General features: G+C 42.1%; 4 protein-coding genes and 1 pseudogene across 4 annotated transcripts; 4 read left to right on the plus strand and 1 right to left on the minus strand.

Annotated features, from left to right (window-relative positions):
- Window positions 1–494: 494 nt before the first annotated feature.
- PAN3 (poly(A) specific ribonuclease subunit PAN3) lies at window positions 495–122,617 on the minus strand. The gene is made up of 19 exons (XM_068984341.1): window positions 122,170–122,617; window positions 105,564–105,685; window positions 104,767–104,833; window positions 102,842–102,912; window positions 79,613–79,774; window positions 61,629–61,776; window positions 31,777–32,024; window positions 29,203–29,307; window positions 28,084–28,141; window positions 25,115–25,276; window positions 24,247–24,363; window positions 24,058–24,159; window positions 20,530–20,695; window positions 19,327–19,417; window positions 14,701–14,840; window positions 12,068–12,197; window positions 11,314–11,378; window positions 5,788–5,926; window positions 495–3,423 (listed from the first exon to the last, which is right to left on the minus strand). The coding sequence occupies exons 1-19, from the start codon at window positions 122,615–122,617 to the stop codon at window positions 3,283–3,285; spliced, it is 2,682 nt and encodes an 893-aa protein (XP_068840442.1). The 3' UTR covers window positions 495–3,282.
- LOC138089303 (centromere-associated protein E-like) lies at window positions 85,012–93,490 on the plus strand (annotated as a pseudogene).
- Window positions 122,618–163,610: 40,993 nt separating the features above from the next.
- FLT3 (fms related receptor tyrosine kinase 3) lies at window positions 163,611–223,471 on the plus strand. The gene is made up of 24 exons (XM_068984357.1): window positions 163,611–163,725; window positions 172,035–172,153; window positions 177,478–177,680; window positions 181,339–181,454; window positions 186,352–186,481; window positions 189,644–189,771; window positions 190,433–190,572; window positions 190,670–190,823; window positions 192,066–192,234; window positions 201,360–201,463; window positions 202,447–202,555; window positions 202,820–202,998; window positions 204,504–204,610; window positions 204,708–204,840; window positions 204,922–205,026; window positions 209,352–209,462; window positions 210,886–211,039; window positions 212,789–212,871; window positions 214,488–214,615; window positions 217,792–217,914; window positions 220,537–220,648; window positions 220,972–221,071; window positions 221,479–221,584; window positions 223,349–223,471. The coding sequence occupies exons 1-24, from the start codon at window positions 163,611–163,613 to the stop codon at window positions 223,469–223,471; spliced, it is 3,051 nt and encodes a 1,016-aa protein (XP_068840458.1).
- Window positions 223,472–238,237: 14,766 nt separating this feature from the next.
- Window positions 238,238–249,487, plus strand: URAD (ureidoimidazoline (2-oxo-4-hydroxy-4-carboxy-5-) decarboxylase). The gene is made up of 2 exons (XM_068984463.1): window positions 238,238–238,464; window positions 246,456–249,487. Exons 1-2 carry the CDS (start codon window positions 238,290–238,292, stop codon window positions 246,791–246,793), a joined length of 513 nt encoding a protein of 170 aa, XP_068840564.1. The 5' UTR covers window positions 238,238–238,289; the 3' UTR covers window positions 246,794–249,487.
- A 5,505-nt stretch (window positions 249,488–254,992) lies between these two features.
- CDX2 (caudal type homeobox 2) lies at window positions 254,993–260,292 on the plus strand. The gene is made up of 3 exons (XM_068984698.1): window positions 254,993–255,533; window positions 259,032–259,177; window positions 260,059–260,292. The coding sequence occupies exons 1-3, from the start codon at window positions 254,993–254,995 to the stop codon at window positions 260,290–260,292; spliced, it is 921 nt and encodes a 306-aa protein (XP_068840799.1).
- The last annotated feature ends 28,066 nt before the right edge of the window (window positions 260,293–288,358 follow it).

The raw sequence follows: 288,358 nt of genomic DNA on the forward strand, positions 1-288,358 counted from the left end.
AAGTATCTGGTTTCGATGAGTATTAACATTTTGCCATATTTTCATTCTCTACCCTTATATGATGTTTCTGGAGGGAGTGGGAGGCAGGGTGCCTTCATCTACACGGTAAACTGAGTCTGAATCAGTGATGAGCTAGGTGTCATTTCTTTCACAGAAGCAGGTCCTCTCCCCTGAACTACACCATGTGCCATGTACTACTTAGAAACATTTGGGTGTAACCGTACATTCTGTAAATGACAAGTACTCCTATCTGCATTTTTAGTGTCTAGAACAGGTCCAAGTTAAGCATTTAACAGATACTTGGTAAATAAATCTGCCACCATTTTATCCAAAGACCAAAAATTCCTCCAAAACACATATGAAATATTCAGCCTTTTAAGTCCTGATCATAAGACAAACATCATCTTGTTAAATGCACTGGTACCAAAAAGGGGGGAAAAAAAGGACAATCTTCTCTCTGTAATTCTTTATTAAAAATACTGCTGTACACATAGAGACTGAAAACAGGATTAAAGATGAAATAACCCAGACCGGGGTCATGACGTTAGAACTTAACACACTGGTGCTTTTCAGGGAAGTTGTTGACATCCAAATCACAGAACCAAGGTTGAAGGCAAAAACACAAAGGTGCCCTCAAAAATATTTACAATGAAGTAAACGCACTGACAGAATTTAAAATAGGTACAAAAAGCTGAAATGACCAATGTTACATGATTTCAAGGGTTGTCCTTTCTGTGCTTTTATATCTGTCATAACAGGAAGGTGTGGGAAGTTTACATCCTTAATTTGAGTACTCTCAGATATTAAAATCTTCCTATGAATTAAAAAGACTAACTTTTAGACAACCTCTTAAGTGGAGTAACACTATGGAAAAGAGGGCTCCCCCAAAAAACACCTAAGCAGAACTAATAAGAGTGCTATTGAAAACCATTCCCAATAAAAACTAAATGAAAAATAAATAAAAAAACAAAGGTTAAAAAAAAAAGACGTTTGTTTACCTGACACCAACTGTTTTCTGGCTGACAATATTTTACTCGTGAAAACTTATCAGTTGTCTACCTTTTATATTCAAACCAAGTCCTGAGGTTACTAGGGGCTGAAGCAAACTAGCATTTTATGACGCAAACACTCTTGGGTTTGTGATTTGAGCCTGCCTTGCAGAGGGAAGTTTGCTGGTCTGTACAGAATGAGAAAATCAAGCCCTATTTTACCCCTGCCCTTCCTTAGCTTTCACATAACATTGGTCCACAAATTAAATTTTCAAAAAGTTCCCAGACCCCAAAACTAAAATAGATGATCCCCTTTCATTTTCAAAGAAAACAATATTGGAAAAAATCTCCAGCCCGCTTATAAATTAAGCATTTCATATTTCTTCTAGAATACAAGTAGTTCTTTTTTGTACAAAAGAATTACAATATGATTTGTCAAAAAACATATAAAAAGACAGCTGCTCTTCCTCAAATACATGAGCTAATAATGATAAAAGACCTTTGCATGTTAATGTCTCCAAGTTCTTGTTCCTTTTACATAAAAAAAGAACATTATGGTGGCAAATGTTAATTATCCTTTGAATAGTGAACATTATGTTCTTTTTAAAATCCATCCTGATCAAATGCAATAATTGATTTCCTTTTTAACTCAACAACTGATGCTATCAAACGTGGACTCAAACACACTTGTTAAAACATGTAAAGCATGTCTCTAGTCTTCAAAGCTTTTGGGTGAAGAGGTGCTTTTTCTTGATGCAAATCTCAAGGCAGAGAAAATCATTTTAAAGCTTATAAAAAGTGGACAGAGAAATATTAAAAACTTCTCTGAAAACTACAAATATGAATAGTTATTAAAATTGAAGACTGTCACATCAGTTGCAAGTGCCTGGAAGTCCCTCCCGACCTTCTGAGTTTCCACATTTCTTCATCGTTGTGTGGTGAGCACCCAGTGCTAGTAAAACATTCAGTGCTGGGAAAGGAGATAAGAGTCTTCATTACTGGTTTTTATGAAAGAAAATTCCTATGTATTTGGCAGTCTTCAGTATCTAAGTACAGGTATTTCATTGACTAGAAATTCCATGAATACCCAAGTTTGGCGACAACTGCACGTCCAAATGTTAAGAAAGTTAAGAGGAGGAAAATTCCAAACTTTTGAGATTGACCGACTCAGGAATACCCCCACAGAGTTATTATTATCAAAAGCACTATGACTTTGGGCTAAGCAGTGACTGCAAAGGCACAGCAGACTGTGATCCTTCCAGATCCAGGCTGTAAGACTTCAGAAAGCTCTCGATGCCAGACCACTGCTGTGTGCAGTTTGTCTTCTGAACAGTGTCTCTGCATCTGTGTCCAGTGTAAAGTACCATAGTAAAGCTGTGGTTCAAAGAACAGAACTTTATACAAAAAAAACAAACTGAAAAGAACCTAAAGCAACAGACTCCTGACCTTCAGGCCTTTAACACAATTTCTTAATGTTCTTTTTCTATTTTAAAAAAAAATGGCATAAATGTATCTGATTAGCAGGGGAACACTTTAAAAAAAAAAAAAAGGCTCTGGTTGAATCTGGAGCAAAGAGTTCTGTATGCTCCTTCAGTGTCTGTCTATCCTCATTCAGAAAGGATTTAAATCAGCTGAGAGGGGAATTCATTGCCCAATAATTCACTGATATTTTTCTGTGTTCTTAAAAACAAAACACAACACACAAAAAAACTCTCAATCTGAACAAACAGTGGGTGGCATACAGAGCTTGCATACAATACTCTTACAAGATCTATGCACTATACTGTACTTCCATGAAATCACTGACCTGGTCCGTTACGTTATTCAGGGCAACCCCTCCCCAAAAGAGCAAATTCTGCACCCCTCAGTGAACAAAATGTTGCCCAGCTTGGTTTCCCAAAAGTGTCCTTGCAAATAATTTCCCTTAATAAGTATACAACATGGCAAAAGTTCAAAGATCAGAAAAAAGTCTTAAAAAAATTAAAATTAGTGCATATACAAGTGGGGGGAAAAAAAAACAAAAGCTGGAACATCATTCACCTAATGGTGCTCCTTGATCTAAAATAAATTCTTCACAGGTGTGGCCCCGCCGGCAGCCACAGATCGGGGCTGAGGGAGACATTCTTTCTTTCAAGTAACAGCGCACCTGACCCAAGTGCAAGCAGCTCTGCTCATCTTCTGCGTGCTTCCCCGACGTGAGATGAGATGATGAGAACAGTTCAGCTGTAGTGCAATCTGCTATTGGTTAAGCTCCTTGGCCATATCCCGCCTATTGTTTTTTTTTAAGCAAATACTACAACTGACCATTCGCAGCTGCAATCAGTTCTTGAAAAGTATTTTCAAAACATCGCTTTAAGTCACTGTAAGTCACCACAAGAACACTCTTCTCGTCTCTGGAAATGAGGCTTATTTTTTCTGGCACACCAGCATCTAACTGAAACAAACAAGCACACAACATGTAAAGTGTAAGCCTATTTAGGACAACACGTGAACAGTAATATATGAAACATTTTAAATTGTGTCACACCCCTGTAGATAATCGTAAACATTTTACATCACTAGTCAGTAGCACACACTTCAGCTCAGGTGTGTGTTTTAAAAAGATTGCCCTATGTTGCTGCCTGCCTTTCACGCTTAACATTTGGGTGCAATACTTTCCATCCATTTGATACTCCATAAAATGCAGACTTCAATTATTCCCCCAATATCTTCCAGTCTTTTGGGGTCATGAATTACAGTGCAATGAACATATTTTGGCTACTTAATTTTTTTCTTCTGTAGAATTACTTCCCCTAGGAGAGATGGGATCAAGAAGTCTGAGGAATTTTATAGCTTAATACATAGAGCCAAACTGCTTTCCAAAGGACATTGAACAGCACAAATTTATGATCTGTACCAATTTACCAGTAACACTGCATTAGATGAGTACCTTGCTATTTTAATTTACCTTTTTTAATGGTTTTTTTTTAACCTTTTTAACTAATGTTACCAAATGTTTTCATATGTTTACTTCTGTTATTTCCACTTGTGTGAATTCCAGTATATGATCAGTATCAAATCCCTATCTATCAGGATCTGGCAATAATATTTTAATAAGGCCTTTATAAAGCGTTAGTAAGAATCCTGAGTTCATCAAATAACTTCTCCTGTTAGGATTTTCATTTTACTTTTGTTAGTTTTCAATGTACCTTTTCCCTTCCCTTTTCATTAATTCATTAAAATGTTTAACACTAATTCTGAAGACAATAAATAGCCTTTCAAATCATTTTACCATCTAATTTCTGTCATTTCCACCAAAATAATCTATGTAAAAATTTAATTTTTATATCACCAAAATGACCATCCATCCCTTTTAATCTATTACACTTTTTCTAAACAAAACACTGTCACATTTTCAGATTTAGGATAAACTTATTTACTCCTATTTTATTTACTCTGAGTTATTTACTCCCAGTTATTTTATGAAATGAAACAGAATTTTCTCCAAAGCTTCAGTTATCCTAATACTCAATAGGTAATCTTCACCTACAATGTCTGTTCATGGCTTATTCCACAGGCTCTCCCTGTCAGTATTTATTCCAGTTTTACATATTTTTACCCACTGGTGCTTTGATACTATAGACTCTGTTTTCTAAAACCTGGCAGCATTATTCTCCACTTGGTGCTTAAGAAAAATGTTTTCTCCGAGAAAAAGGACAAACGAATATATATATCATACCAGATTAGCTAAATTATACATACAGTCTTGTTCTGTCTTACTGACAATACTCTCCAAAGCGTTTTAAGGAAATTCAAACATGGCAAAGTATGCTTAAAAATAAAACCCATTTTATCTGGAGGATGAGCACACTGTAGCCAACAGATCTAAATCATGGCCACAGTGGCTAGTTTCTGCTCTAATCATTGCAACTTAGGGACAGCTTAGACCAGGGGTCAGCAGAAAAGGGCCAGACAGTAAATGCTTTCAATTTCAGGGCCATATATAAGCCTCTGTTTCATATTAGTTGTTTTTACAATCTTTTTAAAACGTGAGAAAAAATTCTTAGCTTGTAGGTTGTCTAAAAACAGGCCAAGGATTTGGTTCACAGGCGGCCAACCCCCGTTTCACATACAAACCTAAACAAAGACAAGGGTTTACCTCTGGAAACCCATTTCTCTCCATGATTACAAGTAGTTCACAAGGAAAATGCATTCCTCCCTTTCTCTGTAAATCTCATGTTTCCTAGCTCTCTCTAAAGCACAAAGCTCGCCTCTTAAATAAACATATGACATGCCTCTACCAACACGGTTCATCTAACCACCTATCCCCCATTTATCACAGCGGGCTCTGCTGGCACTGCGCTCTCAGTTTTAACACTTGACTGACACCTTGAGCTGAGAGCACTCAATGTGACTCACGACTGCAAAGAAAGGAATCCAGCTTTTAAAGATATTTAAACGTAAAAGTATTTTTTCTTTCCCACTCATGGCCTCATATGTTGAAACAAACTACACCTGGTAAATAAAATACAGTGGGGGTGGGTTGGGGGAAAGAGGCAGTCATTTTGTGACATTTGATCACAACAAAAAGATCCACCATGAAAAATTCTGAAATTATTCATGCAGGTTTTAAAAAATACTCCCATTCTAGAAACTGCTACTTAAGTGGGAACAGCTAATAATTAGGAATAACATGCCCTGTATACGACAGCAGAGTACAGAGACCTAGCTCCTTACATCTCTCTGTACTTGTACAAGAGGCAGCTCTATCAACTGGAGATTACAGCATCATAATCTTCAAAGTCCAGGCCCAGATTACCTTGTTAAGACAAGAAATGATATGACTGAGGTCAATCCAAGGAGCACCCGCTTCTGTCACCTGATGAAAAAGATGATCCCTAAAGAGCTTCAACAGGTACCGGTCTCCCGTCTCCGACCAGGTAGGATCCTTCTGAAACCTGAGGGAAGGGAATATTAACCTCAATAACTCATGCTTATACCACAAAGCTGTATGTTTATACTTCAGACTCAAAACCAGTTTTATTGTTGTCTACAATCAACCAGAAAGTAGGGTCTGTGTGTAGCTTTTTTCAATCTAATTTTATGTCCAGAGTGCCCATAGATTTTTAAAAATAATCTCACTGAACATGAAGTACATGAATACCATTTTCTACTTATCAAAGCAATCACCCCCTTACATACTCCTACTTCACAATCCCTTTCTCACTTAGGCCCCTACCATTAGATAACATGGGGAAGAAAGCAAATGACCTCTCTCTATAGGGTAGAGAGAGATGTCAGACATGTCTTCTGCTTTTCTGGGGGCATAAAACAGGGAAATGTTTAGGACTGAACAAAATGGGGTAGATACTGGTATCCTACCATCATGTGATGATGTGAAAGTGAGCGGCAAAGAGCTGGAAAACTGGCCAGATGGTCACTGTTAGTTTTCAGTGACCTATGAAACATACAGGTTACAGAAAGCTACAACTGCATATGGAGAGAATGCCATTTAAAAACAGGGACACAGTATAGACCAGAAACAGAATTCACCTGGGAAGCCAAGGAAGGCTTTCCAGACAGGGAATGGGTGCTCTCCCCAAGGAAGCATGCCTCTTGGTCAGAGGCCTCAGTATGTGCAAGGGACAGAGCAAGGAGCACCTAAACAAGAAAAGACAAGTGAGGCTGGATGGCGTTGGGGGAGAAAAGAGATCAGAGTGCAGGACCCGAGTGAGGACAAGGAGGGGTACAAGAAAAGATGGGCAGACAGCACAAGAGGCAAGGAGGAAATTAAAAGAAAAAAAAGGCAGATCTGAAGCAAGGATGAAAAGGGAGAGGTCAGGCCATGCAGCCTTAGATCACATGTAAAAATGAGGTCTGCATTCTGAGAACAAAGAGGGAAGCCCCCACAGTCATGTGTCTGCTTTATTAAGATCACTTCAGGGTCTTTCAATTAAAAGCTGATTAAACACACCCATTTATCTCTGTTCTTTTCAAAATCCCAGCCAACTGACAGTAAGCATCTAAGAAAGCATATAGACAGACAAGGACAAAGGGATCAGAAACAACAGGAGACAAAAAATAGTCACAAAAATGAAAAAGGTGAAAAGCAGACAGGTAAGCGGCATGACTTAGCAGATCTGAAAAAAAAAGAAAAGAAAAAAAGAGCTCTAATGCTTTGTGGGGTGCTTGAAGGCGAAGTCATTAGTGGGATTTCCTATGAGATACTGTAGGGGACAAAATAAAAGTTGAATAAAAATTTTAAAAACCCACTCAATAAAAATCTATAATTGACAGCCTCAGAGAAAAATGAATTAAATGCTGTAAGACAGAAATATTCAGAAAGCAGAAGGTTTTTGGAAATTTAAAATATAGCAGAAATTTTAAAAATTTAAAGGATTAGGGAAAAAACTCCTTAATTTTAGACCAAGTAAGTTGAGATTATTGCCTAGAAAGTACAAATTTAAAGCATTAGGAAAAAACACTTTAACTTCAGACAAAATAAGTTGAGATTCCTGGCTACAAAGCACAACACTAAGACACAATATGGAAAACAGAAGAGAATATTAGAAAATCAATTGCAAAGGTCTAACATCTAAGCAGTGCGAATTCCAGAAAGAGGTTTGCAAAGAAACAGTAAGACAACTTCCAAGAACTAAAAGATATAAATTCCCAAGGTTAAAAGGCCCATCTGTTGACTCATCAGAATGAATCAAAAACTCACCACCACAGCACATCGTTGTGAATTTCTGCACATCAATGATTTTAAAAAGGGGCGCGGGGTGGGGGTGGGGGGGGAGTTGTCCTAAAAGCATGGGGATGAAGAAAAACTTGGAAAGAAAATGGCTTTGAGTCTATCTATAAGTTAAAAGACAATAAATGAAGCAGTGCTTCAAATTCTGAAAGAAACTATCATTACTATTACTGAACTATGCATTAGAGGTACTAACACAGTCACTCAAGAGACATCAAAAGTACAGAAATGAGAAGGGAGGAAATATGACTATCATTATATAAAGACACGACTGAGAAACCCAGAAGAATCTCCTGAAAAATTACCCAAACACTAGAAGTCCCACGCTACAAAATTTATAGAAATCAATCTTTTTCACATACGCTGGATAACAAAGAATCTAAGAAGACGGAATGGAGAAAATTCCCATTGATAACAGCAACAAGAAAAAACACCTAAGAATAAACTTGGTGTATTGCAACTATATGAAGAACAACGTAAACTCTGAAGGATACTAAAGCAGACATCAGCAAATACAGTGACATGCCATTATCTTGGTGAAGGTAACTCTACATCTAAAAAACACAAATGCTCCTTAAGCTTACTAATAAATTTAATAAAACCAATAAAATGGAGATAAGAAAGAGCTAACACTAGTAGATTTTAAATGTCACTCATTAAGATAGTGTGAAAGCTGTTGCCTTAATAAACCAGTGGGAAAAGCCAGACTATGCAATAAATAGCTTTTGGACCACTGTGGGCGGTGGGGGTGGCGGTGAATTCATACCTTACATCCTATATAAATTCCAAATATATAAAAAATTTTAATATAAAAAAATGAAACCTTAAGTATTCTAGAAAATACTTGATGATCCCTTCATAAGATCATCTTAAGAGTAGAAATGCTAACTTTCTGACCATGACTCAAAATCCAGAAGCAAAAAGTACATTTGATCACTTTGACTACTATAAAAACGTCTGTATGGGAAAAAATTGAGCAGAGTCAAAAGAAAGATGACAAACTTAAAAGAAAGGATCACAAAGGTCAGATCCCTCTGGCTCCTGCATAGCAAAAAGACAGAAAATGCAGCTGGAAATAAAGATGCGAAGAGGATTAGACAGACAGAAAAGGAAACAGAAATGAATCAGAAAGATAGGCAACGTACTGATTATTGAGTAAATACCAAAAAACCTGCACTGAGATTCAATTTTTCATCTATCAGGTTGTCAAAAACCCAGAAGTTCAGAAAAAGTATTGCTAGTGAAAGACTCTCATGCACTGTACACTGGTAAATTCTTCTAACAGCTATCAAATTACAGTCACCAATTCCAGCAGGTACTGATCTCACAATCAGAGTTGGACCTATACTTGTACACACACAAAATTAAGTATGCTTAAGTCAGTCCCTGCAGAACTGCTTACACTAGCAAAAAGGCTGAGAACAACTCAAAAGGCCATTGATAAGGAACTGGAGAGACAAATTACAGAGAATCCACATGATGGACTATTACACGGCCACTGACCATGAGGAAGCACGGCACTGTGGTTAAGACAGCACAGACTCTGGAGCCACATGTTGTCCGGACTCAAGTCCTGACTTTATGCGTGACCCCGGAGGCTTTTAACCTCTCTATGCTTCAGTCTCTCTATTAAAAAGGAATACTGAAGTATCCGCACTACGGGCTGTTACTAAGATTCAGTTAGGTCATGTTTGCTAACTATTGAGAAGATTGCTGGGCGTACACTAAACGTACCTGTACAAAGATTTCCAAAATACACTGTTATGAGAAAACATGCTGTCATGTGCAATATACAGACCACTGTATATAACTTACAGTTTGTACATATTTTAAAGTAGAGTGGTGATAAGAATATACAGTTGTTAACTCAGGGAATACGTACAAGAGACTAATAAAGGCTGGTAGGAGGAGTGGAGAGACTGGGGGTGTCAGGTATGAAAGGTTTTTCATTGCAAACCTTTTCTACTTTCAAAGAAACTGGTCCATACACACTATACTCTAAAGACTTCATTAATAAAAAGAATTTTCTGAGGACATATACCCAATCATATTATCAATAAGGTATGAAAGCAGAATAAAGATATTTTTAGACTTCCAAACACTGGGAAAAACTCTCCTTTCTCAGGAAGCTATAGAAGGATGTGATTTATTAAAGCAGAAGAGTAAACCAATGCAAAAAGCAAGAAACACGGTGCTCAACACAGAGGTGGGACAAAAAGAGGCCGAGCTCCCAGGGCAAGAGTGAAGGGAATCCTGGGGTCTCAGCTGAGGGCGTGAGCACGCTGGAAAGCAACTAGCCCTGAGAGGGGCAGAGGGCAGAGGCCCTGGGGGTAATTTTTCTAATGGGGAGGAAAAAAGGAACTGAGAGGTTATTACTCATTTTGGGCCATATGGAAGGGTGTTTTATATCCGGCAGGGAGTTTAGAATGAACTGGTGGTAAATATTTTTCACTTGGTTAGTTTTCTACATAAGACAAGTATTCATACCAGGAAAACAAAAATCAAAAAACAAAATACAAAATAAAGGAAATGTAGTCGTGATTTACTGTGTGGTGAAGCTACAAACATATTTACCTGGCTCTAATAATGTCAACACTGAATGCTCACCTCAAAATTCAGGGGTTAAGTGGTACATTGTGTGTGTGTGTGTGTGTGTGTTTAGTTAAGGGAAAGGTATATGAGAAATACAGCCTCACCTGCCACAGGACTGAGCTATACACTGAAGAAAAATTGAAACACTGAAGAAAAATAAAGAAACAGCACTTAAGCACGTATTTTTAAATAAAGAGAGAAATGCCAGAAGAAGCAATTAAAAACTTTTAAAATGGTTCAACATATGACCACATTCTCTTTATTTGGAAAAATTGCTAGGGAAAATGCTAACTGAATCTGTTAACTTTGAAGAAAGGTATGTGATTTAAATTTTGTGGTCAAAAAACCCCCCTCAAGCAATGGTATTTATCTACCACCTATCTCTATGAACAGCAGTTAACAATCCTGAAATGTAACTTATACCACAGTCACCAACCTTGTCTTTGGGACAGGTATGAGGCATAAACATCAACCTTGCTTCTTTCTTGAACATACAATTAACTTTAACTCACAAACAAGGCAGAACTAAACAATAATGTAAGATAGTGACGCCCTTCCAGTGTCACTCATGTGACAGCTACAAACAATGCACTTTAATAGAAGGTAAGAGGCATGAAACAATCGGAAGTATCAAAAAGATCCAATCTGACCGTGGTAAAAGGAACAGGCTTCAGAGAGCACATGGGGAGAGGCAGCAATGACAGGCAGAAAATGTTCCCTCAAAGGCAAACCACAACAGAGGTTTTTAACACAGTGTATTGTGTGTGTGTGTGTGTGTCTGTCTCTCTGTGTGCATGTATAATCCCTAAGGACAATCACAACCAGGGCTATGGTTAAAAATACCACCCTAAAGGCTAACAACAGGCTTAAAAGGTCACTTTACATGAGAATTCTTCTCTTTTCCCAAATAAAATCAGTAAGAATAAGGTATACTCATTCTGGTTATGCAAAACAGTGCCCTTGATTGAAATCATGATGTAAAATACTGTAAATCCTTACTCCGGCCTCTCATTGATTGTTCCCAATTTTGCTAGAAGCCTAAACAGTCTTCCATTTTGAACCTCCTATAAAACATTTTAAAAAGAGAAAGAATATTAATGTTCCAGCTAACTGAATATAAAAGCAAACATTTATAAAACTGGTATCCTGTACCAATATTTGCTTTAAACCATAAACCCTAATATTCCCACCTTTTGGTTATACTTTTGAATATAACATGTTCTTTTCATATACTGTAATACTCAAGAAGATTATGCAATTGTCCCTTTTTTTATTGGATTATAGTTTTTGTGTTACTTTCACTGTATAGCAAACTGATTCAGTTACACATATACACGTATTCATTGTTTTTTCAGATTTTTCTCATATAGGTTATCAGACTAGAGTAGTTTCCTGTGCTACACAGTACACCCTGTTGGTTATCTATCTTATATACGGTAGGGTGTATGTATTAATCACAAGCCTGTGATTGATTCTTCCCCCACTGAAACTGTCTACTACTAAGATTGCATATTAAAAAAAAAAAAATCAAGATTGTATCTCAAGACTGTAGCAAAACCATGAACGAAAAAAAAAAATAAGACAAATGCCCAGAGGACCGGAGAAATCAAAATACTGAACACTAAGTTTGGACAAAAATATCTGCAGTCTTAGCCAGCAGAGTACTATATCCAGCACAGTAATTACTCTGTTTTACATCTACTGATAGACACAGATGCAGGTGCGTACACAGTCCTTTAACTACACACTTTACCTTTGCAAGGTCTTCCTCTATGACATCATTTCTCATTTGAGCAGCATCCAATTGAGTATAAAATCGAGCACCAATCATGGGCATGATGTCATTTACACTTCGCATCCTGTTTTGGTCAGTCAACAAATATCTAACCAAAATAGAGAAGGATCACTTGAATGCCAAACATGCAGTTTACAGAACAACACAACCCACAAGCACACAGGGACTGCTGCCACCAGCATGTTAGTGTGCACAATTTCCAAATTTCTTTTTCATGCAAGTCAAGTTCATTTTTTAAGCTTAATGATTGTATTTCTTTTCTCTGGAAAACTTTAAGAGCCAATGGAAAAAACTGTAAAAACGTCTCTTTCTCTAAATCTTTTACTACTATGAAAATGAGAAAGGAAAGCTGGGTATAGAGTTACACTTACCATATTTCCATTCTCAAACCCTTCTTCACAATAGTGGGAGATAAAAAGATCCAAAGGTTTTGGGAGAGGTGGTTGTAGGTGGGGAAATTTTTCCATTGGTCTTCAAAAATAGTTTTTAAACTAAAACTCAGACTTTCATTTTGGTAAGGGAAACAAGCTTCGGTGTTTTAGGAAGCTGTCTCCTGCTCTGTGACTTCATTCACCAGCTGTCATGGTATTTTTATTTCTGAGAAATCTCCATGCACTAACACACATCAGGAAAAAGAACAGTTTCTTCTACCATCATAACTAAGGCAGAAAAATACTACACGTCTCAAACGGCTACCTGTCAGAACACAATGATTACTGATCATTTAGTATTAGTATTCTGACAGGTCAGCCGTGTCCTAACCATTCCTAACAAAGCAGCTTCTAACTCTTCTGCGCTCTGCTTATAATCATACCTATTTTCTCCATAGGACTTATCTCTATCTTGCAAACATCTTACTTGTTGACGAGTTTATTAACTCCTCCCCATTATAATGGGGGGAAGCTCCAGAAGACGGGGGATTCTGTTCATCTTATACAAAGTAGCTTCAGCATCTGACACAGAGTTAGGCATTCTTTTGTTGAATAAATGAACAGTTATAAACTCATGTGGACAATCTATGTCTTAGCCATTCATCTGAAATTACTGACCTATTTATATCTAACTACTCACACTTGAAGTTATTATAAGCTATGTGACTTTGGCAAGTTATTTTATAGCTCCCAGCCTCAGTTTTGACATCTTTAAAATGGAACTAGTAATGGTACCTAATTTAAAGGGTTATTGGGAGAATTAGGTGAATTAATTCATAATTCACATCAATCAGCTCAAAAGTACATGATACATAGTTTACTGCTCTGTAAATTTTGATTACTGGTTAGTATGAAAGTATGACTTTTTTGTTTATTCATTTTTTATTAAGGAAAATTTCAAACATTTATAGAAGGAGAGAGGAGAGTATGATGAATCTTCATGTACCCATTACCCAGTTTCAGTAATTATTAACTTATGGCCAATTTTTTACACTTATATCCTTTACTCTCACTTTTATAAAAAGGGAAAATTATAACTTGAGATTATTTAAAATATCCTAGGTGTTGCAAGCTATGGCTAGAAATCACTGCTGTGATAGTACATGAAACAAATATTTTTACTTAGGAGAAATCATCTTAGTTGATCATCAGAGGAACCAGGTAACCACTGGCTCCAGTGCTCTGTCACAAGCAGGACACTTAGGCCAGTGTAACAAAGCACAGGTGGGCAGCCCCATCCTCCGTCCCTCAGTTCCATACCACAGGGCTAGTCCAAAAAGAAACGGGATCATCCAGGGTTACACAGAAAGATCAGAAGGAACAGCTGGAAGCTAAAAGAGACTGAAAAGGATCAATAAGCTCTAATTGCTTCTAGAACATCATAAAAAAAAAATTTCAGAGGAGACTTCCTAGCATCTATTCTCCTGAATCATTTAAAATAAGAGTTCTGGTTGTCCCCCCTCCAGAATCCCCGATGTCAGACGCATCTTATAGACCATCGTGACAGCAGTCCACAGTGGACTGGGCTTCTCTTAAGCCCCAGTCTTTTCAGACGTACAGTCAAGGATTTCCTGGAGTATAAAGACACTGGGGGAGAAGCACAGGGACCCTGACACACATACTCTCTGAAACAGGGGTGTGGGCCACACACCACACAACTGGGCTGCAGATTGGGTTATTTCTGACAGCTCTTAGAAAGATACTGACCACTCTGGAGAACAGCACTGTCTAATGGACTTTCTGAGATGATCCAAATGTTCCATGTCCACACTGTCCAGTATATGAGCCAGAAGGTACATGCAGCTTCTAAGCTCTTAAGATGTACGTGGTGCAACTGAGGAACTGAATAGTTTCAATTTTATTTAACTGTAATTCATTTAAATTTAAAAGGTCATATGTAGCTCATAGATACTAATGCAGTTCTAGGGGGGTCTACCCTTTGGACAAATGTTTAAAACACCAATAACTAATTTAAACACACTGGTTTATGAACTTATTTCAAGAAATACATACTTAGCAATAAAAATAAATTAAAAATTGTTTAATTATGTTTGTCCTGATTTTAAATAGTGGAAACTAAAACTCAATAGAATCACTGTTAAAAAGACTCTCATGAAAAATCTCTGTCTTATCTCATAAGATCATTATATTAAAACTTACAAAATCAGATTCTTCAGGTCAGAGGAGTAGTTGATTGTCACCAGTTCCATGGCTTTCTGTAAATTCTCTCGCTGAATTCCTGCCAAAGAGTTGCAAGCCAAAGCCAACACAACTTTTCCTAATGATATCAGATCTGCTTGCTGACATGAAAGAATAAATATAACTTTTAATTTTTCTTTCATAGGTACAAATTTAATATACTGACACTATTGCCTGCATGGAAAAAGCATCTTTACAAAGAAGCTGAAGAACTAAGCACAAGGTTCCTAGATACTGGTGCTCATTAGAATTACCTGGGAGCTTCATTAAAAAGACTCTTTCTGAGCAGCTCTACCCCAGATTCTCACTCAGTAGGTCTGGGAACAGGCCCAACATTTTTTAAGTACCCAGGTAATTCTAATGAAGGTACTTCTAGGGGCTACTTTAAGAAACATTATTCAAAACAATTCATATGCCACCTACAGAACCGCTGCTTTACTGTCCTTTTTTCCCCCTAAATGTTTATACTTAAATAAAGCTCATATTCTTACTATGGCAGGACATTTGAGGCTGGTTACCAAACAGCTGCTTCACAGTGATCATCACAGTCACGGCAAGCACTTTCTTCATTCTCCATGATGCACAAAAGTGAGAGTGTATTTGAAAGGGAAGTAATTCCCTTATTCCAAACACAATGTCCGCAGTACCTGATTTCTGAGCACATTCTCTAGACATCAACAATGCTGCAAACCTCCATGACAGTCCATCTGCCCTTGTTTCCAAGCAGACAGGTTTTTACACTATAGTCGATCTCTGAGCTCTGTAACCACATCATTTCCTACTCATTTTCTTTCTTTGTTTTAAAGATTTCCCTCTTAGAGGCCTTTCTTCCAAAAGAATGTTTAAAAGACAGCTCACTGAATAATAATAATTCTGTTTCTCCTAGAAACAGAATGGTCACAGGTGGCCCTGTTTGGCAGGTTAATAACTATCAGTAATCATATACCTCCAAGACAATGGACAGTTTAGAGTTCAAGGAAATCATATGAAGTAATTTCTACAGAAAACTCACATAAACCTTCACAATCTGAGAACTCATCTGAATTACTGGATACATGTTTATTTATGGAATAAATAAATATTCCATAGGAGCTTTCAAACCTAGCTTTACAATAAAATTTACCTGAGAAGCTCCCAAAAAAACAAACAAAAAAAAAATCACCCGGTGGCTATCCTTCCATCCTATTTTGTTGTTGTTAGTCTGGGGTAAGATCTACATATTGGTATTTTTCAAAACTTCGTAAGAGATTCAGATATGCAGCCAGGGTTGAGAGCCACTGGTTTTGTAGAAGTTTATAAATGGTGTTATTTGCAAAATCAGGTGAGTATTTCAAGGCAATTGCTACTGAAACTTTAGGACTACACAGCTATCCTTAACAATATCCTTCCCAAAGAGTAAAAAAATAAAAAGAAATCAAACTCCATAACTAAAATGACATTAAAAATTTCAAATCTAGCACTGGTGAATCTGATACTCTGAACCTAAGATCCTACAATATAATCAGTGGAAAAATTAATTATTAAGACAACTCTGAATCGATCAGGAAAAGAGATGCCAAGGATTCATGTCAGAGAAACTGTGTAAAACTCTGTCAGTGGCCGAGTTTGGAGATCAGGCTGGGAAGGCAGGTGCCACAGGAAGGGGCATGAATGCTGTGGCACCATCCTTGCTCTCTGGACCCACAGCCGTGACTGAACTCAGGCAGGGCTTCTCTCAGTCTCTCTCCGGATCAATAAAACATTCCAAGTTAGATAAAGGAAATCATAAACATGCGGATCAAGAGAAATCAGTACATGGAAAAGCAAACTGTAAAAGTCTGCAAGTGCTTCAATTCAGTGTCATCAGCAAAGCAAACTTAAGCTTGTTATTATTTATTAAGTATTTCAGCAGCATGTAGCAACACACAACATCCCCACCCTCAAATAGCAAAATCTTCAGTTTAGCTCCACCCTGAATCAATGCTACAACTAAATCTCCCACCTAGAGCATCCCCTATTACAAGACAGGAAAACAAAAGCACACAATAGCTGAAGGACTGTATGGGTTTAAGAAATAAGTCCATCTGATTCTGAGTACATCTGCCACCTTTCTGAAGCTGACTCAAGGTGGAAATACCCACCTAGAAATGAAGTATACACATCACATAATCCAGACTAAATCAGAACAGATTTTTTCAAATAAAAGAGGTTAATGAAGTCCTGCTTGATAGAGACATTGTAATGTCATTAAGCACTCAGTAACTCTCCTTTCCTTATTCCCAGCTAAATAGTGTTCTGTTTGTTATTTTTGCTTCTTACCTCCATCTGGCTTTTCCCCCCATTTGTTGAATTCTGGAGGCTTTCCCCCCAACTCATTTTCAGTTTCTTCCTGATTCTTGACTTCTTGATTTTTCTCTGATTCTATCTATGGCTCTACTTATGTCCATTTTACTGAAAGTCAGTCTCTATTCACGTGTCTGAAACAGACTATGAAAAATAGACTACAAGAAACAATACACTCCTTTCTCATGTACCCTCTTCTCTGTAAAATCATAAGCCCCCCCACTAGGAACTACCATTAATTCTCTCCTTTACCTTAGTTACATAAGCTATATGGAAAATCCATATATACACTCACTTCAAAAAAAAGAAAGGAAACCTGATACAATCTTTGCCTTTGAAAAATAAAGGGAGGCTGATAATCGGTTGAAAGTAGCCCAAGTTTATGAATGGGGGCAGCTCCTAACGTACCAATCAGTTGGCCCAAATGCTTATTTTACAGTTGTTTGTTTTGAAACTCTGGAATTGCTTTTTCTTATGAAGCGTGGTTTTCCAAGGTAACTAATGATACAATCCAAAACACAAATAAAGGACATTTGAAAATAAAAAAATGGAAAGCACCCCTGCTGTGATACTTACAGAAAAACAAAATCAAACTAGTCTTATCTCTCACTAGAAATTAAAAAGAAAAAGGAAATATTCAGAATAGAGAGGAATGGAGAGGTACCATGAGGCTGCACATAAACAACACAACACCAGTTCTGTGGACAGAGGGTTTCCTAATACTTGCAATAGAGGCTGATGGCACTGGTTCTAAATAATGTCTAATTTCTCTCCAAAAGTTTAGTATTATTTCCTTGGATATATAAAGATCACTAGCATTTTAACAGTCAATAATCTGTCACTTTCAGAAGCACAAAGATTATGAAGGAAAATTTTCAAAGCCAATTAGTTAGGCACTAAGTATAAGACAGATGATAAGCAGGAAAGTAGATAAGAAACAACCAACCAGGATAAGAAAGAGGGAGCAAATTCCCCTCTGCAGAAGAAAGCTGCTAGCGGTGGGGGTTGGGTGAGGATGGAGGTACTGGAGGGTAGCCAGATTCTTCCACATAGAGCCCACTAGATGGCACTACCAACCAGAACAGCTTGGCAGCTGCTGGGGGTAGGTGCGCCACAGCAGAGGGGAAGGAAGCTGTGAAGAGGCTGAAAACAACTGAACAGGACGGGAGGAGTCGCTCTAAGTCTGAGGACTATGCTGTCCACTGTCCAGCAGCAAAGGAAGAGGTTTAAGCATGAACTAACCAGAATATCACACACTACTTACACTTTAATTCTCATCCTGGCCTTTCCTTTTTGTTCTGAATTTGTCTCAATTTTAATAAAGCAAACTAAAATCTTTCAAAGATTTAAAGAAAAGAAAATGAAATGAGAAGGGCAGTGGGAAGGTAAGGTATTTTCCTTGTTTCTCCATGTAAATAAGAGATTTTGTCTTACATCAAATCTCCCTAAGTTAATAGATGTTCAAAAACACCAAAAACTCCTTACATGAAAAAAACAAACAAATACTGTCTTAAAATGACAACTGCACATCCTTCGAAAAATATGAATACAAACAGAATGACATGAGATACTGACTTTAAATAGCTGTATCACTTGCACAGAGTAAAAAGGCAAAAGCAGCCACACTGAAAGCTCAGTGCAGAGGTGGATTCTTACCTATGTCTTGCATTAATCAAGAAATAAGAATGAAATAGCTAAGAACACAATGGAACCTCAGTCCACAATATTACCATAAAGTCAGTCTATAACCTAATTCTGATAATGTACAAGAAGTGAGTGATAGGTTTTGATTAAGGAAAAGAAAAAGAATCCTTTAGAAAATAGCTATACAACACCTTTCCTCTGAAAATAAAAGTTTTGGATTGACAGTGGGACAACTGTAAAAGTAAAAACAACAAGTGTGATTTTAACATACTAAAAAGTGAAAACTAAGTAAAATGTCATTTACTGTATTTCATTCAGCTAGTTAGTGTTCTAATCTATGCTGAGGACAAATTTCCTATTAATATAAATGTATTTTCACTTGAACAACTAGTCTCTGACACTGTCACTAATTCTACATTACAACTTCTAAGGGCGCTACACTGAACACACCATAGTGATTAAGAAATGCACATTCCAAGTCTGCATATAGACCACCCCCAGAATAAACTGAAATCTACATTTAAAACTCTGAAATGCTTTTAAAATAAAATAAAAAATTATCTTAAAAAAAAATTCAAGCCTTAAGTTATTAAGTAAATATCCATGTTAATTCTTACTCACCTGGTACTGAGCCATTAATGCCAATGGATTATTATTCTGACTGTTATCAAATGTTAAAACATCAAAAACTCCAACACAATTTACTCGCAACCTTTAAAGATCAGAAAATTTAGAGAGAATAATTAAAACAAGACTTTTGAAAATTTACATACTAGTGGAAACTGAACATTTCTTATGATACTGGGAAGGATCTCAGCATCCTGGCCAGTCCCTCCACCTGCCCTACCCCCATGTAACCCCTGCCAGTCACCACGTTAGAGATAACGTCACAGACTTCAAGTGACAGGCCTTTGGTTGTGAAAGCCAGGAATGGATAAAGCCAGGACTGCAACTTGCGCTTTTTGACTACCAGGTCACTGCTTCTTTTCCCAAAACCTAGCTGCTTCTTTACTAGTTACGCATGAAAAGAGAACCAGTTAGCTTCGTAACAGGTGATGAAGATGTGCCAGGCACATTCAAAGCATTTTACATGTATGTATTAATTTGGTCCTCTCAATAATCTTATGAGGCAGGTACCTTACAAATATGGAAAATGGAGATAACAACAGCACCTGTCTCATAGATTGCTGAACACACAAGTAACTTGCTGTTAGTTAACTAACTAGCAGAGCCAGGACATGAATCCAGGTAACCTGGTACTAAGACCTTGAGCTCTTCATGCTATGCTGCCCAAGACAACTCTCAAAATTTCAACAACTCAAATCAAACGCTGGTGAAGTCAAGGTCTCTGTAAAATCACTTGTTCTCAAGGCATGAAACCCAATCAGCAGCAACAGCATCAATCGCCTGCTTGTTAGAAATGCAAACTCCCAGGCCTCGCCCCAGATTTCATGAATGGGAACTCTGGGGGTGTAGCCCAAAGGCTGTGCTGACTAAGTCTCTCGAGATTATGGGGACTCATGTCAAAATCTGAGACTGAGAGATGTACATATGAAACCTGTACTGACACTACTTGACATACCCCCAACCCTAACCATACATACCTCCCAAACCCCTACAAGATCTTGGTTAATAACAAGGCATTCTATTACAAACTCAGCATGTAAAAAAAAAAAAAAACTTACAAATGAACTCAAAGTCACAGCAGTTCTTCTGGATGGAATATATGAAAAGGTAGAATTAAAACAAATTGTCACGCTATGTTTACTAAGCTGTCATAGGTTAGATGATTGATAAAGAAGCCAGAGTTCAAAATGCCAGTACCTTGTTTTGCCAGTTATCAGAATCTTTGTTGGGTCCATAACACGACATGCCAAACCTGCTGTATGAATGGTACGCAGTGCAGAACTCAGCTGGACAATATATGCCCAAATAAGAGATTCTGGCAACAATCCAGCATGCTGTCTGGGCAACGGTCCATCATGTTGACCTATAAACACAGAAAAAAATGGCACGTTTGTGTAATTAACTAAAAGACTAAGACATGCAGATCAAAAACAATTCAAGAAACAAACCCAAATTTTTTTATGCATGATATTACACCTCAGTATTATACTGCCAGCAGCAGGAGCGCTCTCACTAAGCTTCTCTTTTCTGTGACCACTGTAATTATTGCACAGCAAACAAAAATTATTGAAGTAAGAACTTCTACTTAATTGTGAACCAAGTTCTGATTAAAAACAGGAACTGAAGGGCTTATTTTTCTTAAACTGTGGTTAAACCTTGTCTCTACTGCTGCTCAGGTGTGTGGGAACTATTCTTTCCATGGCTTGAGGGAAACAGAAGTCACCACCAACATCTCTGTGGAGTGTTTTCTTATTGTCCTTATGCTGCCCAGCCTCTTCTATTACAACCACGTCCAGTTAACAGAAAACATAAATGTAAAACAGAGAACTTATGCCACTTATGGGTAGTAATGTTGAAACATGAAAATAATCCAGTCTACCATGAAAAGTAATCCTTTTGATTCTATCAACCTTGTAAGTGCTTCTTGATATAATTTTCTGGGTTGCTGTTAATCAAGAGAAAAGGGGCCTCATAAATGTAATCTGATACTGTAACTATTTCAGGGAACATGACCTTATAAATTCAAGTATTCAAATGGTTGTAAACAAACCTTTTCTGAATCAGTTACAAAAGCAACACAGTTAAATGGTTAACTGTGACGGTAATAAACAGCTAATAAGTACTTATGACCTGAGACAAAATTTCCAGAGAAGAACACAACACAAAATTCAAAAACTGCTAGCCCTCAAATTTAGACAGAACTGAAGATAATACCATCTGGAAAACCATGTTAAATGACTCAAAAAGTAGCTCTAGTAATATATGTCAAGACAACCAGGAAGCGGTCAAATAAAGCTATTTAATAAGTGTGGTTTCTTGGGTTCCAAAATCACTGCAGATGGTGACTGCAGCCATGAAATTGAAAGACACTTACTCCTTGGAAGGAAAGTTATGACCAACCTAGACAGCATATTCAAAAACAGAGACATTACTTTGTCAACAAAGATCCGTCTAGTCAAGGCTATGGTTTTTCCAGTAGTCATATATGGATATAAGAGTTGGACTATAAAAAAGGCTAAGCACCAAAGAATTGATGCTTTTGAACTGTGATGTTGAGAAGACTCTTGAGAGTCCCTTGGACTGCAAGGAGATCTAACCAGTGCATCCTAAAGGAGATCAGTCCTGGGTGTTCATTGGAAGGACTGATGTTGAAGCTGAAACTCCAATACTTTGGCCACCTGATGTAAAGAGCTGATTCATTTGAAAAGACCCTGACGCTGGGAAAGATTGAGGGCAGGAGAAGGGGACGACAGAGATGGTTGGATGGCATCACCGACTCAATGGACATAGGCTTGGGTAGACGCTGGGAGTTGGGTGATGGACAGGGAGGACTGGCGTGCTGCGGTTCATGGAATCGCAAAGAGTCAGACATGACTGAGTGACTGAACTGAACTGAATAGGGAAAAAAAAAAATATTTGTAGCAAATACACTGCATACTTTATGCCAGATTTGATCTAGTTACTTTACCCACATTATGTCATTTTAAACCTTTTACCACAATCCCTATAAGGTACGCTATTATTATTCCCACTCTCTTATTAGCATATCTCTTACAACATGCTATTTTTTATTTTGTTTTAAATTAACAAATTACATAATGTAAGAAATCATTATACTTCCATCTATGTCTCTACAAGTTTATACAAACACTGGCTCTTTTTCATTTTCAATATTCATACTGGGAAAACAGAGATTATAAATTAAAGTGTATATGATAAATTTAGAGGAGTTGATACCATCAAACAATACTTTCAAATACTAGAAAATGAACTGATTTCTAAGAAAATGTAAACATACCAAACAATCAAACACCAAAAGCAGAATTAAGATTTTTTAAAAAATAAACTAAAAAGGAGTGCTATAAATCAGTGGTTCTCAACAGGGGTCAACTTTGCCACCTCAGAGACATTTGGCAGTGTCTGAAGGCATTTTTGGTGTCACAACAGGAGGAGGGGGTTGCTACTGGTATCTAGCTGGTACACGGTAGGGATGCTTCTAAACACCCAGCAAGGCAGAGAATGGCCCTACAAAAATAATTACTCCAGCCCCAAATGTCAACAGTGCTGAGGCTGAGAAACCAAGCTATAAATTAAAGCCAACAGTCATTTCACAGCTGTTGTTACTAAAATAAACGAACAACTACAGCGATATTTTTCTATAGGAAAAGTTATACCACATCCCTTTCAACAAAATTATGTGTGTGCTACAGATGACATGGCAAAAGCAAAAAAATGACCACACTCTGAGACCAGATTTTTAATGCAAAACAGCCATGTAACCATAGCTTGCTTCTTTCAACTGTCAGAAAGCAAAGTTACAAGCAAACAGAAATAATATATTTAATCTATAATGCCAGGCAGACTCCAGTCTTTTCTCTCCTTGCTTTCTCTCAGGATACATTCAGGAAAATCTTTAACAAAAACCTCAGCATAAAGGCTAACACTCTCCTGCCCCCAAACAAGAAAATGATACATACATTTTCCTTCCCCCAAAACAAACTAATTAATAGACATCGCAAAATGAATTTACTTTAACTCAAAATGATTTGCCCTTCAATAAGCATTTGTTAGAATGTAATTATAACATTTTAGTTCTTTGCAATATATGAACAATAAAACAATTCTTTAAATACTAAACAAAGAAAATATTCCCCATTTAGGTAGAAGTTACCTGAAAATTTATTTTGAAGTTCCTTTAGTAACACAGAATTCTACCTTAAAGCAAAATATTTGTTCCAGGAAATAATTACATAAATAACAGAGAATCACACTGGACTATGTAAAAGAGACAAAACAAACCAAAACAAACCAAAACAAAAAACCAAGACAAGAAAGAAATGTCAAGAGACTCATAATGATGATGCTTTGGGTGGTGAAGTTACAGGAGTTACTTTTCAATTTAATGCATTTTCCAAACCATTTTACTCAGAAAGCTTTACATTTTTTAAAGAAAAAAACAAGAGGAAAAAAACTTTTATCATATTCTCAGCTACTTAAATTTCAGATATTTACATCAGTCTTTCGTAATCCCTCTTCATCTCCAGCTACAGATAACACATTATTTCCTAACTTGTTACACACTGACTCCATTTCTTTCAAGTATTTCTTTTTAAAATGCAATATGGTCTTTAAACTGAATGATTATAGGGCTAAACTTACAAGTACTCTAAAACACAAAACTACTCTTTCACAGAGCAAAGGCTCTGTCAAACCCAGCTTCCTTACCCCACTTTCTCTTTGTGAAATAGGCATCCGCGTTGGGGTCATTGAAGTGTCTGCTCATCATGGTCTCTCCTCCAGCATGGAAATCATATGCAAACACAAGAGCTTGAAATAAAACACAAATGCTCATTACTGCAACCTGGCTTCCAACAATGAAGCCCACCAGCAGAGAGACAATTACAAATCACTCACAAGGCTCTGAGAAAGCTTTAGTGGTAAACACTTCACGCAAGGTTACAATATTTGAGTGCTGAATTTTTTTCCACATATCGACCAATACCATGCACTTTGTGTTAACAAGACGAAAACCTGAAAAACAGAACATTTCCTGCTTAACTGGAAATGACATCTCCCCCTTATTTCCCCAGAAACGTGCCAAAAGAGCCATGTTATACATCCCTTCGGAGAAGGCAATGGCATGCCACTCCAGTACTCTTGCCTGGAAAATCCCATGGACGGAGGAGCCTGGTAGGCTGCATTCCATGGGGTCGCTAGGAGTCGGACATGACTGAGCGACTTCACTTTCACTTTTCGCTTTCATGCATTGGAGAAGGAAATGGCAACCCACCCCAGTGTTCTTGGGGGAATTCCAGAATCCCAGAATCCCAGGGACGGGGGAGCCTGGTAGGCTGCCGTCTCTGAGGTCGCACAGAGTCAGACACGACTGAAGCGACTTAGCAGGAGAAGCAGCAGTAGCAGCATACATCCCTTGTTGTTAGTTGCGAAATCGTGTCCAACTCTTTTGGGACCCCATGGACTACAGCCAATCAGGCTCCTCTGTCCAGTGGACTCTCCCAGCAAGAATGCTGGAGTGGGTTGCCATTTCCTTCTCCAGAGGATCTTTCCAACCCAAGGATCAAACCCAAGCCTCCTGCACTGATAGGCAGATTCTTTACCACTGAGCCACCTGGGAAGCCCAATATATCCCTTTCCAAATGAAATAATAAATATATTTATTATCCTTTAAATTCATGTTAATTAAAAAAACTCATTCAGGAATATCTGAACAATCTCAACCTCAATAATATGCTCCTAAAAGAGGATAAATTATCTTCCTTACCATGTATCCTCCGAAGGCAATAAGGCAGATCATCTTTGCTATTTACAGCTTTGTAACAGGATGTAATGTATCCAAAATTACTTGATTTCTGTATCCGGTTGGGTGGTGGCAGTGGTTCTAGAGGGAACAGGCTATGGTAGCTGTCAACTTCTGTAGGGACTGCTACAGTAATTCATAAGAAGATGACTTTAGCTTTCAGACATTCATAAATCTCTCAGATCTCAAAGAAATAAAGAAGAAACCAAATTCACAAACAACTGATATCAAACACTCTGTATTCTAGAAGAGTGTCAAGATTCATAGTGTGTCCACTCTATAGAGCACACCAGTCTCACAATCAATAAAAACAGACACCATAACACAACAAAAGAACTAGATTTCACGAACTGAAAAATATTTACCTTTGGTAACAGCACAACTCTTATTTCTCAGCTCTTAGAAACAATTTGGATTATCACTTATAAATATTAAACTTTCCAATGGTATCTTACTTGTCTTTCCCTAGTCATCAATGATGTTCAACATTTCTTCAAAATTTTTGGTTGTATAAATTTCCACTTTCTTGAAATACCTATTCCTATTTTTGGTTACTTTTCAGTTTTGTTTTTAAGGCTCTTACTAATTTGTGGCTTTAATTTTCTTTTCTTTGTCCAACATATAAACATCTTCTAAGCTTTTTCTCTACTATAGATATCTTTGGGTTGTTTTTAACTTTAATTCAATAAAATTTATCAGTATTTAAAGAGTCAACAAACTTTGCCTCCAGTATAGGAAATCTTTCCCTACTGAAACATTAAATTTATTCACATATATTTCATAGCATGAGTTTTAAAGCTTTGTATTACCATTTAGAGATATTACACATTTTGTTTTAGACATCTAAATTCTTAATCTGGAGTCAGTTTCTGCATGTGGTTTGAGATGATACAACTGTAATAATACAATCTTCTACCATAAAGAAAGCCATTTTTCCCAGTGCTTTCCTGTCCCCACTGATTAGCCGCCTGTGTCACTTCTCCCTAGCCTGTTCCAGTAGTCCATTTGTCTAGTCCAGTGCCATTACCACACCACAGCAGGGACTGCAGACTCAAGCCAAGCCTGCCTCCCCACACACCAGAACCCTAATCACAATCTTCAGAACGGTGCAGGGAGTCTTCAACTTTCACTTTCTGATAAATTCTATCATATACTATGAAAAGCTCTGTTATGTGCAATATAATTTTTAAAAAAGAAAGACACAAAGACCAAACCTTGATTAGAAGTGGAACTTTCAGCCAATCTCCCAACCTTCCAGGGAGGGGAGAGAAGCTGAAGACTGAGTTAACTGCCAAGAACCAGAGATGTAACCAACATGCCCCAACAACAAAACATCCATAAAGACTCCTCAGCAGCGGGATTCAGAGAGCTCACGGTTGGTGAGCCTGAGGCGGCACTGAGAGGGTGGCACACTGGGGAGGGCAAGGAGGTCCCCCACCCCCACCCCCGCCCCCACATGTCTCTTGCATGTGGCTGTTCCCTGAGTTGTACCCTTTATAAGAAGCCAGTAATAGTTAATACAGTGTCTTCCCAAGTTCTGTGAGTCATCCCAGCTTATTCCCAAACCTGAGGGCATCCAGTAGAAACCCCCAAATTTGTAGTTGCCCAGACAGAAGTTTGAGTAGCTTGGGTACCCCATTTCAGCTGATATTTGAGGCAGGTGTGGTCTTACGGGATTGAACCCTTCCTTAATAATTAAACTGTCAGAACATGAAGCAGGTGTTCTGAATCTATAGATTACTTTACAAAAATTGATAATCATTATGTCTTCCTATTCATGAGTATAGTATTTCACTCTATATATTTACCCTCACTTTCATGCATTGGAGAAGGAAATGGCAACCCACTCCAGTGTTCTTGCCTGGAGAATCCCAGGGACAGGGGAGTCTGGTGGGCTGCCGTCTATGGGGTTGCACAGAGTCGGACACAACTAAAGCGACTTAGCAGCAGCAGCAGCAGCAGTAAATCTCCCTCACTGAGATGTTACATATCTTTTATTGTATTTATTTCTAGGTACTGATACTCTGAAACTACTGTAAATAGCATATTCATTTTATTTTTTATTTTTTACCCTGGCTAGGGCGTCAAAGACAATGCTTGATAATAAGGAAAATTCTAATATGACCATTTCAAAGGTCATGACAGCAAAGTTTCCTGCCCATCTAAAGTGGAAAAGATCAGTCTTGAAACATAATAGCCAGAGATACTCCTCTGAATTCTTTAGCAGTCAAGAAGATACACAGTTGACTGTGCTGAGTCCTTGATTACAACCAGGTATACTGAGATTACTGCTACAGTAAATGTATTCCTGCTATATTATTTATAAAGTTTTGCTAAATTAAACCACATTTAATCTTGCCTTTACAGAATAAGCTAGGGAAAGAGATTTTAATGCTCTCTGAGAAACACTACAATTTAGCCAAAAAGAATACAGGTTTAAACCCTGATTTGGTCAGACAATTACTAGCCGCTGATCTTAGAGGCAAGCTACTTAACCTGGCTGTTACCTTTAGTTTCCTCACAAGTGAAACAGAGGTGATAATATTAGCAAGTACACCACAGGAGCAAAGAAAAAACTTACACACAGAAAGCCTTAGTACACAGGCATGCCACAGTCTCAATAACAACAATCACTCCTACTTAAGTACCTATACTTTGTCAAGTTTCAAAAGATAATAACATTCTAGTGCACAGTGAGATAAATCAAATGGAAATTCTAAAACTGCCTATTTTTTGGATAAACTAGAATCTTGTCACATGTAGAAATATTTGAAAAACACTAGATGACCAATGGCATCTTGGAATTCTTAACTAGATTTCAAACAAATATATTCATTAAAGAGTAATTAATTAGCTGGCTTAAAGCATAAAAACTGTGGGACTACATAAGGATTATACTCTCCTTTAAAAGGATCAATCAACTTGCATTTTACCTGGCATATCCGCTTGATCGATTTGAGCCATTGTTATTAAATGTCTGTTTATCAGCTCCTAAGAAAAGAAAGTAAGTTCATTTACATCTAAACACAGCTTCTGAAATATGGACTTTTTAATGTAACTGACTAGCATAACCATCGGAGAAGGCAATGGCACCCCACTCCAGTACTCTTGCCTGGAAAATCCCATGGACGGAGGAGCCTGGTAGGCTGCAGTCCATGGGGTCGCTAAGAGTCGGACACGACTGAGCAACTTCACTTTCACGCACTGGAGAAGGAAATGGCAACCCACTCCAGTGTTCTTGCCTGCAGAATCCCAGGGACGGGAGAGCCTGGTGGGCTGCCGTCTATGGGGTCGCACAGAGTCGGACACGACTAAAGTGACTTAGCAGCAGCAGCAGCAGCATAACCATTAATAGTCTTGGCATGTTCACTTTTCAATACTAACATCATGAAATAACATTTCCGATACTGGTAAAATGTCTAAATTCCAATCCCAGGTAGACCTGCCCATAACTCTAGTTGGTTTCAAGTAGCAGTGTTACAACCCAGAGCCTACAGCTAGCTAGCTCTGTGGTCAATAATTCACTCCACAAACAATATTCTGGGGGTGCAACTTACTTCTGTGAAATAAAAACATTTTTGAGGATCTAAGAGTGAAATAAAATCCTACGTATCAAGTAATACCTGTTTAACAACAACAAAATTAAATTATTTTATAAAACCTACTTTGTAGAAAATTTTGAGCTTTCTTAAAATCTTCTTTTCTAGGCCAAATTACTTATTAGCTAACAACTACAGATATTAGCAAAAATTTGTTTAGAGATCAGAAACCATTTAAATTATTTTACATACTTCAAAGGCTTTTCAATGCACAGGATGTGAGGTGCAAATGGTGGTCCATTTAAATAGCTATTCTATGTTTTGTATTACCTGCAATTGTCTTGAAAAACACGTTTCCTTAAATAAATATATCAATTAGAACTCAAACTATCTGCTTCAGTACAGCATATCTAATTAAATAATACGATTTGAAAGGAATGCTGTTGTTTCTCCAGTTCTTTGCTAAAGAACAACAGACATCAAGTGTTTCCACTCTGAACTCTGAAAGCATACCTGTCGTAGTTCATCAGCCATGAAGAAGGAAGGTGCGTTCGCTTTTGGCTGCATATAAGCAACGTGAGGTGCAGTTGGAGGATAGATGTGGTAGTTGGGAAATACCTAAAAGATAGGGAAGGGGAGAAAAGAATGATCAATTTTTCTCAACTGATAAGCTTTATCATTACTGTGATAAAGTTCTAATCTTTAAATGACAGTGATAAATTGATACTTTTAATCTTTATATGACAGTGAATTAAAGGCCTCAGAGAATAACTGTTATCAGCACACTTTCTAAATGAATTCATTTAAAAATCTTTATTGGAATAATCTATTTTTTAAACTCTAATAAGAAAGGAGACATTTCTTCAGATATGGTAAAATTTTACCTCCAACGAGAGGCACAAGTGGTTTTTTGGAAGTATTTTTAAAAGGCAATTGGAAGAGAGGAAGGAAGTAGATACTAAAGGTGCTTGGTAAGAGTCAGAGCATGGAGTAACTCTGCCCTGGTCGCCCAGAGAACTGCCCTCTGGAAGGGTCTCCTGTAGCCAAACTGAACAGTTGTTATCTAGATGCTTGTTAACACCTCAGATTAGAACAGGAAAGAGGACCAGCATCCTCTGGGTCAGCAGTGGAGGTGAACAGAAGGATGCGACAGAGCATGTACCTTCCAATCGAACTACAACAAAGCCACTAAACTACTGCCAGCCTCGTGTCTTTGATCCTTTCAACTAGGCTCTTCCCACCACCCTACTTTCTTCCCATCTTCCTCTGCCTCTCCTTCCCTCCACTGGTCCACAGCACAAAATCAAAGTACACCCTAAAATATCTTCTATTTTATCCTTTCATATTTAAAGCTGAAACAAACCCTTTTCTCTTTTAAAAATGAATTCAGCTGATTTCTGCTGCCCTCAGATGATTGTTCTGCTCTGGATCTCAAGCAGGAAGTGGTTCTGCAATACTTGAAAGGTTTCCTTTAACTACACCTGCAAGGAGAACAGCGCCTCCTTTCCCTGGCCGTGGTTTCCTTACATCAGCAAGTACAATTGGGCTGAACTACCTCAGGTTTACCAGGAGTGTATATTTAAGAGCTGTGTGAAGGGTAAAAACATTGTGAATATGTGCCATGTATAATATCCACAGAAACAGCTGAGATAGTTTTGTGCCAAAAGAATCTCTTGGTTAAACTGAACTTTTTTCTACAAATGTGATAAAATAAAAATGTACATAATCATGAAATATAATAACCCCCTCCCCAAAAGCAAAACATTGATGGAATTCTTACTTGAAAGAACCAAGGAAAGTCTCTACTCTACCTCAATTATTTGACCTTCTGCTCGGCAAGCTGTTCTGTGATAATTTTTGAAAGATCTCTGACCAAAAACAAAAACAGAACAAAAAACTATTAGCTGCTTAATTATTTTTTAGAAAGCATTTCACATGATTCACAAGTATTTCCATAAATGTTTTCACATTTATTTCTCAGACGGTGGTCACTTACAGTTGGGGGATCAGTCTCAGAGACACTAAGATTCAAGAGTCACAACACGAAGGCAGAACTAGGACTCTTAAAAGAGGAAAAATAAAAATCTGTTCTCTTTCCACTCAAACTGTCCTTCAGTAAAATATGAAATGTAATCAACCAAAAATAAATCATTAATTTAATTTACAGGATCAAAATCTGCTTGCTTACTAAAATCCAAGTACACTTTTCATATAAGCCTATCAGCTATGATTTTGTCCAATGTTTACGGTGTAGACCATCTTTCATATTTTAATGGAATCTGGCATTCTTATTCATGAGAGCTTTATCTACTACTTACTTTTCTATAGGTAAATAATCTCTGAACATGGACAAAATTACAAAATTGCAAAGGTACACCTTATGGAACACGACCTTCCCTCTCTGCCCCTCCCCCCTTCTCACTGCAGTCCTTTGGTGGCCCTTTCCCTACCTCTAACCAGGGCTCCCTGAACTCCTCCTTAGACCAGTGACCCACACTGGAGGCCTCTTATTGCCATGTGCTCCATCACCCCGAGTTCCAGCTATTAAATCACTGCCTCACCTGGCAAGTATTGACCATCAGTTTGCTTTCAGTCACTACCGTTAAGAAACCATCGACTTCTCTAACTTTTCACCAGAGGTGAGTCTACCTACACTTACAAACAAGTGTCAGCAAATGGCAATCACAGCTGGCACAAGTACTAGGGGACCCCTAAACAAGGCGTGCTGTAGTATTAATCTAGAGTGTGAATATACAACCAGATTTGTCCAAAACTAGAGTTATTATTGGGATTCCTTGGGGCTCAGATTGTAAAGAATCTGCCTACAGTGCAGGAGACCTGGGTTCAATCCCTGGGTCGGGAAGATCCCCTGGAGAAGGGAATAGCAACCCAAGAGTTTTTATTACTGTAGAAACAGATTACTTTGAAGAAGTAAGAAGAGATTAGAGTTATCATCTGAGTTAGAAATGAGTTACCTTTCCACATCACAGTAAAAAGATACAAGAAGGGTAACCTCCTCGTCTCTCTCATTAATAAGGAGCTGCTAGAAGGGCCCTCTCTTTTCTCCCGTGTTTAAAGCACACATACCATTCCACTCAAAGGTGCTGGAGTTGTGTCTGTATAAAAGTACGTCGTCCCACCAACAGTTTCCTTTTGGATCACTTGACCAGAAGATGGTGTCTGAGAAACAGGATTATTCCCGGGCGTAGAGGCACTAGAAGGCACCATATAATTTGCTGGATTTGGAGTGTGGCTTCTTCTTCTGGGGGCAGGAGAAGTATGTGGAGTGATTTTGGGGGAGTGAAGAGGGGAGGATCCAGCAGACAATGACATTCCTAAAGTAGACGGAAGAGTGAAAACTGGTTTTAGAAAAAAAAATCTGAAAACTAAAATGCAAATACTCATTTGGAAGAAAACATATTTAGCAAAATTCTTTAAGTGCAAAGAAAAAGATAATTTTATCTTGTCCTAGAGAAAGCTCTGATTAAAGCAAATGTAAAGAATTTTTTTCAAAAACAGTCAATTCCAAATAAATTAGGAAATTTACTATAAGAATAAGTCTCCTCCATATCAAGGTTTACATGAGAAACAATAAAAATTATTAATAAATGAATTTAATTGAAAAATGATAAATAACTGTAACTATAAAATTATGCCTTTTATGAAAAATTCCTTTTCTTTGTGAAGAATCATTTAAAGCTGTGGTTATTAACAATATAATTACCACATTTCCTAAAACATGATTTAGTATAAAAAAAATCAAACTACTTAATGAGATTTATTAGATTTCTTTGGGCCAAATACATTTAACAGAATGGTTTGAAAAAGCGAAAGAAAACTTAGTCCTAGTTGAAATAACATGGCAGCTTAAATACCGTATTTTTTTAAATCAAGAAGTATACTGTTTTGATGCCTTTTGTCTTTAAATAGGCATACACTACAGTAGACAAATAAAATTTCTGCAGGTGCATACTTAGGCCGACTGGTATTACTCTGTTCTTAAAAGTTTTACCTAAACACAACTAGTAAGAAAGCAATGTATGCAAAGTATCCTCTATCATGAATCTACTGTGAAGAATGGGGAAGGACAACTGTCTTCACCCTTGAGGAGACTCCAGGCTAGCTGAGGAAGTAAGACCAGGTCACATGAGGAAGACACAAAATGACTCACTGAAACACTCAAATATAAACCAATATACCGCAAACTACATGCATAAATGCAGATGGAATACAAATTAAGTAAAACCAGGTAGAGTTCATCAAAGGCTTAATGGAGGTGATCAGTTCTGAGCAGACTGAAAATAGTTTCTAGAGCTACAGTTACACTTTCTGGGGAGGAAAAAAAAATTTATCCAGAAACGATTTTCTGGCTATTTGGGGAATGACTGAAAACCTTCTTCACCTTTGGGATAATGGGCCATCTCATAATTCAAGAAAAAAGTTAGCAAAATGCCTCTGGTCACAAAAATATGATTCATTAAGCAGGAGTATGAATTTCAAATGCCAAGAATCCATAAAACATCAACACTGTTCTTTGAAAAGATGCAGGTAAACAAAAATAAAGTGAGCACTGAGATAATATTTACCTTTACTCTAGACAGCCCTCTGTACTTCCTATACAGTCCTGACAAAATCATGTCACCTGATTTTCTGAGCAACGAAGTGAGGTAGGTCAGGTCACAACCACCACACTAGAGATCAGAATTTAGATATAGGGGGTTTTTTATCTGACCAAGGACAAATGTATGTAGCCAATAGCGAAGCCAGATCTCAAACCCAAGTCTCCACACTTTCAATTTAACTCTTTCTGCTGTTAACACAATGTCTACTGTACTGACATTATAACTGGTCAAGAATTTGCAAATATGTCTTAACGTCTAAAACCCTTAAAAACATATTTATAAGGAAACCAAGCTATTAAGATATAGGCTTAATTTAAAAAAAAAAATTGTTCCATAGTTCTGGGTTTTCTTCTAACTCATTGTATATTATACATTTAACTGTAGGTTAATCCATACTGTAAAACTTGGGAGGATTATTTTCAAAAGATAACTACTCCCCAATTATCAAGTATGAAACACATCTAGATAGGTTTCCTAAAGTTAATCTCTAAGCCTTTCCTAGATAATAAAGCTGGCCAAGTCACTAAAGAGTACATTTGTTTACTACCTTTGAATTAAATAAACAGCAACAAATACAGCTACCAATTCTTAAGCACTTTCCATGTGTCAGGCGCTAAACAAAGTGCTTCACAAACACCAGCCTATTTAATCCTCACAAAGATCCTGTGAGGTAGGTATATCATAGTCACCTCACAGAGGAAGAAACTAACTTAAAAATAACTTTTAAAACTTTATTGTAAAGGCAAATATAGATTATTAAACAAAAGAATTAAGATTCAACCTCAGGTCTATCTGATTCCAAAGCCTGAACTCTTAGCCAATATCCAATACAGGTGCCCAACACCTAAGTCTTATATAGGGGTACAAATGAAACAAAAAGTAGAATCTCTCTTTAAGGCTAAATACGTGGAAAAAGATTACCAAAAACAAACTAGTAGAATTTACCAGCTGTAAGTAACAAGCTTTCTCTTAATTTTGTGGCTTTCTACTACAAAGTTTCAGCAATGAAATTTGAGTTCATGTATCTGACCAGAGGCTGACTGGAATTATTTAAACACATACAAAACACAACATACACAATAGTAGCAAGTATCGCAGCCCATAAGCAGAACAAGGTAATTAAATTGTATGGGAAGCGAGAAATGAAATTTAACTTCTAAACTATAGAAACATCAAATCTAGTCACAAAGGGCAAAGCTTTGTGGCACCAAAGTGTTTTACCAACATGTTACAGAAATATGAGTAAAATATGCATATTATCTGCTTGGTGAGAGTTTTTCTGTCTGGTATTGTGAACACAATAACCACAACACTAACTATCCACATACAATACTATGAAAGAAAGTGAAGTCGCTCAGTTGTGTCTGACTCTTTGAGAACCCCATGGACTGCAGCCTGCCAGGCTCCTCCATCTATGGGATTTTCCAGGCAAGAATACTAGAGTGGGTTGCCATTTCCTTCTTCACAACAACACTATAGATGGCACAAAGCAGCAGAACATTACTACAGAAATGAGCAGTTAAAAATAGAGGTGAAACGAACAGATTTCATCTCACATGTAAATGTTCCTTTGTAACTTCCATCTTTCCTTATACAGTGGGGTGGAGGCAGGGTGCTACTTGTGACTATTACAACAGTCTGCTAATAATTAGTACTCAGTCACTGGAACACTTGGGCAAATACAGCAAAAGAGTGAGGATACCATGAGAGACAATCTGGAAGAATGAAAATCTTGATTTAAAACAATAAGCTCAGTTCAGTTCAGTCGCTCAGTCGTGTCCGACTCTTTGTGACCCCATGAATTGCAGCACACCAGGCCTCCCTGTCCATCACCAACTCCCGGAGTTCACTCAGACTCATGTCCATCGAGTCAGTGATGCCATCCAGCCATCTCATCCTCGGTTGTCCCCTTCTCCTCCTGCCCCCAATCCCTCCCAGCATCAGAGTCTTTTCCAATGAGTCAGCTCTTCGCATGAGGTGGCCAAAGTACTGGAGCTTCAGCTTTAGCAGCATTCCTTCCAAAGAAATCCCAGGGTTGATCTTCTTCAGAATGGACTGGTTGGATCTCCTTGCAGTCCAAGGGACTCTCAAAGAGTCTTCTCCAACACCACAGTTCAAACGCATCAATTCTTCGGCACTCAGCCTTCTTCACAGTCCAACTCTCACATCCATACATGACCACAGGAAAAACCATAGCCTTGACTAGACGGACCTTAGTCGGCAAAGTAATGTATCTGCTTTTGAATATACTGTCTATCTAGGTTGGTCATAACTCTTCTTCCAAGGAGTAAGCGTCTTAATTTCATGGCTGCAGTCACCATCTGCAGTGATTTTGGAGCTCCCAAAAATAAAGTTTGACACTATTTCTACTGTTTCCCCATCTATTTGCCATGAAGTGATGGGACCAGATGCCATGATCTTCGTTTCCTGAATGTTGAGCTTTAAGCCAACTTTTTCACTCTCCTCTTTCACTTTCATCAAAAGGCTTTTTAGCTCCTCTTCACTTTCTGCCATAAGGGTGGTGTCATCTGCATATCTGAGGTGATTGATATTTCTCCTGGCAATCTTGATTCCAGCTTGTGTTTCTTCCAGTCCAGCGTTTCTCATGATGTACTCTGCATGTAAGTTAAATAAGCAGGGTGACAATATACAGCCTTGACGTACTCCTTTTCCTATTTGGAACCAGTCTGTTGTTCCATGTCCAGTTCTAACTGTTGCTTCCTGACCTGCATACAGATTTCTCAAGAGGCAGGTGAGGTGCTCTGGTATTCCCATCTCTTTCAGAATTTTCCACAGTTGATTGTGATCCACACAGTCAAAGGCTTTGGCATAGTCAATAAAGCAGAAATAGATGTTTTTCTGGAACTCTCTTGCTTTTTCCATGATCCAATGGATGTTGGCAATTTGATCTCTGGTTCCTCTGCCTCTTCTAAAACCAGCTTGAACATCAGGGAGTTCATGGTTCACATATTGCTGAAGTCTGGCTTGGGGAATTTTGAGCATTACGTTACTAGCATGTGAGATGAGTGCAATTGTGTGGTAGTTTGAGCATTCTTTTGCATTGCCTTTCTTTGGAATTGGAATGAAAACTCCCCTTTTCCAGTCCTGTGGCCACTGCTGAGTTTTCCAAACTTGCTGGCATACTGAGTACAGCACTTCCACAGCATCATCTTTCAGGATTTGAAACAGCTCAACTGGAATTCCATCTCCTCCACTAGCTTTGCTCGTAGTGATGCTTTCTAAGGCCCATTTGACTTCACATTCCAAGACGTCTGGCTCTAGATTAGTGATCACATCATTATGATTATCTGGGTCATGAAGATCTTTTTTGTACAGTTCTTCCATGTATTTAATTTAAAAATATTCCATTTATGTATTTATTTTTGGTATTACTTTTGTAATTCACTCCTAAAATGATATTTTGGTGATATTATATATAATAATTACACTATAATTTCTTATTAAGTGAATATACAAACTTAGATACTTAAGTTATGCTATGATAAGCTAACTGCTTTACAATATTTGAAAAAAATCCTTCTTAAAACTACCGAATTCAAATAAAAGTAAGGAACAAGACAGAAATGCTCACTGGATGAATTAACTAGAGCAATTAACAAAACAAAGAGAGATATAAAAAGTTCAAGCATAACTTATGAAGGTAAAAGTGTCAGTGTTTCTGGAGGACATTATTCTATACCTGAAAATTCCAAGCAAACAAACAAACAAACAAAAGACTTGTAAATAATGACAGAATGCATTAAGTAAATGGCTCCAATATTAACATACACCAAATGAATATTTGGTCTTAAATACAAACATCCATTTAAGATAATGCTGAAATAAGCATTATCTTTCCTCAACCCCAACCAAAACTATGAACACACAGAACTGTGAGATAAAATGTAATATCCACATTTTAAAACACAGCTGAAATAAAAATAATAAAAACAGTAACTCCAAGAGCAAGAAATTAAGGCAAAATTATGAATTAGAGGTTGTATCGTGGGAAGTCTGGAAAATCATATCCTAGGCCAGATACAGACTCTACAAGTTGAGGCTTCAATGTTCACAATGGCATATGAAACATGGCCTTCAGCACATAAAACGTGGAGAACGAAATTCAAATTCCAGTGTAAAGCTAGGAGTCTGGAAAAGCTGTACCATCAGTCCTGCTGGAGGAGAAAACTTCTACCTACCCGCCCACAGAGGCAGAAGGTAGTCTTGGTTGAGGAGAAGACGGGTGGTGTCAGGAGAAATGAAAACCCAATCCCTGTACCCTGCACTGGGGCAGGAGAGAAAATTCCCAGGAGATTCCATGTTGGGGACCCTGGTGAGGGATGGGTATAAAATTTAAATTGCACAGGCAATGGACACCTGGATAAGGCACACACCAACAACTATTTCAAAAAACACTTCTACAATGCGTAACACACAGAGATCGATCTCTCTCTAGAAAACAACTCCACGTGAAGGAACTCCAAGATTCACGTGTGTACAATACTTGATCAATGCACTGAGAATCAGAACCCACAGAACAATGAATCCCGGATAACAGAAACCTATAAAGGAGATTTTTTTAAATCTACAGCTAAAATGACGAAGGTCATGAAAAAAGTGACAAACATCTCACTCACAGACACACACACACATATCCCTGATATTTGTTCTTCTTAAACAGAACAAACTAGACTCTATAAGAGCAAAAAACATAACCACTAAAATTAAAGGGAGAAAAAAAAATCTAACAGATGAGTTAAACAGAAAAGTAGACATAATCAAAGACAAGAAAAGTAAACCAGACAAGAAAGACTCTAGAAATAAAGGTTAGAAAATACAGAAGACTGGTTAAGATACACAAAAGGTAGAATGAGTAGGTGGGTTTCCAGGATAAAAAAAACCAAGAATACTGAAGGAGCAACATTCAAAGAAAAGCTTTGGGATTTTTCAAGAGCTAAGAAATCCTCAGTCAGGAAGTACTCAACAAGAATTTTGAACAGATAAGTAAAGACAAACCTCTTGCAACCAATCTGGTGGAACTGTTGCATGCGAAAGAGAGAGGGAAAAAAACCCTAAAAATTACAAAACTTTGTGGAAAAAAATGAAAGTTGTTCAGTGGTGCCCAACTCTTTGCAACCCCATGGACTGAATTCTCCAGGCCAGAATACTGGAGTGGGTAGCTGTTCCCTCCTCCAGGGATCTTCCCAACCCAGGGACTGAACCCAGGTGTCTCCCACTGCAGGCAGATTCTCTACCAGCTGAGGGTATTTTAAAAGGCCTGGAAAAAAGAACTGGAGAGAGAGCCCATGATCATGGACAGAAAGACTATACTGAAATCTTAACAACCCTCTTTGATTCACCTAAAGATTCAATACAACTTCCCTGAAGGTGCCTGGCTGCTTCACGGATCCAGTCTTCAAGGCTGTCCCCTCCTCTGGTACCCTCATCAACATCACTCCTTATCATCAATGAGTTCTCTAGGCCCCATCCTCACAGCAAAGTCTAGGTCAACTTTCTGAAAAATTTTCTTACTCTATAAAAATTCTCTGGATGCTCGTATTTAACAATTATTCCCAGCATTCTGTACTTTATCTTTCGCTGCCAGGAGCACACAATTCAAACTGCCTCTGTGCCTCAATCCTCTCTGCATTCCCAACTACACCTTCAATGGCACAGTGCTGGCACATAATACATTTGTCAGAAAGAAACAAAGAGGTGAAAGTTTCCTCTTCTTGGTACAGTGATAGCTATAATCAGGAAATGAAGAGTGCTATCACCAGAATTATCCGAGCGTAACAAGAAGTTGGGAGGAGAAAGCGAGAGTTCATGCTGTCAAGTGGCATAGATGCCAGTCGTCCCTATTTAAAAGTACACGTCAAACAAGCAAATGCGAAAGAGAAAGAAGAGTGAAAGAATTTGAGATGAAGGGCATTCTTCTGATGCAGCCGTCTTGAGTATCTTTGCACTACTCTTTGCAGATCTATGCAGCCTGGGTAAATCTAGATTACACTAGCATTTTAACTAAAACTGTAGATACTGTTGTAACTCAAGTTGTTAACTTTATCAAAGTTCCAATAACCAAACTAAATCCTCAGCAATAAACTGTCTTGTGTGGCTACACAAAGGAGAATGGTTTAGATTAGAAATCACCAAACTATACCTCCTATTGAACAGATGAATGAATTAAAGACAGAGTAAGCATCATCTTCTTAACAAGAGGGCTAACTCTAACCCCAAACAGGGCCTCATTTAAGAGAAAATCAGAATAAGGAATTTATAAGATCATAACCAGGAATACAAAAACCAAAGCAACTACTAAAGATATAATTCTTACTTAATGGATTTTTTTTAAACCAAAGTCCCCAATCACACCCCCTCCCAAATAAAACAATAAATGCACAGTGACAGCTCAAATAACAGACACGAAGTTTATACTCCTAAATTCTAACAGGACCTTAAACATGCAACAAATTAATCCTTTTCCCTGATATTGCTTATGATGACTTAAAAGATGGGTATGAAAGGTCAACTTCAAAACTGAGCTCAGGGCACTTTCTGCCCCGACTGCCCCGACTCGCTCTTCGGTGATTCAGAAACAAGCTTTACTTCCTAGTCCTTTGACCACTCGCTGCTCTTTAAGCGTTTGATTGTAATTACTGACAGTAAGAAGTGTGGAGTTATCTGCAATTCATACACCCTGTCAAACACACCCCCAGGATACTCTAGGTAGCTATACTACATGCAGGACAGATTTCTACTGAATATTTTAGTAGGATAATTCTATTCTACTGAATAGAACTTCCTAAAATAAAATGTTAAAAAGCTACAGAATAACATCAGAAATGCGCTAAATTCTCCACGTGATGTCAATGACGATTGCATAAATAAACTGGTCTAAAATGTAATCCCTACAGTTTCTAAGTAAATTCAGGAACAAAGTTTCTTGACTGGGGATCAATAAGACCACACCCATATTCAGAAACAGATTGCAACTGGAAGGACTTGGCACAAAGTTGCGCTCGGGACCATGACTGACCACGGTAGCATGTAGACTTCCAGATCACAAGAGAACAGGGTCTAGGGGGGTTACCAGGGGGCTTCCTTATACGTTCTTCTTCGTGAGGGGTCACTCTTCCTCCAGGAACACACATGCAATGGATCTGCTCAGGGAGGCCCACCAGAGCCTCCAAGGTCCACCAGGCAACCAATGTCCTCATAGGCGACTGGTCACCCAAACACCCTCTGCCTAGCACCCACCAGAATCCCACACGCCTGGAAGGAAAGCACATGTGTAGCACAAACCACAGTGTTTGCACAAAGGGTCTAGGCACAGAAAACCACCCTAATCAGTTAGGGAACAGCAGGAACATGCCAACTCCAAGGTCCCAGACGTCAGCCTAGGGCCAAACTTGCAGGCAGGCTTTGCTAAGGACAGCAGTCTTCAGCCTGCTATGTTAACTCACTTCTGCACAGATACCCTGAGTTGTCTACTACAGTACAGTCACCACTTTTCTGTGGTAAACACTATTATAGAGAAATATCAGGGCAAATGTGTTTCTCACATCTGAACATATGCCTCAAGGAAAAACAAGCAAGCTTTAAGTCAGGGCAATGGACTTATGCTGATTCCACTATGTATGGCCTATAGATACTGAGAGAAATTATATAACTAGTGATGTACACTCATGGCTAGGAAATACAGCAAAGAAAAATTAAATTTAGCTCATATAAAAAGGAGCTGAACCTACTTGTTTTATCAGCTGTTTTCTTCAGTATCTGAACTATCTAAACATATACACTAAAAGAAAATATGTATGTTGTGACTTATAATGAGATTTCAGCTACTAATAAATAGAAAAGGTTGCATGATATCATTAGTTGGTACATTTGTCTAGTACACTAAAATTATAGAAGCGATTCAAAAGTTTACTTATTTAAAAATTAGAGGTATATGAAACAAAACTTTATTCTCGGTAAGTAACTGTTGGACTTCTAGAGTAACCCTGGGCGCCACCCAGAACATGGTTTGGTGCACACATAAAAAACAGCTGCTTTCAACAAAAACTATGCACACCTTTTGCCCCAAAATTCTAGTTCTGGAAAGCAGCCTAAAGAAATAGTCTTAAATCCTGAAAGATATTTATAGCTACAATAAATGTATACGTACCCAGAGCACATACATATATGCTGACCGTTAAATAGTAACATTGTAATTCAACATCTTAATAGGTAAGTTTTTAAAAACTGAATGGCAATTTGAAGGACAGAGAAAACAGTATCAATCAGTTGAAATTTATTAGGGTGATAAGAGTGATTTTAGGGGAAAATAGCTCTTTAAAAGTGAAGTTCTCTGATATACACTAAATTTTCCCCATGACACAGTATTTAATTAAGAAACAAAGAAAAGCTGTTTGAATACTTATTAACTTTACCTTAAAAAGCTTCTTTTAACTTAGAATAACCTTGAGCATTATGTTTATTTACATCAATATTAAAGCTGTCATTTTCATTGCCTTATAAATAAAAATACATCATTAAAAATCCTAAACTCAAAAATCCTTAGTATTTTTGCTTAATGCTAATCACTCCATTAAGTCACACTTAAACTCAAACAATTATTTACATTTAAAGATAAAAAGGAATCTACTTTATAAACTGCCAGTGGTTTGAGGAGAATGTTTTACAATTTCCAATTTTTAAGCCAGAAGTAGAACAAGCTTTTCCCCTCTTTGTATGAACTAAATAACTGGTGCCCGACAGAGCTTGGGCACATAAACTCAGTGAAGGTAGAAATGAAGCTAGACTCTAGGTCCCTTGAGCACTATTACAACCCACTGCAGCACTCCACGCTGTTGAGTTTAACCCAAATTTAAATCCCTAAAAGTCATAAAAAAATAATATACCTAGAAGAAAAAATTATAAGGAGGAAATGTGATTCAAGGCAGAAGAATTGCCAAATATCAGAACACATAAAATATTAAAGAAGAGGAGGATGGTACACCAGGTTTAAAGCATTCATCTGTGCAAAGCTTCCGGATTCCTAGGGTAAGCCTCTAAATTCTACCATCAATCCTAAAGAGTTAGGTACTGTAAGAAGAAACAAGTCATACGAAGCTGTGTGGAACTGCTGAGGACAAGGGTGACTCAGAAAACCTCTGAGTTTAAAGACAATTAGAATTAAAAGACCTGATTAGTGTTTTGGAAGAATCCTAGCAATAAAGAAGTTAAAATGTTTTTTCTTTATTAAAGTTTTTTAAAAATTTCTGATGATACTAATTTCTCTTCCCTTCCCTCGAAAGGCTATTATTACACTGATGGTACATTTTATAAGAGATGGCACCTAAGAATCCAGGGACTACATGGCAATAAATAATCCTTCAAGATGTTGCCAGTAAGTTTTTAAAATTTAAGTATTTTGCTAAATTCTGTTTTGGGAACATTTTACCATCAATTTCAAGTTACAAACTCAGGTAAGAAAACTTTAAAAGTGGACCTAAGTAAATATTTAACTGAGACAACCATCACTTAGGCATGTCTGTATGTTAAATGTGGATCTAATCCTCCAACAGACTATACAAAATAAAACAAACCCCACTATCCACAAAGCAACAGGATTAGGATGTGAAAGCCAAGATAATACTAGTCTGTACAGTCTTTACTTCTTTCCCCATAAAAACTCCATTATTCAGTCAAATTTAGCTTTGCAGATAATTGTCAAAACTGATTAAAAATTTTATTAATCTGAAGTACCAGACTTAAGGTAATAATACTCATGCAACTAATGAACCTAAAGCTAAAATGTATGAAAGCTCACTTGGCTAAAGCCCAATTTTTCAAACTCAGACATGATCAATGATCACTTGCATTTCTACCCTAAACAATGAGAGATATTTTATAATCAATTTAAATACTAAGCAAAATATCTTATTTCTATACATTTTAAATCAAACTATAAAATGATTAAAATAAAATTAACATTTATAATCTTTTAATTCTCAAACCACTGAAGTTATCTGTTACTATGTGGATCATACACCTTTGGTTGAAGTATTTCCTTTATCACGCCACACCCTGTTTTTAAAAGCCTCCCAAAAGACAATTTGCAGTATTCCTGTGTAATTCATAAGGGCCCAGAATATTAGGATATGAGAAATTTCCTCTCTGTAGCTTAAAACTTTCATGTTTCATAAAAAAAAATCCATTTAATTCAACATTATAATTATTCTCATTTCCTTGAAGATTGAGACTAAAAAATAACAATAACCTTTTAAGGTTAAACATTGCTAATTATCAAGATCACATTACAATATTAGCCATGAGCCACAATAAAAATTATTCACTAATCTAATAAAACAGATGCTAATCAAATTAAGTTCCATTTAATCCTCAGAGTTTCAAGCCACAATGCAAACTACCTTTACAAAGATGAAACAACCCAAATGCCAAAAGGTTTACAGGCAAGAAATGTGTATGAACCCCACAATAAGGATAACTTGAATTTATAAACAGATTGCAAAGGCCCTCTGTGGACCTCTCAGGGGCATACTAGTTCTTGATGGCAACAAATAGCAGTAAAATTTCTACGCTTTTAAAGAACTGTTTCATTAAGTGTGGTGATAAAACGAAAACAAAGTCAAAAAGAATACTGACGTTAACTGCCAGAACTGATTCCTTCAGAAACCCTGTTTTCACAACAGCAACCCCTTATGATTAGGGGAATTAAAAGTTGCTGAACTCAACAATCCCTTCAGTTAAACAAACAGACCCCTCAGAGCTGTCCAACGCTGCCCAAACTATCCATCCTTTAGTCGAATCAGTCAGTTTCATGAATTGTAGGATTTATCTTCAAGTCCAGTGCTGACTCAGAGGGTAGCTTGTTCCCTAGAGAAAACAACCAACAACAATCAGAACAGCTACTGCTCATAAGCTCTTTCAACACCCAAGTGGAAAGGACAACTTAATGGGTCCAAAAAAACAATTCAACTTCCTTTCAGCTACAAGAGTAGCTGATAAACTGAAGGCATCTATATGCCATAGGCAGTTCTTGGTTAAAGCATTAACTTGGTTACAATAAGAAATGTTAAAACTAGAAAGCTTACCAGAAGAGCTATTACCCATACCAGAGGGTTGCTCACCCAACAAGAAATCTGCAGGGACTCTAAGTGGAAAGTATTTCAATGTCCAAAGCTATTACTGTGTTTTGTTTAAACTTTGAAAGGCTGCCTTCCGTATGCATGTCTGCACATGTGTGTGTGTGTGTGTGTGTGTGTGTGTGTGTGCGTGTGTATATGTGTGAGTGGGGGGGGGGGTTAAATACATCCACCCAGAAGTCGTCTATATATCTAGGGCAGCTTTGCTTACAGCCATACATAAAAAGCTAGTGAAATGTCACTTAATCCCCTAAACACAAGGTCCTCATATTCACAGGTCAGAGAAAATATTCTGAATTAAAAGAAAAAGCGTAACATGTTCTGTTTCAAGACCTGCAAAGGTGAAACTGCCTTCCCTATTATTTCTAAAACCAAAACTCAATATGTACCTCAAAATATACCACAACAAAGCTAGGGTGCTTTTCCACTTCATGAGTTAGGGGGTTCTGTCTACAATAATTATGTTGTAATGAAAAAGAGAGGGAAAAACCCTCTGTAAGAAAGACAACCAAAGAACTCAAACTATCTTCGGAAACATCATTTTGTCCTTTCACATGAATTAAGTTAAAAGCTTTTCATAAAACACACACATCACTAAAGACTGACTCCAGAAGGAGGCATGAAGATGGCCAATACAACACTGCACACTGTCCTGAAAAATGTATTCTTTCTTGAATACAGGCATTTGACAGGTGGTGGAGGGTTTTTGGTTTGGTCTTGAGCCTTCCTCATTCCTCAATTCCCCAGCCTTTCTCAGAGAAAGGAGAGCTAAGTTCTAAGACACCCACTGTATGTAATGCTACTTGTCACATAGTATCCTTCGGAGAATTCACCAGATAAGCCACTCAAATCATTCCTCTGTTCTGTGGTTCAGGTGAGAAGAAGGGCAACCCTGCCAGCTTTCCTATTTTGAGTACCAGCAGACTGCTTCCTGTCAAGAAGCAGACCTTTGTGCCAGTGGTTTTCAAACTGCATTGAGCAGAACCCTAAGCTTCTAAAAATGTTTCAGGGCTCTGTGAATTATTGATTTGAATTTCATCTTTTTTTTTTTTTTTTACTTTTAGTAAATCAACAATAAAATCACAAAAGCAGGTAAAAATTAGCATGCATTCATTTTTCAACACACTAGAGATCATTACCGACATACTTGTGCTGTATTAAAGTATTTTCATGGAGACTCTACAGAATAGAGACCGTCTCTCCTGTCACCCCTGTGTATATACATGGATCTTTGATTAGGAAGGTAGTAATTGCAATAAACTTTATTTGAATGCACATGCACTCAGAAAAAAATTGAAAAAATGGGTGCACAACTTATTCATGCAAGTCATGATTTTTTTTTTTGTTACTGTATGATAGAAAACACACAAAAGGAGACTGAGAAATGTTTAAAACTGATTACTGTCCTTCACCCACCAGTTTCAAGTTACTGTGTTCACCAAAATACCACAGACTTTCTCTTCTCACTGAGTAAGTTTAACAAACCTGATCTTTTTTTTTTTTTAATTTTCTTTTGGGGGGACCACATGGCAAGGGGAATCTTTCCTTGACCAGGGATCAAACCTGCATCCCCTGCACTGAAAGTGCAGAGTCCCAACCACTGAACCACCAGAGAAGTCTGATCTTGTAAATGCCAGTTTTATCTGCTTTACATAATTTTAGGTTTGGGGACTATATACAGACTTCACGAGTTCTGCTGCTTTAAAACAAAAAAAGTTTGAAAACCACTGTTCTAAGCTCTAATTAAGTTCTGGTATTCTTGGCTCATGGGTCCTCTGGGGCAGAAATGGTAATTAAGTCTTAGGTTTCTGACGCCTGCTAAGCTCCAGGTGCCTGCTATCGACATGCTCCAAACCACTTGTCCAGTCCTGTCTCCTCTCCCCACATCCTGACAGTCCTCAAGAAACAATGTGCCAACCTTGGGGGTGCTAATGGCAAATAAAATTGGTAACGATTTTAAGAGAGAAGTACCAGGTACTTCAAAGACATGACGTGTTATCTCAGTGCCATTTTTCATTCATCTTCCCCAAGTTCCTGCCCAATCTAACCTTTTTCGAACCTTGCCCAGTAATTTTAACTTTAAAACAAAATTCCACTCCTCTTTTAGAGAGAGCTGGCTCTCCACATCACACAAATAGCAAACTTCAAAAATACTTCTTTGAAAAGATAAATGAAAAAGAAACTCCCCATAACAAAAGCAGTGACTGAGAGCCAAAGGTACAGAAACGGAACTAACCATGTGAGCTAATTAATGACCGTAGTTTCAACTTTCATGAGGAATCACTGCACATGAACACCAACAGAGAGTTTGTTTTAAAAAAAAAAGTGCCAGGCTGCAAAAGATCTATCCCATCCTAGTCCCTCCAAGAGGTCTTGGAGTACTCATCCACAGTCAGCACTTGAGGGTAACACCTCTTCCAGCAGAAGCCTGCTCCAAGCCTAGGGCTCAGCAGCACGCCTGAGGTTTTCTTTACATTTGTTCAGTCTTTACCTAACTCAGGTGGAACTACTTTTTGAAAGCTCACTGAGTGAAAAAATTCTCTATTATGGTAATAAACTGGTTAAAACAAATAGGAAACAAAAAATAAACTTCACAGATTCTCAACTGCCTGTGTTACAAATGTTTAAAGAAATCCTACCTATCCTTTAAAACCCATCTTTTGGGTGTTCCATGAACCTTCATTCTGGATACCCTCATTCAAATCAGATAAAATCTCACCTTCCTTCAAATTTTCTGGAATTTTGAACTTTTATTTTCCTCTCAAAGTAAAGGGTAGATGTCAGAATCTGCTGTGAAACTTGTAAACATGCAGGCAATGGCAGTGCTCCAAAAATGGAGTTTCTGACCCCGCGGGTCTTCAATGGGGGCACAAGAAAACTATACATTTAAAGCACCATGGGCTAATCTGTAACTATTGATACATACGAAAGCTTACTGGAACCACTGCATGAGGTCAGGCACTGAGCAAGGTTCCAGGAATTCAGGAAATAAGACCCAGTTCTGATCTAGTGAAGTTCGTACTGCACACATAAAGCCCACTACAGTGCCCAAAACGCTTCAGTTTTAGTGTTTCCTCTAGGTCTCCATGTGCAGTCACAATAGTGAATAAAATGGTAAAAATGTCTCCAGAAGCATTTGACTTTGGTGCAGGAAATAAATACGTATAAAACATGCAGACAGAAATTTAAAAATATTAAGACATACTGAAAACATTATAGAAGCATAGAGATAGAAGACAGTAATGATGACTAGCGAAACAGAAATGGCTTTGATGGCGGCAGGGGGAAAAGAAAGAAAGAAAAAAAGAGGCATTTGATCTAATCAATGAAAACTAGGAAAAATCTCAAGAAACGGAAGGGCCATCTAAGTACAGGAAAGCACAGAGATGGAGGAAATGCTGGCCACTTTCAAATACATATTCTGAACAGGATATATATTTTATATCAGAGGAGGTCCTCCACTTAGAAAACTGATGGCCATTTAATAGTCATTTTCAATTATTTCCATTCTAAAAATATTTAATAAGCTCCTAAACACAATTTCTTCCACAAGGCAGCTTATATCCCAGTGGGCATGAAGAGGATCGTTCACTCTATTATAAAGAAGAACACAAGTTCAAACTGTGTAAGTTCTAAAAAGGAAACAAACAGAACACAGTGAAGGATAACGACGGGAAATTTCCTTTTCATTAGTCAAAGGTCTTTTTCTCTGTGACATTTTAAATCACTCTGTAAGTGACGCCTAAGAGAAGGGAAGGAACAGTCTATAAAAAGAACAAAGTGAAACACTGTACACAAAGAACATGAGCCAAAAAGAAGCTTGACATATGTGAGAAAGACCAGTATGGCTGGAGTATGGCTGGACCTGAGCACACAATGGAAAGAGAAAAGGTGAGATATAAGACACAAATTATACACCACAGAAAGGTGCTTGGATTTTATTCCAGTGACAATTAGTAAGCCATAAACTGATGACTTCTGCTTTTAACATGGAAAAAGAAATGCAGGGTAGGATCAATCAGACAAAACAAGTATATAAAAGAAGCAATGATGGGTTGGTCTAAGATGGAGGCAACATGTATTTGAGATATATAAATAATATGAAGGTTGAATTGACAGGATTACTAACAGACTAGCTGTAAAGATGAAGGAAAATGAGCAAAGATGAGTCTTAAATTTCTTGCTCAAGCATCTTTCTAAGCATTACAGGAGGTTTACTCAACTTCATAAAAGCTCAGACAAGGAAAAAACCTTAACCAGCAAGTGAAATGCAGAAGAATTAACAATTTCTGAAATGAACTGACGTACCAAGTGAAGTTAGAACATATTCTTCTAAAGTAATTAGGAAATTTTCATATGGCTTAGCCAGCTTAGAGGGAACTGGAGCTGGGAAAATGAATTACGTAGTTTAGGATCTTTGCTATCTATAATTTTTTACTAACTTAGAAACTATACATTCTTGTGCACACAGACAATAATAGCTCCATAATAATCATACCAAAACTCAAAAAAAAATGAAACCTTTTAAGACAACATGTGAATATTTTCTTTTAATTATAAACATATGGAATGGAAAGTTACTGGAGGAGGGGAGGGGACTCCCGTTTCACTTCACTGTAACAAGACCAGTGCTTCTCCACTGCCCCAAACATTCTAAAGCACTGGTTCTTAACCAGAAATGGATGTTGGAATTACCAGAAAGGCTTTCTAAAAGCAGCTTTCTGCAGAACTCTTCCCTTTTGAGGGAAAAGGAAGGAAGGATCTGAGCGAGAAATTGAAATGGCAGGTTTAGGATGGGCCCTGGTGAGAAAGACATTTTAAGACCACTCAGAAATGTTGGTACATATCTTTCATTAATCTTTAAAAGGTTAACAACACTGAACCAAGATAATTTGCAAATAATTTTAATTACTAGCTTTTTTAAGCACTAATATTTCAAGCCATGAGATAAATCCATTATGGTCAGAAATATTTCATGAATGTAAGCAATAGTACATTGTCTTATTATACATTAGTCTTTAAAGTCAAATTATGAAAGCAAAAATAAAAATTACACAATTATGTTTCTTACAACATTTCTTTTTTTAGGGGGTGGATTATGTTCTCCACTGATTTTCATTTAAATATAGTATTACTTAAATGGTAACACTAAGTCTAAGTATCTGTTTAAAAGTTTCTCTGAACATTTCCCACATGAGGCACTAATGTTATTGCCTGCAAATATTAAGTGTACACAAATTATTTCCAGGAGTTAAGTACCAGAAACAAAACCCCTCAATAAAACACATATATGCAGGACTGGAGGGAAAAGGAAGGAAGGATCTGAGTGAGAAATCGGAATGACAGGTTTAGGATCGGTCCTGGTCAGAAACACATATATTTTAAAAGTATTCAGGGAAATGTTGCTACAGACCCTTCACCACCCTTCAATGTATACCTTAAACCATTAGCGAGTAGAAGAAACCTGATTCTTGTTTGTAAAGCCCCTATCAAAAGAAAAAATTGAACTAAAAATTACTTGAATAGGACCATGAAGATATCACAAATAAAGTATTCTTTCTCATTCTTCTAAGAAGCATGAAGAATCAGCATATTTTTAATTTTAGGAAAATATAAAGTAAAAAATGTTCACTGATTTACAGTAACATTTCATTATTAAAAACTGTATTTGATTAGAATACAAATATTCTCTATAACAAAAATGGCAAGTTTCAATATACTCTGAAATACTTTATTTTTTAAAAAAACATAAATACTCTTTTAAAAAAAAAAAGCTATGTGGACCTAACCAATATAAATGCAACTCAGTTTCCATCTCTGATTTCCCCTCAATATCTAAAGAATTTCAGCAACTGACAATGTAATCATGCTTCATTTTCGTTGAATATCTGTGATAAAAAGGTATTTAGACTACCTAGATATTAGAAACACTGTAGGCATTAATAAAACTATCAAGCGCCTGCCCTAAAGCTTCCTCACAAAGTTTAATCTCATTGGCCAAATTTAAGCAAATATTGTGAGTTCATGAATTTAACCTGAGTTTTATCAATCATATACTCTTACATAATATCTGATGGAGACTATAGCCTGCACAAGCATTTTGCTTTGCGTGTCTACACACAGTAATCTTTCATTTGGCCAACTTCAACCTTACCTTCAAGAGCCTCATTTGCATTTGAGTTTTCAATAATTAATTCAATAAATATTAGATGTATAAACTACAGTGCCTAAATTCTAAAAATGTGAATAATCTATCCAGATTTATGCCTTGAAAACACTGAATTACAATTTTAAGAATTATACCCTCTGGCCTGCACATTTGATAATTTACTTGGATCACTGAAATATTTGAAAAAACAGAAAAGTGACTTGCTTGCTCCCAAACTTGATAAAATTACCTGATAAAATTAACAGATAATTTAATTCAGATAAATTAGCCTCTGCAAAGGTGGTGAGCTTTTACTTATATTATTTAAACAGAGTCAGAAGAAAATGAAGTTAGCAACTAAACATAACTTCTGGATCAAGAGAATCGTTTTCCTTCTCAAGTGACAGCGACTGTTTTATGAACAATAAACTTACTCCAAGATGACCATGTCTGATTATAAAAAATTATATTCACAAAAAATAAGATTAATATTAGTTAACAATGTAATTTTAACTTTAAATTTCTTTCCAATGAATAAAAACTAGTACCAAATTCAAAAGAAAAATTACAGTCTGACTTCAAGACTGCTGCTATTGAATCAATAAACACTTATTTCTTTAACATTAATAATTTAGTTGATCTTTACATAAAAATCTTATACATATTAAAATATACATGGAAATAGAAGATATTTGATTACTAGTTCTAGATCCAAGGGGTTTAAAATTTTAAACAGCCACAGTACTTGTGCTATTCATTTTTCAGGTATTCTGAATAATTAATTTACATTAGTTGTGCCCATTAGCATTACTAAGGTAGAAGAACTCCCTGTTGCCTGCTTTCACTTAAATGGTATTTGTGATCTTGGCTGAGCTTCAGGAACGCCTGTAACAATTAATTCAGCAGTTACTTATCTGATAACTTCAGTTACTCACAACACAGACTTGATCCAGAAAAGCAAAATTAACCTCAGCTAAAGAATAACTTAAAGCCCCATGTACCTTATTCACAGGCAACAATTCAAGTCCTGGACTCAAAGTCTTTTTCTTATTTAAACAAAGCAGAAGGTCCGGAGAAGAAAAGGGTTGTAAGAAGAAAGCGGATGGAAGGTAGCTCAGAGCGTAAAGTAGAGCTGCTAAGTCGCTTCAGTCGAGTCCGACTCTGTGTGACCCCATAGACGGCAGCCCAGCAAGCTCCCCCATCGCTGGGATCCTCCAGGCAAGAATACTGGAGTGGGTTGCCATTTCCTTCTCCAATGCATGAAAGTGAAAAGTGAAAGTGAAGTCGCTCAGTCGTGTCCAACTCCTAGGGACCCATGGACTGCAGCCTACCAGGCTCCTCTGTCCATGGGATTTTCCAGGCAAGAGTACTGGAGTGGGGTGCCATTGCCTTCTCCATTAAGTAGAGCAGTGGTTCTCAAACTGGAGTCCCCAGAAAAGTAATCAGCATCACCTGGAAACAACTCCCTGGCTCACTGAGACCGACCAACCAACGGACTCAGCAGCTCTGGGGGCCGGACCCAAGGAGCACCGGGTTTTAACAGGTACTCCATAGATGGAGGAGCCTGGCAGGCTACAGTCCATGGGGTCACGAAGAGTCGGACACAACTGAGCAACTTCACTTTCACTTTTCACTTTCCTGCACTGGAGAAGGAAATGGCAACCCACTCCAGTGTTCTTGCCTAGAGAATCCCAGGGACGGGGGAGCCTGGTGGGCTGCCGTCTATGGGGTCACACAGAGTTGGACACGACTGATGTGACTTAGCAGCAGCAGCCAGGTGATTCTGATGTGACTCACGGACCACTGTCCTAGAGAGAAGAATACTAACAGCACAGCAGAGTCTTCAGTAAAAAGCCAGTAAGACCGTACTAACATGACTCAAATAAACTTGTCTGAGTCCGTCCAGGCACTCTAACATATTCTGAGAGCAGGAGAAATTACCTCCAAGGAGTCAGAAGCTAACTAGGCAGGAGGACAATGGAACGGGTGAATAACCCAAGTACTATGTAACACTGCAACAAACTGCTCTTCACACTCTAATACACCAAAGGGTAGCAAATGTACTCAGGTTCAGTACAACCAGTTGAGGCCCATCAAGTTAAGTATCAGTCACAAAAGAAAAGTTAGCTGTGTCTGAAGCAACAGAAACTACAAGTTTTAGAACTCTTTCTTTGAAAAATTCCTGAGAATATAGTGTTTTGACAGCAAGAGCCATAAAGCTTATATTCAAAAATTCAAGTATGATGGAAAGCTTTATTTCCCATGATGCTAGATAAGCCAGTTACTGCAGCTGTTTTGGTAATTTCTCTAAAGTAGATACAAATGACGCAAATAAGATAATCCCCCAAAATGTATTTATATGAGATAACCAGAATCAACTTAAAATTCTGCATCCAAAGAAGTCTGGAGAATGAGTTTTCTCCAGAGAAGGCGGCAGGCCAGCTACTTAAAAAAAAAAAATGAAGTCTGGATTTTGGTGGACAGTTACAGTGGAGATAGTTTTTGGACAATTTCCAGGTTTGTCTGTAACAACTTCCCACTCAGGCTTCTCCATGCTTTCCCACTTTCAGCTGACTGAAGACCAGATGCCTAGAAGCCACTTGACCTGGGTCCTTATCTACATGGAGGAGGGCACCCCACACAACCTGAACCATCTGTCCCAGACTGTTATAAAATCAAGAAATAAATTTTTGTCATGTGAAGTCATTACATTTTGGATGGCCGTGTTCCAGCAGTTTACCTACCACATCACAACAGTAGGCAGGAAGATTATGGACCAGAGTAACTATGGCTGAGGGAGCATTCTGGTGACATTTATATTAATATCCTACTCATCTGTGCTGTGCTTAGTCACTGAACTGTGTCCGACCCTCTGGACTATAGCCCACCAGACTCCTCTGTCCATGGGATTTTCCAGCAAGAATACTTGGAGTGGGTTGCCATTTCCTTCTCTAGGGGATCTTCCTGACCCAGGGACTGAACCCCTGTTTCCTGTGTCTTCTGTATTGCAGGCAGATTCTTTACCCACTGAGCCACTGGGAACTGTTTTCTAAAAGGTACACCCCCCCCCACCCCGCAAGGGACTGTTAGTTACTAGTTATCATTTACAGAATTATCAGTCTAAAATTGGGCAATTACATCTCAAATATGGGAAGATGTTTATGAAATCATAAGAAAACGCCTCATTTCAGACATATCCAAGTGTATAAGATTCATGGCTGAAAAATCCAGGAGTAAACATGACCATCATCAACACATACTCCATACCTGAGTTTCTGCCAGTACTCACAGCTAGATTTTACACGCCTGTGTGCACAGGGGTTTAAAGGGATACACCACTGATTCCTCTCCTTTTGCTTAGACCCTGCCCACATGCCCTACTCTAGGGTAAACTGCACATCCAAAAGGCAAAAAGAGTTAAGAAAAACGATGACTTTACACGGGAATTTGATCAGTCAGGCCGAGAAGAATCGGGGAAAATTCAATCAAAGCGGCTGCCACCATTCCACTCCTTCCTAAAGAACAGAGGACTGCTCCTATCTGTACACGTTACACACAGTACATTGCTTCTGTCCACACTCACACTCTCTCTTCACTGAGTGTCTATAGTGCACCATTAAGCCAAACGGTTAGACTTTCCACAAGACCAGGGAAATAGAAACAATGATCCCTGAAGCTCCCAACCTATTTGACTCAAAGGAAATCAAAAGATTGGCTTCCAACTCCCCACCTCCAGCTAAGATCCAGCAATGTTTCTGGGCAACTACTAACATACGCTATCTCCCCACCTCTCAGTTCATTTCGAACCTCTGCAACACTTGATTCACCCCAGACCCTAAACCTTACACTGCTGAAACAAACCCTCCCCCCGACCTTGCTCCACTTGTGAGACAAAGGATTTTCTATTTACACCTACTACATCAAGGAAATCCACACACCTCTAAGAGTCCTTTGAAGTCAAGCACAAGAATCAAACGTTTCTCTCACCTTTTGCTACCTCTCATTACTGTCTTCATTTCTGTCTCTCTTTAGTGTACCTGTCTATCTCCCAGGGATCAACATGTCACAAAACAATAACAGAATTTTAGATCAGAAAGACTTTTTAAATTATATAACATTATCTTCTTATAGAAAGGAAGATGCTAAAACACAGGGATCAAACAATGTGCTGAAAGCTACACAGCTACTTTTGTAGAAGAATTGGGACCATGTTCCAAAGACAATCAAGTTCCAGTCCAGTAAAAGCAAACACCCTCCCCTCCCCTCCCCCCAAAATAAACAGCAGCAGGAGATGCTGCTGCAGTTGCATCACTGAGCCTACAGCTGACGGCAAGCCCTACCCACTCCCACTCCAGCCTTACCTCTCAGAATTAAGGAACACGTTAGTCAAAACTTAAGATGAAAACAGGAAGTCCACAATAAGAAACTCTCAAAGCTAACGGGGCACATGAACCAGGGATTCTCCAAGCAGTAGAGCAGTATCTACTGGCAGCTATTTTCAGCCTTACCTGACAGGTCTCCAAGCCAGCTGCAGCAGCCACATCCCCCTCTGCGCCATTAACGTCTTGCCTCAGTTTCCTGAAATTCCCAACTGGGAAGGAGATAGAGCCAGCAGGCACTCCCCACCCAGTTACAGTTCTACAATTCTACTGTTAGTCATCTTCCCTGGGACATCACCATCTGTAATCCACACACATGCACACACAGGGCAGCCCCCATTCAGGATGGGCTCAACAGTACAGGGCAATGGACAGGCCTTTTCCACAAAAACCTTAGGGACCCCTGACTTTTAACGGTAAACTTTTATTTTTTTAATGTAGAACACAATCCCCAATTAGAAAACCTGGACAGGTTTGAGTGATTGATTCTCTGCTGAATAGACCTGAAAAACAAAGTAGTTACAAAAAACGGAAACATGCAATTTAAAAATAATACAAATATTTTAACTGGTTTTTAAAATGTTTTAGCACCTCAAAACACATGGAGACTCTAGTTCTAATGAAGTTAAACGTTCAACAAACATACTCTGCTGCTCATGAGACTGTTCACCTACACTCTCTTGAACGTACGCAGGATTTAGAAGTTCTTCAAAGACGTTTACGGAATCATTAAAATTCACTGTAATTAAGAGATACCCGCTGATTAAAAAATCTTTTTCTGAGATAAAAATGAAGCTTAGTTAAATAAGCATTTATTAGGCACCATCTTTAGGCTGAAATTTGTGCCAGATAAGAAATGGCAGAGTCTCTTCTTAAGGAATTTGTAATATGCTTAGAAACAAGATTGATATTTAAAACAGATTAGAAGAATATTTTAATGGTAAACTGCCTCTAATGCTATTAAGTATAAAAATAATTTGTTAAAAAATCAATTCAGATGGATATATCAAAACAAACTCATGGCAAGATTACTTGACTATCCCACAAAATTCATTTAATGAAAAATAATTACAAGGAAAATCTGTTTAGTTACATCATACAAAATATGGCAATGCTTTAGAATTAAGTATTTTGTACAATTTGTATTGTCAAGTTATACTACTTAGTAAAACATAATCTAACACAATAATAGATTTTATGCATTATGTGATTTTAATGTAGAGCTTAAAATCCACAGTGAAATTTGAAATAATGAACTTAAGATATTTACCATCTGCAAAACCATAGCTTCAATCTATTAGCAACTCATTTTCCCAATGGTACATATCCTCTCCCTAGGTGAATATCAGACAGCAACACAGGTAGGTAGACATATCTACAGATTTAATTTTACTCACACTATGTTACAGCATTATGATTTATAAGAAGTTCATGACTTTTGACCTACACAATTTATTAATTTTAACAGGGTTTCCCCAGTTTCTCTCTTGTTGAGTCACATGAACAGATCAGTGTATGGATACACACATACAACTAGTCTAAAAAAATAACAGAAAGGGCTATAATGTAGGAAAGATTTTAAGTTATTCCATTCAACAAAAGGGAAAGACCTAGGACTAGTGGATAAAATAAGAGTTTAGCTCAGCAAAAGATCTAATTGTCTTTGTTAATCAAACTATTAAAACGTATACTGGGCTGCCTTGGTTAGCTAATTAATTCCTTATTATTCTAAGCGAAAAAGCAGAAGCTAGATGATAATCTCTCATGAATGCCACCTCTAAACTGGCACGAGGCTGAAACATGTAAACCCCAGAAGTTCCACCTAAACCAATGATCAAAGTCATATTATGGCATAAGTCAACTATTAATACTAGGTAACTGAAATGAATTAAGACTCTATTTATTATGATATGAAACATTATAAAGTTAATGAATCACAGAACTTTATTTTAGAATAGAACTTGAAAATTAAAAAATGGAAAAAAGATCACCTTTTGACATTATAATTGTACATTATATATATTAAAAGTTTAATATTTTTGAACAAGAATGATGGATAAATATTTATTTCCGCTTGTCTTTTCCATTCCTTTTTTCCCCATACCTTGCCCAAACCAAGTAATAAGGAATATCAGCCAATTTTATCTATCAATTTCGCACTCTTAGGAATATATGACACGATTAAGTATTTCAAAACACTGGATCTAAAAATATACTTTAAAATTTTCCTAAAATAATACAATTGAATTTTAACAAAGGAATACAATTATTTAATAATGATAGCTCTAGTATAATAATTAAATGCTTCTGTTAAAAATCACCCACGATTCACCATAATTTACAATAAAATACATTCACAGTCCAAAAACCTGCACCATTCTTATCTTGAAGGGATGAATATTTAAAAATGCTAAAAAGTGACTTCTATCTCTTTTTCTCATTTCTAAATCAATAATGGCATTTTCAAATTCAAGAATTTCCTCTACCTCTCCCAAGTGTCCACACACAATTAAGCAGAACAAGAGATGCTCAACTGTGCATTAAACCACCCCATGATATATTAAAGAACACTACCCAGAAATATATATACATTCCTGTAAATACCTCTCTTAAAATCACCTTCAAACAAATTGTGACCAAGACTGAGGTAACTAAGTTTAAAGTCTACTACCAACTCAAAATACTCAAAGGAAAAAATCTAACAGAAAATCACTCAGCAATTAGTTCACATAATAAAAATTCTTTTTCATGGCACAAAAAATTAAAGTATAAACTGTCTTCAGTATAGTCATATTTTCATTTCTAAAAGCTATTCTAAAAATGGATTGCCTAAAGCTAGTGCTCAGTGGCTCAGACCTGTCCAACTCTTTGTGACCCTATGGACCACAGCCTGTCAGGTTCTGCCGTCTATGGGATTTTCCAGGCAAGAATACCGGAGTGGGTTGCCATTTCCTCCTCCAGGGGATCTTCCTGACCCAGAGATGGAACCGGTGTCTCCTGCATCTCCTGCACTGCAAGCAGATTCTTTACCACTGAGCCATTAGGGAAGCCTAAAGCTAAACAGAAAAATTTATCTTTAAATACTACTTTAGAAGTATTCTTACTATATCATACTTGTGAAATAAAATTTTGCCAAGGGTGTGTTAAACCAGTGATTCTTGACTTTGGAAGGCTGTGAACCTCCAGGAGGACAATAAATGAAAACAGAGAAAATTGCATATTTACAAATAAAAAATATGTATATAATTGTTGTTCAGTCACTAAGTTGTGTCCGACTCTTTGCAGCATACCAAGCTTTCTTGTCCTTCACTATCTCCTGGAGTTTGCTCAAACTCATGTCCATTGTGTCAATGATGCCATCCAACTATCTGATCCCCTGTCAACCCCTTCTCCTCTTGCCCTCAATCTTTCCCAGCATCAAGGTCTTTTCCAATGAGTTGGCTTTTCCCATCAGGTGGCCAAAGTATTAGAGCTTCAATGCTAATATAACTGAAGAAGTTCTCGAAGACAATAAGTCAAGTGCCATATCCCAAATATTCTTATAATTATCTTTGTAGAAGATACTTAGAAATGTAGCTACTGTTCTCAGGTTATATGCGCAGAAAACAACTAAACCTATAGCTCCTGCATTTCTTAAAATATAAACTGTATATACAAGTCAATGGAAATTTAACATGTGCTGCATATTTTGAACACTTTTAAATACATTTTAAATTCAATTCAATTTTAATTTAAACCTATTTTAAATTTTAAATTAAAATTAATTTATTGTTAATTAATTTAAATCTATTTCAATTTAAATAACTTTTGTATAAAGTTTTACTTCTTGCATTAAAACTTTTTAAAAATACAAATTATGTTTTTAAAGTGATTAAAACAAGCTTTAAAAGAACTCAATTCACTCAGGATCTACTTTTACTCTGTTCCAGGCATTATGTTTTTTGTTCCTTACAATATGAGGAAATACAAAATCTTAACATCTACTCAACTTTGCTCAAATATTTTTACATTTTTTCATCAAAAAATGTATTTAAATATGGATTTTTTCATACATAATAAAAATGATATTGCTCTAGCTTATGTCTGAGTGCCAAAATATTTAAGGTTTCATATTTTTTAGTAAAACAGTAATTTGACATATTTTCAAGGATAATTTCTGGAATAGAAATTGAAGAAAAAGAGAAAATGAAACTTTATAACTGAAAATTATCACTAAGATGAGGAGGACCGAAGATCAATTAAATCACCACTAACACAGGTAAATGAACTCCTATGACCTTTCTTATTGTACAACCTAAAAGTGAAAATTCCAAGAACCTTTCTTAGACCTTGAAAAAAAATAGTATTTATGAGTAAGAAGTAACGGAAAACACTGAAGGGATAAAATGTTTTGCAGAAAGTACACATTTTTTTTTCCTTTGTTCATCTTCACAGTGTTACGCCATTAACTAAAAAGAGAAAATATGAAGAAATAGTAAATGTAAAACCATGATCACTCCAGTGTTTCGGGGAAATATTTTAGCCTAGTTGACTGTCATTTGATTGAAGGACAATTTTTATATAGTCAGCATGAAGAATTCAGGAATACCTTTAATAAAACATACTGACCTATTACCAGCGGTTTCAGACAGTAATTATCAATCCTTTCATTAAAAGAAGAATGACTATTTTAATGTTAGAGCTATGCAGAAGAGTTTTAAATTCATTTCATCCTAAACTGTGAAACCCAACTGGGACCAATGAAACACCTATCTACACACAAATTAATACCAACTGGAAAGCTTTAACAGTATCACAGCACTATAATTAAATGTTTTTAATATCCAAAATTCCCATTGACATTTTACATTCATCCAATACTTTAAAAGCCTAACTTTTAGCTTAAATTAGCCTGATCAAAGATGTGAACAAAATGTTTACTTATTAAACAAGGGAAGAGGTGCTGTTAGGTCAAAATAAATTGGTACTTAATTAAGAAAGCCAAAGTTTTCTGAGTGGCATATGGATTCCATGGCCATGGGTGTTTTATAAACACTGCTCAGATGTCTAGAGAACCTCTAGGAAATCTTAGCTGTACAGCTGACATGCAGCCTGTGCTCATGCAAACAGTGCAGACACACCTCAATGGGAGGCAAATCACAGGAGCATGTTACTTACAAGTAACACTTTAAGGCTACCAGGGGTATTCAATTCTGACACTGCTCTCTAAGAAAAAAGGGAAAAGGTTTACAATTTTACCTGAATCTGAAAAGAGCCAAAGAGAAGAAAAGGTAAAAAGGCATAAGCAAGGAGGAAGGAGTTGCAAGGTATATCTCAAAGCCCTGCACACAAAACTACCTTAAAAGTCTCACCAGAGAGGGATACAATTCTTAGCTTACATTTAGTTAATAAAATGATCAAACGCTCATGGTGGGGGGGGGAAGATGAGTAGGAAATGCGTGGGAAGGGAGGGAAGGAGAAATAGAGGGAGAGGTGAGGGGAAGGAGGTGTTGACAAAATCCTTGGCAACACAAGGTTACTAAGCCTCTGAATACACTTGACGCTTAACACACTAAACCTGTTCCATAAAGTTACCATTATTTTCTTTCATTCTTATTCTAAAAACAGTCCTTGATTTCAGTATCAGTATCAAAGCCAATCATTTAGCACCACTACTGATTAGATTAAGACCTGGAGACAGGACTAGTTCCAAGCTAATCCAGATGGATCTTTTGGCTTCATTTAGCATGCAGTATTTCACTTTGTTTCTGGTTTTGCTTTTTAACATTCAAGACTAAGTCATCAACGGATGATTATCCGTTAAAGGTTCTAGAAACATCATCTGGTTGGGCAGCTCAACCATTGAACAGACTTTATATAACCCACTCAGCACTTACTATGAATTCAATATACCTTACTTTTCTAATTAAGGTTCACAGCAATAGGAATGGGTAACGCTAATTATCTAAGAAAATTTACATATTTTTATAGGACTGTTTATGCTAGGAAGCAGAATACAAAATCTGCATGAATTTTTAGATAAAAGAGAAGACCTTCTAAGAAAATAGGGCTACTCTAAACTATGCCTCAGGATCCCTGATGTACAAGTGCACTTCTTCAAATTCCTCCGCTGCCATTTGGGGTAAACTTGGAATAAGTGTTGAGATGACCCCTAACCCTTCACACTGCTTTCCTGCCACTGTTTATAATACTTTACTACTACTACAGATTTATAATCAAACACCCAAAACGCAATACATCTAAACTTTAATTTAGAATGATATAAATTATTCTTTTAGAAATTTATTTCTAAAGGAGGACCTTGAAGCACATCAATATTCAAGTTTTGATGCTCTTATTCAAGTTTCTGAGTGAAATAGCATTAGCATGCTAATAAAAAAAAAGGAAATATTATGATCTGGATATTTGTTCCTCAATAACTATTTTCTCCTTTAAATTTACTTTTGTGCTTTTAAAGTTATATTTAACTTTTATTCATTAAATTTAAATTCTGCTTTAAAATTTTTAACTACACACTTGGTCTATGGTACCAAAACCTAGAACATAAAATTAATAATGTTTTCAGGTCTGGTAAACTAACAGCAAATGGTGCTTAGAGATTCGCTACCTGGAACTCACTGGAAACAGTTACTCAACTTACCTGGTGCTAATCCGGCAGCAGCAGGAGTCCCCATGGATGGGTGAGAGAACACTTGAGAGAAGGCAGACGCATGTGACTGGGACGTGTTACTCAGCCTGGAGGTTGATCCTCCTTTGGGAATAAACTCACTTGCAGTAGGATTTGGTGTCTATTTGAAAATTAAATATAGTAAGTTAACACATTTGAAGCCCAAAAAAAAGACACTGAATTTACTAGGTATTATTCCACAGTACTCTATTTACCAAGTAAAATATTTTACTGAAAGGATTTCCAAGGCTTTTTAGTTTCCACATTTTGGACTGGGATAATTAAATTTCTGGAAGAAAAATTTTCCATCAAATTTGAAGGTTTTAATCATTTCACTTGGGGAATTTAACTTTGAAACAAGAAAATCTGCCTTTATTGTCAAATATACATCATTATCCAACCATCCTAATACTATATTTTAGAGAACTGGGAAGTTAAAACTACCTCAAAACTGAGCAAAAAGTTTCAAATTTAATATCTTTAAACCACTTCTACCAGGATAAAGGTCAAAACTGCCTTTATTCCAAAATTAATCACTTCCTCCTTTATAAGCACTTAAGACATCTCCCCAATAATATGGTGCCACTAGCTAAGTAACAGTAAAAATGAGAAAAACAGTTAAATATAAGGCAAACGTGAGAGGAATCAAGATATAAGAAAAACATAATAGAGGCCCCAATGTCTGCAAAGTATTGCATGTAACTTCCGCTTTATTAAAAATATTTTACAATGAGATTACATGAGAAAACTTTTCTCCCAGTTGTACAAAGGCACACTGTATCTAGTTAAGCAGCGTGGTGCCTTTGGGATTAAGAACTACTAGGACATTATGAAACTGTAACTCAAATCCATAAATGGTCTATATTTCATCCATCTGAAACAAATGAATATCCTAAATATTTTTCAGAAATAGTGATCCACATGTTTAAGTACAATGAAGATTCAATGATCATTGACATATTGATATTTGAATTCAACTTCCAAAAGAGTTAACCAAAGAGATAATTTAGTATGTTCATACTTCAGCCCGCATTTTCAGTGTGTATACACACACACACATATATATATAAATACACACACACACATATACAAACTAAATTTAAAACACACTGAATCACCATGAAAAAAATTAATCACTTAAAATATTTCAGAATTGATCATTAGAATGGAAAAATGTATTTCCATAGAAGGCATAAAATAAAAAGATGGACTAATCACTGTACAATCCAAGGACAACTTCCTTATTTGAAATGAATGACATTTAAAATTGCCAAGAGAGTTCAAAATACCAGATTTGGAAAACAGCAAGTCTACAAGGCTAACTTCATTGTAAACTCTAAAGCAAATGATATTTTACTAGTTATATTCCAGCAAAAATTAAATACAAAGTGATAAAGTACAGAAAAAATGCTAACTTTTTATTAAAATATACTAGATAAAGCCAGACACGAGTGAAGCAATTTAGCAGCAGCAGCAGATACACAGAGAACTTCTTTTACTGCCTTATCTAAAATGTGAAATTGTGAAGAAAAAAAAAAGAATCTGAACTGAATCAAAATATATTTTCCAAAGGAAAAAAAAGTCCTCTCCTGTCAGTTATGTCTATTTTAAAATCTTCCAAATGCTCAAGTTTTCAAAAACACTGGCATCTTCTTTAAAAGTGTGGCCAATGAGCCCATGCATTTTACTGACATAGTAATCCCTAGATATAAATGATTATCAACAGGATCACTTCAGAGCTAAATTAGTGTGCACCAGTGAGTGCTAAAACTATTTTAGAAGAAGAAAGTAAAAAAATCAATCAGGTCACTTGGTTACAAGAGCTCAAAACACCTAGGAGAGATGGGGATTTGAGGATTACAAAATTACTAGGAAACAGTAAATTTAGATAAAGAAAGTTAAAGCTAATCTAATCCTGACACACAGAGATTATCTAGTTTCCATTTCATTCATACCATATGTTTACCATGAACAGGAGTCTAATTACAAAGCTGAGTTTCTGTAAATCAAATATATTTTAAATTCATCTGAAAGACTATTTTTAAGGGATCCTATAAAGGAGAAAAAGGAGAGGAGTCTGTTTTACTTTCTCCAAATAAATTATATATGAAATGTCATTATAACAAATTATAGAGGGCCTTCAAATGTATTACAATAGAGATTATTAAAATTAACTATGAAAATTTATACTAAACTGCAACTTTTAGGGATTCAACAACCAAAGATCCAAAAAACTCACCTGCAGTGAATTTTACTTAAAAAGTAAAAAGAAGGACCTAAAGACCTCCCTCCTTTTTTTCCCTGATTTAAGATTGCAAGGCATTTATTTCTCTTGGGTAGGTGGTTTTCGAGTTTATTTCAGATGAGTTTATTTGAGATGTGAGAAAAGGTTAAAGGATTTAAATGGCAGAAAAAAGAATTACACAGTAGGTGTAACACACACACACAAAAACCAAAATCTAGGAATGAGAGCAGAGCTACTATTATTAACAGATAATACAAATTCCTCTAGCCAGATTAGAAAACTATCAAAAATACTTAGTAAGAAATTACTGTAGCAAGGAGAATACTTTTTCAAGATAAAATTAGTTAAAATAATAAGTGCAATAAAAAGGTGCATTCTTAAAACCACTTTAATATAACTGGTTTATAACAGAAATAAGTTTTATAAAATACCAAAATAGCATAGGCACACACCTTTAACATATTAAAAAGAATACTTTTTTAGAGCTAAGGCAAAACTGGTAACTAAAACTAGTATCTTGTTAAAATGTAATCTCTGTTAACCAGAAAATAAGCAATTTATTTCAGCTTTAGGAAGTGAAGGTTATATGCAAAAGAAGACTCAAGGACTTGGGTTATATAAATTTGTCTAACTTCAACAACACTAAAGAGAATGGCATAAATGCAAAGCATAATAGTGGGGAAAAAAATCAAGGTTTTATTATTCCTTCCCTATGAGTTAGACAAGCCTGTCATAACTCTCCAAACGTGCTCCTATTATATTAAACTTGTGGGTTTTCTAACATATATTTCCATTCATAATTTATAATTTCTATTCATATTTTAAATCCTAATTTTCATTCATATCTTACACAGCTCTAAGTGTACATTTGAGGAGGAAAAAAAAATCAACGTTTATATAAGTCAAATAGCAAACATTCACACAGTGAGAATTTATCAATAGAGTTTTGGGTTCTCACACACTTAAATTTACACTGCAATTGTCACACCCAAAACAACCAAGTGCATTTAGTGAATTCTTCAAACTGGGACCACCCAACATCTGGATATGACCCCTGCCTATACTCTCCAGACGGAAGTATACGAAGAGGCCTGACCTTTAGCTTGAAAAGCACTGTTGTAGTTATTAGCATTATATATATTTTAAATGAAATAATAATTAATGCTTCAATTCACAGATCCCAACCAAAATGATAGAATATGTCTTATTTTACAAATGACGGATAAAGTTATCTTTGTTTTTTAACAAATGAAGCAATTCTTTTTTTAATTTGGCTGTGCCAAGTCCTAGTTGTGGAATGTGAACTCTGGATTGCAGCATCCGAACCCTAGGGTGTGGCATACAAACTCTTGGTTGTAGCATGTGGGATCTAGTTCCCTGACCAGGGATTAACCCAGGCCTCCTGCATTGGGAGCTCAGAATCTTAACCACTGGATCACCAGGGAAGTCCCACAAATGAAGTAATTTTTGGATGATGTTTCTAGTTTATAAGTTTATGCTTTCCTACTATCATATTATTTCATGGAAACTGTTCCTTTTAAAGTATAATTCAGTATTTAATAGTCTGTTGCACTCCACTACAAACAAGAGTACTTACTAAGAACACAATAAATTAGTCTCATGAATTAAGAGAATAATTTAATAAACAGTGCAACAATAAAAAGTTCAGCCATTAATTTTTTTTATTAGAATGACAGGAAGAGGTTTATACTGAATAAAAACACAACATAAAATATCACTTAATATTTCACTGCAAACCTGCCAAAAGATCTGTTGAAAAAAGAAAGTTGTCTTAAGGTGATGTGATGAATGATTGAGAAATCACCACTATTTCTGAATACGGTCAGGCTTTTTAAAAACACAATAAACTCATAAAACTGTAAAATGCCTTCCACAGTGCTGCTCCTTGTAATGAGCTCCATTTGCTTTACTACTTATTGGCTTCATAAGCTCCTCTCAGTAATCTTTCTGCTCTCCGAATGAAATATAAATGAACTGGTTAAGTTTCTTAACAGCTTTATTTAGATATAATCGACATAGAATAAATCACACATATTTCAGAGTAAACTCTGTTAATTCTTAACATAGGTGGACCATCATGTCAACAGCTTTATTTAAATATAATCAACACAGAATAAATCACACATATTTCAGGGTAAACTCTGTTATAGGTGGACCACCATTACCCAAATCAAGGAGGACTACATCCATCATGCCCAAAAGTTCCCATAAGTCTATATGAAACTGATCCCTCCTGTTCCTCTCTGCTCTGCTGCTCTGAACTCCAGGGAACCTCTGATAAGCTTTTTGTCACTATAGCTTTTTGTCTGTATGTTCTAGAATTTAGTATGAATGAATCTTACATATGTACATATGTACTCGGTTTTTTACTACCTTCTCTCACTTTGCATCATTAAGATTCATCCTTTTTATGCTTTCTTTGGATTTAATTTGTTCTCCTCTTTCTAGTTTCTTAAGCTGAGATCACTCTTTCTAGAACCTTTCCAACAGAGGCATTTAGTGCTATAAATTTCCCTCCCATTACTGCTTCAATGATATTCCACACCAGGTGGCATGTTTTTATTTTCATTCAATTCAAAACACTTTAAAATTTCCCTTCCTAATTCTTCTTTGACACATGTCAAAGAAGTGTGTTATTCAGTCTCTGGATACTTGAAGATTCTCCAAAGATCTGTTGGTCATGGTGGTGGCTTAGTCACAAAATCGTGTCCAACTCTTGGGACCCCATGGACGGCAGCCCACCAGGCTCCTCTGTGCATGAGGTTCTCCAGGCAAGAATACTGGAGTGGGAAGGGGATCTTCCTGACCCAGGAAATGAACCCAGGTCTCCTGCATTGCAGGCAGATTCTTTCCCAACTGAGCTATAAGGAAAGCCCCCAAATGTCTGTAACTTGCTTCTAATTTAATTCTACTGTGGTCAGAGAACACATTAGCACGACCTGAACCCTTTAGAATTCACTGAGATTTGTTCCAACTGGTTGTTCTATCTTGGTTAACATTCTGTGGTCACCTGAAAAGAATATTCATCATGCTGTTGCTGCACAGAGCACCCTACAAAGAAACTAATAGAGTTGTCCAAGTCTCCCATTTTCTTCCTCATTTTCTTCCTCTTCCATTATTGACAGAGAACTGAAGTCTCTACCATTATCTATTACAGATTTGACAGTACACATACGTAACCTACCACTGCCTATCTTAGTCCGCTAGGGCCACAACAGAACAGCACACACTGAGCGGCCTGAACAACAGAAACTTATCTTCCCACAATTCTAGAAAACGAGAGTCCAAGATGAAGGAGCCAAGAGCGTCGGTTTATTCTGAGGCCACTCTGCTTGGCTTTCAGAAAGCCATCCTTTCACGTGTCCTCACTACGACAAGTGTTTCCTCTGTGTGTATGAAAGCCTGGTACTTCTGCATCTACTTACAAGAACACCAATCATACTAGATTGCAGCCCATCCCTACAACCACATTTAACCTTACTTAAATCTTTAAAAGCCCATTTCCAAATACTGTCACATTAAGAGAACTTAAAAAAAAAAAAGAGTGAGGGCTTAAACGTGAGAATTTGGGGAAGACATGATTCTGTAGATAACAACTACTTAACACTTTTGAGTTTTAAACTACTTCAGATATAGTATAACATGGTAACAATATTAAACTTCCACTTCTCCCCTCCCAGACTCTGCTATAATCATCATGTATTTTACTTCTACATATGCCATAAACCCTACAGTACACTATTACCATTTTTGCTTTCAATGGTCAATTATCTTTCAAAGAGACTTACAGAATAAGGGGCAAGTTCCTTACATTTACTTATGTAGTTACTATTCCCAGTTCTCTTCATTTCTTTGTACAGATCCAGATTGCACAGAGTTTTCTTCCTTCTATCCAAAGTACTGGGTTGGAGAATAAAGTCATTTGAGATGTTCCATAAAAGGAAAAACTGAGTGAACTTTTTGGCCAACCCAATACTTTAATGTCTACTAAAGTACACATCTATTGCTGGTGAATCTTTTCAACTCTTGCATGTTTAAAAAGGTACTTACTTTACTTTTTAAGAAATTGTAATTTTGAAGTAATTCCGTCTTTCCCCAAAGATATCATCCTACATAACCAGAGTGTATTTTCAAAATCATAAAATTAACAATGTGTAACTGTGGAAAGTGTAACTAAACTGCACATTTTATTCAAAATTTCACATGTCTTTAAATGCACTCATGGAACTGCACTCTCGTATTTTTCCCATGAACAGAATTCTAAGTTGACTTTTTTTAAATCTTCCTGTATTTTAATTGCTCCACTGTCTTATGGCTCACATTGTTTCCAACAGGAAATATGCTGTTATTTATATCTTTATTCCTCAAAAATGAGTATCTTTTCCCCTCTGGCTGCTTATTTGGTGTGCCTTAGTGCAGTTTCCCGTCTCCCATGTTTGTTTTGTGCCTGTGTCCACTGAGCTCATGGATCCATAGGCTTACCATTTTCATCCAATTTGGAAAATATCTGCCCACCAGTCCTTTTTTTACTTTGGGCCCACTATTTCTTAAAGTATCTTTTCTGCGTGCCCTATCCTGCTTCACGGAGTAAAAAAAGTGTGTCAGGCCTCATGTTCTCCCATGGCTCACTTTTTCTCTGTTTTTTGGACAATTTCTAGCACTATGTCTTTCAGTTCACTAATCTTTTCTTATATAATATTCAATCTGTCATTAATTACATCAAATATATTTTTCATTTCAGATACTGTAGTTTTTAACTTTAGAAGTATGATTTTAATTTTTTAAAATGTTTTTCATGTCTGTACTAACATGTTTAATCTTTTCCCCAGTTTCCTGAACACATGGAATATAGTTATAAAATTCTTTTGATATACTTATAAACTTTTATGTATTATGATTTTGATTTCTCAAATTTTGTTGTGCTTTCTACTAAACAGATAAATTATTTCACAACCATCCTTTTGATAATGCAGGTATCTTTGAAGCATCAAGTCATGGAGCCTACTTCATCCACCCATGTCACTGTCAGAACCCCAGTCTAGGCCACCATCATTCCAATGAACCAACCTGACTCCAATCTTGCTCAATTCCAGTTCATTTTCTACTTTCAGCCAGGATAAAAAAAAGTATAGAAAAGCAGAAAAAGAAAAGAAAAGGGGGAAAACGAAGGAAAAATGGGAAGAAAGAAAGAGAAGGAAAGTTTTATTAATAACTTAACTGCTGAAATCCAATCAGGCTGAACAGGTAAAGACTCCACAATCTTTGACTGAATTAAATCATTAAAAGAGAAACTGAGATAAAATGTTGATATTAATCTCAGCCATATCTACTTTTCTCAAGAACCTATGAAACTCCAGGAGATAGTGAAGGACAGACAGGGAAGCCTGGCATACTGCAGTCCGTGGGGTCGGAAAGAGTCAGACACAACTTGGCAACTGAACATCATCGTCATGATTCCAATTGCCCATCTTTACTATTCTTCCCTCCTTAGCGTGACAAAGGGGCCCAAGTGGAACTAATTCAAAAGATTAATGCCTAAGGTAGAAGGGAGTGTATGTGTGTGTTGCAGGGCACAGAACAATGAATTAGGTGGAAAGGTAGAAGAGAGGATACTCATAAAGAGAGCAAAAGGCAAAAATAGGCAAGAATTTTGCCTTGATAAAATTATCTAAAAGGTATAAAAAGATGAGACCTATAGACATAAAGAGCAGCACTATTCAGAGCTATTTTTACCTGTCTTCAGTGTTCATAAATAACACAGGAGAAAGAGGAACAGGGTGAGACAGAAAAGAGAAGTCAAATGGCTAATCCATGTCCACATTTCTACACTTTTTTTTTTTTGGCCTTAATGGATTATTCCTCCATATTTCAAGCATATCCAAATATGGTCAATTTAAAATTTATCAAAATAAACTCAACTTCTGGGTGATTCAGAAACTGATCTACTTAAGAAGAGTCAAGTTGCATCTTTTAAGTTAGAATTTAACATATAACACTACTACTATTGTGAAAAATAATCTAGAGTCACAATTTACAAATTTCCTGAAGGAAACTGGGCCTCTGATAAAAGACCTCAATAGAGGAAATATGATCTTCTAAATAAGTCAGATTCAAATTGGTGGGGACAGTGAAGGACAGTTGGTTACTAGTGGCTCTAAGAAATTCACACCATTCTTCTTTTAAGTTCTCTTACTAATAATTTGACTAGCTTAAGGGGAAAGTTGCTAAAGAATCTGCCTGCAATGCAGGAGACCTGGGTTAGACTCCTGGGTCGGGAAGATCCCCTGGAGAAAGAAATGGCAACCCACTCTAGTATTCTTGCCTGGAGAATTCCATGGACAGAGAAGCCTGGCAGTCTACAGCCCATGCGGTCGCAAAGAGTCGGACACGACTTAGCGACTAAACCACCACCTCCACCACCAAAGGGAAAGTAGCAGGTGTATGTCAGAACCTCAACTAGTAATAAGCCTTATGTATGAGGGAGTTAAATAAAAAAATTTCCATGAATCAGCTTACAGTCATTCTCCCTATGTAAGAGTGTGAAACTACAGGCACATAGGTTTCCAAAGGGGCTCATCAGTTCATCTTTCACAATGTCTATCAGAAATGGTTAACACTGTTCTTGAGAATAGTTTGATACTATGAATCAAAATAAAACACAAACATACTCTGACCTAGTATTCCCACATCTAGGAATTTAGGCAAAGGAAAAAAAATCACACAAGCAGAAAAGATCCCAGTTAACACATTTTAAAAAATGATTTTGAAAAGGGGGTGGGGGGAGGTATAACTAAAATGTCTCTCAAAAAAGGATCTAATTATGTACATTATGATACATATGGATTATGGTACCCATGTGTGCAACCATTAAGTCATAGGAAGTGATACATTTACCATGAAAAGAAGCCCATACCACTATTGAGAAAAGCTAAATAAAATTAGGCTACAATATAACAATTATGCTAAGTTGCTATTTGTAAAATGGTACACATATGCCTAAGAGAAAGGCCAAGGGAGGGTGAAGGAAGGGAGGATGTTTCTATGTGCATGGGAACAGGTGTATTAAAGGATTCTAACAATAAATGTTCACTAAAATGATAAAAGAGATTGTATCTCTAGGTGGTGAGGAAACTTGGGACATTTTTGCTTCCTCCTTTGTACTTCTCTGTAGTATCTGAAGTTTTTTCAATAAGCATATATAATTTTTACAAAAACGTTTTAAGAAAGTTTAAGAGTTATAAATTATGAAGCCACATATATCATTTCCTTTTCTTTACATATCATCTCTGAATCTTCAGAATTCACAGAGAATATGCAATATTCAAATTGAGACCAGGAGAACCAACGGATATTAAAAAGCAAAATCTTCATCTGGAGGACAGTAGGCATTTAAAGACAAAAATGAATAAAACGTTCCTCTTCCATTACATCATTTACTCATCAAAGTTCTCCAATGACAGTGATCATTAATCAACACAGAGGCATTCTCAATATTCTACCTAGTTAATTCTTAATACTACTCTTCCTGTTTGTCAACTGTCTCAATAAAGTTGGAAAAAAAGCATTCTCCCCTAAAAGAGACAAAAATGTCCACTTGGGTCAGTTAATGAGCAGTCCAGAAGAGAGTGAGACCATCACCACATTCCATGGAGGCAGTAATTACTCTACACAGCTATAACCATCTTGTGCACCTACGTACATCTTCTATCCAGGACTCTGTAACAGTAAAATCTGTCATGTTTCATAGTAAGATTTACTTAAGAGGCATTCTCTCTAACCAAGAATCCTGCCATATTTAATAACAAAATTTAACATATATTAATATTTAAAGACTTTTCAAAGATTTTTCCGTAATAGTATTTTATGTCATGAATCTATATACTTATCTCACCAGATAATCTTTAATCCAGGTTAATTCATTCAGTCAGCTGAATAATAAAAGACACGACACTGTGCTGGGCACTGTATGAGGCACTGTAGAGAACAAAATACCTGAAATATAGGCACTATGTTCTAGAAGTTCACAGGCTGGCATTTCACAGGTACAGAATATACCCAGAACCCAACACTCACAAGAGCTCAGAACATCCATGTATCTAAAAAGACACTAAGTACCTACAGAATGCCATTCACTGCTAGCCTGTAAGTTACACATACACTGATGACCATGATGTGAAGTGCTATGGAAAAAAGCACAAATGCTTCATGCTGTCTAATTAGGTCCTAAGACCATGCATTTCAGTCGAATCTTAAAAGACAAGTTTGCTGAGTCAAGATAGCGGGCATACACAGAAAGCAGAGAGCATGTTCGAAGGCAGAGGTGGGAAGCGCATGCTTCTCTCCATGGCACCACAACCAGTTCAGGAGGTCTGCAGGGGTGACCTACCTTTCTGAGAGATTCTGATCGGACAAGAAACAAGATCAGATAGTCACCCAGGTAGTGCTTTGAAAGAAAAGACCAGAATCAGGAAACCAAGTAAGAGATTACAACAGTAACAATCCAGGTAAGAAGTGAAAGTGAGCCTAAACTGTACCGTGGAGACACTAACAGGGAAGAGAATTTCAAAGCACCACAAATCAACAGACCTTAGTGGCCAAAGAAAGTGGGAGTTATGAAGAGAGAAGAATCGAGGAGAGCTCACAAATTAGACAACTGGGTGATATCAACAATCAAGACAGAGCAGACAGTGTGTACACATGTGTGTGAGTGCAAGAACAGGTGTGAAGGAAAAGATTTAAAAGTATTCAATTTAGACTCAGTGACTGTTCAGTGTTACACTATAGAGATGAGGATGTTCAGAAGCAGCTAATATTCACCATAAGTGCAGAGGACTGAGAGGAAACAAACATACACATCCATGAGTCAGGTGTGACGGAGGCACTGGAGATCGCCATGTGCAGAGAAAGGAAGAGGGTCAAGAAAAGAAAGACAGAGCCTGGGAGAGCTCCTGAGGGCATGGCAAAGGACACGAGGTCCCTGGAAGCCACTAATAAAGGACAGTCTCAGAGCGGAGACGACGACAGTTGCAAGGAAAGAGAATGAATGACAATGTCAGATGTGGCAGAGGTCAAGTAAGTGCTGTGACTTTTGGTCACTATATACACATCAAAAAAGTCTCAATAGTGATAAAAGGGAAAGATAAAACACTGAGAATTAAGGGATGAATGCAAGGTGAAAAAGTAACAGCAGTCAGTAGGAAGCAGCTCTCAAACTCTTGGAAAAGGCAAAGGCACCCCATTCCAGGACTCTTGCCTGGAAAATCTCATGGATGGAGGAGCCTGGTGGGCTGCAGTTCATGGGGTTGCTAGGAGTTGGACACGACTGAGCGACTTCACTTTCACTTTTCACTCTGATGCATTGGAGAAGAAAATGGCAACCCACTCCAGTGTTCTTGCCTGGAGAATCCCAGGGACAGCGGAGCCTGGTGGGCTGCCGTCTATAGGGTCACACAGAGTCGGACACAACTGAAGCGACTTAGCAGCAGCAGCAGCTCTCAAACTCTATCACACAGTTTCCCAAACGTACTGACAACAGAGTATTTCCTCATGTAGCATTCCTTGGTCCTGGAAGACCAAGCTGGGAAAAAATCAATGTCAAGAAATCACTGTCTAAAACTGAACAGGGATAAATAATGAAATAAATTGCTAAGGGGGCTAAAGACAGTTTCTGAAGGATACAGTCAAGGAACACTTGTTTCTCTATAACAAAAGGAAAAATTGTAAGAAAGGGTATAAGTGAAAGTGTTTTCCGTAGGTAGAAAGCCAACATACGAAGCAATTCACTCTCAATGACCTCTTTTTTCCCTTCTCTGAAGAACACAAGTCATTTATTCGAAAGTGATAGAGAGGATGAATGGGTGTGAGGTGAATGATAAAGGTTTAGAATAGCAGCTGAAGAGAAGAGGAGGAAAAAAGAAGAGGATCTGGGATGGGCTATGGGTCAGAAAGCAGAACATATACAGTCATGTCATTTCAGCTGTCCCACAGTTCTATAACTTTTCAAAGTCCTGAGGAATCCTGATTAGATAGACTGAAGCCTCACTCTTATAAATTCCAATCCACTCCATCTAAAGCCCAAAGAATCCCATTTTCTGGGCATGAGACTAGAAATCTCCTGAAATAACATCAAACTAGGTAACTAAAGATTGAAGCACATGCAGTGAGTTACCAAACCTCTCTGGGTTGTAAAAGCATCAGTAACAAGCAACTAGAATTCACAATAGAACTTCAGGGCCAAGAGATTTTAATGTGAGCATTCTTACAAACTAAATACAAGAAATAAATACCATTCAATCTGACCACAAGGGGAAAAACACCATCAAAATAAACACTGACAAGTATGAATCTACTAATACACCCAACAGTCCCACAGTTTTCATTCATTTCCATCACTTCAGGGGTAAAGTTAAAATAACAATATTAATAATCTTTGATTCATAACTCCACTATTTCCAAAAGTCAAAGACAAAATGATTATGACTTTATGTAACACATCATTACTTTAAGGTAAATCTTAGCATGCAATACCCTGAGAAGTTGATAAAATCACGCCTTTCCCATCCTTTCATTCAAGTTGACATCTAATAACATAAAGGCTGAACACACTGTTACCCTTCAAAAAAGCATTTTTAAAGGAATTACTTTAACTATTCAAGTGTATCAGCATCAAAATGAGAGCTCCTAAAAGACACAATGTCACACCCTCTTTCCATATGTACCATAAGGCCATGCACATCTGAATATAAATGACAAATACCACCATAAATAAATAGAAACAAACACCAAATTTAGAGTGATGAGGTCAAACTGGAGGAATGAACACTTATTTAATATCTAGTATACAAACAATAGATTCAAACAGAAATTTGAATCCTCACAACAATTCTATAAGGTAAGTGATAAAATATTTCAATCCTGAACAATGGCCTTTGAACTGTGTAATCATAGTGCAAATGAAAAAAATCTCGATTTCACATACAGACTGGTCAGGCAGAGGAATGGGCAATCACCCTGGACAGAGACTAAGGAAAGATGACAGTGAACTTGCACTTCAGTGAAATAAACAACTGCTGATGCCGAGTCTCGGGTGACCCTCCATCTATAACACCTGTTTGGTATTCAAGCTGAGGCCATAAGAAAAACACAAAACAGAGCTTTGTCACTTAACAACACTGTCAAGAAGTAAGACTACTACCAGGTTGGAAGACTGAAAAATATCATGAATATACCAATAATGTTAAATTTTTAATTAAAAAAAAAGATCCTTTAAGATAGTAAAAGAAATCACCACCCTATGTTTTAAATCAATTATGATAATTAAATTGAATATTAACATATGGTGGCTATAAATCCCAGACAACCTATGATCAATTTTTAAAAATACATAAAATTCTCAAACTACTACAAATGTCACATATTGCCTAAGAAAGGAAAATTAAATGTGACATTTAGAAACAAGCAGAATACCTTAAGGGTACAAAAATAAACATATGCCTAATCACACATAATTCAGTTGGAAAAGACAAACAGGTGAAGAAGTTTAAAACAGAATGAAACAGCAGTTAAATAACATGAAGTACTGTGAGAACAGTTAGAAAAAAAATTTTTTAACGTGTTTGAGCAAGTATTTACAAAAAAGGTAGCATTTGAGATACTCTCAAAGGAAAAGGGAGGAAAGTTTTTTTAGGCTCAACTAACGGCAATACAGAGATAAAAAGGAACTGAGAACTGGCTGTATATTTTGTATTATATGAGGTATGAAAGATTTCATATGATTAGAATTTTAGTGTATGTGGACAGTAAAGAGTGATAGCCCTAGAAAGACAGAATAGATCCTGAAGGGATTTTAAAAAATTATCCAGAAAATACACTTAGGGTATTAAGCTATGTTAGCTGTGTTAAAGTTAAAAAAAAAAAAAAGGCAAGGAAGAAAAAGATACTGTGGAACTTCAAGGAATGGGGATTACAGGCAGACAACATAGCAGGAAAATAACAAGACTTAAAATTTAATAGATCTGGGCGAGAATCCCAGCTTTATCACTTCCAATAAAAACAATAAGCCTTTTCTAAATTGCAATTTACATATTTTTTTAATGGGGGATAATATGTCATTATTGTGGTAAAGCCTTAATATGATGGCAAATGTAAATTGTCCAATGTATCATCTTTCTATTACTGGGTAGTCAAACCTCAGGAGTCTCCTTATAATAAATGATAGAAATGGGAAATGACAGGGTAGAAATGAAGCTATGTACTCTCAATGACTGGGATGATGATAAAGTCACTGACTCAAGAAGGAATATAGAGAGAATATAAAGCAGCAGCATATGTGAAGAAGAAAAAAACACACTCGGTTTTAGGCAGGCCAAATCTGCAGTGACAGAGGGGTACACCTCTATATGCAAAGACACCAGAAGGCACCAAGATGTGGGTCTTGAACCGAGAAGTCCAGTTATAATACAAATAAAAATTTAAGAATCTTAGACATACAGGGCAGAGCAAAGAACAAATGAGCCGAGAACAGGAGCTCATAAGGAGCAGGGATGAAAGAGAGTCAAATGTGCACAAGGGAAAGAGGTTGAAATGAAAAGGTGGCCTGCAGTACAAAGTACCGGGTGAGACCGCTGGGTGTGATGATTAAGGAGACCTCTGAAACTCTGAGGGTGTCTTGATGCTTTCTGGTATCTTTGCATGTAGATGTGTATCTCTCTGTCACTGTAGATTTGGCCCGCCTACAACAGAGTATTTTCCTCTTCTACACATATAAAACTTTATGGCAAAATTTTGATCACACCAAACTACAAGCACAGAAGGAATAAATGGGTTTTAAAGAAATCAGAGAAAAGACTAGACTATTTCAACTCCACAGAAGCAGTAGTGGAGATCAGATAGATATTGTCAATATTTCAAACAGCAATGTGAAAAATAAATATAGCCTCCATCATAGCTACCTATTAGCTACCTCCACAGTATAAGAAATTTTCAGTTTCTTTGATCCCCTAGTTAGTATAATCTGTATTTTAGAAGAATCACTGTTTCACAAATGTCGTGTGTTCAGTAGAGTCTTTCATATCACAAGATTCCTGGTAGAAAATAAAAGATATAAGTAGCAAAAGGCTGGAAAATCACAGGACTTGCACTGGAGAACAAATGCAATTATGAATGATTCAGGTAGAAACTTTCAGAGGAAGTTTTTGTTGTCATTTTAGGTTTTTGTTTGGTTTGGTTTTTTGTTTTGTTTTCAGAAGTAAAAAAAACTTCTTTTTCCAAAATTTGTCTTCCAAAAAGATGTTGGGTCAAGATTAAGAAATCAATGTAAAGAAATATCTAAAGTTCCAGACAGAAAGGCAGTGAGGTGAACTGTCACCGAGAAAAAAGAAGATGAATCATGAGGGGAAAAAAGACCGACCTTACAAATACGGGAGAGTCACACATGAGCTACATTCCGTGCCTACACGCAGTAGAGCTAGAACTATGGTACACAAATGTGAGAAGATTCTGAAGCCTGACACACACGGCTTCAAACTTCTGCTTCTCCACTGACCATAGTTTAACCTTAATATTACTTAGCTTCTCTAAAAATGTTTCTTAACAGTAACAACTGTCTAATAAGAGACCAAAAGAGACAAAATACGTAAGGAGCTTAGTGCAGTGTCTGGCACAAGGTAACCATTTAAGAAACACAACTATAATACTAAAATAAAATACAGATAAATATTTTTCTGACCTTAGGATTGGAAGACTTAAACTTTGAAAGAAAGGAAACAAATGAAACAGGGAAGATGAATATATCTATACTTTAAAGATTTTTATATGTGAAAAATCTAAACTACCTAAAAGTAAACAAACATACAAAATTAAAAAGAATCCACATAGAACTGATTTAAGCTACTTTTCCTATAGAACAAAAAAGATAAACACTCCAATGGAGAAGAAAACTTCACTGACATACTCTCTGCTCTGAATAAACAGTACCAGGTACCCAATCTAGGAATGCACAAAGACAGTAATGGACACCACGTGACTAATACTGTAAGGTACCACTGTCCCTCCAACATCAGACTAAGCTAATATAGCATTCCTTATGTCCCTTAAAAGTGGAAAAAAAAGAAAAGAAAAAACTATTTTAACTATTTGAAGCACAAAGTACTATTAGTATTTGAAGTATTAGATTCAGATAACATCAATTCAGTCTTTAACACACTGAATGCAAATCTGTAACTGTGTGTTAGTTGCTCAGTCATGTCTGACTCTTTGCAACCCCATGGGGTGTTGCCCACCAGGCTCCTCTGTCCATGTGATTCTCCAAGCAAGAATACTGGAGTGGGTTGCCATTTCCTTCTCCAAAATCTATTACTAGCTTTTTAAATTAAAAATAAAGCATAATTCTAGCACATATTCTTATACTAACCTAATGATTTTTCAAGCTATGCTAAAAAGAGGTACCTCAAAACTACCACTGAGATAAGGGGTAAGGACAGCCATGGGCAAGTGAGACAGTCAAGTGACCGTGCCTCTGCATTATCCATGTGTCCCCTGAAACCAACATAAATTGGGACCCAATTTATTTTCAGGCTTTCTTTTTAAAACTGAAGAATAATTCTAACACTAACCACGTCAAATCTCTCTCCTCACCTCAAAAACAAAAACTCAGTAAACTATATTCTTATTCACAATTGACATATCCCAAACTTTCCACTGAGGATTTTAAGTATTTGATTATGTGGACCCCCCTGCCACTTTCCTATTTTTCCTTATATTTAGAAAAAACACTACCAAAGTATCAGTGGCATGTGCAGTATTTTCAGGATAACTTTTATTTCTGTGCCCAAGGCAATACAGATACTGATATGGTATTAACATTAAACAGACCAAAGTCCTGTGAAACCTCATAATATAAAGCTGGTGACAGAAATAAAACCAAGTTGTTAACTTTGTAATATCCTTTCTGAGTGTGATGTGCATATCTGGAGTTACAGACTTTTGGCTAGCAATATATTAAAAATAATACATTTACTCAGGGAGTTTCGGATGAAAGATATTCTACTTCCAGCCAAACTGAAACTTTGATTAGTAGAGCTATCCATTTTATACAATTATCAATGTCTTTAAATGAGGCTATAATCATTATAATCCAAATTAAAATGGAATATGATCCAAGCTATTCAGTGGGTACTTCAGATTCACTCATACGAAAGCTAGCCTGTGAGTTATAAAAATTCATTTTCATTAGCACAGAAGATGCAAAGACTGAAATGCATCTATGACAAATACTATTGAAGTTGGTTTCAGAGCCAACACTTGACAAGCTTGTGTAGACACAATTTTTAATCTAGTTAAAAATGTACAAAAAGATAATACATAGAGCTTTCTGTTATTTAGATTCCAAATAAATGAGGTTTTCTGTAATCAGTTTTATAATATGACTTTTTAATGTAGTACCCTGAACAACTTTGTATATTAAAAATAAACTGCATTGTTAACAAAATCCAACAGGAAAAACTAAATTTAATGAAAAAATAGGAACATAAAAGCAGAGAAAGTGCAAAAATGCCACAAAACAAAATTATAGTTAATGGGCCACTAATTTTATTTCAATCAAAAAAAAAAAACCTATACCCACCACCCCACACAGACACAGAAAGCAGCCAAAATATTCACTTTCAAAAATGTCTAAAAGAAGTATGTTTACCTGTAAATTGTTTTCTGTGACTCTGTTCCACCAAACCATATTGATGGGTACTCCTGATTTACACCTGTCAGCAAGGCAGCCAATAGGGTTCTTTGCTTTTCGTGCCTTTGATCCCATCGGAACTAGCCTCTCCTCCAGCATCCCCAGGCGATACTTCCTTGGCTAGGAAAAAGAAGGAAAGAAACCAGGCCACTCCTAACAACCCCCACACTAATCTAAGCTAGTAACTAACACACAGAAGGTATCAGGAATGGTGGACTAGGAAACAAGTACAATTTCTGAGACACTCCCTCTAATGTCCTTATCCCCACCCACCATTCCCCATCCCCACCCCAGAACACACACATCTCCAAAAGAACCCACAGTCCTAACAACAATATTACAGAAAACAACAGATGTTTTAGTGAAATCCATTATAATCTGACTTTATTAAGACTTTAATGAACAGAAGTTAACTTAACAGCAAAGTAAATGCTTTCCAAATTTTTTCCACTGGCACTTACCTATGCTCAATGCAATATGAAGAAATGGCTTCAAGGACACAAAATACAGTTAACAAAATTCTTCATGCTGTATCTTTTTCTGCTCCCCATCTCACTACCTTATTTCCTACTGAGAATTACTCACTTAAAAGCAGCAGCTAATTTCTAAGGAATGGACTTTTTTTTTTTTTTTAATTTTTAAAAGTAAAACTAGGGCAGAGTACCAATTGATCTATTATAAGGCATTCTTCAACTTGTACTCAATCAAAAGAAATAATCTCAGACTTTAAAAAAAATACACAAATTTCATTGGTCTTAAAATCTCAGTAATTTGAACAGATTGATACTAAATAAACTGTCTAATAAGAGCAAGAGTCACTGGATAATATTATAATAAAGGTAGTAAATAATTTTAATAGTGGTTGGCAGGGCTTTTATATAGTTAATGACAGTTTCCACCATCTTCCTTCTCTTAATTATAGCAAATCTATACTAAATTGCATCTTAAAGAGAAACTGCCATTTTTTTCCTTTAAGGAATACTGATATATATTCATGGGAAGGTATCTAATTTAAAACTTAAAATCTGTCTTTACTCATTGTTCTGTCTCAAGACTGCAGAAGTAAATAGTTAAAATTAATTTTCTTCAAAAATTAAACTTAGAAAACCAACTAGACTACCCATCTACCCAATAATTACAGCAGTGGGTAAAGTTTCACAAAGCCACAATATTTCCACCTCTGTGCAATCTTGAGCCAATTCAATTACTCTCTGTGTTGACATCACAAGCAACTTTTGTGAATGAGAATAGAAATATACTCTTCAGAACCAAATTACAAATGAAAGAATTTTAAAGCAAGTTATTTCTAATAACATCGCTCACAACAAATAAGGCTTTGATATACAGCAAAAATAATACAGCCTTAATTAAGCCTTCTAAATTAAGCCACTAATTTAAAATTTGTATTTTAGAAATTGTCTAGGTTAAAAACTATCTGATCAAAAAAGTTCAACACATCAAAGAATATTTATTTAAACAAAATCACAACCTGTCAAGCAGAATCTATATAAGGACACCCAAATTCCATTCACACATTTGAAAGCAAGAGAATTATTGCTTTATATGTTCTTTTGTTATTTAGATCCTTCATAAATCCAGACTTGTTTTTGACCCAGTTACTACTTTAGTGAAATTTACTCTTATGGTAGTTCATTAAGCAACATAGAAAAAAGGTTTAAATGAATCCCATGTATGATTCTCCCTCCCCAACAGCTCTCATATGTTTATTTTTCCAAAGAGGAATTCATTATTCCTCTCCCTCCATCCCATCACGCCCAAAACTTTTAATTAGCCCAAGGCCTTTTCTCTTAGGTAGAAGAGATCACCAAACTTGTGTCATTACAGATTTAAGTTCTTCCATAAATAGCCAGGGATTAAAGGGCTTCCCTGGTGGCTCAGAAGTTAAAGTGTCTGCTGCCCCTAATGCATTTGGCAGACCCGGGTTCAATCCCTGGGTCAGGAAAATCCCCTGGAGAAGAAAATGGCAACCCACTCCAGTATTCTCGCCTGAAGAATCCCATGGATGGAGGAGCCTGGTGGGCTACAGTCCATGGAGTCGCAAAGAGTTGGACTCAACTGAGTGACTTCACATACAAAGTCTAATCCAAAAGTAAACTTTCCATGTGATACTGAATGAAAAGGTTTAGGGTACTGATACCATTTAAATACCATTATAAGCAACAAAAGACAAAGGACACCCGAAAGAGATGGCAGCAATACAAAGCACAAAGTCAAGAAACACAATACAAAAGCAGTAAAATTACAGATAGAAGTCCCATCACAGATAACATAAATTATGGTAAAGTCCCATCTACTTCCAAAGTATCTGAACTATTATTTACCCCTTGAAGGAAAATGTATTTTCAACAAAGCATGTGAGAGCCTACTTTGTATCAAGAACTATTCCAAGTACTTGGAATACAACGATGACTAAAACACACACCTTTCCCTCCAAAAGAGGACATAACCTAGTAGGTAACAAAATTGTGCAAACTGAACACTCACTGTGATATAAAAAATGCGCATGTAATCAAGGTACCAAAAGAAGAGAGACAAAGAAGCCTTCACAGAAAGGATGAATGCCTGAGCAGTGTTGAAGGAGGAGTGTGTCTAAATAGGAAAAAAACAAAACAAAACAAAAAAAACAGAGTGAGCTAGGGGAAAAGATGTATTATAGGCCAGGAAAAATGCACTTGAGGAAGCATATAGGAACTGTGTTGTTAATTAAGGGAAAACTACAAGTTTTCAACCTATCATTAATAGAGGGCCAACCTGAGAGCAAAAGATGAGGCTTGAAAGCAATTTTTAAAACAATCATGAATTGTTTTGTATCACTTGCCAAGGAGTTTGGACTTCATTCCATGGGGGAACTCTTGAAAGCTTGTGAGTAAGAATTAAAAAGGCATAGACAAATTCATGGACTCTGGCTATAATCCAGGTTAGGGTTTCCCAAACTCAGCAATACAGACTTTGGGTAATTCTCTGCTGGGGAGGGCTGTCCTGGACCACTGTAGGCCTTTTACCAGCATCTAGCCCCAGTCGTGACCAAAAATATCTCAGATGTTCCACAGGAGCAGGGACACAAAACTGTCCACATCTGAGGACCACTGATGTAGGTAAAGGACAGGAGCTAAAGGAAACTGCAACGGAAACAGAGGTGAAGGCCTGGCTGGGGAAAGGGCTGCTAGCTTAAAAGCAACTATCGGGATTATATGAAAGTTAAGGGGCTACGGGAAATAGAGAAGACTAATGGAAGATGAGGAAATAAAGGCCAAACACAATTTTATGGGAAACATTATTTTGCCCCTTAAGTGTCCTACAAGATCCAAACCCCTCCCACAGAGCAAACAGAAGCACAACTCCCCTTCTCTTTCCCTTAGGTTCCAGCAATCCTTTCCGAAACCAATCTTGAGAACGTGATGGTCAAATAAAAAGGTATGCTTCCTGGTTGATCTCCACTCTTGACAGCCTCCTGCCAGTCCAGTCTGCTAGTTACTGTGAAAGGGAAGCACTCTGAAATGTCATGTGCTATTGTTAAGTAACCAGCTTTTCTGCTTTACCTCCTAGTAGGTCAACACTTGGAGAAGGGAAAGGCTACCCATTCCAGTATTCTTGCCTGGAGAATCCCCATGGACAGAGGAGCATGGCGGACTTCAGTCCACGGGGTAGCAAAGAGACAATCTCTTTTTGTTCCTACAATAAAATATCCTGTAGAACATACACCTTGTCTCTTTCTCTAATACATACAATTTTTACCTTTAAGTCTCAAGATTCACTACAAGTGACTGATTTTATCATTCTTCACAAAATCTGAATAAACAGCACAATAAGATAGTTGAAAATAGTTTTACCCTTTTTTATTGGGCATTTAAAAAATAACTTAGGGCTTGAACAAAAGTTTTCAAGAAGAAAAAGTTGGAGAATGTATTCCAGACTAGCACTCCTCAACTGTCATGAACATACAGAACATTCTGAAAGTGAAAGTCACTCAGTCGTGTCCTACTCTTTGTGATCTATTGGACTATACGGTTCATGGAATGCTCCAGGCCAGAATGGACTGGGTAGCTATTCCCTTCTCCAGGGGATCTTCCCAACCCAGGGGTGGAACCCAGGCCTCCTGCATTGCAGGTGTATTCTTTACCAGCTGAGCCACCAGGGAAGGAATATTCTGGGGATCATGTTAGAATGAAGATTCTAACTCAGAAGGCCTGGAGTGAAGCGTGAGACTGTGCATTTCTAAAAAGCTCCTGGGACTCCTAATACTGCTACTAGTGTGGTGACCACCCTTCCAATAATAACGTTCTAGAGAATGTCAGGGAAAGATTTGGATAAGTAACAATTCATAGGAAAAAAGAAATTCGGGCCACCCTCCCAAAAAAAGATAGGAGTTCAAGTAGTTAATTAACATCCCAACTCCTACCTTGCCCTAAATACTCAGAGCCTTCAAGGCCATTACTGATAACCCACAAAGCCCTAGCCCTTCAAAACTTCTGGTCCTGGTCCAGTGGTTTAAGACTAAGAGAAGTCCACTCTCATTCCTAATAAAAGAAGTCTCCAGACTACATAAAAAGAAACAACAATAAAAGCTAATTTTTAGAACTGTTTTATTTAAAAAACTTAAATGCACACACCTTTTTTGCATTCATTCACGTAACACTGCAGCATAAATATTTTTGCCCTCCCTAGAAACGCAATGATAAGATCTCTTAACCGCCCCCCTAAAAATTTTATAGTCTAGCAAAAGAAAAATCTATAAATACCACTGCTTGTATAGAAAATGTGTTTACAGACCAATTTTCAGAGCACAATTCTTTAGGTAAAACTGCAAAACAGCATCATCTCTATGATACTTTACAGGTATTGTTATTATATATCATAATCTATATTATATATCACCATCTAATTGCTAGAGAAACAAATTAAATAATGATAAACAAGAGAAATCAATGCTATCCTAGGACAAAGTTTCCAATGCCCTGAATTTTAAGAATCCCAAAACAGAATAACTGTGCTTTCACTATTTATACTCGCAAACAGTGAAGGATGATTTAACCTAAAGTTACGATGAATGACCCTTTTCAACCATTTACATTTTATTACTCAGAACGTGTTCGCACACTTAGAAAACAGTACACGTGTATGAAACATCACCCCCCTTCAGACAGTATTTAAGGAGCCATTAGCTCACTGACTTCTGCATGCAGTAACAACTCAGCACCCTACCTCGCGCCACTCCTGAGTCTGAGGTCCACTAACAGAAACCTCTGGTCTAGAACTTACTGTGTATTTACTTGAAAACCAACTGTCATTTCTCTTTTAAAACCTCTTCTCTATTCCCTGGGATCCAACCAGGAAGGATGGCTAAAGAAGGAACCGTAGCTGTCTGCATGCAGGTTCGACTGCTCAATAGCAGAGAAGAAGCGCTTGGAAAAGATACTCAAGTTTACTGGAAAACGGACAATAATATAATTTATCAAGTTGATGGGAGTAAATCTTTTAATTTTGATTGTGTCTTTCATAGTAACGAAACTACTAAAAATGTGTATGAAGAAAATTGTGCTGTTAATCATACATTCTGCCATCCAAGGCTAAAATGGTACTACATTTGCCTATGGGCAGACAGCTTCAGGAAAAACATTTATTATGATGGGTTCACAAGAGTATTTGGGAGTAACACTCAGGGCAATTCATGACATTTTCCAGAAAATTAAGAAGTTTCCTGTAGGGAATTTCTCTTAAGTGTGTCTTACATGGAGATATACAATGAAACCATTACAGACTTAGGTTGTGACACTCAAAAAATGAAGCCGTTAATAATTTGGGAAGACTTCAACAGGAATGTGTATGTGGCAGACCTCATAGAAGTTGTTTATACATTAGAAATGGCTTTGAAGAGGATCACAAAAGGAGAAAAGAACAGGCATTATGGAATTACAAAACTGAATCAAAGAAGTAGTCTGTTCTCATACCATTTTTAGGGTGATTTTGGAAAGGAGAGAGAAAGGTGAACCTTCTAATTTTGAAGGATCTGTCAAAGTGTTCCATTTGAATTTGGTTATCTTGCAGGCAGTTGAAAGGGCTGCTCAAACAAGTGCTGAAGGTCTGCAACTCAAGGAAGGCTATAATATAAATCAAAGCTTATTTATTTTGGGACAAGTGATCAAGAAACTTAGCAATGGACAAGTTGATGGTTTCATAAATTATCAAGATAGCAAACTAACACAAATTCTCCAGAATTCCTTGGGAGGAAATGCAAAAACACATGTTATCTGCACGATTACTCTGGTGTCTTCTGATGAAACCCTTATTACTCTCCAGTTTGCCAGCACTGCCAGCACGTAAAGAATACTCCTTATGTTAACAAGGTATCAAGTGATGAAGCTCTCCTGAAAAGATATAGAAAAGAAATAATGGATCTTAAAAAGCAAATTAGAGGAGGTTTCTTTAGAGACTCAAGCCCAGGCAAAGGAAAAAGACCATCTGGCCCAACTCTTGGAAGAAAAAGACCTACTTCAAAAAAGTCCAAATTGAGAAAATTCAAAACCTAACACGGATGCTGGTGACCTCTTCTTCCCTAGTATCACAAGAACTAAAGGCTAAAAAAACCCAAAGAGTCCCTTAGTACGTTGGGAAAATTAACAAAATGAAGGACTCAAACTACATAAATAAATTTAATATGCCAATGAACATAACAACAAAAACACGTAAGGCTGCTGTAAGTTTAGAAGAAACTGATGAATCTCTCTGTTCAGTCTGATATTTTCAGTAACACTTGATACATTAACTGAGATAGAATGGAATCCAGCAACAAAGCTACTAAGTCAAGAAAACTTAGAAAGTAAATTAACTTTGTGCTCACTATGATGACCTGGTATTAGACTATGAACAATCAACAGAAAATGAAGAAATGAAATTGAAATTAAGAGAAAAGAATGATTTGGATGAATTTGAAGCTCTAGAAAGAAAAGCAGAGAAAGATCAAGAGAACGAACTAAGTTCAAAAGTAGAGCTGCTTAGAGAAAAGGAAGACCAGATTAAGATGCTACAGGAATACAAAGACTCTCAGAAGTCAGAAAGTATGAAAATGGACTTGTCATACTCATTGGAAAACACTGAAGATCTAAAACAAATGAAACAGACTCTGCTTGATGTCACAACTGTAGCTCTTAATGCCAAAAGAGAATCAGCCTTCCTTAGAAGTGAAAATCTAAAGCTAAAAGAGAAAATAAAAGAATTTTCAAGTACATACAAGCAGATGGAAAATCATATGCAGTTATATCAAAGTCAGCTGGAGGTGAAAAAGAAAATGCAGTTGATCTGGAGAAAGAATTACAATCTTCTCTTAGTGAAATAACAAAACTTACCTCCCTTATAGATGGTTTCAGTGAAATAACAAAACTCACCTCCCTTATAGATGGCAAAGTTCAAAAGATTTACTCTCTAATATGGAATTGGAAAGAAAAATAACCCATCTGCAGAAAGAACTGAATAAAGTAGTCGAGAAAATAAAGCTTTGCGTAATGAAGTTAATTTGCTGTCAGAACTGAAATCCTGACCTTCAGAAATAGAAATGCTAAGGAAAGAGATACGTGATAAATCTGAAGAGCTCTATAAAGTAACGTAAGAAAAAGACAAATTGTCTTCCGAAGTAGTCGATAAGGAAAGTAGAATTCAAGGTTTACTTGAAGGAATTGGGAACACTAAAAATAACCTACTAACTTCCCAGTTGAGTTGCGAAAGTACTGTTCAGGAATTCCAAGATGTTAAAAATCATGATACTGAATCTGAGCAAAAGTACAATAAGAAGGACCTTGAAGAGAATGCAAAACTGAATCAAGAAATAGGAAATCTCTCTAAAGAAGCTCAAGAAACTTGGTTTAGATTTGGAGGCTTTGAAGACAGAGCTCTCTCACAAAACCCAAGAACTTCAGCAAAAAACAACTGAGAATCAAGAAAGATTAAAAGAACTGGAAGACCTGAAGGAACAATTAGAAAGTAGAGATTCTAGGCTGCACACTGTAGAAAAGGAGAAACACTGAGAAACTTCAACAAACCTTAGTAGAAGTAAAAACCTTAACCCAAGAAAAAGATGATCAAAAATAACTCCAAGAGAGCCTACAAATCGAGAGGGACCAACTCAAAAATGACATTCAGGATACTATAAACATGAATACAGACACCCAGGAACAACTACGAAATGCTCCTGAGTCTTCAAAACAATACCAAGAAACAATTAACATTCTAAAAATGAAAATTTCTGAGGAAGCTTGCAAGAATTTGCATATAGAGGAAAACTTAGGAGAAACTAGGAATGAATTTCAGTAAAAGATGGTTGGCACAGATAAAAGCCAAAATCTGGAAACCAAAAAAACCCAAGCTCTGATTGTAGATGCTGAGGATAATGAGCTAACTGAGCAACAGAGAAAGATGAACTGCAACAAATGTTAGAGAGTATTACAGCAGAAAAGGAAAAACTGAAGACTTGACCTAAGAGAAAACGTTGAAATGACCATTGAAAGCCAGGAAGAATTAATAATTCTTGGAAACGAACTTAAAAAACAACAGGATATTGCTGCACAAGAAAAGAACCATACCATTAAGAAAGAAGAGCTTTCTAGGACCTGTGGAAAACTAGCAGAAGTTCAAGAAAAGCTAAAGGAAAAGATCCAAGCATCTCAAGACAAACAAGAACAGTCCTTCAATATGAAAGAAAAAGACAGTGAGACTAAGAAAATAATTAATGAGATGGAGCAATTGAAGGAGCAATTCAAAGTCAAAGACTCAGCACTACTAAAGCTAGAAATGGAAGAGTTCGAATTGTCTGAAAGACTTGAAGAAAGTCACGATGAAGTGAAAACTGTGGCTAAGTAGAGAGCTGACCTGCAGAGGCTACAAGAGTTTCTTCAATCTGAAAAGAACCAACTCCAAGCGAAACTGCAGCTAAAAACTAGAAACCAAAGAGGAACGAGTTGCTCACTGTCACCTGAAAGAACAAGAGGAAATTACTGGTAAACTGAGAGTGGATCTATCAGAAAGAAAAACTAAAATATCACGCATTCAACAGGAATTAAAAACAGCAAATGATGAATTACAGAAAAAGATGCAAGAGCTTTATGAGAAACAGTTTATTACCATCAACAAAATCAGTGAGATTCTGGAAAAAAGGAGTGAACTGGAACAGTTAAAGGAAGAGCTCAAAGCCAAAGATTCATCACTACAAAGAATAGAAAGCGAGAGGCTCAAGCTGACTGAAAAACTTCAGGCAAGTCAAGAAGTAAAAACCATAATTAAGGAAAGAGATGAACTGGAAAGGGTACAGGAGGCCCTTCAAAAGGAAAGACACCAACTCAAAGAAAACACTAAAGAAACTGTAGCTGAAGAACTGAAAATCAAAGCAGAAAGCTACTTACATGCTTCTGAAGGAGTACCAAGAAACCATTAATGCAAGGAATAGTTCAGAGAAGACAGATCAAGGAACAAATATCCAGAGAGTCTTAGGGAATTCAGATGCTGACTTACAGGCAAAGATTCAAGAATTTCAGGAAGAAGAACATCAATGTCTTGAGATGAAAGATGTCAGTGAGACTCGGGAAAAAATATGTGTAATGGAAAACTTGAAGAAGCAACTTGAAAAAAAAAAAAAAAAGAAGCAACTTGAGGCCCAAAAGTCAACTCTACAAAATACAGAATGGGAAAACGTAAAGTTAACTCAGAGACTCCATGGAAGTCTTACAGAAATAAGATATGTTACAAAAGAAAGAGATGACCTTAGGAATACGGAGGAGACTCTCAAAGTAGAGATAGACCAGCTCAAGGAAAACCTAAGACAAACAACAAGTAGAGACTTGGAAAGATGAGAGGAACTAAGAACTGCCCAAATGAATCTGAAAGAGCACCAAGAAACTATTGATAAACTCAGAGGAATTGTTTCAGAGAAGATAGATGATATATCAAATAACCAAATGAATTTAGAGAACACAAATACTGCCTTAAAAGCAAAGATTCAAGAACTTCAGGAGAAAGAACATCAACTTCTTAAGGTAAAAAAATGATCTCAGGGACAATATGTATCAAACAGAGCAACTGAATAAGCAATTAGAGACCCAGAATTCAGTCCTGGAAGGCACAAAAACAGAGAAGGCTGACTCAGAAACATCATGAAAATGTTGGAGAAATAAAATCTGTTATTAAGGAAAGAGATGACCTAAGAAGAATGGAGGGAACCCTCAAAATGGAGTGAGATCAACTCAGGGAAAGCCTCAGAGAAACAAAAGCTAAAAACCTGGAAAAACAAGAGGAACTAAGAATAGCTCAGGTGCATCTGAAGGAGCACCAGGAAATTATTGATAAACTCAGAGGGATTGTCTCTGAGAAGACAGAAGAAATATCAAATATGCAAGTGGATTTAGAAAACTGAAATGCAAGAGAAGGTCCAAGAACTGAAAGCAAACAAACAGCGACTTTTTAAGTTAAAAGAAAAAATTAGTGAAACACAGGAAAACCTGTGTGACACTGAGCAACTGAAGAAAGAATTCACGGCCCAGAGCTTAACCATGAATACAATAGAAATGGAGAGCTTACATTTGGCTCCGAAGCTTCACGAAAACCTTGAAGAAATGAAATCTGTAATGAAAGAAAGAGATGACCTCTATATGCAGGTCAGGAAGCAACAGTAAGAACTGGACACGGAACAACAGACTGGTTCCAAATAGGAACAGGAGTATGTCAAGGATGTATATTGTCACCCTGCTTATTTAACTTCTATGCAGAGTACATCATGAGAAACGCTGGGGTGGAAGAAACACAAGCTAGAATCAAGATTGCTGGGGAAATATCAATAACTTCAGATATACAGATGACACCACCCTTATGGCAGAAAGTGAAGAGGAGCTAAAAAGCCTCTTGATGAAAGTGAAAGAGGAGAGCGAAAAAGTTGGGTTAAAGCTCAACATTCAGAAAACTAAGATCATGGTATCCGGTCACATCACTTCATGGGAAATAGATGGGGAAACAGTGTCAGACTTTATTTTGGAGGGCTCCAAAATCACTGCAGATGGTGATGCAGCCATGAAATTAAAAGACACTTACTCCTTGGAAGGAAAGTTATGACCAACCTAGATAGCATATTCAAAAGCAGAGACATTACTTTGACAACAAAGGTCTGTCTAGTCAAGGCTATGGTTTTTCCAGTGGTCATGTATGGATGTGAGAGTTGGACTGTGAAGAAAGCTGAGCGCCAAAGAACTGATGCTTTTGAACTGTGGTGCTGAAGAAGACTCATGAGAGTCCCTTGGACTGCAAGGAGATCCAACCAGTCCATTCTAAAGGAGATCAGTCCTGGGTGTTCTTTGAAAGAAATGATGCTAAAGCTGAAACTCCAGTACTTTGGGCACCTCATGCGAAGAGTTGACTCATTGGAAAAGATTCTGAGGCTGGGAGGGATTGGGGGCAGGAGGAGAAGGGGACAGCAGAGGATGAGATGGCTAGATGGCATCACGGACTCGATAGACCTGAGTTTGAGTGAACTCCGGGATTTGGTGATGGACAGGGAGGCCTGGCGTGCTGCAGTTCATGGGGTCGCAAAGAGTCAGACACGACTGAGCGGCTGAACTGAACTGAATTGAAGGAGAGTGGAAGAGACTCTCAAACTGGAGAAAGACCTAGTCAAGGTAGACCTGCAAGGAACCATAGTTAGAGAACTGGAAACACGAAAAACTAAGAATTTTTCGTATGCATTTGAAAGAACACCAAGAAACTATTGATAAATTCACAGAGAGTTTCAGAAAAATATCTCAGATTTCAAATATTCAAAAGGATTTAAATAAATCAAAAGATGAATTACAGAAAAAGGATCAACAGAACCCGAAGAGGTAAAATATGAAAAAAGGTTACTATGTGATGGAAACCAACACCTTACAAGAAGCCTGAGAAGAAAAGTGCTTTAGGATAAACGAGCTTCTGAAGAGATACTCAGAGATGGATAATCACTATGAATGTTTAAATAGATTGTCTCTTGACTTAAAGAATGAAACTGAAACCCAAAAAGAGCTTTCAATTAGAGTAAAAGCAAACTTCTCACTTCCATATCCACAAACCCAACAAATCCAGAAACTTCTTACTGCAAACCAGAGGTGTTCCACGGAATTTCATAGAGTCGTGATGAAGCTTCAGTATGTGCTAAACTATGCTGCAGGGACAAACGAAGAAAAACATGAATCCATCAATAAATTTGAAATGGCTTTTACTGTTGAAGTGGAAAAGCAAAATAAACTGCTAATGGAAATCTAGCACCTTCAACAAGATTATGGCCTTATCACCTGGAGAATCAAGGGACCTCAAATTGAGCCAGAGTGTGGATCTACATATCGAAGAAATTCTCAAGGATTTCTCAGAAAGTGATTTCCATAGCATAAAGACTGAATTTCAGCAAGTACTAAGTAACAGAAAAGAAATGACTCAGTTTTTGGAAGAGTGGTTGAAATGCTCATTTTGATATAGAAAAGTTTAAAAATGTCATCCAGAAAGAAAATGATAGTATTTGCCAAGTGAATAACAAAATAATTGCTACAATGAATGAATTAACAGAGTTTAAAGAAAGAAATGCTACCGTAGCCAAAGAATGGGAGCATGATCTGAAATCAATGAAAGAGAACAATGAAAAACTATTTAAAAGCTACCAAACTTTGAAGCTCTCCCTGACCTCTGGTGCCCTTGTTAATCCTACTACACAAGACAGGCAACCTCAAGTCACATCAAGAGCTACACAGCAAGCCACAGAGAAGATTCAAGAGCTGAAACATCACTCCAGGAAGCTAAAGAAAGTATTACGATGATGCAGAAAGAACTCGAGATGACTGATGACATAATAGCAAAACTTCAACGGCAAGTTAATGAATCAAATGAATGCCTTGAAAAAAACAAAAGATCCAAGTACTTCAGGACAAAGCTGCTTTAACAGCTAAGCCTTATAAAGAAGAAATTGAAGATCTCAAAACGAAACTGGTGGAAATAGACCTGGAGAAGATGAAAAATATCAAGGAGTTTGAAAAGGAAATTGCTTCAACAAAAGCCACTGCAGAGTATCAAAAGAACTTATAATGCTATGGAGAGAAAAATCTTAGAAGACATCAACAGGCCCAAGATACCTCAATGGTATCAGAACATACTGATACTCAGTCTTCAAATAAACCCTTAACCTGTGGAGGTAGCAGTGGCATTGTACAAAGCACTAAAGCTCTTATTCTGAAAAGTGAATACACACAGCTAGAAAAGGAAGTTTCTAAGTTAAAGCAGCAAAATGAACAGCTAGTAAAGCAAAAGAATAAACTGTTAAGTGAGGTCAAGACATGAAAGGAGAGCAGTTAAGAGAGAGGTTCACAAGTAACTTGTGAGAATTCTCCAAAGTCCCCTAAAGTGACTGGGACACTCTCTAAAAAGAGACACCGTATATCTTCTCAATGCAAGGAACTGAATGTCCAAGATCCTGTACCAAAGGAGTCACCAAAATATTGGTTTTTTGATAACCGATCAATGTCTGCCTGGAGAAAGAAATGGCAACACAATCCAGTATTCTTGCCTGGAGAATCCCATGGACAGAGGAGCCTGGTAGGCTACAGTCCTTGGGGTCACAAAGAGTCGAACATGACTAAGCAACTAACACATGCAAAGTCTTTGCCAGTACCTCCTCCAGTTCACTATTTTGATAACTCAGGTTTAGGCCTCTGTACAAAAGAACAAATTTCTGAAGCGGAGACCGTGGATCCCCAGCCAGGACCTTGGCACATGTCGTCAGGAAAAGATGTGCCTGAGTGCAGGACTCAGTGGACTCTGCTCTGACACTTTTCTGGTGGCCCAGCATTCCATGTTTGGAAGTGTCTGTGTTTATATCTTTATGTGTCTATCCCTTGCAGTCATGTCACAAACCAACTTAATTTCAGTTCAGTTTCCACTCTGCCACTACAACTGGAAGATGAAGGAATGGAACGAACTCCCATAGTCTAGAATGGTGATAGCAATAGACCTTCTTCTTAAACGTGGTAATTCTGTAGAAGTTGAACAGTTTTATTTGCTTACATGCTTTATAGAGAATAAAGTTATTGAAGGGAAAAAAAAAACCTCTCTAACTACAAAGGTCTTCCCTCAATTAATTAAATATCCTGGTGGCTTAGCATATTTGTTATTATGAGAACTAAATATATGATTATATTTACATTAACCGTCAGTAGTTAATCTAAACCCACTGGGAAAAAATAGACTAACTGATTAGAACCATTTGAATATTCAAAATTAGCTAATTTCCATATAGACAAAGGGAACTACTTCTACTTAACTTATTAATCAGGTGTGTTAACACACCTGGACTTTAAAGGCTTCTACCCCTAATTAATTTAGAACAGTAAAACTAAAACTATAAATGATTATAAACTGGACTCAAATCAATTTTCTCCATGAATAAAAGATTTAAAAATCAAAAGCAAAACCAAGTCAATCTCAAAGATCATGTTGCATTTTGTCTTGCCATTCATTATCAGTAACTGTAGGCTTTTCACAGAAATATATTAGGTCCCTTCCGTTTTCATTGTTTAAATGAAGCCAGTTATAGGATGGGATGGTGACTAGGTCTATAAAAAGTGGGTCTATGGAAAAACAGTCAGTCATTATTAAAGACTCATGGGCAGGTAAACATCTGTAAATGAAAAAGACCTTTTAACTTGTGCAGTCAATACAGAAATCATACACAGGTTGAGAAGATGAAAACAGAGGACACTGCTAGGTAAAAAGTAATCCAAATCATATAAATGTAGCACAGCAGGAGTTGCACAGACACACCATGGAAACATATTTTTTAAGCTCTACTGGGTAAGATCTTGGGAGAAGAAGTCTGAAATATTATTTTTTACCTAAATTTAAGAAAGCCTAAAAGCAGTCATTACTTCTGTTTTTAAAATTCAATGTTACAATGTAGTTTTATGCCACCAAAAATGAGATCAGTTGTTAAGACCACATTTAATTTCTAAAGATCTGGAACACCAAACTACAACTTCTTTTATTCTTTTGCTTTAGAATAGAACCAGAAAACAAGATGTAGAGAAATAAAATACCATGCCAATGTTGTTAAAATTTTTAAGTGTGAGTAATATTGTTTTGAATCATAAGTTATTTCTACAATAAACTATCACCTGTAATGACCATAAAAATTTTTATATGAACTTTAGTCTCTTATCAAAAGCAATCATCATGCTAAACTGCCTATCTGCTTATCAGCAAAAGGTTCCCTTTTGATTTATGTGTCCCCTTACTTATATTCAATCTTGAAATGAAGCACAACATCTTCAGCAAGGCCCTTTACCATGACTGAACTTTAAGTAGCAGCTAATCAAAAGTAATCCAACACTGAGAAACAGATAAACAGATGTTTCTAAACTGCAAGACTGTAAGCAGCATAAGACTAAAACAACTACCATCTGACAAGCACAATGCACTATGGTAAGCACTTCACAGCATTAATATTATGTAATATTCAAAATTCTGTGAGATAGGCACTATTATAATACCAACTTCAGAGATGACAAGGAGGGCTTAGAAGAGGCTAAAATAATTTGCCTATAATCTCAAAACTAACATAAGGTCCTAAGGTCGAGCTGCAGAGCTTGTACTCAACTATGGTATTCTGCCTCAATCCAAAAAAACTTATTCTACATTCTATAATATTATTTAACAGTATAACATAATGTTAACATTACAATATTAACATTATTGTAGCTACTCCTAAAATGACCAAATTCCTAAATTAATCTTTCTTTGAATCTAATTGGCATGGATGGGATGAATGAGAAATAATAGCTGCAGAGACTTTATTAAGCCACTCTACCCTCCCCACTTTCAAAACGCAAGGAAAACAAATCTTGAGAATTAAGTAGAGATGGGAAAACTTACAGAGTTTCGGTTAAATTCAGCTTTAAAATTAGGCTAGCATGTTTGTGAGAATGAGCATGTTGAGAATTCTAAACTGACTTTTACTCATTTACTCCTGACCCCTACTTTCGAACAAAACAGGGATGAACCATCAGTAGTGACAAACTCTTAGCATCAGCTACAATGCTTCGTAAATACAATGTCCAAAGTAGAGTGTCAAGAAGCCAACCAGAATATCTCAGAATGATCCACTAGTTTCCAAATGCAGTGGCAAATGCAGCATGGTTTTACTAAATTGTCATTATTAGGTAAGAATCAACTCAAAATCCCAAAAGCTAAAGCTAAATAATGATTATCATCAAAGCACTGGACATGAGTTTGAGCAAACTCCGGGAGATGGTGAAGGACAGGGAAGCCTGCAGTCCATGGTGTCTCAAAGAGTTGAACACAACTTAGCACCTGAGCAGCAACAGCAGCATTAAATACTGCACACAAAAACCATGCTGCTCACCAGACACATCTTAAAAAAGCCTCCAAAACAAAAACTCATACAAGATTTTTTTAAAAATCAATAGAACAAAATTCCCTTGAAATCATCAATTTTGAAAACTCTTAACAAAAGCAAGCTGTCACTGTACAGAAGCATCAATTAAAGTTCAGAAAATATGTGGCTGAACTCCTAGCTTGTTACAACCAATTTACTCTGCTCTATCCAAGGCACACTTCTATCTAATAAACACAATTCTGGAAGTTTATCCTGGATGACTCTTGATTTATGAGGGAAAGAAAGTTAACTCAAAGTTGAGTCATTAAGAATAGACTGGGGTTAAACAATAGGATGAATGGCACATACAAGTCTGAGGATTCATATGCAGATAAGAGAGAAAACATAACTGTTTGCTAAGAAGCTGAATACTATAGGTCTTTAGCAATAAAAATGTTAGTGGATTCACATTCCATAAATGACAATCCTTTCAATATTCATCAGACAGGGAATTACCATGTTATTTTAACAAAAATGAGCTTAATGTTTCATTCTTTGTTAATGTACTTAATAACATTAAGTATGACATTTCAGAACTAAGAGCATAAATGCTTAAGTATCTCATAAACAAAGAGTTTACAACAAATTTAAGAAGGATAGCCCAACAGAAAAATGAGCAAGTTGAAAATGAAAAGTGAAAGTGAAGTCGGTCAGTCGTGTCCAACTCTTTGCAACCCCATGGACTGTAGCCTACCAGGCTCTTCCGTCCATGGGATTTTCCATGTAAGAATACTGGAGTTGGTTGCCATTTCCTTCTCCAAGAGATCTTCCCGACCCAGGGACTGAACCCGGGTCTACTACATTGAAGGCAGACTCTACTGTCTGAGCCACCAGGGGAGTCCAAAATAAGCAAAGGACACACACAAAAAAAATCCAAGGTCAAAAAGCATAAAGGAGAAGCTCAACAGGACCTGTAATCAAATGTTAACAGTGAGGGGCTTTGGACTATAAAATGACAATGAAAGATTTCTACATCTGTTTTCAAGGCTACTGAAAAATCAGCACCCATGAGTAGAAATACAAATTTGTGCAGCATTTCTGAAAAGTTATCTATCAATTACTAAAAGCTTGATTTTGTATTATTCCCTAGAAATTTACACTGTGTAAAACACTTACACTGAGATAATCACATAAATCAAAAAATAGATAGGCATAGGTCAATCAATGTTATAATCTCCTCCTCTGCATATTACCAGTGGTCTCTCTCTCCACTACTCCTTCATTTTTCACCTTATTATTTCACCTTATTATTTTCACCTTATTAATTCAGTGCTTATTTTGCCCTAAAGAGATTTTTGTTTTTCTCTGAATGTAACTAAGTATTATCTATTAGTAGTCCAAGTAAATTACTTGATTTCTCTAAATCTCCCATTTTCTAATCTGTGAAATGGAAAAAACAATGTCTCTCAAAGAACTGTTGGCGTGACTAAATGAGATAATGAAATTATAAAACATTTAATTTTATAAAAGAATTACCATATTACCTGAAACAGACATAGAAAACCACTGTCAACATAAACAAAATCAAGTTTCTGTCTACCAAGGCATCATCAAGAACATCCCAGATGTACTTTCACCAAATTTGACAGATATGTTTGAGAAGCTAACAGTTATGCGAGGAGGAGTCAAAAATTCAAATGTTGGAGGAGGAGGGATCTGAATATTTCAAAGAAAAGATGAACGTTCTCAGAGTAACTATAAGAAAAGGCCTTTCCAAAGGGTAACTAACACAGTCTGATCTAGCGTGAGCAGCGACAGATATTCACTCATTTAACAACAGGAAACAATTCCCAAACAAGACTAGAAAGGTTTGGCTAACATCATGTTTTACCAATAATAGCTACCGTTTATGGGGCATTTCTCATTTAGTCCTCATAACAACTCGACAAACCAGGTAGTAAGTATAATATTTTTCTCATTTTGCAAATGAAGACACAAAAAGATTTAAATAAGCTTCAAGACCCAATCAGTGTAGATTAGGGGATTCAATTCAAACTGTCTGGCATACAACTTCAATTAAACCTTGACCATTGTTCAATGCTACTGATTTATTACTATTCCTAACAGTTTGCTCTTAGAGAGAAATAAAAACTCACCATGAGCTCTGAGCAAGCTACAAACAGGAACCAGGATGCTCCTCTGACTCCAACAAGTATACCATACATATCCCTAAGTCTAAAACTTGAGCACATTTCCACAGCCTAGCAAGAGGAGGTGAACAGAGGGTCAGTCGACTCCGTAACAGAATAGCTCAGAGAGTGTTAATTTGGAATTCTGGACACAATTTTCCGTAGGAACATTCCTATACAACACTCATGGGGAAAAGATCCCGATGTGGCTCACCTGGAAATCGAATACTAAGTAAAACAACATCTGAGAATATATTAAATGTTTAGAAATGGTTTCACAGGTGACACTTTGTATTGTGATACCCATTAAGATTTATTTTTTGATGTCTTCTCCATTACCTCATCTTCCCCCCTACCCCACCCCGCCCAAGATCAATACTTGGTTTCATGTTCAAAACCTGAAGGATTAAGGAAGGATTTATATCCCAGATTGTCTATGCCACAATCCTACAGACTTCTCCAAATTCATTTTAGCTCTTGCCAGTTTGCTAGTCCTGTTCAGTTCCCTATGTAAAAGTATGCAACATAAAAGTCACCTTTTGAAGAATATTAGAACAGAAATGTACACAAAAACTTTTAAACGTCAAAGTAATCAGAAATCACAAAATATACATCTCAGAAAACTTTGTAACAGAGATGATGGAGAGAGGGAAAGATGCTCTTGAAATTGAGAACAGTGGGGAGGAGGCTCCACACTGAGATCGGGGGAATCACCCGGAGCTAGGCCAACCCCGGCTTCGTCTCCTCACAAATAAGCCAGGAGCAGATACGCAGGCCTCCTCCGCTCCTGCCTCCCTCATCCTAACAAAGGGCTTTACAATCAGGAACAGAAGAAATAAACATGATATTCACAAGTCTCTGTCCTCTAATCCCACCGAATTTAACTTGGTATTAAAACCTAAAAAACTTACCAAAGTGAAACTGTTATCCCACTACTAGATACTTCAATAAAATACAAACGCCCAGGTAAAAGCTGCACATTGACTGAAATGTCGTACTAAAGTTCAATCAAAACAAAAGAAATGTAAATGACAAGCACCAGAGCCTTTTTGCTCTAATTTGGGAAGGGAAGAAAGCTAAATACAAAAATGACTAGATGACTAAAGAAGAGGGCAAAGTACCATGAGTGCTATACAGCGGGAAGCCAAAATTGCCAGACACAAATTCTGCAAGAACTTGTATCTCAATCATCGGTGGTCACATGGCTTACCAAGAATAGTTAGCAGATGTCATCACGTCATTTACAAGTATCTGTATTCTTTACATCAAACTTTATTTTAAAGAGACTGTCCCTGAGGGTTTCTGACAGAAAATTTTACTGCTGTCCAGATCACCTTTGTGATTCACAGTGGCTCTCAGGTCCTTTTCTATCATACCAGTTCTCAGCTTGATCTATCCACCTTGTTGTTACGGTTTCCTCATGCACTGATGTCTAATATATTACCTCCCATTTTCAACAAAATTTCAGCTCCAGTGTTTTGGGGGGCTTATCTCTCCCACTGAGCACACACCCATAATTCAATTTCTTCTGCCATCACTCCTGGCCAATAATAACTGTATACATTTTCAAATAATGGTACTTTTCCTATTTATATGTTCATAATGTAAAAAATTTTTTTAAAAATCACTGCTTCTCAAATATCAGTTGTGAAGGATCATGTTTTTTAAAAATTTCCTATGCATCATGGTCCTATACATTATTCATAAAATACAAGTGAACTACTAGAAAATGATGACATATTTGGATGTTGTGGTATTATCAAACTGTTACAGAAGTTTCTAAACATTTACTTTCAACGTTTTAACTTATCTTCCTAGCTGCGGTCACATGACACACCATAAGCAGCAGTGCCCTAAGGCATATATTCTTAGTATACAGCTCTTCTTCATGTATCTAACAACAATAAACCACCCAAACAAAGGTTCACCCAGCTATGAATCTCTCTGTACTGCTTTTTCACAGCACACATTTTACTTCAACAAGTCCTTACAGATACAAGGCCCTCAGCCATAGTCTCTTAGTTTACCTGTGATAGAAGAGAATTTTAAAATTTCCTGAAAATACTGTCTACTTGCAATCAAACGATACCTTCTGCTTAGCATCTTTGCTTCTCCATATTCCTCATTTTCAAAAACCACAACTCAAACATCTTTTCTCCACAAACTCTTCTGGATCTAGAGAAATCTCTCCTATGTAGCAATCACCACACATTTAAATTTGCACTGATTAATACACTGCTTTGTAAATTTTCTTTAGTAGATTCATGCACTGCCTCTTGAATTAGATTTGAGGAAAGCAGAAAAAAACATCAGTTGATTCTTCTTATATGTTCCACATAGCCCACAGTAAGACTGCTCACAATAAAAATATCTGACTGACCTGATCCAAATAATTCACATATTCCAGAGGCAAAAAGCAGCATTTGCAGCCCAGGGATTGGCCCAACCGAAATTTTCAGAAAAGTATTTATCTAACTATGAAATAGTAGTAAGTATGGCCCAAACACCTGTTTTCTAATCTCATTATGAAATAAAATGTCACTGAGTAATCATGATAGCCTGCTTAGATCACCTGGAATTATGACTAAATATTTACATAAATGTGAGTTACTTCCCCTAAATTACGTCATTAAACAGACATTATAAATTACTACAACAAAAGAACAGACAGTCTCCATGTGCCTTTACTTCACAGCATGCAATACTCTCATACCAATAGTTTTTCTAATACAAAGGAATTTTAAGCCTTCTCAACTATTAACGATTTAAAAACATATGCAACCTGTACCCACAGAATGCTAAGTATAGAGCCCACTACTGGGGAAAAAAAATAAACAAACCTCTATGTCTCTACATATTATTTCAAATGTAAATGCCAAGAAAATATGGTCTTTCACAGGTATAACATATGAATCCTGAGTTTCTAAGTAGATGTTGACACGTAGGTCCTTTCAGTTCACCCAGTCATTGAACCTTAGACATGGAAGACACCACAGCAATTATTCAGGCCATACTCATCATTTCACAGATGTGAATATTACAGCCTAGGAAGCTGGCCCAAGGTCACAAAGCTAGAGATTCAGGATCTTAAAAATTACAACCAACGCTCCCTTCACTATACTAATCTGCTTCCATCTGGATGTATTTTAATATCTCTCCACATACAGAGTTCACCTCTCTAGTAAATTTCCTTCCATTATTTCCCTTTACTAAAATAAATTTTAGAAGAATGGCTATTATAATCTCCTTTTTTCCAATCTCCAGGGATTTTTACTGCTTTTCTCAAAAATTAATGTCAGCAGCTCTAAATCATGTATTTCAACTTTAAGATGCAGTCCACCAAACCCTCGTATTAGGAGCACTTAAGGATTTCTTTGCCATTCTACTTTTACTTTTTACTCATCCATCGGAAATGCCACTCACCACAGTTAACTGATTATTATTTTCTAAAACGTAAAAAGGCCACTGGGGGGACCCTTAAAACTTAGGGGCTTTTTAATTTTCCCAACACTAAGAAGCTCCAGGAAACTTGACATCTAGGTTGTACGTGCTACCTAGCCCGTTCCTATCTCCTGCTACAGTGACAGGCTTTGTCTACTGTCACTTCTCACCATCACCAATGAGTCTGCTTGTGTCCAGTGTTTCTTAAAAGCATGTTGTAATTACATACTTATTCTCATCTGTTTCAAAATGGAGATAATAGTAGGTACATGAGGATACTGATGTAATTTATACCTGACCCCATATTTTTTTGCTCTAGAGAATATTTTCTTGAAATTCATTGTATTTACTTAGTCATGAAATTTATTTAATTCTACCTTCTGAACAGATACTTCCTAAAAAGCACCTTAAGCTTATACCAGTTTTCTAAAATTAACATTCTTTTCTTTTTAATCTCTCTCCCATTACTTAGGAAACTGAATTAGTTGTAATTTCATAGTAATTCCCACCAAAATTTACAATCTCCTGAATATTTAGCTGCTATTCCGAACCAAAAGCACCACCTCTTCTAGGTTATTACTACTATTAACATGATTCTCATTAAGACTCAAAGACATCAAACCATAATAAACTACTAGAGGTACTTCAAAACCTATTCAACCTCAATTTCAAATAAAATTAAATTTGTAATATGAAGAGATTTTAAACTTTTTAAACAGTTGGGCCAATTATGAAAAGCTAAAGATTAAGTGTGCCTTTTAATGAGAAATTTAGATTGGGGAGAACTCTTTGAAATTTAGACAAAGCAGTCATAAAATTTTAAAAAAAAGATGATTAACATGTCTACAATGGGTCACAGAACAGCAACTACAACATTAAATGTTTATCTTACAAAAAGAATGCATTAAGATTTTTTTTTAATGAGCAAAAATAAGCAGAAGAATTTCATTCCTTCACATAGGAAGTCTCTATATCATATACAGAGAGCAAACAAAATTCTACTTTAAGAGATACACAACAAGGGAAAAGGTTAACAAAAGGCAAGAAGAACATTCCAGTCCTCCCCCACTTAAGAGAACACTGATCATTATGTCGGCAACACCCCCAGTGTCACCCCTATGTTCCATTTAGTTTCATGTAAGTGTCCATTGCACCTACCTTTCTTCTCTGAGAGATGTTGAGGGCACCAAAGTCATTAAACAAGGATGAAGCAGGTGAAGTTAGAGGATCTGGAAGGTAAGTTACATAAGTTTCCACACAGGCAACTCAGGACACCTACAAATCTAATAGATGTTTAACCCAAATGCTTATAAATAATAATAAAAATCATATTCCACAATATCAAACTCAATGCACACACACAGAGGATGTTCAAATATTTTCTGAGGGAAGGAAACACAAACTGGAGGATACTTCATCCAGCCAATAGTCAGTGCATATTTATTCAGCAACTATACAGATAAGGATGTATCTATTTGCTCAGAACCAAAAGAAAAATAAAATAGAAAAAAAAAAGTAATCTTAACCATGTTATTAGAAATGTGTTTATTAAGGAAGTCTACCTGTAGTCTGTGTTCTTGAGACCAAGTCATAAGAAATATAAAAGGGGGAGGGGTGCAGGAAAGGTAGTCAAATAGTCAAACATAATTGAGAGATAGGGCTTGGATTTTAACATTCAATGAAGGCCTTAAAAACCATCTACCCTGCAGAGTATTTCATAAAGTTAAGTATATCACCACATTTTTGACAGTCATACTAAAAGTATAAGGCAAATTAAGTTTTTTAAGATGGGGCTATTAAATGTTTCAAAATACTAACATGAAATTCAAAGACTTTAAAGGTTCAAAGTTCCATTACTCTGTGGCCAGAAGTTATAAACAAAAGCGTATCTCTAAACTGTTTCTCACTTAACAAATCAAAATGAGTTTCTAAGAAGGAATGCATGATATGCAGCCAAACATTTTTATCTTCATTTCTGAGCTTTAGTTACTCTTTATGTTTCTCATTAAACTATCTGTGAAATTCTTAAAAAATACAGTAAATTTTCTCATTTAAAGGAGACTTAAATCTCTTTATAATGCAGTACATAAAACTGCTGCTATATTTCTCCAGCTTCTTGTGTCTGGATTTTCATGGTTTAGTCCTTCGTTAGAATTAACACTAATTTAATATAATTAATAATGCAAAGAGAAAGAAGTTAATGAAACATTAAAACACTAGATTAAGACACTACATTCAAACTCTTAAAAAATAGGTATTATTCGTCTTTTATGCTACCTTTGATAGTATAAAGGACCAAGTCAGCATATAAACTCTATGGGAACACCAAAAATACTATAATACTACACATCTGTTTCTAATAATTCAATATTAAAATGTTGCTACTTTTTCCTACAGTGAAAGTTGAAATTTCCAAGCAGTGAGAGGCCTGATACACATACATAAAACATCTATCTCAAGAAACAATCAACATGCAAATTCTTCTTCCCATTATTATAAGTAACTGCTTGCACCAATACTCAATTGTAACATACTTTTTAAATAACCATTCCTGAACATTTATTTTTAAAATAGGATACAGAAAGATACAGAAAAAACATTTATTTTTGAATTAGGATACAAAAAGGAAATTCCATATCAAAAGTCTTAAAAATGTCCATAACCTTAAAAGAGTAATTTCATGTCTAACAATGTTTCCAAAAGAAATAACTCAAAATATGAACACAGATTCATACACATAGTCCAATATTGGAGTGTAATCTTTAAAAAAAAAAAGAGGCAAAGTAAATTATGAAAATAAACAATAGGATTCAATTTACAATGATCGAGAAACATTCACGCTATAAAAATTTAATGTGATCTTAAGTATTATTATGTATACACTTGAGTATATTTTATGTGTGTTTATATATATATATATATATATATACCCAAATTTTAAGTTACCTCTAAGTGTGAAGATAATAGATCATTTCTATTTTCTTCCTTATATCTATAATTTTCAAAATCTCTACCGTGGACATATGTTTTTAGAGTCAGAAATACACATACCTATAAAAAGAGAAAAAGGGATCGAGTCTTACCGTGGCCTGCATATGGCTTGGCACTGTCATTTAGAAGGCTTGGGGAGCTGCTACTATTAGTCATTCTCTGAAAATTAAAATATATATACATAATATCACTGAAGAATACAGAATGCAGAATATTCAACCGATTAGGTTTAGACTGTCCCTCTTTGTGTCTACCCCTCCAACCCATTGTTCACGTCAGTGACACTCTTACCTTCCTATGCTGCTGCTGCATGGATTACAATCACCTAGGCAGAAACTTATTTTACTCATTAGCCAGGTATTTAAAACCAAAGTCACAGAACCATTTTGAACCACACTTCCATAACTTACTAGCCTGAGCAAAACATATAACTACTCAGTTTCCTTCTTCGTAAGTATCTATCTGGGGGATGTGAATGACAGAGTTGATAACTACTCTCTCTCAACATGTATTATCCTTCATACACCTGATAGATGCTATGAAATCAGGCTGGTCTCTGTTCTCTGAACATGTCCCACCCTTCCTTAACACACTCCACAGCCTCTATGGTCTTGCGATCCTGAAAGGACTTCATCCCATAATCACAACACACACAGGAGGGAAACTAGCCTGTTTCTAACCATCCTCTACATACTTCAACTCCACCCTTGAAAGCTCACCTCACTTCCAACTTACAGGAGGTGTCTTACCTGTATCCCCTCTGACCTCATCACCTCCTAAAAGTCCACCTCCCACTCACCAAATGTGAGGACAAAGGAAGACCCTAGAAGTCTCCATCCCCAAAACACACCTCAGTGTCCAGGGCCATCAGAATTCACACCAACAATACCTGCATCACAGGATACTTCGTCTCCACAGGGCTTCCAAATCCATTGACTCCAATAAAGCTGGTGCTGAAATAGGAATCTGTGAGACTCGTATCAGTTAAAGCACCTCCATCCATTCCAGGAACTAAAAGAGAAGGAAAATTCAAGTATTTAAATTATTTAAAAGCACAAAAGGTTGATGTAGTTTCTCTGTTCCCAAATAAGTTTTGGGAATTCAAGTCTCAAATCTCTGTCACACTTGTTTTTATTTACTTGTTCATAACTTGAATCAAACAAAACTGGCTCAACTCTAAAAACCTGTTAAACAATGATCAAGTTGAATAACTTTTTCCACAGAGATAGTTATTTTTATATTGCTACCTGAGAGCCACTAAGCACAACATGAAGAAAACAAACCACACTTGGATTTATTTCTACTTTTCTCATCAAGTTTTCTTTCTTTAACTTGCAAGAACAGGAGAACAGAAACTACTGCAATTTCTTCTGTGAATCTTCATATACTTAACAGGACAAGTTTCCCAGGACTGTTTCTCATAACACATCTTATGAAACAGACCAGCAGTTTCACGTTAACTTATCCAGGAAACCAACTCAACAGTGGTTGCAATGGGACAGAGCTGAAGACAACAGACAAGCTGCCTGTCAATTCTAAGGTAGAATAATATGGAATCACTGTAACTACTAAAATAATCCATCATGTATCAACAAAGTGATGAACCATACATTTTAGATCCTATTCCTTGGTAAGTACAGTTGACCACTGAACCACACAGGTTTGAACTGTCTGGGCACAATTATGAAAGTGAAAGTTGCTCAGTTGTGTCCAACTCTTTGCGACCCCATGGACTATACAGTACATGCAATTCTCCAGGCCAGAATACTGGAGTGGATAGCTGTTCCCTTCTCTGGGGGATCTTCCCAACTCAGGGACCAAACTCAGGTCTCCTGCATTGCAGGCAGATTTTTTACCAGCTGAGCCACAAGGGAAGCCCAAGAATAGTGGAGTGGGTAGCCTATCCCTTCTCCAGGGGATTTTCCTGACCCAGGAATTGAACCAAGGTCTCCTGCACTGCAGGCAGATTCATTACCAACTGAGCCATCAGAGAATACACAAACTTTTTTTCAATAAATATATTGGAAAAATGTTTGGAGATTTATGACAATTTCGAAAATCTGCAGGTGAACCACACAGACTACAAAAGAAAATGAAAACAAGGCATGTCATGAATGCATAGAATATATGCAGATATAGATATTAGTCTACCTTACATAGGCATTAAGTAAGTGATACTTAATATAAAATTAACAACGTTTTGTTTTCTCACTTTTATAACTTTACTTTCAAAGAATTACAGTACCATACAGTATGCCTCTCTCCTAACTGGAGAAGTTGTTATAGGTGACATATCAAACCATCATCAGAGGTTGTTTTTCTTTAAATGTAACATTTCTAATGCTACAGTGAACGTGACTATACAAAATCTGAACTGCTATACAAACTTTAGAACAACTCATTAATTAGTGCACAGGCTAGGTGACTATGAAGCAATCATACCCCTGACACTAAGCCACTGGAAAGCAATCCCACTGCTGCCACTTCACACCTGTAAATAACTATGAATTCATTTTTCACATTATCTTTTCATTTTGATGTCCAGGGTTAGCAAAACACATGATACCTACAGATTTTATATCCTATTAAGACAGCAGTGATAAAGGTACAGACAGAAAATGACTCATCTTGTAAACATACAATACAAACTTCCTATGTCCATCAGTACAGTACAGAATTGAAAACGTATTTTCTCTTCCTTATGATTCTCTTAATAGTGTTTTTATCTTCTCTAAGCTTACTTTTTAGTGAAAAGGAACTAAAGCCTCTTGATGAAAGTGAAAGAGGAGAGTGGAAAAGTTGGCTTAAAGCTCAACATTCAGAAAACTAACATCATGGCACCTGGTCACATCACTTCATGGGAAATAGATGGGGAAACAGTGAAAACACTGTCAGATTTTATTTTGGGGGGCTCCAAAATCACTGCAGATGGTGATGCAGCCATGAAATTAAAAGACGCTTACTCCTTGGAAGGAAAGTTATGACCAACCTAGATAGCATATTCAAAAGCAGAGACATTACTTGCCAACAAAGGTCCATCTAGTCAAGGCTATGGTTTTTCCAGTGGTCATGTATGGATGTGAGAGTTGGACTGTGAAGAAAGCTGAGCACCAAAGAATTGATGCTTTTGAACTGTGGTGTTGGAAAAGACTCATGAGAGTCCCTTGGACTGCAAGGAGATCCAACCAGTCCATTCTAAAGGAGATCAGTCCTGGGTGTTCTTTGGAAGGAATGATGCTAAAGCTGAAACTCCAGTACTCTGGCCACCTCATGGGAAGAGTTGACTCATTGGAAAAGACTCTGATACTGGGAGGGATTGGGGGCAGGAGGAAAAGGGGACGACGGAGGATGAGATGGCTGCATGGCATCACCGACTCGATGGACTTGAGTTTTTTGGGGTTTTTTTTGTTTTTTTTTTATTTGTAAAGTAATTGACTTTATTGGAATTTGGTGATGGACAGGGAGGCCTGGCGTGCTGCAGTTCATGGGGTCGCAAAGAGTCGGAGACGACTGAGCGACTAAACTGAACTGAACCTTACTTTATTGTAAGATTACAGTATAAACTACATGTAACATAGAAAATTTTTCACAGTTTGTTGTGATCCACACAGTCAAAGGCTTTGGAATAGTCAATAAAGCAGAAATAGATTTTTTTCTGGAACTCTCTTGCATTTTCAATGATCCAGCGGATGTTGGCAATTTGATCTCTGGTTCCTCTGCCTTTTCTAAAACCAGCTTGAATATCTGGAAGTTCACAGTTCACGTACCACTGAAGCCTGGCTCAGAGAATTTTGAGCATTTCTTTGCTAGCATGTGAAATGAGTGCAATCGTGCAGTAGTTTGAACATTCTTTGGCATTGCCTTTCTTTGGGATTGGAATGAAAACAGATCTTTTCCAGTCCTGTGGCCACTGCTGAGTTTTCCAAATTTGCTAACATACTGAATGCAGCACTTTCACAGCATCATCTTTTAGGATTTGAAATAGCTCAACTGGAATTCCATCACCTCCACTAACTTTGTTCACAGTGATGCTTCCTAAGGCCCACTTGACTTTGCATTCCAGGATGGCTCTAGGTGAGTGATCACATCATTGTGGTTATCTAGGTCATGAAAATCTATTTTGTATGTATTCTTGCCACCTCTTCTTAATATCTTCTGCTTCTGTTAAGTCCATACCATTTCTGTCCTTTATTGAGCCCACCTTTACAGGAAATGTTCCCTTGGTAACTCTAATTTTCTTGAAGAGATCTCTAGTCTTTCCCATTCTGTTGTTTTCCTCCATTTCTTTGGATTGATCACTGAGGAAGGCTTTCTTATCTCTCCTTGCTGTTCTTTGGAACTCTGCATTCAAATGGGTATTATCTTTCCTTTTCTCCTTTACCTTTAGCTTCTTTTCTCAGCTACTTCTAAGGCCTCATCAGACAACCATTTTGCCTTTTTGCATTTATTTTTCTTGGAGATGGTCTTGATCACTGTCTCCTGTACAATCGCACGAACCTCCATCCATAGTTTTCTTCAATTATCAGATCTAATCCCCGGAATCTATTTCTCACTTCTACGATATAATCATAAGGGATATGATTTAAGTCATACCTGAATGGTCTAGTGGTTTTCCCTACTTTCTTCAATTTAAGTCTGAATTTGGCAATAAGGAACTCATGATGTGAGCCACAGTCAGCTCCTGGTCTTGTTTTTGCTGACTGTATAGAGCTTCTCCATCTTTGGCTGCAAAGAATACAATCGATCTAATTTCAGTATTGACCATCTGGTGATGTCCGTGTGTAGAGTCTTTTCCTGTGTTGTTGGAAGAGGGCGTTTACTATGACCAGTGCGTTCTTTTGGTAAAACTCTGTTAGCCTTTGCCCTGCTTCATTTTGTACTCCAAGGCCAAATTTGCCTGTTACCCCAGGTATCTCTTGACTTCCTACTTTTGCATTCCAGTTCCCTATAATGAAGAGGACATCTCTTTTGGGTGTTAGTTCTAGGTCTTGTAGGTCTTCATAGAACCTTTCAACTTCAGCTTTTTCAGCATTACTGGTCGGGGCATAGAGCTGAATTACTGTGATACTGAATAGTTTGCCTTGGAAACAAACAGACATCCTATTGTTTTTGAGACCGCATCCAAGTACTGCATGTTGAACTCATTGACTATGATGGCTACTCCATTTCTCCTAAGCGATTCTTGCCCACAGTAGTAGATATAATCTGAGTTAAATTCACCCATTCCAGTCCATTTTAGTTCACTGATTCCTAAAATGTCAACGTTCCCACTTGCCACCCCCTGTGTGACCACTTCCATTTGCCTTGATTCATGGACCTAACATTCCAGGTTCCTATGCAATATTGCTCTTTACAACACAGGAATTTACTTCCATCACCCGTCACATCACAACTGGCTGTTGTTTTTGCTTTGGCTCCATCCCTTCATTCTTTCTGGAGCTATTTCTGTACTCTTCTCCAGTAGCATCACTCACTCACTGAAGTCACTCAGTTGTGTCCGACTCTTTGTGACTTCATGGACTGTAGCCTATGAGGCTCCTCCGTCCATGGGATTTTCCAGGGAAAAATACTGGAGTGGGTTGCCATTTCCTTCTCCACGAAATATTCCCAACCCAGGGATTGAACCTGGGTCTCCTCATTGTAGGCAGACGCTTTACTGACCTGGGGAGTTCATCTTTCAGTGTCATACCTTTTTGCCTTATCATACTGTTCATGGGGTTCTCAAGGCAAGAATACTGAAGTGGTTTACCATTCCCTTTTCCAGTGGACGTTTTGTCAGAACTCTCCGCCACGACCTTTCCGTCTTGGGAGGCCCTACACAGTATGGTTCATAGTTTCATTGAGCTAGACAAGTTAGTTAGTTTTCTAACTTTCTGACAAGTTAGTTAGTTTTCTAACTTTCTGACAAGTTAGTTAGTTTTCTGTGATTGTGGTTTTCATTCTGTCTGCCCTCTGATGGAGAAGGCTAAGAGGCTTTCTGAAGGGAGAGACTGACTGAGGGGGAAACTGGGTCTTGTCCGGATGGGCGGGGACATGTTCAATAAATCTTTAATCCAATTTTCTGTTAATGGGCAGGGCTGTGTTCCCTCCCTGTTGCTTGACCTGAGGCCAAACTATGGTGGAGGTAATGAAGATAACAGCAACCTCCTTCAAAAGGTCCCTGCATGCACTGCTGCCCTCATGTCCCCGAACTTGCAGCAGGCCACTGCTGACCCACACCTCCAGTGGAAACTCGTGGACACTCACGGGCAAGTCTGGGTCAGTCCCTCGTGGGATCACTGCTCCTTTCTCCTGGGTCCTAGTGCGTACAGGGTTTTGTCTGTGGCCTCCAAGAGTCTGTTTCAATGGTGACCTCCTGCAAAGGGCTTATGCCATACCCAGGTCTGCTGCACCTAGAGCCCCTATGGCAGGCCACTGCTGACCCGCACCTCCACAGGAGACACTCAGACATGTTTCTGGCTCAATGTCTGTGGGTTGGGCGTGCATTTTGTGTCATTCCCAGGTCTGAGCAGCTCAGGAGACCAGGTGCTTGCGAGGGCACTGTCCCAGGTGGGCCGTGCATCTTAATCACCTTCTGGGTCCAGACCACTGTTTCCTGGGTGTGCCGCAAGAGCACTGTCTCAGGTGTGCAGTATGTCTCCTCTGGAGAGCTACTCTCAAGCTGCAACCTTTCTGACAGATGTTATCCACCCAGGATCTCAGGAGGACATGGTTAGCAGCTGGGAGCCTGCTCACAGTTGGTGGAAGATGCTGTCTCTGGGGCTGAGATTGTAGCAGCCCCTTGCCTTCTGGCTCTAGCTATTGCAAGCCTGCCTCTCTGCCTCTGGGCAGGGAGGGGCCGGTATGCAGCTCTCCTTTGGTATGCAACTCAATCCTTTGTTCTGTGAGAGGGCCAGGCTGTGGAAAATTCTTAAAAGGATGGGAATGCGACCACCTGACCTGCCTCCTGAGCAATCTGTAGGCACGTAAAGAAGCAACAGTTAGAACTGGACATGGAACAACAGGAGGAGTTCGGCAAGGCCGTGTACTGTCACCCTGCTTATTTAACTTATATGCAGAGTACATCATGCAAAGTGCCCGGCTGGATGAAACACAAGCTGGAATCAAGATTGCTGGGAGAAATACCAATAACCTCGGATATGCAGATGACACCACCCTTATGGCAGAAAGTGAAGAACTAAAGAGATTCTTGATGAAAGTGAAAGAAGAGAGTGAAAAAGTTGGCTTAACGCTCAACATTCAGAAAACTAAGATCATGGCATCTGCTCCCATCACTTCATGGGGAATAGATGGGGAAACGATGGAAACAGTGAGAGACTATTTTAGGGGGCTCCAAAATCACTGCAGATGGTGACTGCAACCATTAAATTAAAAGACACTTGGTCCTTGGAAGGAAAGCTATGACTAACATCAGTCAGTCAGTTCAGTCGCTCAGTCATGTCTGACTCTTTGCGACCCCATGGACTGCAGCACATCAGGCCTCCCTGTCAATCGCCAACTTCCGGAGTTTACTCAAATGCATGTCCGTTGAGTTGGTGATACCATCCAACCATCTCATCCTCTGTCGTCTCCTTCTCCTCCCGCCCTCAATCTTCCCCAGCATCAGGGTCTTTTCAAATAAGTCAGCTCTTCTCATCAGGTGCCCAAAGTACTGGAGTTTCAGCTTCAACATCAGTCCGTCCAGTGACTATTCAGGACTGATTTCCTTTAGGATGGACTGGTCAGATCTCCTTGCAGTCCAAAAGACTCTCAAGAGTCTTCTCCAACAACACAGTTCAAAAGCATCAATTCCTTGGTGCTCAGCTTTCTTAACAGTCCAAATTACATTTCCATACATGACTATTGGAAAAACCACAGCCTTTGCTAGATGGACCTTTGTTGGAAAAGTAATGTCTCTGCTTTTTAATATGCTGTCTAGGTTGGTCATAACTTTCCTTCCAAGAAGCAAGTGTCTCTGAATTTCATGGTTGCAGTCACCATCTGCAGTGATTTTGGAGCCCATAGAACAAGGCTGGCCTTCCACAGAACAAGTTTTAAAGACAAAAAAAGAGTCCAGCTGAAAATACTGAGTGGTTCTCCTCTGCCAACAAGGACATCACAGACAGGTGCTGGCATTCCTTATCCCAAGGGATGAAATCCAAACTTCTTAGTCGACATTAAAAAGCCCTCAACATTCCGTTCTCAACCTATCATTATAGTATTTCCTAAAAGTTCTGGGTGTGAATTTCAGTTCTGCCACTTACTGGCCACAATGTTTCGGGCAAAATGCTTATAAAGTGGAGATTATACCATGACTTGTAAAATGAGACTCATATCATCTACCTGGCAAACTTTAATGAAACGTTACAGAAAAAAATGAAAAGTATCTTTAAAAAAATGAGAAGTATCTTAAAAGTTCTTATAAAATTCCTGATGGCTGCAACTCTATAAATTTACTAAGAAAAAATGAATTGTACATTTACAATGGGTGAATTTTACAGTAGGTAAATTATATTTTGATAAACCTCCTTTTTAAAACCCATGGAGAAAACTGGGATTATTCAATAAATGGATTTAAGACAACTGTGTATCCATCAGGGAAAAAACAGATATTTCCAAAATATCAAAGATTATAATGTAAAAGTACACATTCTACTATGAAAAGGTCTTACAATAATTTTAACACTACTGAACTCTCTCCTCCAGTCAAACCATTATATTTTGAAGGTCTATAGTTATGACCAACCTAGATAGCATATTCAAAAGCAGAGACGTTACTTTGCCAACAAAGGTCCGTCTAGTCAAGTCTATGGTTTTTCCAGTGGTCATGTATGGATGTGAGCGTTGGACTGTGAAGAAGGCTGAGCACCGAAGAATTGATGCTTTTGAACTGTGGTGTTGAAGACTCTTGAGAGTCCTTGGACTGCAAGGAGATCCAACCAGTCCATTCTAAAGGAGATCAGTCCTGGGTGTTCTTTGGAAAGAATGATGCGAAAGCTGAAACTCCAGTACTTCGGCCACCTCATGCGAAGGGTTGACTCATTGGAAAAGACTCTGATGCTGGGAGGGATTGGGGGTAGGAGGAAAAGGGGACAACAGAGGATGAGATGGCTGGATGGCATCACTGACTTGATGGACATCAGTTTGAGTAAACTCGGGGAGTTGGTGATGGACAGGGAGGCCTGGAGTGCTGCAATTCGTGGGGTCACGAAGAGTCGGACACGACTGAGCGACTGAACTGAACTGACAGTTCACAACTGGGCTTCCCATGTGGCACCAGTGGTAAAGAATCCACTTGCAATGCAGGAGAGATCTAAGAGAAGTGGGTTCGACCCCTGGGTTGGGAAGATCCCCTGGAGGAGGGCAAGGCAACCCACTCCAGTATTCTTGCCTGGGAAATCCCATGGACAGAGGGGCCTGGTGGGTTACAGCCCACAGGACTGCAGAGAGTCAGAGACGACTTAAGTGACTTGGCACGCACAGTCCACAACAAGGAGTACCATCAATTCCAGCACACACATAGCCCAAGCCCTAGAATCCTCAAGACCCAGGTACAATGGAAAAAAACAAAATACTTGAAGTTAGTCACTGTGTTCTAATCCAAGTTTTACTGCTCACTAGCTGAATGACCTTAAGCAAAACCCACTAAAATTCATTTCTTCATCTTAAAGAAAAGCAATCACATTTCACTCAAAGGGCTATGAAAGGCCCTCAAGTGAAGCAGCGTGCCTAGTACCCTACCTCAAAGGTAATCATAAATGTTATTTTCCTCCTTCCTCATCTCTAGAATGCATTCCCGTATTATTCCAAACTGTTTTTTTTTAAACTCTACCTTTTAAGATGCTGTTTATATCACTCATGTGACCAAAAATAAGAAATCCTTTGATCCTTCATTGCTGTCTTCAACCACTAAAACATTTAATTATTCCATAAACTGAGATTAGGAACTATTCCTGATATTTTTCTGGCATTCGCTACTCTATTAGCACATTTACATAAACACTCATATACAAGTAAGCCCTTCTTAAAAGTAGGTATGCTTAAAAAGTTGATAAACAAGACAACAGATTTTCACATCCAACTTCTATAAAATACCCCATGCAAATGGCATCACTGCTTCCATTTTTCTGATGGGGCCGTGCGACTCAGAGACACTAGAGGACAGCACAGTGGATGCAGGCCCAGTAAACAGGGGCTCCTCCGGCCACTCAGCAGTCACACCATCCTTTGCACCACCGCACCGCGGAATGAGCACAGACTAAGCAAACGCAGCTGCCCAGAGGTCTGTTGCAGCCAGCTGCCAATTACTCATCCTTGAAAGTTTATTTAATCTAAGTCTTAGTTTCCTCCTCTGTAAAACAGAAATGGTTAGTATCTACTTTCCAGGGTTTTGTGAGAATAAAAGACCTGGAAGTTTGTCTCTCTTGATTACCTTCCCCTACCCCCTGGACCCCTGCCTCTGGCAACCACCAATCTCTTCTTCATTGCTATCTATGCGTTTGGGTTGTTTTATTGTTGTTGTTTTTTTAAGATTCCACATGGAAGTGAGATCCTACTTATTTTTTTTAATGTAACAAGTTTGAACCAGCCTACTGAAGACTCTGTATGTTCCTTAAATATGCATATATTTGTGTTAATTTATGTATAAGTATACATAGTACATTAAGATGTAACAGCTTAGTATCACCACTTGTAAAAGACCATAAACAATCTAAATAGCCGCTGAAAAGAACAGTACAATCACACAAGAGAATTATTACACAGTCACTATGAAGAGTAAGGTATATTTCTATGTGTAGACATGAAACAAACAGGAAGATAAGCAGTTTGGTGAAAAAATTCAAAGTGCACTAGGCTTCCATGTGTGAGCAGGATGTACTAGAGACAGGGAAATACAAATATGAGTGATCTACAAAGAACATCTCTGAAAAGATACATAATAAACTGAAAAGAGTGACTGTCTTTTGGAGAGGGATCGGGGAACTAAGGAAGAAGGGAGACTATTTTTCACTGTGTATCCTCTTGCGCTATTTAAACTTTTAACCTGTGTGTGCGCCTGTGACTCTTCATGACCCCATGGGCTGAAGCCCACCAGGCTTCCCCATTCATGCAGCACATTTTTAATTTCCAAAGCAAGATATTGTTCCTAGATTTTAAAAGCTGCAATTTTTAATGTTAAAAATACAATTAAAAGCTAGTTTAGAAAAACGGGTACAATATCTTTAATTTTTTAAAGAAAAAGATACCAAAGGACATCAAAAAAGGAAGAAGTTTTACCAGAAGAGCGCCATTATCCACAGGCCAATTAACTCAGCCAAGATAAAAGAACATGTCCTTCCCTATACTGAAGCTGCTGAGAGGTCAAAGATTTTTTAAAGCTACTGGAAAGGAAAGAGGATGAATTCTAAAAATTGATCATAAAATAATTTGTTTCCTAGAAAATAAACATTTAGAAAAACACAAACATTTTATACCTGAAGGAATTTTAAACATCATGTACTCCATACCCCATTCTCATATTCTACAAAGAAATATATTTCCACATGGACTAAATTACTAGCCTAAGTTCAAAGTTACTTAAGACAGAGTACTGATAAAAACAAAAAAAAACTAATTCTCAGGACTCCCAGTCCAACAGTAATTCCTATACAATGAAAGGAGGAGCAAATACTGTATGTATGAATTTGTTGACAACTATATGACAACAAGCTTCCCACGTGGCTCAATGGTAAAGAATCCACCTGACAATGCAGGAGACATGCATTTGATCCCTGGGTCAGGAAGATCCCCTGGAGGAGGAAATGGCAATCCACTGCAGTATTCTTGCCTGGAAAATCCCAGGGATAGACGACCCTGGCAGGCTACAGTCCATGGCTCATGAAGAATCAGACACGACTGAGCAATTGAGCAAACACTGATCGCAAATGACAACAGTGCATAAAACAAGAATTTTATCACATTCCTTTGTATAACTTCAGCTCATAAACTACTTTATAAAAACAGAACATAAAGTTAATATGGAAAAACAAAATACTGGGAAATACTGCTACAAAACTTGAGTGTGTATATGTATGCCCATGCTATGTACTTAACTGTCTCCCCCTAAATTCTCATACTGAAACCTTAACCCTCAATGTGAGTGTATGTGGAGATAGGGCCCTTAGGAGTAGTTAAGGTTACACACAAAACTAATAATAATGATTAACGCCGGGCAATGAGATCAGTTTAACTTTATACACTGCTGTTCCAGTGAAAATTTTTACCAAAAAAGTTTATTAAAAACTAAATAAATTCAACCCTAAAACAAATAAATTTCTAAAATATTTCTAGGTACCATATACATTCATACCTTTGCACACAAAAGCAGATATGCCTACAGAAGAGCAAACAACAACAAAAAAGATATGGCAGTGGAAGCACTGAATCCTAACCACTGGGCAAACAGGGAATTCCCTATAGAACATTCCTGAAATGACAAAATTATAGAAATGGAGGCCAAATTAGTGGTTGCCAGGGATTTGAAGGAAGGTGACAAAAAGGCCTCTTGAGGGTGACAGAGCTGCTCCATGTCCTGACTGTGCTGGCAGGTGTGAAAACACACACACAATAAAACTCCACAGAACTCAATTATACACATGTGTACACACACACACAAATAAGACTCAGAAAATCCTGAAAAGGTTAAGTGGATTGTGCCAATCAGTGTGGCTGTGACACTGCACTGTGGTTCTACAAGGTGTTGCCCCTGGGGAGATGGGGATGGGACAGCAGGCTCTTTCTGCATTATTTCTTACAACTGCACGCAACTCTACAATTATCTCAAAATAGAAAGTTAATTTAAAAAGAGAAAAATCCTATAAAAGGACAAAAATAGATGTTTTGGCCATCATTTAGCTTCTTAGAGTCATTTCAAATACAGTTTCATGGAAAGAAGTGTTTACTCACTAACTGAATCTTACTGAGACATTAGTACAACCCTCTCTGAGTACTCTTCATAAAGTTCTAAGCTTTCCTCATAAAACTTCTCAAGATCTAATTTTATCTTATACACATCCCTGTATTCCCCACTAGAATATAACCTCCACAGGACAGACTTCTGTTTCATTCAATGTTGTATTCCTATCACCCTGATCAAAACTTGCCACTTTGCAAGCACCATATTAAAGGAGTGAAATCAATGGTATTATAAAGTCTCGTTATCTACTTTGTGTATTGTCGAATAAAAATGTGTTAACCCATACGAGCTCTCCTAATGGCAAATTCCCAGTACTCACTCCTCTGTGAGCTGGTTCAGGTTTGTGGGGTGAAAAGTATAATTCTGACTTAAACAAAAACAGTCTTGCCATACACTCCAAAGTTTGCATATGAACTTCAAGTTATCCCCTGCTTTCTGCCATTTGGACAGACAGCCACGGTTCAATCATCTGTAGCTATTTTACTGGTCTTGAAAATATACTCTCAAAAACTGGGAGGTAAAAAAATGTACAGGCTAACTGTAGACTTATTACTAATACTCAACTAACAGCAGCAACTAACCCTGACCCCTCACTATGTGCCAGATTAATGCTCTGATAGGGTTATATTCAAGCCTGTCACAACTCTGCATTAGGTATTACTATTACCTCCACGTTTTAAAATGAGAAAAATAGAGGCTCAAAAGTTAAAAACTCAAGATCACAAAGTAGACAGAAGAGCCAGGTCCATCTTAGATGTGCCTTATGCCAGAGCCTTCACTACTAATTAAATTAGCAGAACTGAAAATAAGTCTGTTTTGGTAAAATAAATCTATTGGGTTTCAAATAAAGTAACATATATAAAATACAAATACTGAGCTGCTAAAAACTGAGCATCTTGACGATGAAAAGTCTAGCTGGCTGAGAATATTAGAATCACATCATTAAAAGGTCAAGAATCAGCAACTCAATTAAACCACCAAATCAAACCACACTGAACCTTTAGAAGATTCGAATTCCAAAAGAAATACGAAATGTCTAACACTTTAAAAAAGAGTAATAAATAAACTGTTATTTTCCCAACAATCCTGAATGCCAGAATATATTCACTAACATACTGCCAGGTCAACCAAAGAGCTGGAAGTGTAATACTTCTGTACAGATAAAAAGTAGGCAACAAATGAAAGTACAGTTCCTTTACAAGACTGAAACACCACTGCAACCAAGCATACTAAAATAAAGCCTTTCTGCTTCAGTTTTCCAAAGCTTGCAAAGTAAGGATAAAATTTCCTCTTGCATTTACCTCTCAAGTTTTCACACAATCTGAAACACTACCAAAACAATTCAAGTACTTAAAGCAAGAGTCAAAAACTCAAAGGCCAAGAGGAGCCAGGCATATAAGTTAACCTAGTCAGTAATAAGGCAAAAATGGAGTCCTGCCCAGCCAACACACCTAATTCTAATATAGAAAAGGGTTGCCCTTCAAAGAAAGTCAGAAATTTGTAGTTTACTGTTAAACCTGATTATTTAAATGTTGTCAACTAATTCAGTTACAATCCAACACATGCAAATTAAAAACATCAAATTATATCATAAATTTTAGGCACCAAAATGGCTAAAATTATAAGATGGCTAATATCAAGTGCTGGGGAGAACGTGAAGCAACTTGAAACAACTTGAACTCTCATAGCCTGCTAGACGTAATGTAAATGTGATACAATCTCTTCAAAAAACTATCTGAAGTCATCCACTTAGAGCTGAACATACGCATGTCCTATTTTAAGTCTGAAATTCCACTCCTAACATAAATTCATAGACTTGAACCAAAAAACATATTCAAGAAAGTTCAAAACAGTGCTCTTCCTAATAAAAGTTGGAAATGTACCATCACCCACTAACAGCAAAATGAGAATATAAAATGAGGCACATTCATTTAATGTGTAACACCAGGCAAGAATGAGACTAAGAGGTTGCTCCCACATAACTGATCTTACAAATATGCTTAAAGAAAAGAGGCCCACAATGTCCTTATAGAGCTCAAAAAAAAAAGAATGAAACAGTGAAAAATGAATCGACAATGTAGTTCATGAAGTCAGTGGTTAGCTCTGGGAAAGGAGTGACTGGCAAAATAAGGGTAGGAAGAGCAGAATTGCAGGTCCTGATTGAGTTCTATTTCCTGATCTGAGTACTGTTATGAGCTGTTTTCATCTTGTGAAAATTCCAAATTTTATGGTCTAGATATTGTTCCGTATGTGTGTACACTTCAACAAAAACTTTAAAACACACATACACAGCTCCAAGATACCCAAGGAGCCCAAACAAAGTATTTCTACAGGTGGACCCGGCTTATCAGAGCAGATATGTCTGACATCCCAGCTCAAGAAATAGTCCACATTCTTACACCTACCTAAAAAATAGCAAAGGAAACAAAGTAAAAGCAATATAAAACTGTGTCAGTGACTCTACCTGATCAAGTCAACAACTAACAAAATTTAAATTTCTCCTAATAACAACACCTCTCAGAATGTGTCCTCCCTTTTAATTGCCTCATACATTTACCAAATCAAGTATCTCATAAAATAGAGTATAATACAGCCAAATGTAGAAACTAGATCAAAAATTAAATAATAAAGTGTAAAAAATTCAATGCAAGCATTAAATCACCAACACAATCCTGTTCCCTGATTCCTGAACAACCTAACTTAACTGGCCACTCACTGATAGGAGACAATTTTATCTCACCCAAAGGAGTCACAATCTAGACCACCCGAAGAAGCCTACAGCAGACAAAAGGAGCCTTGGGCTTCACCCAGTTGAGTTAAAGCAAGTCCCACAGAATCCAACTACATAATGCAGCTACTTAATCAAGTAACTGTTAAATGACTAAACGTTGACTTCAAAATGCCTTCATAGCACTAACTGCCTGTCCTCTCAAGAACCTATCTCCCAAAGACGTTTGGTTCCTGAGATATGAAATGGTCCCCACCTTTGAGTCATTGCTAGTATTTCTCCTCCATCTCCAACCTCACCTGTTTACAGCCTGTCCTAACTTTCATGTCCCAAATCTACCACATCTGTGTATTAGAAAATCCTAGAAATACCACATATTAAATTGAATACCTCCGTTTTTTTTAACATGCCTCTTTCTGTAGGTAACAAAACCACTGTTCCTTTTCTCTGCTTACTAATCAAACATAACGAATTAATCTGAGCCACAACTCAATACATCCAGCAAACTTACCTAGAAAATGCAAAGTTGCTGCTCCAACGTGATAAAATTCCACCAATAAAGTAACCATTCTGACAAAACATTTTAAGTTACAAATTATTCTTAGCATTATCACCCTCACCAAATAATCTGCGCTGAAGTCAGACCCGTCAGAGCAAAAGAAACAATCTTTAAAACACACACTAACACATACACCCACCTCTAAGAAGGCACTTAATAACCCTCACAGAGCAAATAACTGCTAAGGCATCAAGCCAAATACTTAAGACCATTTACAGTTTAAAAAAAAGTTCTAACATCCAAGTTAAGCAGCCTATCGAACGAGTTTCAAATCTTGTAACTTTTTAAAATTCCCAAGGAAGTAGGATTTTCCCACTTGGTTTAGAAATGCTCAATACACTCAGAAACAAGGAAAAACTCGACACACCTCTACTTTTCAAGGGCAACCTTTTGTAAACCAGATTACACTTTTAGGCTATTAGAACTGCAAACTCCACTCACTAACGACCAACAAGTTACAAGGTAACAGAAGACAAGTGAAAAAAGGTCCGCTGCCCTATGAGAGCCGAATTCGAGGGCTCAGTCGCACACAAATGTGCGCGGTTCATGGCGTGGCACGTTTCCGAGGCTCAGAGCTGAGGGTTCTCTGGATACAAAGTAGTAGAAGACAAGCAATACACCTCCGGACACCCTGCAGACTCCCGCCAGCTTTCAAGAAAACTGCGGGAATGCAAGTTTGGATGAAATCCCGACTCAGACCAAGTACGCGAGAGACGGCTGCTTGTCGGTTCGCTCCCGATTCCTTAGAAAGCATTTCCTGCCTGGAAAACCTCTCTCCCAGAAGCCTTGCACACACACACAGAAGAAAAAAAGAAAAAAAAACTTTTTCCGCTCTTCCAACCCACTCCTGGAAGCCGCGGAGGCCGCCCCGGCCGGCACACACCCACCAGGGGACCCCTCCGCTCGGCCCTGGGCGCGCGCGCACACACTCACAGGTGCCGGCAAACCCGGCCCCTTTCCACACCCCCCGGAAGCGACACCCCCATCTCCCGCACGCCGCGGCCCATCCCCCGTCCTTCCCGCCCCCACCCACACCCCCGCCCCCCCAAAAGTCCACCGCCCAGCGTTCCCGGGGAGCCGGCCGGCCCTCGCCGCCCGAGCGGGCCAAGAGCTGTGGGGAGGGGAGGCAGGAAGACGGAAGGAGGCCCCAGGCCCCGGGCGTAGGCCTCTCGGAGCGCTGAGGGAGACGAAAGCTGAGGGGAGAGGGGGGACCCCGCGGGCCAGGCTCCGGCGCCCCCTGCCCCTGCTGCCCCCCGCCCCCGGGCCACACTCACTTGCCAGCCGCGGCCCGTCGAGGACCCCACTGTTGCCACCTCCGCCTCCGCCGGCTCCGGGCCCGGGGCCCCCCAGGTCCGGCTTCTTGGGCCCCGCGGGCGGCCCGGCTCCTCCGGCCGGGACCGCTCCGGGCGGGAAGCCGGCCCCGGGCGCGCCCGCCAGAGCCAGGGGGACGCTGTTGCTATGGAGGCCGAGGCCCGGCGCGGCCCCGGCGGCTGGGTCCTCATGCAGGAACTGACACTCCTCCCCGTAGAAGCACGTCTTATCCTTGGCGTAGTAGCGGCAGTACTTCAGCTTCACCCCCGCCGCTGCCGCCGCCGCCGCCCCGCCGGGGACGCCCCCGACCCCCGGCGGGGCCACCGCCACTACCGCCGCGGCCGCCGCCAGCGAGGAGGACGCGGAGGAGGCGGCGGCCGAGGGGGGCGGGAGGCCGCCGCCACTGTTCATGGCAACGCCGCAGCCTCGTCTTCCGCCGCCGCCACCATAGACTGGGGAGGGAGGGACGGCGCTGCCGGGGGGCCGGAGAAAAGCCCGGGCGGGCGGGTCTGTCCCGCTGCGGGAGCCGGAGCCGCCCGGGGAGGGGGGGAGGGGAGGGGAGAGGGGAGGGAGGAGGGGGCAGGAGGGAGGGGCGGGGAGGGGGAGAGCCGGGAGTCTCTCTCACTCACTCTCGCCTTCTCTTTTCTTAAAGGGGCCGCGCGCGGGACGACGGGGTGGGCGCGCGGGCCCTCTGACAGGGACTTCGAGGGCGCGGGCTCGGGGAGTAGTGGGTGGGGAGGGGAGCGGCGGCGGCAGCGAACGGGCTGGGAGGACGGAGGGGCCGGTTTATTTTTAAATTCTGCGTCCACTCGCTCTCTCGCGCTCTGGTTCCTCCGAGTTGTTTATTCCCTTTTCCTCTTCCTGAGACGGCCGTCGCCGCTGCGCCTGCGCGCCGGCCCGCGGGGGCTTGTGGGTAGCGGGAGCGCCAACGGGGGAGGGGGAAGCTTGGCCGGGCGTCGGTTGGACGGGAGGGCGGTGGGCGGTCGGCGTCGGAGCGGGCTGGGGGAGCGTTCTCACGAGGCGACAGGCCTTCCCGCTTTCGTTTGTCCTCTTACTTGTAAAGCCAGAGCGTCATTTCTTAATTGAAACGACGAAATTTACGGAATGTGATGGTCATTTCTTAGGTGGCGGGGGGGGGCGGGCACACCTGAGGCCGGAGCCCAAACCCTGGCTCTGCTGGGAGAGGAGCTCCGTCAGTTCGTCGCACTTCCGCGACTTCACTTTTCCCCCACCCTCCTCTTTTTTTTTTTTTCCCTTCCAGCTGAGGGTGAGGAGAGCTGCAGAAATGATTGCCTAAAACTCCTGGGCTTTTTATCAAAAAAAAAAAAAAACTGGACGCAAAGGAGGTTAACTTAGGCAAACCCCCAGCTGAGTACAGCACCTGTTTTCTCTATTTATATTACTGAAAGCCTACAGTAAAATATTATGAAAAAAAATAAGATGCCACCTGGGGACAGCGTAGCAGAGGCAGCCCCTGAACGTTTCAGTTCTACCTACGCCCGGGGTTCTTTTCTCCAGTCTAGTCTTGATTCGAAATTCATTTTCAAAGGATAGGGTTTTTTGCGCACCCATTGCTAATGTTATGCTCCGCTGTATTAAAAAAAGAAAGTTTGCAAGAGTTTTTAAAGAGTTGCTATGAAGGGAATGGAAAGTAGTAGTTTAGTTTTTCTCCTCTGCAGTCGATTTTCTCAAAAGACAGTTGGAAGGGAGGGGAGACGTTTGTTGGCGATATTTGTGGCAAACAGAAGAAGGAAGAGAAGCCAGTGTACCACAGTGCAGAAGGAGAAGGGGTTGGGGAGTGGATTCCATAACCCACAAACGGGTAAACCTGGTGATATTCCTTAGCTAAACTAGAAATAACATTGTATTAAAACATGTTTTAATACATGTTTAGAAACATTATCACATATATGTGTGTTCAACAAATGCTTATTAATGCCTGTTATGTGTACCAGGAACTGAGCTCAGAGCTGGGGAAGCAAAAGTAAACAAGAGGCATTCTTTCCTGAGTTTGAGATGGTTTGTTTATCCCCTGGTTGGAGAGACACATGGTACACAGGCGATTACAAACCTGTGTGTTAAGTACTAACCTTATCACATTAGCTATTAGAGTGTGGGCTTTCTGGAGAAAAGCTGATACCTTATTAGCAGGAAAGGAGAACATATGCTTTGAATTGGGACATATCTGAGTTTGTAATCCACTGCCTACACTTAACAGCTGTGTTACTTGAGGTAAGTTGCTTCACTTCTCTGTGCCTTATCTATAAACCAGCTAAGAATGGTTAGTTGGTCACTTGATAATGGATAAACTAATAGTGTATATAAAGTATCCAGTGCTTAGTAAGGATTGAGTAGATTGTAGCTATTTCTCTTGGTACGGTAGTATTACTGCTACTAGTAGCCCGTGTGTAAGAGTGCAGGAAGGAGCTTTGCAGGCAAAGGGAACAGCTTGAGATAAAGGCCCTGAGGTGAAAAAGAGCTTAGGTTGTTAGAATGGTGATAGTGGAGAATTGAGTTGGGGCGGGATCATAGAATCCTTCGAAGGCACAGGAAAGGACTAGACATTTTTCTTGAGGACAATAGAAAGTTATTCAGTTCAGTTCAGTCGGTCAGTGATATCCGACTCTTTGCGACCCCATGAATTGCAGCATGCCAGGCCTCCCTGTCCATCACCAACTCCGGGAGTTCACTCAAAACTCACGTCCATCGTGTCAGTGATGCCATCCAGCCATCTCATCCCCTGTCGTCCCTTTCTCCTCCTGCCCCCAATCCCTCCCAGCATCAGAGTCTTACAGGGTTTTAAAAAGTCAAGTAATGGCATAATCAAATTTCCCTTTAGAAAAAAAATTGACTCATAAGAACTATATGATGAAAGTAAAGAAGATGAAAGTGAAGTCGCTCTGTCGTGTCTGACTCTTTGGGACCCCATGGACTGTAGCCCACCAGGCTTCTCTGTCCATGGGATTTTCCAGGCAGGAATACTGGAGTGGGTTGCCATTTCCTTCTCCAGGGGATCTTCCCTACCCAGGAATTGAACCCGGGTCTCCCGCATTGCGGGCAGACACTACCATCTGAGCCGCCAGGGAAGCCCAAAGAAAATGAGTTACCACCATTCTGTTGATGAACAAACTGAAGGTCTAGAGTTACATGACGTTACCAGCTTGTAAGGTGCTTCCCTGGTGGCTCAGTGGGAGAGAACCCGCCTGCCAATACAGGAGATAGGGGTTCAATCCCTGGCTTGGAAGATCCCCTAGAGAAGAAAGTGGCAACCCACTCCAGTAATTTTGCCTGGAGAATCCTTTGGACAGAGGAGCCTAGCAGGCTACAGTCTATGGGGTCACAAAGAGTTGAACACAACTTAGCAGCTAAACAACAGCCACAAACAGCTAGTAAATTGCAAAGCCGGGACTTGTGTTCATGCCTTCTAATTACAAAAGATGTGCTCTTTCCACTACATATTTGACCATTTCTAAATGATTGTTTGTATCTGTGGATGGCCAAGAGAAGTATCAATGGAGAGAAAACAGAGATTCATTAAATTCATACCATATCAAGCATATCTTTCAGATAAGCCTTTGTTGAGAATCTACTGTATACAATGTACCACGCAGGTTCTGTGCTAGGCGCTGATACACAGAGGTGTATAGGATACATCCTTCGTCCTCAAGAGTTACTGGGGCCATGAGAGAAATGCCAAAGGTAGAGCAAGTCACCCCTCAATACCATGTTTGACAGCTTCCTATATTAAATCCCTGTGAACAAGATGGAGGAAAGTAGGCTGCAATGCTGTGGTTGGGAGACTTCAGTGCTCTTTGATTAGTCAGTCAAAATGTTGAAAAAGCTGGCTCTGGAGCTCACTGAACAATATCCAGAAAGTATTGAGAAGTTGACCACATATCAACATGGTCTTTACTGACCTCCTTTGGAGTCTGTTTTTAACCTATTTTTATGAAAAAAAAACGTTATCAACCACCTAGATGAAGAAATACATGGCAAATTTAACAGATCTGCGATGTGTTGGGAGCCCAGTGGAAATTAGATCCGTTCAGTCATGTCCAACTCTTTGCAGCTCCGTGGACTGCAGCACACCAGGCCTCCCTGTCCATCACCAACTCCTGAAGTTTACTCAGACTCATGTCCATTGAGTCGGTGATGCCATCCAACCATCTCATCCTCTGTCTTCCCCTTCTGCCTTCAGTCTTTCCCAGCATCAGGGGCTTTTCAAATGAGTCAGCTCTTTGCATCAGATGGCCAAAGGTTTGGAGTTTCAGCTTCAACATCAGTCATTCCAGTGAATATTCAGGACTGATTTCCTTTAGGATGGACTGTTGGATCTTCTTGCAGTCCAAGAGACTCTCAAGAGTCTTCTCCAACACCACAGTTCAAAAGCATCAATTCTTTGACTCTCACCTTTCTTTATAGTCCAACTCTCACATCCATACATGACTACTGGAAAAACCATAGCCTTGACTAGATGGACCTTTTGTTGGCAAAGTAATGTCTCTGCTTTTTAATATGCTGTCTAGGTTGCTCATAACTTCTTCCAAGGAGTAAGCATCTTTTAATTTCATGGCTGCAGTCACCATCTGCAGTGATTTTGGAGCCCAAGAAAATATAAAGTCTGTCACTGTTTCCCCATCTATTTTCCATGAAGTGATGGGACCAGATGCCATGATCTTAGTTTTCTGAATGTTGAGCTTTAAGCCAACTTTTTCATTCTCCTCTTTAACTTTCTTCAAGAGGTTCTTTAGTTCTTCTTCGCTTTCTGCCACAAGGGTGGTGTCATCTGCATATCTGAGGTTATTGATATTTCTCCCAGCAATCTTGATTCCAGCTTGTGCTTCCTCCAGCCCAGCGTTTCTCATGATGTACTCTGCATATAAGTTAAATAAGCAGGATGAAAATATACAACCTTGACGTACTCATTTCCCGATTTGGAAACAGTCTGTTGTTCCATGTCCAGTTCTGACTGTTGCTTCCTGACCTGCCTACGGATTTCTCAGGAAGCAGGTCAGGTGGTCTGGTATTCCCATCTCTTTAAGAATTTTCCACAGTTTGTAATGATCCACACAGTCAACGGCTTTGGCATAGTCAATAAAGCAGAAATAGATGTTTTTCTGGAACTCTCTTGTGTTTTCAGTGATCCAGCAGACGTTGGCAATTTGACTTCTGGTTCCTCTGCCTTTTCTAAAACCAGTTTGAGTATCTGGGAGTTCATGGTTCACGTACTGTTGAAGCCTGGCTTGGAGAATTTTGAGCACTACTTTACTAGCATGTGAGATGAGTGCAATTGTGCAGTAGTTTGAGCATTCTTTGGCATTCCCTTTCTTTGGGATTGGAATGAAAACGGACCTTTTCCAGTCCTGTGGCCACTGCTGAGTTTTCCAAATTTTCTAGCATATTGAGTACAGCACTTTCACAGCATCATCTTTTAGGATTTGAAATAGCTCAACTGGAATTCCATCAGCTCCACTAACTTTTTTCATAGTGATGCTTCCTAAGGCCCACCTGACTTTGCATTCCAGGATGTCTAACTCTAGATGAGTGTTCATACCATTGTGATTATCTGGATTGTGAGGATCTTTTTTGTATAGTTCTTCTGGGTATTCTTGCCAATACACAATGTGATCAATGACAGATTAGGATTTGTAAATCTCCATCAGCTGGAAAAAGCTCAACAGTGCTAACAAGATGAAACCTCAAATAAATTGAGGAAAACAGAGCAAACACTCTTTAATAAAGCATTGATAATACAGCATCACACACTTCTCCCCAATCCTGCATCCTCAAAGCAAGTTAGCAGTTTTTTTTTAGAAGCCTTTAAAATGTACATCATTCTTATTCTACTTTGCAAATAAATTCTAAGGTAACTCTAAATAACAAGTTTCATGCTACAGTGTGCTCATTGAAATATAGCGTATGAAAGCCAAAAAAGAAAAGATGCAAACAGTCTAAATTCTAGAACCAAGTGGAATGTTAAACAGTGGACTATTCACAAAGAATATTATGCAGCCATTAAAAAAACAATGAACTGTGCAACAGTGCTTATGATAGTGTAAGTATTTAACATGATGCAAAACTGCATTTGTTGTTTTATTGTAATGATGTAAACAATAAAAAGTCTAAGAAATAAAGATTAAAGTAACTACCTAAAAATATTAATGGTGGTTTTACTGATAAGACAACAGAGAAGGTTCTTCCTATTTTTCCTCCACTTTCCAAATCTGTGTCATGAACATACATTATTTCTATAATAGAAAAATAAGTGTTAAAACTTTATTGTAATTTAATCTTAATCTTTTAATTCTAAGGAGTGAGTATATGGGCTTTTGTTAAACTGTTCTCTGTATTTCTTATTTCATTTTGTTTTCAAATAAATTAATTTTGGGAAAATATCCTGGACACTTGTTGGCAGTTCCTTCAAATTTTTCACTAGTCTGGTATTTCTCAGGACTTCCCTTGGTGGCTCAGATGGTAAAGAATCTGCCTGCGAGGCAGGAGACCCAGATTCGATCCCAGGGTCAGGAAGATCCCCTGGAGAAGGGAGTGGCTGCCCACTCCAGTATACTTGCCTGGAGAATCCCATGAACAGAGGAGCCTGACGAGCTACAGTTCATGGGGCCGAAAAGAGTTGGTTTCCACTGAGCAACTAACACTTTCAAAGCATATTTCACAGAAGATTGGTTTAACAGTATGTTAACTGATACAAAGCGAAAGGTTATGTTATTGACAAAATTTGGGAAACTGAGTTAAACAACTTCTAAGTCTTTTTCAGAGCCTTTAATATGTTGCTATATTATTAATATGCAGAATTTACCAAAATTTTTACTACTTTTCCTTTGAGAAACATTATCCTTGTCATCTGCTTTCTCATTTTTCCTATATTTTAACATTTGTCCACATTGTTCAGTTCCCCCTTTCCCAGCCCTGCTAGCTTGCTTTCTATTCTGTTCAGCCATGAAAAGGAGACTCTGCCTCATCTTAACAGAACAGGGGCCCTCCTTCCATCCAGGACCTTTCACTCATGCTCTGAACCTCTCCTAGCATTTCCTCCAGTATATAGTCATTCTCCATCAGTGTCTTCTTTTTTCTGACCTTCTTCTTAGTATGCAAATATGTAAACTGAAATAATTTGTAAGTCATTTATTCCTTCCCATTGTGAACATCTTGTGATCAGAAAAAAGTAATATTTTTCTCCTTTATTTTAAAAGCCCCGTAAACAGTCACTCCTGCTAAGAGGGCTAACTGACACGGCTATGTAGGGGGACAATTTGGCAGTATCTATGAAATTTTTAAATATTCATACCCTATGGCTCAACAGTGTGCCACTCGTGGTATCTCCCCTAGAAAAGTACTGTTTTGTTCAAGGAGATATACCTACGATGCTCCCTTGAGGCATTGTTGATAACAGTAGAATTGGAAGTAACCTAAATATTCATAAATGGATCGTGTGTACCATTGTTGTCTAAGACCTATCATTGAATGAAAAAGGCATAATACATATACATATGTGGAATACAGCACCTTTTATGTAAGATCATTAAAACATATTCCTTATAAGGCTATATATAAATCTATACAGAAAGGGCTGGAAGGATAAACATTAAATTGCTAACAAGAAGGGATTGGGAGGAGTGATGAAAGAGGCCTTTAGCTTTATTTGTATCACTTCAGTTTACAAGAATATATGCCTGCTTATGTAATTAAGAATTTATTTTTTAAATTCTCATTCAGTTCAGTTCAGTCACTCAGTTGTGTCTGACTCTTCGCGACCCCATGAATCGCAGCACACCAGGCCTCCCTGTCCATCACCAGCTCCCAGAATCTACTCAAACTCATGTCCATCGAGTTGGTGATGCCATCCAGCCATCTTATCTTCTGTTGTCCCCTTCTCCTCCTGCCCCTAATCCCTCCCAGCATCAGAGTCTTTTCCAATGAGTCAGCTCTTTGCATGAGGTGGCCAAAGTATTGGAGTTTCAGCTTCAGCATCAGTCCTTCCAATGAACACCCAGTACTGATCTCCTTAGGATGGACAGGTTGGATCTCCTTGCAGTCCAAGGGACTCACAAGAGTCTTCTCCAACACCACAGTTCAAAAGCATCAATTCTTCGGCAGTCAGCTTTCTTCACAGTCCAACTCTCACATCCATACATGACCATTCCTTTTTTTGCCCTAACTTCTCTTCACAGGCAATTTATTTGAATCATCCATACATAACGATTATCTTCATCTCCTATTCATCTTTTAATCTAGATTAATCTGATGTTTGTCCTTGCTGTATTAATTTTTTTTTCCCCAGAGCCACCACTGGTATTAGTTAGCAGATTTATCAGTACTTTTCTTCAGCTGTTTTATATTTCCTCTAGAATATTGAGCAGTGTTAACATTTTCTCAGCATTCCTCTTTCTTGGGGTCCAGTCACCAGTGTTTCTTCCACCTCTGCCATTCAGTGAAGCCTGCATGGTAGGCGTTGCAGAAGTATTTGTGAAATACATTTCAAATAATTCACTTATTACAATTCAAGACAACGCATAGGATAACGTCTGAGCTTTAAGCTCGCTTTTGTGAGCACAAAATGTAATGTTAATGAAACAAAAAGATACACCAGATTTGGAATTAAAATAACTGGTTTGAAACCTGGTGTTTACTACCCATACCTGTGCGGCTTTTAAGAAATCCCTTAACATCACTCAGCTTCAGTTTCTTAATTTTTGAAATGGAACTAGTCCCTGCTTTATGGAGCTGTCTTAAGGACTGAATGATATAATGAGAACTTCATAGCAAAAATAATCTCTCTGCCAGTAAGTAAAAATTTTTATTTGCAAAGTAATTTTAACCACCTTTCTGTGTAAAATAGATCCTACTTCTGACAATTTTTATTACCTTCAATATTACTTCTTTTAGCACTCTCATGCATCTCTTATTTGATGATGATGTTGGCAATTACTGTAATGATGCCTCAGATTCTGTAGTGTTTCACAGCCTGCAAAAGCATCAGGCTTGTTCATCACTTCTCCCAACAATCCTGTGAAACAGTTAAAATGAAGATGTTGTATTAGTACTGGGATTCTGAGACTTTGAAAAGATCTGTAAAATTCTGTCATTTGCCCCAAAATAAATCACCTGAGACTCTTGAGGCTCCCTAGTTCTATGATCGTTCTCCTGAACTGCAGCCATCTCATCAGAGCTTATGTCCTCCCATTCTGATATTCTTACTGTTATCTTCATCTCACATCAGGATTAAATATATTTCTTCCTCATCCTTCATTGAAATGCATCAAATCCATATTTCATTCCCTTAGATTCTTTTTGGTATCCCTCACGCAAGTCCAGGATTTTGAAACCCATAATTGCACACTAATAGGGAAAGAGAGTAACTTGCAAAATTTTGTGTACTCTGGCACTAATGTACACAAATGCAGCAATATTCCTATCTTTGGATAGAAGAAATGGAAGTATGTAATAACGAGATTTTTTTCTCTCTTTCAACTGAAACTCTAAATGAATATTTCTTTCCAAGTAGTCACCTTGCCAAAAACTAGACTCAACTCTAAATTATAATGTGTTTTTGAGATTTGCTTAAGTACTCTAATCACATTTCTAAAAATATCTTCATAGTAGCAAATCTTCGATCTTAAGGGAAGATTTGATTTTTGGAAATGACTCAAAGTTATCAGAGCCAGTTGTGGGAAATAAAAATTACTGAGCCAAGCCATGTCATTTGTGATTGAAGATAATGATGTCAATAGAAACAAAGCCAATATTCTAGTGTGGATCAAGAGCTGATGCTGAGAATAATTTCATAAAAAATAATGGGAGCATTATTAGAATATATAATCTTCCCATATAACTATAAGTGTTCTAAAAGGAAAGGATTTGATTATATATTCATGATTGCTTTTTAAAAGTTTTCTGAGTGTTATTTTTCACACATTTCATATCCCCTAAAATTACATTTTGTAGACAACTACCTACTCACATAGTAAGGCTGCTGCTGCTGCTGTCACTTCAGTCGTGTCCAACTCTTAGAGACCCCATGGACTGCAGCCCACCAGGCTCCTCCATCCATGGGATTTTCCAGGCAAGAGTACTGGAGTGGGGTGCCATTGCCTTCTCCATAGTAAGGCTACTGCTGCTGCCACTGCTAAGTCTCTTCAGTCGTGTCCAACTCTGTGCGACCCCATAGACCAGAAGCCCACTAGGCTCCTCTGTCTCTGGGATTCTCCAGGCAAGAACACTGGAATGGGTTGCCATTTCCTTCTCCAATGCATGAAAGTGAAAAGTGAAAGTGAAGTTGCTCAGTCGTGCCCGACTCTCAGCGACCCCATGGACTGCAGCCTACCAGGCTCCTCCATCCATGGGACTTTCCAGGCAAGAGTACTGGAGTGGGGTGCCATTGCCGCCTCCGATAGTAAGGCTAAAGAGCCCTTCTTTAGGAAGGGTTTATTCTTGAGCATCGATTACTAATAATAAGTTTTTGGTCAACACTAATAAAGACTACATTCAAAATGATATACAATCCATCAATTATGTTTGCTCTGGGATATACTGTGAGAATTACATTTTGTGCAGATGGCCTCCAGGGACATTCCCCCAGCAGCAGACTGCTAGAAGCTTGTGTTAATTTGTTGTTGTTGTTGTTCAGTCGCTAAGTCGTGTCTGAACTGCACGACCCATGAACTGCAGCATGCCAGGCTTCACTATCTCCCAGAGATTGCTCAAACTCATGTCCATTGAGTTGGTGATGCCATCCAACCATCTCATCCTCTGTTGCCCGCTTCTCTCCCTTAAGTACCAATAACGCACGGGTGGGGGTGAAATGTCATACTTTGTGAGTAGCTAGGGATTGTATTAGTGACAGCAGCCCAAGTTTAAATATTCTCCCTCAATACATTCTGGACTGGGAACTACATGAGGGTTCATTTCAGTTCAGTTCAGTCGCTCAGTTGTGTCCGACTCTTTGAGACCCCATGGACTGCAGCATGCCAGGCTCCCTGTCCAATGCCAGTACCAGAGTTTACTCAAACTCATGTCCATTGAGTCAATGATGCCATCCAACCATCTCATCCTGTGTTGTCCTCTTCTCCTCCTGCCTTCAATCTTTCCCAGCATCAGGGTCCTTTCAAATGAGTCACTTCTTCGTATCAGGTGGCCAAAGTTTTGGAGTTTCAGCTTCAGCATCAGTCCTTCCAATGAATATTTGGGATGGATTTCCTTTAGGATGGACTGGTTGGATCTCCTTGCAGTCCAAGGGACTCTCAAGAGTCTTCTCCAACACCACAGTTCAAAAGCATCAATTCTTCAGTGCTCAGCTTTATAGTTCAACTCTCACATCCATACATAACTGCTGGAAAAACCAAGCTTTGACTAGATGGACCTTTGTTGGTAAAGTAATGTCTCTGCTTTTTAATATGCTGTCTAGGTTGGTCATAACTTTTCTTCCCAGGAGCAAGCGTCTTTAGATGTGGGTAAATTAGAACTATTTTTGAATCCCAGAATAAAATGTACTGAGTTTATATCTATCTGTAAATTATATATCATCTTATGCTCTAACTTTTGCTCCCTGATTCTATACAAGGTTATTAGCAACTTCCTAGTACTAATCTTGTCTTAACAAATTTTTGGTGCACTAAAAATGAAAGCCTTCCCCTTTGTGGTAATTATCAGTAACTGCTATGCTGTAAGATTTTTTTAGCATGTTCGTGATCCTCAACTAGAAGAGAGAGTCTTTCATTGCTGTATCAACTTAAAAAAATAGTCACAACCTAAAAGTTGAGAGTTATGTTTTATTCAGTGGGAATTTTTAGGACTCCAAGCCCTGGAGGCAGCATTTCAAGTGACCCTGAGAGAATTGCTCCAAGGAGGTGGGGGGAGGAGTTGGGTTATACAAATGTTTGCAGCAAAGGACATGTTAAGTTTGAACAACAAACATGTAAAGTTACTTCAGTTGTGTCTAACTCTTCATGACCCACTGGTTTTTAGCTTACCAGGCTGCTCTGTCTATGGGATTTTCCAGGCAAGAATACTGAAGCAGGTTGCCATTTCCTTTTCCAGGGGACCTTCCAGAGGATGGAACTTGTATCTCTTATGTCTTCTGCATTGGCAGGCAGGTTCTTTACCACTAATGCCACCTGGGAAGCCCAAAGAGTATTGTTAATTAAGGAAAACCCAATATCTCAGGTATGAAGGACAGGGAAGCCTGGCGTGCTGCAGTCCATTGGGTCTCAAAGAGTTGGACAAGACTGAGCCACTGAACAACAACAACAAACATATATCTCAAGTTAAGGAATTAAGCACTTTTGTATGTGTGGGAAGATGCAAGAGGCTGGGCTGTCTGAAATCACTCCTTTCATATGCATCTCAGCTATCTGGGGCTGGTATCCTGTGTTTTTCACATCCTCCTCCTCCAGCTCCTCAGTGCTCACCATAGGGAGTGGCTACAGCCTAATGGCTGCCAGATAGCAGGTATTGTTCTCCTTTCTGGGCTCACTCCAGGTTCAAAAATTCACACTGGGAGAGCTGGAATCACTGATGGCTGTGACATCTTTGTTTATTGATATGGCAGGAAATATTCCATTTCTCTACTGTCATCATACTTATATACTTGTCTCTGTCATATAGATTTTTGAGTCTTTGTGGTAGTAAAAGCAATTTGCCACTTTTACAAGTTTTCAAGGGACTTAAAGACATTAATTCTTATTGTATTCCAATACATTAAAATGTCCAATACATTAAAATCAAATACAACTTTAACATTAATTGTACCTTGGAAATAACCCCAATAATCAAGTGTACCTTAGTTAACATCTCATACAGCTCCTACCAGCCTTGCCAAAGTTCCTTTGACTTAGCTAAGCCCACTGCACCATCTCTGTTGGTTAAGTAAGGACCCCTATTCTAGAAAACCACTTTAATATTTCTACAATTTATAATAAGTCCATTATTGTCATTTTAGAGCTGATAGTTCTGTATTAATAATTGATTTTACTGTTTCAGAGATTAGATATTTGTTTCAGTGTAGATTTTTTGTTTGTTTATACTCTTTGATGAAAATCTTCAAATTAAGAGACTTGCTGAAAAAGTATATGTATGCAAGCCAGACTCTTAATGAGATATGCCATTAGTAAAATTAAAATGAAACTCCTGAAAGCAAGAAACTTTGTCTTTTGCACAGACTGCTAACCTCCTCACCTCACATTACCTAGCACACAGCTGGGATCTGGAGACAACTGTTTGTTTAGGATTTCTGATGTTTGCCTAAATGCAAACAAACAAATGAAAAACAGGAATGAGAATATTAATATCAACCATAGAAAAATTAAAGCCAAAACACTGTGAAAAAGAATATTATGTAAAGATAAAGGTGGTAAACTCCACAAACTAGTAATGATAATTATGACAAACTTTTACACACCAAGTAAATATTGAATACCAAAGTCCGAAAGCACTTAACAATGCAAGAACTTGGTTAGAAACACACACACACGCACACGCACACACAATTATAATACAGTTTCATAAACCTCTTTCAGAATTTAATAGATATGTGGACAAAAAAATCAAAGATATTAATATATTAATAATGTAATCAACTGGCTTGGTCTTTAGCCAAACACAGAACTTTGCACACTAGCACCAAAGTATGTATTCTTTTCATGAAACCATGGAAGATTTACAAAAATCAAGCATATATTTTGCCGTAATCAGGAATCCAAAAAATGAAAGTAAAAGGATGGTAAAATGTATATAACACAAACACAGTCAAGAAAAACTTCTAGATATAAAGAAGGACATTTCATATTTCTAATTTAAAGTCATCAATAAGATTTAACAATTCCAGGGAATTCCCTGGCAGTCCAGTGGTTAGATTTCTGCACTTTTACTATGGAGGGCCCAGGTTCAATCCCTGGTCAAGGAACTAAGATAACTACAAGCTGAAGGCATAGCCAAAAAAAAAAAGTTAACAATTCCAAATTTGTATGCATATAATATATACTCAAACGTACAATGAAAATTGTCAGAACTAAAGGGAGAAAACAGACATATCCACAATCAAAATGGGAAAATTTAAACATGTATCTCAATGACAGATAAAGCAGACAAAATCAATAGGGAAAATGCAAATATTATGAGCAAATTTGACCAGTTAGGCACTGTACTTCCAATTACAGAATATAATGTATACAGAACATTTATAAAAATGACCATATGCTGAGATATAAAGCAAGTCTTACTGAATTTCAAAGTACTAAAATCATTATAGTCTCTAAGGACAGTGGAACTGAACTAGAAATTAATGACAACATCAAAATACAGTTAAACACATAATTAAAGGGGAAAATATAAACTTAAAAGCATATATTAGAAAAGAGGCTGAAAATAATGATTTAAACAACCACTTCAAAAAGTTAGGGAAAAATTCTTATCAAATTAAGCCCAAAGAAAGTAGAAAAAAATAAATAGACTCAATTGTCAAGAATCAATCCTTTGGAAAGACTAATTAAATTAATAAACCCTTTACCTATACTGATCAAGAAAATGTGAAGGCACTGATTTTGGGTATGAAAGAGAGTATTTTACTATAGACATAAACAGATAAAATATTGTAAAAAGTTAATTAACAGAAGCTTTAATTAAATAGAGTCAGGAGACCAGAAGGGGGAGCTTTCATACCCTGCAACAATAGCAGAGCCCAACAGGAAGAAGAAAGATCACTTTTCTTTCTTGGCTAAGACTCAACAACGAAAAGCCATGAATTCTTTGTTTACTGTAGCCATCCCAACCTCCTTTCCTGGTTTGCACCATCTTAGTTCCCCGACCAGGGATTGAATCCAGATCCTCGGCAGTAAAAATGTGGAGTCTTAACCACTGGACTGCCAGAGAATTCCAAAAAATAATATGTTTCCATCACTGGTTAGAATTATCATCTCTTTACACTTGACTTCCCCTTGTGTCAAAGCATGTTGGAGATGTTCAGTTGGAGAGAGAGAGATTGATTTATCTATCACTACGTTGGCACCAACCAAAATTTTTAAAATTTTTGTGGAAGTATAGTTGAATTAGAATCTTGTTTTAATTACTGTTGTACAGCAAAGTGACTCAGTTATACAAATACATATATATATATTCTTTTTCATATTCTTTTCCATTATGGTTTATCACAGGATATTGATATTTATGTCAATACCAATATCCTGTGGCTTTCCTGGTGGGTCAGACAGTAAAGATTCCGCCCGCAATGCAGGAGACCTGATCCCCGGGTCAAGATGATCCCCTGGAGAAGGGAATGGTAACCCATTCCAGTATTCTTGCCTGGCGATTTCCATGGACAGGAGCCTGGCAGACTACAGTCCATGGGGTAGCAAAGAGTTGAACGTGACTGAGAGAATAACACTGTTACTCTCACAGGATATTGAATACTGTGCTATACAGTAAGACCTGTTGATTATGGGTTGGGCAGATACTTGTGTGGTTTGGGTTTAGTGGAATATGTTTATGGCACTCACAGTCACTTCTATGTATAATTAAGTCATTGATTATCATCCAGAGTATAGGAATGGCTTCTAAGAGGATTCCTACCTATCCATGACAACTCACCATGAACCACGACACCAGGATCTAGGACCAGAGTTCGTATTACAGTATAAAGCATGCAGTATCTAGAGAGCAGAGGAGAGTCAAGGTTGAAAACATGCAAAGCTAGAGCCTAGTCTGTAGAAAATTCTTCCAGCCATCGAACATGTGACATTGTAACCTGGAGGCTTTACTTCTCATCAGCACCTGGTCAGAATGGAAGTCCTCTCCTGTCAGGAATGTGTTCAGTAATACAACATGTGTAGGGTTTCCCAAGTGGCTCATCGATAAAGAATCCGCCTGCAATGCAGGAGACCTGGGTTTGATCCCTGGGTGGGGAAGATCCTTGAAGAAGGAAATGGCTATCCACTCCAGGATTCTTGCCTGGGAAATCCCATGGACAGAGAAGCCTGGAGGGCTACAGCCCATGGGGGTCCCAAGAGTTGGACACGACTTAGCAACTAGACCACCGCCACCAATGCAACAGGTACAAGCATAAGCAAACCATTCACTATTTTTAAAAGTCCAAGTAGCATAAAATAGAATTTGTCGAAATTCCCATATTTGTCGGACAAAACCTAGGGCAGTTACAAACACAAGCATGGCTTGTGTGAAGTAACATGTTTTCCGCTTCTATTATTGGACTGATTCTTAATATATCTAACACATCTTTTCCGTACAAACTCTGGTGGTTCTAAACTAGACAATATGCGACACTGGCACCAATGCAGTGAAATGATGCCGAAATCTTACTGCTTACATATGAAAAGAATTTCATTGTCATTTTCCCAAATTTGACAATGGTTCCAAAAATTCACATGGCAAAACAATCATGAGTTGTAATGCAGAAATTCCAAACTATTAATAATTTTTTAAATTGGCCATGTTTATTTAAAAAAAAAAACCTCTGGGAATTTAGATTTATATTTTTTCAAAGAAAAATATTCTCTCTGCTTATTTAATTTGAACCCCTAACCCATAAATGTACAAACATTTTTCTCAGAAAGTAAAAAAATTACTTGAAAGCCGAGAAAATTTATCTATCTGGCTAAACATAATCAAAATGCCAAAGATGAAAAATGCACGAGTATTAGGTAAATGACTAGGGGAGTGGATGGGATTTTTTGTCATTGAGGAAGAAGGTTTGGAGCTAGTAATGATACGATGACATTTATGTGTATGTGTTGTGTGTGTGTGTGTGTGTGTATCTCCCCTCAACTTTCATGGCCAGCTCAGCTCTAGATGGTTGGTTTTTTAATTTCAGAAAGCAGAAAACAAACAAACAGAAGAAAATAAAAGAAGAAAGAGGAATGGAGAAAAGAGAAAAGAAGGGAGAAAGGAAGGGGTGGGCAGAGAGCAAAGACTCACTCTATCTTCTAAGCCTTTTAAGCCCCCACTTTGTTTCAAAGCCCCTGGTGGCTCAGAGGTTAAAGCATCTCCCTGCAGTGTGGGAAACCTGGGTTTGATCCCTGGGTTAGGAAGATCCTCTGGAGAAGGAAATGATAACCCACTCTAGTATTCTTGCCTGGAGAATCCCATGGACAGAGGAATCTGCTGGGCTCTCCACGGGGTTCTCCACGGGCTCCCAATGGGCACTGAATGACTTAATAGCTTTTTTTTTTTTTTTTTTAGTGGATGGGAGTGTTTTATTTATTTATTTATTTATTTATTTATTAACTTTATTTTATTTACCAATACTGGACTTAATAGCTTTTAACTTTTGATTCAGAAACTCAGCCTAGGCGGGTTAAAGTTCTCTTAATCCTTGTGCAGTCTCCTTCGCCTATAGCCAGAAGGACACAAATAGCTTTAGCTTTAGGAAAGTAACTTAACCACTAAGATGCCCATTTAGTACGCCCTTGCTGTCCCCCTCTGCTGTGTATATGCATGTGTGCTCAGTCGTGTCCAATTCTTTACAACCCCATGGACTGCAACCCTCCAGTTTCTTCTGTCCATGGAATTCTCCAAGCAAGAATACTGGAGTGAGTTGCCATTTCCTATTCTAGGGCATCCTCCAACCCAGTGATCAAATCTGTGACTCTTGCCTTTTCTGCACTGGCAGGTGGATTTTTACCACTGCGCCACCCAGGAAGCCTGCACCTCTCTGTTAAGTACCCAGAAATAGCCTGTGTGTACTATTGGTCCAATCTATTAATAAAATGTAAACTTCTGATTTACGGCACTGACACCACAGAAGGTGGAATGTATGGGCAGGGGGAAAGGGGTGGGATCTATATGGTTCAGAAATATGTATAATCAATGTAGTCATTTTTTTTTGATAGAAAGGTAATATTGGTTTAAGTGTTGTTAAAAGTTATTTGCCATTTTAACTCTTAAAATGACTTCATAATTCATTAGTCACATTGGTTTTCATTCCTAGTGGAGAATTTTAAATCCCCCAATTTTTACAAGAGACAAAAGGTACAAGTACATCAGTGTCATCAAGGAATTTTAACATTTCAGAGGGACTCTCTGATGACTCAGAGTTCAAATTCCACTGTGCAGAGAATGCTGTCAGTCTTTAGGTTATTAATATAAGCAAAACCACATGAAACTGAAAATATTCTGGTTGTTACAAACTGATAACTATGACTAACAATTCTGTTTTCTGGAAGAAATTTCAGGCAGTTTTTTGGTTTATCTCACAGCTAATTTTTTTTTTTTTGGCTGCAGGGCTTTTGGGATCTTAGTTCCTTGACCAGGGATGAACCCAGCCCAAGCAGTGAAAGCACTGAGTCCTAATCACTGGACTGCCAGGGAGTTCCCTCCTGGCTAATCTGTGTGTGTGTGTGTGTGTGTGAGAGAGAGAGAGAGAGAGAGAGAGAGTGTGTGTGTTTGACTCTTTGTGACCCTATAGACTGAAGCCCGCCAGGCTCCTCTGTCCATGGGATTTCCCAGGCAAGAATACTGGAGTGGGTAGCCATTTCTTCCTCCAGGGGACCCTTCCTGACTCTAGGATCAAACTTGCATTTCCTGCCTTGTCAGGTGGATTCTTTACCACTGGGCCACCCTCTCTCCTTCCTTTAAAAGTCAGCTGAAGCTCACTTTCCAGACTAACCCCAAATCACACAAATCTAATCAGATGTGAATTAAGGTGCAGACCAGGAAAGGATTAGAAGCTGCTATTAGACTGATGTAATGAAATGTAAGACTTCAAAGGTAGAGGGCTGTCTATGAGGTACGACCATGAAAAAGTACCGGTCAATTTCAAAGTTGTTGGCAGCGATGGTGTCAATGTTCTTTGAAGGTAGATGGTTGGATGGGGTTACATCACCATGATTGCAGTTGGATGGAGAGGTGCAAAGAAATGAAGAGGGGACTTCCCTGACGGTCCAGTGGTTAGGACTCTTCCAGTTCAGGAAGCACGGATCTGATCTCTGGTTGGGGAACTAAAATGCAGAGGCAGGACGTGAGGCACAGCCAAAAGATAAAAGAAAAGAAAAGGAGTGAAGAGAGTCACTAGATGAAGGTGCAGCTGGATTTAGGAAATGAAAAGTTGTGTAAGAAGTTACAGTTAGAAAAGGGTAGCAGTGAAACACATAATGTACTAGATTTTAATTTAAAACCCCCAGACCAAAAACATGATTTGAAGTGATCAGCCAAATAAAGACTGGCCTGGGTGAATTATTCTGGAAGGTACCCCCAAGTTCACATCTCCTGACACCAAGCCAGTAATCCGTGATCCTAAGTACCTATGACAGCTAGCCTGAGCTTCTCTTAGTCTGATAAATAAACTTGCAACTCTGGGAAAGTATACAGATAAGCTTTTAGATGGGTAAAAAAAACACGATGGCAAATTAGAGTATTCATATTTTTGAACAGGTATTGTCATAAGTGTTGTAATCATTGTTATAGTTTCTATGTTTTGTTCATGATTTGAGATATTTGATGTTTTAGAGAATCTGACAGATTTATGTCTTTAAGTGACATACTTAGAAATATTTAACTAATTAAATTTATAATCACTGTTTAAGTATTTAAGGGAACCTGATTGTTAAAATCTACAAGTTTTGACTTATTTTTCATGTAAATACTCCTTAAATGCTGAGGAAGTTTGATTGGATTTTATTAGGCATTTGAGGTGTTAAAAAGAAATAAATTCACTAAATGTGTGACTTATGGTTTGAAATATCTAAGAGAATTTGATAAAACTGTTAAATATTTAGAGATATTTAATAATAAATTATAGTTAATAATTTCAATTTATAAGATAATTAACCAATAAAAAGTAAAAACTGTTTTAAATTTTAAAACAAACTATATTAGATTTATAAATAAGATTTGTAAGTTGAGCTCAAAAGCCTCAAAACATTAAGTCCCAAAATTTGCAAACATAACTAAGTATTAGTTAAAATAAAAATAGCTGTAAAATGTCCCAAAACATTGATTGACTACAAGAACTATGATCCATCCATGTGATGGAATTTCCATTAAAAATAATTTTGTAGAAATAAATCAACATGGATAGCATTTGATTTTTAAAAAAAACAAGCTATGAAAGAGTATCATAAGATGATCCTATTTTCTAAAACTATTAATTTTTAAAGTCTATGTATACATACATGCTGGACATGGAAATGGCAACCCACTCCAGGATTCTTGCCTGGGAAATGCAGGCAAGAGGAGCCTGGCGGCTACAGTCCACAGAAGTCACAAAAGAGTCAGACACAGTTTAGTGACCAAATAACAGCAACATACACGCACAGAGAAAAATGTGGATGGACAAACATCAAATTGTTAGTAGTTACTAGTTGATACTTACAGGTATTTGTGTATGAGTGTGCCCCGTTCCAATTTTTTTGGTATTAAACATATATACTTTTGCTAGAAAAAGAATGTTCTTTTTAAAGAGGGAAAAATGGAGGTAATAGTGTGGAAGTAGCAACGAAGAACTAGAAGAATGTGGTAGTCCAGGCTCCACTACACCATCATCCTGCCACATCCTTGGGGATTGGTTTCAAGACCCTCGAGGACACCAAATTTCAAGGATGCTCAAGTTTCTTACATAAAATGGCTTGGCATTTGCATATAACCTACATGCATCCCCCTCCTGTGCACTTTAAATCACCTCCAGATTACTTAAAATCCTAATACTTATAGAGGGACTTCCCAGGTGGTGCTAGTGGTAAAGAACCTGCCCGCCAATGCAGGAGATAGGAAAGATGTGGGTTTGATCCCTGGGTTGGGAAGATTCCCTGGAGGAGGACATGGCAACCCACTCCAGTATTCTTGCCTGGAGAATCCCATGGACAGAGGAACCTGGTGGGCTACGGTCTATGGAGTAGCAAAGATTAGGATACGGCTGAGCATGCACACACATACTTATGGAACTCACAGCTGGGGTGAGGCGGGGCGATAGAGTGGGCAGTCCAGGGGAAAGCTAGATGGAGAGAAAGGGTTTGGCAGACTGGCAGTGACAAGGGAAATGGTGAGAAGGGGAGACAGCTCACTCTGGACAGAAACAGCATCAAGTATTGGTTGTGGACACCAGGTAGAGCAAATGGTCTAGTTTACTATGCCTGTTACTCTGGGTTATGTGGAAGAGTCGTGGGAATAAGAATAGAGTACAGGCAAGGCTGTTACCAAGAGACTCCCAGATACAGTGGATTAACTACATCAAAGTTCATTTCTCTCGTCAGCATTGTAGAGTTACACATGACACCCAGGCTTTCCGGGTTCCCTTCTGAATCCTAAATACCTTCAAAATGTGGCTCCACATCCCTAGGATCCCATTAAAAAAAAAAAAAAAGATTTATTTATTTTGACTGTGGGGCAGCCTTTGTTGCCGTGCAGGCTTTTCTCTAGTTGGGGTGAGCAGGGGCTGCTGCCTCGTTGCAGTGCGTGGACTTCTCACTGTGGTTGCTTCTCTTGTTGCAGAGCAGAGGCTCTAGGGTATGGAGGCATTGGTAGTTGTGGCTCGTGGGCTCCAGAGAACTGCCGTAGTTGTGGTGCGCCGGTTTAGCCGCCCTGCGGCATGTGGAATTTTCCTGGAACAGGGATCAAACCCGTGTCCCCTGCATTGGCAGGTAGATTCTTATCCACTTACCCACCAGTGATGTCCCAATGCCGTCTTTATCTGCACCACCAAAATGCAATTAGTGTCCTGTCCATCCATGTTGTAGGTCAGAGGAAAGAAAAAGCACGTAGAGAATGCAAGAAATTTCCTTTTAAAAAAAATGTTTATTTTGAAATAATGCCCAATTTACAGAAAATTTTTCTGAACAGTAAAAACAATTCCTATATCTTCTTCACCAAGATTCTCCAGTTAATTTTTTTTTTTTTGCATTTATTCTGTTGTATTCTTGCTCTCTTTATAGACCCAGAGAGACTAGTCCCTGAACACCCTGGTTTGTATTTCCCCCAAAGCACACCAAGGAATTGTTTAAACAACTAAAGAGCCTAAAGAACTATAACAGTGAAATGTAACATGTATTCCTGAATAGGACCCTGGACCAGAAAGGAAAAGACACGTTGTGGTAGATAAAATCTGAAAGATATCTGTGAAAGCTCGGCAGTGTTTGTAGTAATGCTGGTTTCCTGGCTTGGAGGTTTTGTATCCTTGTTTATATAGGAAGATGTCTGCTTTGGGGGAATACAAAACACGGTGTTTAGGGACTAGTCTCTATATGTGTCTATATGATTCATTCTTGGAAGGAGCACCACAGAAATGACTGTGTTATTCTCAGTGCAGGCATCAAAAGACATTCATTCCATGTTGATCCGTTGCTGTAGGTGATATTAACCTTGATCACCTGGTCAAGTTGGCATCTGCTAGTTTTCTCTGATATAGAGTCACCACTCTGTAATTAATTGGTATTCTGTAGGGAGGTATTCTGTCTGTCGGAGAAGGTGATGGCACCCCACTCCAGTACTCTTGCCTGGAAAATCCCATGGATGGAGGAGCCTGGCAGGCTGCAGTCCATGGGGTTGCGAAGAGTCGGATACGACTGAGCGACTTCACTTTCACTTTTCACTTTCATGCATTGGAGAAGGAAATGGCAACCCACTCCAGTGTTCTTACCTGGAGAATCCCAGGGACGGGGGAGCCTGGTGGGCTGCCGTCTGTGGGGACGCACAGAGTTGGACACAACTGAAGCGACTTAGCAGCAGCAACAGCATTCTGTCTGCAACATTCTTCTATTCCTCATCAAATACCTACCTCCTGCCTTAGCATCCCCTGATGACTTCTGTCTGAATCCACCATCTCTATGAAGGCTACCAAGTAGTAAGACATTGTAACACAAAATGTGGCATCATCATCCGTGGCTTTATGGAAACAAAGTTTTAGAGAGGCCATTGTGATCCTAGTAGGAAGCAGACAGGGATGATGGTAAGTGGGGTGACTATAACAATCTAGGTAAGACAGCTGTGAAAACGATCGGCAACTCAGGGTAGAATGGAGGGAGGGAACATAGTGAAAACATATTTAGGACCCAGCTCCTAATCTATCAATAGATATGATGACGAACTGAATGTGAAGATTTAAGAGAAGTTACTATGAGAGTCACAGATGACTCTGGCAGCACATCTCAGGAGTAGCACCTTTTGGTTATTCTGAAAATGGGTGAGGCAGGTATAAACCACAGATTGTTGTTGTTCAGTTGCTCAGTCATGTCCGACTCTGTGACCCCAGGGACTGCAGCACACCAGGCTTCCCTGACCTTCACCAACTCCCAGAGTTTGCTCAAGCTCATGTCCATTGAGCCATCCAAACACCTCATCCTCTGTCATCACCTTCTCCTCCTGCCTTCAATCTTTCCCAGCATCAGGGTCTTTTCCAATGAGGTGGCCAAAGTATTGGAGTTTCAGTTTCAGCATCAGTCCCTCCAATGAATAATCAGAGTTGATTTCCTTTAGGATTGACTGGTTGGATCTCCTTGCAATCCAACGCACTCTCAGGAGTCTTTTCCAACACCATAGTTCAAAAGCATCAATTCTTGGGTGCTCAGCTTTCTTTATGGTCCAACTCTCACATCCATACATGACCACTGGAAAAACCAAAGCTTTGACTAGATGGACCTTTGTTGGCAAAGTACTGTCTCTGCTTTTTATTACGCTGTCTCGCATATTACCTAACTCCAGATAACCTGAATGTTTGGCGTCAAGACGGTGCTGGAAATAGATGAGATGACCAGGAGGGCAGAATGGAGACAGAAGGATTTAACACAGTGGAACACCAGCATATCAGGAGAGGAAGAAGTTAGGGGAGGACGAGCTGACAAACAGGGTTAAGAAGGTTTCATCTGAGAGGTAAGACAATTCAAAGAAAGTGGCTGTAGTTAATAAGACATTAGTAGATTAACTGGCTACCACCTAAGAGAAGTCTGCAGGAATAGAAACTAACAGATTTCTCCTGGGAGTTGAGAAGAGTGGAGAAAGAGAAATCCCGAAGAGCCCCAGGTAGGCAGGGAGCAGCACAAAGACCCCAGGTGGACAGGTTTGTGTAGGAAGAGTGAGAAACCCAGAACTAATTAGCACCCCCTTCTCCTCCATCAACTTCTTGGCGCTGAGCAGGGGCCACTCTTTTTATTCCTCCGCAAAACAGTGTTTCCCTTCTTCCAGCATTACCTATCTGACCTCCCCCTCTCACCACCCAGACCCACAGAGGAACAAAAACACCACGAGCTTTACTGTTACTAGATTTGTTACCAAACACATTTTAATAGCTTCAAATATTTTACCTCGAGAAACTACTAGAGAAATAAAAACAAAGCAAAAAGTGAGTGGAACAGAGGGACAGAACTCTGTCCAAACGGCAGTCGAGCAGTGTGTTAGTCACTGTTCTCCTTGAGATATAAATCAGTCCAGGACAGCTCTCGCTCAGCCCCTCCTCTGAGGATCTATGAGATGGCTGCGGAACTCTTACTTGGGTTGGGTCCCGAATCAAATGATTCCTTTTTTAAACCCAAGGTTACTTCTGCTGCTGACTCTTGCATGCAATTCTCAGTTTCTTTCTTCCTTTTTTTTTGTTGTTGTTAAAAAAAAATGTATCTCCTGAGATAAAATTCCCATACCTTCCAAGTCACTCACTTAAAATGGACGATTCAGTGGTTACAGTATATTCCCAGAGCTGTGCAGTCATCACCATCACCTAAGGAAAGAAATGTTATCACCTGCAAAAAGAAACCTCAGATGCCGTTAGCAGTCATTGTTCATCTGGAACAACTACCCCACCCCCACCCCCACCCCCACTGCACCAGTGCTAGGAAACCACTAATCTCCTTTCAGTCTCCACTGATTTGCCTATTCTGGACAACTCATGTTAATGGAATCATATCATCCGTGGTCTTTTGTGACTATTTTCTTTCACTCGGCTTACTATTTTTAAGGCTCACCATGTTGTAGCATCTATCTTTCCTTTTATCTGGCCAAGTAATATTTCATTGCATTGATATGCCAAAATGTTGTTCTCCCACTCATCAGGTGATGGGCATCTGGGTTGTTTCCGATTTTTCACTATGTTCTCGTTGCCGAGAACATTCATGCACAAGTGTTTGTAAGGATACACATTTTCATTTCTCTTGGGTGTGTACTTAGGAATGGAACTGCCATGCTAAGTTGCTTCAGTCATATCCAACTCTTTAAGACCCTATGGACATAGCTCACTGGGCCTCACTGTCCGTGGGATTCCTCAGGCAAGAATGGCAACCCACTGGAGTGGGTTGCCATTTCTTTCTCCAGGGGATCTTCCTGACCCAGGAATCGAACCTGTGTCTCTTAAGTCTCCTGCGTTGGGAGGTGGGTTCTTTATCATTAGCATTAACTCTGTGTTTAACCTTATAAGAAACTGCCAGCCTGCTTCCCAAAGCAGCTGCACCATTTTCCAACCCACCAGCAGTTGTAGGAGAGTCCTGATTTCTCTACATCCTCACCAGCACTTGTTAATTGTCTTTTTGATTCTCAGTTTCTTCTTATCAGAACTTTCTGCTTTTCTGTCTAAATGGGAGTGTAGGACTCAGCAAAACCGCCAACTCTGTTATCCCTGAGCCCTGTGGACAAGAAAAGCAAGTCCTTTTTGGGAAACTCCTGGTGGTCCAGTAGTTAGGACTCAGCACGTTCACTGCCACAGCCAGACTTCAGTCCCTGGTTGGGGAGCCAAGAACCACATAGAGCCCTATACCAAGGTCACAAGTTTGGAGCCTTATACCAAGGTCAGAGGACAAAAATTTCCAGAATTAACCAAGCTCCATAGCAACAGTTGCCATGAGCCTCCTGATCTAAACCAGCCAGTCTCCTGATGTCATATTAGGTAAAATACCCACTCTACCACTCAACATATACCATCCTAACCAATTACCTAGTGCCACCCTTCCAATAGGAATTTTCTCTGTCTTGAGGCTATAAAAATCGGCTGTGTGTGTGTGTGTGTTAGTCGCTCAGTAGTGTCCGACTCTTTGTGACCCCATAGACTGTAGCTTGTCAGGCTCCTCTGTCCACGAGATTCTCCAGGCAAGAATACTGCAGTGGGTTGCCGTTTTCTTCTCCAGGAAAAATTGGCTACTAGCCTGCAAAAGGTGTCAGCTCTACCTCAAGCCGGCTCGCTGTTCTAACAGCGTCTCCCACTCTAATAAACTGTTCTCTCTTTCTGCCTCATATCTGGAAATTCTTTCCCAACCGTCACTAAGACCATGACAAACCCTGGAAGCCATGTGGGACAGCCAAAACAAAATTAATTAATTAAATTAATTAGTTTTTAAAAAGAAAGAAAAACAAGTCCTTTTTTAATATCTGAAAATTCCACTGCTAGGATTTGGGCCAGCCTACACTGACCAGCTGGGAGGAGGGCATGGCAACCCATTCCAGTATTCTTGCCTGGAGAATCCCACGGACAGCGGAGCCTGGCGGGCTACAGCCCCTGGGGTTGCAGAGTCACAGAGCCGGACACGACTGAAGCAACTTAGCCTACAGGCACACTGACCAGGCCTCCCTGTCTTCACCCCTCCTACGGTCCTCTTTCTCTGCTTCCTTAGGGGGAGGGGCTAGGGTGCTATCCTGCCCTCCCCCACCAGTTAGTCCCCTTATTTTCCTTGCCCCTGCAGGGATGTGGCTCCTCCAAGTCCTCTCCTCTTGGATGTGACAATAGAGCCACTTTTGGTCTCCCCTGATATGTAAATGGATCTAAGTTCCCTCTCTCATCTGCTTCCCATAGGCCCACTCCTGTCTATTCCATTTGTCTGATGTATGTTAATCAGTTGGGTGTTAAGACTTTCTTGGTTTGCTAAAACTCCACCCCTTTCCTTCAATTTTGTTTTTATTTTCATTATATATTTATTTTAGCCTAAAACAGGTCATACTATATAGTTTTGTATCCTTCTTACCTTAAACTCTTTGAAAGCATAATTTTTAAAAATTGAAGTACAGTTTATTTGAGCTTCCCCTGTGGCTCAGTGGTAAAAAGAATCCGCCTAAAATACAGGAAGCACAAGAAATGCAGGTTTGAGCCCTAGGTCAGGAAGATCCCCTGGAGAAGGAAATGGCAAACTGCTCTAGTATTCTTGCTTGGAGAATCCCATGGACAGAGAAGCCTGGAGGGCTACAGTCATAGAGTTGCAAAGAGTCAGATAGGTCTGAAGCAACTGAGGACGCATGCACACATAGTTGATTTAGAATGTGTTAATTTCTGCTGTACAATAAAGTGATTCAGTTATATATATATGTACATTTAATATATGTACATTTTATATATACATACATCTTGTATATACACTCTTTTTCATTATGGTCTATATAGGATATAGAGTATAGTTCCCTGTACTTTACACTAGGATCTGTTTTTTATGCAAGCATAATTTTTAATTGCTCCCATTTTTGTGTTAACTTCCAAGTTATCCAGATTATATATCCTTGCAAAACAAAATATCAATTTGAAATCTATTTAACATAGCAATTAACAACTAATCTGTAAAGGAATCATATGCATTAATTTCTAGGCATTGATTTCAAAGGAGACCAAACCAATCAATTCTAAAGGAAATCAACCCTGAATATTCATTGGAAGGACTGATGCTGAAGCTGAAGCTCCAGTACTTTGGCCACCTGATGCGAAGAGAAGACTTATTGGAAAGACCCTGATGCTGGGAAAGATTGAGGGCAGGAGGACAAGGGGACGACAGAGGATGAGATGATTGGATGGCATCACTGACTCAACAGGCATGAGTTTGAGCAAGTTCCAGAAGATGGTGAAGGACAGGAAGTCCTGGTGTGCTGCAGTCAATGGGGTCACAGAGTCGGACATGACTGAGTGACTGAACAACAGCAATTGATTTCAAAACCGATTTCTTGTGCATTAAATTGCATCCTCCCTCCTCTGACCCCAAAATATTTTGGAGTTCTAACCCCCTATATCTCAGAATGTGACCTTATATGGAAGTAAGTTCTTTACAGAGGAAATCAAGTTACAATGAGGTTTTTCGGATGGATTCTAATCCAGGATGACTGGTGTCCTCATAAAAAGGGGAAATTTGAACACAGAGACAGACACACACAGGAAGAAGTGAAGATGGGAAGATGAAGACAGAGAGCAAGGTGGTACAGGAAAAGCCAAGAAGTGCCAAAGATTGCCGCTAAAGCCTCAGAAGCTAGGAGCACGAGGCATGGGACAGATTCCCCTATACAGCTCTCAGAAGGCAACCTACCCCATCTTCATCTCAAATCTCTTGCCTCCAGAATCATGAGACAATAAATATCTGTTGTTTAAGCCATTCAGTTTGTGGTACTTGGTTACAGCAGCCTTAACAAGCGAACACATTATCTGTTGTCAAGAACTGTAAGAAGATGATTATTTAGATCATCTTAGACCTAAACAGCTATCACAAAATTCTGCCATCAGGGTTTTGCAGTTCCCCTGTTTGCATCTCGGAAAGAGTTCCAAGGGTTATGTTCTAGGTCATCTCATTCAGGTGGGTCAGTAACATGACAGTAAAGAGTAGCTGATGACATCTAAGGAAGAATAGTTATCTTCTGCACACTCAGGATGACTTCACTGATCCATGGTTTCAAAGTCCTCCCCACTTCCCCAAATCTTTTTATGATGGAAAAGTTCTAAAAGGAGTATAATGAGTTTACTGAACTATCAGGCTTGATGTTAGTCTCGCGGGGTCAGTTTGATTCCTCCACTTAAATCCCCCATGTCAAATTACTCTGAAGAAAATCTCAGACTTTATATCATTTTAAAGCAGCTTTTTTGAGAACTAATTGACACGTCCTATAGTTTGCCTACTTAGTGCATAAGTCAGTGGTTTTTAGCATATTTACAGCATTGTGCAACCATTGCCATAATCTGATTTTAGAACATTTTCATCATCCCAAAAAGAAGCCCTGTATTCATTGGCTGTCGTTTTCTATTCTTCCCTCAGTATCTCCATTTTATGTCATTTTCTCCATAAATATTTCATAGACACTTATACAAAGATAGGAACTATTTTAAAAATGCATACAGTATCATTTAGCATGCAGTAAAATTTTAAATAATGATTATTTAATATCAAAGATAAAATCATTGTCACATTTATTTGATTCTTCTCTACATATTTTTCACTCTGCTTAAATCAGAAGCCAACTAAAATCTTCACATTGCTCACTTCAGTGGCTTGATATTCTGTTCGTTTTCTTTTAAACTGTAGGTCATGCCTCCAACTCTCTCTTTAACTTTTTTCTTACGATTTTTTGTTGATGAAACCAGGTTATTTGTTTTATAAAGTTTACTAAGGTCCAGAATTTTCTGACTATATCCTTGTGTCATTGTTTACCATGTTCCATTGTCCCATGTGTTTCCTATAAGGTGGTAGTTGAATTTTAAGGGGGTTTTAAACCCTTAAAATGATTTTTGTTTGTTTAGATAAAATTTTTTCATAGGTGGAAACGTGTCAAACTGCCACCTTAGATGAGTTTTCTTTTACTATGAAATATATTATTCACTGCTACAGTAAATAAAAATTATATTTTAAAGAAGAAGAAAATGAATATCCAGCATCCATCACAAAAGGTAAAAAAGCAATAGAGTATTGCCAGTAACTAATGAAATCTCTTTTCACCCTATTCTAGGGGTAAGCATTATTTTGACTTTTTTTTATTTTTGGTCGTGCTGGGTCTTCATTGGTAAGTGGACTTTTCTTTAGTTATGGTGAGCAGGGCTACTCTTTGTTGAGATGCGAGGATTTCTCATTGCAGTGGTTTCCCTTGTTGGTGAGTATAGGTTCTAGGAGCTCCAGCTTCATCAGTTGTGGTTCTTTGTTGTCCAGAAACATGTGGGATCTTCCTGGACCAGGAATCGAACTTGTGTTCCCTGCATTGGCAGGCAGATTCTTATTCACTGTACCACCAGGGAAGTCCAATCCTCACAGTTTATTCCTTCACTTTCTTTATACCCCTTATGAGTATATTTCTAAAGAGAATATTGCTTGGTTTGCCTTTATTACTCTGTGACCTGCTTTCTCTCCCTCTCAACATGATGCTTTGGAGATTCATCCGTGCCATTGCTTGTAACTGTAGTTCATTCATTTTCACTGGTATATGGTTAGTACGTTAGATGAATAGACTCCACTTTATCTTTTCGTTAGTGGACATTTGGATTCCCTCCAACTTTTCGACATTAGAAATGATAATGCTATGAACATTTAAGGTGTACATATGCCCAGGGGTGAAAATTCAGTGTAAGATGTGCAGATGCCCAACATCAGCAATCGATGCTAATTATTGTCCAAAGTGTTTATACCAATTTAGACTCCCACTAGCAGTGGACAAGAGTTACCCATTGATTCGAATTCTTGCTAATGTTTGGTATTGGCAGATTTTGCCAATTGGTGTTCTCTATTGATAAAAGACGAGTAAAACTGTACTATATGTAGTCGATATTTCAACTGAATTCACAGGAATCCTATTCCAACATTCCTTCTGCTTGTCCCTTATTTTCAGGAAACCACAGCATTTTGTATTTTTTAAGTGCCATTAAGGCATTTCACCTACAGTCATTGAAAATATGTCACAGTTTTTGAGGAAGGAGAGAGATTTGTGTAATTTAAGAGCTGGAAAGACACTCGTGAAATGAAGGACTACTATGCAGTATAGGTATGCGTAGCTAAGCGTTCAGTTCCATTCCTTTCCGTTCAGTCATTCAGTTGTGTCTGACTCTTTGTGACCCCAAGAATCGCAGCACACCAGGCCTCCCTGTCCATCACCAACTCCCGGAGTTCACTCAAACTCACGTCCATCGAGTCAGTGATGCCATCCAGCCATCTCATCCTCTGTCGTCCCTTTCTCCTCCTGCCCCCAATCCCTCCCAGCATCAGTCTTTTCCAATGAGTCAACTCTTCGAGTGAGGTGGCCTAAGTTCTGGAGTTTCAGTTTTAGCATCATTCCTTCCAAAGAACACCCAGGGCTAATCTCCTTTAGAATGGACTGGTTGGATCTCCTTGCAGTCCAAGGGACTCTCAGAAGTCTTCTCTAACGCCACAGTTCAAAAGCCATCACTTCTTCAGCACTCAGCCTTCTTCACAGTCCAACTCGCACATCCATACATTAGGGTGGTGATAATCCAGATAAAACAGATCCTTTGTAGGGGCAGTGAGGGCTTCTCTGGTGGCTCAGTGGTAAAGAATCCACCTGCCAAGCAGAAGACGTGAGTTTGATCCCTGGGTCTGGAAGATCCCCTGGAGAAGGAAACAGTAATCTACTCCAGCGTTCTTGCCTGGGAAACCCCATGGACAGAGGAGCCTGGTGGGCTGCAGTCCACGGGGTCGAGAAGAGTCAGACATGACTTTGTAACTAAACAACAACAAAGGGCCAGTGCAATACCCTCCATTCAACCCAGAAACAAGCTCACTCTTCTCTCCTCCCGTTTCTCCCTTCATCTCATTCCTCCTGGTTGCTTCAGGTCACAGGCTCTGGAACCAAAATTTTATACAACGGTGTGCATGACTAGTTGTGCAATCTAGGACTCCAGATAATGTTGGACTAGCTTCCATGAGTGTCGCTGTGACAAATAAATTAGGTATCATACTTGACAGAGCTCTGGGCACACTTCCGGGAATGATCAACTGGCATCACCTCACCTTCTACACGTTAGCCTAGGGGGAGGAGGAAGGGGGAGGGGTGGATTGGGAGGTTGGGATTACCGGGTGCAAACCACTATATGCAGAAGAGATAAACAACAAGATCCTACTGTATAGCCCAGGGAACTATATTCTACATCCTGCAATAAGTCATAATGGAAAAGAATAAAAAAAGAATGTATATATATATATATATATATATATATATATATATGTGTGTGTGTGTGTGTGTGTGTGTGTGTGTGTGTGTGTGTGTATAGGGGCTTCCCTCGTACCTCAGTTGGTAAAGAATCTGCCTGCGATGCAGGAGACCTGGGTTTGATCCCTGGGTTGGGAAGATCCCCTGGAGAAGGAAATGGCAACCCACTCTAGTATTCTTGCCTGGAGAATCCCATGGACAGAGGAGTCCGGCAGGCTACAGTCCATGGGGTCGCAAGAGTCGGACACGATTTAGTGACTAAACCACCACCACCATATGTGTGTATACCTGAAGCACTCTGCTGTACAGCAGAAATTAAAACAACACTGCAAATCAACTACACGTCAGTAAAATAAATTTTAAAAAATAAATTAAAAATTAAAAAATTTTAAAATGTTAGACTATACCTCATACTCCAAGATTTTCAGTCTATAAAATTTTCCCTTTTTAGAATTATTTTTCTCCAACAATTTCCAGGGAGAATCAGGAGTGCAAAGAAGCCATTCATGTTTCTCCCACTTCCAGTCTCACAGTTTTCTGCCTTGTACCTAAGATTCTTTGACAAAGCAGCACTATCGATTTGATTTTGTGTCCTTGAACAGTGTTCCACCCAAGCCGATCTGTTGCAAACTTGTGACCATCAGTTTCCTTGAAAGCAGTGATCAACCTATAAATAAAGGTAATGCCTTGGATCTTGGCAATTGGAAGGCTTGCTAGCCCACTCTTCTTCCCATCACCAGCCTGCTTCACCACTTTTATTCAAGTCTCACTGAACTTAATGTCTTTCTCTAGTTCTGTCTGACTGAAGGTAGATGCTTTAAAATTTTTTTTAAACTTTCAATTGTGGTAAAATGCACATAACATAAAAGCTACTATCTTAAACATTTTTATGTGTACAATTGTGTTAAATACATGCACACTATTGTGCAACCAATCTCCAGAACTCTCTTCATCTTGCAAAACTGAAACTCTGTCCCCACCACACAACAACTCTCCATTTCCATCTCCATTCCGCATCTCCCCAGCCCCGATCCCAACCCAACCATTCTTCCTGACTCGAGAATTTAACTACTTTAGGGAACTCATATGGATAGAACCTGTGTCTGTGTTTTGTCACTTGCTTATTGCACTTAGCATGCCCTCAAGGTTCACCCATGTTGTAGCATTTGTCAGAATGTCTTTCCTAAAAAAAAAAAAAGAAGAATATCTTTCCTTTTTAAAGCTGAATAAGATCCTAGCTGTATTATGTTGTTGTTGTTCGGTCGCTAAGTCGTGTCTGACTATTTACCACCTCATAAACTGTAGCATGCCAGGTTCCATGGGGTTCTCCAGGCAAGAATAGTGGAGTGGGTTGCCATTTTCTTCTCCAGGGGATTCTTCCCAGACCAGGGATCAAACTAGTGTCTCCTGCATTGGCAGGCGATTCTTTGCCGCTGAACCACCAGGGACGTCCCAATTGTATGTATATACCATTTTTATCCATTCACTGGATTTTGTTTATCCATTTATCTATGATGGACGTTTGGGTTGCTTCCATCTTTTTGGTTTTGTTAAAAATGTTCCCAGAACATGGTTGTACAGACCATCTTTTCATCACCCTGCTTTCCGATCTTTTGGGTACACATCCAGCATTGCAATTGCTGGATCATATGGTAATTCTATTTTTAATTTTTGGAGAAACTGTCACGCTGTTTTCCACAGTGGCTGCACCACGTTTCAAGTTTCTGTCATGCTCTAGGAGAGAAAATTTTCCTACTCTAGGCTACAGCTAAGGAAAAGGACTGTATGGCTAAGAATGCACATGTCAATTATCACGCTAGATTAGAGCATGATTGAAATAATGAAAAGCCTGGAATTGCTAGAACTTGGAGACATTATAAGCCGCGTGGTCCATTCCACTCCATTACTGGTGAGTAAGGGGTGGGTGGGTGCGTGGGGAAATCTCAGAGGATGAGTGGCTTTGTGAAGGTCAAGGGCTGGTTAAGGGAAGACAGAGCAGACATCCTGGGCTTTCCAATCTTCAACTTATTGCAAAGGAAATAATTTCAAGTAGAAACATTATGCAATGAAGAACAAGAATTACGAGTGCAGAAATCAAAGCCCGAAATGACCTGTGTTTTGCTTTTGTTTCTATGGCTGGTGTTAGCTTCCCTGATTGCCTTAGTTGACATTGAAACCGAGCCTGTTTTTCTTGCTGCCGCTGTGGACTGCATCCTGGGCATCCTAGGAGATGGAGCGGGGCGCGCTGGGGGTGGGGGTCCAAAGAACGTGGGTCCGCAGTTAGGATCCACCCAGCGTGGACCGCGACCCTCGGCTCGCCCGCGCGCCAGCCTGGGGCGTCCGAGTGCCGCGCGGCTGTAGCACCCACCCTGCGGCCTCATAGCCGCTCGCGCGCGAGGTGGACGGTGGCTGGCTTCAGCTGTCCCCACGCTCATCGAGAGGGTTCCGGGACTCCCGGCGGGGCGGGGGGTGGGGAGAGCAGGCAGCTCTGGCCGTGCCTCCTCCCCGGCCGGGGGCCGCCGAGCCCCTGCGACCTCCCCGGCGGAACCGCGCCCAGTCTCCCACTCACAGTCGGGGAGCCCCGGGCGCGGCGGAGCGCGGGCTGCGGACCACGGCGGGCACGTGGGCTCGGCCGCAGCGCTGCGCCAGGCACCGGCGCCCCGGCACAGCCCCTGCGGGTGGGGAGAGGGATGCTCCCCCCCTTTCCACTTTGCACCAGTCCGAGGGAATTTGCGGTCGGTGACGCGCATCCTTAAGCGAGCCACCTGCAGCGCGGGGCGCGCCGCGGAGGGCGGCATCGCAGGGCTGGGCCGGTGCGGCCTGGGGACCCCGGGCTCCGGAGGCCATGCCGGCGTTGGCGCGCCTGGGCGGCCGGCTGCCGCTGCTCGGTAAGGCCCCGCTCGCCCGCTCGAGCCCCCGCGGCCCCCGGCCCCCACCCAACGCGGGCACCGGGCGCGCGCCTCCTCCGTCCCCGCCGCCGCGCGCCTCCCCGCCCCGCTCCGTCTCTCGCTCCCGCGCCCCTCCCCTCTTCCGCGCCCTCCCGACTCGCCCTGAAGTCACCCGCGGCCCCGGCCGGGCCCACCCCGCGTTCTCCTCCCGCTGGTCTCGCGTCGCCGCTCGGGCTCGGGGCCGCGGTCCCCACCGGCCGCCCCGACCCCGCGGGCGGCCTCGCGGAATCGGTGCCTGCGGGGCCCCGGCCGCCCCGCTCGCCCGCCCGGCGCGCCCGGGTTCTGGGCCAGCCACCCGAGTCTGCGGCCCCGAGCTGGGCGCCGGGGGACCGGGACTTCGTGTGCGCCGACCCCGGTACCGCAGACTCCTGGGTGGCGTCTCCAACTCTTCTTTTGAGGTTTTGATGTCGGGAGTGAACTCTGATGGGAAAAGGCGCCCGGGTTCTCCCCAAAGCGAGTCATCTCGGGTAACGACCCCCCACCCCGCCTAATGTCGACTGGATCAATGAGTAGATACTTTGGGAAATATTATGCAAACGGGATTTACATCTTAAAATACCCGCTGACCTCTCCTCTTGTACTCGATTTTTATCCTGCCGTTAAACCCCAAGAGGCTTTTCAAGGACTCAGCTGACTGTTCCCAAATAATCTGGATAGCATAATTGTTACTGGGAAAAAAAAAATCCTCTTTACATCCAGTCATCTGTTTGGAAAGAGGAGAGGGTTGATTTGTGTTTAGGGTGAAGGAGGCTGAGTTTGGGGGGCCAGGAAGCCTCGGATCATGTCCTAGTTGTGCAGCCTTGGGGGACCATCACTCACTGCCCCTGGCCGGCCTGTCCTGCTCTGTCCACGGAGGGAGTCTGGCTGTGTCTTCTCCAGCTCCCAAACCCTAGCAGTCTGTCTTGCATCTTCCGTGGACCATAGAGAAAATACTTGCAGTATAGACGTGCAGGAATTATTTCCAGTAGCTTTTGTTTCAAATAATTCAGAATTATAGAGTTAAAAAATAAAATAAAACATAAGGGAGAAAAGAGTAGAAAAGCATCTTGCATTTCCTAAACATCTCTGTTAATTGGTAAATATGTACATTTTTAATGTACAGTACAGAGTTTTTCAGAGTCTATTACAAAAAGTTAGCTTTCTGTTAATGTGTAACATGAAGTGGTAATGGGTTTTTCAGTCACATACAAAGGCTTTGGGAAAGTATAAACATCAGTACATGCAACTGTATACAAGCTGCATTGAATTCTTTTATATTTCAGGACAATATCAGAAATTCCTACATCTCTCTCCAGATTTTTCTAAATGAGGCATAATTCACAGACAGCAAATATGCACACGTCTTAATAGTACAACTCCATTAGGTTTTATATACAGAGTGAGTGAAGTGAAAGTCACTCAGTCGTGTCTGACTCTTTGTGACCCCATGGACTGTATTCTGGCCTGAATTCTCCAGGCCAGAATACTGGAGTGGGTAGCCTTTCCTTTCTCCAGGGGATCTTCCCAACCCAGGGATGGAACCCAGGTCTCCCACATTGCAGGCAGATTCTTGACCAGCTGAACCACCAGGGAAGCCCTTTATATACACAGGTACCTGCTTAATCATTATTTCATAAAGATAACAGAGCAATTCCAACTCCACCACCTCTGATTTACCACCCACCCACTCCCCCAAGGTAGCCACTATTCTGACTTTTTTTAGAGAGGAAAAAAAAGTGGTTTGAATTTTATTAGAATCACACTGGTTTAGTCACATTTACTATTCTGACTTCTGATTCCGTGGTTTTTCCTGTTTTTTTGAACTACATGTAAACCAAACCATTATTATGTTTTTTTTTTTAATGTCCAGTTTCTTTGACTCAGCAGTGTGATTATGAGATTCAACTTTGTTCTTAATAACTGTGGTTTTTTGTTTTTGTTTTTTTCAATTGCTAGGTGCTATTTCCTTAGTATGACTAGACTCTGCAGTCTATCCATTCTATTGTTGAAGAACACTTTGTGTGTCTCCAATTTTGTGTAGCGAAGAGTATAACAGTCCTGTGAATACTCTTCTACATGTTTGGGGACAGAAACACTCATTTCTTTTTGGATGATAGCCTCAAATCAAATTCCTAGATTATAGAGAAAGGCATATGTCAGTTTTGGTAGATATTGTCCAGCAGTTTTCTGAAGTGGTTGCACCAGTTTACCTTCCCACTAGCAGCGTATGGAGCTCCTTGGCACATCTTTGCCAAGACTTGCCATTACAGACTTCTTTGAATGAAGCAATAAAGTAAGAGACTAAAAAACAAGGACTTTAAATGTTAAGAAAGCTCTAACTACATTGAATTATCAGATGCCATTCCCATTTCCCTTATACTGTAAGCTCTACCTTTCAAGAAGAATGATGAGGTTTTCTAAGTAGTGCTTAAAAAATGGACACAGACTCTTCATGGCCCTAATTGCATTCTATACTGATCATAGCTAGGAGGAAGATTTCAGGATCTCAGTAGCTGTGATAACTGTTTCATTAGTGTTGGAAAATTCATATTCAGAGCTTTGACTTCCACATTTAGTTGACATCCTTTGATCTTGCTGCTTATCTTACTTTGTTTGCCTGTGACCTGGTAGCCTAAAGGGGACCAACTCAGAAGGAGGTAGACAGAAGGGATGCTCGGTAAAGTTTGGATTGGATGGGGACACCTGATGACCTGGTGTTAAGATTCCCTTTCATCCTAAAAGCCTCATTCTAATCCATGCCATCCTATAAGTTTAGACTGGCTGTTCATTTCTTCTTGGTTACTTTGAATGGATCTATAGTAAATTATCCTCTTAGGTTTCATTATTAACTATTTGGCTCCACTTTTTATCATTAAAAAGGCACTTTCATTAACCCTTTAGTTATTGGTAAAGATTTCGTTCTTGTTGAAGTTTCCTGTTGTTTAATTGAAGAACAGTCAGGTAATGAGATCTTAAGTATGGGAAAGGAAGACATTTATATTCTGGGGGGTGAGGGGGAAGATGAAGAGGGAGCCTGCATGAAGAAGAAAAAGAAGTTTATTTGACAAACTTTTATTGAACACCTATTTCAATGCTAGGCACCATGAGGGTACAAAGATGTAAAAGATGGGGACAGGGGAACATACATATAAATAGTTAATTCAATTCTATTTTTAAAATGCATGGTCATCGCCTTTCTCCAAGAAAACATTTCAGCACAAAGTTTGCTTTCAGTTATTTAAACCTTTCAATACAGTTGTCATGATCCATAGATATCTATAGAAGAAAAATAGCGTGAATCCCAAGATTTTCGTTGCCTGCTGCCGCTGCCGCTAAGTCACTTCAGTCGTGTCCGACTGTGTGCGACCCCACAGACAGCAGCCCACCAGGCTCCCCCATCCCTGGGATTCTCCAGGCAAGAACACTGGAGTGGGTTGCCATCTCCTTCTCCAATGCATGAAAGTGAAAAGTGAAAGTGAAGTCGCTCATTCGTGTCCGACTCTTCGAGATCCCATGGACTGCAGCCTACCAGGTTCCTCCGTCCATGGGATTTTCCAGGCAAGAGTACTGGAGTGGGGTGCCATTGCCTTCTCCATTTCATTGCCTAAGACTACTTAAACATGGATATTACTGGATTTAATGGTTGTGGGAATGAAATGACTCTTCCATTTGAAATTTTTAAAATGAACTGTTCCAGAATGAAATATGGCCATTTATTTTTTAAGATTCTAGGAAGAAGCAATTTTCCAAATGGTTCTTTGAACAAATTTGTTGGCTGCATTTTCCTCCCCAGAGAGCATCCCTGCTCTGTTGAGAAGCCCACAGGATGGCTCAGCTTCATGACTTTCTCTGCAATTCCTTTTATTCCCCACATCTTTTTCATCCTCTAATGAAACTCAGGAAGCGATGTGACAAGAGCCCTTGTCAGTGTTCAAGATTGTGATCTCTCTGAATCTCCAAATAGCCACCAGATATTGCCTTAATCTTTGGGTCAAGATTCTGATTTGGTTTAAAAAAAAAAAACAAATAATCTCAAAAGTATTGTATTTTATCATTGTTCTTTGATTTTGAAAAGGACCTTGAAGAGGAGAGGAATAAGAACTTGGGGGAGGGAAATTGAGGGACTGGAAACTAGCTTGGCCTCATTTTTAATTTGCTTAGTGTGTTCTTGCCATGATGTTGTACCCTTTGGTATTCACTTCAAAATAGCAAAGTCTTGTGAATCTCACAAGACTGAATAAAGCTTTTGGTTTTCATCAAGATGATTTTGTGATCTCATTATTTTTCACATATTGATTTCCAAAAAAGTCTTAGCTTTATCTTAGGTGGCCATACTTCTATGGCTGAAGGTTTTTCTGTTGTTTGGGCGTCAGTGAGATTTATGTATACGTGATTGAATCATGTCTATGGCTAGATCATCCTTAAGATAACAGCTTTTGTAGAACTCTCTGATGATCGTTAGTTGGAACCACGCAATTCTGTTCGATGGGTCCCAATACATGTAGAGGAAATTTAAAAATAATATAAAGTACACACACACTGTTCTTTTGTGGCTAGAGGAATTGCATAAGATCCAAAAGAGGAACTATTATTATTTTTTTAGGTTAAACAGTAAAAGTATTTTTTCACTGCTGTCGTTATAAATCCATTGGTAGCCAAGAATCTGCCATAAAAGTATTTGCAGCCTACTTTAAAACAGGATATTGTCATTATTTCTTTAAACCATTATGATTTTTTAAACTTTGATTTATTTTTTTCGGCTGTGCTGGATCTTCCTTGCTGCTTGGGCTCTTTTCTTTAGTTGCAGCTACTCTCTAGTTGTGGGTGCGCGGGCTTCTCATCACCATGGCACGGACCCTAGGCGCTTGTGTTTCAGTGCTCGTGGCAGTGGGCTCAGTAGCTGTGGCTCCTGGGCTCTAGGGCACAGACTCAGTAGTCGTGGAGCACGGTCTTAGCTGCTCCTCCACACGTGGGTTCTTCCCAGATTAGGGATTGAACCCGTGTCTCCTGCAGATTCTTGACCACCCAGTTCCCAGAGAAACCAGTGTGTTCTGATTGTTACATACCCATTGAATTCAGTCTTCTGCTGCTTTGCTATTCGAGTTACAATGTTCCTAATGTTAGGAATTCTGTTCTTGGAGGTGATGCAGTTGAATATGTTAGGGTGAGCAACAGTCAGAAAACTTGAGTTCTTTATTCTGGCCAGGAATGTCTCTGCACTTAAGCTCCTCATTTGTGAAAGGGAGATAAGCAATATCTTACTGCTTCATCAGATAATACCTGTAGAGTGTAGCTTCATTCCATGTCAGACAGGTGCCTCGCAGAAAGAGAGATGCCTCAAGTTGGAAGGAATCGTCAGGATTTAGTTACATGGTTTCTCTCCTTGCCTTCTTAGACCCTTGGGAGCACCATGTGGGCCAGCCAGGTGCCACATAGTTCAGATTCCTGCTCACAGTCTAATGTTGGGGGTGTTGGTGGCACCGGGTAAGCACGTAAAAGGAAAACTACAGTGTAATTTTAGAAATAAGGACCGAGGTTGAGCCTCCAGCACAGACTGAGAAGATAAGAGCAAGGCTTCCCAGAAGAGGTGATGTCAAGTCTTGATTACAAAGTTAAGACTTAGGTGTTTCCCTAGTGGTCCAGTGGCTGAGATTTAGTGCTCTCGATGCAGAGGCCCCGGGTTTAATCCTGGGTCGGGGAACTAGATCCTACATGCCACAACTAACTCTTCACATGCCCCAACTAAGATCTAGCACAGCCAAGTAAATAAATAAAAGAAAGGTAAGACCTGACAGGGGAAGGGGAGAATAAGGACTTTCCAGGCAAACAGGATAGTGAAGAGAACAGTAGAGAGGTCAGAATCACGGAGCAGGTGGACTCTGTAAGTCCATCCTGAGTTGCTGAGGCACAAGGTAAAAGGCCCCCAGGATCGGGGAATTCTCATCTAAGAAGCTGTCAACTCAGAAAATGAAGCCTGTTCAATGGGTAGCTTCTAGAGGCTCAGATGTGTGTGATGTGTAAGGAGTGTTTCAGTGATGCGATAAAGGACTTGGATGTTCTCCTGTGGCCCAAGAGTCTCTGGAGGGAACTCAGGGGGTCCACTGTGTCCTTTAGGGTGTGTGTATGTGTGTGTATTGTGTGTATGTGTGTATATGTGTGTATTGTGTGTGTATGTGTGTATGTGTGTGTTTGTATGTGTATATTATGTGTGTATGTGTGTATATCTCTGTGTATTGTGTGTATGTGTGTATATATTGTGTTTGTGTGTATATGTGTGTTTGTGTGTATGTGTGTGTATATCGTGTGTGTGTGTATTGTGGTTGTGTGTGTGTGTGTATTGGTGTGTTATGTGTATGAATGTATGTGTATATTGTGTGTGTGTTTGTGAGGGTTAATTGCTTTCATCAGATTTTTCTTGTGACTCAAGAAAGGGCGAGGACCAGTGCTGTAGGCTGTTTAGGGGTTTGAAGGTGAGGAGCGAGAGCATGTCGGAGCACTGGCATGTATTCCAGAGGACAGTTTTGGGGTCTGTGTCGAGGATGGATGTCAGGCAGACAGGACATGGCGGAGAGGTCAGCAAGGAAGCAGTTGGCAGTCTTCCAGGCCAGACGCGACAAGGACTGGAGTAGGGGCAGTGGTGGTAGACAGGCAGGGCCATGCAGAGCTGTGGGGATTATCTGGAGGTCAAAATGTCACGGCTTGGCAGCCGCCTGGATGACGGGAAGTTGGGGGAGAGGGAGGAGTTGAAAGTGACTCCTGGTTTTGGGGACAGTGGGTGTGCTGGCGCTAACAGGGGAGAGGGTAGGGGGCAGAAGGAAAGGGGGGGTTCAGTCTGAGTGTAAGGTTCCTGGGGGCACCCAGATATATAGCCATACACATAGGAGGTATGGATGTGGAACTCCTGAGCAAATGGACTGTCGTTTATTAAAATCATGAGAAAGAGCAGAGACTGGCGAGGATGACAGCGATGAGAGTATCCCAGGCGCAAGGAAGAGCACACGAGTCTCTTTCCCTGGACTCACACTGACCACTTCTGGCTCCACTGGCTGCCATGTATATAGGGTGGGAGAGTTCCCCACACCAAGCAGTTCTTGGGCACCAATTGGATGTCCTACGGTTTAACTCAATTCTGACACTCTCTCCCCGGAGATAGCGTCAGATTCCACAGGTTAAAGGCTCAGAGCCCTCTTGACCCCCGTCAGATGTCAGTGTCAAGTCCAGCTTGCCACCAGCACAGGCTGTAAGTCAGTGGTTCCCAGGAACCCCTCCTTAAGTTTGATGACTTTGCTGGAACAGCTCACAGAATTCAGAAAAACAATCTGCTTGCTAGATTCCTGGTTTATGATGAAAGGATATAACTCCAGGATAGCCAGGTGGAAGAGTTACAGAGGTCAAGGCGAGGGGTGTGGGAGGGCTCGGAAATGTCATCCAATTCACCAAGCCGGAAGCTCACCGGATCTCTCAGTTCAAGAATTGTTATAGAGTTTAATCAGCACACTCCCCTCCCTGTTTGCCCACAGGTCACCCCTCCAACCTCTTAGGACAACCCCCCCAGCCACCACCACCACTCCTGGGGCTGCAGAGGCACCCCGCCCTAAGTCACCTTGTTAGCATAAACTCTGGAGTGCCCAGAAGGGGCTCATTGTGAGTAACAACAGAGACCCGTGTTGCTCAGGAAATTCCAAGGATTTTAGGAGCTTTGTGCCAGGAAAGAGTGCTTCCCAGGTGGCACAGTGGTAAAGAACCCACCTGCCAACGCAGGAGACGCAGGTTCAATCCTGGGGTCAGAAAGATCCCCCAGAGGTGGAAACAGCAACCCACTCCAGTATTCTTGCCTGGAGAATCCCATGGACAGAGGATCCCTGGGGGCTACAGTCTATGGGGTCACAAAGAGTCAGACACTACTGAGCACGCATGCATGGTGCTGGGAAAGACCAAATACGTTTTGATCTAAGGCCAAGTATATTTATTATACCACATGGGTCTACTGCCCTCTTTTACCAAATGAGGAAAGTGGGACCCGAAGAGGTCAAATGACTTACTGAAGTTCCGGGTTATCACAGCAGGTAACCGGCTCCTGAAACACCTGACTCTGAAAGCCAGTGGGACTTGTGTCCAAGAGACCCTAGCAAACAAAGAAACAGTTTGTAAAGGGTTTGCAAAGACTCATTGTGACTATACCCCCAGGCTCAGTGCTGAGGCAACAGACAGAAATAGCCTTCTCCCAGTCTTTTCCTTAAAGAGGCCTATTTCAAAACAAACAAACAAAAAAACTTTTATTGACGTATAGTTGCTTTACAATGCTGTAGTAGTTTCTAGTGAACAGCAAAGCAATTCAGTTATATATATGTGTATATACATATTCTTTTTCAGATTTTTTCCACTACAGTTTATTATAAGACAATGAATATAGTTCCCTCCACTATACAATAGAGCCTTGTTGTTTTTCTCCTTTATATATAGTAGCGTGTATCTGTTAATCCCAAGCTCTTAATTTGTCCCTACCCCAGCCTTCACCTATGGTAACGATAGTTTGTTTTCTATGTCTGAATCTGTTTGTTTTGTAAGTAAGTTCATGTGTACCATTTTTTAGATTCCACATGTAAGTGATACCGTGTGATATTTGTCTCCCTCTGTCTCATACTTCACTTAATATGATAATCACTAGGTCCATCCATGTTGCTGCAAATGGCGTTATTTCATTCTCTTTTATGGCTGAGTGATATTCCATCGTACATGTATACCTCATCTTTACCCGTTTCTCTGTCGATGGGCATTTAGGTTGCTTATGTGTCTTGGCTATTGTAAATAGTGCTGCTATGAACATTAGGGTGAATGTATCTTTTTGAATTATCATTTTGTCCAGATATATGCCCAGAAGTAGGATTTGCAGGATCATACGGTCACTCTGGTTTTTGTTTTCGGCCGTTCCCTGCAGCTTGCAGAATCTTAGTCCTCCGACCAGGGATCAAACCCAGGCTCCCGACAGTGGAAGCATGGAGTCCTAACCCCTGGACCACCAGAGCATTCCCTCTATTTTTATTTTTTTAACTAACCTCCATACTGTTCTCCATGGTGGCTGTACCGATTTACATTCCCACCAACAGTGTAGAGGGGTCCCCTTTTCTCCATACCCACTCCAGCATTTATTATATGTAGACTTTTTGATTATGGCCATTCTGATTGGTGTGAGATGATACTTCAGTGAAATTTTGATTTGCATTTCTCTAATAATTAGCGATGTTGAGCATGTTTTCATGTGCCTATTGACCATCTCTATGTCCTCTTTGGAGAAATGCCTATTTAGGTCTTCTGCCCATTTTTGATGGGTTTTAAAGAGGTCTGTTTTCAACCTAATTTAACATACATCTAGGAGGGGACTGCAATTCTGCCTGAGCCTGGCGAGGCTGGATGCACCATTTACACATTTCCCCTTTGGTATCTCTCTGAAAGGAGGTTATACCTGTATCTAAAACCGTTAGCCTTTGTGACTGCCACCCAGAGGACACATTCCTTGATCTGGTGGCCAGCGGGACTTGCATTTGCGGGTCCCACTGATCTGTAGTGAACAAAGAAACAGTTATTAACTGACTATCCTTCAGGGCTCAGTGCAGAGAAAGCAGACAGAAACACTGGCTCCCATTCTTTCCCTGAAAGAGGTCTGCTTGTGTATTTTAAAAGCCACTGCCTGAGAGTCCAGCCTCACTGTGCATCTAGGTCCTAACTGAGATCTTCCCTTTGTTGCTGTTGTCTTTTGGTTGCTAAGTTATGTCTGACTCCGAGACCCCTTGGACTATAGCACACCAGGCTTTCCTGTCCTTCACTGTTTCCCAGAGATTACTCACACTCACGTCCGTTGAGGCAGTGATGCCATCCAGCCATCTCATCCTGTCAGCCCTTTCTCCTCCTGCCCTCAGTCTTTCTCAGCATCAGGGTCTTTTCCAGTGAGTTCTTCCCATCAGGTGGCCAAGGTACTGGATCTTTAGCTTCAGCATCAGTCCTTCCAGTGAATAGCTGGAGTTGATTTCTTTTAGGATGGACTGGTTTGATCTCCCTGTGGTCCAAGGGACTCTCAAGAGTCTTTGCCAGCACCACAATTCAAAAACATCAATTCTTCAGCACTCAGCCCTTTTTATGGTCCAGCTTTCACGTCCATACACGACTACAGGGAAAACCATGGCTTTGACTATATGGACCTCTATCGGCAAAATGATGTTTCTGCTTTTTAACATGCTGTCTAGATTTGTCATAGCATCCAAGGAGCTATTGCCTTTTAATTTCGTAGCTGCAGTCACTGTAACCAGTGATTTTGGAGCCCAAGAAAATAAAATCTCCTCCCCTTTAGGACACTGGCAAATCATGACACATCCTTACTACTGGGAGCCAATAAGCACAAAAAAGGTAATTTATGAAACTACCAAGAACTCCTTATTGGCAAATTCAGACTTAAACTGAAGAAAGTAGGGAAAACCACTAGACCATTCAGGTATAACCTAAATCAAATCCCTTATGATTATACAGTGGAAGCGAGAAATAGATTTAAGGGACTAGATCTGATAGACAGAGTGCCTGATGAACTATGAACGGAGGTTTGTGACATTGTACAGGAGACAAGGATCAAGACCACCCCATGGAAAAGAAATGCAAAAAAGCAAAATGGCTGTCTGAGGAGGCCTTACAAATAGCTATGAACAGAAAAGAAATGAAAAACAAAGGAGAAAAGGAAAGATATAAGCATCTGAATGCAGAGTTCCAAAGAATAGCAAGGAGAGATAAGAAAGTCTTCCTCAGTGATCAGTGCAAAGAAATAGAAGAAAACAACAGAATGGGAAAGACTAGAGATCTTTTCAAGAAAATTACAGATCCCAAGGGAACATTTCATGCAAAGATAGGCTCGATAAAGGACAGAAATGGTATGACCTAACAGAAGCAAAAGATATTAAGAAGAGGTGGCAAGAATACACAGAAGAACTGTACAAAAAAAGAGCTTCACAACCCAGATAATCACGATGGTGTGATCACTCACCTACAGTCAGACATCCTAGAATGTGAAGTCAAGTGGGCCTTAGAAAGCATCATTACGAACAAAGCTAGTGGAGGTGATGGAATTCCAGTTGAGCTATTTCAAATCCTAAAAGATGATGCTGTGAAAGTGCTGCACTCAATATGCCAGCAAATTTGGAAAACTCAGCAGTGGCCACAGGACTGGAAAAGGTCAGTTTTCATTCCTATCTCAAAGAAAGGCAATGCCAAAGAATGCTCAAACTATCACACAATTGCACTCATCTCACATGCTAGTAAAGTAATGCTCAAAATTCCCCAAGCCAGGCTTCAGCAATACGTGAACCGTGAACTACCAGATGTTCAAGCTGGTTTTAGCAAAGGCAGAGGAACCAGAGATCAAATTGCCAACATCCGCTGGATCATGGAAAAAGCAAGAGAGTTCCAGAAAAACATCTATTTCTGCTTTATTGACTATGCCAAAGCCTTTGACTGTGTGGATCACAATAAACTGGAAAATTCTGAAAGAGATGGGAATACCAGACCACCTAACCTGCCTCTTGAGAAACCTATATGCAGGTCAGGAAGCAACAGTTAGAATTAGATATGGCACAACAGACTGGTTCCAAATAGGGAAAGGAGTATGTCAAGGCTGTATATTGTCACCCTGCTTATTTAACTTATATGCACAGTACATCATGAGAAATGCTGGGCTGGAAGAAGCACAAGCTGGAATCAAGATTGGGGAGAGAAATATCAATAACCTCAGATATGCAGATGACACCACCCTTATGCCAGAAAGTGAAGAGGAACTAAAAAGCCTCTTGATGAAAGTGAAAGAGGAGAGTGAAAAGTTGGCTTAACGCTCAACATTCAGAAAATGAAGATCATGGCATCTGGTCCCATCACTTCATGGGAAATAGATGGGGAAACAGTGGAAACAGTGTCAGACTTTATATTTGGGGGCTCCAAAATCACTGCAGATGGTGATTGCAGCCATGAAATTAAAAGACGCTTACTCCTTGGAAGGAAAGCTATGACCAACCTAGACAGCATATTGAAAAGCAGACATTACTTTGCAAACAAAGGTCCATCTAGTCAAGGCTATGGTTTTTCCAGGGGTCATGTGAGAGTTGGACTGTGAAGAAAGCTGAACACCAAAGAATTGATGCTTGTGAACTGTGGTGTTGGAGAAGACTATTGAGAGTCCCTTGGACTGCAAGGAAGTCCAACCAGTCCATCCTAAAGGAGACCAGTTCTGGATGTTCATTGGAAGGACTGATGCTGAGGCTGAAACTCCAGTACTTTGGCCGCCTCATGTGACAAGTTGACTCATTGGAAAAGACTCTGATGCTGGGAAGGATTGGGGGCAGGAGGAGAAGGGGACGACAGAGGATGAGATGGCTGGATGGCATCACCGACTCGATGGACATGAGTTTGAGTGAACTCCGGGAGTTGGTGATGGACAGAGAGGCCTGGTGTGCTGCAATTCATGGGGTCGCAAATAGTCGGACACAACTGGGCAACTGAACTGAACTGAACTGAACCAAGAACTAAGCCTGGGTGGAAGGATAAGATTTCTTCTACAAGAGGCTATTCTGTGAAGACTGGCTGTTTTATCTAATCCACAGAAACCAACAGAGATAATCAAAGAAGAAGAAAGAAAGGAGTGTGTTTCAAACAAAAGAATAAGATAAAACTCCAGAAACAAACCTTAGTGAAATGGAGATAAGTGATTTACCTGTAAAGAGTTCAAAATAGGACTTCCCTGGTGATCCACTGGTTAAGAATCCCCTTGCCAAAGCAGAGGGTGTGGGTTCTATTCCTTGTTTGGGAAGATTCCACATGCTGTAAGGCAACCGAGTCCACGTGTCACAACTACTGAGCCCACACTCTAGAGCCTGTGTGATCCAACAAGAGAAGCCACGGCAATGAGAAGTCTGATAACCTTGACTAGGGAGTAGCCCCCACTCTCTGCAACAAGACAAAGCCCACAGGCAGCGAAGAAGACCCAGCGCAGCCGAAAATAAATAAATAAATAAATAGTTGTTTTTTTAAAAAAGATTCAAACTAACAGTCATAAAGATGCTCACTGATGCTCCCTGAGAACAATACATGAATAAAGTGAGAATTTCCACAGAGAGAGAAAGGTTAAGAAGAATACAATAACTGAAAAATTCGGAAAAGAAGTTCACCAACCAACTAGATAGAGTGGAATTCATCCAATCAGAGGAGCAATAAGGGAAAAAAGAAGAGAGTGAAGACAGTTTAAGGGACTGAACAGATAGCATCAAACTAAACTAATAGTCATATTATAGGTGTCCCAAAAGATGAAGAGAAAGAGAAAGGGCACAACATTTATTCAAAGAGATAATGGCTGAGAAATCCCCTCATCTGGGGAAAAGCAACAGACATCCAGGTCCAAGAAGTCCAGAGACTTCCAGATAAGATGAATGTAAAGAGACCTGCTGAGACACATTATAGATACACTGTCAGAAACTAAAGACAAGGAGAAAATCCTAAAGGCAGCAAGAAGAGAAACAGCGGACCCTCTGTAGTACTATCAGCAGATTTTTCAGCAGAGACTTTGTAGGCCAGAAAGGAATGGCATTATACATTTGAAATACTAAAAGAAAACAACAGCTAACCAAGAATACCTGGCAAACTGTCCTTCAACAATTCTTTAAAGAATACTTCCTGATTTCATTAATTTGGCCGTGTTGGGTCTTAGTTGCAGCATGCAGGATCTCTTTCACTGCAGTGCACGGATTCCTTGGTTGTGGTGAGTGGGCTCAGTAGTTGTGGTACGTGGACTCCAGAGTGCACTGGCTTCAGTGGTGGGGCTAGCAGGCTTAGTTGCTCCAAGGCACGTGGGATCTGCCCAAACCAGCGACCAAACCTGTGTCCCCTGTATTGGCTGGTGGATTCTTAACCACTGGGCCACCCGGGAAGTTCCTAATCAGTTTTAAAGACACACACAGACTAAAAGTAAAGGGATGGAAAAAGATACTGCATGCTCATGGAAACCAAATGTGGAGACATCTATACTTACATCAGAAAAAATAGACTTTAGCCAAAGACTGTCATAAGAGGTAAAAAGGGTCAATGAAAGAAAGGGTCACCCCATAGAGGATATGACATGTGTAAATATTTATGCACCTGACATGGGAGCACCTAAAGAAATTAAGCAAATAAGCAAATGCTAACAGACCTGAAGGGAGAAATAACAATGCAATAACACAAAGGGACTTCAGTACCCCAGTTTCAACAAAGGATAGATCATGTAGACATGGAATCAATAAGGAAACATCGGACCTAACAGACATTTACAGAACATTCCATCTAACAGCAGTGAATATACAGTCTTCTCAAGCTCACTTGGAACATTCTCCAGGATGTTTCTGATCACAGAAATCAGCTACAAGAAGAAAAGTGGGAAATTCAAAATTATGTGATGATAAAACAGCATTTGCACGTTTTGTATCTCTATGTCACATTTTGGTAATTCTCACAATATTTCAAATGTTTTCACTATTATTATAGTTGTTTTGGTGATCTTTGATCAGTGATCTTTGATGTTACTACTACAATTCACTGAAGGCTCAGATGATGGTTACCATTTTTTAGCAAGAAAGTATGTTTTAGTTAAGGTATACACCTTGTATTCTTAGGTATAATGCTGTTGCACGCTTAAAAGGCTACACTGTACCATAAACGTAACTTGTATACGCACCAGGAAACAGTAAAGAAAAACATGGCTGGTATACAAATAACCAGTCCTCAGCTGCACTAGCCTCACTTCAAATGCTTGATGCTAAATGCAGCTAAAGACCACCCTGTTGAACAGCACAGATAAGGAATATTTCCATCACCCAAGAATGTTCCCTTGGAAAACACTGCTGTAAGGACCTCTGCTCAAGATTTATAGTAAGACTTGCCTTTTGTGAAATTATACTTCCTGCATGCTTTCCTGTTGGCCACTTTCCCTTGATGACATTTTGTTTTATTATAAGATGAATACATATTTTCTTTTTAAGGTGTGCATGTACCAACATCACTGCCTTTGTTTGCTTTCACAGTTTTTTCCGCAATGATATTCCAGACTATTACAAATCAAGATCTGCCTGAGATCAAGTGTGTTTTAATCAACCATGGAAACAATGATTCATCAATGGGGACATCATCTTCGAATCCCATGGTAAAGTAATAGTAAAATGACAATTTTAGCTATTTTCTCTGGAGACCATATTTTGTAAGCTATTGAGACCTGCTATGGCTTATGAGCTTTTCTTTTTACGTATTTAAGTAACTATGCACTCATATGGGGTATTGATGAGCATCTCTCCTCATTGTTACCTGGGACTCCATCCCAACAAGAGTCACATTCTCTTCGGGCTTAGATTTTGGAAGGACAGTAATACTCAGAATGAATAAGAAACAAAGATTTCCTTTTCTCCTTAAAATAAAGCCAGGCTTCTCTCTCAAGCCCTGAATCTCTAAATTTCCAACTGCCTCCTGGGTTTACATAAATAGATTTTTTCCATTTGCTCATTAAGACCCACCTATATAATTTACTTCATTTCTATTTCCCCAAACATCTTGCTTTAATGGATTTCTGTTTACAGCCCCATCTAGATCCTAAGCTTGAAAGCTCAGCCTCACTCTGGACTGCTTCCTTTCTCTGCTCTCACATTTGGTCAGTTACCAAGTCTTATCAATTTCCTTTCTTTCCTAGTTCTTATTTAACCACCTCATATTCTCCAGTCTCCCTGCTGCTGCTAAGTCGCTTTAGTCCTGTCCGACTCTGTGCGACCCCAGAGACGGCAGCCCACCATGCTCCCCCGTCCCTGGGATTCTCCAGGCAAGAACACTGGAGTGGGTTGCCATTTCCTTCTCCAATGCATGAAAGTGAAAAGTGAAAGTGAAGTCACTCAGTCATGTCCAACTCTTAGCGACCGCCATGCGGACTGCAGCCCACCATGCTCCTCCGTCCAGTCTCCCTGCCACTTCCCTAATTCCAGCCCTCAGAGTCACAATAATATTGTAAGTGACTTCTTCCTTCTACAGTTCAGCTCAGATAGGGCTGCTGGACTTCTTTTTTTTTTCTCTCTCTTAATTAATTTTGGGCTGCACCGAGTCTCTGTTGCTTTGCATGTACTTTCTCTGGTTGCAGAGATCTGGGGCTACTCTAGATGATGTGCTCAGGCTTCCCTTGCGAACACAGGCTCTAGGATGCGTGGGCTTCAGCAGTTGTGGCACACAGGCTTAGTTGTCCCATGGCATGTGGGATCTTCCCCACCCAGGGATCGAACCCGTGTCCCCTGCTTTGGTAGGTGGCTTCTGTACCCCTGAGCCACCAGGGAGGCCCCCAGACTATTCTTCTTGAAGCATAGCTACATTCTTTACAGCCTGGCTTGGTCTTCTCATGACTTCAACTGACGTGCGTATCACTCCATAAACTGGCTCTGACTCCTTCAAGTTCCACCCTTGTTTCTCATTACTCTTCTTAATGCTACTCAGCTAACATAGCCTAGGTGTTTACTCAAATGAAGGAAGCTTAAATGATCAAGAAACTGAAAATATTAGAAGTCTATATACAATAAAATGTGAACATAAATTAACCAATTCTATGGTTTTTATCCAGTTCAGGATTCATACAAAGCTATAGTTACTCTGTTTTCTTTTATAGAGTACACATAACATGGAAGCATAGTTTGTTTGTTTATTTACTTACTTATTTGGGTTTAAATTTTTAACAGATGTTGTTGTCATTAACACATTGGCTTGTTAATAATTAAGACGTTTGGCATACATGATATTTTAGTGCAGACAAGAGAAAATTTTACTATTATTTGCTGTGATGTTTTAAATGTTTAGTGTCTTTTCAATGTGAGAAAATAGCTGCACACATTTAAGTGCTTTCTTATAAACCACGATCTTTAAAAAAAAAAATCCATGATGATTGGTCTTGGTTCCTAGTATTAAGCTCTGTATTATCTTTTTTATGTAGAATAAATTGTATTCTTATGCAATATTCAGGATTGTATTAAGACCTAGTAGTTCCTAAACCACATCAAGCAACCATCCTAACCGTGGCAAAACTGAACTTTCGCCTTCCTAAAGCTGAAGCTGCTCCTTCTGGGTATTTTCCTACTTTGATGTGAGATAGATTATTAGGGTGTCGGCGGCTTTTCTCAAAAGCAGTTTTGATTTCTTCCATAGTTCACGGTTCTCAGATGAGACATCTTTCTAAAACTCATAGTTCACAGGTTTTTTGAAGAACCAAGCACTCTTTAGTTGACTAAGCTGGCCAAGGCAGCTCTAATAAATAAGCAACTCCATCCTGAGCTGTATCACAGTATAGCCTGGAATCAAAATAGGATTATTTTACTGTTTCCACAATTCACTTAATTGTTATTTCAGATCTGAGATTTCCCATCATTATCATTTCTGTTTGAAGATTAAGGTGGTGTGTCCTGAGTTTCTCCCCTACAAGGCTACTATTTTTCCTTTGTAGTTAAAAAGGATTGTGGGGAGATACAAATATTCTGTTTCTTCTCTGTTTTTCACCCACTGATTTTAGCATCCACTGGTGGATCTTGCCTATAACCATTATTACTGTGAAGTTTTCCTAATGATGAGCTTCTTTGCCCCCTTGTTCCCTAACTGGAATTAGGGAACAATTCCCTAACTTGTTCCTAACTGGAATTCTTCTGTGAGGAAGAGCTGTGCCTTCTCTCCATCAGTCTAGACTTATAGATACTTATTTTATTGCATGGATTATAGCCCCAAACTAACACTTTATTTTGTGGCTCAGATATTTCCAGCTTTGGTCACTGGGAGCTACTTCAGCTTGGTTCCTGTGTCTTTTCAACATGTCCCCATAATTTTTGAAGCACACCCTTACTTTTTGGCACTACAGCATAGTTCAGACTCATCTTGTATTTTTCCTTTGCTGGCCCTGGAACTAACCACTTCTCCAAGAAGCATTGGTTTCATGGAGAATAGTATTTAGAAACCAAGATCTGAGAGCTGAGTGTGCTTATTGCTCCTGAGCATTGTTGCTTCTGGGTCTTCTTGGCAGACACAGGTAGGCTATATATGCTTGTATACTGCCTGCACCCCCCATCCATACAGACTATATTTATCTCTTTATCATCTCTATCTATCTATGTATCACCATGAATGCATGCTGATAACTGTGAATTCAATTCAGCACCAAAGGGTTCATTCTACCTTTCTCTCTTTCCTCAGTTGTACTTCTCTCTCTGACAGTAAGACCCCTGGCTTTCATTATCTGAAATAATCTACTTTATTATCATTCAATAATAATATTCATTTCTGGTGTAAATGGCAGCCCACTCTAGTATTCTTGCCTGGAGAATCCTGTGGACAGAGTCTGTAGCCTGGTGGACTACAGTCCCCGGGGTCGCAAAGAGTCGGACATGACTGAGGCGACTTAGCATACACGTGCTGGTGTGTCAGAATTGCTAACCCACATCCCAGTGAGAAAAAGATTTACCAACTAGAATACAGTGCGTGTGTGCTAAGTCTCTTCAGTCGTGTCCAACTCTTAGCGACGCTATGGACTGTAGCCCCCAGGCTTCTCTGTCCATGAGATGCTCCAGGCAAGAATATTGGAGTGGGTTGCCACGCTCTTTTCCAGGGGATCTTCCTGACCCGGGGATTGAACCCATGTCTCTAACGTCTCCTGCATTGGCAGGCAGGTTCTTTACCACTAGCACCACCCTGGGAAGCCCCTGGGAATACAGTACTTGTGTGTAATTCTTTTTGTCTTTAACCTCATACCATCCAAAGCATTCTTTTCCCAAGTTACTTAGGTTTGTTCCTTTCTTTCCCAATCCCTTCACTCTGATTATATTAGTTATTTGTGATGCAGTTAAGTTCACTTGGTTTGCATTCCATTTTGAGTTCCTCCATATCCTGGTTGACGTTAATGATTTATTTTGTGAGTATCTGAAACGTGATTATGGTCCTGAAAGCTAAAGCTATGTGATAAAAGACATACTCAGAGAAGTGTCGTGCCTTCTTCATCCCTGCTTCCAAGTCTCCTCCTTTCCCCATCTATCTCCTGTACTGAGCCGGTCCCTTAAGTTTTCTATGTTAGTCCTGTATTTCTTGTGCACAAATGAGCAGATACATGTGTATTGTCTTAGTCGCCTTCCTTGTTACCCAAAGGATAGTGTAACTGAAAGTAGAAACATTTTGAACCCAGCTTTCTTCACTTAGCATCTGTCCAGGAAATCACTGCAAATCAGTTCATGGCGCTTGTCCTCATCCTTCTCTATAACTGCGTGTCCTCAATTGTGTGGATGGACCACAATTTATTCCATCACTCTGCTGTGTGTGAGCGCTTAAGTGCTTCCCTATGTGCAAGCACTTAGGTGGTTTCTAATATTTTGCAATTATAAATGATGTTCAATCAGTTGTTGGACGTACAGTCTTCAAAATGGGATTGCTGGCTGAGAGGGTAAAGTGCATAATAGTTCTATTAGGTGTTGGTGAATTCCAGACCCCCCCTAGAAGGGTGCACCAGTTTGTCTTTCTCCAGCAACGTATGAGAGTGGATATTTCCTTATAGCCTCACCAACAAAATTTTGCTAGTGTGATAGGTAAGTGCTATCTCAATGTTGTTTGAGTTTTTCTGATCATATGTGAATTTAAACATTTTCTCATGGGTTCAAGAGCCATTCTTTATAATGTTTTTGTGAATTGTCTATTTATTTCTTTTTCCCTTTTTTCTATCATGTTTTTGCTTCTGTGTCTCTCAGTGTTAAAAAAAATTCTTTACATATTAGGGGTATTAGCGCTTTATTTGTCATATGCATAGCACATATTTTCTTCTAGCATGTCAGGGTTTTGTTGTTGTTGTTTTTCTTGCTTTACTTTATTCTGAGTCCATCTTTTAATATCCAGCTCAGTTGCTGCACTCCAGTGGAGCATCTCCACCCCCACTGTCCCCGCCTGGAAGTCACTTCTCCCTGCTCTGAAGGTCCAGAGCCCTTAAATGCACCTTCCGAAGTTGTGCACTTCTGTTTATCAGGCACATCACATTTCACTTTGTTTTGCTATTTCTTCCTGTTGTTGTTGTTCAGTGGCTCAGTTGTGTCTAACTCTTTGTGACCCCATGGACTGCAGCACACCAGGCTCCCCTGTCCTTCATCACCTCCTGGAGCATGGTCAAGCTCATGTTCATTGAGTCGGTGGTGCTATCCAAACATCTCATCCTCTGCCGCCCTTTTCTGAATTTGGGGGTAGCACAATTCAACCTATAACAGTCTATAAAGCATTTTTAGAAATGCAGCCTAAAATTGTCTTTTCCTTAGAGAATTATAAATGATATGAACTTTAGTCAGTGGTATGTCCTCCATGGGTTATGATGCGCTCGCGTGTTGTATGCAGGATTTCCACATGTATGTATTTGGTAAAGTTTCCAGCTAAAAGGAAGAGTTATTAAACCTGCCCTTGTAGTAAATTCACGTTGTTTCATCGATGGCGTAGGCATCAGAATCCCGGGAAGACCTGGCGTGTGCCTTGAGGCCCGAGGGCGCAGAGACCATCTACGAAGCGGCCACGGTGCAGGTGGACGTGGCTGCGTCCATCACACTGCAAGTGCTGGTCTCCGCCCCAGGGAACACTTCCTGTCTCTGGGTCTTTAAACACAGCTACCTAAACTGCCAGCCACACTTCGATTTACAAAACAGGTAAGTGGGAGCCAGGGCGGCAATGTGTAACCACAAGGATTTTTGAAGGAATACTTTCTTCCCATTAAAAAAAAAAGACATTCTTGCTTCATTTGGAGTTTCTTTTCAAACTGCTGTAGACGTCCATTGTAACTCTTATCTCCAGTGAAGTAAAGTGAACCAAAAAATTAGTTAAGTCATGGATTCATGACATTTTGTAGCAGTCAAAATGCACAGGGTAAACAACACAAAAAGTGAGTCCTAATGTAAACTACGGACTTAAGTTAAAATCAGTATTGGTTCATCACTTGTAGCAAATACACCACATGTATGCAAGATGTTAGTAACAAGAAAACGGGGTGGTGGGGTGGATGGGGAAGGATGTGTTCAGGATCTCTGTGTTTATGCTGTTTTCCCATAAATGTAAAATTGTACTAAAAAATAAAGTCTATTAATTTAAAAAGTTATATAGACATATATGGTATATTTAGGGCCTAAAACAGAGAAGGTGACGGCACCCCACTCCAGTACTCTTGCCTGGAAAATCCCATGGACGGAGGAGCCTGGTAGGGTGCAGTCCATGGGGTTGTGAAGAGTCAGACATGACTGAGCGACTTCCCTTTCACTTTTCACTTTCGTGCATTGGAGAAGGAAATGGCAACCCCCTCCAGTGTTCTTGCCTGGAGAATCCCAGGGACAAGGGAGCCTGGTTGGCTGCTGTCTATGGGATCACACAGAGTTGGACACTACTGAAGTGACTTAGCAGCGGCAACAGCAGGGCGTAAGAAGGGCTTCCCAGGTGGTGCTAGTGGTAAAGAATCCACCTGCCAATGCAGGAGACATAGGAGATGCAGGTTCTATCCCTGGGTTGGAAAGATCCCTTGGAGGAGGAAATGGCAACCCACTCCAGTATTCTTCCCTGGGAAATCCCATGGACAGAGGAACCTGGTGGGCCATAGTCCATGGGGTTGGACATGACTGAGATTCTGAGCAGCCAGGGCCTAAGAACGCAGTGATAGCTGACAAAATGTAAAACAAATAGTGAAAAGGATTTTAAAGGTGGCTGTTTTCAAAAAATTTTATTTATGTATTTTATTTTTGGCTCCACTGGATCTTCATGGCTATGCGTGGACTTTCTCTAGTTGCAGTGAGTGGGGGCTTCTCTCTCACTGTAGTGCAAGGGCCTCTCATTGCAGTGGCTTCTCTTGCTGGATCACACAGGCTCTAGAGTGCAGGCTCAGTAGTTGTGGAGCATGGGCTTGGTTGCCTCACAGGATGTAGATTCTTCCCAGGCCAGGGATCAAATCCCCTGCATCGGCAGGCAAAGTATAAACCACTGGACCATCAGGGAATTCCAACGGCTTGTGTTTTCATTTGTCTTAAAGATAAAAAATTAGAAAATTTCTCTTCCATTCTGGTTAAAGTAGCAAGGAGCTGACTAGTTAAAGTAGTGAGAAGCTTCTTTCTGGGAATTGTTTACCTGTTTTGTTTTCCAGTATGATGAGCAGAATTGCAATGTGTGATATCATGAAACATTAGAAATTGACCTCTGTGTGGCGAGCATTGGTGTCAGGATCCAGAAACACGTCTTAGATTGACAGCAAAGCCCTGACTCTAACCCTGTGCTGACGCAGCCCCCTGCTGTCCATGACCAGGGAGGGTAGGAAGCAGGCAGCACGGGCCATTTGAATGCCCACTTACTAATTCTGCAATGCTTTATTCTCTAATTCTTGGGTTGTTCTGGCATCCCCAAACTAGCAGAGGCATTGTCTTTCTAGAAGCAGTGCAGAAAACGGCCCCTCAATGACCCAAAGAGGGCTCCATGCCACCTATCTGGGACACGGGAGAACACCCAGGATTGGCTTGTACCAAGGATTCGAATTTGTTTCTATAAGGTCAGACCAACATTGAAGTAGTTTTCAGGCCAGTAGCTATAATTCTGAAGTCTGGTTCTAAACCTTAGAGCACATTCATTTTCCTTTCCTCTTTTGAGGCCATATTACTCACTTCTCTTTTTTTGCTTACGTTTACCTTGGGGTTAAAGCAAAGCACTATGTTATTAAGAATTTTGCCTTAAAGAAATGTTCCAATAATTTCATTAAAATCTAATACCACATGATGTTATCACTCTGTGTATGCTAAAAAGCATGTAAATGATCATTTTTTCCACACACCACAGAATTCCGATAAAACAAAATGAAATCTCTTCTTAGAGACTAATATATATACATATATATTATATGTATATAGGCATATAGATATATAGATATACATATATAAAATGCCACGACAGCTCTTGGAGTGAGACCAAAAAGAAAAATAAAAAAATTAGGGTTCTTTTTACTCTGCTGAAAGAGTGCCTTTTTTTGTTGTAGGTCAGGCAGCCAAAGTCATAGGTCTTTTGTGGGTCAGTTAACCTAGTACCAAGACATTTTTAGCAACTTCTCCATAGCAAAGAGTTACAGAAATTAAGGGCTTCCCAGGTGGTACAGTGATAAAGAATCGGCCTGCCAATACAGGAGACACAAGAGACCCGGGTTCGACCTCTTGGTTGGGAAGATCCCCTGGAGAAGGCAATGGCAGCCCACTCCAGTATTCTTCCCGGGAGAATCCCATGGACAGAGGAGCCTGGTGGGCTACAGTCCATGGGGTCGCAAAGAGTCAAGACACAACTGAGCACACACGCGCACACACACACACACACACTCACACAGAAATCCGCTCTCAGACTCAGATCTGATAACCATCTCAGAGTTTTGTATGAGATCCCCAAGAGTTCACACATGATACTAGGAATGTGAAGAGTTCAGAGAAAGAAAGCACGTCAAAACACCTGCATGAGCAAAAAATACATATTTGCCGTTGTTTGGTCGCTAAGTCGTGTCTGACTCTTTGTGACCCTATAGACTGTAGCCCGCCAGACTCCTCTGTCCATGGGGATTCTCCAGGCAAGAATACTGGAGTGGGTTGCCATGCCCTTCTCCAGGGGATCTTGCTGACCCAGGGACTGAACCCACATACATCTGTTACATCCTCTGCACTGGCCGGCAGGTTCTTCACCACTAGTGCCCCCTGGGAAACGAAGGCCCCTAGCCAGACTGATCTTTACCAAGTATCTGAAGACTTAGAAATACTCACATTGAGACATCTCTCTCCTTGTATCCATGTAATGTATCAGTGTGATTATTATCTCACAGGAAAATGCTTTGTGTCTGATTTTACTTGAATTCTTCCCCCTGGAGGGATAGGGCACAAAACGGACTATTCTTAGTCTCAGCGCATCTTGCTTGTTCCGTCATGTGGTTCTGCAAACGGGGCACCAAGGCATGTGACCAGGTGGCTGGCAGACAAGCCTTCGGAGGATGCTTTGTCATTGGCAGGAATGCTGCCCTGCTACCAAGGAAGGCATCCCACCAAGTCTATGTGGTTTTGGCAGGAGTTTTGCCTCCAAGGGGCTTGGGTAGCATGAGGTGAAGGCGCTCACTCCGTAGGGAGGGACCGGATCAAGGTCAAGGTCAAACTAACAAGGCCCAAGCTGGGTGTCGGGCGCAGGACAGGAGCTTTGTTCTCCACGGAGATGAACCAGAGCTGCCCAACTGCCTTCTGACTCAGTGTGAAATTTGATGGTTTTTGTTTCACACGTTTTCCAGATTAACCAGTTCTCTTTCTTGTGTTTCAGAGGAGTTTTTTCCATGGTCATTTTGAAAATGACAGAAACCCAAGCTGGAGAATACCGACTTTTGATTCAGAGTGCAGCTACCAATTACACAGTATTGTTTACAGTGAGTATAAGAAGTAAGTGCCATTTGCTCCTAGGTTTTCTCAATATTCTAAAGGGGTGGTTGGAATCTAAGAGCTCTTACCAGGTGCCCCAGACAGTTTAACCAGGTTTCCCTAGACATGTGGCTGAATTAATTGAACTCAGTTCAACCTCCCCCATCGCCTATTGAGACTCTGCTGTGACCCACAGACTGAGAGTGAGGGCTCTTCAGAACCTCTATTTTAGGGCTGCCCATTTTTTTTCACTGACGGACGGATGACAGGGAAGAAGTGGAAAGCATTTTGACCTTAGAGTCAGAAGACCCGAGTCCTTATTCTGGATCTGATGTGACTGCTTTGGGCAGGTCATGGCATCTTCTCTGAGCCTCAGTGTTCTGATCTGTAAAATGGGGTTACACAGACATATCTCACAGGATTGCATGAGCTTAGGCAATGAGAATGTCTGTGTCTGCTCTGTCCAGCAAGGTAGCCACTGGCCACAGGTGGCTGGTGAACATTTGAAATATAGCCAGTGTGACTGGGCATCAAAGTTGTCACTTTATTTAATCTTAATCAATTGAAAGTTGACTTTAATAACCATATGAAGCTGGCAGCTGCTGTGTTCATTGCAATGCTCCCATTGCTATGCAGACCATCAGGAGCAAGGCAGAGGTTCTCACCCGGGGTGTTGGGGGGCCGGGGGAGGACGGGGACACAGCTGTGCTGTTGGCAAAACCACCTCTGGCATGTCTTCTGGCTTCTTCTCTCCACCAAGTTCTGCCAGGCCTCGAGGTTGTGCAGACTCAGCCTTGTAACCCTCCCAACTGCTTTACCCCACACGACAAACGGGGACTAGAGGTGGTGCGTTCACATGGGTCCCGCTGCCTTTAGGGGCCAGGGTAGCACTCCAGCAGCTCTGGTTCATCCACTGTAAATCAGGCTCCCTGGCTGCACCTTGGTGTGACTTGCAGGCAGCGTGTGCAGTGCCTGTGCGTCCCGGCCCATAGCGGTGCAGGGCTCAACGACCAGAGGCTGAGCTTGGCCAGGTCTGCACTCCCAGCCTCCCTGCCCTGGGTCTTGCAGTCAGAGCTGCAAACAGCAGAGCCATTTAGATTCCCACAAGGCTCATCTGAACGGGGCTGGGGACACAGTGTTAGGCTCCAAAGTCAGCCTGTCAGGCAAAAGCCAGGCAAAGTCAAAATCGGTCAACGTTTGTTTTGAAAAGCCCGCCAATTACTCTGATATGTAAAGAACCAGAGCCCTAGAAGGTGAAAAGTCAAGAGGTACCTCTCATTGCTCTTTGATTTCAGTCTTGTTTCTGACCCCTCCCTAGTCCTGCACTCCACTCTGTGAGACAGGAAGCCCTCAGGTTGGAAGAGAATGAGATTTTTTTTTTGCTATTTCTTTCCCTCAGTTTTTTGCCAAGTGTTGAATTTGTATAAAGTAAATATGCGTCTGCGGTCTTTATTATACTTAGGGCAACTTTTTTTTAACTGAAGATTTACAATGCACAAATGAAAGGAAAAAGATTTACAATATAAAAATAGCACAACAATCATTCAAGTAAGTTGCAACTGTTTTTAACGGTGCTGCTGGGTGGTGGGATTCAAAAAAAATCAGGTGGGTTAGACTTGGCAGCAGTCAACATGAAAAAGAGGAAAGGGTTTAGTGAACCACAAGCTCAGTATTAACCAACAGTATGTTATGGTTGCTAAAAAAGGAAATCAGAACCTTGGCAGCATTCGCAAAAATGTAATGTCTGGGTTAAGAAAATTCGTGGAAAATTACTATTTACAGTTCTACATTTTTGCAGATGAACATTGACAAAACAGAGCCACCAGGATAGTGAAGATCTTGGAATTCCTTAAGTTAGGAGAAGCTAAGGGAATTAAGAATGTTTAGCAAAGAAAAGGAAATATTTTGAGGAAAGCAGAAGATTGATTGCAGTGTAACGTAAAGGAAATTCTTCTGATGTGAGTCAGGAAACCTGGGCTAACTAGTTAAAAACATCTTCGATGGCAGTGGTCTTCCTTACCCTCAGGATGATTTTAAATATTGGAAAGATTTTCCCATGGACGCAAAGCTTCACTTAAAAAAAATTGCTCTAGAGGGTAGACTTGGGACCACTGGTCAGAAGCTACAGGAAGAGACAGTAAAAACTATGATACAATGGGAAAAGATGTTTGCAATTCACATAATCAACAAAGATTGAATAGTCATAATAGGTAAAGAACTTCTATAAATCAATAAGAAAAAAACTAGCAGAAAAGTAAAAGACGTGAGTAGATATTTCACTATATAGTAAACATATTAAATTAATAGCTGAGACATGCAAATTAAGACCACAATGAAGGGCTTCCGTGGTGGCTCAGTGGATAAGAATCCACTAGCTGAGGCATGAGACATAGGTTTGGTCCCTGATCCGAGACGATGCCACATGCCTTGGAGCAGCTAAGCCTGTGCAATGAAACTAGTGAGCCTATGCCCTAGAGCTGAGGAGCCACAGCAACTGAAGCCTGTAGGTTCCAGAGCCCATGCTCGGCAGCAAGAGACGCCACGGCAAGGAGAAGCCCACGCACCGCGACTGGACAGAGGGCCCCGCTCGCTGAAACTAGAGAAAAGCCTGCTCAGCAACCAAGATCCAGCACGGCCAAAAGTAAATAATAAAAAAAATAAATTTTAAATTATCTTAAAAAAGACCACAATGAGATATGATTTTATACCCACCGGATGGTTGGAAACAAATCGTCATTATGCGTGGATCCACACCGTAGGGATCAGAAGTTGCACTCTGAGGTCTATTGTTAAAAGAGTGTACACACCTGCCTTGGTAGAAATGCACAGGATGTTCATAGCACCACTGTTGGTGATTCAAACTACAAGAAACACCCAAATGTCCCCTACAAGGACATGGAACAGCAGACTGTGAGATATCCACCAGTGGAACACAGGTAGTGGTAGCAAGGTGAATGAAGCATCAGTTCAGTTCAGTTCAGTCACTCAGTCATGTCTGATTCTGTGATGCCATGAACTGCAGCACGTCAGACCTCCTGTCCATCACCAACTCCTGGAGCCTACTCAAACTCATGTCCATTGAGTCTGTGATGCCATCCAGCCATCTCATTCTCTGTCGTCCCCTTCTCCTCCCGCCTTCAGTTTTTCCCAGCATCAGGGTCTTTTCGAATGAGTCAATTCTTCGCATCAGGTAGCCAAAGTATTGGAGTTTCAGCTTTAGCATCAGTCCTTCCAATGAACACTCAGGACTGATCTCCTTTAGGATGGACTGGTTGGATCTCCTTGCAGTCCAAGGGACGCTCAAGAGTCTTCTCCAACACCACAGTTCAAAAGCATCAATTCTTCGGCGCTCAGCTTTCTTTATAGTCCAGCTCTCACATCTATACATGACTACTGGAAAAACCAAAGCTTTGACTAGATGGACCTTTGTTGGCAAAGTAATGTCTCTGCTTTTGAATATGCTGTCTAGGTTGGTCATAGCTTTTCTTCCAAGGAGCAAGCATCTTTGAATTTCATGGTTGCAGTCACCATCTGCAGTGATTTTGGAGCCCCCCAAGATAAAGTCTGTCACTGTTTCCACTGTTTCCCCATCCATTTGTCATGAAGTGATGGGACCAGATTCCATGATCTTAGTTTTCTGAATGTTGAGTTTTAAGCCAACTTTTTCACTCTTCTCTTTCCCTTTCATCAAGAGTTTTGAGTTAAGCGTAGCTACATGCATGCAAAACCATGGACGAGTCTCTAAAATAAGGTTGGATGAATAACTGAAATTGTGAAGGACTGCATATTGAGTGATTGCACGTGTTGAAGCCCAGAAACAAGCAAACAAACCAATATATTGTTTGGGGCCACCCATCTATGTGATCCAGACATTTTTTAAAGTTTGAGAATGACAAACAAAATTCAGGATAAAGTTAGCCTAGGGTCGAGACATGGAGAGAAACACAAAAGTAGATTCAAAGGTATTTATGATTATTCCAGTTATTAAGTAGAGCATGGGTCCATGGATCTTCATTTTCATTTATTATGCTTCAAAATTTACTCTTTGTATATCTTTGGTGTATATATATTCATATATATATATATAAAGTATTATAGTATTTTAAAAGAATTGATTATAAGGGAGAAGATTGAAATTTAGCATTCTTTTTAAAAAAAAAGGTTCCAAACTGGAAGGATCTACTCTGGGAGGTCATGAACTCCTGTCGCTAAGGGTTCCAAGCAGAAGTAAAGATGATATGATAAGCACTGTGGGGAGGGGGAGGGGAAGATAGAAGGAAGGAGGAGGGGGGAGGTTCAATGTGATTAAGAGGCTAAAATAAACCTCTTAATTCTGTTTCAATTCTATCTTCGTTTGACCATATTTCTGCCTAGTTCTAGATAAAATTGTGGGCAGAAAGTGTTAGTTGCTCAGTCGTGTCCGACTCTTTGCAACCCCATGGACTGTAGCCCTCCAGGTTCCTCTGTCCATGGGGATTCTCCAGGCAAGAATACTGGAGTGGGTTGCCATGCCCTTCTCCATGTGGGCAGAAAGCTGAGCCTCAAAGCTAGATAAGTATGTGTTATAAACTTTATGTTATTTCTGCTCTTCTTTTTCCCATGCATATTGATACTTGTTTTTTTACCTGGCTTCCCTCCACTAAACTTTAGTTGTCTTTGGGTTCATGAAATAGCCAAAGACATTAGCTAAGAGAATAAATGCCAGTCAGCATTTCAGCCTGAGTTGAGTTTAATATATTGGTGAGGAGGGGATATGCTATTGTATATATTTGGAGTGAAGTGGAAGATACTGCTAGAGTATAAGAGATTAACTTTTCTTAATGTAGAATTCTTCTTTTGAGGAGACTAAGTATTTTTTTAATGGTTTTCATATGAAACATTTTTAATATTAAAACATGAATAATTTATAATGCTTTAGATACACTGCTTTACACATTAAGAAAACCTTACTTTAGAAAAATGGAAAATCAGGACGCCTTGCTCTGCATCTCAGAGAGTGTTCCAGAACCGACGGTGGAATGGGTGTTCTGCGATTCACAGAGTGACAGGTATGATGTGAGAACGGCTCTTGTGACTTTCTCTAATATAGTTGACATCATACTGTATGTACAGGTTATCACCATGTTAACAAGAAACATGGCCTTTTAAAGCATGATTGGTGTGGACTTCCCAGGGGGAAAGTGGGGGGCATGTCTTACTGAGGGGGCCTTTGGAGCCCCTCATTGGTCATGTCACTGACCTGTAGGATGCTCCCTGCATATCACAGGACATGAATAAACGCCTTTTAAGTTACAGGGTTGTTGACTCTCTAACTTGAAGTTACAGGGTTATTGACTCTGTTGGGGGAAAAAGAAAGGTCCAGGGCTTCCCTGGTGGCTCAGTAGTAAAGAGCCATCTGCCAATGCGGAAGAAACGGGTTCGATCCCTGATCAAGCACCTAAGCCCAGGCGCCACAACATTGAACCTGTGCTCTAGAGCTTGGGCGCCACAACTACTCAGCCCACATGCAGCGACCGGCAGAAGCCCGCATGCCCTAGAACCCGTGCTCCGCAACAAGAGAAGCCACCGCAATGAGAAGCTGGGGTACCCTAACTAGAGAGTAGCCCCCACTCTCCACAACTACAGAGAACGCCCACACAGCAGCACAGATCCAGCAGAGCCAAATAAATAAATAAAGTCATAAATGGTTGTTTAACTGTTGTTGTTTTTTTTTTTAAAGAAAAGGTCCAGACTTTTGAATTTTTTTACTCTTTACTTTTACCTTATTTGGCTGCACTGGGTCTTAGCCGCGGCATTCAGGACCTAGTTCCCTGACCAGAGAAGGATCCCTGGCCCCCTGCATTGGATGCATGGAGTCTTAGTCGCTGGGGCCCCAGGGACGTCCCAGGTCCAGGTTTTAGTGAATAATCCCCTATAGGTAAAAAAATCCCCTGTGAATGAATGTTTAATTTGTGCTTATTCCATGTATTCTGGAAGAGCAGATATGATTGTTTGAAGACGTAGAATCTGCCTGGGTCTGAACCCTTCTGTGCTTATACCTGTGTGGCCTTGAATGAGTTACTTAACCCTTTCCCACCTCATTAGAATCGTGGGGCTGGTAGCGGTCTGTACCTGATAAGATCACTCTGATGAGGAAATGAATCGGTACACGTGAAACGCACAAAACAATGCCTGGTAGATACTAAGTACCTTATAAATGTGTTATACCTAAGTGTTCACAAAGTAAGGATTCATGCTGTTTGAACTAATTAAAATGTACTAAACAACTTTAATTGAAAAATGGGACTGAAGAGAAGGAGAAAAAAAAAAATCAGGTTGCCAAATGAGAAAACTGGGATCCCACATTTTGAAGGAAAAAGAGATTACCTGTAGATATAAATGTGTGAACAGGGAAGAAAAAGATTAGAAAGCTACACACAGCAAAATAGTAACAGTTGGTCATCTCATGGTGGTAGGAATATGGGCAAATTAAAATTCTTTTCTTTGGGTTTTTCTGGGTTTTCCAAAATTTCTATAATAAGCAATTATTGTCATCTTAAAGATTAATTATTATTGGGACTTCCCTGACAGTCCAGTGGTTTAGACTCTGATCTTCCAATGCAGGGGACTCAGGTTACATCCTGGTCAGGGGTCTAAGATTTCCCTTATCACTTGGCCAAAAAAATACATATATATATTATTGTAATTTAAAAAGAATTATTGTTGTCATTTTTAAAACTCAAGGAATAATGTGTAAACAAAGAATTTATGTGACTGAAGTGATAAAGAGGAGAAAAGTGACTATACACAGAAGCTGTATATAGTCTGTGTATAGTCACAGAAAGCTGTGACTATTCCAAAAGCTGCACCTGCTTTGGGAAAGGTGATGGTTAGGGAGGTGGGAGAGGGCAGGGAGAAGTCCCTCAAGTCCCCGTGCGTGTGTGCTAAGTTGCTTCAGTCGCGACTCTTTGCGACCCCATGGACTGTAGCCCGACAGGCTCCTCTGTCCTTGGGGATTCTCCAGGCAAGGATACTGGAGTGGGTTCCCGTGCCCTCCAGGGGATTTTATCAAACCTGAGTCACCTGCACTGCAGGCAGATTCTTTAGCACTGAGCCACCAGGGAAGCCCAAATCCCCAGGTGGGGCTGGCGCCTCTCAGGTGACACCACCCTCTCCTCTGTGAGCTGTGGGGACCCTGGGCACTTCTGCAACCCTGGCCTCTCTCCCTCTCACTGCTTGTCCTCTTCAGAGCTTCAAAGACCCTACACCTTGTTGCTGTATTAAAACCTAATTGTGCTTTTCCTTTTCTCCCCTTTCTTCCCCACCCCTTTTCTGTCTTTTCTCAATTCTTCCATTCATTTTCTCTGTTTAACAACAACCAAGAGGTCACCAGACACGAAATCTTTTTTAAAATAAACTTTTATTGTAGTATAGTTGCGTTACCGTGTTGTATTAGTTTCTAGTGAGCAGCAAAATGAATCTGACCTACATGTACAAGCACCCCCTCACTTTTGCATTTGCTCGCTGTTCAGGCCACCTCAGAGCATTAAGTTGAGCTCCCTGAGCTATACAATATGTTCTCATTTGTTGTTTAGTTGCTAAGTTGTGTTCAACTCTTTTGGGACCCCATGGACTGTAGCCCACCCGGCTCCTCTGTCCATGCGATTTCCCAGGCAAGAATACTGGAGTGGGTCGCCATTCCCTTTTCCAGGGGGTCTTCCCGAGCCAGGGACTGAACCCTTGTCTCCTGCATTTTCAGGCGGATTCTTTACCTCTGAGCCACCACTCTGGACTGTCAGGGAAGCCCGTGTTCTCATTAGTTATCTGTTTTATACATGCTGTTACCTATTTTACACATGCTGTTTTCTATTTTATACATACTATCAATAGTGAGTGTATATATGTCAATCCCAGTTTTCCAGTTCCTCCCCCCCTTTTCCCCTTTAGTATCCATGCTTTTCTCAAAACCTTTTGAACTCTTTTATTATGTGATTCCTTCCAGCGTTATTCTAATTAGGTGAGGTGATGAATAACTAACTAGTTCCCTTAAGAATTCCGTGGGTGGTGCGGGCACCTTCAGTATGAATTGGTTTGCCTTGTGACCTGCTCCTATCTTTATTTTCTTATCAGGCTCTTAAACTCTACAACCTTTTATCTGGTTCTTCTCCTGAATACTCGCTTGTCATTTTAAAAGTTGTTTAAGTCAACTGACATTTCTTTTTTAATTGCAGCTGTAAAGGAGAGAGTCCAGCTGTCGTCACGAAGGAGGAGAGCGTCCTCCATGAGTTATTTGGAACAGATATCAGGTGCTGTGCAAGAAATGAGCTGGGCAGGGAATGTACCAAGCTCTTCACTATAGGTAAGACCGTCATATCGTGTCCATTTTCTGTGACTGTTCCTTGGAGACAGTCTGGGACCAATCATCACCCCTTAGGTCCTCACTCAATTTCAAAAATGCTATAGTTCCTTCAGGCCATTTTCAGTATAATATTATGGATTCTTTCTGTGCTCATTTCTTCATAAGAGACTACTTAATCTCTGAAAGATCCTTTTATTTTGGATAGTTTGTAATATTTAAGATGCCATTAAAATCTTTTTTAAACATTTATTTATTTTATTTTTGGCTGTGCTGGGTCTTTGTTGATGCACAGGCTTTTCTCTAGTTGCGGCAAATGGGGGGCTACTCTCTAGTTGGGGTGCACGGACCTCTCATTGTGGTAGCTTCTCTTGTTACGTAGCACAGGCTCCAGGGCGTGTGGGCTTCAGTAGTTGCTGCACATGGGCTTAGTAGTTGCGGCTCCCAGGCTCTAGAGCAGAAGCTCAGCAGTTGTGACCCATGGACTTAGTTGCTCCATGGCACGTGGGATCTTCCTGTGTCTCAGGCAGATTCTTTACCACTGAGCCCCCAGGGAAGCCCTGAGATACCATTAAAACCTTTATTCTGCAGAATGTTCAGGATATATTGTGTGGGGCAGGGGGGAATCACTTTTCTTCTTACCCGAGATTTTTTCATCTTCTAGATCTAAACCAGACTCCTCAGACCACACCGCCACAATTATTTCTTAAAGTAGGGGAACCTTTATGGATAAGGTGCAAAGCCATTCACGTAAACCATGGATTCGGGCTCAGCTGGGAATTAGAGAATAAAGCACTGGAAGAGGTGAGAGGATGAGCTTGTATTCTGAAATGCAGAAAAATGAACCAAGAATCCAGGTGGAAATCACTCCATTCAAACTCTGTTTTATATTAAAATCTAGGGCAGCTACTTTGAGATGAGTACCTATTCCACAAACAGAACTATGATACGGATTCTGTTTGCTTTTGTATCATCAGTGGGAAGAAACGACACTGGCTATTACACTTGTTCCTCTTCAGAGCATCCCAGTAAATCAGCTTTGGTCACCATCCTAGGTAATGCAGCTGCGCACATAATCTGTACTCGTGTTTTTATTTGTTTTAGTGTGGAGTGTAAGGTAGGTGCTGCAAATTCTGCTTTCAGTATAAGGTTAGTATCAAAAATATGAGAGAGAAATTGAATTAGGATAGCTTTGTGAAATCAATACAAGCTGCCCCCTCCCTTCCTTTTCTGGTTAAACAGAGCCTGAGCCTGCTTGAGTGCCACTGTTTTATCACTCATCACATTGTAATGTGACCCTCTGTGGATTTTTGTCTTCCAATAGGCTGGAAGGTTCCTAAGGACAGGAATAATTCCTTCTATCCTTGTAGTCCCAGACGTGGCTGAGAGCCAGACGCAGAATGCACCATTAATAAGCACTTGTTCTAAGAACTACCTGAGAACTGCCCCTCAAGGGCCGAGAGCAGTGGCTGAGAAAACCCAACAAATACTTGTTTGGTCACTTGGTTGTGTCCAACTCTTTTGGGACCCCATGGATTGTAGTCTGCCAGGCTCTTCTGTCCAGGAGATTCTCCAGGCAAGAATACTGGAGTGGGCAGCCACTTCCTTTTCCAGGGGATATTCCTGACCCAGGGATTGAACCCGTGTCTCCTGCATTGGCAGGTGGATTCTTTACCACTGAACCTTGAAGAAATGGAAATTTGGGTGGGCTGTGTAGGATCTGACAATAACCCTGCTGTAAGTAATCTCAGAGACAGCAATAAATTTTTTTAAAAACAGTGATCTCTGAGGGGGTGGCAGCCTTTAGCCACCTACTTTGAAAATGCTGAGAAATAAAAAGATTCTCTTATCAAACTAACAAGGAAGTATTCCCCAGGGAAACCTTGTGAGTATCACTGGCTAGACTGTTCTTTTATTTGTGCCCTGAGATTATTTTATGTAGGATAAGTCACGAGGAGGCCCTTCTGACTGAGGGACTGTAGGTGGGTCCCTCTGTGTCCATGGTTCACCAAGTCTGGGGGAGTCCTCCAACCCCTTGAAGTTGTATGCAAAATCAATAGATGTCTTTATACATTTCTCTGGGAGGAGCATCGATTATTCACATCTAATTCTGAGCGGAATCAGAAGGTGATATGCTCAGGCTTCTAACTGGGACAGGACTCATGTGTTTCTTGTTGGGCTATCAAATCTCAGTTTTCTTGCTTAAAACTGATGAATAAAAATTTATCTTCTCAATGTATTTCCATATGAATCTCATTATCTAATTTAGAAATGCATTCTTTTTTTTTTTTTTACAGAAAAGGGATTTATAAACGTTTCCAAATCAAATGAAGATTATGAAATTGACCAGTATGAAGAGTTTTGTTTTTCTGTCAGATTTAAAGCATACCCACAAATCAGATGTACGTGGACCTTCTCTCGAAAATCATTTCCTTGTGAGCAAAGTGGCCTGGATGATGGGTACAGGTGAGTCCAAGAGGCATCGTCATTCTTGGCCAGACCCTTCTGGTTACCCTGGAGTTAAAGTGCTATCATGCTGATATGGAAGACAAGCAAAGCAGCGGACTTGAGGGCACAATGACAACTCTTTAATCAGTTCAAAGAGTGCAACCTACTCACGAAAAACAGAAAGAACCATTATCAGTTTGAGTGTGGCATTTTCTGAGTCACCCGATAGTTACTTCCTATTTGAGGCTATGTGCTACTGGTACACCAAGTCTCTCTCAGCCCCTTGGCAGACGGCTGAGGAAGTAAAACCCCTGAAAACCGAAAACGCTACCTATAGGTATATTGATTTGAGTTTTCAAAAAACAAACACAGACGTAGCCCAAGGATAAATGCTGAAGGAAAATCTCATTTTCCTGAGGGTTTGTCCAACCGCACTCAAGTTTCTCTTAGGGGAGAAATTCTTCAGTCCCTCTTTGGAAAATAAAAATCAACAGGTTTTTGATTGATAGTTGAAGGATAGTTAATTTGCAGTGTTATGTTAGTTTCAGGTGTACAGCACAGTGATTCATTTATACACATATTTTTTCTTGTTGTGTAGTCGCTATAGTCATGTCTGACTCTTTTGCAACCCATAGACTGTAACCTGCCAGGCTCCTCTGCCCATGCGATTCTCCAGGCAAGAATACTGGAGTGGGTTGCCATTTCCTTCTCCAGGGGCTCTTACCGACCCAGGGACCAAACCTGAGTCTCCATTAGCAGGCGGATTCTTTACCACTGGGAAGCCACCAGGGAAGCCTCTTATACATACGTATGTCTTCTCTTTCAGCTTCTCTCCCCTTATAGATTATCACAAGGTATTGGGTGCAGTTCCCCATGCCATACAGTAGGTCTTGTTGTTAACCTAGTTTACATATAGTAGTGGGTATATGTTAATCTCAAACTCCGAATTTATCTCTCTTTCTCCCTCAAAAAACCAGCTCTTCCTTGTATATCCTATGGGCTCTGATGTTTCTTATCTCTTAAAACTAATCCCTGGTAACAATGGTTTCAGGATAGACTATGAGCTGAGCGGCACCTGTCCTGTCTTAAGCGAGTCGATGGGCTTATGGTAAACCACTGATTCTCAACGTGAGTCCTTAAACCAACTGTATAGTAATCATCTAGGTGGATATTAAAACATGTGGATTCCTTGCTCCCATTTCAGACACGATGAACCAAAACTGGGGCGCTATGCCCCAAGGCTACATTTTTCAAAAGAATACTGCACAGTTGACTCTTGGTCCAATTTTTATCACAATATACTGATTCTGCAGTGATTTTCACCATCAAAATATATTTTTCTTGACATTACAGCTGACTTGCAGGACACTTGGAGCACAGCTGAACGTTGTTTCAAGGTGCCATGTCAGGGCTTGGATTAATCTCCTTTGCTAGTTGCTAGCTGTTGAGTTTAGATGCTGAAAGTTCAGTCACAAAAGAAACTACAGTCAGAAGTTGGTTCTCTGGGGTGCACCTGTTTCCTTTGCTCTTTAATAACTACACTTGAGTAATCGCAGAGGCATATTGCATCCAGAGTCCATGTGTTTAATGAGAACCTCTGGTGAGTCCTGTCACAGGTCTGGTCCTGGACTGTGCAGTCCGGATCTATCCACGCGTGGCTGTTGAGAGCTTGACATTTGGTGCCAGTGGGGATGCACTGTGACTGTAACATGCACAGCAGGTTTTTAGGACTTAGTATGAGAAATAGGCTGTGAGATATCTCAAAAATTTTTATCTTGATTATATGTTAAGATGCTAGTATTTTAGATATATTAAGTTCAATAAATCTATCATTACTGTTTACTCCTTTTCACTTTTTTAGGTAGCTAACTGGAAACTTTAAAATTATGCATGTGGCTTGCATTATATTCCTGTTGGATGGCACAGGTCTAGGAGATGAGTCAGAGCTAAGCTCTTTTCGTCTTTTTAAAAAGTGTTTTGTTTATTTAATTTTGGTTGTGCTGGGTCTTTGTTGCTGGGCACCGGCTTTCTCTAGTTGCAGAGAGTGGTGGCTACTCTTGGTTGAGATGCTCAGGCTTCCTACTGAGGTGGCGTCTCTTGTTGAAGAGCCATGGGCTCTAGGGCATGCCGGATCAGTTGCCCCACGGCATGTAGAATCTTTCCCAGACCAGGGATTGAACCCATGTCCCCTTCATTGGCAGGAGGATTCTTAACCACTAGACCACCAGGGAAATTCAAGCTCTTTTCATCTTGATTCTTCTGTCTCCTGATAACCATGCTATTCCATACCCCAAAGTGATTTGTAGCTGATCCTTGTTTGCTTTTTTATTTTTTAAAAATTTTACTTATTTCTTTATTCAGCTGTGCCAGGTGTTAGTTGAGGCATGTTCCATGACCAGGGATTGAACCCAGGCCCCATGCACTGGAGTCTTAGCCACTGGACTACCAGGAAATTCCCTTGTGTGCGTTTTAAAAAGCACTCTGTAATTCAGAGTTTGTATGGAACTGTCTATCCTCTCTTGCCCAAACCTCCTAATGTTCAAAGCATTCATTTTTAAAGTAATTAAGAAGGCAGCCTTTGGATGGACTCACAGTCCCCTAACTCAGGGCTTCTCAACAACAGACTGTTGACATCTTGGCCTGGGTAATTCTCTACTCAGGGTGCTGGGGGCGGTGGTGGTGGAGTCTTTCTTCTGTGTGGTAGGATATTCTGCCGAGTCCCAGGTCTCCTCCCCATGGATGTCAGTAGCACCACTAACCCCACTTGTGACAGCCTAAAATATCTGTGGACATTGCTGGATGTCCCCTGGTGAGAAAAAGTTCCTGTGGTTGAGAACCACTGCCTTGGAGGGGGGCGTCACCCCATTGTCATACGCCCTTATTCTCAACCATCAAACTTGTGAAAGTAGAAGGCAGAGGGCCGGTCGTCCTGCTAGTTGAGTTGACTGCTCGTGTTTAGGGTGTCCGTGCTGTCCCTTTCCCTCTTCTTTGTGTTGTCACCCGGTGTCAGAGAAGCTCTTAGTTCTACAGGATTCTCTTGCAACCTTGATTCAAAGAGACAGATGATCAGTTCAGTTTAGTTCAACAAATATTCCTTTAATACCTTCTCAGTGGGCTCAATGCCTTCAGGGGCTACAAGTGTGAACAAGGTGATGTCTCCCTGTCAACTCCCTCAAGTTATCAGGCTCATTTAAGTGCCAGGGGCCACCTGGGAGGTCGTTGCTATTTGTGCTGGTGACACCTGGCACCATTCTTAAGATCTGACAGACTCACTGATTAGAGGACCGTGTCTCTGATATATATGGGTCTTGGGCCAATGTAGTTCATCTGGTTTCATTCCATGATCACAGCCTGCATCCCTGACCCCAAGTAGTTATCTTCAAGAGGCAGCTAAATGGATAAATTAGGGAAGATCCTGATGCCTAGGGTGATTGTACCTCTCACCCCTAGTTACCGGGTGATACAGTTAGCCTCTTGGGTGTTGAATCGCTGTTGATAGGCACTGCCATTTTCCTGTCTTTTTAGAAAGGCGTTGTACAATGCCTTGTGCTATTGTACAAGGCAACAGCTATTTAGTAAATAGTCAACAGCCATTTAGTAAATGAATGAATTCATCATCACCTCCCAGAAATCAACTCAAAATGCGCACTCACCACTACACTTAACGCTCAGTATTTATTTTATTTAAAAAGTTCTTGAAGAGCTACAATATTAATTGATGAAAATGATGCAGTGAGTGTGATGGCCCACTTGATTCATAATGCCAGGTGACACAGAGCCTCCTTCATCATGAGAAAGACACTCAAAATATTGAATAAAAGATGAATGACCAAAAAAATTGAACACAAGTGCTCTCAGTATCTTCTGCTCTGTGCATGAGGCTCTGTGTTGTCATTGGGGGTGCAGACTAAATTCTGAGTTCTTTTCCATTTTTTATTCTAAAAAGTTCCCAATTTACTAGTGAACTCAGGGGATAATAGAGTCAGCATCCTTTACCCACCACTCAGTTTCAACTATTGAGTCAAACTGAATTTTGTTGATGAAGTACAGAATTTTCATCATGTGGCAGGAGAGGACTTTAGAAGCAAAGTGCCACCAGTCTTTCTGGGTAACCGAAAGGTCTCGTAATAACAGTACTCCTGAAAAAGCTTTGGTGTGGTCGTGTGTGTGCCAGAAATCGAGCAGCTTCCCCCACCTTCACAGCTTCGTTTCTCCAATTTACTTCCTCAAATACTGCACAGAGTTTATTAGGGTTTGCCTTTATGTTTACGTTTTATGAAATTGTAACTTTCCAGCAGCCCTGATAACCAGGTCTTGGGAAAAGGTTCTAGGATATTGCGTCCGTTCGTTTGCTTAATTTCCTATCTCTGTAGACTTATAAACAAATCTGCCTTAGCTTTTCCTAATTTCGTAAATACACACACACACACACACACACACACACACACACACACACACACAAAACAACTTATTAGGATGTTATAATTATTTAAATAGTCTCTTCTGAGAGACTCTCCTTAGGCATGCCAGATTCCTGTATTCTCTTTTTTCCTGAAATATATAATTTTCCAATTCTACCAGTCTGAGTTCTGCCCACAACAGGCATTAACTGAGTGCTTCCTGGTACCAGTGGTATGGTAGAGTGTGGGTTCTGAGTGATGAGCCACGGTCCTTCTCGGGACAAACAGAAAAGCCAGCTCTCAAGTCAATAAATGATATGTGATTGCAGGACTGCATTGAGCTTCTTTGGAAGGACTGTTTTGGTTCCCTGAAGGAGATGAGCCCTGAGTGTAACAAACACAAGGAGAAGATGTTTGCTTGTAGTGAACAGTGGGAATTTCCAAATCCTGCCCATTCAGTTGTAAGGTACTGACCAGATCATGAAGCCTCACCGAGAACAAAAGAAACTTCTTTGAGCCCTTGTGATGTGCCAGTGTGCAAAGTCCTTAATACAGATCATCTCATTTGATCCTCATCATTCCATTTTATGAAATATGGAAACAGGTTATGTTACTTACCCCAGACCTGGGGCAAAGTCAGTCCCTTTCATTCACTCTTATTTTCTGAAATTGCCTTAAAAAGAAAAAAGATCTAACACCCGCAATTCCACCACCAGGGCTTATATTTCAGACTTTGTCTATGTAACTGCCATGATAGAAACAGAAGTATAGGTTTTTGTATAAACATGAAATTAATTGTGCCATTTGTCACCCAATTTTTCCCTTTAAAATATCATCTCTTGCTGTGTTAATAAGTGTATTATTATTTACATGATCACTTTTATGGCTACATGGTATTCCACTTCTCGGAAGATTTTATTTTGTCTAACTCCTTGATAGGCATTTACTTAAGTTTTTTTTTTTCTAATTTGCGTCTTTGTTTTAATGTGACTTTCTGACAAGGTATACCCCAGAGTAAAGCTTCTAAATGTCTTTTTTATTCAAAATGATTCCCAGACTTAATAAGCCTCATAGTAATGATGATCTAACGCATTTATCATGTTTACTATGTGCTAGGCACAATCATTGGAGAAAGAAATGGTAACCCGCTCTAGTATTCTTGCCTGGAAAATCCCACGGATAGAGGAGCCTGGTGGACTACAGTCCATGAGGTCGCAAAGAGGCAGACACAACTTAGCGACTGAACAACAACTAGACACTATTATAAGCAGTTTATGCAAAACTGCTTTAATAAAAATTTAACAAAAGCTACTCTAACAACCATATAAGGTAGATACTATCTTCACTTTGCAGATAAGGAAATCAGAACAGAGAGTTTCAGTGACTTGTCCAAGGTCACACCACTGGATGATAGTGGTGGGCATTAGTCTCTTAGTCATGCCCGACTCTTTGTGACCCCGTGGATTAGAGCCCACCAGCCTCCTCTGTCCATGGGATTTTCCAGGCAAGAATACTGGAGTGGGGTTGCCATTCCCTTCTCCAGAGGATCTTCCCGACCCAGGGATGGAACCTGGGTCTCCCGCATTGCGGGCGGATCCTTTACCGGCTGAGCCACCAGGGAAGTCCGGGAGATAGCAGAGTCAAAGCCTGTGCTTGTAACCATCACTCTGGTACTGCCTCTGGACACCAGTTCATTTCAAATGTTCAAGATTCTCACACCCAGCGTGTGAGAGAACAAACATACAGGTGTGCGCTTTCCTCCTTTTGAAATGTGCCATGCTTCACTATTGGGGATTTTTCTTGATTTAAAATGTTTTGAAATTTTTCTTTTATTATAGTTTGGCCATGAGGCATGCGTCATCTTAGGTTCCCCACCCAGGGATCGAACCCACGCCCCCTGCATTGGAAGCGTGGAGTTTTCACCACTGGACTGCTAGGGAAGTGCCCACTATTGGGTTTTTAATGATTATATTTCCCCAGGATTCTGAGCTACCCTGAAATAAAATAAAAGTGAGCTTAATATTATGGAGTGACATAAAATCAGCAGCACCTCTCCCACCCTTGTGTCTGACCCTGGACAGAAACATGTGTGGACCGGGTTCAATTTCAGCCAGACTGTGCCCGCTCCACACCCCACTGTCTGAGTGGGCAAGGTCTCCTGATGGGGCCTCCCAGTGCCACGAAGAGCCCCTCAGTCTTGCCAGCCCCCGACTCTCCGGTTTCAGAAGCTCTCAGCTTCCCCAACTTGCCCTTTATTATTCCCTATCCTCAGGTTTGTCTTTCATCATCCCTTGCTCTTTGAACAAAGCCTTCTTTCTAGTGAAATTACTCCCCGCGCTGCTGGAAATACCTGTGCCTTCTCAAGTCCTCCCCTCTGGCTGCTAAATGAAAACTGAAAATCACCTGCATTTTGCTCGTAACAGGAGAAATCCCTTCTCATTTGTACTGAGAATACATCTTAGTCACCAAAGGTGTTTCACCATGAGCTCGTTTCCTGATCTCCCATCTCCTGCCTGCTGGCCATTTTCAGAAAAGTCCCAGGGAAAGAGGAAGTTTTGAAACTCCCTGGTCCTAACTGGTTAGTCCTCCTGGAGTTTCCAGGGGAGGGTCAGCACTGCAGTCGTTGCCCTTGAAGGGGTCAACTGCCATAAATAGGACAAGTGGACAAGTGGTTGAGGAGGACTTGAATATGCATTTTTTTTGTCCGGGCTGTTTCTCTGACCAGTTTCCTACCTGGAAGAGCAAGAACGTTTCAGATCCTATCTCATCTATCCATGGCAAATCAGGCTCCATTCAGACAGCACAAGAGACTTAGGAGGGAAACCGTTCAAAAAAAGATTTCTGGGACTTCCCTGGCAGTCCAGTAGTTAAGACTCTGCACTTCCAATGTTTGATCCCTAGTCGGGGAACTAGGATCCCACATGCCAAATGGTGCAGCCGAAAAAAAAATAAAAACAATGCAGTCTCCACTTAAAAAAAAAAAAAAAGACAAACCAGATCGCTTTGGTCTATGCAATTATCGATTGTTGTATTGGTCATTTCTTTATCAAATTGAATGATGCTTTTAGCATGGTCCCTGGCCAGCCAGACTGGCTTCTCTTTTAATCTCTTGTTCCTTGGCAGAGTCTTTGGCTGTTGTCCAGTGAGAATTACATTTTCCCTTGTGGACACTCACATCTTTCTCTTCTCGGACCACTTAAACCCTGCCTTCGTAAAGTCTGGGAGTTGCATGTAGCGTTGCTTACTTGTCTCCCTAAAGTTATAATTTGCCTTTCCCTCCATCTTTCTGTCATTTTCCACTGCAGCAACCATTTCCTTCTTGTTGTCCCGAAGTAGGTCAAGATAAGAAAGTCCCCTTTCTGCCTCTTCAGCCTTCTTATTAACGAGGCAAACAAAAAGCTTGTTAGATGCTCGCTCACTTGGTAGGAAATGGAATCTCCCATCACTGTCCACAGTCAGAATTACCTTTGAGCTTCCAAGTTAAGGTTGCAGAATGTTGGCGTCGGGTAAACCGGTACTCAGAAGCTGCTCTGGCGGTTGCTAGGCGGATGGTCCGACTTGGGAATCAGCTGGGATTCTGGTCTCTTTCATCTTCACATCTGGTCCAGCACCTCCTGCCCCCTGGTGCCTCTTAGGTTGGCTGTTTCTGCTCCCTCCCCGTTTTCCCTGCCTTCGACAACACTCATCTTTTCACACTCTGAGGTCTCAAGTCTGATCTTTTTCTTCTCTCCTACGACTTCCCACATTGCACGGTAGCTGCATATTTACTTGTCTGCCTTTGAACCCTTCGTTCTGTAAGAACAGAAATCTGATTTTTCTGACTGACTGTTGTGTTCTGAATTCCTCCCACAAACAGCCTGTGCCATTGATGGGAGAATGAATGAGTGAATCCATGAATGAATGAAGGACTTGCTGGGTTACTTCCCTCCCATACACTTTCCTGCTGCATTTCACTCTCAACTGAAATACTGTTCATCACTTTCCTCTCCTGGTTAGGAGTCCACAGCATCCCCTCCCTGCTTTCTCCATCAGGTCTAAATAACTAGGTTGTTTTCCAGGGTCCTTGATCAGTTGGCCCAGGTACAATGTACCTGCTAGGTATGACGGGTAATCCCCCATACCAGATACCTGGTAGGTATGATGGATGAGCCCTCCAAGTAGATACTAGAGCCTGCTGATACCACCCAGACATTTCTGGACACACTCAGTGGATCTGAGCCCTCATCGCTGTTAATTGCTATGGGAGTCAAGGGCTGGTCATAGGTCCTGCCTTGGACCAGCTTCAGAGAGCTGTCCTTTCAGGAAGTTGAGGGGTCATGGGCTCTGCCACCCGCCAAGGTTTTTCCATGTTTCTGGGAAGTCAGACTAGTCTGGAATGGATGTAACCGTAGTGGCTGGAACCTTCTTGTCTCTCTTAGGAGCCCCAGCCTGGATCAGGGCTTCTCAACCTTTAATGTGCATGTGAATCACAAGGAAATCATCTTAAAATGTAGACTCTCAGTCAGTAGGTGTAGGGGACGGGCAGAGCTGGGACTTTGTATTTCTAACAAATTCCCAGATAATATGGAGGCTGATGCTGCCTGTTTGTAGACCACACTTTGAGTAGCAAGTGAAGACACCACCTCCACTGAGCTTGAGAGACTGAAGTGTCTCCAGGGAGACTCTTCCCAAGCACACCATCACTCATTTCAGCATCTCCTCAAAGAATCTGGCTAAGTCTGTCTTTAACTCTTTTTCCAACAGCATATCTAAGTTTTGCAACCATAAACACCAGCCAGGACAGTATATCTTCCATGCAGAAAATGATGACGCCCAGTTCACCAAAGAGTTCACACTGAATATAAGAAGTAAGTGAAGAGGGTGGGATGAATGGGGAGAGTACCATGGAGACATATATTACCATATTAAATTAGACGGCCGGGGGTGGGGGTTGCTATATAAAGCAGGGAGCTCAAACCAGGGCTCTGTGACAACCTACAGGGGTGGGATGGGGTGGGAGGTGCGAGGAGGTTCAAGAGGGAAGAGACGTACATATACCTATAGCTGATTCATGTTGATGTATGGCAGAAACCAACACAATATTGTGAAGCAATTATCCTCCAGTTAAAAATAAATAAATCGAAATTTAAAAAAAGAACCAGAAGTGAAGTAGTCAAGAAATTTTGTTTCACTCTTGTGACTCGTTAATGATGTATTAACTCAGACCAGAAAGAGCTAAGCAATGGCTTAGGGAAGGAGTGTGATGAAACTGTTTTGGCCTGTGGAAGTGTTCTGAAATTGTACCTTCATATCTCCTGGCTCTGTTGATACACAGACCTCTTTGAGGGCTCCTCCTTTTAAGTGAAGATGCTGAGTCCATGTCCTCTCTGAAGGTGCTTTAGTGTATCACTTTACTGGTTTTAGTACTTTGAAAGATCATGTTAAGAAAAAGCCAAAAGTCATACTACCTGCCATTTAGTCATTTTAATAATTTTTGTTTCTTTGGTCTATGAAAAGAGGAGAGTACCTTTCGTTGGACTTTTTCTGCAGATGCTTCTCCTGAAGCTAAGACTCATTTTAGGGTGACCAAGTAGATAGAGTCTATACCTGCATTCTCTCCAGGAAGGGTCTAGTGATGGACAGGGGGTGCTCCCCAGAGAGGTGGTAGGGCTGCCTGCACCGAAGGTGACAGGACAAGGGGAAAGGACCCCCCTCTTTGAGTCCTGCCTGAGACGGCCTCCAAGAAGCACAACTGCTTAGAGTGCATGGGCAGCCTATATAAACCTGACTCTGAAACCCTTTCTGAAAAGCGCACTGCTCCGTGAGCTTGTTTTCCTCTTGTTTTTTACAGGGAAACCTCAAGTGCTGGCTGAGGCATCTGCAAGTCAGGCCTCTTGCTCCTCTGATGGGTACCCTATACCATCCTGGACCTGGAAGAAGTGCTCAGACAAGTCCCCCAAGTAATGAGGACCTTGGCCTCTCTTGTGTTAGAAGAATATGAAACTCTCTCTGACGTACTGACGCTTTCTCGTGAATTCAGTTTAAGGAGAAACGCTAGAGCATTTCAAATGCGTACCTTCCTAGTTGATCATCATTCTCAATGATCACAGATTGTTTCTGATAACCTATAATAGATGTGTCTCTTACAGACCCCATTAGAGAAACCCTTACTTCCAATCTGATGACAGTCATGCCCCTTTGACTTCTCTGCCATTTATTTTCAGCTGCACAGAAGAAATCACAGAAGGAATTTGGAATAAAAAGGCCAACAAGAAAGTGTTTGGACAGTGGATATCGAGCAGCACGCTGAACATGAGTGAGGCGGTCAAGGGGTTCCTGGTGAAGTGTTGTGCCTACAATGCCCTCGGCACGTCCTGTGAGACAATCCTTCTGAGCTCACCAGGTAGACAGCAGTCGCTATTGAAACATGCCACCTTCTGGAATTCCCCACTAGAAGTTAGGCCCTGTCTTTGGCTTTTATTTGGGGGAGTTTTACAAGAGTGTGCAGATTCAGTGTGTGAGACGAGAAGGCTTTTTGAGTCAGGCAGGAATCCCCACTGAATATACATGTTCTGTAGTTTAAGGGCAGAGTGACTTCTATTGATGTTACTGTAACTCATGAATTCAGGTAATGTGGGTAGAACCCCAAACTCCTGGTATAGTGGGCATCTACCCTGACGACCCTGGTGCTCAGTGGTACGGAATCTGCATGCCAAGCAGGAGTCTCGAGTTTGATCCCTGGATCAGAACGATCCCCTGGAGAAGAAAATGGCAACCTGGAGAACCCAGGTTCTTTCCTGGAGAATCCAGGTTCTTTCCTGGAGAATCCCATGGACAGAGGAGCCTGGTGGGTTACAGTCCCTGCGGTCGCAAAGAGTCAGACGTAACTTAGCGACTGAACAACAGCAACAACAAACAGAGATCCAGATCCAGGGAGATGGATTTAGTCATTTGGAGTCTTTACCTCTTTCCCTTTCAGTTAATCTCCTTATTTGCCTTTTAGCCTGGTGTTTTATCATTTTTGGTTTGATATTTAGAGCCCTCTGAAATTAAGCAATTCTGAAACCTGGCCGCCTACACTAATGGTTTAGAATCACCAGCATCCCCAAACTAACTTCCCCACATTCATATGACAGCTTCACTGTGGGAACACAAGTTTTTTTTTTTCAAAACGAGGTATAGTTGAGTTCCAATGTTGTGTTAGTCTTGGGTGTACAGCAAAGTGATGCAGTTTTATATGTGCATTCTTTTTCGAATTCTTTTCCATTATAGTTTATTACAAAATACAGAATATGTTGATAGTTCCCTTTGGTGTAGAGTGGGACTGTGTTGTCTACTTTATGTCTAGTAGAAAAACATTCTTGATTCAGTCACATGTGTGACTTTTCAGGTTCTTTTCCACTATAGTTTATTACAAGATATTAAATATAGTCCCCTGTGCTATAGACTAGGACTGTGTTGTTTATCTATTTTATATATGGTAGACAGATTTCTTCTCTTTTTTTTAATCTGGCTTGACTATCCTATGGGTTTAAATAGATGTAATCCTGAAAACCCCTAGTAAATGATTTTTTAAATTGGGCTCAGAGGATTTCCCTGACCAACCAGTGGTTAAGACTGTGCATCAATGCAGGGGGCATGGGTTCCATCCCTGGTCAGGGGACTAAGATCCCACAAGCCACAGGGTGTGGCCAGATAAATAAATAAAATGGGTTCAGAATCATCTAAAATTTTCTGGGAGGGAAGTGTCCTTTATATGAACATGGCCTGATTTTTCTGTGGGCTTCTGTGCATAGAGGGCTTGTAAGCATCACAAATAACAGCCCCTCAGGCAGGACGTGAGAGGTTGTAGCGAGCCTGCGATCTCCGGATTCTCACCCACTGCTCTGGGATGCTCTTCCGTTGCAGGGCCCTTCCCTTCCATCCAGGACAACATCTCATTCTATGCGACAATTGGCCTCTGTCTTCCCTTCATTGCCGTTTTAACCATGCTGATTTGTCACAAGTACAAAAAGGTAAAACCAAAGGTTAAAAAAAAAAAAAAAGCCGTCACTGTGTCCCATATCTGAAGAATGCCCTGTGGCTGACTGACTCATTATTTTCTCTTGGAAGCAATTTCGTTATGAAAGCCAGCTGCAGATGGTGCAGGTGACCGGCTCTCTGGATAACGAGTACTTCTACGTTGACTTCAGAGAATATGAGTATGATCTCAAATGGGAGTTTCCGAGAGAAAACTTGGAATTTGGTAAGAATTGGATGTTTCTCCTGTTTCCTTCCTGTGGGAAAATCCTCAGCGAATGCTCACTCACTCACACGTGTCTTGCAGGGAAGGTCCTGGGGTCGGGTGCTTTTGGAAAAGTGATGAATGCGACCGCCTACGGAATTAGTAAGACAGGGGTCTCCATCCAGGTCGCAGTCAAGATGCTGAAAGGTACAGAGACGCGCCGAGAGGGGAGGTGCCGCCTGCCGCCTCCTCTTTTCCATCATGGTTATGGGTACGGCTTGCCCGGCTTCAAAGCTTAAAAGGGAGTGTGTTGGGGTTGGTGTCCACTACGTCATGAATGTAAAACTCAAGTCCATCTCCTCTTCCTCTCCTCTGTCTGCTTAGGTGTTTTTCTGCTTTGGGGTTACCATTGCTACAGGCAGCCGTGTGTCTTACGTGGTGACATGAACTCTGGGTAGAAGAGGGCATCGGTGCCTTCTGTATCCCCACTCGTTTCTTACCCCTCCCTCCCCAACAGCCTCCGTGAGCATCATTCACTTAGCAAGAGCGCCCCCCGCTGGCTCTAAGTGATCATGACCCCCACCCTCCACTGCCCCACCGTGAACTAAGTCTAACGGGCATTTTTCTGTCCTCACGTAACTCGCCTTTTCAGCACAAGTTGGCGCGATCGACGGTTCCCTCCACCTTTATGTGCTCTCTTCCTTCAGTTTCCATGGCGCCGTATTCTTCCGGTTTCCTCCCACCCTCTGACTGCTGCACTGTCCTTGGCTGCTCCCTCATCTTCTCATCCATCTCTCACGTGGAGTTCCTGAAGGCTTGCTCCAGGTCCCACTTTCCTTTCCACTCCTCACCCTCAAGGGCTGTCTCAACTCGCCCATGACCTCATCCCGTGTACCAGTGGTTCTCACGATTGCATCTCCCTGCTAAGCTTCAGGTTATGTCCACATGCCTGACTGTCTCCAGAGTCCCTCAAAGACAGCCTATCCAAAGTGGACTCTTCCAACCCTGGCCCTTGGGCCCTCTCTCATCGATTGGTTATAAGTACCAGTGACTGGCCACAGGCCACCCAAATTGGGCCAACCAGGAACTTAGGACTGACTCATCCTAGAAACTATCCTCATTGTAACTATTCCTATCAGGCTTCCTGCAGGTGCCTCTTGAGCCCATCCTCTTTTCTCTTAACCTCTGTTACTGCCTGTCTCTTCCGAATGGATGCACCAGCCTTCCAAGAAGCTACTCTATATGCACTCTTACCTCCTTCTGGATTCTGAAGCCCAGGTGATACTTCTGATATGCAAAACTGATCACATAATTTTACTACTTAATCTTCCCAGTTGCTTTCATCTTGCACAGTCCACACAGCCCAGCACGATGTGGCTGCAGCTCGCCTCTGCCCTTGCAGCTCTCAGTTCCTCTGGAGTGCCGTGCTCTTCCCACCTCAGGGCCTTTGCACATCCATCCTTCCCCTTCCCCTTTCACGGCATCACTGCCTGCTCCTGTAGATCTCAGCTCAGATACCACTTCCTCTGGGAAGCCATCTCTCACGCCCCAGATGAGCTCAAGCTCCTTGCTAAATGCTGTAGCTCCGCTCCCTGTGGGCTTTCCCCACCCCCCATAAAATTGATCACAACTATAATTACGTGGCTGTTTATTTATTTAGCTAGTGTGTTAGCTGCCCCAGTAGTCTGCAAGCCTCATAAGGGCAGATCTGTATATTTTGAATGCTGTCCTCTATCTCTTTCTTTTTCTTTTTTTAAATTTCACTGGAGTATAGTTACTTTGGGGTTTCCCAGGGGTAAAAAATCCATCTGCCAATGCAGGAGACGCAAGAGACGTGGGTTTGATCCCTGAGTCGGGAAGATACCCTGGAGTAGGAAATGGCAACCTGCTCCAGTATTCTTACCTGGAGAATTTCATGGACAGAAGGAGCTGGTGGGCTATAGTCCATGAGGTTGCAAAAGAGTCAGATACAACTGAGCGCACACACACACATAGTTGCTTTGCAATGTTGTATTAGTTTCTGCTGTACAGCAAAGTGAGTCAGTTATACATATACGTATATTTCCTCTTTTTTAGATTTCCTTCCCATTTAGGTCACCACAGAGCATTATGTCAAGTTCCCTGTGCTCTACAGTAGGTTCTCATTAGTTATCTATTTTATACACAGTATCAACAGTATATATATTTCAATCCCAATCTCTCAGTTCATCCTACTCCGACACCCCTTGGTATCTATAAGCTTGTTCTCTGTGTCTGCTTTGCAAATAAATTCACCTGTACTGTTTTTCTAGGTTTCACAGATAAGTGATATTATATGATTTTTTTTTCTCTTTGTGACTTACTTCACTGTTTGACTGTCTCTAGATCTGTCCATGTCTCTGCAAATGACACTGTCTCATGCCTTTTTATAATATTCCATTGTACCTGATCTTTATCCATTCCTCTGTTGTGGGCATTTAGGTTGCTTCCATGTGGTCCTCTTTCTTGATCTTGGCCCATCCAGTGACTTCAGGACTTCTTTCTCCTCCTTCCCACTCTGAGTTCACTTGGTTAACTCCTGTTTTCCCTCCGGTCTCAGCATAAACATTTAGTATCCCCTTCCCACCCTCCCCAAGTCTGAGTTAGGTGTCCCTCTTGTGTGGGACAGCATGCTACATTCATTTTCCACGTGGCATTTATTTTTTATTTTTATTGAAGCATACTTGATTTATAGTGTTTTCTTAGTTTCTGCTATACAGCAAAGTGATGCAGTTATACATATGTATACATTATTTTTTATATTCTTTTCCGTGATGGTTTATCACAGGATATTGAATTTAGTTCCCTCTGCTATACAGTAGGTCCTTGTTGCTTATCCATCCTGTAGATAATCATTTGCATCTGCTAACCTCAAACCCCCAGTCCACCTCTGCCCCATGCCCCTCCTCCTTGGCAACCACAAGTCTGTTCTTTACGTCTGTGAGTCTGCTTCTGTTTCATAAATAGATTCGCTTGTGCCATGTGGCATTTGCGACACTATGTTGTAATTCATTTACTTGTCTCCCCTTTCAAGGAGGCTCTGAGCTCCAGGAAGACAGGGGCTGTGTGTTTCTACTATTTATTCCCCCAAGTCCTGACACATGGACTAGTAGGCATTCAATAAATACTTGTTGAATGAATGAATGAAAGTCAGGTAGTGGTATATGAAAGTACTTTGAAAAAGTTAGGGTCATTGTAAAGTATGTTCTTTGAGTCATGAGGAATAGGACATGGACACCTGAAAGGCACGAATCCTTGTACAATGTAAGGCAGTGGGAGATGGGACGCAGAGTGGGTCCTGATGTGCTCAGAGAAGGATGTCACTCCTAGGCCAAGAGGTTGGAAATCCGGATGCTTCTGAGAGCTTACACAAGTCAAAGTAGATGTACTGGATCTCTAGAAAAGCCGCATAAAGGTTAGCATCTTCCAGGATGAAACAGTGACACCCAGAAATAGCCAATCAAATCTCCACTGAATGTAAAGAAACGGAGGGGTGGGTGCCTGGTGGGCAAGATCCTGAGACCCTGCCCTGGCCTCTAGGGCTCCAGCACCCTCCCAGCAGCGGCAGGTGTCCTGACTACCTGGGCACATTGGCCTCAGTGACAGGAGATCTTTAAATTCACCAATAAGTACCTCCATGCCACATTTCTAAGCCAGATGCCAAGCAAAATTTGCTAAACTATCTAGCCTTACTCCAGGGGAAGTAGTAGATACATTCTAGCCTAGTCAGCAGTGATGGTCCTCATTAGCAAGTAAGGAGTTTCTTGAGAACCTGGTCAGTGAGAATTGGTCCTCTCGGACCTTCTCACCAGGCTTCCCAGGTGGCTCAGCGGTAAAGAATCTGCCTGCCAGTGCAGGCAATGTGGGTTGGTGGGTTCAATCCCTGGGTGGGGAAAAACCCAAGAAAGGAAATAGCGACCTGCTCCAGTGTCCTTGGCTGGAAAATCCCATGGACAGAGTAACCTGGAGGGCTACACAGTCCGTAGGGTCAGAAACAGTCAGAGCCAACTTAGCAACTGAACACTCAGGCAGCATGCGTGACCTCCTGACCGCTGGATTCCTGACAGATTTAAGGTTCTAGGTCTCAGGATCACAGGCTGGAACCCTCACTAACATTCCCATCTTGTCACTCTATGACTTCAACAAACCAAGAGTCAAAAAAAAAGAAAAGCATGCTTCTCCCTTCAGCGTATTCATTAACTTCTACTGTGGAGGAAAGTCATGTGTTATTATTTTTTTTTCTTTTCTTGTTTAAGGGTCAATTCTAAAGGTTTTTATGTTGCAGGTAGAGAAAAGTTCAATAGAAAAAGCACATTATTTAATTCAACTTTCATGCTGCAATCTTTGAAATTCTGCCTTAAAACATAGTGTATTACTATTCAAAATGTATGCATTATTGAATGTATTTTAAAACTTATGCAAATCTCTGAACAGAGGAAGATTTTAATTTATCAAATAATCTAAAATACCTATTTTACTTCCATTTTTCATCTGTGATGCCCTGCCATTGACAGAGAAAGCAGACAGCTCGGAGAGAGAGGCACTCATGTCTGAACTCAAAATGATGACCCACCTGGGCAGCCACGAGAATATCGTGAATCTCCTGGGGGCGTGCACCCTGTCAGGTAACCGGTTCCCACTCAGGTCACCTAGAAGAAAACATTTTAGCCTGGAGACAAAGATGGTGTTTATTGTCCTGTTTCTCTCCTTTTCGCAGTCACAGTGTGGGCCCCCAAACCCGAGTGGGATTAGACATACAGTGCTTCAGGGTTAGATGCATCAGTGTAGACAACGCCAGTCTTCACTGGGCAATGTCATTGAAGTCTAACTTACTTAAAAGGAGTTCCCTGGCTATCCCGTGATTAGGGGGCTTCCCTGGGTAAAGAATCCATCTGCAGTGGAGGAGACATGGGTTCTATCCCTCGGTCAAGAAGATCCCCTGGAACAGGAAATGGCAACCCACTCTAGTATTCCTGCCTGGAGAATCCCATGGACAGAGAAGCCTGGCAGGCTACAGTCCATGGGGTCACAAAGAATCGGACACGACTTAGGCACTGAACCACCACAACCACCAGTGGTTAGGACGCAGCATTTTCACTGCTGTGTCCAGGGTTCAATTCCTGGTCAGGGAACTAAGACTCTGCAAGCCTCGTGGCGTGACATGGCAAAAAAGTTAAAAAGAAAAAAAAAAAAAACAACGTCGCAAGCACATTTTGTGTGTCTCTCTCTACCTGCCCAGGAGGTGCTTCTCCCTGGCTGCAGAGCTTGGCCACTGCCCCTACTGAGCTGCTTAAATAAGGTGCAGCCATGGAGGGCCTTCAAACTCTATTCTTCGAGAATTCAGTGGAGCCCATGCTCTGATTCTCTCCCTTCTGCCTGGAAGTGCCCAAACCCTGTGCCGAAACCCTGTGCCCAAGCATCACTCCTTTGGGATTAGCAGCCAGAAATAAGGAGAAAATGGATTTAAGAGGTGCGTGCGTGCTAAGTCGCTTTAGTCAGGTCTGACTCTTTGCAGCCCCGTGCACTGCAGCTCACCAGGCTCCTCTGTCCATGGGATCTCCAGGCAAGAATACTGGAGTGGGTTGCTGTGCCATCCTCCAGAGGATCTTCCTGACCCAGGGATCAAACCCACATCTCTTGCTGTCTCCTGCATTAGCAGGCAGATTCTTTACCACTAGCAGCATGTCGGAAGCCCTTTAAGAGGTGACTGGGGATATATTTCTCCCTCCTCAGGCAAACCACAAATCAGCATATATTTACCAAGTGGTCCCAGTGCAGGCAGCATATTATTATCCATTGTAAACTGGAGAGTCCTGGGGGCCAGTGGTTATTGGCTGAGCCAAAGTGGAAGGCAAGAAGAGACAGCTTTCCTAAAAGTCTGGACAAAAAACTGAAATTGACTTTAAAGTCCAAGATGAGATAGGTTCAGAGAGAACTGTCCTCCCACCTCTCCCCACCAAGTTCTTAGAGTGGGGTTTCTGCTACACAGATGTCTTAAAAAACTATTCGGTGTCTGTATACCTGGAATTAAAACCATCACTATTTCAGGACCAATTTACTTGATTTTTGAATACTGTTGCTACGGTGACCTTCTCAACTATCTAAGAAGTAAAAGAGAAAAATTTCACAGGACGTGGACGGAGATTTTCAAGGAACATAATTTCAGTTTTTATCCCACTTTCCAATCACACCCTAATTCCAGGTAAGAGGCTTATAATAATACATTACAGAACAGATAAGGTATGATGGTCAAATGCACCCCACCAGCCAGTTTCTAAGGGCCACTGTCCAGCACAGCATGGTCTGTGTGTTTTAAGACCTAGGAAGATCATTTATGTTTGCCATAGTTTCCCTGCTGATTTGAACAATGAGGTTTCCCCTGTCCTACAGTACAGGCCCTGTAGCTGAACCAGTGATTTCAGCCCACTTGCCCCTAATCACATCCTAGACATATATTCAGTTTTAGGAAAGGTGTGTAATTCAATCTGTCAGGCCTCCTGGTTGACATATGGATATTGGTAGGAAGAAAGAGCGCCTTTCCCAAAGCCCCTGTTATATTCCTAGAAAGTAGTGCAGGTCCTGGGAGTATTGCACAAAAGAGCTCTAAAGTCATAAAATGGATTTTGAAAAATTAGGATAGATTGATTGCATAACGATGGGAGCAAAATAAAGTCGGGGTGACGTTCATCTCTGTGCTCTGCCATCCGTGGGCTCCTGAGTGGTTCGTGGTCCCCACAGGCTGTAGGTTTGGCAGAACGCTCATCCTCATCCTTAGACATTTCTTGCTGATTACTTGAACGTTGTAGCTCAATAACACCCTTCTCAGAGTGAATTCACAGGTGCTCTGATAGAATGGTCCTCAATCTCTAGTGCATTTCTATTTCCCTCCTACATGAAAGCTGTCCCTTTTTCTAGAGGTGGATTTGTTAAAGACTTTTAACTTTATGGGGGGATGTATGGAGGGTGCATTTGAGATACCTTGTTTTCTTGGCATGTATGTTTCTGCACATGCCTCTGGCCTTCTAGTGGTGAGACAGACTAACATCCTGAAGTCGGGGACCCCATGGAGACCCCAGGCATGTCTTTGTGTAGCTGCCCTTAATGATTCACAACAATATTCCCTTCTGTGCTCGTTTCTCAGTTCATATTCTTAGACCAAGAGAATTCTGTAATGTCATCTGTGTCCTGTGACCAACAGTCTTTGGTTAGTGACAGCTGTGTTGGTCAACTCAGCACCTTCAATTCATTCCAGTCACTGGATATTAAAAACATGAAGCAATTACTTTTGGAATATTTGTGGTCTGAAATCATTAAGCCATTTTGTAAAGATATGGACATTGTAATTAGAGTAAACTCTTATGCTGGAAAAATGGGATCATTGTATATCATGCATACAGAATTCCTCAGTGAAGAGTTCTACGTTATACATAACAGAGATTCTCAGTGTTACTACTTGTTAATTTCACAGGGAAAGGAAATGAGCTTTACAAAGCCCAACCTGGAAAAAAAAACAAAATGATGATGAAACACTGAAAGTTCTCTATAGAAGATTTGCATAACATGGACTTTTATAGGGAAAGTCATACTCCTTATTAGCTTCGTTATTTCAGCAAATCGTATTTATCTCATCCAGCCTAATTTCTCTTTTATGAAATGTGACTTTGACACCCAGCTTGTAGGCTTGTGGGAAGAACTGAGTGAGGTCCTCTTTGAACCAGAAGATTCCAAACAGAGAATGGGAATCACTCTTAACCTAGTTTGTTGGACAAGCTCAATTACACAGATGTTTTTAATGTCCACACACAAGAAAAGGACATGTTGATGCTATGCTTTTAATTTAAAACCCCATTTGTAATTGGAATTCATTTCTTTGATGAATTGTATATTTTAAAATAAAATCTCTACTCAGAAGAACATAAATAATGGTATAACTTTTCTTTTTTTAAAATAGTATGCCGGGTTCAAGAGAAGTTCAAATACACCCGGACTCAGATCCTATCTCAGGGTTCAATGGGAATTCATTTCAGTCTGAAGGTAATAATTTATTCTAAACAGCGCTTCCAAATAGAAACAGATGCAAAAGTTCTGTGTTTACTATTATATTTTTTAAAGGTGCGTAAATGCAAAAGCATGCTTTTCTTTGCTAATATCATCTATAGACTTCATTAATGCATATTTGCCCTAAAGGTAGTGAAAAACCATCAATGTATGTATGTATTATGAATTTCATGTCAGTGTTTCAGCTAATAAACATGAAGGGCTGGTTTATTTGATCAGTCAGGTTATTCTTTTTAAAAGTCATAAATTAATTAGAGCCACTTATTTCCTAGTAAGTGGAAGCAAGGATGAGTTCTGGAGTCAGATGGAAGTCAGGTTAACCCCCGGGTTCCCCCACTTTCTGGCTGGACGACTTTGAACAGCTGAGCCACAGTTTTCTCACTTGTAAAAGGGGGCTAATCAAACTTTCCTCATTGGACTCTTAGCAGGATTGACTGGAAGAACATTAGATGCACAAACAGTTCATAGTATGTGGTAGATAATTGGTCATTCTTTTCCCAACGTGGCAAAACTACCTAGCACAAAAGAAGGGCATCTGAGACTTCCCTGGCGGTCCAGAGGTTAAGACTTTGTGCTTCCAATGCAGGGGGCCTGAGTTCAATCCCTGGTCGGAGAACTAAGATCCCCCAAGCCATGTGGTGCCGCCAAAAAAAAAAAAAAAAAAAAAAGAGAGAGAGAGAGAGAGAGAGAGAAGAGCATCTGAGAGCTCTGATTCATCACCCAAGAGCTGGAGAATTCACTCCTCTAATCAAAGAGACTGTTTAGGTGACTCTGCCTAGGCTGCGTGTATGCAGATGCATGCATGCTCAGTCGTGTCGGACTCGCTACAACCCCATGGACTCTAGCCCCCCAGGCTCTTCTGTCCACGGAATTATCCTGCCAAGAATACTGGAATGGGTTGCCACTTCATCTTCCAGGGGATCTGGAAGTCCCAGATGCTTTTCTTTTGCACTAGGTATTTTTGCCACATTGGGAAAAGAAAGACCAATTATCTACTACATTTTATGAACTGTGTGTGCATTTACTGTTCTTCCAGTCAATCCTGCTAAGAGTCCAATGAGGAAAGTTTGATTAGCCTCCTTTTACACATGAGAAAATTGTGGCTCAGCTGTTCAAAGTCATTCAGCCAAAAAGTGGGGATCAAACCGATGTCTCCTGTATTGGCAGGAGGATTCTTCACCACTGAGCTGCCTGGGAAGCCTCCTAGGCTTCACAGTACTCTGCATAAATAGGTTAACCCTGGTGCCACCAAAAAGATGATATAACAGCTGCATTTGTACACGAGGTGCTCACAGAGATTTATAAAGTAACTTTTTTTTTGAAGTATGGCTGATGTACAATATTATGTAAGTTACAATATATATTGCACAGATGTACAATATGGTGCTTCACAATTTTTAAAGGTTCTGCTCCATTTATATTCATTATATAATATCAGCTATATTTCATGTGTTGTGCAATTTATTCTTGTAGCTTATTTTATACATAATAGTTTGTACTTTTAAATCCCCTCCCCCATTGTGCCCTTCCCCCCTTCCATAAGGCAGCTTCTTTGCATTTTGGCAAAAATGAGGACCAGTTCTATTTTACAGATGAAATTGAATACGAAAACCAAAAAAGGCTGGAGGAAGAAGAAGACCTGAATGTACTGACCTTTGAAGATCTCCTTTGCTTTGCATATCAAGTGGCCAAAGGAATGGAATTTCTGGAATTTAAGTCGGTAAGCTCCTTTTTAAAGGCAAAACTCACAACAACAACAAAAAGATAATTTGGAAGAAGAGGTGCTGGTTGGGTTTTTTTTTTTTTTTTTTCTTGTTTATTTTAACTTGCAACCCTTCAAGTCTGTCTTTCCCTCCTGTTCACTGTTGGAGTCACCTAATATGTTACCGGGGCTCTTGGCTAATTATAGTATAAAGGTCTGGGATCCCTTATTCCATGATGGCTATCCCAAGCCTCTCAGGCTGCCCAAAGTCCCTGAAACTTCCAGACAGGAGGTCCTCAGGAATCCCACCTCAATGCCGCGTATAGTCGTGGCCAAGATAGTCACTGCAGGTTGTTCAGCCTGTGTCCTGCGTTTAACCCAGGGGATGAGTGGAGGTTCAGATCCTGGGGGCCTTGTTCCTGGCCACCTGTGTCTGCTATGAGAGCCTGCTAATCCACTGGGGCTGCTACATAGACACCTCAGAGCATCCTCATTCCAGGGACTCTACCCTGATTTTGCATTCTTTCTATAGTAGTCTTTCAGCCCTGCCCTTTCTCTGACACGTCAAATGTCTGCTGCCTGTAAGCCGACCTGCAAGCCACTTCTCTGGCTGCTTGCTCTCCTGTTTTCTTACCGTCTGACTTTCTCTTTATTTCCCCAACTTCTTCCTTCCCCATTTCCTTTTCCTTTTGTGTCTCCTAGTTTCTCCCTCCCTTTCCTCCATGCCCCTTTGCACTCGCCGCTTTTCTCCCTGAATTTGAAGAGAATAATTTCAACTTTTTTCTTTCTTTCTTTAATAATGTACTGTCTTAGGGACTTCCCTGGTGGTCCAGTGGTTAAGACTCCACATTTCCACCACAGGGGATTCAGGTTCGATCCCTGGTCAGGGAACTAATCCCACATGCCAGGTGGAGTGGCCAAAAAATTTCATAAATAAATAAATGAAAATTTTAAAAAATGTGCTGTCTCTAATATAATGTATTATGTCGACTATATCCCAGGTTTAAGAAAAAGATGAACCTGGAATAAATCAGTAGCTTTGAAGGACAGGGAAAAATTTCTATTCACAAGAACAACCAAACTATGAAACAGGTTGAAATAAACAAGAAACATGTAAGATCTACATGAAGAAATGTGTGAAACTCAGTTAAAGGGCAAAAAGGAAGACCTGAATAATGAGTTCTGTTTTGTTCATAGAGGAGAGATTCTATGTTTAAAAGTCAGTTCTCTCGGGATTAATTCTAGTTAACCCCAATTAGAATCCTAAGTTGTTTTTTTTTCTTTTGTGGATGTTGAAAGTATCGGGTTGGCCCAAAAGTTCGTTCAGGTTTTTTCCATAGGACGTAAAGGAAAAATCCAAATAGACTTTTTGGCCAACCCAATCAATATATGTTGATGTCCCTGCTTTGCTTTTCCAATGTTGGGCATCCCTGCTCTATAGTTAAAAGAATCGCTGTCTCCTAATCCTTCCCTACCCCTCATCCCGGGACATATTCCTCTCCTGTCTTCACAGCGTGCTGCTGAGTCCCTCTCTCATGTCTGCATCTGCAGTAGCGCTTTCACCAGTTTCTTTGCACACGCTGATGGCATCTCCCTAGATGGTCCAGCCCGGTTGCTGGACCTGTTGTGGGACCCGGTTGCCTGTTGTTAGGTAAATATTCAAACTACTCACAATTGGAGGTCAAGGGGCACTGCCTTTTACCCCCTGGGCTTGTTTTAATAAGAATGTTTGCAGCATATCTGCTTTTTTGGAACTCTCTCCCCTGTTTTCCCTCTAGGCAGGTCCCTCTGAGTCACTCTCTTCCCTTTGTTTCCTCCCTACTTTTCTGGCTGCCCCTTGGTTTCCTCCGCGGCTGCATGAATCCATCCTGCATTGCCTGCTGACCGGTGCCAGGCACCATGACAGGTGCCAAGATACAGAGGCAGGTCTTATCTCTGATGGGGAGAAAAAGAAAGCAGAGATGCTACTAGACTGAGATAAATACTATGTTCAGCTAAGTTCTGGGAACCCAGGGGAGAAACACGCATGTCAGACCCAAGGATGGAGAGGCTGTGCAGAAAAGATTTTCTGAACAGAGTTCATGCTGGGGCTGGCAGAGATTTTATTTTGTAATATTTTGGAGAAAAAGAAATAATTTTTTAGTAGTTGTGGCTCCCAGGCTCTAGAGTACAGGCTCAATAGTTGTGACACTGAGGCTTAGTTGCTCCCAGATCAGGGATTGAACCTGTGTCCCCTGCATTAGCAGGTGGATTCTTCTTTTTTTTTTTTTTTACTTATTTGGGTGTGCCAGGTCTTGGTTGTGATAAGCGGCATCTTTGATGCAGCGTGCAAGATATTTAGTTGCAGCATGTGGGATCTAGTTCCCTGACCACGGATCGAACATGGGTCCCCTCCATTGGGAGCATGGAGTTTTAGCCACTGGACAACCAGGAAAGTCCTGGCAGGCAGATTCTTTACCATTGAGCCACCAGGGAAGCCCAGGGCTGCTTCTCATTCCACTTCAGTCAACCTTTCCAAACTTCTAGTATTTTTCCCAAAATTTAAAAAATATATTGTGCCATTTTATTGTCAAAGCTATTTTCCATTCCAGTCAGGAGAAACATGCTTGTCTCTGCCAGAAGCTCCCACACCCCTTTTGGAGCCCAGCAGAGGCCGGGCTGCTGTGTCTCATTTACAGCCAGACGTGCACCTGGTTTGCTTGACCTGCTTTCTCAGCACCTGGCTCCTTGGCCTCTGGGAATGTTCCCCAAGGAGCACCAGTGGCTGCAGCCACAACAGCTGACTCATGCAAACACTGTGTTACCCATTGTGATGATTGCTCAGGACTCAGTAAAGATAAGATGCCTCTATGATCTGCCCTTCCATCATCTGTAACTCCTGTGGGCTCAGTTGCATCAGTTGTGTCTGACTCTGTGCGGACCGCATAGACAGCAGCCCACCAGGCTCCCCCGTCCCTGGGATTCTCCAGGCAAGAACACTGGAGTGGGTTGCCATTTCCTCCTCCAAAGTATCTTCCCAACCCGGGGATCGAACCCACGTCTCCCGCAGCTCTTGCATTGCAGGCAGATTCTTTACCATCTGAGCCATCAGGGAAGCCCTCTGTAAGTCCTACTGAACTTGAAATGATAGGAAAGATTGTCCTCTGTGAAAACATACAACCCGGTAAATCACACTCCCGTCTCATTCTTTCTAGTGTCTTCACAGAGACCTGGCAGCCAGGAATGTCCTGGTGACCCACGGGAAAGTGGCGAAGATCGCTGATTTTGGGCTGGCTCGGGATATTATGAGTGATTCCAACTACGTCATCAGGGGAAATGTGAGATTCCTGTTTCTTATGTAGTATTATCCTGTTTTGGGGGGAGTTTTATTTTACTTAATATAATTTTATTCTTTTTTATTGAAATATGATGGAAAAAAATATGAAAAAGAATGTATATATACACATATGTATATGCATAACTGAACCACTTTGCTGTACTATATTGAAATATAGTAGAATTATAATGTTGTGTTACTGTACAGCAAAGTGACTCAGTTATGCATATATATATATGTGTACATATACATTCTTTTTCATATTCTTTTCCATCATGGTTTATCACAAGTATAGTTCCCTGTGCTCTACATTTTGTTTTGTCATTGCTAATCTAAATATCTGCACTCACAGTGGTGCATTTGTGATTTATGATAACTTCAGAAAACTTCCTCCCAGCAGTCTACTTCCTTATGCTTCGAAGGTTTTTCTGCAGCATCAGGGACTATTCCATCTGTAAAAAAAGTTGAACAAAATGGCATCACACCTATCAATTAGGGCCTTAGAGTGCAGTCCACACTTAAAAAAAAAAATCTTGTTACTTGTACTCATTTTATTTCCTTTAGCTATAAAGTGACAATTGTGTTATACTTTCGATCATGAGAATAGGTAATCATTACAAGACAGCATTTACAATACATATAAATTAAACATTAAATGTACATTGTACATTTTAAAAAAGAACAGTATTTAAATCAAATGTTAGTTGCCGAATATTTGTCATCCTGTTACTGTTATGCAAGGACACCTAAGACATCACTGATGTTTGCGTTTGTGTGCTCACTCGTGTCTGATTTGCGACCCCCATGAACTGAGGCCCACCAGGCTCTTTTGTCCGTGGGATTTTCCAGGCAAGGATGCTGGAAAGGGTTCCCATTTCCTCTTCCAGGGGATCTTCCCAACACAGGGACTGAACCCTCAGGTGGTTCAATTCTCCTGCAGGCAGGTTCTTTACCACAGACTCACCTGGGAAGCCCAAACATTACTGAATCTGCTGTTAAAAAACTGAGGACAGGTATGTTACTTATAAGAGAACTCCAAAAGTACTCCTAAAAGATGATGAAATTGTGTATAGCTGAACGAATATGGTTTTTAAGAATTACAATACCTGGATTTCAGCTCCTCTTCTTTTTAGCTATTCATTTTTATGATTTCTATCTGCTTTATTGTCCCTACTCTTGAAGTAAGAATAATGACAATGAATGCTGGTATTGTGGTTACCGGGTGCTAAGTGCTACGCTAAGTATTCCAGGTATTGACTCAGTCCTCAAAGTACCCGTTTGTGGTTGAGGAGACGGGCACAGAAACGTCACTTGCTGAATGTCGCACAGCGCACGGGTTAGATCATGAATGGTCTAAGCCACAGTCTACGCACAACCACAGTGATTCAGTGTTTCCCATGAGGATTACTCATTTACCTTGTAGCACTGTGGGAATAAACTAACAAAACCAACAGGGAAGAAAGGGTCTGTGGAGGGTAAACATACAATAAAGGTTACAAATCAAATTAAACTGTGTTCCCACTAGAATCAGACACTCAGCTGAGTTTGGATCTGTGCCTGCCTTATTGTACCTGCAGTCATAAATAGGATGAACTAATGGCTTTGAAGTCGTCACCCTCCTAGCTGGTGATTTCTTAAGCAGGAAAGCCAATTCCATTTGGAACCACAATTAATTCCTTTAATGAATCAAAAGAACCAGACTGGCCAGCTTGATTCTCCCAGCTCATCCTTTTGAAAAGGATTTAAAACAGGGTTTCCTTCTCGAGCTTTGATTTTACTTGGCAGATTAAACGTGCTCGGTGAAGGGTTCTCAATCCATGAAACGGAGAACACTTCAAAACTCTCAGCCCCAGGAACCTATCTGTCCCTGTGTCTTAATTCTAATCTGAGGCTACACGCATTTGAAACTCTGCTTTCAAGCTACTGGGAATGACTGAAGCCACAGACGCCACCTGGTGTCATTTCTGGAAGCCATGTCGTGTGCTCCCTCACCGCATTCCTGTGGATGAGATTTCCACTAAAGTTCTTCCAAGAAATGCTTTGACAAAATATTCCACTAATTCACCAGCATCCACTTACCTATGAGGAAGTGACTGGCTGCTCCTCACTGGGGGGAGGGGGAGGGGAGGGGGCGGGGACGGGGAGGGAAAGTCTACTGGAAACTTACCAACCCCAAATGCAAGCTTGAGTTTTAAAGAAATAAAAAGTTTGTTTGTCTAAGGCTAATGTGTTACAGTATTAATTTGACAGTGAGAAACGTCCCCTTGGGAAATAAGATTTTCTCAGGGAGGCAGTAAGAGTGCCCTTAGGGAGAGAATGGACTTCCCTGGTGGCTCAGACGGTAAAGAATCGCCTGCAATGCTGGAGATGTAGGTTGGATCCCTGGGTCAGGAAGATCCCCTGGAGGCAGGCATGGCAAAACCCATTCCAGCATTCTTGCCTGGAGAGTCCCATGGACAGAGGAGCCTGGCAGGCTACAGTCCATGGAGTTGCAAAGAGTCAGACAGGCCAGAGTGACTAACACTAGGGAGAAAACAAAGGTGATCATCTCAGTAACTGGAGGAAAGAAGGGATGTTTATTCATGTAAAATTCACTATCGACTTTTGCTTGGGTTTTATGCAGGCCCGTCTGCCTGTGAAGTGGATGGCTCCTGAAAGCTTGTTTGAGGGCATCTACACAATTAAAAGTGATGTCTGGTCATACGGAATATTACTCTGGGAAATATTCTCGCTTGGTAAGACTCGCAGTTCCCTGGGCTTTTGTATTCTGTGCCCTCTGCACCCGTCCCCAACTCCTATTTCAAAGGGTGGAGGAAACGTCCCCTTCCCAGAGCACCCCCAGTCTTACTTCTGTTGCAGCCTGAGCCCCTTTATGTTTATCGCTGGTGTCTGTCTGTCTGTCCTATAATCTGCTCTCAAGCAGGAACATGGCTTCTGCTAGGAGCCCAGCACCTTGCAGTGCTGGTCTAGGAAGCGAGGATCCGTGTGTTTGCTGATTGAATAAATGATAAAGAAATGAAGGGTGAGCAGGTGGTCATATGCCCTCCTGTTTTTCCAGGTGTCAATCCTTACCCTGGGATTCCGGCTGATGCTAACTTCTACAAACTCATCCAGAGTGGGTTCAAGATGGACCAGCCATTTTATGCCACAGAAGAAATGTAAGTACAGCTTGGACTGAAAAGTGGCTGGAATCAGAAATGTACAGTCTGTCTAGTTCCCAGCGCATGAGAAAAAAAGTAAAACTCCGTAGCATGAAGTTCCCATTGTTCCTTTAAAAAAAGAAAAAGAAATTCTTCCTTTTGGTTTCAGGAATTTCTGAACACAACTGAACCTTTTTCTCGGTTTCAGTTTTTACTTGAGGGACCCTTCTGAATTCTGATCCACACTGTATTTGTCCAAAGGCATCATCTAATTTGTCCTTTCTGATATGAGTTCTAAGTCTAGGACAGTACTTGCCTCAAGACAAACGCCATAAATAAGTCGCTCCGCAGTAGTAAATGGTGCTTTGTTAAGTGGAAAGTCACCCAAGATTTCCTGTCTTGCTCCTGTTCTGTTGTCTTTGCAGATACTTTATAATGCAATCCTGCTGGGCTTTTGACTCCAGGAAACGACCGTCCTTCCCTAACCTGACTTCATTTTTAGGGTGTCAGCTGGCAGATGCAGAAGAAGCGGTAGGTAGCAGTACAGTATTTCATAAAACATCCTTAGGAAGGAAAGAACTCCACCACTCAGAACTCTCAGGGCTGATTTGCTAAGCACTAAATTTAGTTACCAAGCTGCCTTCCTCATCACAATTGGTCTTGATCACTCCTTAAAAGTTATATGGGGTTAGATATGCTTGTGGACAAGTATTTTAAGGGGAAAATATTTAAAAAGGCTTTTCCTGAAAATTTCGATCAATTGATTAAGAAGTTAAGTGCTTTTATGTGACCAGTGCAGAGGACGAGACCAGAAAATAGAATGTAATCCCTGTCTCCAAACGGCACTGAGCTCTCCTAACTCGACAGCAAGGCTTCACATGGAATAACTGTACAACTCAATCAGGTAATAAAGAGCACAGGCCTGGAGTTCTGGGAGCCTGGGCTTCCCAGGTGGCTCAGTGGTAAAGAATCTGCCTGCCAATGCAGGAGACACAGGTCCCAGCCCTGAATTGGGAAGATCACCTAGAGCAGGAAATGGCAACCCACTGCAGTATTATTGCCTGGGAAATCCTATGGACAGAGGAGCCTGGCGGGCTATAGTCCATGGGGTCGCAAAAGAGTCAGACACAACTTAGCAACTAAACAACAATTTAGCCCAAAGACAGACAAGGTCATGTGTGCACTTTTCAGTTGGTCAGCTATGACCAGTTCATCAAAAGCTTAACTATGGTACATGAGTACCGTGAAACCCTAGGCTGCCATTAAAAAGATGAGAAGTGCCCATGTGTAGTAAATAGTGAAAAGATTAACACATGTAACATAGGAAGGACATATTAGTAATTTTTCACAAGGATCTACAACAGAATCTGCTGTCCGAGCCTCCTGAGACAAAATTGTGTTTGAACAGCTATCTACTGTAATGGTAATTTCAGCTTTTTTTTTGACCATGTATCTGTCTATATCACTTAGAAGGCAAAACGAGAAAGGGGTAAGGGGTGGCAAAGGATGAGATGGTTAGATAGCATCACCGACTCAATGGACATGAGTCTAAGCAAACTCCTGGAGATAATGAAGGACAGGGAAGCCTGGTGTGCTGCAGTCCATGGGTTCACAAAGAGTCGGACACAACTTAGCGACTGACCAACGATTGCTTAGTTTATCTATATGAATGTGTATTAACGTTACAGTGAGACAAAAAAGGAGCTGTTTTCATTTGAACAAAAATTTTAAAGTCACTAAACTCCTAAGTGAAAACCAAGAAATCTGTTCTCTGTATTTATTGTATAAAGAACAGATCTCTTTGGGGGACTTTCTCTTTTTTAAAAAAATTTATTTTATTTGAAATATAGCTGATTTACAACACTGGGTTAATTTCTGCTGTACAGCAAGGTGATTGAGGTATACATATATATGCATTCTTCTTCATTTTCTTTTCCATTTTGGCTTAATCATAGATATTGAATATAGTGCCCTGTTCTGTGCAGGTAGGACCTTGTTGTTTATCCATTCTTTATACAAATGGCCTTTCTCTTTTATGATTTTTCTGCACGGCGTTAGCATTTCTAGACTGAGATTCTATATCTAAGAGAAGAAGCAATAATGAAATAAAATATTTGACTATGACTTGATTTTTCCCTTAATAAAAGGACCACATTTGCTTTGTCCATTAATATGTAGACTATCCTCTATGATCTATATGTAATAAAAGCAAGTAACAATTTGCAATGTAGGCATGTGACTCGGCAGTCTTAGCCATTAGGTGGTGATGTGTGTCCATCTCTTTCCCACACACAGATGTATCAGAACATGGATGGCCGTGTTTCAGAGCGTCCTTCTGTTTACCAAAACAGGCGACCTTACAGCAGAGAGGTGGACTTGGGGCTACCCTCTCCTCAGGTTCACACTGAAGATTCCTAGAGAAACGATTTAGTCTTAAGGACCTCATCCCCCCTGCCTACCTTAAATAGGTTGTATAGATTACCAAAATAAGATTAATTTCATCACTAAGTGAAAATATATTCTCAACTGCTGCTTTGCTGGACTTTTCTCTAGAAGCTCTCTGTATTTACTCTTGTTTCCAAAGGGACTTTTGTAAAATCCAGTCATCCTTTGCACAAGGCAAGAAGAGCTGTAACGTTACTGAAGCATCTGCCTTCATCCAAAGGCCTTCCCAGGCTGGCTTGAGTGAAAATTGTCTACCTGAAGTATAGTATACTCTTGTAAATACAGAAGACAAAAGCATTTTGCTAAGGAAAAGCTAATATGATTTTTTAAATCTGTTTTAAAATAATATGTAACTTTTTCAGCTATTTAGTGATATATTTTATGAATGGAAATAAAATTTCTACTATAGAAATGTTCATTATTGAGTTGTTTACATGGCAGATTTAGAGTGAGACTTAATGCAAGTCATGTACCTCCTGAAACCCTGTGAGATATGTTGCTTGTGCCTGTGTGTTTTTTTCCTTTGAAGAAGGCTGATTCCTTCATCAGATTTTTGAAAGGCTCCATGACTTCTGCCCCTAGACTGGGTGAGGAACAGCTGATGGTCATGAGCTTTACCAAAAAAGGTGTCATACACTGTAGACTTCCAGAGCCTACTTCCTTTTAGAAACAAAAACACAAAACAACATTATGCTGAGATTCACTCATGATGTTACATGGAGTTGTGATTATACAATTAACACTACTCATTTTCACATGATGACATTTGAAGTTTTTAGGGGTTGGGTGGGGTCATGGTTTCACAGATAAAACCATAACTCCTCCTTAATAACATAGCTTTTGTATGTACCAACTATGATATTGAAAAGGCAATCTTTTCTTAGGGAGGATGGCATTTATTTTATCTTTTAAACTTATTTTGTTGAAGTACAGTTGCTTTACAATGCAGTGTTAATTTCTGCCATACAGCAAAGTGATTCAGTTATTTATTTACTTATTCTTTTTCATTGTGGTTCATCACAGTTTCCTGTGTTCTACAGCTAGAACTTGTTTATCCATATTCTCTACGTAATAGTTTGCATCTGCTAATCCCACACTCCTAATCCAAGGAAGGATGGCATTTCAAAACCTCTTAGAAGAGGGGGTGGGGGAGGGAAGGACTGGGAGCTTATGATTAGCAGATGCAAACCAGTATAACAGGATGGACAAGCAACAAGGCCCTGCTGTATAGCACTATATTCAATATCCTGTGATAAACCACAATAGAAAAGAAGATGAAAAAGAATATATATATGTATGACTTTTCACTTGGCTCTACAACAGAAATTAACACAATATTTTAAATCAAGTAGACTTCAATAAAATTTAAAAAAATAAATAACCTCTTCTTTTTTTCTTCTTTTTTTTAAATTCCATATATATATGTTAGTATGCTGTACTGGTGTTTTCTGGCTTGCTTCACTCTGTATAATTGGCTCCAGTTTCATCCACCTCATTAGAACTGATTCAAATGTATTCTTTTTAATGGCTGAGTAATACTCCATTGTGTATATGTACCACAGCTTTCTTATCCATTCATCTGCTGATGGACATCTAGGTTGCTTCCATGTCCTGGCTGTTGTAAACAATGCTGTGATGAACATTGGGGTACATGTGTCTCTTTCAATTCTGGTTTCCTCAGCGTGTATGCCCAGCAGTGGGATTGCTGGGTCATAAGGCAGTTCTATTTCCAGTTTTTTAAGGGGTCTCCACACTGTTCTCCATAGTGGCTGTACTAGTTTGCATTCCCACCAACAGTGTAAGAGGGTTCCCTTTTCTCCACACCCTCTCCAGCATTTATTGCTTGTAGACTTTTGGATCGCAGCCATTCTGACCAGTGTGAAATGGTACCTCATTGTGGTCTTGATTTGCATTTCTCTGATAATGAGTGATGTTGAGCATCTTTTCATGTGTTTGTTAGCCATCTGTATATCTTCTTTGGAGAAATGTCTGTTTAGTTCTTTGGCCCATTTTTTGATTGGGTCGTTTATTTTTCTGGAATTGAGCTGCAGGAGTTGCTTGTATATTTTTGAGATTAATTGTTTGTCAGTTGCTTCATTTGCTATTATTTTCTCCCATTCCAAAGGCTGTGTTTTTACCTTGCTTATAGTTTCCTTTGTTGTGCAGAAGCTTTTAATTTTAATTAGATCCCATTTGTTTATTTTTGCTTTTATTTTCAATATTCTGGGAGGTGGGTCATAGAGGATCCTGCTGTGATTTATGTCGGAGAGTGTTTCGCCTGTGTTCTCCTCTAGGAGTTTTATAGTTTCTGGTCTTACGTTTAGATCTTTAATCCATTTTGAGTTTATTTTTGTGTTTGGTGTTAGAAAGTGTTCTAGTGTCATTCTTTTACAAGTGGTTGACCAGTTTTCCCAGCACCACTTGTTAAAGAGATTGTCTTTAATCCATTGTATTCTCTTGCCTCCTTTGTCGAAGATAAGTTGTCCATAGGTGTGTGGATTTATCTCTGGGCTTTCTATTTTGTTCCATTGATCTATATTTCTGTCTTTGTGCCAGTACCATACTGTCTTGATGACTGTGGCTTTGAAGTATAGCCTGAAGTCAGGCAGGTTGATTCCTCCAGTTCCAGTCTTCCTTCTCAAAATTGCTTTGGCTATTCAAGGTTTTTTTCATTTCCATACAAATTACGAAATTATTTGTTCTAGCTCTGTGAAAAATACTGCTGGTAGCTTGATAGGAATTGCATTGAATCTGTAGATTGCTTTGGGTAGTATACTCATTTTCACTATATTGATTCTTCTGATCCATGAACGTGGTATATTTCTCCATCTATTAATGTCCTCTTTGATTTCTTCACCAGTGTTTTATAGTTTTATATATATAGGTCTTTAGTTTCTTTCAGTTCAGTTCAGTTCAGTTCAGTTCAGTCACTCAGTTGTGTCCGACTATTTGCGACCCCATGATTTAGTTTCTTTAGGTAGATATATTCCTAAGTATTGGAGAAGGCAATGGCACCCCACTCCAGTACTCTTGCCTGGAAAATCCCATGGATGGAGGAGCCTGGTAGGCTGCAGTCCATGGGGTCGCGAAGAGTTGGACACGACTGAGCGACTTCACTTTCACCTTTCACTTTCATGCATTGGAGAAGGAAATGGCAATCCACTCCAATGTTCTTGCCTGGAGAATCCCAGGGATGGGGGAACCTGGTGGGCTGCCATCTATAGGGTCACACAGAGTCGGACATGCCTGAAGCGACTTAGCAGCAGCAGCAGCATTCCTAAGTATTTTATTCTTTTCGATGCAATAGTGAATGAAATTGTTTCCTTATTTTTTTTTTCTACTTTCGCATTATTAGTATATAGGAATGCAAGGGATTTCTGTGTGTTGATTTTATACCCTGCAACTTTACTATATTCATTGATTAGCTCTAGTAATTTTCTGGTGGAGTCTTTAGGGTTTTCTATGTAGAGGATCATGTCGTCTGCAAACAGTGAGAGTTTTAATTCTTCTTTTCCAATCTGGATTCCTTTTATTTCTTTTTCTGCTCTGATTGCTGCAGCCAAAACTTCCAGAACTATGTTGAATAGTAGTGGTGAAAGTGGGCCCCCTTGTCTTGTTCCTGACTTTAGGGGGAATGCTTTCAATTTTTCACCATTGAGGATAATGTTTGCTGTGGTTTTGTCATATATAGCTTTTATTATGTTGAGGTATGTTCCTTCTATTTCTGCTTTTTGGAGAGTTTTTATCATAAATGGATGTTGAATTTTGTCAAAGGCTTTCTCTGCATCTATTGAGGTAATCATATGGCTTTTATTTTTCAATTTGTTAATGTGGTGAATTACATTGATTGATTTGCGGATATTGAAGAATCCTTGCATCCCTGGGATAAAGCCCACTTGGTCATGGTGTATGATATTTTTAAAGTGTGGTTGGATTCTGATTGCTAGAATTTTGTTAAGGATTTTTGCATCTATGTTCATCAGTGATATTGGCCTGTAGGTTTCTTTTTTTGTGGCATCTTTGTCAGGTTTTGGTATTAGGGTGATGGTGGCCTCATAGAATGAGTTTGGAAGTTTACCTTCCTCTGCAATTTTGTGGAAGAGTTTGAGTAGGATAGGTGTTAGCTCTTCTCCTAATTTTTGGTAGAATTCAGCTGTGAAGCCATCTGGACCTGGGCTTTTGTTTGCTGGAAGATTTCTGATTACAGTTTCAATTTCTGTGCTTGTGATGTGTCTGTTAAGATTTTCTATTTCATCCTGGTTCAGTTTTGGAAAGTTGTGCTTTTCTAAGAATTTGTCCATTTCTTCCACATTGTCCATTTTATTGGCTATAATTGCTGATAATAGTCTCTTATGATCCTTTGTATTTTTGTGTTGTTTGTTGTGATCTCTCCATTTTCATTTCTAATTTTATTGATTTGATTTTTCTCCCTTTGTTTCTTGATGAGTCTGGCTAGTGGTTTGTCAAAATTTTATTTATCCTTTCAAAGAACCAGCTTTTGGCTTTGTTGAGTTTTGCTATGGTCTCTTTTGTTTCTTTTGCATTTATTTCTGACCTAATTTTTAAGATTTCTTTCCTTCTACTAACCCTGGGGTTCTCCATTTCTTCCTTTTCCAGTTGCTTTAGGTGTAAGGTTATTTATTTGACTTTTTTCTTGTTTCTTGAGGTATGCCTGTATTGCTATGAACTTTCCCCTTAGCACTGCTTTTATAGTGTCCCACAAGTTTTGAGTTGTTGTGTTTTCATTTTCACTCATTTCTATGGATATTTTGATTTCTTTTTCGATTTCCTCTGTGATTTGTTGGTTATTCAGAAGCATGTTATTCAGCCTCCATATGTTGGAATTTTTAATAGTTTTTCTCTGTAATTGAGATCTAATCTTACTGCATTATGGTCAGAAAAGATGCTTGGAATGATTTCAATTTTTTTGAATTTATCAAGGCTGGATTTATGGCCCAGGATGTGATCTATCCTGGAGAAGGTTCCGTGAGCACTTGAGAAAAAGGTGAAATTCATTGTTTTGGGGTGAAATGTCTTATAGATATCAATTAGGTCTAACTGGTCTAGTGTATCATTTAAAGTTTGTGTTTCTTTGTCAATTTTCTGTTTAGTTGATCCATCCATAGGTGTGAGTGGGGTATTAAAGTCTCCCACTATTATTGTGTTATTGTTAATTTCCCCTTTCATACTTGTTAGCATTTGTCTTACATATTGTGGTGCTCCTATGTTGGGAGCATATATATTTATAATTGTTATATCTTGTTGGATCGATACTTTGATCATTATGTAGTGTCCTTCTTTGTCTCCTTTCACAGCCTTTGTTTTAAAGTCTATTTTATCTGATATGAGTATTGTTACTCTTGCTTGCTTTTGGTCTCTATTTGCGTGGAATATCTTTTTCCAGCCCTTTACTTTCAGTCTGTATGTGTCCCTTGTTTTGAGGTGGGTCTCTTGTAGACAACATATATAGGGGTCTTATTTTTGTATCCATAATAAAGAGAACTCCACAAACTGCCAGAATACAGAAAGGCCACCCCAAACACAGCATTATAAACAAGATTAAGAGACAGAGGAATACCCAGCAGGTAAAGGAACAGGATAAATGCCCACCAAACCAAACAAAAGAGGAAGAGATAGGGAATCTACCTGATAAAGAATTCCAAATAATGATAGTGAAACTGATCCAAAATCTTGAAATCAAAATGGAATCACAGATAAATAGCCTGGAGACAAGGATTGATAAGATGCAAGAAAGGTTTAACAAGGACCTCAGTTCAGTTCAGTTCAGTTGCTCAGTTGTGTCCGACTCTTTGCGACCCCATGAATCACAGCACGCCAGGCCTCCCTGTCCATCACCAAATCCCGGAGTTCACTGAGACTCACGTCCATCGAGTCCGTGATGCCATCCAGCCATCTCATCCTCAGTCGTCCCCTTCTCCTCCTGCCCCCAATCCCCCCAGCATCAGAGTCTTTTCCAATGAGTCAACTCTTCGCATGAGGTGGCCAAACTACTGGAGCTTCAGCATCATCCCTTCCAAAGAAATCCCAGGGTTGATCTCCTTCAGAATGGACTGGTTGGATCTCCTTGCAGTCCAAGGGACTCTCAAGAGTCTTCTCCAACACCACAGTTCACAAGCATCAATTCTTTGGCACTCAGCCTTCTTCACAGTCCAACTCTCACATTCATACATGACCACAGGAAAAAACATAGCCTTGATTAGATGGACTTTAGTCGGCAAAGTAATGTCTCTGCTTTTGAATATACTATCTAGGTTGGTCATAACTTTTCTTCCAAGGAGTAAGCATCTTTTAATTTCATGGCTGCAATCACCATCCCCAGTGATTTTGGAGCCCAAAAAAATAAAGTCTGACACTGTTTCCACTGTTTCCCCATCTATTTGCCATGAAGTGATGGGACCAGATGCCATGATCTTCGTTTTCTGAATGTTGAGCTTTAAGCCAACTTTTTCACTCTCCTCTTTCACTTTCATCAAGAGGCTTTTTAGCTCCTCTTCACTTTCTGCCATAAGGGTGGTGTCATCTGCATATCTGAGGTGATTGATATTTCTCCTGGCAATCTTGATTCCAGCTTGTGTTTCTTCCAGTCCAGCGTTTCTCATGATGTACTCTGCATAAAAGTTAAATAAGCAAGGTGACAATATACAGCCTTAACATACTCCTTTTCCTATTTGGAACCAGTCTGTTGTTCCATGTCCAGTTCTAACTGTTGCTTCCCGACCTGCGTACAGATTTCTCAAGAGGCAGGTTAGGTGGTCTGGTATTCCCATCTCTTTCAGAATTTTCCACAGTTGATTGTGATCCACACAGTCAAAGGCTTTGGCATAGTCAATAAAGCAGAAATAGATGTTTTTCTGGAACTCTCTTCCTTTTTCCATGATCCAGCAGATATTGGCAACTTGATCTCTGGTTCCTCTGCCTTTTCTAAAACCAGCTTGAACATCAGGAAGTTCACGGTTCACATATTGCTGAAGCCTGGCTTGGAGAATTTTGAGCATTACTTTACTAGCATGTGAGATGAGTGCAATTGTGCTGTAGTTTGAGCATTCTTTTGCATTGCCTTTCTTTGGAATTGGAATGAAAACTGACCTTTTCCAATCCTGTGGCTACTGCTGAGTTTTCCAAATTTGCTGGCATATTGAGTGCAGCACTTTCACAGCATCATCTTTCAGGATTTGAAACAGCTCAACTGGAATTCCATCACCTCCACTAGCTTTGTTCGTAGTGATGCTTTCTAAGGCCCACTTGACTTCACATTCCAAGATGTCTGGCTCTAGATTAGTGATCACATCATCATGATTATCTGGGTCGTGAAGATCTTTTTTGTACAGTTCTTCTGTGTATTCTTGCCACCTCTTCTTAATATCTTCTGCTTCTGTTAGGTCCATACCATTTCTGTCCTTTATCGAGCCCATCTTTGCATGAAATGTTCCCTTGGTATCTCTAATTTTCTTAAAGAGATCTCTAGTCTTTCCCATTCTGTTCTTTTCCTCTATTTCTTTGCATTGATCACTGAAGAATGCTTTCTTATCTCTTCTTGCTATTCTTTGGAACTCTGCATTCAGATGCTTATATCTTTCCTTTTCTCCTTTGCTTTTCGCCTCTCTTCTTTTCACAGCTATTTGTAAGGCCTCCCCAGACAGCCATTTTGCCTTTTTGCATTTCTTTTCCATGGGGATGGTCTTGATCCCTGTCTACTGTACAATGTCACAAACCTCATTCCATAGTTCATCAGGCACTCTATCTATCAGATCTAGGCCCTTAAATCTATTTCTCACTTCCACTGTATAATCATAAGGGATTTGATTTAGGTCATACCTGAATGGTCTAACGGTTTTCCCTACTTTCTTCAATTTGAGTCTGAATTTGGTAATAAGGAGTTCATGATCTGAGCCACAGTCAGCTCCTGGTCTTGTTTTTGTTGACTATATAGAGCTTCTCCATCTTTGGCTGCAAAGAATATAATCAATCTCATTTCGGTGTTGACCATCTGGTGATGTCCATGTGTACAGTCTTCTCTTGTGTTGCTGGAAGAGGGTGTTTGCTATGACCAGTGCATTTTCTTGGCAAAACTCTATTAGTCTTTGCCCTGCTTCATTCCGCATTCCAAGGCCAAATTTGCCTGTTACTCCAGGTGTTTCTTGACTTCCTACTTTTGCATTCCAATCCCCTATAATGAGAAGGACATCTTTTTGGGGTGTTAGTTCTAAAAGGTCTTCTAGGTCTTCATAAAACCGTTCAACTTCAGTTTCTTCAGTGTTACTGGTTGGGGCATAGACTTGGATAACTGTGATATTGAATGGTTTGCCTTGGAAACCAACAGAGATCATTCTGTCATTTTTGAGATTGCATCCAAGTACTGCATTTCGGACTCTTTTGTTGACCATGATGGCTACTCCATTTCTTCTGAGGGGTTCCTGCCCGCAGTAGTAGATGTAATGGTCATCTGAGTTAAATTCACCCATTCCAGTCCATCTTAGTTCGCTGATTCCTAGAATGTCGACGTTCACTCTTGCCATCTCTTGTTTGACCACTTCCAATTTGCCTTGATTCATGGACCTGACATTCCAGGTTCCTATGCAATATTGCTCTTTACAGCATCGGATCTTACTTTTATCACCAGTCACATCCACAACTGGGTATTGTTTTTGCTTTGGCTCCATCCCTTCATTCTTTCTGGAGTTATTTCTCCACTGATCTCCAGTAGCATATTGGGCACCTAATGACCTGGGGAGTTCCTCTTTCGGTATCCTATCATTTTGCCTTTTCATACTGTTCATGGGGTTCTCAAGGCAAGAATACTGAAGTGGCTTGCCATTTCCTTCTCCAGTGGACCACAATATATAATGAATAATGCAATAAATGAGATCAGAAACACTCTGGAGGCAACAAATAGTAGAATAACGGAGGCAGAAGATAGGATTAGTGAAATAGAAGATAGAATGATAGAAAGAAATGAATCAGAGAGGAAAAAAGAAAAATTAAAAGAAATGAGAACAATCTCAGAGACCTCCAGGACTATATGAAATACTCCAACATTCGAATTATAGGAGTCCCAGAAGAAGAAGACAAAAAGAAAGACCATGAGAAAATACTTGAGGAGATAATAGTTGAAAACTTCCCTACAATGGGGAAGGAAATAATCACCCAAGTCCAAGAAACCCAGAGAGTCCCAAACAGGATAAACCCAAGGCGAAACACCCCAAGACACATATTAATCAAATTAACAAAGATCAAACACAAAGAACAAATATTAAAAGCAGCAAGGGAAAAACAACAAATAACACACAAGGGGATTCCCATAAGGATAACAGCTGATCTTTCAATAGAAACTCTTCAGGTCAGGAAGGAATGGCAAGACATACTTAAAGTAATGAAAGAAAATAACCTACAGCCCAGATTACTGTACCCAGCAAGGATCTCATTCAAATATGAGGGGGAAATAAAAAGCTTCACAGACAAGCAAGAGCTGAGAGAATTCAGCACCACCAAACCAGCTCTCCAATGGGTTCATACTTATCAATAATTACCTTAAACGTAAATGGGTTGAATGCCCCAACCAAAAGACAAAGACTGGCTGAATGGATAAAAAAATAAATAATCTCTTAAGGGAAAATGAAATTAGATTCTTTTTAAACCCAGCTCTTAGCACAAAGTCAGTTTTCGTTTGGGTCAAGTTTTGTCCTGGACATGACTCCACATTTTAAAAAGTGTCAGGATACAATTAATGATCCCCAGAGTTTGGGGCCGGGGTGTCGCTCCCTTCGGATCAGCCCCTGCCTCCCAGCCCTTGCAGGAGTCTTGCCAGTAGGTGGCACCCTGGCACTACTGTTTTCATCACGGCAGCCTGGCTGCCAGTACCCCAGCCTGCCTCCAAAAAAGCAGATTTTAAGAAGCAGAATTAAAGAAAAAGCCAACCGGCTGATTAGAGGGAAGACTAACCCTCTATGCAGACGACTTCGTTTATTCACCTACTGTGGGAATGACGGTCCATTTTATGTGCATTATTTACACCAGTAGTGGAGCAGCCTGGGGTCAGGCTGTCTCCTGGGACCTGGAATTTACCACTGCCTTCTACACCTTGCATTCATCTGTCCCAGCATGTACTTCTGACCATATTCTTGGAGCACCTGCTCTGCTTCGTGTTGTCTGAGCCTGGAACAAAGGCTCTGTCCTGAAAACAAAGGCTCTGTTTCTTAGAGATTTCCAGGAGGAAGAGAAATACCCCGAGGGGCTGGTCTGTAGACAGAAGATGACTAGGTGACCTCATTACCACCTCAGCCCTCCTCCCACCCCTTGTGTTCCTTCCTGATCTTTCTTCTCACTCTTCAGCTCTTCATGAAGGACCACCGGCTCCATAGCATATGTCTGAACTCACCTGCCACGCCCACTATCCTTTTCATCAGAATAAGTGACTTGTCAGAATTAACATTTGTTTTCCCAGATGGCTCAATGGTAAAGAACCTGCCTTGTCAAAGCAGGTGACATAGAAGAGACGGGTTCGATCCCTGGGTCGGGAAGATACGCTGGAGGAGGAAATGGCAGCCCGCTCCAGTACTCTTGCCTGAAGAGTCCCATGGACAGAGAAGCCTGGCAGGCTACGGCCCAGGAAGTCACAAAGAGACAAACACATCTTAGCGACAAGACAACAACTGTCTGTACCACCCTCAGCAACATGAAAAAAAAAAAAAAAAGAGGGGCAGTTATCATCTGGAAAAGCATATAGTTTTTAGCTCCTCGAGACCCAACATGTATTAAAATTCCAATTATCTTAAAGAGGCAGAAAAGTCTCTGATGATCTTTTTCTGCAGTAAAATATACATAATATAAAATTTACCACTTGAGCCACTTTTTAAACTGATGTATAGTTGATTTACAATGCCTTAGTTTCAGGTGTGCAAGAAAGTGATTCAGCTACATACATATGTATATGTATATATATTCTTTTTTGAATTTATTTTTTATTTTATATTAGAGAATGGTTGATTAGCAATGTTGTATTAATTTGAGGTGTACAGCAAAGTGACTTAGCTACAGATATGATATTCTTCAGATTCTTTTCTATCATAGGTTATTACAAAATATTGAATATAGTTCCCAGTGCTATAAGTAGGTCCTGATTTCTTTATTTCATATATAGTAGTGTATATACCTTTTAGCCATCTTTCAGTGTACAGCTGAGTGGTATTAATTACATTCACATTGCTGAGCAACCATTCTCACCATCATTTCCAGAACTTTTTCATCTTCTCAGACCAAAGCTGTCCCCCTTAGACACTGACTCCCTGTTCTCTGTGTCCCCTCCAACCCCCAGCCCCTGGCAGCATGTCCTGCTTTCTGCTCTTCTGAACTGGGCTACTCTGGGAACTTTATATAAATGGCATCATGCAGTATATGTCTTTTCATAACATAATGTCCGCAAGGTTCACTCTGATAAATTCTGTATATTATACTGATTTGTCCATAACACTATTCCGCAGCTGTGCTGAAGGCGTCACATGGATTTTCTCATTTAACAAACTGGCTGGTAGGAGCTTGTTCCGTGACAGTTTAACAGTGAAACCAAAGCTTAAGCTTGAGAAGGTTAAGTCACTTAGTTGGCTCCACCGAGATACTAACTGCAGACCTGACCCATCCCCCATGCCTGCCGCTTCCTCACAGCCTCAGCGGCCTCAGCGACCGCTCTGGGCTCCTTCAGCCAGAACTTCACATTGCTTCCGCTCAGCCAATGGAAGGAGTCTGGTAAGAGGAGGATCACAGGAACTCCAACTCCCAATTTGTCTCAAATTTTAAAAGTAGGTTCAGGAAAGCAATTTGCCTTTCTGGTGTATTCTATTGAGAAAACATCTGCCCTATCCAAAAAAATATTTTTGGAAGAAAAAAAAAATCATCTCCCTAAGCTCTGCTCAAGAAAACATAAGGGTTGTCACTGAAGGGAACAGATGCTTGAAACAGTTAAACTAAAAAAAAAAAAGAAAGAAAGAAAGAAAAATTTGACTGTTTAAGAATTTTCTCCATGGACTGCTAAAAGTCTCTTACCTTAAAAGAAAAATTATACTAAAGTCAGATACAATAATACATTCAGCCCAGGACATGAGAATCATATCTTACAGGTTAAATGGAAATTATGAAGCTACATCTCTCTATAAATTAAGTTTAGAAAATAACATCTTTGGAATGCTCCTGATGGTCCAGTGGTTAAGACTTCACCTGCCCATGCAGAGGTTGCCCGTTTAATCCCTTGTTGGGGAGCAAAGATCATAATGTCTTGAGGCCAAAAAAACCAAATCATAAAACGGAAGAAATACTGTGACAAATTTAATAAAGTGTTTTAAAATGGTCCATATTAAAAAAATCTTGAAAAATAAATCAATAATGTAAAATTTAAAAAGAAAATAACTGCTTTATCGATATATAATTCAAATAACATACAATTCCCTTATGTATACTGTACAGTTCAGTAACTTAACTTTTTGCTGGGGTGAGAATGGCCTGACCTCTGGCCACTTTACGTTTCTTCAATTTGACTGGAGGAGTCAGACAGGATTAACAGAGCCCAGGGTCCTTCCATGGCCTGGCTGGCCAGGTTCCATATTAGGAATCTGGTTGGATTTTTGTGGGTTTTGTGCTCAGTCGTGCCCAGCTCTTTGTGACCCCGTGGACTATAGCTTGCCAGGCTCCTATGTTCATGGGATTCTCCAGGCAAGGATACTGGAGTGGGTTGCCATGCCCTCCTCCAGGGGATCTCTTGTGTCTCCTACATCTCCTGCATCGGCAGGTGGATTCTTTACCACTGCACCACCTGGGAAGTCGGTTGCTTCAGTGTCCAGGACTGTTTAATACCTTAACCTTAAGGCTTCCTATGTTAGGAAGCCCTATGTTAGGGCTGTTTGGAGTTCCATTGTTATACAACAGATAACACCAAATAAAAGGTTAGGCTCCTGGTCTCTGCCCCAAATGCAAGGCCCATCCCACTGTGCATATCAGCATTTCCATGAGCTAAGAAGTTTCCACTTGCAAATTCAGATGTCTATCTCTCCCACTGCTTCAGAGGAGCTGAGAGCCGCCAGGCTCCAGGCCCAGGCTGCTAGTGCCTGGGGCTTGGTGGGGAGGAAGGACCCTTTGTGTGCAGAATAACAGGCGGAGGAAGGTAAGGGTCACGTACAGGGAGGGGAACCCTTTCTCCTTTGCCTTCTGCTTGGTCTTCAGTTCCCCACTCCTCTGCTCACCAGGAAGGGGATAAGACTTTCGACGGTTGCAAGGGACTGGGGGGGGCGGTTGCTGGACAGACCTTACCCTCCCTTCCCAATAGTCAGCTTTGAGGGTGCCGGGGGAGGGAGATCGGAAAGAAATTCACACTGGCTGTCAGCCTGTCTGCAGGGAACCTGCGGGGACAGGAAAGGGCTGTGTTGGCTCTGGTGGCAGAAGGGACAGCAGAGGACGTTCTGTGGCTGGTCCTCTGCAGACTTTGTGCAGTCAACATTGTATCAGCCGACACCTCTGTAGTGCGATGTTAACAGGAACACTGCCAAGTTAACTTGCTTTATCTTTGAAAAAATCCCATCAGGCAAATACTTGTATTATGTCTACTTTACAGACGAAGAAACTGAGGTTCAGAAAAGTTTAATAACTTGCTGAATGCCAACTAGTAGGGGGCAGAGCCTGGATCCAAGCTCTCCTGGGACCAGGCCCTCCACACTGGGCTGCCTGCCTGAAACTTCACACATGATACAGGATCCAGTGTGTGTTCACATATCTATGCAACGTATATGATAGGCAATACATATCATATATATCGGCTTCCCTGGTGGTTCAGTGGTAAAGAACCCGCCTGCCAATGCAGGAGACATGGGTTCGATCCCTGGGTCAGGAGGATCCTGGAGAAGGAGTTGGCAACCCACTCGAGCAAGGGAAATGTCATGAACAGAGGAGCCTGTCAGGCTACAGTCTATGAGGTCGCAAAGAGTTGAACACAACTTAGCCATCCCACCACACACACACACACATGCATATGATTGTTGTTTAGTCACTAAGTCACCTCTGACTCTCTGCGACCCCGTGGACCGTAGCCTGTCAGGCTCCTCTGTCCGTGGGATTCTCCAGGCAAGAATACTGGAGTGGGTTGCCATTTCCATATCCAGGGAAGCTTCCCAACCCAGGGATCGAACCTGGGTCTCTTACATTGCAGGCGATCTCGTGTATCATTGTGCGTTGATTCTTTACCAACTGAGCTACCAGGGAAGCTCTGTGTGTGTGTGTGTGTGTGTGTGTGTGTGTGTGTGTGTGTGTGTGTGTGTGTTGCTATACATATTTATCTTCCTCCGTATTTGAAGACACGGCCTGTAATGATGGTACTTCTGGCACCAGACTTACCCTCTTTGAAAAGCAAAGTTCCTTGACTTCTTTGCTGTCAGTTCTTCAGTCATGAAACAAATATGTTAATGGCACCAGAAGGCTAACTGGCTTGAATGCTGAGGCTGAATATGGCCTCTGCCTGCTTGGATGGTGGGAAGAGTTTCGCTGGACATGTTTCCCCCTCTGCAAGATCTCTGCTCGCTGGATTAGACCTTAAGCCTGTGTTTGTTGATTGCACAAGAACTCTGGATCTCTGCTTTTCCCAGAGGCATTTAAAACATGCCAAGCTGGTGTTGCAAAAAAAAAAAAAAAAAAACCAAGCCTGTGCATTCAGCAAATATAATTCGACGAGCAGAGACATGTCAGTCACTCACCCAGAGGAGAGCCCAGTCCTGCCACCGCCGCTGGAGCACACGCCATGGACATTGAGAAGGTCAACGCCATGGGCTTCGGAGAATTTGTGGATGTGTTCGGAAACGTCATCGAGAGATGTCCTCTGATCGCAGCCGCAGTTTGGTCCAAGCGCCCGTTCTCTGGCTTGGGAGATTTGGAGAAGCACTTTTTTGCCTTTATTGATGGTCTTCCACTGTCAGGTAAGGCTTTGGGGTTGGACACCGAGAGGCTCCACAGAGGGATTTCAGGTGTGCTTATCAAAAAGATAGGGGAGGGAATTCCCTGATGGTCCAGTGGTTAAGACCCAGGTTTCACTGCGAAGGGCCTGGGTTTGAACCCTGATTGGGGAGCTAAGATCCCACAAGCCATCTGTTCAGTTCAGTTCAGTTCAGTCACTCAGTCATGTCTGACTTTTTGCGACCCCATGGACTACAGCACACCCCCTTCCCTGTCCATCACCAACTCCCGGAGCTTACTCAAACTCATGTCCCACAAGCCATAGTGTGGCCAAGAAAGATTTCTTTTAAAATGGGGGGAGGGGAGGTCTTGTGGCTGTTTTGGATTTTTAAACACAATTTTTAAAGGTTACTTTCCATTTAGTTATTACAAAATATTGGCTGTATTCTCCGTCTTGTATGATATATTCCCGAGCGGTTCTTAGACCCAGATGTCTCAGCCTCCCCTCCCCCGTCCATCATGCCCCTCCCGCCTCCTCTCCCCTCCCCACTGGTAACCTCTAGTTTTCTCATCTGTGAGTCTACTTCTTTTTTGTTATCAAACTGTTTTGAGATGTTTGAGCCTAGTCGCTTATCCCTGGTATACACATTTACTTGTTTTTGCTGTAAGGCTTGGTGAGTTTCTTCAGACTTTTGCAAAAGAGAGTCAAACCCTTGCAGTGTTAAGTGAACAGTAGAGTGAAAGAAGGTTCATTGGCTCAGGTAAACTGGCTGTTAAATATTAAAGCTCTGGGGTTACCAGGAAAGAGGAGGCAGCCACCTCCTCTGGCCTCAAAGCTGCTCAGGGACCAAAGGTCAGGCTAGTGTCCCCCCTGCCCCGCCCCACCTCAGCCCTGCATTGGCTTTGGGAATGTCCCTTATGCAAGAGAGGAGACCGCTCCGTATCAGACTGTCTGAGGAGCCTGGGGGGGAAGAGAGAATGGCTGACGTTTTGCCAGAAAGGGCCGGTTTGGACTAGGCGGCTGAGGAAAGTAAAAGCCCTCAGGTCAGCCGCTCCCTGTGGGTGTGAGGTAGAGGGGAACGACAGAAGTCTGAAGAAATCCCTCTGGAGAAAGGGGTAGAAAATGCCGATTTCCTTTGGGTGGAGAGAGAAAAGGAGGCCCTTGGGGGTGTAAGATGGGGAGAAGAGGGAAGTTTGGGGGTGAGTCAGAAGGACACACAGCCTCCCAGGGGTTCACAGGCCAAAGGTCAGCGGCCGAGGCTGCCTCCCGGGCTGTCCTCAAGGTCCCTGGAGAAGCCTGGACTGGCTGAGGGGACCTCGAGGGGACAGGCTATCTTCACAGAGGGGCTTCCACAGGGAGCTGGGCTGTGGGCGCGGCGCTCTTCTGCACAACAGTCCTGGCCTGTGAGCCCAGGGCTCCGACACCTGGCCCGGCAAGGTTTCCAGACGTCAAAGGGAGCCTCCCAAACAAGGGGCTCCTTTATTTCATTTTAGGTACATTTAGGAAGAGGGGAGGATGAGGGATTAAACCAAGCTGACAGGAATGTGGAGGCCCTGACTTCCCAGCGGTCCAGTGGTGAAGACTCCGAGCTCCCAGTGCAGGGGGGCCCCGGGTTTGATCCCTGATCAGGGAACTAGATCCCATACCTGCTGCAAGTAGCAATGTAGAGGCCCTGTTGACCCTCACCCACTGCCTGTCCAAAGCTGGACCCCCAGCCCCCACACCCCCCGCCTCAGCCCAGCTGGCTGCAAACGTGAGGCTGCAAACTGTATCTGGGCCAGTGTCAGACTCCCATCCCATCCCGTGGGATCATATTTCAGAACACTGGAATACGATCAAGATTTGCCATGGGAATGAATGAAATCGTTCCTAAGGGGATGTTGGAAGATGGTGGAGCCCGGCACTACCCTTCCCCACACACTTTAACTGGGGTGACTTTCGAAGCAGGTCAGTGGGACAAAACCACTGGAGGGAGTTGGAGCCACCTGGGCGTTTGCTTGCTTCTGCACTCCAGGCAGTTCTTTGAGGGACCTCCCTGCTGGTAGAGCTTGCTTCTCAGCCCTGTGCTGGTGGCCACACTTGCCTGGGGCAGCTGGGAGTGCAGCCCTCTCTAATCACCTTCCTCCTATCTAATCATCTTCATAGCATTAAGCAAGCAGAGTTAGTGGTGGAAATAATGATGATAGCCCCTAAAATGCATTTTCCCCTTACTATTGCTGTCTTTCAAGCACCTTTCCCAACATTTGGCATTTACTAACTCCCTTAATCCTCATAATAATCCTATAAAATAAGGATTATCATTAGTATCCCCATTTTACAGATAAGAAAACTGAGACAAACCCTGATAACCCAACAGCTTTTGAAGAATTTTCTGGAAATTCAAAGGCAAAATCTAGAAACAGTTTCTAGGGACTTCATCTATTCATTCACTGATTTATTCAATAACGTTAATGCTTGATGTGGGGTTTTATTATTATTATTATTATTAATTTTTTTTTTCTTGGCTACATTTCTTGACTTGCAGGATCTCAATTCCCAGGTCAGGGATTGAACCCCGGGCAGCAGCAGTGAAAATCCAGAATCCCACCAGGGAACTTGCTGGTTTTTATTTTTTTAAGTTTTTTTTTTTTTTTAATGTGGACCATTTTAAAAGTCTTTATTGAATTTGTTACTATATTGCCTCTGTTGTTTGTGTTCTGGCTTTTTGGCCAAGAGGCATATGGGATCCTAGCTCCCCAACCAGGGATCAAACCCACACCCCATGTGCTGGAAGGTGAAGTCCCCACCATTGACTGCCAGGGAAGTCCCCTCCCTAGTTTTTAAAATAATCAAGTAAAAGTCTAGCTTTTATTCTTAAATGTTGGCTCACAACCCCATAGACTATAGCCCCCCAAGCTCCTCGGTCCGTGAAATTCCCCAGGCAAGAATACTAGAGTGGGTTGCCATTCCCTGGATCTTCCTGACCCAGAGATTGAACCCATTTCTTCCTGCATTGCAGGCAGATTCTTTCCGCTGAGCCACTGGGGACAACTTACTCCTTAGATAGTAAACAACAAACTGGGTGTAACAGAGTCTTTGAATCCTAAAACTAAAAGGGACCTTATAGAGATGTTCAGGTTATGACGATCTATCTGGTCAAGGATTTATTTTAGATGATCTAAGAAAACCCTCTACCATTTAAAGAAAACTGAAAATTCTGTTTCAAGAGTAAGCAAAGGTTGACTATTCATTTACTATGGTGATTACTGACCAGTAGGTGGCAGTATAGGACTAATATTTCGCTCCAAAACTAATTGGCCAAATACCCTTTCAAGTCAATCAGTTCCTGATTCCCAAGCCAGAGGAATGGCAACAATAAAGGGAAGAAGGTTCACACGTGCGCGCGCGCGCGGGCACACACACACACACACACACACACACACACAGGGCCAGTAATGAACAAATTCAATAGTGATTTGTATTAAACATCAAAGAGCAATAAAAATGTCATACCAGTTAATCATGCATCTTTCTGTGGCATTTCAGAATAGCAATAATGCCATGATTCATTACTTAATACTTATTTCAGAAGATAGTTGTTGAAAGCATCAAAGAGTTGGATACCGATAACTTCCTTCAATGCAGGCTATAAGGTATTTATATGAGGCTATTATGATGTGTTCGTTCAGTCAAAGAATATACAGCACTTTCTCCCCAGAGTGTCAGTCAATAAACACTTGCTAAGTGCCTACTCTTCCCTGGGGAATTGTCCCCGGCCCTGGAGGTAGAGCCATGAACAAGACAAGTCCCTGCCTTCAATGAGCAGACATTCCAGTGAAGAGATGCAGGATTAACATACATAGAAAGGATCATTTCAATTCTAGAAACTATGAGAAGAACATTGTATTAGGATAGAACATATGTAATAAAAGAGGTCTTTCTTAAGAAGTGACAAGAAAGCCCAGGCGGTTGGAGAATGGTGGAGAGTGGGGGGATGCGAGGAGAGGGGTCAGGTGGAGGGCCTGCAGCAGCAGTAAAATCGAGAGGCGATGGTCAGGTGGACTCGGGTTGGAGCAGGAGAGATGAAGAGACGTGGCCGGATTTTCAGGACGAATTTTAGAGTTAGAGCCAACAGGTGTTTTTGATAGATTTGTGGCAGGAAGGCAGGTCAGAAACAAAGAGAAATGAAGGATTGTTGTGTGGTTTACCTTGTGTCTGACTCTGGGACCCAACGGACTGTAGCCCGCCAGGCTCCTCTGTCCATGGGATTCTCCAGCCAAGAAGACTGGAGAGGTTGCTATTTCCTTCTCAAGGGGATCTTTCCAACCCAGGGATCAAACCTGCGTCTCCTGTGGCTCCGGCGTTGGCAGGCAGATTCTTTACCACCGAGTCACCTGGGAAGCCTGAAATGAAGGATAACACCTGTGTTTTCTATATGAGCAGCTGAGTGGGTGGTGATCTGTTTTCTGCAATGGGGATGAGTTCAGCACTGAGAGGACAGGATGGCGAATGGGAGCTTGGCAAGGCTGAGATACCAAATAACCATCCAGAGGACAATGTTGAATGTTCAGTTGGCTCATAACAAAGGAACTCAGGGGAAAGCTGAGGACTAGACTAGACCCAGGTGTCATGAAATAATCGATGGCATTTGAAGCTAGGGGGCTAGATGAGAATGCTTAGGGCATCCGTGTGAATCAGAAAGGAGGAGGTGTGAGGACTGAGTCCGGGAGCACTTGTGTCGCTGATCTGGGCCAGTGATGAGAATAAGTGATGATGGGAATCTTCCAAGGAGAGAGGGCCGACCACATGACATGCTGCCAAGAGGCTGAGAGAGAAGAGGCCAGAGCACTGGCCGTTGGCTTGAGCAAGCTGTCGTTGCCTGAGACCTGAGGAGTGCAGCCTGGCAGGCTGGTGGGGCTGGAAGTGCGATGGGGTGAGCCTGGGAGGCAGGGAGAGGAAGTGGAGATGCCCAGGAGACAGTCCCCAGGAGCAGCTGTGCTGTGAGGAGGAGCAGAGACACAGGGAGGAACTAGAGGACCGCAGGCAATCAAGAGAGGGCGCTCGTTTTCTTTAGGGGTTGAATGCTTCTAGGGCCGGTTTGTGTGCTGATGAAGTGGCAGTGATGGTGGGCGGGCAGGGGGATTGATGGTTGAAATCGTAGCCTTTGACATGGAAGGAGGTGCTGGCTCCCAGAACACAAGTGGAGAGAGAGGCTGGCCCAGGCCGTGCGCGGGACAGGAGGGCGGGCACACCAGCTGGGACAGTGTGGGGATGCTGGAGGACGCTGATGGGCTTCCAGGCCAACCGCCTGCTCTTCAGCAGCCGCCACTGTCTGCTAATAAGATGAGGACTGTCGGCTCCATGCCAGGAACTCTTCAAGGGGCAGAGATTCTTGGTCTGTGGTTGCAGCAAATAATGCCTATCCACACCTGCATCTCCAGACCATCCCATGCCAATGGCAGAGGCAGTGCTGTCTCAGATTTTAGGAGAGACTGAAGGACAGACAGTACTGAAAGGCCTGAAGTGAGACACCCAGCCAGGTTTGGGCACTCCAGGTAGGGGGACTGCAGGGCTGAGGTGGGGAGTACCCAGGCATGGTCTCCCGCCTCCTATTGGGGCTTAAGGGAATAGGGGATGCCCCAGCTGCGGATGCAGCGCTGGAGGAGGGACAGAGCTGTCTGGCAGGAAGGATTGGAAGGGGCGTATCAGCGGTTTGGGGCAATAAAAATGGAGTCCTCGGCTCAACGGGCTCAGGTTCTATTTCTCCAGAGCTACCATTCCCTGCCTGCCTCCTCACACCATCTTCTTTTACCTACATTTGAGGGCTCTGTGTGTGTGTGTGTGTGTGTAAATCCTCTTTTCTGATCTCTTTTCTTCTCTTTGCTCTGCGCTTCTCTCATCCCCCTTGTCTCCCGCCACCAGCGGAAAACATGCTCAGTACTGGGCAAACATTAACCCCAGGTGATGTTTTCAAGAGAGGGAAGAGCCCAACAGAGTGAGAAGCAAGGTGTCAGGGCCAGAAAGAAGAGGCAGGTCTGGGATGCAGGCGGCCACCCACAGGACCGGGGTTCTGCTTGGGGCCACGCCACCGGGGGACAGACCCAACCCCTGGCCAGGTCCTCCTAGCAATAACCTCGTTCCCTACGCTGGAGCCAGGCCTCCGCAGAGTAAGAAATGGGGGGAGGGTGGCGTGGGGGGGATGCTGAGGAGTTCAGTGAGAAGGTGGGGTCTTGGCCCCCTTACCTCCTCACCCCTTTGAAAATCTGAATAAACAAGGAGGGGTGCAGGGCGGGCCTGCGGTCAGGGCCTGTGAGCCTCCCAGACCCCAGCTGCCCACGCCCATTTGGGGGCGTCCAGACTGGGTGGGTGTGGAGCGGATTCAGGGGGCGCCCAGCCTCAGGCTTGGGCAGCCTCCACAGCACAGCCACCCTCCAGCCCAGGGCTGGGGGTGCCCAGGTAGGGACTTTATCACTGACGTTTTCACATCACCCAGATGCACTGAACACGGGGACCAAGTGCCCCAGCTTTGCAAGGCCCAGGAGAGATAGTCTAAAATGGGGGGTATTGCCAAAATGGGATTACTGGTGACCTGAGTTTCATTTTAAACTGCGTTTAATCTTGAAGGGGCAGCCAATGCTCCAAAGCCAGTGGTTTGGAGTCCAGGAGCCCCACGCAGGCAGCTTCCTGGCTCAATGACCTTGGGCAGGTCACCTACTCCTTTCTGAGCCTCTGATGAAGCCTCTCTTCAATGCAGAAGTTCCCCCCACCCCAGTTCTCCCACCTCTCAGGGCACAAGTCCACAAGTCGACAATCCCAGTTGTCCTTTAATTGGGCAGAAACTATAAAATTTAAGCAGGAGGAGTTTATACTCTAATTAAAGGAAGAGTCAATCAGTGATCCCCCCTTTCCAGAGGAGCCTCACACCTGTCCTCAGCCCCAGGGACAGAAGCTTCCAGCCGCAGGGCAGCCCAGTTACACTGAGTTTACTAGGGCAGGTAATATGGCTATTTATTGAAAAACTGCTAGCATCAGGTGCTATTTGGGTAAATGAATTGTCTCCAATCCTTGCCACTCCTCAGCAAGCTAGGTGTCATCAGCCCCATTGTTCCCATCGGGTTCCCTGTTTAGCATATCTGAAATCTTGCCCAGCCCCACGGATTCTAAATCTCCCTTTAGAGAACTAAGTAAAATGATTGGCTAGGGCTCGGGAAAACCCCCCTGGATTAGGACTTGAAATCGCCGGACTCACACCACGGGTGGCCAATTTCAGGCCAGTGTTCAGGGATGAGGAGAAGCTGCCTTCCCAGGAAAGGTTGTTCTCCGCGAATTGTTTTGAGATCTACCGTGGGAGAAAGGAAGCGAGCCTCAGACACGGTGGGTGGTGAGTGGTGCTGTTTTCCTAAAAGGAGGAAGCCACTTTCGTTCAAAGGGCCGTAGGATTCGGCTGGAAATGGGTTTCTTTGCAGTTAATCATCTGCAAAGCTCTTTGCACGCCTGATTCCAGAAGCCCAGAGCTCACACTTAGGGTCACAAAACCCTGGGCATTTATTTGCCAAGCTCCAAGGATGTTATCCCTGTGGATCCTCCCCGCCCTTCTCCTTTCCAGAGCGAAACCCATTCCGTGGCTTTTTCAGGAAGTCTTCAGGCCCTTGTGTCCGGCCCTCTCCGACATCAAAGCCCCCCTGAGAGCAAAGGACTTTGAAAAGATACGAAACGCTCGGGTTCCCTTATCGCGTCCGCGCTCCCTCCCGAGCAAGTCGTAAATTCCGAGCCTCCGCGGCCGCTCCCCGCCGCTCTGCTGGCCCCAAGGTCTCAAAGGACAGACTTGTCACTTCCCGCCCCGCCCCCGGGGCCCCGGCCGAGGCCGAGTGAAGCGGGGTTGGCGGGGCGCAGGGTTCAGGACGAGCTGGAGGGGGCGGGTGCGCTGGGCGCCCCGATCTGCCCCTCATCACGTCCCGGGACCCTGCTCTTCTCCGAAGCCCTTCGGGGCGCGATAACGCGCTCCCACCGCCTTGTGTCTGTGCTTCTCCGCAGGCCAGGAGGGCGTCCTGCGCTGCCACCCGGAGCTGGCGGGCCGCCAGCTGCAGTGCGGCCGGCTCACCGCCGAGTCGCAGCGGGAGCAGAGCGCCGCAGGCCTGCAGAACCTGGGCGCGGCCGAGCGGCTCCGGTTCACCGAGCTCACCGCGCAGTACCGCACGCGCTTCGGCTTCCCCTTCGTGCTCGCCGTGCGCCTCAGCGACCCGGCGGCCGCGCCCCGCGAGCTGGCGCGCCGGCTGCGGTGCCCGCCGGCGCAGGAGCTGCGCACCGCCTTGGGCGAGGTGAAGAAGATCTGCCACCTGCGTCTCGCCGACTTGCTCGGGGAGCAGCCGTAGCGGCCGCGCCAGCGGAGGACCCCGGGACGCAAGTCGGGACGCGCCAGGGCCGCGGGCGCGCGCGATGCGCTTAGAACGGAGTCCACCCCCGCTCACGGAGGCCGGGGCGAATCGAGACAGTCGCACGAATAACGAGCCCTTCTGTACCCCTCCCCACACGCGCACCCTTTGCCAAAATATCTGTTGATAGTTTCGGGCTTCGCCACCGATGTATCCAGCTCACTGCTCCAATTCTTCACTCCCGCTGCGGCCCGTTGAAACCACCAGCCTATGTGGATTCCAAAGCGCTCATCCAGCTCGTTTGGGCCCCGCACTCTCTCCTGCTATACCCCCAGCTGCAAAACAAAACGGACAGAAAAGGAATCTTTTATTCTCCAGCGATTTGTCTGTTCTTTTTTTTTTTTTCTTCTCCCACCTTAGTTGCTGCGCCGACACTTACATGAGAGTGGAAGGAGTCTCTCTGAAACTTGGACAAACACAGGAGCTTGAGCTGGGACTGACAAAGCAGCCTACGGGGATGGAGGGCGGGAGAGAGCCCCGTGGGGGCCGGCGTTGCGGAGGCACCCGGTGGGGGACGGCAGAAAAGGCTAGGAGTGGGGCTTCTCCAAGCTGGATGGGCCTGAAGGTCCGGGGCCCTGTAGAACTGATAAAGCGGGGAACGGAGGAAAATCGGTTCTGGCCAGAGGAGGCCCGACCTGGGGTTCCAGAGCCCCAGAGAACTGGTGTCTAGCGTGTCCGCTCACACAGCAGGAGCCCACCACCTTTCTCTCTCTCTCAGTCATACCCATCAGAAGGCCCAACAAACTCCAACCAGCGCTCCTTAGGCTTCTGTTGGCAGAGGGGAAACAAGCCATGCCATCCTCGTCTCCGCAGAGGGAGTAAGACAAGAAGGCGGAAATGACCCTTCTGAAGACACGAGCCTCCATTAGTGACCAGCCTGGGTCTGCAGGGCAACAAGAGAAATAGAATCTTTCCATAAAAAGCAGTGCAGCAGCACCCTTGGTGGGGGCTAAATTCCACGGACAGAAGCCGCTGTGGTAGCACGGGAATTTTAATCCAGGAACCCCGCTCCCCTTTGCCAACTTACAGGTGTTGCCTGCTAGTGGTGAGGGTGAAGGCCGGAGGCTGGGGAGGGCGGCAGGTGGGGAAGCCAGGAGGTGAGCCAAGGCCCCACCGTCGCTGTAGACCAGGGCCGGCGGCAGGGTCAGGGGAGTCCCCAGAGCCTTCTCTGGATGTGGGAATACCAGGTGTCTATTACAAAGGACCTGGGTGCAAAGGTGGGGCCCCTGGGCCTGGGGCTAGACGCCTGCCTCCCCCTTGCTGGGGTAACCTGGGGGCTTTCCTGACCCAAGTGAGAAACCTGCTGTTTGGCAAAGAAGATTTTCTGGCCCCGATACAAGGACCTAGGGCTGGGCCTGAGACTGAGTATGATAAACTATATTGAAGGCACCCTACCCAATCCTAGGGTGAGCCCACCTCTTAGACAGAGGGACCCCATATAAATATGCTCAGGCTAGGACAAGTGGGAATCCCCAGGGCCAGATCCGAAGCCCTATTTTTAGAGGTGAGGAGCTGCATTTTGCAGGGCTCAGGCACCATCTGATGTCTACTATTACACAGTTAACATTTTGAGGGCTTAAATCTTGTCCGCAAAATTGTTTGTTTCTTCAGGAGGGGATACAGGGTGGGGGAAGGTGCTGAACCCGCCCCTTCAAAAGAGCTGGGGGAGAAAAGGGAGAGCCTCTACCTAAGCCCTGAGCGCTGGCAGAGGACTGGGGGGGGGGGTGTGGGGTGGCGCGGGGAAGACCCTGGACACCCCACACCCACCTCCATCCTCCTGCGGGCGGCTCTCCAGAGGCTGCCAAGGTCTGGCAGGGCAGTTTTCTTCTCCAGCGTCTTGGCTCAGATAGTGATGTCCTGGGCTTGGGCATGTTTTCTGGTTTCTGTGCTCCTGGTGCGCAGGACGCGGGAAACGAACCAACCGGACAGTGAAGACGCGCGGACTTGGACTCGGGCTTCAGCAAAGGCACCAGCCAGGACCGCTGGGTGGCCCGGAGACGTCGGGAGAGGGGGTGCAGAAGTGGTGGTGCAGTTTCTGGGGTGAATAGTTAACATCCGTACTTACTAATTCATTAAAAAAAAAAAAAGCACAACGGCAACTCTTAAGAAAAGTCGGAGAGCGAAGAGCTGATTTCAGTTTCAGTGACTCTTCAACCCCTCCACACACACTGCCTCCCGAGGAAGGGGTGCTGCTTTGCCCACTGTCACTCCCCCTTGAAATGTTCAAGACCAGCCGGCAAGCAGAGGCCCCAGGAGAACTATCCTGCTGGGAACTGCCGAGCCCCGGTCCCACTCACCTATGTGATGGGAAACTGAATGTGGGTGGTCTCTTCCCGTCACCCATACAGGTAGGACCCTGTGGGGTCGTGTGTCCAAAAGAGGTACTGGGACACTGCTGGAAGCAGAGGATGAGGAGAAAGACAAGGCGATTTCTTTGCATTCCTTTTACTCATTTTGAATTTGACACATTTCCAGGGGTCAGCCACAGGATGTGGGTTCCCATTCAAAAAATAAAGATGAGCTCTTTTACAGAAAGTAATTTACTGTGGGGTAGATGGATACTTTTGCTGGCAATTGAAGAAACATCTGGATGGAGTTCAATTCAATAAACTTACACACTGCAATTAGCAGGTGCCCCTGAAAAGGAGAAATATAATAAATAGGACTTGGAAAGCAGAATTGTCACAACAGCTCAATCTGATTGTTTTGAAACTATTTGGTTCATGGGGTGGGGATGGGGAGTTTGGCTTCCCCCCGTGACACCAGTCACCAGTCGGTTTGGGGTTGGGGAGGCGGTTTCCAGGGTGGCACCCGAAGCCTTAGTAATTATTAACATTTGCACAGAGTGCTCCTGGTTACAAAGAATGCACCTGTGTATAGCTCATTTAATGTTAGTGACCGGAACAGCTAGCTGTGTGACCTTGGGAAGGTCACCCAACCTCTCTGGGCCTCAGAGTGCTCCTTTGTAAAATGCAAAGGCTACAGACATGAAGTCCTTTGTCCTACCCCCACCCCCCAACTCCCTAACCCCTACCAGAGTCCCCTGGTGACTCAGACGGTAAAGCGTCTGCCTACAATGCGGGAGACCCAGGTTCAATCTCTGGGTTGGGAAGATCTCCTGGAGAAGGAAATGGCAGCCCACTCCAGTATTCTTGCCTGAAAAATCCCATGGACAGAGGAGCCTAGTAGGCTACAGTCCATGGGGTCGCAAAGAGTTGGACAAAACTGAGCGACTTCACTTTCGACTTTCCTCTCTAGAGAGTAGCTTCCAATGGGGCCAGTAACCCAAGGAGAGCTGCACCCTTACCTGAGCCCCTTCCCTCTGCCACATACACCTTACTTTGTAGGGCTTCCTGGGAACATATTTTCATATGACAAACAAAGGTCATCACCTTAGGCACGAGACATCGGTAAGGGAACAAGCGGTAACTCCACGCCAAAGCCATGTGATAGCATTTAGGTGTTGCTGGCCCGGGGGCCGGGTCTTCTCCACAGTGAGCATTCCCTCTCAGACTTTTAATTCTTGCTCTGTGCTCACGCATCACACAGAATTAGACCAAGTCGTACAACATCCACAGACTGATTCTAGCAGGATGGGTGGGGAGGGCTGGCGGGGGAAGAAAATAGGCAACCACCATTTATCCCCATGATTTGCAGCCAGTGGGCGAAACCAGATTTCTGCACCCAAATATCAGCCCTTCGTCCAAGGCTTTTCTTTTCCTAGCTCTCCTTGAGCGGAGGGAGAAAAAAAGTTATTTCTTGCCCCTAGATGAGAAAGCTCACTGTTGTATCCAGTCTCCTGCACCCTGAGTGTTAAACATCTAGCCCACCGATGACCTCCACAATTTCAGGAACTCTCCCGCAGGTAGGCAGGACAAGAGACTCAGTTTGCTTGGGGGGAACATTCTTGACTCCCTTGGGTGGGGACGAGCCTGTGAATGAAGCCGGGCAGCTGTGGGCAGCTGAGGCCCCTCCCTGCTGTTCAGGATGAACACGTTGTGCTCCTTTGTGGCCTGATGGAACTGAGCAGGCAGTGGACTCTAGGGAGACCCTACAGAGAGGACACTGTGACTGATCTCTCTCCCAGAGATGTTAGCGGAGCAGCAGGGCAGGCTTTCTTCTCAAACCACCCCTTATAGAGGCTTCCTTTATGTGAGGGGATTGCTGACTTTGTGCTGTTGTTGGCCCCAAAACTCTCCAACTCCAAACTACACAGCGACCGAGTAGTTTTTCCCACAGCAGTGTAGACTGCCAAGCTGAATGGTTTTATCAGACAACACTCTTCCTTGTTGCTCTTCCTTATTTCTCCTGGGAATTCAGGTCAGTGCAGGTTGAAGGCTTCCTATGCAGGGCAAGAGAGGGAGTTTGCAAGGGCAGCTCTCTTTGGATCATTTCCTTGATCTGAAAGGGTTTCAGAAAGTAGATTCGCTTGCTAAGGTGGAACAGACAGCCTGCCCTACCTCGGTGTCAAGGGTCACAGGTGCCCCAGTTCCAGGAGCCACAAATACAGGGAAAAGCAGGGTACCCCCCCACCCCAGGCTGGAGCAAACACTGGGGACCTTTGAGCAGAGAGGCAGCCCTGTCAATGATCTGTGGATTCAAGGAGTGTCTCATCTCCCTGGAAGAGTGGCCCGCCCCTTCCGGTGCCTCCTGCTCCCCACCCAGCTCTGTGCCCCTGCCCTTGCCAGCAGCCAGGATCCTGGAAGCCTGGACCCTCTTGGAGGAATGTGGAGTGGCTCCGACACTGTCAGTGACAAAGAGACGTCCCTTTGATAACCTAAGTGGAGCCTGCCCCCAGTCTTCGGGACACTTTTATTTACCTGGGTCTCTTTCTTCCCACCCTTTCCTGCCCTAAGCAGCCTACTCAAGCTCCGTGGGGTCACAGCCTCAGGCCCAGCCCCACCCCAGCCCCAAACTTCCCTATGACTTGGAGACCCAGGTACTGGTAGGCTGGGCCAGAGCCTTGAAGAGTGAAGGCTGGGGACAGCCATTGAGGGTGATTCTCAGCTCAAGCCAAGAGGCTCTAAGGAAGGCACCAGGCACCTTGGTCTCTGCTGGAGGCTTGTCCCACGTGGCACCTGCACTCCCCCAGGGCCACACACCTGCACCCAGAGGCCGGAGGAGCTGCCTCCCCTCCCCCACCCAGAGCAGGCTTCCAGAGGTCAGGAACCCGACAAAGGGCTCTCAGAGGCTAAGCCATGGTGATGAAAAGACACCAGGGTTTCTTCCCATCAGCCACTTTGCACCCCTCTCTGATTGCTCCCAACAGCCTGCCCCTGCCGGAACCCAGATGGGCCCCCACTTAGCTGAGGGAGCAACCCAGACATGAGGGGATATTTCCACTCCAAGGAGCTTGTCCAAGGACATCATTATTGCTTCCTTTCCCCTCACCCCCAGCCCAGGGCCCAGAACCATGGAGGGGCCATGCTACTGCCATGAGGGCCCATTTCTTCATGAAGGACACCAGCCAGTGTCCTCTCTCCAGCCGTCACACCCCACACCCCAAGTGAGTATGGGCCTCTCTGAGATCTGGTGTGACCCCTGGGGCCAGATCAACCCAGGCCGCTCCCAAAGCATTTGGGCAGGCAGGCCAGGGCCCTTTCTCCAGGGCAGAGCGGAGACACAGCTGGAAAACCGGGACAATTAGCCAGCGGCCGGCGGCCATAAAAACGCAGGAAGCGGCCACCGCAGGGTGGAGGGGGCTGGCTGTCCCCAATAAAGCGATTGTCCCAAAGAATGCCCACATTCCGAAGACTTGGGCGCAAGCCTGGGCCTCAGCTTCCAGAGCTGGAGGCTTGGGAGGGGGCTGTGGGGGCGGGGCGGGGGGGGGAGGCGGAAAGCAGGATTGTGTCTCCCAGGAAGAGGAGGAAGATGTTTGCTAGATCAAACGTCTGCAATGCTCCCACCACTTAACCTCCCACATCCCGGCCTCATCCAGGTCCACAGACTCCCCCCAACCCCACCCCGTGATCCCCCTCCCAACTCGGTGACTTGGATTCTGTAACGGGCTTTGTAATTCGCTTCCTATTTTATTTCTCAAGAGGTCCAATGACACTCAGTTCTCCGGGCCAGGCCCGGGGAGATCCAGAAGGATGATCTGCTACAGCCTTCACCAGTTGATTGCCCAGTTTGTTACCACCCGCCCCCTACATTTTAACCTCTTTCCTTAGGAAACACAGAGGACAGGAGGGACCAGCAAGGAGGAGATCCGAAGCCCTGATCCTGCTGGGGGCCTGGCCTCTCGGAACTCTGCGGCCTGCCGGCTGTCCTCTGTAAAGTGGAGATGACAAGACCCGCTCTACTCCCGATCTGGGGAGATGTGAAGATCTAGGAGATAAAGGACACTGGAAGGAGCTCCAGAGATCACACGAGGAAGTGACAAACACCAGAGACCACTCGGCGGCGAGAACCGACAAGGGTGGATCTGCAGGACAGCCATGCGCCCCGCTGGTTCCCGGAGCGCTCAAAGCCACCCAGCCGGCCTGCCCAGCCCACTGCCCAGCCGCTGCGATCCTCAGACCCTGGTCTGGCAGCGCCGTCTGGACTCGGAGCAGACAGAGGTAGACCGGCAGCCGCAGGCCCCACTCCCCGCGGTCGCTGAACCGAGATGGGCACCTGCCCGAGCGAATCTGGTCGCCCTGAGCTCCTGTCCTCCAACTTGTCCTGGCGGGTCCCGAGCCAGGCCACACAGTATAGGTCCCCACGGCCCCCACTTCCAGCCCTCGACACAGTGCTTCCAAATCCAAGACCCTTCCCCACTCAGGGGTTTTCAGAAACAATCATCAGTGATGGCTCAGGGGGCTCTTCCCAACCCCTGGAGATGAAAAACTATGTTCTCTGGAGAAATGTTTTACTTTGCAAATGAGAATGGTTTTAAGCCATTGGTATGTTGTATGACATATACATACCTAGGTAGATATTAGCAGAAATCCTAGAGTCCCTTTTCCTTGATTTTAAACCACGTATTTAAGTATATAAACATATAAGTGTAACTTGATTAGTTTTCACAGGCAACAAACACACCAGGACCCACCTCAAGAAACAGCAGAACTCTAGCAAACCCTCCTGCTCCCCTCCATTACCGCCCTCCCACCAGCCTGACTACTACCACTCTCTTCTCGGTTTGCACTCAAGATTTCTGAATTTGGAGTGTAAATGCTTTTCAAAAAAATTAATAGCTTTGAGTCCCAAATGTGAGATGAACTCAGAGATGCAACCTGCAACTAGGGTCTTAATTTATCTCGTGTGGGGGGCCAGCTGTTTCCCTAGGGAAGAAAACAAATGATCAGCGGTGACAGTTTGGGGGGCACAGTCGGCCTGGCCAGGGGCGCAGAGGGGAAAGGAACAGGCTTATTTCTCCCGGCTCCACCCGTCACCTCCCAGGCTGGCCAGAAACTCTGTCATCAAAGCAATAGCTTCCCTTTTTGTCTTTGGGATGGAAGGAGCTTCTTCTAGACACCCCCTCCCTTCCCTGCAAATGCAAAAACACGACTCCTCAGTTCCTGAACCCCGATTCCCACCAAGATCGCTCTCCCCACCCCTCCACCCCCTTTTGCAAGTCACTAGATTCCATTCTTTGAACCCGTGATTGGAGGTTAAAGTGCACCAAGGTTGGAAGGAGGAAGCTCTTAACAATAAAGGTTTGAATATTTAGCTGTGATGGGTCGCAGCCCTCTCGAGAGCTACCCCCCCTCCCTAATCTTTTAAAATGCAAATCGTGTTTCTAGGGGTTGTGCGCCGGGTGCGCGCTGCGCCTCGACGTCTCCAGCCATTGGTGTCTGTGTCATTACTAATAGAGTCTTGTAAACACTCGTTAATCACGTAAGGCCGCCGGCCTGGGGCTCCGCACGCCAGCCGGTGGCGGGTCTTCCCCGCCTCTGCAGCCTGGTGGAAAGGAGGTGGGAGGAAAGAAGGAAGAGAGAGCGGGAGGGAGGGAGGGAGGGAGGAGGCAGGCCCGAGGCAGGGACCGCCTCAGAGGCAGAAGCGCCGCGAGGAGCCGGCGGAGCTTCGCGGGCCAGGGAGCAGCCACCCGCCGTTCCGGTGCCCCCTCGCCCCCTTCGCCAGCGCGGCGCCCCCCGGCAGCCTCAAGCATCAGTCCCTGGGCAGCATGGTGAGGTTCGCCGTCGGGCCCTCGCCACCATGTACGTGAGCTACCTCCTGGACAAGGACGTGAGCATGTATCCCAGCTCCGTGCGCCACTCCGGCAGCCTCAACCTGGCCCCGCAGAACTTCGTCAGCCCCCCGCAGTACCCGGACTATGGCGGATACCATGTGGCGGCCGCGGCCGCCGCCGCCGCCAACCTGGACAGCGCGCAGTCCCCGGGGCCGTCCTGGCCGGCCGCCTACGGCGCTCCGCTCCGCGAGGACTGGAACGGCTACGCGCCGGGGGGCGCGGCGGCCGCCGCCAACGCCGTAGCGCACGGCCTCAACGGGGGCTCCCCGGCCGCCGCCATGGGCTACAGCGGGCCCGCCGATTACCACCCGCACCATCACCCGCACCACCACGCGCACCACCCGGCCGCCGCGCCCTCCTGCGCCTCCGGCTTGCTGCAGACGCTCAACCCCGGCCCCCCCGGGCCGGTCGCCACCGCCGCCGCCGAGCAGCTGTCGCCGGGCGGACAGCGGCGGAACCTGTGCGAGTGGATGCGGAAGCCCGCGCAGCCGGCGCTGGGCAGCCAAGGTGAGCCGGCGGGCGCCGGGGGAAGGCGCGGTCCCTGCGCGTCTGGGGACTCCGCGCAAGGGGGACGGGGCGGGGCGACGGCGTCTGGGGGCTCTGGACCCTCCCCCCCGGGGGTTGCTGCTCTTGCCCCTGCGTGGGGGCTCGCCGGGTAGGGAGTGGAGGTCCTGGTCTCACGAGCCGCGTTCAGTGTAAGGCAAAGGGGAGGCTCCCTCCTTCCCACCGCCCTTCCTTCGTAAGGTCGGGTCCTCAGACCCTCGGGAGACTCCCGGGAACGTGGCGCAGCGCGGCTGCAGCACAGTGATCGCGTCCACCCGGCTTGCTGCCGCCCGCCCTCGCTCGGTGCGCGGCTGCCGGGCAGCTCCCCAGGGCCGGGCTCTAGGGGGACGCCGTCCTTCCCTGTCCCGGCCACTCGGGAAGAGCTTGGGCCGGGGCGGGGGGCGGGAGGGCGGCGCGGTCGCGCGAGGAACCAGGTTTAGCCTTTGGGGCCAAAGGTAAGAATCGGAGCTGCCGCGCTGGGGAAACCGGGCGAAGCTGCCGAAGCTGAAAGAAGGTGTTGGTCCTGGGAACTAAGTGGGGAAGAGGTGCGGCGCGAGGGTGGGGGGAACACCCGGGTCTTCAGACCTTTGATCTTCGCAGGGGTCATTTCAATCAAAAGCCGGAGGGCTGGGACTGGACGCCCCGGGAGTCCCCTCGTGTCTGCAGAGGGAGAAGGGGAGGCAGGGGTAGTGCGCGCTCAGCCGCTGCTCCAACCAGAGGTCGTTTCTCCGGAACCTTACTTCATAGGATCTGGTGTGTGTGTGTGTGTCTGTGTGTGTGTGTGTGCGCGCGCGCGCGCGCATATTCGTTTAACGAGCTTGCCCCAGAGGTGTCTGCAGAGATCGCGGGCTGGCGGGACTGAGCAGGCTCGTGGGCTCCGGGTCTGCGCGTCCGGCGTCTGAGTGTGTCCAGTGGGGAAGGCGCCCCAGCAGGTGTGGTGGGAGAGTCCTGCCGGCCCCGCTTTCCCTCCGTGAAGCCTTTCCCAGCCCTCTGCACTTCCGCTTTTTCCTCTTCCCTCCTTTCAGGCCCAGCCCGGCCCGCATGCAGGTTATGGCCACTTTGCAGGGGTTTTGTAGCCGATTACAGTCGCATAAATCAGAGCAGCCGTTGGGGGCTGTCTCCTGGGATCGGTGTTTTGCGTCACTGCGCACAAGCCGGGACCCATCACCGGGCGAACTGCGGCGGTCGGGGGAGGAGGCCTCGGGGCCGACCTGAGGGTCGGCTGGGTCCCTTCCCCCGAGAGGAGGCGCGCTCGCCTGGACAGAGAGCGCGCCCGAGTTAGGCCCTTGGCTATCCTGAGCCTGCCTGGGGCGCCGGCCTGCGGTGCCGGGCCGGGACCCTTGGTGCGTCCCGGGAGAATGCGCGCTGAGCAGGCCCGGGCGGGGGGAGAGGGAGGCGTGCCACCGGAGCCTGGGCCGCGGGGTCAGCGGAGGAGAGGCCGCTGTGAAGTCCCGCGCCAAGGTGGCAAGGCCGCTGTCGGCGCCGGGCGCCCTTGTGATGTTAATGTGGGGCGGCCCGCCGGTCGGAGCCCGACTCCTCTGCGGAGCCTCATCCGTCAAGGGGCGAGTGGGGAGGGGGGGCCGGGTGGGACCCGACCCAGTCCGCTTTGATATACACCTTCCCATCCCTGCCATTGTCTCTTTTAGGGCCCGGAAAGAGGGTGGTGACTTTCGCAGTCAATAATGAATTCTGACAAGTCCCTCTCATCTCTCCCATACTCCAGCCCCCTCCTTGGTTCCCAGGGGGTGCGGGGCATCTCCAAGGTCCTCGGGGCTCGAGCTGCAGAGCACTCTGGGGCCTGGTCGCGCTGCCCCGTCCTCTCCGGATACTGAAAAGACAGCCCCCAGGCAGAGCCGCTCCCGAGGGCCCCAAGGCGAGTCCCGCTCCTGGAGAGTCCGGCTCGGAGAACTCCCCTGCGCCTGGCTCTCCGGCCCGGGGAGGTGTCCTTTGTGGCTCCCACCTGGCGCCCGTACACCATCTGCGTGGTGATCTAGTCTGATCCTCAGCTTGCCCCTCTGTACGCAGGGGCCACCACCGCGGGCGGGCTGGGGGAGGTAGCGCAGGTTCCCGGGACGTGTCAGCTGCCTTGCCTTTCCTTTCCCGGCGGGCGCAGGGTCGGGGCCACCGCGCGCATTCAAATACGCCCGCCGCAGTGTTGATGTTAATGCGCCTGGCGGGGAGGGGGGATGAAGGCCGGCCCGCCATTTGCTCAGTAGTGGTAATTCAAACAGAACGCGGTTGTTATTAAGGCATTGAAAGGGCTTCTCTTTGATAAGATCGCCTTGTCCTGCATTGTTTGAGGCTGTGTTCTCCTTTCAGCGGCTCCGGGGAGCTCCCTCTGATCCGGCCTGTATCTTCCCAGGGCGCTTTTGTTGTGGTTTGCAAAGGGTTTTACCTGAACAAAGTCGGCCTGCGGGGCATTAAACACCTCAGAGCAACTCCCCAGACCCTTTAGATCTTCCTGCAGCCCCGGGGCACCGGGCGATTGAACCTGTTCTTTTGGGGGAGAAGACCCCGACCTGGGGCCGAGCGAGAACAGCTCTTGAGTTGGGGGGTTCTGCCGAGGGTCGACCCGGGACAGACTCGGTGGAGACGCGGGGCTCCGGCCTGCTCTGACTGCAGTCGCACTATTTGTCAAGGCCCTTCAGTAAAACAATCAATGCAAGGTTTAATATGTTGACTCAATCCAATGAGCAGTAGATCACTGGTCAGGATAGCTCTGGCAGGGTTTGCAGCAGAAATAAATGGAGGATTAAAAAGAAAAGTGTGCCAACCCAGTTTCGCCCAGGTATAGAGCGTCCCCAGCGAGAGGAATTAGCGGCCTGCCAGACCCCTGCTCAGAATTCCGCGGGATACGCTGGTGAGCCGGGGTGGGGGGTGGGGGGGGCGGTGTGTGCGGTTTCTAGTGACCTGAGGGGACAGCTGTCAGCTGCTGCACCCCCTTTCCACTTCTAATAAAACAAACAGAAAAGGAATCCGCCCCCCACCCACATACCCACAATCCCAGCTGTTTTTTACTGTGAGCTTTTTTTTTTTTTTACCTCTGATGGGCCTGAAAATCTGAATATTCCCAGGACTGTTTTCCTTTTGGGCCTCATCAGCTCAGGTGCTGTATCTGCTTTACAAAACCCCTGATGGGGTTCTGCTATCACCTGTATGAATTTTTCAGTTCAGTCGCTCAGTCCTGTCAGACTCTTTGCAACCTGTATGAATTTTAAGTTTCTGTTTAATTTTCAAAAACCACTTACTTCCAAGACTAGGTTAGCTGTCCTGAATAGCGCTCCCCCACACACACCCCCCCTCTGGAGGGGGTCATGTCAGACTCAGCAGGAACCAGCCAAACCTCGGCCCCCCAGGGCGATGGAGGAAGAGAAATGGTTCCTGGGTTAGGGAGATTTGTCATTACCCATGACTGATGGGCTGCCCTGCAGTTCTCGGGGCTAACTTCGCCTTCCTTTACAGTGAAAACCAGGACGAAAGACAAATACCGGGTCGTGTACACGGACCACCAGCGTCTGGAGCTGGAGAAGGAGTTTCACTACAGTCGCTACATCACCATCCGGAGGAAAGCTGAACTGGCCGCCACATTGGGGCTCTCAGAGAGGCAGGTGGGAACCCTCCAGGGCCCCGTCACTGCCTGGGAGGGTCCAGTGGGAAGGGTTAGAAGCCAGGCCCCAGGATCCACCTAGTTCTGTGGGCAGATTAAGCAAGAGGATCGAGAGACTTTTCCTTCTAGATGCTTTTTAAAAAGGCTTCTTCCACGTCTACTTGTCTTTTTAAAAAATATATGTATATGGTTATTTTTTTTTCTTTTTCGGGGGACCTGGGAGGTAAAACACACACACACACACACTGAGTGTAGTTTAATGCAGAATCCGATTTGGGTCAATAAAGACTTACTCTCTTTGTACTCAGCTCTTTATTGGGGGAAAAATTAATGTAGGATACCAGCCTCTGTGCGGAAAAACTATGGAGGAGTGAAGCTTAGTTCCTGAATGCTCTAGATTGTCAAATTCACAGCCAGGAAACCCCTCATTAAAACTCATTCTCAGCCCCAAGGCAAGGGCTATTACATTTCCGTTTAGCTTTGAGAGGCCAAAGGCTGTCATTTTGAAGTACATCTAGCCCTAGCCTCCTTGCTTGGTATAGAAAGGGCCTGGCAGTTTCTGTCTTCCTTGGTTCTGAGACTCTGAACTTTTCCAGTAAAGTTGTAGATAAAGGTTGCTCTGGAAAGCAACCTGAGGAACAAAGAGGGAGAGAGAGGCCCTTCCCACTTGAGACTGCATTGAGCTTGGGAGAAGCTCCAGCACTGGGCTGTTATATGGGCTGTCCCGTGAAAAGCTGGGTGAAGGGCTGTTGTCCTTTGGGTGCAGAGGGGACTTCTTTGGCTGGAGAAGGAGGCATTGGATCTAGTGTCAAATACCGTCCCTTTATGCTTTCGCTATCTTCTTCACCGTCTTCTGTTTTTCTCCACCTTTTTCATTTCCAGGTTAAAATTTGGTTTCAGAACCGCAGAGCAAAGGAAAGGAAAATCAACAAGAAGAAGTTGCAACAGCAGCAGCAACAGCCACCCCCGCCTTCTGGGCCACAGCCTCCGCAGCCACAGCCAGGTCCGCTGAGAAGCGTCCCAGAGCCCCTGAGCCCCGTGTCTTCCCTGCAAGGCTCGGTGCCTGGGGTCCTGGGGCCAGCTGGGGGGGTGTTAAACCCTACTGTCACCCAGTGACCCGCAGCGGCCTGCAGGAGCAATTCCAGGCTGAGCCACAAGGAGCATGGACTCTGCTAGAACCCTCAGGAAAGACCCCCTCCCCTCTCACCCACAGATGTTTACCAGCTGACCTGACCCTCAGAGCAGAAACCAGCGGGGGCCTGGGGGAAAGACGACTGTGGTTGGGGGCCTCAAGGATGACATTCTCCTAGATTTTGACTTTTTCCGTTCTGACTCTTTCTGCCAAGTGAGGAGATGGGAAAAGACACCCAGGCTTCCTTTAGTACCGGCGGACACACTGCCTGGACTGGCGGAACAGACCAGCATTTCAGCCCCCTGCTCCTCAGCTCTTGGCCTCCCAGATCTGCAGGATACGTCTCTGGTTGGAGCTGAGGCGGGAAAGGGGCTCAGGGGACTGCCAGGGATGGAACCAAGATGGTTAGGTCTACTGACTGCCCTCCAAGGTCCCCCTGGCCCTTCTCACCTCTAGGGCAGGCAAGATTTAAGGCAGCTGAGATGGAAACCTGGGCCCACTGAAGCGTGCAGAACCCCCAGGTCTTTGTCTTTCTTCTCTTCCCTTCCCAGTGCAGGAAAGGCTTGGCTGGTGTATGTGCGTGGTCTATGGTGGTGTGAGAGGGTGGTTGCTGGACTCCAGGCCTGACAAGGAGGGGGGTGGCCCTGGACAGGGCCTTGTTTAGAATGCCTGTCACCAGAGCCTCTCTGGGCTGAATGTATGTCAGTGCTATAAATGCCAGAGCCAACCTGGACTTCCTGTGATTTTCACAATCTTGGGGCTGATGAAAAAGGGGGAGTTTCTGTTGTTGCTGCTGTTTGGGTTGTTGGTCTGTGTAACATCCAAGCCAGCATTTTAAAAGCCTTCTGGATCCATGGGGAGAGAAGTGATATGGTGAAGGGAAATGGGGGTGGGGGTGGGGTGGGGGGTGGTATTTGAACACAGTTGAATTTTTTTTTTTCTAAAAAGAAAAGAGATAAAGGAGCTTTCCAGATTTCAGATTCTGTATTTATCGCCTATCAGGTTTTGTCTGAAATTATGATTATTTTTTAAAGAAATGAAATATCCTCTCTCCTTGCAAGTTAGAATTAGGAAAATCAGGGCGGGGGTGGGGGCTGGAGAAGGTTATCTGGACAGCCTCACTTTACCCCAGAGCGCCAGAAGCCTGGGGGAGCGGTTTCTGAGACCCGCCCTGCCCCCAAGCCGCAGCCCAGCCCTGCCTTGTGGAATGCGTGGTTCTCCTGGGGGTGCCTGTGGGCAGGACGCACAGCTGAACACCCAGCTGCTTCGCAGCTAGGGGAACGGTGGGCAGTGGGCGCGAGAGAGCCCCTCACTGCGTCCCGTCAAGTCCACACGGAGGCCATCACCCTCAGTCCCATCATCGGTGAGTCTCTTCTCCCCAGGATGCCCAGCATTCAAGTGAAAATACTCGATTCTATTTCCCTAAGGCAAAGTTTCCGCGAACGTGCGTACTAAGTTGCCCCCATGGACTGTAGCCCGCCAGGCTTCTCTGCCCATGGGGATTCTCCAGGCAAGAAGACTGGAATGGGGTGCCATGCTCTCTTCCAGGGGAATCTTCCTGGCCCAGGGAGCGAACCCGGGTCTCCTTAGTCGGCAGGCAGGTTCTTTACCACTAGCGCCACCTGGGAAGCCCAGGTTCCCACGACCGTGTTCTGTAAATGGCCTGTCTTGTCCCGGGCTGTTTCCTTTTACCCACCGTCCCTCCCCGGTCTCTCCCCTCTCCCGGATAAGAACTGGGAACCCAGCAAAGGGTTCGGCTGGGCACAGGGCTGCTGCCCTTGAGGTTTCTGGTCCTGGAAGCCGCGGAGCCGGGCGCGCTCAGCGGCAGCGGGGCCCGGGAAAGGGGGCTGTGTCCCCTACGCGGCCGCTCCGGCCCGGATCGGCGCCTCCACCGAGGGAGGAGGTGCCCCGAGGGCTGGGCTGGACGGGCCGAGTTCCGAGGCAGGAATGCCCCCTGCAGCATCGCCCCGATTCCGCGGCGCTTCCGGGAGGCGCCTTCCCCTCGGCGCCTGGGACCTGGAGGCTGGGGGCAGGAGGCCGCGTGCCGGGCCCGGGGCGGGGGCGGCAAGGCAGCCGGTGGTCCCCGGGGGCCCGGCGCGGTTGCTATGCGTTGCCGTGAAACGCCTGTCAATAAAGCCTGTTTGGACAGTGGAGCGCGAGCACAAGGGTTGTTTGCTTAGTGGTTAGAGGTCCAAAAGTCGGCACGGTCCCGCAGCGAGCGATCACACGGGCCTCCCTTTCCCGGGGAGCGGGCCCCTAGAGCCGACACCCGCGCGCTCCGAGGGCCCGCCGGGACCCCCCACTCAGGGCGGCGGGTTGCCCGCCAGTCCTCCCCGCCTCCGCCGCCTGCGAGGCCGGGAATGAGGGCCGCGCCCCCCTACGCCGAGACACCGCCCCGAGAGCCAGCCCCTAGGGAACCCACGCGGGGACGCGGCGCGAGGGGGCAGTGCGGCCGGGAGAGGCCTGGGAAGCCCGGCGTCCGGACGTCAGGGTTCATTTGTGAGCAGAGGGCCGCGCGGGTCCGAGTGCCGCGGGCGCTATGCAGAGGATCGCAGGGGCGAGCCGCTGGGTCCCCGCGGGGCCCTGTCCCCGCTCCGGCCGCCAGGGAGCGCGCGCGCCCTGGGAAGAGCCGAGGCCCGGCCCATGCTGCTAGCCACCTCTGCAGGAAGGGGATGCAGTTGAGACCCAAGGGTGCAAGCCCCCAGACCTCTCCCACTCCGCTGCTCCCAGACCCGCGTGGAGAGCCTTCCCGCCGCGGCCACGGGCCCGGGGAAGCTAAGTGCACACTGGGTCAGGTGCAGAAAATTTTTTGGATCCGGTGCATGTTTAAGAAAAGCAAATTTAGGGGAGGGGAGCTGTCCACTCTTCTGGAAGGGTCTTTTTGGCGAACTTCCTTGGTGATCCAGTGGTTAAAACTCCACGCGTCCACTGTTAAGAGCGCCAGTTCGGTCCCTGATTGGGGAACTAAGATCCCAGGGTGCCCTACTTCCCCAAAATGTCTGCACAAGACGTTTCTTTTAAAAAAAATTTACAGAAATATAAGTATGATATTAATTTATGGGAAGAGCGAGAACTTAGGATAAACAAAGGGGGAAATGCAGCAGTATTGTGGAACTCATATAAAAAAAGGTATATATGTAGAGAAAGCAGGCCAAGTCTTTTTCCTGTAAACAATTCATAATTTTATCATATTCATCTTATAAAGTTAACAAGATGGACTGCTAGTTGAAAGCCATGAAAGTTTCAGTGAGTTTCCTTGCTCAGATACTATCAGGCAGGAGGCTGACAATGATCAAGAATACTGATCTTAAATAGAAATCTAAACACACAAACAGCAATATTCTGGCTGTTGTTATTCACAACCACCCGGGAAAAATAAGAGGAGGAAAGGAGCAGAAATAAATCTCAGCTACAGAATCTCAGAAGAGATTATGGGTTTTTAAGAGCACTATTCACACCTTGTTTTAGAATCAGTTTAAGAACCCTGGGAAGATCACAACCTCCCAGCCACCACTTCCTCTATCTGTAAATGGAGATCAAATGCAATGTAAGCAGATGCAAGTTATGGGGTACACTTATGATTACACCCAGATAATGACATGAACTCCTCCTCTTTTTTTTTAGTCATGAATCATCTTCTCTGAAGTGCTCAAGGGTCCTTATAGTGGATGTTTGAACAAGGATCATTTTTCAAATTATTAGAGAATAATTACCTTCCAGAAGTTTTCCTCCTATATTTAGCTCTGCTTACTTTGTCAAAATAGCCCCAAGTCTGTTGTCTCTTGATTTCCATTGCCTATGTGTCTGCACAAAATCTCAAGTGGCAAAGCATGAAAATTCCAGATGAGGAGATGAGTTATGGCTCTGCCCAGCTTACCTGTCCTTTCGTCTACCAGGAAAGATGGACCCAGGCACTTCCAGTTATATTTAGGAGACTCAGATTAGTTGAGGATATCAATCAGAATCCTTTAACCCAGAAGAGGCACAGAAGCAGATACTCTTCCTCAGTTCAGTTGAGTTCAGTCGCTCAGTTGTGTCTGACTCTTTGCAATACCATGGACTGCAGCATGCCAGGCCTTCCTGTCCATCCTCAACTCCCAGAGTTTACTCAAACTCATGTCCATTGAGTCAGTGATGCCATCCAACCATCTCATCCTCTGTTGTCCCCTTCTCCCCCCTTCAGTCTTTCCCAGTATTAGGGTCTTTTCCAGTGAATCAGTTCTTCGCATCAGGTGGCCAAAGTATTGGAGTTTCAGCTTCAACATTAGTCCTTCCAATGAATATTCAGGACTGATTTCCTTTAGGATGGACTGGTTGGATCTCCTTGCAGTCCAAGGGACTCTCAAGAGTCTTTTCCAACACCACAGTTCAAAAGCATCAATTCTTCCATAGCTTTCTTTATAGTCCAACTCTACTTAAGCGGTATTAAAAGTTTTGTTATTTTAATACCCTAATACAAATTCTGTACTCTGCCAGGAGCTGGACTGCCAAACCCCCCCACCACCAGCTGCTGTGGGTTCAATTCTTCAAGCCTTCCCTTAAAGTCATTTAATATGAGCATTTTCTTCTAACACCCATAATTTTCCCCTACACAAAAACTATAGCAGCAGATTTTGCATTAAATTAGTATTGGTTTGGAGGATAAGGAAAACATTCATACCTCAATAATGTAGGTTACCTTATATGTATTTTAAATTAGCATTTAAATTATTTTCTTAAATTCTATTTAGACTATACAATCTTCCAACCCCCATAATTCTCACATTTAAAGTTTTTTTTTTTTTTCCCCAGGGAGGGGGTGGATTTTTCCTTTTGCCACCTCCTCTTCAAGAGTTGACTATGATTTTAGGAAATCAAGCAGGTTTTATTGCTAACTGGGACAAACCGAGTGGTGGGCCAAAACAACCACTAAATATTTTCTTTATACACCAGAGGAAATACACACTTCTTCTATCATTCACTTCTTGAAGGTTATGAAATTAGATCTAGGAAAATACTCTCAAATTCCAAATAAAGAAAGTAGAATCTGTCAATTCTAGAGATTATAGCTACATTTACTTTGCCATTCTTCTTGGAGGTATCAGTTTAGAGAAGGTGGGAACAAGTACACAGGTGACATTTCAGGTTTGTGTCTCTACTATTCAAACATTTATTTTAACAACAGTTTTTTTCAAATTGAAGTTTGTCACTAACCTGGGTTGATACGGATAATATCAATTAAGTCCCCAGAGCTCCAAAGATAATGACTGGTGTGGGCTTCTCTGGTGGCTCAGACAGTAAAGAATCTGCCCGCAATGCGGGAGACCTGGGTTTGATCCCTGGGTTGGGAAGATCCATTCGAGAAGGGAATGGCAACGCACTCCAGTATCCTTGCCTGGAGAATCCCATGTACAAAAGAGCCTGCCAGGCTACAGTACATGGGGTTGAAAAGAATCAAGACACCACTGAGTGACTAATACTTTCACTTGTTCTCCTTTATTTAGGATCCTGGTGATTCTGTGCTTGAAATCTAATCCATAAACCAGAACACCACCAGTTTGATCCATGAAGAAGAGTTCCCTAAGATTCAGTGATAATCAAACAGTCCCCCCTACACACAACTCATACGTACTTAAAATAATATTGAGGTCATGTACTGGGTTTATGGGTCAAGTAATTTTATTGGTAAGAAGGAGCCTAGGCATTTCATGCCTGCCCCCCTTTTATGATCAATACCAGAACATTTTTTTTTCCCATTGCATGCCTTTTAATATCCGTGTTTTAATTTCTAGGAAAGAAATTCTTTTCTAATTGTTCATGTGTTATCTCAGAACTTTCAGGACAGTCTGCTCTCATAACACTTTGTATCTGCAGTATGGCAATAATAGGTTTTATACAAGGGGTAGTTGATAAATTCCTCTCCAATCTCAGGAAAGCAAACAATGAAAAACCAAGTAGGAGCTAAAGTCATTGTAGTATACTGCAAACAATGGCTTGTTGGTTGGCACCTGAATAATTTTAATTTACTGACAGTTAGTAGAATCAATGACAAAGATTGAGTATTAATGCCTAAACCACAGATTAGGAGCTGTAAAAGTTGACGTGGGCAGGCTCTGTCTTTTACTCATGAAAGACAGTATATGTTCTTTCGCTTTGTGTATCTAGTGTATTAAAAACAACAACCAGGACAAAATTCAATGGCTCTAGATTCTATTTTTAGCCCTCCCTCTATTTTCTAGGCAAAACTCTGGTAGGGTGTATGTGCCCTGCCAGAGGCAAACAGAAAAAAAGACACAGTTAATTGAGAACAGAAGAGACCATTGTCCAATACATAGCGATATAAAAGCATACATGCAGGACAGAAGAAAAAAAGACTGCTATCTGGAATCCACATGTATTAAAAATAAAAAGAATAACGTTCCTGCTCAAACCAACGTACTGAAAAGAATGCAAATTTCAGAAATCCAAATTCCTCTAGTTATTTTCATGTGTTCCCGTTATTACAGTCTTCATCATAGCTATGAATCTCATATAACCGCCTTTATACTTTTAGGTACCTGTGAGTGATATATTGTTAAACACAATAGATGTTGATTCTCTGTTGGTCCTGATATTCAGCCAACAACCAGCATTTATTCCTCATTTCTAGGGTGAGAAACGCACCCACGTGGTTACGATAGCTGCGCCCGGGGTGGACACATGGCCAGAACAGGGAACCAGAAGGCAACAGGACCAGACAATCGGGCCGTCTGAAGCCGTTTAGGGAATAAATTTTTAGAGGAACAAGTATCAGCGTATCAAGCGGGGCGCTACTTTTACAAATGTCAAGCCACACGGGACAGGCAGCAGGTTCCTCCCTTAGTGGGAACTTTTAGCTTGTCCCTACCTCGCGCCTTTATCTCAGAGAACGGACTGCATGGATTCGAGTCTTTGCAAAATGTTTTAGACAGAAAAAAAAAAAAAAAGCAAACCTTGCTCATGCCCATATAGACAAGTCGTCTGAAACAGGCTTGGGGGTAGGGGGCGTTCGGCCAGGTATGGAGGCGTGTGTGCGGCCCCAGCCATCAGGGAAGATGCGCTCAGGTGGCCGGGGCCTCTCCGCTCCCCCTGCGGCCCGGGCTCATGGATCAAAGTGGCGGACCCCTGCCCCAGGCAGCCGGACCCCCAGCGGGCGTCGGGCGCAGGTGTCGCGTCTCCCCGCCCCGGAGCCGCGCCGGCTCCTAGCCCGGCGGGGAAAGGCAGTCTGCTGGCGTCCGGGCGCCTCCGGAGGTGGAGGCGCAGCGAGGACCCTGCGGGGAGATTCCAAGCACGTTCCTTTTCTTCTTCGGAGCAGCTCCATCTCCACCGCCGCCTGGTCGTCACGGTGAAACGGATTTTTGATTTTTCACTGCGCGCCCTCTAGGAGTGGGGCGGTGCCGAGCCCCGGGCCCCGGCGAAGGGCGCGCGCGGCGGCCTCCCGGTGCTTCCAGAGCGCCCTGCGCGGGAGGGACTTGACCTGGAAGGTGAGGTGGGAGGCGGGCGCGCCCAGCCCCGCACCGGGCCGGGCAGGCGCCAGGGGCCCGGCAGGCGGCGCTGCTGCCCCGGCGGAGCGGCCGGGTCCCGGGGCGCCGGCGGTGCCCAGGGCCGGAACGGGAGGGGCGGGAAGCGGGGTCACGGCCGGGGCGGCCCTCGGTGCCTCTCCCGCCTCCCGGTAGAGGGGCGCGGGCCCGGGATCCACGGCCGGCGGGATCGCGCGGCACCACGGGTGGGGACGAGCCCACCCTTCCTGCCTCTCCAGGCCGCGCGGGCACCTTGTCCCGGGGGCCCCTTCCCGGCCGGGCGAAGAGGCCACGTCCCCAGGAGCCGCGGGCCCGGTGGGTGCCCCCCGTCCTCGAGTTCTTCTCGCAGACGGACGTGTCCCTGGTCTGCCCTGCACGGGACTCCAGAGAGCGTCCAACTTAACGACTAGTGAGGGCCGATCCCCGACCCGGGCCCGCTTTGGGGGGGTTGGGGGAGGGCGGGATCACTCTGGATCTAAATAATTTACTCGTGGCTAAATAATTTACCCAGGGTTTTCTCCTCCTGCCAACTCCCTCCCCTACACCCCTGCTCTCGACTTCCTGCTTTGTGCAGCCCCGGGGAGAGAAGGGCCAAGTCTACATAAAAGTTAATATTAATAGCGGTGGAGGCGACGGCAGGTGCTTCTCCAGACCTCCTCGTCCCCTCTCGCCCCCTCCTCCTCCAAGCCCCTTTTAAAAAATTGGAGATGGTCCTTGTGCCTGAGGGACCCTTTCTGAAATAAGGGCTCTGGGGTGAGCAGCCTGTAGCCACGTTCTTTGTAAATCGTATCCTCCTTGCAGTCTCCCTGGGCGCGGAAAGTGGCAAAGGTCGGGCGTGCACCCGGCGGCAGCAGCGCCCGCGCGCCCGGTTCGGCTGCAGGGCACCGGGTCAGATAAGCGCGTAAGCGAGTCAGCAGGTTTGACGGGAAAGATACCCAGCAGGAAGGGGACGGGCTGAGCAAACTCACGGGAGGGGTGTATTGGGGGGAGGGACAAAAAAGTTACAGGCGCAACAAGCCCTAACTATGGAGAGAATTCCTAGTAAAGCCACGGCTGACCTTCTCATCGCAAAGCCTGGCTGGGTTTAAGTTTTTACTAACGCCAGTTGAGGCTTTCCACAAACAGTTCCTTCCAACAAATTTAAACAAGGCAGAGACGTGGGAAAAGTTAAAACTCCCGCCCCTCTTCTTTCATTGGGCTTTCCTTGTGGCTCAGCTGGTAAAGAATCCGCCTGCAAAGCGAGAGACCTGGGTTCGATTCCTGGGTTGGTTAGATCCCCTGGAGAAGAAAAAGACTACCTACTCCAGTGTTCTGGCCTGGAGAATTCCATGGACTGTACAGTCCATAGGGTCGCAAAGAGTCAGACACGACTGAGCGACTTTCACGTCGTTCCATCCCATCCCTCTGGGGTACGGATGTTAACATCCTGGGCTACATCAACCCAAGAATTTTTTGTGCTTAGGCTAACATGTATCACATCTTACAAACTTATCTCTTTTCTTGTTCTTCCTTTGTCTCTCCTTAAAAAAAAAGTTGAAGTCATATTTTTCTTTGTGACTTGCTTTTATCAGTCAATAATACATCTTGGGGGCTTCCCTGTGGCTCAGATGGTAAAGAATCTCCCTGCCAATGCAGGAGAGGATACCTGGGTTGGGAAGATCCCCTGGAAGAGGAAATGGCAACCCACTCTAGTATTCTTGCCTGGGAAATCCCACGGACAGAGGAGCCTGGCAGGCTGTACTCCATGGGGTCGCATAGAGTCAGACTGGACTGAACACACACACACATTGTTGATTTACAATATTGTGTTAATTTCTGCCTCCCCTTCAAAACAGCAGGAACTGACTAAACAACAACAAAGATATCAAGGGCATTTCCCCAGGTCATTATATGTAAATCAAATTGACTCTTTTAAATGGCTGCTGCATTGTAAATTTAGATGCCAGAACTTTACTCATTCCTTATTCACCAATTTCTTTGAATGTTTATTTTGTTCTAGGTGCTGGGAAACAGCGTTAAGAGCACAGATAAAAATCTTAGGTCTCGAGAAGCTTATATTCTAGAGGGTAGAGACTGATAACATTTTTTTTTTAACTACTTCCCTTCTACTGACAGATATTTATGTTGCTGTCAGCATTTTCTCATAAATGGTACAAGTGTGAGCATCTTTTTACATATATTCTTTTGTATATTTATATTTTTAAAGGCTAGATTACTCAAATTGGAAATCCTAGGTCAGAGAAAATTATCATTTTAAACTTTTTTTTTTCATTTTTTAGCTTTTATAAATATAGACATTACTTCCCAAAAGCGTTTAACAAGTCACAGTACCTCCCAGCTGCCTATAAGTGAATTTGCCTTTCTCCATGGTCTCTTTGCACTGAAATTATTGCTTACATTTTTTAACTCTGATGGTAACTAGTTTAATTTTATGTTCCATAATTTACTAAGCAGGTTGAGGATATTTTCTTTTCTTTTTTTTTTTTTTTTTTGCATTTCTTTGTGGCCTGCTTGCATCTATTATTTTCTAGTAAACAGATGGAAAAGAAACAGAGTGTTTACGCATCCCAGGCCTTGCACTTGATCCTTTAAATTATTTCATTTAATCTTTGCAAATGAAATAACAAGCTCCTGGAGATGGTGAAGGACAGAGAAGCCTGGTGTGCTGGGGTCGCGAAGAGTCGGACACGACTGAGCGACTGAACAACAACAAATCTTTGCAAAACCCAACGTCTAGTCCTATGAGATAGATTATGATCCAGGCCTTTCTGATGTCAAGTGTGTGTGAAAGTGTTAGTTGCTCAGTTGTGTCTGACTCTTTGCAACCCCATCGACTATAGCCCGCCAGATTTCTCTGTCCATGGGATTTCCCAGGCAAGAATGCTGGAGTGGGTTGCCATTCCCTTCTCCAGGAATCGAAGAACCAGGGATCAAACTCAGGTCTCCAGCACTGCAAGCAGATCCTTTACTGTCTGAGCCACCAGGGAAGCCCTTCTGGGTTAAACACCGTGTTATTTAAGCCTCCACTGAGTCTGCTCTTTGAATGGGGCCCACTTTCTAAGTATGAAGGCAAAGGAAGAATCATAAATGGTACATAATTATCAGAAATATCATTTTCAAAATTTAAAAGCAAATTAAAAATGACAAAAGTATTTGCTACAAAAATGTCAGTGGATTGTTTTCCTTGATATATACAGAATTCAATGCAAAATAATAAGAAAAATTCTAGACTGCTAATGAAATATCATCAAATAACTTAATACTGAAAAAAGTCTAATACTCAGAGCTGGTGAGAGAAAGATATGCAGGCACTTCCTATACTAATGATAAAACTATAAATTGATATATCTTTGGCAATTTGGCAATATATTGTAGAAGTCTTAAAATACACTCAAGTTTAGTAATTTCATATCTAGAACTAATCTAAGGAAATAACCAGAGATAGGGAGTTGGAAACAAGTGTCCAATATTAATATTTTGAGCAACTAAATTATGGTATACCCATTCACTAGAATATTGTATAACCATTAAAGCCACTGTTTTCAGTATTGTTTAATGTTTTTTATTTAAGTTTTCAGAGGAATTTTTTTTTTTTGTCTCATACATCAAAAAAGGCAGAGCACAAAAGAATTATACAGTGTGCTCTTCTGTGTACTTATATATCTAGGCTGAAAAATGGCCCTCTAAAAGACATCAACAGGCCAAGCTCTGGAAACTGTGATTGTTACCTTGTGTGGCAAAACCCAAACAAGCCAAGAAAATAGACACTGAAATCAAAACCAAACCAAACACCAAAACCCAGAAATCCCACCCCAGATGCAGATATGATTAAATTCAGGACCTTGAAATGGAGAGATTACACTGGACTATTCACATAGGCCCTAAATGCCACTGTCAGTGTCCTTTTCAGAGAGGCAACAGTAGATTTCTCTCTCACATACACACATGAAGGTGATATGAAGTAGCAAGGAGAGATCTGAGGCTGGCCCGGGAGACAGGATTGATGCAGCTGCAAGCCAAGACCTGCCAGCAGCAGCAGGAAGAAGCGATGATGAGACCGTCACCCACAGTCTCCAGAGTGCAGCTCTGCCCCCATCCTGCTCTCAGTCTGGTTTGGACTCTGGCCTGAAGAACTGTGAGAGAATAAATTTGTTGTTTTAAGCCAGCACATATATGATAATTTCTTACAGCAGCCACAGAAAACTAATATGGTGGTGTCTCTTCTGCTGTATCACAAGCAACTTGAAATTTAGTGTCATACAGCAGGCACTTTGTTATGTCCATGGATTCTGTGGATCAGGAACCCACATGGGATACAGCAAGAATGGCTTGTGTCCACTCCACAATGTCAGGACCCTCAGGAAGACTTGAGTGGCTGGGGCAGAAATCATCTGGAGGTTGCTTTGTTTTAAATTATTTTTAATTTTATTTTACATTTTTATTTCTTTGGTTGCACCACTCAGCTTGCAGGATCTTAGATCCCTAACCAGGGATTGAACCTGGGTCACCGCAGTGAAAGTAATGAATCCTAACCCACTGGACTGCTCGGGCCTGAATTCTTTTATTCAGGTATTTGGTGGAGAGGCTGAAAGGAGCCAAAAGTTGGGATCACTGTGGGTGGTTAACCTCTTCCTGTGGCTTGGACCTCCTCCCAGCAAATTTAAAAAGTGTGAAAACCACTTTTTCCATTGTGGTGCAGAGCTCTGGAAGTTAGTGATCCAGTGAGCAGGAAGGTGGCACTGTGGCATATTATGATCTACCTTCAGAAGTCACTTTAGGGCTTCCCTGGTGTCTCAGCTGGTAAGGAATCCGCCTGCAATGCAGGAGACCCTAGTTTGATTCCTGGGTCGGGAAGATCCCCTGGAGAAGGGATAGGCTGCCCACTTCAGTATTCTGGCCTGCAGAATTCTATGGACTGTATAGTCCATGGGGTCACAAAGAGTCGGACACGACTGAGCGACCTGCACTCACTCACTTGCAGAAGTCACATAGTGTCATTTTCAATCCATTGGTTGAAGCACTGACGCATTTCTCAAATTGAAGAGGAAGAGAATAAATGTACCTCTCTATGGGAGGAATGTCAAAGCATTTGCGGCCATATTTTCAAGTTAGTTCCGTGCCCACAAACTATTTACATTCTTCATGTGCAAATTCTCTCCTCCTGAAGTTTTGTCTTTCCTATTAAGGCACTGGGTTCAGGCTCGGGTGACGGGCCCCTGATATAAATCAGGTCCTGGTGGATGTTGGACTCCTTGACTTCAGCTCTTTCTTTGGGTTTGGGTCCACTTAATCTGAAAACTGATGAATTAGAGACAAGTTTTCTGTAACTTCTCCCTCAAATAAACCTTACATATTAATATAATCGGGCTTCCCAGGTGCCACTATTGGTAAAGAACTTTCCTGCCAATGCAGGGGATGTGGGTTGGATCCCTGGGTTGAGAAGATCCCCTGGAGGAGGGCATGGTAACCCACTCCAGTATTCTTGCCTGGAGAATCCCAGGACAGAGGAGCCTGGCAGGCTACACTCATAGGGTCTCAAAGAGTCAGACATGTCTGAAGTGACTAAGCATGCATGCGTTAATACAATGGTGGGACACGTATAGGATAACTGCTATAGATACTCCTGTTCTAAAGTGGAGAAAATAGAAATGCATAGCCATCACTGGTTTACATGAATTAGAGACTGACCCTTCAATCTCTCTCTTTAAAAAAAAAAATCTTAACAGTTTAGTTGTTGAAGAAAACAGGTTTATTTGTCCCATGGAGTAGTCTACACTCTGATTTGCTGATTATATCATCATTAATCATTATATGATTATATTCATAAATAGAAAAATATATTCCCCATTCTGAGATAAATGATAAATGGAAGTATACAACACGTATGAAGAGTTATTCTTTGAAAACATAACTGTATCTCTTAGCCAAAAGTGGGGAATCCAAACAGGCCTCCTGAAATCTCACCAGAAACTATATTAAAGCAGATCAGAGCATAGAAGTGGTAAATAAAGTGAAAAGTGTAAAGAAATCTATGGACCATGTTGGTATCAGGGGAGGGAAAAGAAAGAATCATATGCATTGGGAAATTATAACCTCAACAATGAAAACCCAGTAAGAAGCAAAAGGACTGGATAGGAAGAAGGGAGATGCTAGCTGCACTGAATTCCTTCATGCCTCCGTTCCTGTAACGAGTCCTTCCCTATTTGCTAAGCACCGGCCGAGCACGGGACTGTGTGTTGTGTGTCATAGCACTGGTAGAACCACTAGAGGAAAGTCAAATGGAAGAAGGAAACGCTTGGGAAAGAAACATGGAGACTCTGTACAGTTCCCTGGAAGTTTGTTTGGCTTAGCGTGTTCCAGAATTGCAGGTCACTTGGCTTTCTTGGGTGATGGACTCTTGCCAGAGTTGATATGAGAGGTGTGATACCCACGCCAAGGGGAACAATGGCAGGCTGACTAACGGCCCCAAGCAAGGCTGGGGGTCCTAACCTGGAGCCCGCGAGCTGTTGCGTTACAAGGTGAAGGGATTGTGGTTAAGGGTCTTGAGATTCGGACAACCATCTGGAGCATCACGAGGGTGTTTATGTGGGGAGGAGATTTGGTGACAGGTGTGCTGACTGTGGAAGCAGGGGCTAGTGGGGTGGGGGAAGGGGCGGGAACCCAGGAGTGCAGGCGGCCTCCAGAGCTGGAAGGGCTTCCCAGAGGACCACGGCCTCCAGACCTGTGTTTAGACAACAGTTTAGACATCGACCTCTAGAACTGTTAGAGGATAAGTTTGTGTTGCCTAAAGGATGAGATGGTTAGATAGCATCACCGACTCAGTGGACATGAATCTGAGCGAACTCCTGGAGACTGTGATGGACCGGTAAGCCTTCCGGCATGCTGCAGTCCATAGGGTCGCAAAGAGTCTGACACGATTTAGCAACTGAACAGCAAAAACAAAAGCCACTAAATGTGTAGTAATTTGACAGCAGCAATACCTTCAAAGCGGCTCTATAATTCCCGTGTCTTTTCTTTCTGGCCTCCAGGACTTGGTCCATTCTCCTCTCTCTGCAGGGAACTTCCTCCCCTCTCCAGCTCACTTCCTTCAAACTCTGTTAAGATTCCCCAGATCCCCCAGGCCTGGTGTCCCCTTCCTCTGTCTTCCTCAAACACTTTGCATAAATCTGTGTTCAGGCACCTTCGCACTGTTATAATACACCCTTTCCCTTGTCTGATTCTTGCATTTGATGATGGACTTATTGAAAGTAGGGATCCTATATTTTCTCTTTTTCTACCCCCAGTAGGGACTTCCCTATAGCTCAGATGGTAAAGAATCTGCCTGCAATGAGGAGACTTGGCTTCCATCCCTGAGTCAGGAAGATCCCCTGGGGAAAGAAATGGCAACCCACTCCAGTATTCTCACCTGGAGAATTCCATGGACAGAGAAGCCTGGCGGGCTACAGTCCATGGGGTTGCAAGGAGTCGGACATGACTGAGTGACTAACACAATTGGCACAGGGTCTGATAAATAGTAAGTATTTCATCCAAGTTTATGGAATAAAAACCAACCATGAAATGGAAAACCACAGTAAGGAATCACACCATAGGAAGCCCATGATAAAGGCGACTCAATCCACAGTCCGGGGATTCTCTGGCAGGGGTCTGACAGGCACAGAAGGGTGGGGCCGTGTCTTCCTGCCCCCACACCCTCCCACCCCTGGAGGCGACCTTCCCTCCCCCAGGCATCTTGATCTTGACCTGTCCAGGCTGCCAGCTTCCTTAGTCCGATGGCTTCCCAAGTGCTGTGCCTCTGGTTGTGGAGGCTTCAACCTCTGAGGATGACGGATGAGGTGGAGAAGGGTTTAGGGCCTCTGAGAGCAGTCCCTGCTGCAATGTGATACACTTGTTACACTTCTTGTAGGAGAAGCAGACAGTTTAGAAAGGGTTCTTTTAAATCATGTCCACTTCTTCTGGACACAAAAAGTAAGGTTCAAATAAGAAAAAGGTTGAAAAATCATCTGTTATCTCTCTACTCTCAATCATGAATAACATTAAAAATAAGTATTATTAATGTTAAAATGAGTACCCTATGGTCAAAAATACAGACAAAGCAGAAGACCCTAAAGTAAAATGTAAAAGAATACCCAGTTCCATAACCCAGAGTTAGCTACTTATCAATATTTGGTTATATTTTTAGAAAATGTCTATTTATGTATTTATGTGGCTGTGCCAGGTCTTAATTGTGGCATGAGAACTCTTAGTTGTGGCATGCATGCATGCTAAGTCGCTTCACTCATGTCTGACTGTGGGCTACACATGGACAGGCTCCTCAGTCCACGGGATTTTCCAGGCCAGAATACTGGAGTGGGTAGCCTTTCCCTTCTCCAAGGGATCTTCCCAACCCAGGGATCGAACCCAGGTTTCCCCATTGCAAGTGGATTCTTTACCAGCTGAGCTATCAGGGAAGCCCATATTAATATAAAGCAACTCAAAGTTCTCAACAATAGTAATATAAGCAAATAACAAAAATTCCACAGATCAGATAATTTCTCCAATAAAACCCCTTAATCTTGTTTTCACAAATGGCTAAACCTCTTGTATGGGGGATGTGCTTATAATTGTACATGGGCCATATGGTCTCACAAACCCTCATATATTTGATATACAGAGGACGAGGTTAGAGGTTAAAGGAATTGATGGGACTCTTCTAATATGTGTTTGGTTACTCAACAAATACTTGCATTTTTAAATAGTGAAAATAACACAGCTAAAATGAGCTCTTCACCTGCCTTTGTTAATTACTGGCTGAACTAAGACACCTGGAGTCTTGAGTTTCTGGCCCGTTCCTCATCCCTGAGGAAATGACAACAACGTGGCACCCTAAGTGACAGAGCCTGATAAATAAACAGTATGTGTGAAGTGATTTTATTTATCCCCCAAGGTTAAATAATATTCAAGGTGAAGCCATAGAATTTACCTGTCAATATGGGACTTAGTTGTAACTGTTTTCAAGAATCTGATGTTTGTGGCTGATTTATTTTCTTTAAACATACTTGTGTTTCCAGAATCAGCTACAAGGCTGGCTTTGGAAAAGCAACTTCCTTATTTCCAGGAGAAATTGGTTACAATTTGCAAAACAGGTTGAAAAGTTAACATTTGAAATGGATTTCATATCTGCCTACATAGCTCAGTTGGCAAAGAATCTGCTTGCAGCGCAGGAGACCCAGGTTTAATCCCTGGGTTGGGAAGATCCCCTGGAGCAGGAAATGGCAACCCACTCCAGTATTCCTGCCTGGAGAATCCCACAGACAGAGGAGACTGGTGGGCTACAGTCCATGGGGTCGCATGAGTCAGACATGACTTAGCAACTAAACAACCACCATTTATATGACAAGGGAGAAGATACAGATCCCACAACAAAGTGCAGTGAAAACCTTACAAAATTCACTCACGTGTTCCACCCTTGCTATGACTCAACTCTATGCTCAGATTTTGCTCTTGGGAAAATTAAAAAAAAAATTATATATTTACCTTTTCCTTCCCAGCATCTTAACACGGGAAAGAGTTCATAACAGGCCTGTAATTGTAGGACATGAGTCTGAGCAAACTCCAGGAGACAGTGAAGGACAGGGGAGCCTGATATGCTGCGGTCCGTAGGTTCGCAGAGTCGGACCTGACTCAGCCATGGAACAGTTGTAGGCAGACTGACTGATTTTGTGTGTGTGGGTGTGTGTGCTGTACTCTGTACCATGTGGAATCTTAGTTCCCCAGCCAGGGGTGGAACCCACACCCCCGGTATTGGAAGCACAGTCTTAACCACTGGACCATCATCGAGGTCCCGGGACTGAGTGATGGATACTCTAGTTAATTTGTATTTTCATCCATTCGTTCAGCAAGTCTGTCCTGACGACTCTGCACCTGCCAGGATGCTGTGCTGGGAGCTGGAAGTGCACACGTGTGGCCCACTGGCTCTCATGAGTCTCTCTAACCACAGTCTCCCTTGCTGAGCATTAGCTGGGAGGCTGAAACCTACATCTCCCAGAAATCTGAGGAGCAAGGCCAGTGGGCGCAGTTAAGTTTCCACCAGTGAGATGCACTCACGTAGTAACTGGAAGACAGAGAGAGAGGACAGGAGCCATTCTTCCTGTGATAGTCACCCCTGACCCATCCTGTGAGTGTTTCCGTGGGCACATTCCACACTCCACTGTTTGGCCATCATCTTCTTGGATGTGGGGCTGCCATGAACAGGTCAGCAGCCTCCAGACCTGTCCTGACAACCATGGTAAGAAGACCCTGAAGCCAAAAGTCCAGTGAGGGCTTGTCTTTCAATGGCATTGTGAGTGCTGAGTTACCGTTAGTTTGAAACACTTCAAGTGGTTTCTATTTTCATACTGAATCTTTTCAGATAAAGAAATACGGTTGCCCTTAAGAAATTCACTCCCTATTTGAGGAGAAGGACCATGCCAGGTAATGAGGAAGGTGATAAAGGTGTGAATGCAAAGGCACCATGGGGGTAAAGAGTGGGAGCAGGGCCTGGGGAAGCGGTGTCCGAGGCGTCTATTGTGCCATGAGTGCGCAGTCACTCAGTCGTGTCTGACCCTTTGTGACCCCGTGGACTGTAGTCCGCCAGGCTCCTCTGTCCTTGGGATTCTCCAGGCAGGAATACTGGAGTGGATTGCCATGCCTTCCTCCAGGAGATCTTCCAACCCAGGGATCAAACCCATGTCTCCTGCAGCTCCTGCATTGCAGGCGGATTTTTTTACCACTGAGCTACTGGGGAAGGGGTGTCCCAGGCATCCATTACTGTACTGCAGATGTAGGGGTCCATGCTGCTCACAATTTTCCCCGTTGACTGGGCTGGGCAGCTCTGCCGACCTCACACGACTGCAGTCAGATGGTGACTGGGCTGGGGTTTTCCAGAGGCTCTGCTGAGACACCCCAAGGCCAGGGCTTCTGTCTCCATCTGTCCCAGGGTAGCTCCTCTCCAGGCAGCCTCTTTATACAGCCTCACCAGCAAGGTGGCTTCCAAAAGCACATATGCCAGGCCTTCCTCTAGGCCCGAAACTGGCACAGCATCTGTTTTACTGCAGTTTCCTGGTTCAATTCATTGGCCCGGCCCAGCTGGAGTGAGCCGGGACTACACCAAGATACAGAGACAAGAACCCTGCTTCACAGGTGTCACAGAAATGAGCTGCCATAGAGAGACGCTCTGGAAGTGTGGAGAAGTCCATGGAGAACGCCCAGTGGTTGATGAGCTAGTGGACTTGACAGAGAACCCAGGGCCTGCTCCAGAGCCCGGCAGAGCTATTACTTGATAAACCTCGGTGTTAGGAAGGGTGGGGGGAAAAGGGAAGGCAGGTGAGCACAGGAAGGGTGAGTCGGTAGCCTTTCCAGTCGGAGGGAAAAGAACGTTGCTTAGAGGCAGCCCTGGGGGTTTGGGACCCACACGAGTACTGATGGGCTCAGAGAACCAAGGGGCCTGAGAGTCCAGCCTGAGGGACCTGGACTTGACCTTCAGACTGTGGAGGCCCATGAGCAGCTTTGCATCATGGAGACACATGCCCGTGTCGGAGGAGCCCTCTGGCCTAAGCCAAGTGCGGGGTGGATGGGGAAGGGGCAGCCTGAGCCAGTGAGACTCCCGCAGCAGGACTGGAGAGGATGGAGGAGGGTGGGGCGGAACCAAGGCGGTGAGGAAGCTGGGGAGGAAAGAGACTTGAGACAGTCCTGGAGGGGAGAATGAACAGACCCGATATTCTATGATCTAGATGTGCCTAAGAGGATTTGAGGGGCTTCCCTGGTGGCTCAGTGGTAAAGAACCTGCCTGTCAATGCAGGAGACGCAAGAGACACAGGTTCAATCCCTGGGTCAGGAAGATGCCCTGGAAGAAGGCAGAGCAGTTCACTCCAGTATTCTTGCCTGGGGAATCCCATGGACAGAGGAGCCCAGTAAGCTACAGTCCACAGGGTTGCAAAGAGTAGACGCAACTGAAGTGATTTAGCACACGCATACACAAGAGGATTTAAATACATAGAGGACATTTATCATAATATGGGGAATTTTCCTCCATATATTTTTATTATAAAAGAATAAACTATATGGGACTTTTCTGGTAGCTCAGTCAGCAAAGAAACTGCCTGCAATGTAAGAGACCGGAGTTCCATCCCTAGGTCAGGAAGATCCCCTGGAGAAGGAAATGGCAACCCACTCCAGTATTCTCACCTGGAGAATACCATGGACAGAGGAGCCTGGCGGACTACAGTCCATGGGGTCGTAAGAGTCAGACACGACTTAATGACTAAACCACCACCACCATGAAATACACTGAAGGCCCATTTCCATGCCAGGAAGTAATTTTTACATACGTTATTTAACTCTTACCACAATCCTGTGAGATGGGTATTTCCTCCAATTTACCAGTGAAAAAGCAGTCTTAAAGATACCCAGTCATTTGACACACAGTTCAGAAGAGCGACAAATGGTGAAAGCAGAAATAGAAGCCAAGGTTAGGAGACACGTTTAGCTTTTGGCTTTCGAACAGACAAGGCAAACAATACCTTGTACAGTGTTCACGGCCTGATGAAAGTAAGCAAGTTTGTCCAAGCAAACTTCCTTCTTACACTAAATCCCAGCACGAGGGCTGTATACATTAATGAGTACTGTTTTCTTTGGGGGCTTCGCAGAAGGCACCAAGCTATAATGTCAGGTTTTCAATGCAGACTCTTGGTAACAGTGGTGGAGACGTCAAGCTGTCCCCAGTATCCGTGATACCCTTCTTCCTTTAATGCTGCCCGTTCCCGTTTTTAATTAGACAAACGACCACGCAGAATGGAGACTATACTTTCCAGCCTGCCGCGCAGCCACGTGGTTTCATGCAACTGAAGTCCTGTTCATGACGCGTAAGCAGGTGTGCTGTCACTTCCTTGCAGTGTCATTCAAGAAAAGGGGACAGTATTCCTTTTTTATTGTTGCAGACACATCGCTGCACAGCAGCACAGAACAACACAAGTGTGTTACCTCTCAGTTTCTGCAACCAGCAGGTTTCTCTGCTCTGGGTTTCTCAAGGGTCAAGGTCAAGTTTCTGGCCAGCTGGGCTCTGCTAGGGAGGCTCTGGGAAGAACTCTGGTTGCTGGCAGAATCCAGGCCCTGTGGTTGCAGTACTGAGGTCACCACTCTCTTGCTGACCTTCACCTGGGGGCAGCCCTTAGCCCCTGGAGGCCTCTGGCCAGCCCTGGCTCGTGGGTCCTGCACCCCAGGGCTGGCCAGAGGCACCTGCTACACATGGAATCTGACGCTTCTGCTGCCGCATCTCTTGGAATCCAGCTGGAGAAAGCTCTCTGCTCTTAAGGCTTTGTATGATTAGACTGGGCCCACCAGGTAATCCAGGATTAAGTTAAGGTCCCCAGCTTAACTCCAACTGTAAAGACCCTTTTGTGCTATAACGGAACACATCCACAGGTTCAAGGGATTACGAAGTGGACATCTCTCAGGGATCAATATTCCACCCATCACAGGGGCCTGCCCTTTGTCCTTGTTTCTTTCCTCCTGATGCTTAGAAAGTGGGTGTTGTAGCTGGAGTGCCCTATGGAACCATGAAATGGGGGCAAATATAGCAGTATCAGAAAGGGAAGTCAGAATAACCTGTGCTGTGCTCAGTCACTTGTCAAGTCTGACTCTTTGTGACCCCATGGACTGTAGCCCACCGGGCTTCTCTGACCATGGGACTTTTTCCAGACAAAACTACTGGGGCAGATTCCCATGCCTTCATCTAGGGTATCTTCCCATCCCAGGGATCGAACCTGCACCTCCTGCATTGGCAGTGGCTTCTTTACCTACTGAGCCACCTGGGAAGCCTGGGCCCCAGGTAACTCTGCAGCAATATTCCAGTCCTGAATCATCTGTCTCCACACTTCCATGTAGGATAGAAATTAATTTCACTCTTCAACCTCGGATATTTTGGGTTTCCAGTAGTCACAGCCAAACCTAACCACACAATAACATCAAAGGAAATGACTTATTAAGGAGGTCTGGGACAATCGCCTATCTTGGGGAGCCTGGGGGCCCCTAAACAAATTCCCCTCTGTCAAGACACTTTCTTTGGTCATCAGACGATCCCTAAATTAGTTAAAACATATGTGCCTTACACATACTGCTAGATAACTGGGGCATCAGCACTGTCCGAAGTGTAACTTCAGCGTGACTGGCTGATATGATAGAGTGCCTGTATGATGGAGTCGGTGGTTGATTTGTGCTTCTGCCTGGTCATCACCAATGTGGTTTTTCAGTCCACACACTCTCTTGTGAAGATTCGGAATGAGACCTAGCTCCCCATCAGAGGAGGCTCTGAGGTCCCAGACAAAAGGGCACACATCTGCTTTGTGTCACTTATCACCTCTGAGGTCCACTGAGCAAAGTGCTGTCCTTGCTCAAGTGAGATGTGAATGATCTCAGTTTCTGGAGGAAACACACCAACCACCCATGTATGTACTGTACACATATGATCACCCATGTATGCACTCTACACACATGATTTCATTTAACCCTCAGCAATCACCTGAGAATGGGCTTCTCAAGTGGCTCAGGGGTAAAGAACCCACCTGCCAATGCAAGAGACATGGGTTCAATCCCTGGGTGGCAAAGATCCCCCAGAGGAGGGAATGGCAACCCACTCCAGTATTCTTGCTGGGAAAATACCATGGGCAGAGGAGCTTAGCGGGCCATAGTCCACAGGGTCAAAAAGAGTTGGACATGACTGAGCATGTATGCAGACTGCAGATCAATCACAGGAGGTGTCATTATCAGTAATTCACAGACAAGTAGACAAGCTCAAAGGGATTAAGTTATTTGCCCTCATTCAGAATTGCCATAAATAGTAGATGCAAAAGGAGAAGTTAAACCCTGAGAAACAGCACTGTTAATCTCTGTATTTCTTCAGATATCCTTCCCTCTCTCCTCCACTGGATCTCAGGACATCGGGCAGCATGAAAGCTGGCTTGCACTTTATAACATGTATGTGTTCTTGTGTCTCCTCATCCAGAGGAGAAATAATCTACTGTACTTCTGGTCTAGCAAATTAGACTTTCAACATTAAATTAAAATAATATATTTGTTTATTGTAATAAATTCAATTGTATTTTCTATTTGTTTTTAAACCTTGGAGCTTATTTTATGCCTTTTATTGCATTTCTAGAACTACCAAGGTGGAAATAGTTCCATGTAATATGTCAATTTCAAATTGGCAATATTTCCAGACATATCTAGACATGTGAAACTTCTGAATTTTTTACAGCATGTGTAAATAGGATAAATGATTTTTCAAATTCTCATTCCCTTGGGTGTAAGACTAATTGAGAATTCAGAAAAATAACGGATTTCAATTGCTATAAATTAATCACAGCAAAAATACTGTTACAACTTTATGTGTGTAATTATGACTAGATGTGAGAGTTCAGTGTGTTCTATGATGTAGGTAAGAATCTTGACTGCATTCTGATAATACGGCATATATTTAAGGTGTCCAAATGGCAACCCACTCCAGTATTCTTGCCTAGAAAATCCCACAGACAGAGGAGCCGGGTAGGCTACAGTCCATGGGGTCGCAAAGAGTCGGACACGACTGAGCGACTTCACTTCACATCATGTTCTGCATTTAGGGAAAGACTAAGCAACTCTACTGAAAAGTGAATTATAGGTTCTTCCCCAGCAAGCCAGTGGTTGACTCCATGCTCACAATGCAGGAGGCCTGGGTTCCATCCCTGGTCAGGGAATTAAGATTCTGCATACCACATGATGCAGCCAAAAAAATAAAGACTACAAAAGTGATGGCATTTCACTTATAAGGAAAAATAATTTTAACTTAAAAAGAAATAAAATTTGATTACACCTATTCTCTTTCATGATATATAAACATAGCACAGTTTAATAAGGGAACTTGGCATTGATAGGTAATCACTAGGTAATCCAAAAGACCCACATCAGTTACTTTCACTCTTAAAACAGATACTGGTAGCCACTATTTGTAGAGCCTCACCTCTTTTTGCTACTAGGAGTCAACCGCAGATCGCGTCTGTGGCTCAAGCCATCCTCCGGTGGTAATTTCCTGAAAGCTGGCTGCCGGCTGAGAGGCTCCATCACTCCCAGGAAGCCCTTCTGCTTGCTGCTGCACTGCCTCAGTGTCCTGTTAGGTTCCTTGCTCCCACATCTAGCTTGTTAGAAGGGCTTTGAGTAAAATTTGATTAGTGTCAACTCAGTATTTCCCTCTTCTGACTCTTCAAAGTACTGGATTTTCAGGATGGTTTCTCGGTCTATGAAGTATGAAAGACTCAGTTGTGAACTTTTTTCTTAGAAAGAAAAACAATTTCAATTCCTTAGGCAATTGTGCAATACTTGAGCCATCAGCCAGCTTCTACTCAAGTCCCCAGCATGTGTTCTTCTGAAGACTGATTTTCCTGCCAGAAAACACCGTGTCAACACACAGAATTGACACAGTTACCTGAAGGCCCAGTTTGCATCAGAAGCAATGTCATCAGGCTGTCCTGGGTGGGGGAAAAAAGTGTATAGGAAGGTGTCCCTGGTCCCTACACACACAATCAGTGCCACCACTGCAAACCCCCGTAAGACACATCCTAAACACATGCACACACATGCACACAGGCCAACAGACAAACCGAGAAATGAAGATGGACGCTCACCCTAAGGCATACGCACGCCTACATGGAAACAGATCTGGAGAGAAAGAAGAGAAGGAAGAGACTGGGGATGAAAGAACAAAGGCTAAGGGCACTGTAATAGATTTCACCTCAGCAAATGCACTGAACAGAGTTAGCGGAAGGAGAGCAGACGGAGAGAGTGACAGCGCTGGGCTGAGGGTCAAGATTAATCTGGGAAATCAACACAGCCTTTGTTGTGCAAAGGGGGAAATTGGAGGAACCCGAGTGACTCCTGTTTACCGCGATAATCAATCCAACCTGCGTGACTGGGAGGGACATCAGGAGAGGTGACCCCGCTTTCCAAAGCTGGGTGCGTTCAGGGCAAGCACTGCAGGCTTACGGAGGTGCCGGCCCAGAGGAGGAGCCCAGTCAAGAGCCCGTTTAGGCGCCAGGTCCGGATCTGAGGGGGCAAGCGAATTACAGATGCCACACCCCGAAATCACCTCGGTTTCAGATGTGGTTACCGCGTGGTATGAACCTGGCTTTCCGTGTGAGAACTGCTTGGTGAAACCGTTAGGAAATCTACAGGAAGGAACAACACCGCAAGAGAAAAGGGGGCTTTGAGCACTGTGGCCCGCACCCTGAGATCCCGCCGCTCCGCACCAGGAGGCCCGGGGTTCACCGCGGCTCGCGCCCTCCACGGCTGCTGGTGGCGGCGGGGTGGCGCGGGGCTCGCGCGGGGTCTCCAGAATGCGGGAGGGCAGCTGCGGCTGAGCCTGGACGGTGCCGCCGCTCCACGATCGTACCTCACGGCGGACGGCAGATTCCGGGCGGAGAGGTGGGGTCCGCGGCCCCGCGCCGATGCCCTGCGCCGGGCGGCGGGCGTGGATGCGCGGGCCGGCCCCGTCTCCCTCCGCGCCGGGCCGCTGTCCGGGCGCCCGGGCTCCGAGCGTCCACCGCGAGGACGAGCGCGCCGCGCCCAGGAGCGGAGGGAGGCCGCTGGCCCCACCGGGGAGGTAGGTACCGCGGTCACCGTGGGTCCCGGCGCCCGGCGGTCCCTTGAGCCCCGGCCGGCTGACCCTTTTTTCGGGCTCCAGGGAGGGCCCGTCGTCGTTCAGGCCTCCTCACCCGGGGGACCTGGGCCGCGCGGGGGTTCGTCTGGCAGCTCCGGGCGCCCTCGGCCGGCGGTTCGCGTCCGCCAGCCCACGGCCGAGGGCGGCCACGCGGACTGGGAGCGCACGTCCAGCCGCACGCGGGTCTGGGACCTGGGCGGCCGGGGGTGCCGGACCGCGCGCCCCATCCGGTCAGGTGAGGCCCCGCGTGGCTCCAACAGAGCTCTTCCCCTCCTCGCTGTCTTCCAGGCCACCTGGCGAGTCGGGCCCGCCCTCCGCCGCCTCCCTGGATCTCCTAGGGCTCCTGGGGGGCCGGCCTCCACTGGCAACAGCATCTCCTCTCCGCCTCCCCCATCCCTGTGCGCCGAACGGCAATAAACTTGAAAGACACCACATTTCATTCTCGCGTTGAGCCCATTATATTCCAGAATGTTAGTCGCCCAGTCATGTCCGACTCTTTGCGACCCAGACCCCATGGACTGTTGTCCGCCAGGCTCCTCTGTCCATGGAATTTTCCAGACCAGAATACTGGAGTGGGTTGCCATGCCCTCCTGCAGAGGATTTTTCTGACCCAGGGATCGAACCCGGGTCTCCTGCATTGTAGGCAGATTCTTTACCGTCTGGGAAGACAGAGGAAACGGAGAACTCAGGGATTTGCCTCCGGGCCCGCGTAGCTAAAGGGATAGAAGGTGATTGGAGCCCAAGGAGGCGGAACTAAAAGTGGGGCTTCTCCTTCGGGGAGGCGCCTGGCCCGCGAAGCTGGAGACCGCAGGCAGGCCGGAGGCAGACTGCGCTCTCCACTCGAAAGCCCGCCCCGGCGGCCCGGGCTTCTCCTTGGGATGCGGAACCCTGGAATCCCGAGTCCCCGCCGGAAACCTCAACATCTCCTTGGTCTTCGAGCTCAAATCCCCTTACCTCCACCAACTGGGAGGCCGAGCTCCAGAGGGTCCTCTCTCCGTAGTATCTCCTCCCCAGTATCAGCTCCCCCGGTGTCCGGCGAAGGCAGCTGCCGGGTCAGGGATGCTGCGGGCAGTATAAGTGTACTTACGAGGCGGGGCGGCGTGAAACTAGGACGCGCGCAGTAAAGGTCAGTGGGTACGTGACCAAGAGGGGATCTGTCGAAGGAGAAAGGCTGTGGGGACAAGCAAAGAACTGCAGCCGCAGTTCCCCAGAAAACGACCGCGGTTGTAAAACAACTATTTTACAGGGATAACTATTTTCTAGATACTGAATTAAGCGCGTTGCTTGTGTTCTTTGATGTAAACTTCACAGCTCTGTGAGGTGCGTCCACGTTTCAGATGAGGAAGCCCAGGAACGGAGAAGTGGAGTCATTTTATCAGAGTCACAGCCGGTGTTTGAGGGACCCCAGGTCTGAACCCAGAGGTGCTGGACTCCCGAGCCCAGGCAGGTGCACAGAGGCTGCAGGGTGAGGGCACTGGCTGCCTTGTGAGGTGTCTCACTGATGAGGAAGAGCTCCTTTCTGATCCACAGAACCTGCTTCTCTTTGGACATTGTGACTCGATTTCTCTCAGAAAAACAAAAAGCAAAACAACCCAAGGACAACAAAACAGCAAAACAACCAGAGGCAAAACCCACCAACGTAACAAACCCTTCGTCTTTTTGCTAAAGAAAATATCATCGACTCTTGGGCGCGAGTCCATGTCTCAGGACCGACTGGTGGGAACGCTTGGGAGGCACCTTCAGGCACACAGCTGGGCCAGCCGCTTGTCCAAGGGTCGTGGGGAGGACGGGGTGTCTGGAGGTCGGGAGCCCACAGAACTGTGGCCTGTGTGTCCCCAACAGAAGCCTCCTGGCCCCCCGGGCTCCAGGGGCGGAGACTCATCCCGACTGCCAGCTCTGGGCGTTTCTCTGACGGCCTGGGTGCCAGCGGTGCAGGGAGGCAGCTCTGACACTGTACCTATTCACGGACAGCCCCCATCTCCAACCCCCCATCTCTGGGGCCTAAGAAATTAATTCATCTTCAGAAGTGACTCCTAACTTTAAAATAAAACAAATCCGAAAATCCACCCACTGATAGGCTTTCTCAACCTCATAACCCAAAGGTGATGTCTTAATTACTGACTTTTCTCTGGGTAGTGCCAGAGAAAATACGCTGCTTTAATTTTTTTTTTTTTTTAATGAACTGGAATCATTGCTCCACAAAACGGGTTTGATACAAAGCGAGGGGAATCAGTCTTGATCTCTTTCCAATTATCTGTATTTATTCATCGTTTCCCACAAACATCACTTGAACACAAGACCCAGACCCTGAAACAACCAACTGACCTGGAAACCAAAGACCTGTTTGTAAAGAACTGCGAGGTAATTTAAAAACTTTAAATAAAAATAGCCATTTCCACACACCCCCCCCCCCAAGCTTCCCAACCACATAAGGATGTGGAAATCACACTCTCCATAGTTTCCAAGGTGAGTCAGGCCCCCTGCTTACCTCCGCAGTCTTCCCTGCCAGGAGACCAGGAACTAAACGCACACCCACATATCTCTGGCAGCAATTGATCAGGGGGCCTCTTTCTTCCCCAAGACCTCCAGGTCCCTCCCACCTCACCAACGGGGCGGGGTGAACGTTGGAACAATGGGGTTACCCCTACCCCCTAGCCCTGCTGCTGCCCAGGGACCCCTGCAAGGCGGTCTCTTCTTCAGAGAACAGAAGTGGAGGCCGAAGGATGTGCAGTGAGGTGTCTGGTTCTGATGGAAAGATTGAAAGAGAAGAGGAGGAAGAGGAATTATTCTATTCCACGAGCATCCATTTCACTAGGTCTTTGAAACTTCGGA

The sequence above is a fragment of the Capricornis sumatraensis genome, chromosome 12 (assembly GCF_032405125.1).
Source record: "Capricornis sumatraensis isolate serow.1 chromosome 12, serow.2, whole genome shotgun sequence".
Taxonomy (NCBI): Eukaryota; Metazoa; Chordata; class Mammalia; order Artiodactyla; family Bovidae; genus Capricornis; species Capricornis sumatraensis.

Coding starts and splice junctions, on each gene's coding strand:
- URAD (XM_068984463.1), top strand. CDS start 238,290: ATGGACATTGAGAAGGTCAACGCCATGGGCTTCGGAGAATTTGTGGAT. Junction 238,465..246,455: donor TGATGGTCTTCCACTGTCAG/GTAAGGCTTTGG, acceptor GCTTCTCCGCAG/GCCAGGAGGGCGTCCTGCGC.
- FLT3 (XM_068984357.1), top strand. CDS start 163,611: ATGCAGAGCTGTGGGGATTATCTGGAGGTCAAAATGTCACGGCTTGGC. Junction 201,464..202,446: donor GTTCACACTGAATATAAGAA/GTAAGTGAAGAG, acceptor TGTTTTTTACAG/GGAAACCTCAAGTGCTGGCT. Junction 217,915..220,536: donor ACTACGTCATCAGGGGAAAT/GTGAGATTCCTG, acceptor GGTTTTATGCAG/GCCCGTCTGCCTGTGAAGTG.
- CDX2 (XM_068984698.1), top strand. CDS start 254,993: ATGTACGTGAGCTACCTCCTGGACAAGGACGTGAGCATGTATCCCAGC. Junction 255,534..259,031: donor GCCGGCGCTGGGCAGCCAAG/GTGAGCCGGCGG, acceptor CTTCCTTTACAG/TGAAAACCAGGACGAAAGAC. Junction 259,178..260,058: donor TGGGGCTCTCAGAGAGGCAG/GTGGGAACCCTC, acceptor TTTCATTTCCAG/GTTAAAATTTGGTTTCAGAA.
- PAN3 (XM_068984341.1), bottom strand. CDS start 122,617: ATGAACAGTGGCGGCGGCCTCCCGCCCCCCTCGGCCGCCGCCTCCTCC. Junction 105,686..122,169: donor CGACGGGCCGCGGCTGGCAA/GTGAGTGTGGCC, acceptor CTTCTCTTTTAG/TTCCTGGAATGGATGGAGGT. Junction 12,198..14,700: donor GACCTGAAGAATCTGATTTT/GTAAGTTTTAAT, acceptor TATTTTGGTTAG/ATATTTGTTGACTGACCAAA.